This window comes from Natator depressus, chromosome 15, assembly GCF_965152275.1.
Source record: "Natator depressus isolate rNatDep1 chromosome 15, rNatDep2.hap1, whole genome shotgun sequence".
NCBI lineage: Eukaryota > Metazoa > Chordata > Testudines > Cheloniidae > Natator > Natator depressus.
The window spans coordinates 25653541-25886743 of NC_134248.1; the positions used below are offsets into that span (position 1 = coordinate 25653541).

Below are 233203 nucleotides of genomic sequence, written 5' to 3' on the forward strand. Positions count from 1 at the left end.
CAGTACGAAGCAACTTGGGGCCCTACACATTGTAAAACTAGTCCTGGAAGTGTAACAGTGAAATCTTCAGCAAAATGTACACACACTTACAGCCACTACTTTATGGGACAGACTCTCAGTGTTTGGCAGCAACTGGCACTGTCCATATGAAAAGATAAAGATCGCAATCTACTTCAAAGCATATTACACCATACTGTACATCACAAAATATAAACACAGAAAATGTGAGGGACAAATGCTTTACCATCCTGCCCATTACTGAAATAGGTTTTAAATGCCCCACCGCACTCCAGCTCCCATCCAGGATTACAACTACTTTGCAAACAGAGTGTGTCAAGTTTTGGCCCTACCAATATCTTGCCTACCTCTCTTGAAAGGTGTTCTGAGGAAAACTTGATTAAAATGATTGTGAAGCACTTCAAGATTGGATCCAAGGAGCTATAAAATGCAGCAGAAATGTTAAAGCAACCATCCTCTCTTTAAATTATGAGAAAAAGAGAGCATAGCAGTTCATAAACTTAATTCCTCTCCTTGCCTACATCTGCATGTCATTGCCAAATCTAGTACCAACCTTTGCAGTGAGATCCCCTGCTTTGTTAGTTCTAACAATGACGTCTTTCTTGCCAAACCCACTCCTATTTAACACCCTAGTAACTTTGTTTTCAAACTGTAGAGATCAGATTAACTGGACCATCTCACAAAGTGAGAAAAGCAGGCAAGCTTCAGAGACGCACCCCTCACACGGAGCGAACACAGCATCGCCTCACACCTTCTGTTTTGCTTTCAGACCTCTTCAAAGGCATCACTTCAAGATTCTACACTTCAACATCAGTCCATTTTCCAGATCAATATTAACTATATGACAGAGATTTATTATTTTGACAAGAAACCTTTATCATTATAGAAGCTGGACAGACCTACAACTGTAATATAAGTGCTAGGAGGTGTTCTAGAGTCGACTATTTCACAGGATTATGGATTGAAGTTCAAGTGCTTTCCCATCAGAGGGGTTGAATAATGGCCAAAAAACACTGGTTTTATTTAAAATGGTGTCCTTATAAAGCTTCCTGCGTGGAACCAGAGTCGCTTTTCACTGAGATCTCAAATGCAGCTACTGTTTTAGAGTTGAAACACTGAGTTATCTGCCAACATCCACAGCATGATGTAAACTAAAGAAAGGTTTAAAGCAATACTAAGCTACACTTATTCAGCCTCCCTTAAAATCTCATCTATACCAAATAAATCACAGTAACTCCACTGAAGTCAGTAGATTTAGTTTTCATCTTGTTTGCACCAGTTAACAATAACTACCCCTTAATTTAGCACTTTTCATCTGTAGATCTCAAAGTGCTTTACAGGAGCAAAAAGTATCCTACGGAGGCACAGTGACGTGAAACTACTTACCCCACAGGCCAAGAATAGGACTCAGATTTCCTGAATCTCTATCCCCTGGACTCAGACTGCCCCCCAATGTGTGTGTATCTATAAATACCACACCCACTCACCCAATCTAAGCATATGAAATCCCACAGTATAGTAACATTTAAAATTAAAAAGTTTTCTTCTAAGGATGGATCCAACGATAGGTGAATTGAGCCCTAAGTTAGCCGTTGTCCTCATTTATCGATACAGAAATTGGAGTGAGTAAAGTGCACATACACCAGTGCCCATGAAACACATTCATTAATGCATCTGCAATAAAAACTCTTGTTTAAGTGGATATAGGTTCCCTCACTGCACCAAAATGAATCTACTATGTTTTACTTTTTCCTACTATTCTTTGCACATATATGTGTCTGTCTAGCACAATAGAGAGGGCAAGCAGTGGGACAAAGGTCCTGCATCAATAGGATTCTATTTCTTTCCCTTCTGCTAATATCTCTAGAAATATTAGAAATATCTCTAGAAACCTGCAGACAGATTAAACTCAAAGACACATTTTAAATGTAATTCTACATTCAAAGAAAATGTCAGTTATTTTAAGTTAGCAGAAAGAACCTTTGTCTGTAATTTCTATTCTAATATCTCCATACTGTTTGCATTTACCAGCGTGTAAATCTCATTAGTTACAACAGGAATTTCTTGCATCACTACCCCTCACCCCATACACACCCTTTCCTGCCAATACCTCTTAGTTTTGGTCCTAGCGTTAAATCTGTGATCAACACAGGCATTTTCTTTAAAAATCTGATTCCTATTTTGTGACTACAAAAGACGACTACTTATTTACAGAATAAAATGAGAAGTGTGCAAACATCTACTTTCCACAAATCATTTCAAGCAAAAAACAAAGTTTTCTAAACAGAAGAACATAGTTTATTTGTAATTATTTTCAAGCAGTGATGATTGAACATAATGAAGACATTTAAAAAAGGGGGTTTGGGGGTCAGCAGGAAAATGCAGAGGGAAGCTTCAGCTTTAAAACACTTCACTTAAAGGCATTAATTAACGGAACACCGTGAGCGGGCAGCTCCTGGTGCACTTGACGGAATAGCATGGCACATTTGTTTCTTTCTTGGGTCTTGCCCAGGGTGTGGAAGAGTCTGGCCTGAAAGTAAAGAACGTCTCTGAGCTGCTCTTTGCAGTCCACTTTTGCAAAATAAGTCTTGGCTTCATTTAGGTTCAGGATAGCTGATTCCAGAGCTGTCAAAATGGTGAGGAAATTCAATATTTAAAACTGTGTTCGTATAAACAGTACAATCCCACCTCTAGGGAGGCCCATTATGGATTAATTTTTCAAATTAAAAGCACAGGTTTTAGCAATTTATAAAATACTTGCTGACGTGGGAGAAATATTTTAATTGTATCTTTTGTAAAAATAATGGTCTTGGCAACATGGGCATACAACTATAGCCTTTGCTATTCAAGCTTTGCTGCAAGGTATAGATGATAAAGTGTGCAGATTAACAAGGTTCTATGGTAAATATTGAGCATTTTCAAGATGGACATTGTTCTTTTGGCCCCAGTGACATTGTGAGTCCAGATTCAGACCCTCCCCCCCGATCTTCCCATTCGGTAACACTACCTCCCTTGTTTTTGTTTTTATTTTATTACCGATGATGATATATCTTTGTACTACTAAAATTCAAATATCTAAATTGGATTGAGCTCAAAAGTTGAGAAATATAAATGTGCATAATTATTCTTCACTCTACCTTCTGCCTTCTTTTGTGGAGAGTACGAAGCTGCAGAAGCAACCTGACATTTGGCCACCAAGAACATGGCACAGCCTTTGTCCAGTACTGCTCCGTGAGCCAAGATAGGTTCTATCGCCGTATGCAGAATATTCAGTGCTTGTTCAGGAATACCAAGAATTAGCTGAAAGAGAAACATACTTTGCTGGTCTGAAATTGGTGCCCACAGGAAATAGCAGCCACTTCTGGTGAGGCCAACTAAGCCATTTGAATGCCACATCTGTTTTAAAAGGAACTGATAGTCCAGACAAGATTTTTAGCTTCTCCCCATAATCTTCTAAACTGTTCCCATTAGCAGAGATGAGGCACGGTGGTGGGGAATGCCAGTAGGAATCTGAATTGACTGGCAGACACTGCACAGTGTTGACAACCAGGATCCCCATCTGCCCAGAATAAGCAATATGAATGAACTCCATTAACCTGTGTTCTTTTTAAACCCAGCTCATGTCAACAAGTTCTGCTACCGCAAAGCCAACAAGACGGCATAAGAAATATCAGTTGGAAAAGTGAAGGCAGTGCCAACTTATAACTGCATATTTTATAACATACTGAACCTAAAAGCCTCAATGACTTTCAATTGTTTTTATACACTTCCTTGAAAGATTTCACATTTTGAAATACATTTCATTCTTTAAAAGCAATAACTGAACCCTGACAGGGTTATGTTCTTAAATCTAACAACAATAGCAATGATATCCAGATTGACAACATAAATGTTTGATTTGCAGCCTGTGAAAGCATGAATCAAACTTACCTGGGAAAAAGCCAAGTTCAGAACAGTTTCAGAGGCCAAGTACTGTAGACGGTATTCTCTAGAAAGAGCGAGAGCCTGAAGCAGGACAGGCAGTGCTATTGTATGACATGAAGATCTCCAGTAAAGCTCTGCTATTGACAGAAGTACACTAACCAAAAAGAAGGGAAAAAAAAATGTAAAGTGACTCAGTTTTGCTGAAAATTTTAAAAGTGTTTCCCCACCACACTAACCTCCAGAGAACAAGTAAGTGGAAGTCAATTATTTATCCCTAATAGTACTCTCTCATTTATTCTTAATAAGTTACAATACCACATGCACAATACATTTGAATTTCATCCTTAAAAGGGATTCCACCAATTACCATGAATAAAATACTATTGTGGTAAGTAACACTGAAAATTATGATGACACAGAGTAGAGAGAAACAAATCTCTAAGTCTATTTTAGGCACAGTTGGTTTGTGTGGCTCTTTCACTCAACAGGGGAATTAACCCCCACCCTTTTTCTTTTATTAAAGGAAATTGTGGTTGCAAAAACACCCACCCTTGGCAGATTTAGTACTTGAAACTACTTTGAATTTAGTTTTGAAAAGACTACTACATTTCAGCTTCAAAATATCCTTGATAATCAATTTTGTTATAACCCCCCCGTCCCACAAACAAACCACCCATACCCCACACATGCCATAGGTAACCCCCCCAACCTGAAAGTTGAATGTTCACACTATCCATGAAGAATTCAATTCATACGTCCACTTTGATGATGGAAGTTTACCTATCATACTTCATTTCGGAGCTAAAACTCAGTTTGCTGAGTGCAAACACGTGTAGTTAGGGGCCATTCCAAATGACTCTTTTAAAAGTGTTGGTACCAGCAAGTTCATTTAGCTCAGCAAGTGAAAGCACATTTGTATTGCCACGGTAATGCTTCATTTTATCACCACCCAAAGTTTTACATTTAATAATTCTTCTATACTACATTTAATAAATCAGAATAGTCTCTTATCCAAACGGTGGATAAACTACGAATTAGTGAAGAAGTACAGAACAGATTGTGACTATTGATGTTAATTAGTGTAAAGTAGCTTTAATATTCAAGGAAGTCTCTAGAAATTAACTGTTCTTACCTAATCACCATCTCAGTGTTTTTTATATTTTGGCAGTGGATCAACAGTTTCTGCAAAAGTTTGTGCGCCTCTGACATTTGATTCTGAGCTTTCAATACAATGGCTTTTCTACAATAAAAAGAATTTCATTACCAGATGTTAATATTTTAGACTCAATCCTTCACTTGGATGCAATGGAAAAGCACACTAGTGTTTTGTGTACTCAGCTTCTACACCTGTAAAAGTGCTTTCTACCCAAATGTGTAAAAATATAACCAAGGCCTGGGTGGGGATGTTCTGTTAATAACATGTAACTTTTATATAGCCCTTTTCATCCACAGATCTCAAAAGCACTTTATAAAGGGAAGGGAAGTATTCCCTCTATTTCACAGATGGGGTAACAGGCAGAAATGAAGTAACTTGCCCATGGTCACACTGTAAGTCAATGGCAAAACCAGGAATAGACCCCAAGTCTCCTAATTTTTTATACAAATTAGGTATTGCACCTAGCTCTTGGGATAGCCACAGTGAACAGATTTCAAAATAAATATATTAATGCAATCATAGAATAAGTTTATAAAAATTTAGGGCGTAAATGCTTTATAGCCATTAAAATAACCCCAGGGAGGTGGGTAAAATGGATTATACCAAGATCATTGTTTTAGGATAGTTATGGCAGAGTTAAGGAAGAAGGAAATATTACTGTAGTTCACTGAAGAAAGGTATGCCGAGAAAAATAATGTATTATCTCCAGCAAGCACTTTATTCCATCTTTATTTATTTCAGTGGGATATTATTGCAAGATTTTTCTGTAGATTGATGGTTTCTTACCTGTACACTCCTTCTATGCTATTAAGTGCTGTAATTCCTGCCACAAAAGAATCGGCGACATGGTATTTGCCATCATTCATAGCTCTATCAAACTGTATTTTCTGATCAAACAGCATCCACAGCTAAACCAAGAGTGTACAGAAATAAGTTTTAAGGAGAAATGGTGAATGTTCATTTTGCGATCCAAAAGTTAAATCAACAGATATTAAATAGGGCTGCCAATCGCAGTTAGCTCATGAGATTAACTCAAAGAAATTAAATGCGATTAATCGCAGTTTTAATCACACTGTTAAACAATAGAATACCAACTGAAATTTATTAAATAGTTTGGCCATTTTTCTACGTTTTCATATATATTGTATTCTGTGTTGTAATTGAAATCGAAGTGTATATTATTTTTTATTGCAAATATTTGCACTGTAAAAATGATAAAAGAAATAGTATTTTTCAATTCACCTCTTACAAGTACTGTAGTGCAAACTGTCATGAAAGTGCAACTTACAAATGTAGATTTTTTTTGGTTACATAACTGCACTAAAGAACAAAACTATGTAAAACTTTTAGAGCCTACAAGTCTACTCAGTCCTACTGCTCGTTCAGCCATCACTCAGACAAAGTTTGTTTACATTTACAGGCAATAATGCTACCTGCTTCTTATTTACAATGTCACCAGAAAGCGAGAACAGACATTTGCATGGCACTTTTGTAGCTGGCATTGCAAGGTATTTATGTGCCAGGTATGCTAAACATTCATATGCCCCTTCATGCTTCGGCCACCATTCCAGAGAACATGCTCCCATGCTGATGATGCTTGTTAAAAAAATAATGCATTAATTAAATTTGTGACTGAACTCCTTGGAGGAGAATTCTAGTCCCCTGCTCTGTTTTATCTGCATTCTGCCATATATTTCATATTATAGCAGTCTCGGATGATGACCCAGCGCATGTTCATTTTAAGAACACTTTCACTGAAGATTTCACAAAACGCAAAGAAGGTACCAATGTGAGATTTGTAAAGATAGCTATAGCACTCAACCCAAGGTTTTAGAACCTTCCAAAAATCTGAGAAGGACGAGGTGTGGAGCATGTTTTTCAGAAGTCACACTCCGATGCGGAAACTACAGAAGCCAAACCACCAAAAAAAGAAAATCAACCTTCTGCCGGTGGCATCTGATTCAGATAATGAAAACAAACATGCATTAGTCTGCACTACTTTGGATTATTATTGAGCAGAACCCGTCATCAGCATGAACGCATGACCCCTGGAATGGTGGTTGAAGCATGAAGGGACATATGAATCTTTAGTGCACCTGGCACGTAAATATCATTCAATGCCAGCTACAACAGTGCCATGTGAATGCCTGTTCTCATTTTCAGGTGACATTGTAAACAAGAAGCAGGCAGCATTATCTCCTGCAAATGTAAACAAACTTGTTTGTCCGAGCAAATGGGTGAACAAGAAGTAGAACTGAGTGAACTTGTAGGCTCTGAAGTTTTACATTATTTTGTTTTTGAATGCAGTTTTTTGTACATAATTCTACATTTGTAAGTTCAACTTTCATGATAAAGAGATTGCACTACTGTACTTGTATTAGGTGAATTGAAAAATATTTCTTGTTTTTTACAGTGCAAATACTTGTAATAAAAATATAAAGTGAACACTACACTCTGTATTCTGTGTTGTAACTGAAATCAATATATTTCAAGATGTAGAAAACATCCACAAGTATTGAAATAAATGATATTCTATTATTGTTTAAATCGCACAAATTTTTTAATCGCTTGACAGCCCTAATATTAAAGCACGCTATTTACAGACATAACTGACTATATTCCTGTTTATTAAAGAAGTTGTCCGAGTTTGTTGGATGTAACACATTGTATCAATAAACACCTTCATTGTACCAATAAACACCTTCAGCAGAAATGCGTAGGTCTACTAAAGAAATATGCAAAAGAACCGTAACAGAGCTTACAGGATCACATTTAAAATAAAACTCTTTCCTCTAGTTATGTCCTGAATACTTGTTTTGCGGCAGTTTGACTCCCTTTGTAACGTAGAAAAAGAAAGATTGGAAAAAATAAGTTTGTTGGATCTAGAAAGCCTTAAAATGATGTAGATGCTGTCCCACAGATTTACTCCATTAGGGTGTTTTCCAGTTCCACACAAATCACAGCCTCTTCTCTTAGCTCAGAGTACTTGTATAGCACTTTGAACTTCAAGGCACTTTACAAACATTTAATCCTGATAATCCCCTGTGAGGGAGGTAAATATGATGTAGCTAGCATTACAGCTAAGCTGCACGGAAGGAACAGAGGGCATGGAAGGAAAATACAAATAGCTCTTCACTCTGAGGCACTAGTGAGATAACTTTCTCAAGTTTCAAACTGTGGTACGTAATGTTTTCATGGCTTGCGACTTTGTGCAAAATTTTTTAGGTTTCCCACTAGTGACAAGATTTACATGAAGCCAATTCAGATTGTCTAATGAAAACACATTTTATACAGATACAGTGGAATTAAGATGCACTGAAAATCAGATCTTATCCCCAACATATAACTCTGGTTAAAATGTCATGTGAATGTGTATTTTCTCTATGCAATAAAAGCCACACGTTACCTGTGCATGCTGACTGCTGGGAGGGAATCTCTCTTTTAAATGTTTCAGTATTTCTGAAGCAGCAGCAAAACATCCCTACAACACAAGAACAGGAGTATGATGAGCAAGTAATAGTGTAAGCACTATTTTCCTTTCCTTAATTTCATCCCTGTACTCCTAGACATAAACAGCTGTTAAGAAGAAAAGCTAAATTTCCCTTACCTGCCAAAATGTTGATCAGAACCACACATGCACACAGTTCATCAATAAAAGCCACTTTTTAATCACAGATCTTTGATTCTTCCCCACCCACGTGATTTTTTGTGCAACTCAATGTAAGCCTCACCTGTTCTGCATGTAGCTCAGCCAGGTGACACAATACTACAGCAAAAGATTCTGTGTTATTCTGCTGAACACCCACATTTACAGCTTCTAGACTGTTCATGCTCAGCAACATCTGGGCTTGCTGAAGTGCCATGGTGCTACAGTGAGAAGAGCTTCGTTTACTTTCATGCAACAAACATCAGAGATTTTTAATCTACACTCCAAAGTCATGATAAATTGCCACAGACTGCTTCTCTGGGCTTCTAGCTTTACAGTTTCCCCTTTTTGTTGTAAGTAACTGCTACCAGGACCTCCCCACTGGGCCAGTATATCAAGTGCTCACGAACAAGGCACCAACCCAGCTAAGACCTGAACATAGTTTCTATAAGGTGATGTTGAGGATGGGTAAATAGAGACATTAAAACTTTGTTCTATTTACAGATATAACATTGGGACTAAAATATCTCCTCCAGACTGTACCAGAGAGGTAGCCGTGTTAGTCTGCATCCACAAAAACAACGAGGAGTCTGGTGGCACCTTAAAGACTAAGGGATTTATTTGGACATAAGCTTTCGTGGGTAAAAAACCCACTTCTTCTGTGCAAATAAATCTGTTAGTCTTTAAGGTGCCACCAGACTCCTCGTTGTTCCTCCAGACTGTGTTTTAAATGAGCTGAACTAGGAAAACAAAACAACAATTCCCCCAACCTCGCCTGAGTAATAGCCTATATACTTGGTTTCAGCACATTAAACAGATGCAGTCGCTTGTGCACTTGTATGACTGATGGTAAAGGCACTGCTTGAAACATTTAAAACATATATAAGAAACAAATCTGAGTTTGATGAGAGAAAATACCTGCGACCATATAGTCTCCAAATGGCAGTTTTCTGTGCTATACTAATATCAATAAGCTCTGACAAGCTATGTTTCCAGTGCAACAGATCAGAGTCCTTTAAGGCATCCATTAGCTTATTAGCAGTCTTTCCTGCAAAAGCTCTTTGCTGAACCAAGGACTGTATTCCCAGGGAAGCTAGATACTATGGAGAGGAAAATCAAAACAAACATATTAAACATATACATGCTACAACTAAGTAGGAAGCACAAACTATCAAAATTCCCACCTAAAAAAGCAAGTTATTATTCAATATAGATGACAAAATGCCATTACAGAGATTTCTTCATATACACAGTTAATAATACCACCTTGTAATGGGATGGAAAGGGAATCTGTAGTTTCCCACCCCACAGACCTGCAGCTGGTTATATCTGAGTCACTCCAATGAAAAAAGTACTCACATGCACGCACGCACACACACAGCTTTCTGCTTTTCCCCTTGCCACTCCCTCAAAAAAAAATACAATTTCCACCTTCCATGGCTCATACACCATCTACACAATTAGTTCCCAATCCTTTGTCATATACACCCCACCTGACTCCTCACTGCAACCCAGTTTCCCCCATGACTTCTACTTCCTCATCCCCAGCAATCTAGTGGCTGGGTTCTCTATTGGTTCTTGGGCGTCACAAGGTAGCCCTCTCTCTAAATAATCTAACGTCTGCTCTCAGTGTCCCCCATGTGAGCTACACTATTCCTTCTACTGCAGCTCGTTCTTTTATCTCAAACAGAAAAACTAGAGAAAGAGATAGACAGACAAACACACTTTAACAGCCAGGAGACGTGGAGGAAGCTGGCATAAGAATGGTGGAGAGAGGGCTGCCCTGCAAGACCCAGCAGCTGGGACAGGGTGAAAGCCGAAGATCCCTATGGAAGCAAATCCATTGTGGTTTTTAATTTAAGTAAGTAAGACAGAAAGAGAGGCAGGATTTTGAAATCTAAAATAGATTGGGTTAAATCTCAGCTATATATATTCATAAGATCAGCAAAAAGAAAAGCTACAGATCATACACTATATGCGAGTGCACACACCCCCTTCTCCTTGAATAGAGTTAAGGGATGAGAGACTTACTGGCAATCCAAAATGTACAGCTTTTTTCACAGAGTGTTCTAACAGGACACAGCTATCTGATCTCTTCTGCTCCAAAATGTACAGCCAGCTCTGGTATGGGAACAAGATAAAAACATCATTGCAAAGGCATGATGTAACATATGTTTGTGCAACGAGAGAGAGACACACACACACACACACACACACAAAAACTTGTGTGGTAACTTAAAACAAAACAAAACACAATTGACTTTTGAATCAAAGTCCCTCCTACGGAAGGCAGCAGCCCAGGAGGCTTCCATGTCAAGTCTGGAATGGTATAGAAAGTTATGCAAGGCATCCATATGGCTACCTTACACAGGACTTCTGGGATAACATCCTCTCTCAGCCCAAGAGACAGACAGACTCTCATGGAATGAGCCTTGCTAGAAAGTGGTGCTTTTCACCCTGGACGTACAAGTTTCCTCAATACAGTCTCAAAACCAACAAGACACTGAAGCCTTAGAACCTGCTCTGCTTCCCCAAGGAGAAACAGGTGACCTGTGTCACTTCGAGAGCTCCCTTCAGATAGATATGTTAACCCTTCTTCATATCAAGTGAACAACAGGAGCTCTTCTTTCTCCTCTCATGGGTTGAATACAACGAAGTGCTTGAAACTTTCTGAGCCAAAAAGCCGAGCTTAAAACTGTGCCATAATGCTGCAGTGTGTTTGGGAGGCAAAGAAACTGCCATAGACTAGGCATCTTCATCAGGTGGATCACCCCTCTTAGCAAGAGCACTATTTACACTGCATAGATTTAGACAGGGACCTCTGCTGAGTGCTCTCTAGGTTGTAAATAAAAAATCACTATAACACTCTATTAGTCTATTATGGACAGGAAAGAACTGAAAAAGAAGCTGCCAGAAAGGAGAGAGAGACTAAAATCTTTGCCCTTTTCCTCTTTCCATTGGCCGAGAGCCTTTTATGCTCACTCTCAGGAGAACAGAGGGATACTGGAAAAAAGGTTTTTAAAAATTATCTTGAACAAAAGTTCTTAAAAGTGCAAAGACTAAAATATTCAAAGCATTGTGTATGGGTTTAAATGCATGACCCCCACTAAAATCAACCAGAGTTGCACAACTAAAAAAAACCCCAAACCTCAGGACAGCTCCTTGATATTTACTGAAGAAATAAAGAACCAAAAAAAGTCATCCTGAGGCAGAGAAATAATATTTAAATTACTACCAAACACTTGACATAGCTACAGCAAATGCAACAAAAGTCTAATTGAGTCAAGAGACAGATGGTTAAGACAAAGACAATGTATTCCCCTCCCCCCACCCCAAGCATGGCTGCCTTACCAAGCAGTGCTGCAAGCAAACGTGATCATTGGACTCCTGTGCAATTCTGATGGCTTCCTGGAGAGCAAGCTCAGCTTGCCGACTACCAACAAATCAAAGATAGAGCACATTAATAGTCTGTTAACAATGACAAGTAGTATTATGAAGTCTCAAACATATGCTGACCTAAATGATACATATCCCACTTAGAAGCGAACTCCAATTAAACAGTTCAGATGAGAGTATTTCCTCATATCCACTTTTTTGTTAGCCTCTACAATTCATGAGAAATTAACTGTAACCCATTACTGGGCCTTAAAGCACAGGTATATGTTCAAATATGCTCTGATATTATTCTGATGAGTGCCATATAAAATACCTGCCTAGGTAGAAAATGTTTATACTCATAATCTTCCAGACCCACCTCCCATCATTACCAACTGTGATTTGTCCAGTCAGGTGGCAATGTATGCAGGCCTAAATTATAAGTTTCTTTGTGGGCAGGGACCTCTCTCATGTGTCTGTGGAACACCATGCACATCTACAGCACTGCAAACAATAATACCCCCTTCTACCAAGAGATTATTAAACAACAAAAAAACCCAACACCTGCAAAGTACACTCTCCAACTCATCTGATCATTATCATTGTGAGAGTAATAGGTTGGCAGCTACAGTTGCTCCTGAACATGTATCACTTATAAGCAAGCACTCACACCTTCTGACCCCATGTGGTCGTGGGAGTGCAGCAGGTAAAGATCTAATTCCCTGGGAAACCGTTATAATTGGACATAAAAAGAACCTCAAATCTTAGTATATTCCAAATGGTTCAGCCAACAGGAGGACCAAAAGGATGTTAAAATCAAATCAAGATTCAAGATTCAAGGACGGTTATAATCACAGCCCATCTGTGCTTGCTCCCCAACTACACAGAGTCCTCCTCCTCCTCTCCTTATGTAACTTTCAGAAAACAATAGCAGCACAAGGTCTATCTGTTCAGTATAAGAGATGTAGCAACTTGTGTTTCTTAACTATGCAGCAAGATGTATTAACTTACTAATGGCCAAACCGACAATGCAGTGCAGCTAGATTAAGAGCAGCGTATCTCAGACTTCGGCCATAACCTTCATCTCCATTGCTTTTGCTTTCTGCTCCAGTGAGAATCAAACGGTCAAAATAGTGAAGGAGGCTGTGCGTTGAACTGAAGACATCTTGTACTCTAAGACTATTTAAGTAGCTTAAATAATGCTAAAATTTAAAGCAGAATCAGCTTTAAATTAAAACAGAATTAGTAACACAATTTTTAGATTTATTTTGTATCTTCTTACTGAGAAAGGTGGCAGTAGGATCGTCTGTGAATGAGAGTGTGTTTAGCAGGAAACATCAATGCAAACTACACGATTTATACAGTTCAGAACTACTGGAATAAAGCTGATCATGTTTCCTTTATATCAAATGACCCTGCTCCGAAATGGAACAAGGAAAGACTTGCTCATCACAGCTAATATTTTCAACATCTCCCCACCAGTCAGTGGTCCTGAGGCAAGATGTCTATCTAGAAGGTATGAACCTACAGCTCTTATTCATGTGAGACTGCTCACATGGGTAAGGGCTACAGGATCAGGCCCCAAACATGTAGTACAGGCCCATGACTGACATTATTCTGTCAAACATTTCGCTTTCAGAATTCAGACTTCTTTTAATAACCAGACCTGAAATTAATAGCCAGTGTATACTCCATCTAGTACTGATCACTGGTACATTTCTTATATTCACAATGTTTAGGAGCGTAAACTGTTTCATGTTACGCACGACAACTTAATGTCAGAAAGACAAGTCAGTCTCAGGCCCCATTTCAAAAAGGAACTTAAACACATGCCTAACTTTTTGCACTAGAGTAGTGCCACTCAAGTCAATGGAACTTGTGCTTGAAGTTGGACACGTGTAAGTTCCTAACTGAATTATGCTCTCTGAGTCTTTAGAAGGAGTCCCATCCTAAAATACTATATTAACATACACAGAGATAATACAGATACGTACAAATGTTTTGTATTTCAGTGTACACTACAAATTATACAAAATAAATTGTATTTTAGAAATAGGAAGAACTATCCCATGAGCATGTTGGGTTGAGGGGGAAAGACACTTACTGCTTCAGCAAAGTCTGGATTAAACTTCAGCAAATTGTTCAATTCCTTTTGTAAAAATGCTGGAGTAAGAGCTTTTGTCTCGTCATTCTTTAATAAAGAAGCCTAGAATAAAAGGGCAAATTGTTAAGTAACTAGGAATGGAGTGGTAGAACATTATATAAATAAATGCTAGTCAATTTATTATCTGTATAGCTTCAATTACATAAAATTTCATAAGGGTTGTGTCTGCTATCATGTTTAAATATTGCAAATGGCGATTTTACTCTCAATTAAATTGTATTACTCACATTTAGAGACCACAATCGCTTTGACTAACATGGAAAAACCGGTTTAAGATAGAGATTTCTTCAAGTTTCTCTCTTTGGAGATTGATTATATTGGACTTCTGACTTAAATTTATACCTGACTGCTCACAAAAAAAATTCAGGTAGCTATACAAAAACGATTCATTTATTTGCTTTGGGAACAATACTGATAAATGGGAAACTCAAAAAAAAATTCCAGTTACTATAGTAATCATATGTGATCACAAGACTCCAAATCTCAGGAAAAATCACTGAACATTCCGATTTCTCTTGCTCCATAATATTGTCATTTTATTTGAAGAGGTGACTTCTATACACATGCATGATTACTATATAATGAATTAGTTAAAAATCTAGAATGAAGTGAAAATATACCACTGTAGTTAAATTCATAAATTTATATAACAGCACAGCAGCAAGAGTGTACACAAAAATTGTACACTAGATGTAGAATTAAAGAGACCAGTAGCATTTAACAATTACTTAGAGACCTTCAAATGTATAAGAAGTACTTTATGCTATTGTACATATTTAATATTGCTACCATGCTTCAGAGGTCTGATTGTGCTCTGTGTGTGTTTAGTTTCTCTGCATTTATTTACTTGCAGGAATGATCAATGAAACAGGAAATTTTAAACACATTTTGGAGAAACCAATTGGAAAGTATAAACTACAAATATTTCCATTGGAAACCTGATTCTGAAACACCCATTCCACGACTTATGTGTCTAGTTAAAACAGTTTGAATTTCAAGTACTCACAATGAATTATTCACACACGAGATACAAACCGAGAATTATTCAACAAAATAATTTCTAATTCATCCAAGAAAGTGTGATGTTTGTTGATCATTCATAAAACACAGAGGTGAAATTTACATTATGAATTATTGCCCAGCGCTATTCAGAATTAACACACCTGCTGAGAAAGAAAATATTCTGCTTGCTTCTGGGAGAGAGGCCCACTACAAGATATTTCTTCTTCCCTGTTAAACAAACAATGGTTAGAAAATAAAAGTAGTGAAAAAGAATCAGAAGGCTACAGCTGTGTAGCTTATACTGTAGCTATAATAAAATAGGAACATTGGAGGGAGATACAAAAAATAATTACATTTTATCAGAGGCCACACACGCACAATTTTAGTTTATAAAGTATTATGGTACATCATCAGTGCTCAACTGCGAAAAGTAACCAGGAGTACAGAGATTAAACTTTAATAAAAGAATAAAACCTGGCACATGGAAGCCACAATACAGTAGTCAGACACACAATTATTAGGTTTTAATAGACAAAAACTAAATACAGTATATAAATATGTCTGAAGAAAAACAGACATACCACCTTGATGTCTCAACTGGTAATGAGACCATGCCTGAATTTTAATCTTCAGTCAGCAGAGACTATGAGCAACGTGAGCAATGTTCATGATCATCTCAAGGAAGCTGATCACAAATAGGATCATGGCTCTCTGCATAGCAAGATTAGTTCCAAAAAGCAACTGCTTTGCTAGAAACAGAACTTTGTTCAATGGGAAAACAGAAAAATACAACAAAAAGTAAAACTCTGAGAACAATTAGACAGACTCTCTGCCTTCAGGAAAGCACGGAAAAGCTCAAGGACACAGAAAAGTCCAACTGCTGAAAACACAATGTAATGTGTATATGAAAACTACTTTTATTTAAAGATTATGTTGAAAAAGAAAAGTCACTTTTACTACATCAAAATCTTCACTGTTAGCGTTAATAACAGTATTAAGAGGGGACATACAAAATCAGAAGTGCTAAGTGAAGGGAGAGAAAGTGGCACCGCCATCTTATACGCTGGTACTATACTTAACTGAAAATAGAATTATTGCAGATTTTAGAGTTGCAGTTCAGAAATGCTGCCACATGGTGGCACCAAAAAAACTGAGTGGCCATCTCAGCACAAAAATGTAAAAAAAAAGTTTATCTTGCTCTCTGCAAAAACTGACCATGACCCATCCTCTTCATATGAATTTGAGTTCACCATTAATAAACAGTGCCATTATAGAAAGATGAGAGTGCAGTATCGAATTCCCATCTACCTCCTTTCGTGCCATAATATAAAGCAAGCCACCCTACAATAAAAATAGTTAGAGCATGAGATGTTCCATCCAGGTTAGCTATTCCATAGGGTTTTTGGAGATGGCTGAGGTTAGCTTCTAAGAATGATGAAGGGGTGAAAAGGGGGGTTGGTTTTTCTAGCTTTGTTTTTTTAAGGTGGCTGGCTGAGTTCCTATTTGATCTATCATTTTAATGCTGCTGGGAGTTATGTTGTACTACTAATTATATGTTAGAGCACCTAGAACCTTGTATAAGTGGTTTTTTATTATTTTAATCTAAATAAATAAAAACATAGTAATTGAAAATTGCTTTCTGGAACCTGTAGTCTATATAGGCTACGCCTCCACACTGAAGATCAAAGCAGTTACAATCTGCTCTACTACCTGAGTTAGAATCCCAAAGGCTGTGCCTGCTTAGTTACCTGTGACAACACATGCATAAGGTTTATCGTGACATTAACAAAAGGTAGGATACTTCTTTAATGCGAGTGTGGCCTTTGGTTGGACAAAGTTTTGAATCCCTGTTTTGACATGTAAAGAGGAATTTTTAATACAATTAGTGTGGAAAACTCTCTAGAAAGTGGAAAGACTTTACAGAAATCATTAAAAATTACCTTAGAGGTACATCGAGTTCTTCTTTTTCCATTTTCCCTTCGAGTTCTTCAGTATTTGTCAGCTCCATATCGGTCTCATCAATTCCAGCTTTTTTTTCATCATTCTCATAGTACTGTTGAAGTGCAGTGTAAAGTTTATAGACCTGACTGAAAGAAAGCTTGTTGTATGCCAAGATCATGTGGCGCAGAAATAAACCTATACAAGGAAAATATGTTACATTTGAACACAGAGAAAGATAGCTAGTTGTGATGCCTAGTAGTTTTAGATCAGAGACTGAGAGTCAGTATTCCTGGTTCCAGCACTAACTGGGAGTGTAAACTTGCATTTCACTTCACCTCAGTATACCAATCTATAAAAGTGGCCCAATAATTCTCACTGCCTCTCAGGTGCATTGTCAAGCTTACTGTAGGGCCCAATTCCACAGGTAATCTGATCACAGAACTCCTATTAAGACCAATGAGAACCGCTAATGGTGTTACAATGTGAAACATTTTTGAACAGATGCATTCTTTGTATATAGTTTTATTAAAAGACTGAGTATTTGTCCTAAGTAGTGTGCTTGTAATTGTTTTTCAAATATAAAATCTGTATTATGAATGGATTTCCAGGACAAAAGTGAAAGAATATAAAATACTTACCTACTACACTTGTTTTGTGAACTTCTGGTTCTGTCCCAGTAAATGAATCTGAAAGGTCATCAAAAAATTGTTCCATGTCTTTCAACTCCCCTTCTGCCATCAGTTTTATCCTAAACAGGAAAAGAAGTTTATAGAAATGTTCCCTTCCAATCCTGACCACCAAAATAAATCTCACATGAAAAAAAACTTCCTTATTTCAGGTGTTGGAAGAATGAGACACAAACCTAAATGGAACCAAATGGTTATTAGTTCACTTATACCAAAAGTGTTTCTAAATTTTTGAACATCTGGAAAAACGATCACTGATCACTTTAAAAAAAGAAATTGCATGTGATTTCTTTTTCAAGTGGAAAGGAGAACTGTACAATGCACCAAATCACAACATGTTAAATCATCAAAAGCATAGGTTGAGTGGTAGTTACTGTAAGGAAAAAATACGCTGTATGCTACACTTCCTTTCCGTCTTTTTTTTCCTTTCTAGTTTCCAAGGAAATACATTCTCTAAAAATCAACTAAGTTTAAAATATCTGTTACGTTTCTGTTACCAAACTTTAAAGAAAGTGATTAAATCAATCATGTAAAATCACAGATGCTAATAAAAAGGAAAAGCAATTAGATGACATGGCCCCATCTCTCTGGGGAAACAGGATACAGTCCGCAGCCAAAGGATAAATCAAATAAATTACCTTATTTGCACAGAATTTGCTAAATTAGGACAGGATTCTTCAATAGCCTTATGCAATCGTGACAACGTCATATCAGGACCCTATACAAAATAATAAATCAACTTTAGAAATCCAAACAGTCAATTTGGACCCAGAAAAAACAGCAGCTTTGCATCACTATACATGTTAATGGCTGCTATAAAAAGGGCTGTGATCAATTTTCTCCATGTCCACTGGAGACAGGACAAGAAGTAATGGCTTAATCTACAGCAAGAGAGATAAAGATTAGATATTAGGAAAAGCTTTCTACCTATAAGAACATCTGGAAAATAGTTAAGCTCTAGAATAGACTTCCAAGGGAGGCTGTGAAATACCAGGTTTCAGAGTAACAGCCGTGTTAGTCTGTATTCGCAAAAAGAAAAGGAGGACTTGTGGCACCTTAGAGACTAACCAATTTATTTGAGCATAAGCTTTCGTGAGCTACAGCTCACTTCATCGAATGCATACACTGGATGAATACCAGTTATTGGAGAATTTTAAGAATAGCTTGGACAGACACCTGTCAGGAATGGTCTAGGTCAGTGGTTCTCGAAGTTTTGTGCTGGTGACCCATTTCACATAGCAAGCCTCTGAGTACAACCCCCACTTATAAATTAAAAACACTTTTTTAATATATGTAACACCATTATAATGCTGGAGGGAAAGCGGGGTTTGGGGTGGAGGCTGACAGCTCGCAACCTCCCCATGTAATAACTTTGTGACCCCCGAGGGGTCCCAACTGCCAGATTGAGAAACCCTGGTCTAGGTTTACTTGGTCCAGCCTCAGCACAGGCGGCTGGACTTGATAACTTCTATGATTCCATAATATCACAAAAACATAACAGCCCGGGCACAAAAATCCTTAGCCACCCTCATTACAGTAGCAGCATTCCTCTTGCCCAGTACCAAACGCACGCTTGCCCCAGGCGAGGAGCAGGGAGGACTGTATAAGGCTCTCTTCTGCAGCAGAATCCCCAACCCCAGCCCTTATCGGGGGACAGCCCCTCTCCACCCTCCCTTGCCGGGGGGTACCCACCTTCCCTTAGATCCGTGAGCAAGATCCATGCTCTAGAAACACTTGCTGCCTCTTTCTCCCGCGGCCCCCGCACTCCGGATGTCCAAACGCTCCCCAGGCAGCCCCTATTACCTGGGGGCAGCCCAACCCTTTCCACCTGGGGAAGACCCCGTCCCAGCCCTACAGTTCCTTCCCCTCCCCGCGCCTGCCCCCTCCTCAGGCGGCCCATTGCCCCCCGACCTGCAGCAGCGGCAGCAGCAGCCGGTTGAGGCGCCGCCTCTCCAGCAGGCTGAGCTGGGCCCCGGCCCGGCCCAGCTCGCTGAGCAGCACCAGCAGCGCCATCTTGTAGGGGGTGACACAGTCCTTGATGCCGAACACGTTGGCGTGCACCACCCCGTTGGTCATCATAGGGTTGAAGTAGAGACTCTCGTGCACGCTGGCCATGGCCGAGCCGGGCGAGGGGAGCCCAGGCGGCCGCTGCTACCACAGCCCGAGGCTTCAAAAGCCTCCACCAACTCGCCAGGCCGCCATCCCCATCTCCCGGGCAACCAGCGTCCCCCAGAACAGCCAATCGTAGGAGCCGCTCGCAGTCACGTGAGTTCGCAAACAGCCAACCAGAGCCAGGGAGCGGAGCGAAGCGAAGCGGCGGGGTGCAGGGCGGCGCAGGGCCGGCGGGAAACCTGAGCCCGGCCCTGGCGAGAGACTCAATGCGGGGGCGGGAATATGGCGGGAGTGGCGCTGAGGGGGAGACACAGATAGCGGGGGGGCTGTCGGTGAGATCGGGGGGCCCGGGAGAGAGATTGGGGTGGGGCATTGGAAGGGGGGAAACACGAGTGGGGACCTGATGGAGGGAGACACTGGGGGGCGCGCTGGGCGGAGAGGGGGGACACTTGGGGGAGCCCTGAGTGGAGAGGGGAATATCTGGGTGAGGGGAGTGTCGGGCAGAGGGGGGCACTCTGGGAGGGGAGACACTTGGGAGGAGGGGTCTGGGCAGGTGGAGGGATTGGGGACCTTTTCTCCACATACATCGTTCTCTTTTTTGTGTCTGCTAAGAAACCAGACTGCCTGGTCGAGGGAGCTTCTTTGTGACAAAAAAGCCAATGAAATATATATATGTGTTTGGGGGGGAATTATACCACTTCAAGGCTGCCTTCCAGAGGTGTAGAGGCAATGTACCACTTTTCCTCATTATGGCTAGTGTACCAGGATAAGGGACTGAGGAAAAGCTGGGCTTACTCTGTGCCTTGCCTCTTCTTGGTTGTAGTTTTGGACCTTTGGGGCTCTGCCTATCCAAAGCATGTTAGGACAACTGCCCTTGAACAGAGCTAGCTGTTCACAAGCATCCTGATCTCCACTGTAGATCAGCTGCACAACAGGATCTGGCTCAACAGTATGTGGACAATTGAGTATTTTAGCCTACACAGTAGAATCTCAATGTTTATTATCATCAGTTATATGAACTGTTATATGCCACCAGTTATATGAACTATTTCTCCCAAAGGAAAAAGAAAATCACATAACAAAGGTGATGTCAATGACAAATAAGTCTACATTCCTTCACACTCTCTTGCCTTCAGTGCACTGGAAATAGCTTTGCAGTGGTTTGAAGGACAAGAATGCAGTACACCATACTGTAACATATACACCATGCCTACTGTAATTCTGAGATGTTAAATTTTATGAACTTTTTGATTTTATGTACTCGATTAATTCATAAAATAGGGGTTCTACTGTATTGAAGTTTTGCATTGTTTGGTACAACTTGAGAATTATTTTGCTTTAACCTTGTTAAATATGAAACTACCTGTATTTCTGAAAAAGAAAAAAGGTAAAATATAAACTAGGGCTGTCCATTAATCACAATTAACTCACACAATTAATTCAGAAAAATTAACTGTGATTAAAAAAATTAATCATGATTAATCACACTGTTAAACAATAGAATACCAATTGAAATTTATTTAATATTTTTGGATCGTCTTCTACATTTTCAAATATATTGATTTCTATTACAACACAGAATCCAAAGTGTACAGTGCTCACTTTATATTATTTTTTATTAAAAATATTTGCATTGTAAAAATGATAAAAGAAATAGTATTTTTTAATTCACCTCGTACAACTACTATAGTGCAGTCTCTATCGTGAAAGTGTAACTTACAAATGTAGATTTTTTTTTTTTTGTTATATAACTGCACTCAAAAACAAAACAATGTAAAACTTTAGAGCCTACAGGTCCACTCAGTCCTACTTCAGCCCGTCGATCAAACAAGTTTGGTTACATTTGCAGGAGATAATGCTGCCCACTTCTTGTTTACAGTGTCACCTGAATGTGAGAACAGGCGTTCGCATGGCACTTTTGTAGCCAGCATTGCAAGGTATTTACGTGCCAGATATGCTAAACATTTGTATGCACCTTCATGCTTCAGCCACCATTCCGGAGGACATGCTTCCATGCTGATTACGCTTGTTAAAAAAATAGTGTTAATTAAATTTGTGACTGAACTCGTTGGGGGAGAATTGTATGTCCCCTGCTCTGTTTTACCCGCATTCTGCCATATATTTCATGTTACAGCAGTCTTGGATGATGACCCAGCACATGTTGTTTGAATTATGAACTGTCACTGCAGATTTTACAAAATGCAAAGAAGGTACCAATGTGAGATTTCTAAAGATAGGTACAGCACTCGGGCCAAGGTTTAAGAATCTGAAGTGCCGTCCAAATCCAAGGTGTGGAGCTTGCTTTCAGAAGTCTTAAAAGAGCAACACTCTGATGTGGAAACTACAGAACCTGACCCACCAAAAAAGAAAATCAACCTTCTGCTGGTGGCATCTGACTCAGATGATGAAAATGAACATGTATCGGTCCACTCCTCTTTGGATCGTTATCAAGCAGAACCCATTATCAACATGGATGCATGTCTTCTGGAATTGTGGTTGAAGCATGAAGGGACATATGAATCTTTAGTGCATCTGGCACATAAATATCTTGCGATGCTGGTTACAACAGTGCCATGAGAATGCCTGTTCTCACTTTCAGGTGACATTGTAAACAAGAAGTGGGCAGCATTATCTCCTGCAAATGTAACCAAACTTGTTTGATCGACGGGCTGAAGTAGGACTTGAGTGGACCTGTAGGCTCTAAAGTTTTACATTGTTTTATTTTTGAATGCAGTTATTTTTTTGTACATAATTCTGCATTTGTAAGTTCAACTTTCATGATAAAGAGATTGCACTACAGTACTTATATTAGATTAATTCAAAATACTATTTCTTTTTTACAGTGCAAATATTTGTAATAAAAATAAATGTAAACTGAGCACTGTACACTTTATTCTGTGTTGTAATTGAAATCAATATATTTGGAAATGTAGAAAACTTCCAAAAATATTTAAATAAATGATATTCTATTATTGTTTAACAGTGCGATTTATTGCAATTAATTTTTTTTAATCGCTTGACAGCCCTAATATAAACCCCAAGAGCATTTAAAATGTAACACAGTAATTCTGCACTTGACCCCCATGTGGTATATATAGTACATTCTCTTTCAAATAGTTTAATACTTTCTGAATATGTCATTATGAATTAATTATGACATCATTATGACATTAGGAACAGGGTGAGTAGATCAGTGATCTTGCATATGCCACTGCACATACTGTGCATACTAAATATAGAGTTTTATCATTACTAAAGCTTATAATATATTATTATACAATGGTTCACCAACAGCCAAATATTTACAGTGATTCTTCCGCTCCCTCAACAGATGGGAAGGCAGCAGTGTTATAGAATTTATGCATTACCTGCTGTCTCTGTCAGCATCGTACTATCTAATTCTTGGAAAATTACAAACTATAACTCTACTTGTTTTGCCATTGTAGGTAACATGTTAGGGAAAACAGATGATTGCTTTGATAGCTTTAAAGCTATCATGAATAACTCATCAAAGAATTTTCAAGGAAAATTTCATATGTGACTAAATCTGAAAACATGAATAAACAAATTGGTTATTGTTCCAAAGAGAACTAGGATTACTAACTATGCATAAACAAAGAAAGCAGTCTTTCTTGGCACTAGATGTGTATTGACTTTGAGAGGATCAGTGGAGTCTCAGTACCCAATCGATAAAGAAAATGAGAGTTAATTGAGCTGCTTGAAGAGCTTGATCTGTGTTCTGACCAGCATTTCTGAATATTCCAGACACAAACTAGGACTCCAGTCTTCAAAGGCACATGAAATGAACCTAGCCCCTCCGTTGCAAGGAAATTAGTATGTTAACTAATGGTGTGATGATATATATTTATTTGGAATGCATGCATAGAGTCTGTAAAGATTTCTTAAAATGTGCTAGTTACTATATGATTGTATACAGTGTATAATGTTTCCAAAGAGAAGACACCATTGGCAGATCTCTTTACAGATCTGTACTGTGCTTCATTTCTTTCAGGAATGTGTATTGATGAAAAGTTGTGGATTAAACCTTTCAAAAGACTTAAGTAATGGGTTTATGGGCTAAATTTAATGTTCTTACTCTTAGTGCCCTCTTCCCTAATTGTTTTACCTATCCTGGAGGTAAAGCTGGTAGTTTGAATCCTCTGCCTCTGGATATAGCAGTAAATTGTCACTGAAAATAGTCTTGTCAGAACTAAGCCTTGTGATATTTTTGACAGCCAAACAAACTGAAAACATATCATGGCTTTTGCTATAAGGATGTTTAAATTCTGTAATGAATTTTTATGCATTTACAACGGATGTTTGATCTAATCCATGAATGTTTTTGGATGGACTGGACAGAGAATGTTAAACAGCAGGATTGGAATTGTCAGAGGAACCTAGAGAGTTAGGAACCCAACTCCCATTGGAATTTAATGGGATTTGTGTACTTGATGTTAGGCACCTTTGTAGCCTAATTTTTAAAGATCAGCATGTGAACAGAATGCATAGCTTCTGCATTTAGCCATAAGATTGGCACTTAAGCACATAAAGTGGTATTTATGTATTGAAACATCAGTCACAGGATTTGGACTGTAGGGGTAAAACAAATATTTTGAAGGTCTTTTGAAGGTGTTCACATTTGAACATTAGTTACAGGAAAGAACAATTATCAACTGTATGAGAAGACTGAGAACAAAATTTAACAGTTCCTTAGATCAGTGGTTCTCAAACTGTGGGTCGTGACCCTGTTTTAATAGGGTTGCCAGAGCTGGTGTTAGACTTTCTGGGGCCGAAGCAGAAGCCTGAGCCCTACCGCCCAGGGCTGAAGCAGAAGCCTGAGGGCTTCAGCCCCACATGGCGGGGCTCAGGTTACAGGCCCCCGGCCTGGGGCTGAAGTCCTTGGGCTTCGTCTTTGGGGCCCCTCGCGGTGGGCTTTGGTTTTGGTCCCCTCACCTGGGGTGGTGGGGCTCAGGTGGGCTCAGGCTTTGGTCCCCCCTCCTGGGGTCATGTAGTAATTTTTGTTGACAGAAGGGGTCGCAGTGCAATGAAGTTTGAGAACCTCTGTCTTGGATGAACTGATGTGGGTAAAATTCCATGTAAGAAAGTGTCGGGATTTTCAGCATTAAAGAGCTGATCATCTCAACTAATCACTTTTTAGAAATAATGTAGCAACTATAAATGGCCTTGTACCAAATAAGCAATTAGATTGGAGAAAATCTGTAATCTCCTGTCTTATTTTATGTTCTCATAATAATATGATCAGTGCACTTAATTTAGCAGATGTTCTAGCAGATTTGACTTATCATTTGTGACACCTAAAATACCCTGCATGAACATTTGAAAGGATATAAAGAAGGTTTTATAGATTCTTTTGTTCGTTCTGGCCATTCAGCTTTGGAAGAGCTATTGTACTTCTCAAGTCAAAGAGGGATATGAGATTCAAGTGAGTGGCATATTTCCTTAGTGATGGTATAATATATATTTAATGTTTCTTTTTAGCATGAATTCACTTCAGCACTATTGACTGGATTCTAATCTAACACCAGTTTTACATCAGTGTAATTCTGTTGATGTAAATGGAGTTACTCCTGATTTACATAATTGTAAAAGAGAGCAGAACCAGTATTTTATTTAGTCTGTCTTGTCTTCAGCAAATTGTCTCATATTTTGTATGGAACTCAGAGATTTTACTGATGGGTGCTTATAGTGGGTCAGATTTTGGATTTACACTGATGCAAACTAATATAAAAGTATCTCCATTGGCTATAATGGACTCTCTTTAGATTTATGGCAGTGTAACTATGGTAAGAATATGGGCCATAAACTGAAAAATAAATTGTTAAGAAATTGCACAGGTATAAGGAGGGCGCATAAGGAAAACTGATCATAGCCCTTATTTTAAATGTATACATTAATTGCCTAAAATGCTGCAGCATCTCTACTGTAAGATTTCTGAACTATATTGGTTTTGCATTAGTATGTCTCTGTTAACTCCAGTTGAGTTATTCCTGAATTAAGCCTGTAGAGTTTTTGAGAATTACTGTAGAATACTCAAACTATTTTTATAAGGCAATTTAGTGTTTCATAGTTGGTCATCATTAGAAAAATTAACAAGAGTTGACTAACACTGATGAAGTTAGAGGTTTATCTAAATATAATGCTCAGTTGAACTGTGGATATAAAAGCTAAAACTGTGAAAGGATTGGTTGAAAATAAAATACATTGCCTTGGCTAGAAAGTACGGGAACAGTGAGGGGGTGTCCCAGGCAGGGGTCAGGGATTAGAGAATGGGGTCAGGAAGTAACTAGGAGATGGGTTGCACAAACCAAGATGGGGGAAAAAGGAAACTACATAGATCTGGTCAAAGTTTGCATAGGCTGTGAACCATTTGGATGCTTATCCAAATCAAATCTCCCAATTATATTGATGACATTTCAGCATGTTTTGCAGAGAGCTCTCAAAATTCACTATTAGTTAAATGTAGATCTAGGGCAGATTTCCTCATTTTCTCTTCTCCTTCCTTTCCTATTATCCCATCCTTAAAAGATTTTAAATTATTGTTCATTTTTTTTTCTTTTGTGTTTACTATTACCAACCAGCTGGTGTCTTAGTCTGCTGAGTCAGCCCTTTCTGAAGTTGCCCCTTTCTCTCAGTGATTGTTTGGATATGCTGCTTTTGCTGGCATTGGCTCAGGAAATCGGAGAATCAATGGAACAGAGGTAGTGTCATCAACCGAAATAAGAGAATTTTGGGGAAAAAATGGTAAGTTCCAAACTTCCACATGTATATGGAGTCAGAAAATCAACTCTAATGATAAACCAGATAGGCATTAATTTCCACTCTGTGTTCTACAAAAATCAAATGGAGGGACATTAAGTACAATTGTGGATGAGGATTGTACTTGTAGATCTTAGCGTCCAACTGCCAGTATTAAATATTAGCAGAATCTAAAAATTTATCAAAGATGAAGCTGCTAGCTTTAAATAGGAAAAAGTTTTAGGACAGCCTGGGAAATGCCTAAGAATTATTTATATGCTCATTAAAGGAATCACCTTTTGTTTACTAGAATAAACTGTAAGAATTTAGTCAGCTGGTATATAATGAAGTTTCAGTTAATAAGGCATTTCTAAGGTTCCTGTCGCATACCTTAAAAGAAGTAAAAGGCAGCGAAAATGTAGGTCTTGCGGTCATCTTTGCCAGCATGAACTGTTAAATGAAATAAAAGGAAATACTGTATTATGATTACTTAGGAGTCATTAGGATTTATAAAGCAATCACCAAGACCCTATGAACTATCATTAATGCTAAATGGTTCTTGTTATCCAACTATGTGTCCTAGATCCTCGTTATTTTTTCTGTTCCACATACATCTAATAATTTTCAGAAAGATGTGCACTGTACAAATTTAATTAACCTTTGGACATTGAAGTAACACCAGTGTGTCTATTTTTTTTATCAGGTCTCTTGGAAGAGGTTTTAAGCCAACCTTTTCTTGTCATTTATAGATCATGATACTTTTATCAAGAGTGGACGTTAACCCCAGTGTCCTGGCGAAATTCCAATTTCATTAATTACATTTTGCTAATAATAATAATAATTCCTTGTTCAGTTAAATTGGATATCACAAGAATTTTAAGCTGGGTACTCAAAAACTGAGGAACGCAAAATCATTGGCCACTTTTGAAAATTTGGTTTTTAGCCTGTGGGCCAAATTTAGTTCTGGGCTTTCATGGACTTCAGTGGAGGTGCAGTCACATCCATTTACAGTGGTGCTGAATTTCCCCTCTGGAAAATGGATGTGTTTTACAAATAGGAATAAATCAGGGCACAACCCTGTTCCCATTGAAATAATTGGCAAAACTCAGCAGCTTCAATGGGAGCAGTCTTGGGCCCTTAAACCTCACAAGGATGGTGGGAGTTTTAATGAATGTTGTAAAATGCCATATCGTTGTGTGGTATTGTTATTTATTTATGATTAAAAGAAATACAGGTCTGAGCTGTTTCATATAATGTCCTTTACTTAACATACTCACATTTTCCCTCAAATCTTTAACTTTTGAAGCTGAAGAACTATCACAAAGTCTCTGTTCTTTGAAGTTGTTTCTTTTCAAGTCATCTTTGCAGAGAGTATCTTCAGTGCTGAGTGTTGGTAGAAAAAAATGTATTTCTTGATAGTTTTCATTCTTTTATTTGGTTTCCTATGCTTGGCATCCTGAGCACCTTAGTATAATTTTAAAAGGATTTTGAATGAAGAAAAATAGCATCTTCCAGGCTAGGGAGCACGATACAGTAATCTTGTTAGCTCTTACAGTGCAGGAGAGGAGGAAATAGAAACCCTCCGTGGAAATGCTCTCTAGAGGGAGCAACTCCACTAAGAACATAAAAGTTAAAAATAAGATCTGGGTCTGAAGAGCAATTCTGCATTTGATATACAGTTGATAAAATAATTAAATGGGCAAAGGTCTCTTAACTTGAATAATTATCCATTTGCTTTTCAATTTATAAAGGGGATTGATTCATGAGTTACGTTAATTAAGAGTTTTAATTATCTTTACTTCCACAAAAAGTACGTCATACCAAACATGCACAGACCTTCGTTTCACTATTTGTTACAGTCAGAGCTCCAAATATCAGCAAGATCTAGTCCCAGTTTTTAAGGGCTGCCTCTTAATTTTCTCAGCTATAACATATGCCGTCCTGGTACATCTGCTGAGATCCTATAATGCAAAGAGAGCAACATACAAATAATTCCTTCAAATAGACCTTGGACATCATATAGATTTTTTTCAGGATTCGAGGACAGGCAACCTCTCCTGAAGCAGCAGTGCTGTTCTACAATGAATAACTAGGGTACTAAAGCGTAACGCATTATACACTCTTCTCTAGATGATCAGAATATCATATCAAAGAGAATGCCTCTCTCGTGTTTCTTTCTCTCCCTCTAACTGACCTAAGTTATATCTAATGTGTCCATTAATGTGATATTTAGGTAGTATCTGTTACACGGCAATTGAAATCAATTTAGACCCTAGTATATATTTGTCTCAGTGCTGGGGATGGAATATTCCCAATAAAAGACCCTTGACTGTGGAACTAAGGTCCAGATCCTCAAATCCTAACATCAATGGGAGTTAGATGCCTAAATACCTTTGAGGATCTGGGCCTAACTCCCTTCCTCAGTCAGACAGAGCCAAAGTTTGCTCTCTCTACTTACGTCTCCATCACCATAGAATCTGAGCACTTCACAAACATTAATGGATGTGTTGACCAGACTTTCAGGACACTCTGCAAGACCTATTTTCCCAAGTTTGTTTTGAGGGAGGAGGTTGAGCAGGATAAGCCTTGTCTAAGTTTGGATAGACACTTTTTATAAATAAGCAAATACCTGAGCCACTGACAGCACCCTCAAACTGAAAAAGACAAAGGTTTCCTTGAAATGCTGCAGGTTCTTCCAAATTGAAACTTCTTCAATTTTGCACATAATTTACGGATGTAAATATTAAGGGACAGGAAATAAAGTCAGAAATAGAATGGATGAGTAAGATGTAATCAGAGTATTCAGTCATTTACCATTTCTTCTTTTAATAGTGGAGCCATTTCAAAATGTAAATTCTCATCTTTTTTCCAGACTCTATTCCAGACACTTGAGCTTATTACAGAAACACTGCAATGAGGTTGTGAATCTGGTCTTCATTTTCCAGCCCAAATTACCTTGAGAACATAAATTACATGTTTTACTAATTTTATTTTTCTTCAGAAAAAGTGTTAAGTAGGAAATTAAGTAGGAAAGCATCTTGCCAATGGTATTACACAAGTGAATAGCAGTGATTAAATGAGTGATGAAAATAGCTTAACCAAGAAGAGCTTTCAGCTACAAGCAATGCTTATGTGTCATTGGAGCCAGGAGCACCAAAATTTACTAACAGTCTGCAAGGAGAAGGGTGGGTTTTTTTTTACTGTTACTTAGCCATTCTCCTGTAATATTATGAATGCAACCACAATAATATTGGCCTAATGCATGAGAACTGGTCTGTTTTCATTATCTTATATGTATTTAAAAAAAAAAAAAAAGTCCTCAATCAGCATAAATAGTAAAAAGTTGAATTAGTGATTTAAAATTCTTTTGTTATTTTTAATAATTTAAGATGATTTTAGGAACGGGGTGACTTTTTAAAACAAGGGGTGAATTTTATGTCTGAGGTGATTGGCTTCACCTTCTAGGCTCCACATAATTTTGTCCCCTTTGCTGTTTTACTCTCACTTCCTTCCTACTGTTCTTCTTGCTTCCTATACTTCTCCCAGTACTCTTTCTCCTTCTCCTACTTTTTCATGCTTTCCCACCTTTCTCTTCTTGGGCTTTTCTATACACAAAAAATGTACTTTTTTTTTACAGGCCTACTAGTATAGGTGGAGTTATTTTGTTAAAGGTGGCCGTAAGAGGAATAAGCTATACCTATATAAACAACCTTCATAGCGATAAAACTGTGTCCATGGTAGGGGTTATACCAATTTAACTATTTTAGTAAAAAAGACCACACCTCTAATCAAAATAGTTAAATTGATACAAAAGCTGGGTGTAGATCGGCCCTAGGCCATGTCTACACTATAGCGCACCGCTATGATGCTGCAACTGTGCCACTGGAGCACCACAGTGTAGATGCTTCCTAAATTGACGGAAAGGGTTTTTCCATTGATGTAGTTAATCTACCTCTCCAGGAGGCGGTAAAATAATTATGTTGACCTACCTGTGTCTACAGCAGTGGCTAGTCTGACTTAACTATGGTGCTCAGGGTATGAAATTTTTCACAGCCCTGAGCAATGTAGCTAGGATGATGTAACTTTTAAGTGTAGCCCAGGCCTTACTAGTTTAGAGAAGGCCTTAGTGAGCATTAAGAGAGGACTTTTCAATAGTGTTAAGCCAACTCAATTCAGATTACACAATTAAAAACCATACCCATTAAGACTGAGCCAGAGAGGTTAAGTAACTTGCTCAAGGTCACAGAGCAAGCACATGTCATAGTTGGCATTTCAACTCAGGAATTTCTGACTTCTAATCCAATGCTTAATTCACTGGATTATGTATCAGTGATTTAAAAACCTGCTCAAAAGTTAATTTAAGAATACCTGGTTTGAAGCATAAAGTTCTGAACACCAAGGGTATGTCTACACTGCAATGTAAGCCCAAGGTTTGAACTCAGGCTCAAGCCTTCCATCTTCACATAAATTGTGCTAACCAAGGGCTCAGACCCAGGGTCTCAAGATCTCATGAGGGTGGAGGGTCCAAACGTGAGTCAAGCCAGGACCCAGGGTTCAAGCCCTATTGCTTTGCAGTGTAGATGCAGCCCCACCAAAAGAATCCCACGGACTGACTTTCTTTGTCCTCTGGACAGTCAAGTCTGGTGAACAGTCAAGTGTTCCCACACTGCACCAGAAACAAAGGGTTAAAGCAGCCAGATTTTGGGAGTGCACTAGTAAGTCTGAGATATGGATGGTTGGATTTGGGCCTGCATAATGAAGAGCCCCAGGTTGGGACCCAGGGTTCAACAATTCCTAACCTGGGGTTATAAATGAGCCTAGATGCTCACGCCCTCGGTTAACAAACCCAGGATCTGGTAACTCAAGTTCTACTAACCCTGGGCTTACCTTGCAGTGTAAACATATCCCAAGAGCGAGATCATGTGCATGGGAAGTAGTAGCTGAAATGCAATTGCCAGCTAAAGACCCACAAGAATTTCAATTCAAGGTTCAAGTATCAGAGGGGTAGCCGTGTTAGTCTTTAAGGTGCCACCAGACTCATCATTGTTTTTGTGGATACAGACTAACAGATTTATTTGGGCATAAGCTTTTGTGGGTAAAATACCCACTTCTTCAGATGTGTCATTCAAGGTTCAGTAAATTTGTAAAAAGGAAACCAAAAATTAAGTGATTCCCATCAGTAATCTGTTCTCAGGATTGCTGTCTGGAATTGTGCAAAACCTCTGAGGATTAAGAGGTTGTCACATGTCATTGTTACTTCCTGTATCCTGGCAGAGGTAAATAAAACATTTAAATCTTTTAATGCTGCTTTGGCAAAGCCAGAGGGCCCAGTGAGGGCAAGTCTCTTATTAATAGAACCTTGACATACATCACTTTTCAACTGTATAATGGCTCCCAGGTGGAGCTCAAGTCTCCTGCATAAAAATAATCTATACAAATGCAATTTAGGTATTTTACTACATGAGAAGTAATACCAAATGGTGTATTACAATTCTAATCTGTTCATCAAAATCACTTCACATTAGGGTTAGAATGGCAATTAAATAGTTGTCACAATGGCCTCGAGTTTTCTGAGTCACTTTAGGCTCAAATACACAACATTCAACATTTGGAGATTTTTGCATTAAGTCCACACCTAAAGCTCCATTGCTAAGGGCAGAATTCCAGGAGCTCTGGCGTTTGCTAGGAAGAATCTGTGGGTCAGATTCTGATCTCAGGTAGGCCAGTGTAACTCAAGAGTAGTTCCCATTACTTCAGGGGTGTAGCTGAGATCAGAATTAGGTTCAGCATTTTAGCATAATACTATTTATTAATTTGAAATATTAATGAATAACCTCATCTTTTATGGATCAGTTTTCTCTGATTATATTTTGCCTGAGTTTGGTGGAAGGACAAAAAATGACACCAATATTAATTAAAATGGGCTTAAGCAATTTCTTAAGTGAGAAAGAGATTGTTAGTTGTCAGATGGAAAAAAATAGGAGAAAAGACTGCTGGGTTTTACTCCTGGCTCTGTCACTGGCTTGCTACGTAGCCGTAGGTGGGTCAGTTAATTTATCTGCCTCAGTTTACCCACTGAAATAATATATATACCTAGCTCCCAGGGCTAAAGTACATAAGCATTGGATGTGTCCCAGATAAGTGTCCTATACTGAAAAGTAATTTTTCACACCACATCCATATACTGTCCATGCTGATTTGGTCTGTGTGTGTAGAGAGGGGCAAAACTTTTTAATAGGCTTTTAAAATGTTGCACAACAATTAAAAGGTATTCCAAAGCCATTGAACAAGGAGCTCCTAATTCCTTTTTCTTGGGCGTGGACTGTTTTTCAGGGAACAGTTACCACTCTTCTGATTCTCAGAAATTCCTGCACCATAGATCTTCAAGGATTAGTCCTATTGTGCACGCATCAAAGGTAGTCATGGTTAGTAAAGTAAAAGTCACAACTAGGAACATTAAATTAGAGTTCTTTCTTTCTTTCTTTCTTTCTTTCCAGACGCTATCACTGATCTCTGAAGCTGCTGACCTCACAGCCTCTTTGCTCACTCTGATGCTATAATCTACTGTGTGCAGTGACCCTATGGTTCCTGGAGCAGCGCAGATTAAACAGATACCATGAATAACTGGAGTCAATAAAAACAGTTTCAAATAACCTTTCAGACAGGCAGATGGGGAGAGGACAACAGAGAGCAAAAAAATTAATTCACAGCAAAAGCAAATAGTCACGACTGACAAGAATTCAGCACACCAGAAGAATAAATTAAACATCTCAGAATAAAGGGCGTATGGAAAAGCACCATCAAACAGCAATGCACATGCCATTATTTGTTCCTGCATTACACCCATTAGGCTTTTTAAACAAAATTCTGCTTTTGGAGTGTGTTAATCAGCTGTGCAAGATATTTACAGCAAAATTTGACATTATGCAAAACTTGATTGTTTTATTTACAACATATAAAAAGCCCTGGATATGTTCACTGAAAGCTTGGTGAGGAGCATGAACCTTTCCAGTGAGCCTGGGCCCAGTTTGGAGTGAAAATGTTCATCGGTTTCTGGTTTTGCATCAATATGGTATGAGACCTGTGGTCTTGATGCCAAAGCAGGTGAGACTGTAATTCTGATGGGAGTTTCACATTGTGATTTTGGGTTAATTCCTGAGCGAGATCTGAATGTTCAAGGTCCTGTCTGCTCTGTACAAACGTTAAAGATCCCATAACACTTTATAGCAGAGTAGGGGTTTGCCTGGGTATTCTTGGCCAAAATTTCGCTTCCTGTCACTCTTGGTTATCCCTTTATGGCTGGAATTTCCTTCCTTACCTTGTGTGCCATGCTCTCCTTTAAAACTCTTGAGAACTCACTTTTTGGTTCAGGGCAAAATTGCTATTAAAAACTGAAAGACTGGGCTCCATGTGTCCAGATTCAACAGATGATTTTATGTATTCAAAGCACAAGGCAGGAAAGATTAATTAACAGAGGGAATCTAGGAGTTAGTTGAAACTGGATGCCAAACAGTAAACCTTCTTTTCTGCTACTTAAAGATTATGACCAGAAAGCTTGGTGGAACAGTGAATGCCTTGGCCTTTTGCCCTTAGAGTTTTGATTTCTAATTCTGTTTTGGTAACAAAACTACCTTAACATTATCTCTGGACTAGAACTGTCGGTGAGTGGTGGTTGTAAATCAGAACTGAGGTGCTTGTCAGAGCCATGTGGGGAAATTCTGATAGGCCTTGCCTGCACTCTGCTTTCAGGGTAGGACATACAGCCTCACTGTCTCTCAGGTGAGCCTCTGGGCTTGAGCACTCCTGCTTCACACCATGAGCTCTTCCCAGCAAGTCCAACTGAGATGGACTCCTGGTCAGATTTGTATACTCTTCAGGGACTCAAGCACCTCAGCAAGTATATGCAGTGATACCCAGCAACCTTTTCAAAACATAGGTAGATTAGTCAACTGGAACACAGCATCCCGGGTCCTTAGGTTAGCATACGGAATGAAGGTTACAACATAGGCCATTTAGCCAAGCCAGTGCCATCAGCCAGCCAAGCTGCTATGAACTCCATTTCAGGCTCTGTCTCCTGTGTCAGTTCAAGGTGAACCACCAGTTCACGTACCACCTGCTGGAAATTCCAGATGTTAAGTGTTGATTGTTCAGTCCTTGGGACTTCCACTATCTCCTGTTCTGCCCCAAGAAGACACACAACCCTTTCCCCCCTACTAAGTAGCCATACAAAGCACAGTAACAAGGAATGTGTAGGATTCATAAACATATTAAAAAAAAATCCTACTTCATCACAAGGGGCACCTTAATTCTCCAGAAGATTATAAATGTTCCTCCTCAGATGATGCCTTGCTGCTGATGTACTTTCACTTTCTCTTTGTGACAGACAAGACCTTTGAGCTTGTCTGAACAGGTAATCTTCCACCATTCTTTCATCAACATCCTTTTGTGGAAGCATTCTTGACTTGCCAAAACGTGTTTAAACACTAGATTGATTGTACTATGAGAAGTTAAATAACTAGGGATGCTTGATTACATCCAAGTTGGCTTCAGAGAGCTGTTTGCATTCCTGCATTTATGAGAGAATATTTGAGTGCATGCCTTTTATTAACTGTTTTTCTTATGGCCCTCTATTCCCTCTACGTTGACTTTTTCATCTTGAGTTACACTTTGTTACAGCATAGCTGGGATACTGAGGATGGTTTTACCTGCCCTCCTGCCTCTCTTATTGACTCCAGATGTTGATATTCTCTTGTTTTCACTTTCCTGTTCTTGCTTTTTAATCTGGGATTTTTTTTTACTCTCTCTTTAATCACTTTGCATTTTGCTGCACATCTGTTCCAAAATAAAAAACAATTGATTGGCTCAACAGAGCCAAAAATTCAGAGAACACTGCATTATTTTATGCATTCGCTGCAAATAAAACAATGTGTTAGTGGAGAATTTGTTGTTCAAAGGTCAGAAGAATAAATTATAGTTGCACAGCAATTATACTCTGTCCCCTTCAGTTTATGTAATATTCTGTATTGCTGTATCAGCTGTTAACTTTATGCTTTATGTGCATTTGCTGTGAAAACATTTGTTGTGGATTTCCAGATTTCTGAGCATATAAATTCTTAATCAATATGTTCCATTAACATGGGACAAGGGGGTTGTATAGAATTTTCCTTGCTATAGTAGAGTCAAGCTTACGTGTCAAGGGGCACCTTAGAAATGCTATAGGTAGAGATGATGAAAGGCAGATTAGGTCAAGATGGAGCATGATATGCTGTGATCCATTGCCTCTATCGGTTGTTTGTTAAAAGTGGTGCGTGGCATGCTGTGATCTGCTGTTTTCATGGAGGTTGTTCTCATCAGGATGGAGCAGGGATCTCACTTCTCAGGAGGCTGCTCACAGACTTATAACTCTTTATAGTTTATCCTGGGGGGGGGGGGGGGGGGAATCGTATGTCAGGATTAGAAATGGGCCAGGTTGGTTCATGTCCATTATACAGATGAGGACAGGCATAATATTCCAGATACTGGGCTCAAGAGAAGGCTGGTTACGGTCCATTGTGGAGATGGAGCCAAGCTTGGCATCTGGAGCAGGGATAAGGTTGGTTCTGGTCTATTACTGAGATAGTGCCAGACATGACTTCTGGGGCATTGGAAGTGGGTGAGGTCAGTTCTGGTCCATTACAGAGATGGATCCAGGCCTGAAGTCTACGCCATTGGGAGTGGGGGAAGTGGGTTCCAATCTGTTATAGAGATGGGGCAGGTGTGGCGTCGAGGGTGTTGGGAGGTTGGTTCCTGTCTTTTTTTATAGAGACAGGTCCAGGTGTGGTGTCTGGGGCATTGCGAGGTCCGTTATAGAGATGGGGCCAGGCATGGCATCTGGGGTGGCGGGCATGGTTGATTCTGGTCTGTTATCAAGATGGGGCCAGGCTTTTCGTCCGGGGCATTGGGTGGTAGGCTCTGGCTCATTATAGAGATGGGGCCAGGCATGATGTCTAGGGCGGCAGGGAAGGTTGGTTTCAGTCCATAATAGAGATGAGACCATGTCAGGGACTGGGAGGTTGATTCCGGTTTGTAATGGAGATGGGCCGAGGGGGGGTGTCTGGGGTGTTGAGAGGTCAGTTCCGATCTGTTTTAGAGACATTCCCAGGGCTCTGGGAAGTCTGTTGCAGTCCATTATAGAGATGGGCCCATGCAGGGTGTCCGGGGCGTTGGAGGTCTGTTTCGGTCCGTTATAGTGATGGGCCTACGTGGGGTGCCCGGGATGGTGGGAGATCGGTTCAGGTGCGTTCCAGAGACGGACGGGCCCATGCAGGGTGGCTGTGGGGCTGGGAGGTCAGTTCTGGTTCGGTACAGAGACGAGCCCGTACTCGGAGGTCGGTTCTGGTCCAGTCCAGAGACGGGCCCACGTGGGGTGTCCGGGGCGGTGGGAGGTCGGATCTGGTCCAGAGACGGGCCCATGTGGGCTGTCTGGGATGGTGGGAGGTCAGATCTGGTCTGGTCCAGAGACGGGCCCATGTGGGATGTCCGGGGCGGTGGGAGGTCGGATCTGGTCCGGTCCAGAGACGGGCCCACGGTGGGACGTCGGTTCGGGTCCGGTCCGGAGCCGGGCGGTGGGGCGATCTCCCCCACTCATGCAGGTGCAGCGCCGTTGCACTGTCCCGTCAGGTGCTGCAGTGATGGGGGTGCCCCGAGGCTTGGTCCCTCAGCAGGGATCGCCCTGGGCCGAGCCCCTCTCCGCCCCGTCCAGCTTCTCCCTGAGGGGACGGACTGGGGCTAACATCCACTCTCACAACCCCCCATTGAATGGACTCGTCCCCCTCCCCGTGGAATGGATCCTCCCTCTCCTCGGATTGGTGAGTCCGCTGGACATTCTCGCTCTCATTGGCTGAGGGGCGACCAATGGGGGTGGGAGGAGGAGGCATGTCCCGCCCTCCGTGAGGCGGCCCCTCTGGAGGCCGCGCAGGGCGGGGCCTGTGGGGTGTTAAGGTGCTGGGCTCGCCGCACCCCGTAGAGGAGGAGAGGCGGGAGCGGCCATGAAGGTGAGGGGCGGGGGTCGCCGGCGGGGTTAGTCCCCGGGCCCGAGGAAGCGCTGTGGGGAGCCGCCAGGATTGTGCCCCCCTGGTCGGGAGTGGCGGGCTTTTGTGCCGGTGCCCGGCCCGCGGTCCTGCCCCCCCCACCCCTTGGGCCCGAGCCCCCGTGACTTGGCAGCCCATGAGCCGAGGCCAGACTCTGCCCCCCCCCTCCCCGGCTCCGGCGCCCGGCTCCCGCTCGGGCTGAGCCCCAGCCCCCTTTCCGGCCACGCGCCGCTCCGCCCGGCCCGGCCCGGCCCGGCTCGGCTCGGCTCAGCGGTGCGGGCACTCGGGGTCCGGCCTCTGGGATCTTGCCAGGGAGCTCGGTCAGGGCCCGGGTCGTGGTGTGACTCGGGCCGGAGCCCGGCCGTTTTGCAGTTTGGCTGCCGCTGAAGCAGCCCGCCCAGGGTAGGGCGGGGATGGGCGGGGATGGGGGGGGGGGGGTGTCGCGCTGTGTGGACGCGTTAGTACGGCTGGGAGACCCAGTTCCAGCAATTGTTGGCAGCGCAGCGTGGCTGCTCAAGCATGTGCTTGGAAACAGCCCATAAGAGCGGACACGAGTTTGCAGTGCAGCATTGACATACCCTGAAGGGCTAGCTTGATCTGACCTCTTCACTGCTGTACAGGGCCTGGAGGAGAGGTAAGCGGCTCTGCCAGATACCATCCACTAGCTGTGAAGGGCTCAGAGATTGTAAATGGACCTGCTTTTGATGATGAACTTGAGACTCTGTCTTGCTGTAGGGCTCTTTAGTACTAGCTGCTTGCCTCCTGAATTTGGTGAATGTTCACAGATCTTGGGTTGCACCAGATCCTGGTGTCATGATCTGGCATGCGCTCCAAGATTTAGTAGAACGTCTTTATGGGTCAGAGCATTCACATGTATTTGTGTGAGGTAGAGGTGGTGGTGTGCATTAGGGCACAGTATAGAATCTGCAGTTCATTAAATTTGAACTGTAGAGGATTCGGCGGGGGGAATGAAAAAAGTTAGGCTTGTCCTTTTTGGTATGTGTCTAATAGATAAAGAAGCCTTGAAACAGTCTTTCAAACTTTCCCTCCCCCCAAATAAAGTGTGTGTGTGTATATAATATATATATATTTCGAAATCCCAGCGATCCTCCAGCTAGGGATGACCAGACTAAATATTTCTGGAAGTCCTGAGAATCTGTTTTGTGAAATTTTAATGCCTTGAGTGCACAAAGGTGCTGAATCCTTAGCAAAGGCTTCTGTTGTTCGCAAAGTTAGCTATTTAAGTTATATTGATAACAAAACCAAAAGTTTTAAACCAGAACTAATAATCCCTTCTCCTCACCCTGCTTCACTGTCACTTCTTGACTCTTATGTCATATTTTATAAACTTCTAATTAGGATGGAACTTATAGAAAAAACAAGCTGAAAACTGTCTTTAGGCCTCCTATATAAATAATAATAATATAATAAAAAAATAAGGGGATCACAAGTCCTGTAAAGAAAAGTATTGGGCATGGAGGAGATAGTTAAGGGCTCTTGTTGAAAAGAGGATAAGGAGATGCTATCTAGCAAAGTTAATAAGTTATTTTTGTATACATCTTTCTTACTTTTGGCATGGTCTCATTCTTAAACAGGGTGGCCAAAACTTTCAGGCATTCTCTACAGTGTGTGTGGTTTAGTTACCTTTTCACAGCATTGATTCTGTACAAAGAATCAGCTGTTGATTAGACGGGTTGTAGAAAGACCTCATGCAATATATATTTTGGATTTTCAATTAAAAGTGGCCAAACAAGCATACAACATAAAATCTAATCAACACTTCTTTTTTTATCAGTTCTTATTTTAAAGTAATCCATGATTGGTACATACGAGAAACAAAATATATTTTTCCTAAATATATACCCAGTATTGATGATGATGTGTAGAGAGCTGCTACAGCTTATTGGATAGATAAACACAGAAAAACAGATGTTTAACTAGCTGGTAGCCTGATTGTTGCGACTCTTCATCCTTGCCATCCTTATCTTTCCTTGGGCTTCGGAGTAGCAGCTGTGTTAGTCTGTATTTGCAAAAAGAAAAGGAGGACTTGTGGCACCTTAGAGACTAACCAATTTATTTGAGCATAAGCTTTTGTGAGCTACAGCTCACTTCATCGAAAGCTTATGCTCAAATAAATTGGTTAGTCTCTAAGGTGCCACAAGTCCTCCTTTTCTTTTTCCTAGGGCTGTTGCTATCCAGCAAAAAAGATGATCAACCAACCAACTGCCCTCTCTGTTCTTCCTCATCTTTTATGCATAATTCATTCTTAAATATTGATTAAAAAACCAAAACTTTGATCAATTTTATACCATATTTACAGAAACATGCAGGTAGTTCCTTAGTAGCAGGTAGTTCCTTATTAAAGGTAAGCAGTCGAGAAAATTCTATCTGCTTTTTTTAACCCAAGTTTTAAATACTGGTCAAATTAAATTTGATTTTTGTTTGTTTTTTACTCTTATTTGGTAAGGCCTTGCATGTAACTCCACTTGGACATTAAAACTTACCAAGGCCTGTGGTGGGTTCCCCATCACTGGAAATCTTAAAATCAAGACTGAATGAAAGTTTTTTCTAAGAGATGCTTTAAGTTCAGGGGTTCCCAAATTGTTGTTCTTGCTCTGTGTTAGTATTTGAGCTTGATTGTTCCATCCATTCATTTCTCTAAGAATCAGTAAAGTTTAGGAGCTGCTGTATCTAGTTCAAACAGGAAATAATTGAAATAAATCCTGTGGCCTGTGTTATGCAGGAGGTCAGACTAGAATGGATGATCAGAACGACCCTTCTGGCCTTATCTGCTGGGGTTGGAGGAGGGGAGAACCTACTCTGGGCCAGCTTCACTGAAGGTACAGCCGGAACTAAATGAACAGTTTCACTATCATGTTGCTATTTGCTAACACAAACTGTAGTGTTCAAATTCTCTACAGGAGGATGTTTTATTCCTCCCTCCCTCTCCTCCTCCTCCATTAATTTCATATATTTAAAAAAAAAAAATCCAACACTCTTCCTTCCATCCCCCTAATTATTTGGCTGTAACTACTTAACAGTGTCCTTTTTAATTATGTTGACGTAAGTGTTTTGAACCATGGCTTTCATACATGTTGGAATTATAAGATACTACTAGACATTAATTATAAATTCCTTCATTAGACTCTCAGGCTGAATGGTATTTATACAATTGCTCTAAACGTGCCTAAAACGCTAAATAATTAGCAATATACTACATTCAAATAGTAACAAAACATTTATAATCCTTTGATCAAAATACTTACAAAAGAGCTTAAACCTAGGGGTGCTTAGACCAATGTTGGTTGGTTCTAACTTGGTGTGGCAAGTATTAGCAGTGATCAGCTCAAGAGTTTATCCTTTAACAAACAAGTGATGTCATTGCCAATTGTTAACTTTGGTCAAAACCTGGTTTTTAGCTCATTTGGAGTCACTACTGGTTCAACATGCAGAAACGATTCTTTCTTATTATTAACAATCTCTGATAATTGGGGCATCTTCTTCCTTCAATCTTATCAGTTACCTTTCAGGTCCATTTTTCCAGTTAAGCCACCTTCTTTCAAGGGCTTCTGATGACTGCTAATAAATCTGCACTTTACAAGATCTACAAAGATTCTTTTAAAATTAATCCTTTATATCCTACAATATTCCTGGATGCCCAGGTTCTGATAGTTGGCTAATCCTTACTTCAGTACTATCCCCACTGAACCATGCAAGTGCCCTTTAGTGGAATTGCAGTTACTTTAATGTACTTAACTGTCTTACGAGCTATAAACTATTACTCATGAATGCTGGACTGGCAGTTGTGGTTTTTAAGTTTCAATTTGTTTAATGTTATCTTTGTCAGAGTCTCACATGTCTATTACAGAAATAATTAAAAGTGCTTGTAACACGTGTTTTAGTCCTCATAGATTAAAAAGTGTATGTCTTGTGGGTTGCTTTTAAAAAATAAGTAAATAAAATTCTCAGCACGACTCCATTCCTGTCTAGTAAAACTAGGATGGTCAGAGAGCACTTGAAATTTGCACAAGAAAATGAGTATTGGTTAATCTACATTCTTTTTGGTATTAAATGAGGAAAATTGAGGTTTGGGTTAATAAGAACTTAAGTTCCTTAACTGTCAGTTTCTAAAGTGCTGACTGTATATTGGTAAATCTTTGAAGACTGTCTTAACATGTGTAAACAAGCATGAATGTCTGATTACATACCTCAGTGGGAACATTTGTCCATAATGTATGTTAAAGGGATTTTTATATGGTAGTTAAACCATTACTGCCCAACACTTTTTGGCAATAAATCCCCTCTAAATTGAGCCTTTTCACTTCAAATAAGCTTCTTGAAAATATACTGACAGTGACGGACTTAATCCACACAGGGATGAACATAAGGTTTTAATAGACACGTGATAGCTGCTTAGGGGCAAAAAGATGGAGTTCTTAGATTCATGGATCTCGTTGCTAAAGGAAACACTGTGACTAAGAATTTTAAGATGGGTTGAAAAATCCAGTATTCTCAGGTATTTCTGTAGTAGGGTGAAAATCTTTAACTCCTTTTCAGAAGAGTGTGGGGGAAGCTTTAAATTATGGTAGTGTCCTGGGAGCACTCCATATACAGTTCTCCTATTACGTCTAGTGTAAATTCTGCACATGGTGTGCTTGCAAGATTGGGCTCATTAGATTTGTCTATGAATATTTGGTTCTGGGAGTGCCTATAATGTGCTAGGTGCAGTACAGCTGTAAAGGAACACAGGGTCCTAACCCTGACAATGTTTAGCACCTTAGTGACACATTTAACCAGAGATGTTGAAAACTTCCTACAGGAAAAGTGAAGGCACAAGGTTTGTGTGGGCTGGAGATGTACAGAATCACTATGAGGGGCATTTCTCATTGAATTTCAAGTTTACCTGAAACTTTCTCTTGGAAAGATTTAGATAAAATATCTTTAATTTGTGACCGGGTTTCTTATAGCTTCCCATTGACTCTTATAAACTGGAATCTCAAAATTAGAGGAATATTTCCTATCATATTGAAGGGTACAAAATTCCTGGGTTATATATATTTAATTCTGCATTAAATTACCACAAATATCAGGTTGTTTTCAGTTCATTTTAGAATAAATTTATAAATTCACTTTAAAATGAGTCTAGCTAGTGGCTAAAATGTGAGTTGTGAGTTAGAAACCCGTCAGTCTCCAGATAAAATGTCTGTGCACTTCCATGCATACCTCACTGATAAAGGCTCCTGCACTAGCATTTAATCTTGAAATCACAAACACGCGTATTCCATTTTCTTTCTCTTTAGCTGTAAGAGAATCTTCTCCCTTTTCAGTGTCTTCCAGTGTAGTAAAGGCTTGAAAGACAAAACCGCTTTAAACATACCAATTTAAAATTCGTTGCTTGGTGTTTTCCTTAAAGGTGCATAAATCCTTCAGTCCTATCACTCTGATTTCCTTCAAGAAGGAAGGAACTCTGGTGCTGGTCTGATCAAGGAACACATCTTTCTTTGTGTAATCATTTTTGAGTCTAACTAAAAAGTGTAATTGGATTTGCACAGTCTGTCTGAATCTTAAAGTACCTGCCTCCTGTGAGCGTAGATTTTAAGTAGAATATGTATTACAGTGGATTGCCTTCCCCCATGCAAGAGACTCCAATATAAAATATTTCCAAGGATAACAATGTGCGTATTTCAAAAATGAATGCTTTTTGGGTGCTCCAGTTTGATTTTAAAATTAAAACATGGTCAGTGTGTATTCAGATCTGTTCATAATAGCAATTTTATTATAATGGCTAAATAAAAAAGCCTAATGCAAGTACAACAATGTTGCACCTACTGAAAGGGCTTGGAAAAACGTACTTGCTGCTGGGAAAAGCTAGGCTATCCCTTTCAACAGAATTTCAGTTGTCCCTTTAAAATAAGATTCTAACCCTTTTGGCTGTAAATATATTTCAGATGTGAACCAAATATAAACTAATGTGGTTTTGTCGCCTGGAGGCTACAGGCAGCTCCAGTGCCTCTGCTCTCAAATGCAGAAACCCCATGTGTCGGGTATTCTTGTTTGGGTGTAATCTGCTTCCACAAAATCACCTTTCTCCATTTCCAGCAGCAGATTCTTTGCTCAGCCTGTGCTGTTCGCTATGACCTGATTTACTGGTGTCTTTTTCTCATCCTTTGAGTGTTTCTGCTCACTAACTGCTAGTCTTCCTTGTGGGTTCCTGTGTCTTTGCTGACTGATTCTTAGTCTGCTTCTTTCACTGATCCACTCTCCTGAAACATGACCGTCTCAAGTTCTCTACCTTGCCTGCTTGTGCAGTGCCCCCCACCAACTGCTCTCAAAAGAGGCCCTTTGCTTATTTTAACTGCCCAGACCCCAGTTGGGAAGCACAGGACTGAGACCATTCTAAGCGTTATTACTGTGTTAAGTTACTGTACTCTGGGAATTCATACACAGCACTAGTGGATGATGATGTAATAGAATGAAGCATCTCTCTGGCTTTAAGATTACTCGATAAGTTTATGGAGGAGATGGTATGATGGGATAACATGATTTTGGTAATTAATTGATCTTTAAATATTCATGGTAAGTAGGCCTAATGGCCTGTGATGGGATGTTAGATGGGGTGGGATCTGAGTTACCCAGGAAAGAATTTTCTGTAGTATCTGGCTGGTGAATCTTGCCCATATGCTCAGGGTTTAGCTGGTTGCCATATTTGGGGTCGGGAAGGAATTTTCCTCCAGGGCAGATTGGAAGAGGCCCTGGAGGTTTTTCGCCTTCCTCTGTAGCATGGGGCACGGGTCACTTGCTGGAGGATTCTCTGCTCCTTGACATCTTTAAACCATGATTTGAGGACTTCAGTAGCTCAGACATAGGTGAAGTTTTTCGCAGGAGTGGGTGGGTGAGATTCTGTGGCCTGCGTTGTGCAGGAGGTCAGACTAGATGATCATAATGGTCCCTTCTGACCTTAGTATCTATGAATCTATCTATGAAACAAGTTATGCACAGGTAAGACTCTTGAAATGGAGTTAAAACTTTTTGCCTTTACTGTTTTCAGGCGGGAGCCACATCCATGTGGGCTTCCTGCTGTGGGTTGCTGAATGAAGTCATGGGTACCGGAGCTGTCCGTGGCCAACAGCCAGGATTTGGGGGAGGTACTGGCCCATTCAGATTTGCACCAAATACAGACTTCTCAGCATATCCATCTTCAGGAGCCAGTATAGTCTGCAAAGCCTGTGGGCTTTCATTTTCAGTTTTTAGGAAAAAGGTGAGTATAATTTATTAAATAATACTTTACTAACACCAACCTCTCCTGACATGTCTACAGATTGAAGTATTTTCCCCTTTTACAGATGGGAAAACTGAGGCACCAGGAGGAGGGGTTTTAATGAGTTGCTCAAGGTCACAGAGGAAGTTGATGTCAGACAGGATTAGAAATTTTCCTATATTGCTTGTTCAAAATAATAACCAACGAAGTTGCTGAACAACTGAGTGATGGAGAAGCTGAGCAACAGAAAAGCCTCAAATTGACAACTAGTATTGTAGCATTTTCCTTAGAAACAAAGTGAACTTAACTGTGGTCTTAGTCCTGTGTCAGAGGAATAAGGTTGGCTAGGAAGTTGAAAACCTAATCCACTGCAGTAGCCTATCAGTTCACTTAGTCAAACAGGTGAGTTAATGAAAAATTTACCAAATAAAATTGATTGGAATTTTGTTTAAACTATGGATGTATTTCAAAACCCAACGTATAGATGACTGACTGTTCTATGTATTTATATAACAATAGTGTAATCTGTAAATTTAGAGTCAATTTGGCAGGCCAGCATTATCTGGACCACTCAGTGACCCAGTTCTCTGCAGCTAACTTGGAATAAACTGAAGCCCAGCTGTTTCTGATTTACAGAAAATCTAATATTCAGAGATTCTTACAACAGATCAATCTCTTGGCAGAGATTTCCCCATTTTAGTAATCTACTGTGCTTTGCATTCCTTCTGTGGCAATGTGCCTGAGCAGCAGCTAAGGGTCCATAATGTCTCAATCTAAGCTTTCCTAGGGCTAATTTATTAAAATTACAAAGAATGTGAGGAGAGAAATATCTAGGCTAATCATGGTAGTTGAGACAGTCATGTTAAGGGACTCTTGGATATACCAATTCCCCCTGCCTGTATGCAACTAGATCTCTTGAATTAGAACCTCTATTTACCTCGGGTTCTCGAAACTAAACACTGTCTAGAACTTAAGCCTGATTCTGGGTCCTCTGAAATCACTGGGAGCCCTCCCATTAACTTTAATGGGATTCAGGTGAGGCCTGTTCTGAATGGAGAATCAGGAATCTGAGGCTAATTGCTAGAGCTACCATGATCCCTGCCCTCCAAGTTGTTTGTTAAATGCAGAACCATTTTACTTGTTTGAAGGACCATCAGAGTTGCCCTTAGACCATCCTTGCCCTCAGTCTACTCCCCTCCCCACCCCTCCCCCTTTCTTGTTGGAAAAATTGCCATTCAAATTTGTCAGCCTGAAGATTCAGGAAAAGTGAACTTCTGATTTTTTAAGTCTAACTTCTGCATCTTCTATTTGCTACTGTGGATGTCCCTTACAATTTATTCTCCTGTAGGGTTGACCTGTAATATCTGGAAAGAGAATTTTTCCTATCTTTTTTCCCTCCAGATTTTTCCTTTGGAGATATTATTCCCTGTGGTGTCTAGTTTCTTGTGGTAGGAGAGATGAGTTTAGACGCCAATTTAAGACCTTAGCACGTCTCCAGGAAGGGTTGAGTATGTAACATTGACTTTTCCGTTTTCATATTAGAAATAGTAAATCTAAACCAGAGCTTTATGTAAAAGTTTGTGGGGGGTGTGTGTGTGTGTGTGTGTGTGTGTGTGTGTTTTTTGTATACAGAGATTATCCTACATGGCTTTGAGTGAAATGGACATGTAGGTAGTACTTTGTAGCTCAATTATAGTGTTTACAATGTTTGGCTCTACTTAGTGTAGGGGACATAAGTCTAATTAGAAAATTACCTTGTCCTTTACAGTTCATCTCTTCCCTTAAATATTCTTATCACATTCTTGCTTGAGAGGCTTTTGCAAGCTGGAAAAAAATACAGGGTATAGCTACATGGCAAAAACAAACAAATCCACAGCTGTAAGTGTCAGAGCCCAGGTCTACAGACTTAGGCTTGTGTTATGATGCTACAAATAGCCACGTAGCTGCTTGGGCTCTGGTGCCCAGGGATGGGATGGGAGGCTTCAGAGCCCACACTTCAGCCTGAGCCAAAACGTCTACACAACTATCTTTAGTGCTGTAGCATGAGCCTGAGTCTGTAGACTTGGGATATGAGACTTGTTGCTGTGGAGTCTTGTGGGGGGTGTGTGTGTGAAAATACCCATAGTGATATTCTTTTATTATTCTGATGTGTAACTGCTTTAAGAGTGGTTTTTGTTTTGTTTTTTGAGGTCAAGATTAAAGCTTACATTTTATTTAGCCATTGAACTGTCTTCCCAAAACATCTGGGTCCTCGTCAATATCTTTATAGAGGAGCTCTATGGAGACTTTATTTAGGAAGTGCAACTTATACTTCTAGCCACTGCTTCAGAGGAAGGCATAATTGTCTCCCATGACTTAATTTCCTAATAGCACAGTGTAGAAAGTGCTATCTTCATGATTCCAGCTTAGAAACTGGTTAGTATCTTGAATCATCAGAACTGAGTCTCAGTAATTTTAAGTATCTTAATGTAGTTCTCTGGGAATGGAAGCGGAACAATACATCAAGGCTTCAATAATGTTTCTAATGGTGCTGGATGACTGTTACACTGCAGTCATTATACATTGTCTTCTGTGACATTGCCCCTGTAGTCTCCATTGTCTAGTCAAGGAAGAATGTTTAAAATATGTTGGCTAACATTTTCAGAAACATCTCTTCTAGTCAAGATGAGGCCTGTGGGAATTGTGTACACTGTCATGTCATCACAGAAAGAGGATGCCTTGTATGCAGTCTCTCAATCAGAATTTGCAGTTGCAGTATCATGAAGGACAAAGAGGTTTCCAATCACAGAGCTGCTATTCTCCAAATTGTTTGCTTTGTGACCCTGCCACTTTCTAGTATATGCAGCTGTTGGTGTATACCTTGGATCTGTATTCTGGAAGTAAAAAGGCACCCCCAACAGCTTTCTGGTTCCTCTAACTTCAGATACATCAGCTGAAATCGATAAAGTAGAGGGGATGGAAGGTCTGCATGGCTTTGCACAGTTAATACTTGGGGAGGACGATAGTTCTTTCGTATATCTTTCTTCTGCTGGGAAAGCATTTTAAAAGGCCACTCACTTTATATCAAACTTGTCTGAAATTGCTCTTATTACTGTAAGAATGACTAACATCACTAAACCTGAAAGATCAGCTTTTTTCATCATTTTTACATTGTGCATTTGCACGCACCTTGTGTATAACCATACTTTCTCCTGTAGTCATATTTTGTGTGTGTGTGTGAGAGAGAAAGAGAAAAGAAACTAAAACATTCCCCAGAAAATAGAAACAGATTTGGTGGCAGGTATAGAACTTGAAATTACTTGCACCTCACTTTGAAATTGACTAGATTTCAAGTGAGTGTCCTTTTGACTTAACTAAAAGTGTGTATTTAAGTTAGTGTTGTCTTGTTAAAATTGATTAACTGTCTTGATGAATGTACTAGCCCTACAAATGCTCTGGAGAGTACCTGCAAAACTGTTTGACAGGTCAGTTTCACAGACCACTCAGAAAACATAAAAAGAAAAGGAGTATTTGTGGCACCTTAGAACATGAAAAAACTGTGTGTATATAAATCTCCTCACTGTATTTTCCACTGAATGCATCCGATGAAGTGAGCTGTAGCTCACGAAAGCTTATGCTCAAATAAATTGGTTAGTCTCTAAGGTGCCACAAGTCCTCCTTTTCTTTTTGCGAATACAGACTAACACAGCTGCTACTCTGAAACCTGTCAGAAAACATACTAAGATTGTCAGTTGAAAGCATAAGAATAGCAGTGGGTGATTGGGGGTGGGGGGAAGAAGGAAATAGCAACTACAGATTTATTTTCTACTCCTGTGAATATCTAGCATACAGTTTAATGGCTTTTTCGTCTTCCTGTTTAGCACGTGTGTTGTGACTGCAAGAAGGATTTTTGCTCAGTTTGTTCAGTCTTACAAGAAAATCTCAGAAGATGTTCTACTTGTCACTTGTTACAAGGGACAGCATTTCAGCGGCCTCAGTTAATGCGATTGAAAGTCAAGGATCTGCGTCAGTATCTGATCCTTAGAAACATACCAACAGATACTTGTCGAGAGAAAGAAGACTTGGTGGATCTTGTACTCTGCCATCATGGATTAGGTTCTGAGGATACAGACACTAGTAGCTTGCATTCTGCAAGGTCACAGACTTCTAGTTTTTTTACACATCCATTTTCTCTGTCTGTATCAGTGTCATCCTCTCAAGGAGAACTTACAAATAGAAGAGGAAGCACAGAAAATGGAACACCTGTACAGGTACAGTACCAGTAGTTGTGGTCTTACAATGAACTTATAAAAGTGCTGTCTTCTACTTTTTTTTTTTTTTTTTTAAATATACCAATGGGTGGGTGTAGGGTCTTCAGGAAATACTTTTTTTACATCCTGCACTTGAAAATGGAAGAACATGGGTAATTGGGACAAGACTGTGATGACTTTAAACTGTAACAGCTAATGTTAGCATAAGCTTTCCAATTTGAGTGTCATCTGTTACCTGTTTTAAAGCATTTTCCTTACTGTACCAGAGGGGGCTGTTTATCCTGATCTGATTCATTGTATATGCAGGGACAAGGTGGAATGCCTTCAGCAAATAACGAAGAAGAAGAAGAAGAAAATGCAGAAGAGCAGGTGAGAAATATGAACCACCTAAAGAGTAAACTAGACCTATTTGGCATCTGACATAGAAAACCATGCAGAGCCTTAACGCTGTTAATTTAGTTTGAGTGAACTAGGCTGTGGTGATGCATGTTAACATAGATATTTGAAAATATTGTTTAAAAAAAATGTAAATTCTTTAAACTATAGCAGGGATTAGCTAAAATTAAAAAATAAGAAATAATTGGTGTGTTTCAGACCCCTAGCGTGTCCAGAAAGCGAGCAAGAGCATCACTGTCTGATATTTCAAGTCTAGAAGATATTGAAAGGTTGAGTGTTCGACAGCTGAAGGAAATACTTGCTCGTAATTTTGTCAACTATTCAGGATGCTGCGAAAAATGGGAACTTGTGGAGAAAGTGAGCAGGCTCTACAGAGAGAGTGAGGAAAATCACAGGACACGTAGGTGTTCGGTTTTTTTTTTTTTTTTCCCCCCTTAAAACTAACTCTTGTTCTCTAGTGACTGGCTTTGACAATAGGTGTTGAGTGCTTTTGTCAGCTGCAACAACTGGAAAGCTATTTTAACTGTACTAGCTGTGTCCAGAAGAGCTGAAGCTGTGCTAGATCTGGCACATGAGTTACACTGTTGATCAGTATGTGTTATTAGTTCCCAAGATTGTACTGTTTTGATGACTTTTGCTGAAGCTAAATAAACTTGATCATTCTCACTTCAGCTTTCCTCAGAGTAGTTAAATTGGTAACAATTGCACTATTGAAAACCAACCCATTAGAGAAAATGAAATAGTTTGCACCCCCATACCTTTCACTGTGGTTTCACAAAGTGTTAGTTTTTTCTATGCCAAAAAAATCCCACTATTTCAGAAGAGAACTCCTAGTTTTTAGTGATGTTACTACTTCTCAGTGATAAAAGCTACACTAGCAAAAATCCCTCTACCAGGGGACCAGTCTCTCTCTCTGGCATAGCTGTGAAGCCATTGCTGGGACAAGTGATGGTTTTCTTATCAAGTTTCTGGTGTTTTTCCTAAAGCTAGCATTTTAACAAATATGGTTGCACTATGTTTATAAACTAAGCACGACTGAGTTAAATTGTCACAATTCTGCCACTCAAACAGTTACAGTATCATTTTGGGACAGTTTAAATGTGAACTTCAAGATTTTTTTTTCCTGTTTCTCTAACATCTTACAAAATGTGAAAGATTAATACCCATATCTACTTTTCATCATACACCATGACTGCCCTTTCATTTAATTCTACATCTTTACTAAATGCTTCGTAAGTCTTATGTCCCAATTTTTGTAAGGTTATATTTAGCCCTGTTAATATTGCATACATATCTGTAGTGGTCAAAGTCCTTCACAAAGAGGGAGTAAGTATTGTTCTCCATGTTTAACAAATGGTATAAAACTAAGGCCTAGTCATGGGATGACTTTGACCCTGCTATGACAGTGGGTGTGACAGAGCTGGATTGATACCTGTATTTGAATCCTAGTCCAGTACACTCTTCACTGGACCATGTGACATCAGAGGTTATTTGATCCTAAATATAGGACAAAACCATACTCTGCATCACTTGGCTTAATCTTACTCAGTTTATAATGGTTGTAAACGAAATCTTTATTTTACCAGTAGCTTTACTGTAAATGCAGATGGAAATGCCATGATGCTGAAATGAGTTAGCTTAGTTTCCTACATGTCTGGGATAGAATTTAGCTGCTTTTGCCATGACCTGAATTTCTCAGTCTTAACCCTGTCTGTTGCTTTGCAGAGGGAGAGAAGATACAACTGCATGAGAACGATGATGATCTGTGTAGGATCTGCATGGATGCAGTAATTGACTGTGTTCTTCTGGAATGTGGTCACATGGTCACCTGCACAAAGTGTGGCAAAAGAATGAGTGAGTGTCCGATCTGTAGACAGTATGTTGTACGAGCAGTGCATGTATTTAAATCTTAAGACCAAAAATACATTTTATAGCCACCCGGAGTTCCTGTATTTCGGGGGGCAGGACTGATGAAGCTTATGACGAACATTAGTTTTGCTATGAATCAAACATTTTGAACAGCAGGCTATAGAAGCATTTGAAACAGTTTCCTGTGATGTAATTTAAAATTGCAATTTGGTGATATGTACTGCAGGAGCTGCCTGAGTTACCTTATAAAGCCATGAAGTGTTTACAGCAGATCTAGCATCATTTATTGCTCTCTTCTGAAGAACACCGTAATCATTAGTTTGCTGAAGGTTCCAGTATAGTCAACAGAAAACTGCTTTACCATGACCATATTGTTGGATGACTCTAGTCTGGTTCATTTGGTGCATATGCATTGCTCCTATCAAATAAACTTGAGTAATATTTAATATGCGTTAAATAGAATGTAACTGTTCTGACACTATTGCTACAATGGTGTTAAAACAGTCAATAAAACAAGATTGTAGAAAGCACTGCCATTGCATAAGTGTTTCTGTGCAGGTAAAGCTAATCTATTTTCATGCTTATTACTTCATTCAGAATGTGTCTGATTACATGTATACTGTCCACTGTCCTTGAACATTCTTTGTCAAAGTGAACTGTGTATTCCTACAGAGCTCTGTTTAATTGCATCCAAATGCTAATTACTCAGTTTAAGAATAAAATGTAGTCAAAGGGAACAGGGGTTAACTTCAGTGGTCCCAAATTCATTCAAACCTATTAATTTTGCAAAGACTGAATTCTACATACTAGGAACTTAATGTGAATACAGATCAATTATAGTGAAACTAGTAGATGCTAACTTTTGGGAGCTATAGTATTACAGACCTTAACCATTAGCTTTTCTGGGGCTGGGGGGGGGGGGAATTTAAGAGGAATTGTAGCTTTTTTTAATATGCTTCTTGCTCACAGGTGTTTGAATCAAGACTAGGGTAGTGAACAAAATTGCCAATTACCTGTTTGGCCCCTGTGAAATAGGTTATTCAGTCCAGCTCCTAGATAATATCAAACCCATCAGTGGCAGTAATTGTTCCTTTAGAATACAAGAATTTCCCTTTAAAGGGTCCTGGAGTGGGAAGAGATTGAGGTAAATGACAGTGTAGTAGGAAGCCAGTATTGCCCACTACCTTTGCAGGCTAGATACTTAATAGTATAACTACTATTTTTTTTAAGGGGGAGAGCTAATGGCAGTTATTGAAATGCCTTTATTATCCAGTGACAACTTTTAAGCTGAGTTGAATTTTCACCCACAAGTCTTACTGGGCAAATGCAGTGTTGCCATATTGTATAGTTTTTGGTTTTTTTATATGTGGGTGTCTTTCAACTTTCTCTACAACCCACTATTCAATTCCCAGTGTTCATCTAGTTTGAGAAGGTAGGTGTTTTGGCAACTGCAGCCATTAGTACATTAAAAATACTTCTGGTTTTCTGTACTGTAGATCATTGGAGGTACACTGCCTCCCATGCCTACTCAGGACTAGAATGGTCTATAGCCGGGACTCAATAGGGGGGATTTCTGTAGCATTTTTGACAAAGGCACAAGCTGCTGAAGTGAGGGAGTAGGTGCAGTGGGGTTAGCTTTAGCACTGCTACTCTGTGTTAAAAATAGCTAGGTTTCTATTTAAATTAATAGACAAGTGCTGCAATTCAATCATTGTAACCCAGGGCTCCATAATAGAAGTGGTAGATTGTCTTCCATTTTCAACTCTTACGTGCCTAACTTATAATATTCTACTTAATTCTTTAAAATAACCAGCCAAAAAACAATCCTGAAATCTTTACTGCACAACATCCTGATAATCATTCTTGAAGAAAACTACTCAGACTTTATGCACAAGCTGGATATTGGCTAAACTAGCAAATTTGTCAATACTTTTAGAAGTAACAGGAAGTATAAACAACTGCTGCTGTTTGGTACAATTCAATATGCAGTTTACAGAGAATCTTTAACTGACATGACTGCTTATTTTTCAGAAGAGAACAAAACTCTGGCTTTTTTTTTTTTAAAAACTTTCTAAAAAGGTACTGACTTGTTCTTGTTCAGTTGGTAAGTTAATGTAGGGGAATGTAGCATATACATTACTTCCATTCTGAACAATGGCTGAGAGTTTAATAAAGGTTTGTAACTGGTCTGGGGTCAGTTTTTTTTTTTTTTTTTAAACTATTCACTATCCCCAAGTGTCATTTGACTAAGTCTCCAGTGGAGGTTAGAAGGGCCAGACTGCATGCTTTTGAGCAGCTGTATAAAGGAATCTCATGCACCCCTTAGATTTAGCCAGGTGTGCACAGTACTCACACCACAGCTCACTTTGAACTGGACTCTTCAGTAATGTAACAAGATTGAGTACCACCTTGTGAATGACTTAAGGAGTCTGCTTACTTACATTAATAAGCTTCAATGCTATCCTGATGTAGCCAGCCCCCTTCAAAAATCACTTCAGTTGAAACAGTAGCCTTGCCTGAAGCATATCCTGCTGGTGTTTACAACAAGTATAGAGTGACAGCAGCTACTTAAAATGTATAACAAATGAAAAAGGGGAAGTTGACCATAATATAAATCAGACAGCTAGGAAAATCTTGCTTCTTGGAGCACTGGTAGAGGAACAAGGGGAAAGGCAACTCCTTGATCTAGTCTTGAGTGGAGCACAGGATGTGGTCCAAGAGGTAACTATAACAGGACCACTTGGAAATAGTGACCATAATATAACAGTTAACATTCCTGGGGGGGAGAAACACCTCAATAGCCCAACGCTGTGGCATTTAATTTCAGAAAGGGGAACTATACAAAAATGAGGTTTAGTTAAACAGAAATTAAAAGGTACAGTGACTAGAGTGAAATCCCTGCAAGCTGCATGGACGCTTTTCAAAGACACCATAATAGAGGCTCAACTTAAATATACTCCAAATTAAACACAGTAAAAACTAAAAAAAAATAACCCACCATTCTGGCTTAGCCATGTAAAAGAAGCGATGATCTTTTAAAAAGTAGAAGTCAAATCCTAGTGAGGTAAATAGAAATGAGCGTAAACACAGCCACTGTAAAAATGTATTAAAAGCCAAAAACTCAAAAGGTAACAACAAAATGTTTAATACTTCAGAAGCAGGAAGCCTGCTAAACAACCAGTGGGGCCCCTGGACAATCAAGATACAAAAGGAGCACTTAGACAATAGTCATTGCAGAGAAACTAAATGAATTCTTTGCTTCAGTCTTCATGGCTGAGGATGTTAGGGAGATTCCCAAACCTGAGGAATTGTCACAGATTGAAGTGTCACTAGAGGACACATTGAGAAACTTAACAGTAACAAGTCCCCAGGACCAGATGGCATTCACCCAAGAGTTCTGAAAGAATTCAAATGTCAAACTGTGGAACTATTAACTGTCCTTTAAAGCAGCTACTGTACCCCAAAGATTGGAAGATAGCTAATGTAATGCCAATATTTAAAAAGGGTTCTAGAGGTGATCCTGGCAATTAAGAGTGGTAAGTCTAACATCAGTACCAGGCAAATTAGTTGAAACAATAGTAAAGAATAAAATTGTCAGACACATAGAACAACATAAATTGTTACGCAAAAGTCAACATGGGGAGATCATGTCTTACTAATCTATTAGAGTTCTTTGAAGGGGTCAACAAACGTGGAAAAGGGGGCTCTAGTGGACATAGTGTACTTAAGACTTCCAGAAAGCCTTTGACAAGGTCCCTCACCAAAGGCTCTTACGTAAATTAAATTGTCATGGGATAACAGGGAATATCCTTTCATGGATTGGGAACTGGTTAAAAGACAGGGAACAAAGGGTAGGAATAAATGGTAAATTTTCAGAATGGAGAGGGGTAACTAGTGGTGTTCCCCAAGGGTCAGTCCTAGGACTAATCCTATTCAATTTATTCATAAATGATCTGGAGAAAGGGGTAAACAGGGAGGTGGCGAAGTTTGCAGACAATACTAAACTGCTCAAGATAGTTAAGACCAAAGCAGACTGAAGAACTTCAAAAAGATCTCACAAAACTAAGTGATTGGGCAACAAAATGGCAAATGAAATTGAATGTGGATAAATGTAAAGCAATGCACATTGGAAAAAATAACCCCAACTATACATATGATATGATGGGGGCTAATTTAGCTACAACTAATCAGGAGAAAGATCTTGGAGTCATTGTGGATAGTTCTCTGAAGATGTCCACACAGTGGCAGTCAAAAAAGCAAACAGGATGTTAGGAATCATTAAAAAGGGATAGAGAATAAGACTGAGAATATCTTATTGCCCTTATATAAATCCATGGTACGCCCACATCTTGAATACTGCATACAGATGTGGTCCCCTCATCTCAAAAAAAAAAAAAAAGATATACTGGCATTAGAAAAGGTTCAGAAAAGGGCAATTAAAACAATTAGGGGTTTGGCTAGGACTTTTCAGCTTTGAAAAGAAGGGACTAAGGTGGGATATGATAGAGATATAAAATCATGAGCGGTGTGGAGAAAGTGAATAATATAAGAACTAGGGGCCACCAAATGAAATTAATGGGGAGCAGATTTAAAACAAAAGGAAGTTCACTCAGTGCACAGTCAACTTGTGGAACTCCCTGCCTGAGGAGGTTGTGAAGGCTAGGACTATAACAGGGTTTAAAAGAGAACTAGATAAATTCATGGATGTTAAGTCCATTAATGGCTATTAGCCAGGATGGGGGGTAAGGAATGGTGTCCCTAGCCTCTGTTCGTCAGAGGGTGGAGATGGATGGTGGGAGAGAGATCACTTGATCATTACCTGTTAGGTTCACTCCTTCTGGGGCACCTGGCATTGGCCACTGTTGGTAGACAGGATACTGGGCTGGATGGACCTTTGGTCTGACCCAGTATGGCCATTCTTATGTTCTTATTGTAGAAAATTGATAAGGAAACCAATGGGCTACAGCAAGAAACTTAAATTCCTTAAGGATGTTGGCCCTAAGTCTATTAAGAATAAAAAATCCTAACAATGGTACTGGTCCGTTACTAGAAGGAAGTGTTAGAAGTATTCAGTAAATATTTTTGTATTTAGGAAAAACAACAAGTACGAGATATGATACTAATGGAGTGGAAAGAGTTTCTCAGGAGGATGTTAAACAGCAACTGCTAAAGTCAGACACTTTAAAATCAGTTGGTCCAGATAACTTGCATTCAAGAGTTTTAAAAGAGCTGATGGAGAAGACTGCTGAACCACTAATATTGACTTTTTCAATAAGTCTTCAACCAGTGGGGAAGTTCCAGAAGTCTGGAACAAAACTAAGGTTGTTCCCATTACTTAAAGAGGGAAAACAGGATGACCCAGGTAATTATAGTCCTGTCAGTTTAACATCAATCCCAGGGAAGACCATGGAGCAGCTGACACAGGGCTTAATAATTGATTGGCATTTTTATATTACATTTAACATGAGTTTATGGAAAATAGACAGGATCTGTCTCTTTTAGAGGAACCAAAGGTAACTGATGTAATATATTTAGACTTCTCTAAGGCATTTGACTTAGTACCATGAGACATTTTGATTAAACTATCATGATATAACATTAACATGGCACATATTAAAACTGGCAGGTCTCAGTGTAACTGTCAATGGGGAATCATCACTGAACAGCCCTGGTTCTAGTGAGGTTCCAAAGGGATCAGTTTTTGGCCCTATGTTATTTGATAAAAAATGTGGATCACCTATAAAAAAATCCCTGAAAATTTGCAAATGACACAGAAGTTGTAAATAATGAAGAGTACAGATCACAGACATAGCAATCTCAATTACTTAGTAAGATGGGTACACTTACATGTTTTAATATGGCTAAATCTAAATATACATCTCCACAGAATGAATGCTATACTTACAGGCTGGGGGACTCTAGCCTGGGAAGTAATGTCTCTGAAAAAGATTTGGGGGTTGTGGTGGATAATCAGCTGAAAATGAGATTCCAGTATGACACTGGCCACCACACTAATGCCACCCCATGGCACATAAACAGAGGAATCTCAAGAGCTGAAAGGTTATTTTATCTCTAGTTGGCACTGGGGCAACTGCTGTTGGAGTACTGTGTCCAGGTCTGGTGTCCACTATTCAAGAAGAATTTGGAAAATTGAAGATGTTTCAGAGAAGAGCCACAAGAATGATGAAATGATTAGAAAACATGCCTTATAGTGAAACTCAGAGCAGTAGTTTAAAGAGAACGTTAAAGGATGACAGTCTGGGTTACAGTAGTTGCAGTTGAACAGCAAAATCCTTTATCAACGCCGATTGCAGGCTTAATCGCCATTGAACTGGAGGCTGATAAGCCTCTTTTAGAATCATTCAGTATAGTCTGCCTGACAGCTGGAAAGATGTGAATTAGCAAACTGATTGCAAAGCTTTATTTTAAGACAAAGTATCTGCCCTCCAGAAGCTCCGAGTTCCCACAATGGGGACAAGTAGCAGCACGTAAATGAAAAATCTAGCTCTACCTCTCCTATAAATTAAGTATAGAAAATGAAACTTAAGCAAGAACTATAAACATGCTAGTTCCATTTCCCCATAACTCTCAGGCAAGTCCAAAGTTTTCTAGAGAGGCAGGCCCCAATTGGTGCTCCATTCTCCAACTCCCCTCTTCCCCCAAGGGGATTGCTTCTTCGGCCACCTGTCAGGATTAAGTCAGTCGTTTGCCTCTATTTTAGCTACTACATAGGCACTAGACAGGAAAAATGTAAAAAGGAAATGGACAGGAGCACAGTAACTTCTTTTTCAAATTGATTATCCCCTACATATAAATACCTAGATCTCATAGTTCTTATCAGTAGATCTTACAGCACCTTACAAAAGAAATACTATTACGCCCATTCTACAGATGGTGAAACTGAGTGAGCTTGCCTGATGTCAGTTTTTTATGCAGGGCATCTACCAGTTGTTTAAAAACAAAACACTTCTATAAAGCTCAACATTAATCCAGCAACTAATGTAGCAGTTACAAAATCCATGCTGCTTGGCTACCTCCGTTGTTTAGTCACTTGCTGCATTACACCGAGTTGTACTGTTTACTTACCTGAAGGTTCTTAGAGCAGAGATTATGTCTTGTACATTCTGCAATGGTCAGGCGCACTGTTGGTTCTCAAAATGTTCATAGCACAGGACAGATATTCCATCAAAGCTGAATTTTGAAGTAGCAGAATTAGTCATTCTTCAGAATAAAATCATTTCAAATAAAAGCAATTAAGAATGGCAGTAGGGGGTTCCACATCAAGATGTATTCACTTTATAAGTAAAGATGTTTTTTCTAACTACCAGCACTGCAAACATAACAGGAGAGATGAGTCATGCTGGGATGAAAATACAAGCTTAGATGAACCACATCTCACAAGTCCAACAGTGAAGATGTTTCAGTCTATTCTGACATTTTCCAGGTCTTCTTATCCATCCTACCATTTTCATTTCTGACTGCCAGTGCACATGGTTTCACTGAACTGGCCACAGGAGTACATCCAGGTCTTCTCATAATAAACTGAGTGCCCTGCAATATACAGGTAGTTGTGTCCTCATCCTTCCAACATTCCTTACCTTGCACTTGTCAAAGAATTTCATCTAGCAGTTTTGCTTCCCAGCTAGTGAGACGTTAGGTCCTTCTGAAATTGCTCATGAGCTTTAGTCTCGTCTCATCTAAATAATTGTGTTACCTGGAATTTATGCCATTTTACTGTTTATTATTTTCTCAGGTAATAAACACCACAAGTTCTGGTCCAGAACCTTGGAGCTTTGTCAGACTTTTTGGAAATAAAATGATAAACTCTCTCTCCTTTATCAGCATGCTTAGAGAATTCTGGTATATTAGAGAGACATGACTTTATGTATCACAACTAATGAAAGATGCTTCAGGCCAGAGTAGGTCACTTTACACTTGTGCAACCCTGGAGTGTTTCGTGTCCACTGTGCCATTTTCCGCTCAATGGTTTTGCTTATGCATAACTGAAACCTCACGACTGATCACACACAAAAAGAAATAAAATCCAGCTCACCTCAGTCTTAGTTGGTGGCTTTGCATGGCTAAGAGCAAAACACAGTGAACAATCTGGTTTTGTTCCTAAAGGCAGAAAGTCATGACTGAGTACACACAGGGAACATAGCTGTTGCGTAAGAAAGTGGTATGCAGTTTTGTTTTGTTTTTAATAAAGTTACTCTTCAGATGAGAACTGCACTGTAAATACTTTTGACTCTGCATCAAGCTGAACAATTTTTATCAATTCAAGTTTGAATAGAAACCCTCTTAGGCTTTTTGTCTTGTTTTTGTACAATTGTTTATACAAATTCAACAAAGGTAAAACTGCATCAGGAAATTCTACGAAAACAACACCTTACAACAATGGCACTTATCAATGCAGAATTTTACAATCAGGAAATAACCATGTTATAAACCTTAAATGAGAACTCAACTCACACTTCAAAGAAAGAGGAAAAAAAGACTATGCTTGACCATTTATTCTACTGCTTGACTCACTGTATAAATTAATTTAATATTGAGTACAAGAGCTCATGCTACAGAGTGAAACCCTCCTATGTGCAAAAGCTGAAACTGGAATTTTTAAAATTTTGAGAAAAAGGTGATTTCTATACAGATAAAACTTGGCATAGTGTCTTACTTCAACTATCATTTACACCTTATTTCCACAACATGCTTATGTCACTTCTGAAGTATACAAAGCAGGATATAAACTTCCATTAAAACATGCTTTAAATTGAAAGTATTAACCTACTTTTCCTGACCTGGGCACGTTTGCGGATGGATACTTTGTCTACGAAGTATAGGTTAAGTTCTCGCCTACTGTAAAGATAAAAATTGGCAATCCAAAACCGAAACACTGGTAATGCATTCAAACATTGCATAAATAACTTTTAAACAATTTTGTACAAAAATAGTTCTGCATAATGTAAGATGTAAAACCAAACGTGGTAAGGAGGCAGAAATGCAGCGTGTGGTCCACTTTAATGACACCGACTTTTTTTGTTGTTTTAAGAAATGAAGAGCAGAAATTAAATTTACACTACCCAAGCACATGCTGTGGTACTTGAAACAACAGGTCAGTCGTCTTCTTCCAGGTGTGAACATTTATCATCAATAACAGTCACCTTATGAATTTGCATAAGAGCCAGTGCAGGACATCCCAGGTAGACTGAATTAAATGGCACAGGTTGAAATTCTTAACATGGGTAGTTTTAATGATGTTCTCTCCTTGACAGGACTGTAAAATCCAATCTTTGATATTTTCTGGTTTCCCAATTGAAAATAAAATCCCTACATGTTCTTAGCCCCTTCCCCACCCCTTGCCCCAATATTTACATACTTGTCCTTTAACTAACTCAGTTTTTGAAGAAGTTTCTCTTCCACCTGACCAAACTGAACACTCACAGACATCTCTGCTATGAACTGCTCACAGCCTTCCTTTGTCACTTGCTTGCAGTACCTCAAGTCAATTTGACATATGTTTCCACAACGTTTAAAGTAGGACAGGCACTGGTCAGTAACCTTATTGCAATCTGTCAGGAAAACAACAAAGGGAGAGAAATTAATCAATTTGTCTTAATTTGTCAATACAAGGACAACTTATACAGACTGTGACATGCCCCCATTTGCTCTTGTATCATTGCACTGGTCAATACAATCAATGGGTTAAAGCCCACCAGATTGATGACAATTCTCTGGTCTTTGCAGCCAGTTGTGTAACATTGGATAAAAATGCAAAACAAGCCAGTTTCATGAGTGGTGGCAGAGGGGGCTTAGAATCACACGGGGAGGATGGATAAAGTAAAGTGTGGTGGTTTCTAGCCTGGAGACAGAAGAGAGTGAATTTTCCAGCATAAAAGAAAGCTAAGTGGACAAAAGGAGAATTGCTAGTTCGTTTTCCCCAGGAAGGGTCAGGTGAGCTAGCAGGGGGGTCTGTGGCTAATAGAGTGTATGAAGCTCTTTCAGGGGGAAGGAGGGAGATAGTTGAGTCAACTCTCTCCCCTGCAATTTGTACTCTTATATTTCATACAAATCCAGCATCTCTCATGCCACTACAAGCTCTGGTTCAATTAGGCAGAGCCTCATTCATACCTCCAACCACATACCTGATAAGTTAATTTCAGTTAAGGAATCACGCGTGGTGGTTCCTACTGCAGTCAGCAGGTTAATAGACTGATCTGACACATGGTTACAGTAACTAAGATTGAGTTTGGAAAGCAGAGGCATGTGCCTAATGATCAATCGCAAAGAAGCATCTGTAATATCCAGACCAGCCAAACGCAGCTCAACTACGTTCCGTAGTTTACTTCGGTTGTCAATTTGACCTGTAAGACAAAAGTTTTTGTTTGTTTTTTTAAACTTCTCTCGTTTTGCAATCAGCAGCAGATTAAAAACCAACCCCACACAAAATGCACTGTAACTTATGGTGCCAATGCCCCCAATTTACTTAAATGGACAGTTAAACATACACAGAAGTGATTTAAGTTACCTACTGTTTCAAGGAGCCCTCAAGGTGACCATCAGTGAGAGTACATTTTCCTCCTGTTTTTTCACTTTTAGCTTGTGCATTTGACAGCACTTTATCTAAAGTCCTTTTCACTGTTTCCCCTGGCAGTCAATCACTTTCCCCTTTTGCATGGGTTCCACACAGTAATGGGAACAAAAGAACAAGAACTGAGGTCTGACAAACCCAAGCCCAACTCAACAGTGAGTCAAAATGGAAGACTGAGACTTATTTCAGCTCCAGTAGTGCAGTCTGTGAGATGTGAAATGCATTTTGGCTCAATATTTTTGATGATAGCTTTGTTAATAATTTTGATAGAACTATTTGTAGCCATCAGCATGCAAGAGTCTAGAATAATTTCCTGTTTGCACAGGCATATGAACAAATCCAAACCCTGATGGGGGAAAAGTGTGGTCCCAGTAAAATAATTAAGGGTTCAAAGACTTTAATGGAATTATTCATAGGAACAAGCACTATGCATTTGCAAGTTCAGATCCAGCATGTTTGGTAGATCACACAATATTGCTCTGAGCTGATATGAGGCCTTGATAAGGTCAAAAAAAAGCTACTGCTCCTCTGAACTGAAAGAAAAGATTTCCACACTTTTAAAGTATACATGTTTGCAGCCCGAATGGAGGAAAGTCATTTGTTGGGAAAGCTGGCACAGCAGATGGAGTGAGTGGCCAGAGGCCATAGCTTGTTATCTAGGAACTTACCACAGGATGTCCAGCACTGTAGCTGTACTGGCCCACACATCTCACATATGTCCGCATTCTACAGAATAGGGCCCAGATGGTCAGCTAATGTAAATTGTAGTAGCAACACTGACATCAAGGAGCTTCGCTGATTTATTACAGCTGAGGATATGGCCCCAAGAAGTGTAGTGTCCCACAAGCCAGCTACCTCCTATTGGCACATGAAAGATACTTGCCAAGCTACATTTATTAATAAATCAATCAATCTGTTACCTGGCCTGTTATCTGTTGGTGGTGACAAGAGGTCTCTCATTTGTGCATCTTTTAATCCTTCCACCCACTGAACATCCAGGGTTCGGAGTAAAGGACAACTGGAACTACAAAGTGCTGAGACGGCTATCCATGAACACCCTGATAACAGCAGGTCTCGTAGACCTGGAGATACAAACAAAGGAAATGCCATAGTTGATCCTAGTGTAGAGTCCAATTTAGGTTAATTTTAAGGATAAATGTAGCACTGGTGACAGATCCTAACACTCGAAGAGTCTGCAATCTTCTGACCACAGAACAGAGCTAACCCAGGCAGCGACAGGGCAAGTGTCCCCGCAATGGATCTGGAATATCCACCCTGATCTGGAATATCCACCACTATGGGTGACTGTCTCTTTGGAGACAGAGTTCTCCATCACCCATTTGATCCTAAACTTCTCTTAAGAGGCTGGCTAACAAGGCTGCTTATACTAATGATTTGGACATTTTTCCACTAGGACCTATCCCACTCGTTTCACATAGGACTCTGAACAATCACCACAAAATTTCCAGTCATACAGTTGCTGTAGGATTCTGTGTCCTAATACTTCTCTCTGAGGCCACTTAGATCCCTTTTGTATCATTTTAAATTTTGTTTCATTACACATTTCACAGAGATTTCTCCCTAGAGACCCCATAATATCTAAACTGGGATCAATACACCAGTCACAATGTCACTTACCTGGGAGTCTGTTGATGAGCCAGCTCAGCTGTTTTTTAGATATGTTTGTCCAGCTGAGATCAAGGGTTACAGGCTGTCTCCTGATAATGCCACTGAGCATAAGTGGAGTGATGGATTTACAATGGTTTAGATCTATTTTGGTCCACAATCTTTTATCACAGCACCTACAATAACACCACAATTGTTAATTTGGTTTGAATTTTGTAATGCCTTAAGGAGTTAAAAATAGCTGAGAAACCAGTGTATGTATTTGTAATGGCAGCAGCAGGGAGATCTGTTTGAAGAGGCTAGGGAGAGCTCATGAATGCATTCAAGCAGAGTCTGTTACACAAGTTGAAAGCTTCTTCAAGTGTTTTCATCAAAGCCAAAATGTAAGGATTTCTTCCCAACAGATGAAACCCTGTTATGGGAGGGATTTTCAAAAGCACAGTCCCATTGACTTTCAGTGAGACCTGTGCTCTTAAGTCACTGAGGAGCTTTTGAAAATCCCATCGTATAGCTTCAACAAACCAGAACAATTTCTTATTTTTCTTAGCCTTTGGACTTGAAGGTCAGTTTTGACCAAGAAGGTGCTACTGACTGTTCCAATTTCCCCAGTTTTCCTTTTAGCTAAACTCGTGAGTCTTGTAAGATTGAAATCTCCATCTCTTGCTCTGCATCTCTATTTTAATCCTACACACACAGCTTCTGTGTCTCTGCCCCTTCCATGTTGCTATAGTTTGCTATGTGCAACAGAGCCATGCAAAAATCCTAACAAACTTGCAAGAATTATCTAGCATTAGGAAACACTGTACTTAGCTGGAGAAAATCGGTTTACAAGCTTCTTGTAAAATCACAAAGGAATCCACAGTGGAAGCAATTCCATGGACCTTATTCTCCACGGAGTTATCAGTTTGTCAATTATCCTATTCATTACTGGGTAGTGCCATGAAAGAGTCTGTTATCTGCCTGTCTGGGTAAATATTAGAGTTTTGATACAACTGAGCAGCCAGCCAAGAGGATGCTTTATTGGAAGTTCAGCCAAGTGTATAAACATGGCTATGAGATTCATAATATACATTATAGCTTATTGTTGGGTTACGGTCATTGACCTATTGAGTCAATTTATTTAAGAGGCCCAAAGAGACACACCATAAATGGCAATAAAATAATTAGCATGGAAAATATACTCAGATACTCTACCAATGAAACTGCTGTTAAAAAGCAGAGGGTTGAGAATACAACAAACAAGTTCTTTCCAACATGTGCCCTGTATATGCAAAAATAATCTTAGAACAGCTTGAAGCACCTCTTATATCAGTGATCAGGGGGCAAAGCGATATCTTGTCTGAATCTCAGGAGGCATTTAATAACTGGATGGAGGAAAGACTCAAGTTAATGACAGGCAGGCAAGCATCTAATGATGTCCAGATTCAGGAACCTCTACTTCCTATACTAGTACACTGCTCTCTCTGCTGTTGTCTAACTAGAGGATTTTGGAATACAGTTGGCATGACAGATGTTATGTGGTTGTGTGTTTACCAGCCTTGTAGGTGATCTAGAGTTCTCAAGAAAAAGCAGGACAGCTCCTGCACATACACACCTCACCTAGAAATATTTAAACTACTTTTGATTGAACTGCATTTTGTTAAAGGCCAGCATTTGTGGTCATACCCTCACTCCATGTGAACTGAGGAGAGCATCATCTTCCCCTAAAACTTCACACATGCTTAAATCCCCTTCAGGAAGAAGAGAAATTAGTAAGTGCTAATTATCCTATACCTCCATGCATCACATCATGAAGTAAGATACAATCAGCATCATCCCCCTCAGCTCCTTACCATCTGTTCCAGGTCTTACAAACTCTCATACAGATGCACAAGTCGCTATGACTGAGGTAGCTAAAGACAGCCATCCAGACTTCCCTTTGCATCACATGGGCTGCCCCATCATCTAGGGGGAGTGAGTCCGGAGGAGGGCTGATGGGGGGTGGCCTGATTACATGGCGTTCCATCTGAATGCATTTGGGAGGAGAGAGTGAAGGTGGTGGCCGAGTAATCACCCTAGGTGTGCTTCGCAGGCTTGGCACAAGCTGGTGCCTCAGCTCCCTGGGAGTCCCATTTAACCCTTTGCTGAACCTGTGGAGTCTCTCACTATTGCACAGAGCACGTTTGGGCTCCTCATTCTCGCTCTCTGGCTCAGATTTGATGGGTTGGTGGTTCTCGTTGGCAAGGCTGTTCTCGGTTTTTTGGATCTCCTGATTGAGCTCCTTGCTGAGCTCTTTGCTCAGTTCTTTATTTGGAAGCCGCCTTTTCCGCCTCATCTTTATCTTCTTCTTGTCCCTGGGCTCAGCACTTTCGGTGCTGGGGCCCGCAGTGGGAGAGCTCGACCGCGACTGGTCACTCTCCTTGGATTTTGGAGGTGCTTCTGGCAGATCCTCCTCAGGTTCCTGTTTAAAACGCCGCAGGGGTTTGGCCATGGCAGGTCGGTCATCTGTAGCCTTCCATGATCGCCTCTGAAAAGGAAGAGTTTGAGGCTTAGTAGAGCTGATAATTAACGAGTTCGTGTCACAGGGCCTGCAAACAGCACCTTGTGCAAGAGGACATGCCTCCCAGCTGCCTGCATAGAGGGCAATAGGGTAAAGGACCACATCCAAACATTCTCCCGACTACAGTGGAACGTTAATAACTGGTGGCACCACACCTAAGATGGTATTTTAAAGAGGCATTGTATATTAAAAATCGTAAGTTCACGAGCAACCCTAAGGACTCCAGGGAACTGTTTTATATTTAACATGGATATTCCTAAAACATCAGGACAATCTAATTTTTAAGGATCTGCTGGTAGCAAAGCAAGTGAGTGCCAGTTAAACAATTAATATATGCACCAGGTAACACCACAATGTAAACAAATGCTCTCTTCCTCAGGAGATCTCTGTTGGGTAGGAGAAAACTGTCTCAGGACACTGTGGTTCAGAAAGTAAATTTCCCATTTTAAAAAACAGCCACTGTATTTCCTGAGATGCACTCAAGACCAATGGTTTTACTCACCCAAGCAGCAACGCAGGCTAAGAACACTGGGTTCATTTGATTTAGCAAGTTTTGGAACATTCTGTATTGCAATTACTAAGCCATATTCCTGGCATACTGCTATTCTGCCACTTGCTGCTGGATCCTTGAGTGGTAGCTACCCCTTTATGTCCCAAGGAGTGCACTTCATTGTCTCAGTCTCTCTCCAGCATAGTGTGTATATATACAAATGGGTGATCCTACTGACAGCCTTGATACACTGCTAGTCTGAGGAGACCTGAAGTTCACAGAAACTTTGACTGAAAGTGGGGCTGTGGAGGCGTCAGCTGGAACCTTCCTCCCTGATCCAGTCACTTTTCGTAAGCAGGAATCAAACATGACTTGTCTACTTTAATCAAATCCCACACTGATGTATGTGGGACACAGCTGCAAGAGATGTGCAATACCATGCCAAAAAAGGGGAAGATTTCGGATCTAATCTGATGGCTACAAGCAAGAGAGAAGTCAACAGTTGTTAAAACTAAAATGAAACGGCACTGTAGTAAACAGGGATGGGGTTGGCAAAAGGAGGTCTGACACTATCAACACACTGATTGTTATGCCAGAATTTCTATGCTGCTGCAATAAACTGTATGGATCTAATAAAAGGATATGCTCCTAGCTTTTAAATGGGGATGTATCATTAATGCATAGTTTGGGTTTTTTTTTGAGCTTTAACCAAAGCTACAAGGGACTGGACTAAGGGATTTAAGATTACAGAGGGATTAGCGAAAGATGATCAACTCCTCCTTTTTTACATTTATTACAGGAGAACGAGAAGTTACTGAAAGTTAGTGACAGGTAATTTAGATTAATTAAATGGAAACTTCTTCACACGATAGTCACCTTATGTCATTCTCCATCTTAGGATATCAGAGAGTCAGAAACTAGGAGCTGGATAATTTAATGACCTACAACATTTCTAATCATATGCTAGTGTATAAAAGGCGAACAGATCATCCGTCAAGCCATCAAGGTCACCATCAAGGTCAGGACAGATTTTACCTCATGCACCATTACACAAATTTATTATGTTATTGGGTCTGGCAAGATTGGTGCATGTAGAGAGAGTAGAACATCAGTACAGAAAAGAGAATTTTACCCACTAGTCTTTGAAAATAACATAGCCTACGTGTCACAGGGCAGAAGTATAAAACCTTTGGATGCCCTGCTAAAGAGCTGGCTTCCCCCTGCTTCTCTGTAGGGTGGCTGGGTATATGGGCCAAGACATTTAGCCGGGAGCCCAGCCGCAGGCCCTAACGAGGGCAGGCTCAGCGTAATCTGCTGAGACAAGTGGAACCAGCTGGGTTGCTGACTGGGAAGACATATAAACCCAGGGAAGAGCTCAGTGGGGGGAGGCTAGCCAGGCAGGAGGATAGGACGGTCATGGCTCTGTCTCTGCTGGCTGACACAAGCCTCAAAGGCCAGAGGACCCAGTGAGGGGTTGGAGCAGGGACCGGTGTTGGGGGAATTGGGACTGTACAGCCACTGTAAATAAAAGAACACGGGTGAAGCACTTGCAAGAGGCGTCTGAGACCCTTTCTTTTGCCAGCCCAAGCACAGGGCGCAGGGACAAGGGGAAGGAAACTTGTGCCGCCCTGTGACACTGTTTTAACAGCATTTTAGTAGAGGATTGTACAATAGGAAATATTTAAAAAAAAAAAAAAAATCAACTAATCTCAGGTGGAAACCTCTGTGTGAATCCAGAAAGAGGATGTTTTCCGATTCTGAGATGCAAATATGCAGTAAAAATGGCAGCAAAGACACAGCAATGGGATTGCTAAAGAAACTGAACCACAATGCAGCTCACAGAACACGAGGGGAAAAAAGTGGAAGCACACAAATTAAAGAGGTGTCAAAGTACCTTTTTCCTGAAGAGTTTCTCTTCTTTACCAAGTTTTAGCTGTTTCAGGAAAGAAAAGACAAAACAAATAGTTTATTTTTTGTGTAGGTATCTAGTAAAAATTCATACTATACCAATTTTCTTCAATTAATAGCTGGTTCGGTGAGTGGTTACAGCAAAGCATAATGAAGCAGGCAAATTAACCCACTATACAATAATCAAGCCACACTTTGTTTCTTGCCTTTCTGAATACTAATGGTTTGTGGTTTTCAATGGCTGAAGTCCATCAATGAACATTTAACATCTCCCCATAATCTCCTCCCCATTGCACTGTGGTGTCACTCTACAGAACCATCAAAGTGTCCCATATTCTGGAGGCATGTAGGAAACACATACCAGCATCCTCTACTAAGTCAAATAGTTTTTAGTGCCCATAAAGGCAAGCAGATAACAGCACTGGCTAGAACCAAACACATGCGGACTGCCACTGTGCATGCAGCCCCCCTACTCTGCCTCTGCAACTTCAATCACTACCTGTATCACCTCTATTTCAAATCTTAGGCTGTTTACCGTAGTGAATTTATGTGTACTACAAAACTAGCACAAAAACTCCCACTAAACACAACTGAAATCACCACACATTTACTCATGACCGAAGTTAAAGCCAGGTCCCCCTTTTCACTTCCATAGACAAGCTACTCTGCAATCCCTAGACGTTAAATTAAACTAATGCATTTGAATGCTTTCTGTCCCAAATAAACTGTGCAAGTCAGATTTTAAAAAGTTGCCTAAATTGCAGCTGAAAGCAATAGATAGATTCCTCCTTCTCTCTGTAGGTTGTTGAGAATATTATCTCAGAGACGCTGTAAGGATCAGTTACTTAGTGAAGTATTACTAGTGCTGTATGTAGTTATGGCTAGTTAGAGAAAGCTATCGAGTGCCACCCAGTGGCTAGAGATGAAAAGGGTTGATTGAAACTATTTTTGACCACCCCCCCTTAAAAAAAAAAAAAAAATCCTACAGTGCGGCTCCCTTAGTTCAGAATTTCTTTTTTAAAGTAAATAGCCAGTTCTTTGCCCTGTGTTCTCTGTCCCTGAATAAAAAAAAAAGTAAAGTAAAGTAAAGTTCAGGTGGATAAACTTTACTGTTCTGCTTGATGGATAATTTTCAAAAAGAAATGTAAAGTACTATGTAATTTCCTTTGTAACTATCACTTGCTGGAATTCAAGAGACTCAAAGGAAAACTCAAAGCAGAAGTGCAAGAGACATCAGCCCCTGACCCACAACAAGTGCCCATGTGTGTGCGCGCATTAAGGAAATGAGGTTCTATCCTCTCATACCCGTTTTCTCATAGCAGGTTCTTGGGGTTTCTCAAATTTTCTTTTCCTTCGCATATGCGCATCATCTGACTTTCTCCTCAAAATAGAATCAACAGGGGTTTTTTTGGAATGTTCATCAGATTTCCGCCTGGGGGTTTCTTCACATTCCCCTTTCCGTTTTGCTACATCTGTTACTTCCTTATTATCTCTGTTCATCTTCTGTTCCTTAAGCAGTGAGCCTGGGAGATTCGACGCATATTTGAATCCTGGTCCACGCTTTTGCTTGTACGCCAAAGAGAGAGAAAACACAAACAAACTTTATATCTTATGTCTTTTTTTGCTGTTTACAATGCATTTCATCTGAAGCTTGTCTGGTTACAAGCAGTTGATTAAACACTAAGTGGCTATTCACAAGCAGTCAGTGTGGTAAAGAATTTTAACCTCTAAGGAGTTTTTCCTATTTGTAACATACCTTCTACCTCCATCTCAGATAATAAAGAATATAATATTTCACTAGTTGTAAGGGACACTTCAGATTTTGTTTAATACAGTTTTACAAAATTTAAAAAACCAACAGCTTTTAGTTTGGATTTAAACATCCCTCCTCTGCAGGATTTCCTACAATGTTTTGGTTACAGTCTGTCAGTGCATAGAATCCTAAAGTGAAAATGACTGCAAACAAGAGGAGTGCTGACTAATTTCTTTTCTTTGTCTCAGCTGAATGACGTACAATAAGGAAAAGCAGAGAAGATTTTTAAATAGTCTCAAGTTATTTGACAATGTGTCTCTTTGTTTACTACATGGATTTTTAGACTAACAGTGCTTTTGTTTCATAGCCATAACAAGACAGCAAAAATAGATCTGGATGTTAGAGAGAATACACCAGATTTAGTGTCTCATGCTTATGTCATATATTCCAGTGAAACTCACTTTCCCAGTTTTCCCTGCATGGTTGCACTTTGGACATTCCCAGCAGTTCGGTAGTTCATCGTTAACCACACCATCTGATTCCTTCACCTAGAGGAAAAGAGGCATAACCCATTTGCAATTAATAGTGTTAAGTGGCAGTGCAAGTCCACATACAGATTATCGTCATCTCAAAGTAGTCATTACGATAGCAGGGGACAGACGTTTTGCACTGCTATCCTGTTTCGCAGATCAGTTGTTTCTCTTCCAGTGGCTCTAGGGTAGATGCACTAAAGGAACAGCACTACCTTGTTGGCACTATGACACGCATACTCCCAACCCTGTAAGTTTACTCACCAAACACCACCAACAAAACAAAAACCAAAATCAAAAACAGACTGGCCAGTTTGGTACTTGAGATGGATTTTAAATTTTGGCTTGTTGGCTGAGATCAGGAGTAGTCCCTGTTTAATAGTTGACGCATTCTCTATTAAGATACCATATCCTGTACTTGTAGAGAAATGGGCTGTCCAATTGCCTAATCTAAGACTGTCCCCTCCTTCATCTCCAATTTACAATACACTCTTTCACTCATTTCCCTCCAGTGGGCTGGCAAGAAGATCAGCCTTTTAATAATAATAAAATAAATAATCAATCACTCACTCAGCTCTTATACAGCGCTTTTTAATTGGAAGATCCCAAAGCACTTCACTAAGTAAGTCAATATCATTATCCTCATTTTACAGATACAAAGGTCTCCTTCCCATCCTCATTAACATGGAAAAGTTTTTTTAAAAGTGAGGATTTTTGTAATGTACTTACGAGTGCTCCTTAAAATGTTAACCTCGACTCCATGCAGGAAAATAACCCCATGCCAGGCTGCAGCCCAAATACCAACAAAATGGAACTTGCCAGGTCAGTTACAGGGGACAGGCTGAAACTTTCATTCAAAGATATGGTGTGCCTAGCAATTTTATTTTATAGCCCTCTTGCCTTCAAAGTTAGCCATTTCTTCTTCATCATCAATTCAATAGGTAGTATACAGAGAAGAAAAGCTCATTCTATCCAGTTTATTAGTATTGTGTTTGTTTTTTTAAAAAGACAGTCTCCAAAACTGCATTAAGAGCTATATGGTATAATTATCAACATGGTCATGCCCCAAAGAGCTAATGGGATAAAATTTTCATAAGCCCTTAATTCACTTTTGAAAGTGGGACTTAGGTGCTTTTGAAAATTGCACCTTTAGTCTTATTTTAGATATGGCACAGTGGAATTAAACAGTAGGGTCGGGATGGGGTGAGGAAAGACAAGGATTATGGTAGTAAGAGCACATGGCTACTCATTTATGGCATGTTCATACCTTGAGTCAATTACAAACTTAAAAAAACTGTTAAAAATTAGATTCACTTCTTGACATTGTGGAAGAAATGCATCTAAAGATTTATATTTATATGGAAAGCAAAGTAGCTTGTAAGGAGAACATTCAATACATTATGGCAGGTTGGAAGCAAGGCCAATAAGACATCAAGGCTAGAATTACCAGCAGGCTAAAGGACATGAGGGGGCTAAGTCTGAAATAGAGGCAAGGACAGTGCTATAAAGGGCCTGGAAGACTCATGCAGTCCAAAGAAAAGCTCCAAAAAAGAATTTATTTTAAGTCAGTGAAAAAGCTCATTCTTATTTGCATATTCTCCTGCAGTACTAAGAGGGCTACAGTCTGGAGCCTCTGAACCAGACAGCGACTGCTCTAGTTTCCCTAACCAGTGAGAGTGATAAGTCAGTTGTTTTGTTTTTGAAGAGCCCTTTCAGTTTTAATAATCTCAAGCATTGTAAGCAAACGGGGAGGAATTTTAAACGTTTTTATCTTGACTATCACTTAAACCTCCCTTTCCCCTTCACAGGTGTGGGACTGTGCCACAATGAGTTATATAGATCCTCCATCTTTAGGAAACAGCCCCTGGGGCAGTCCCAAGTCAGAAACAAGTTATTTCTTGGGCTGAATAGATCAAATTCTACCTAAAAAGGAGACAGAGGCCATTAGGCCCCTTTGCGTGAAGTTTAAAGCACTGAATAGATGTGGGTAGTTGTACGCAAACTAATGAGACACACAAAAACCTGCCACTGAATCCGTCACAAACCAAGCAGCAGGTAGATGTCTAAACCACAGCCTGTAGTTCCTTCAGCACTGAATGTCCAGCAGGACGACAGCAATTCAAGGTATCTAAATGTGGAACTATACAACTATGCAGTTGTCCTATTAAAGGTTGTGGGAATCACAGTGTTTATCTGACAACATTAAGCAAAAGCCATGTGCCATGGCAGTGCTAGAATAAGAAGGGGGTGACACAAGTGGGGAATGAAGTGTACTGGCACAGCAGTGTTTGTGTAGAGAAGGTCTTAGACTCCATGCATGCTTCTCTACCAGTGCACCTAATGCCATTCATCCTCTTGCACTCATTAGCAATAAATTCATTCACAAGGTTTGGAAAAAATAAGCTGCCCCAAGAACATATCTTGATGACAAAGAGACTAAAAGGAAAGAGGGAACATTCTTTTATTGAGAAAAAACTAAATGTGGTTCCTTAGAAATCTGAAAACACTGCCTTGCCTTTCTGGAGGCTCCCAAATCCCTGGTGGGATAGTGTCCTTTTCGTCCTGTAAATAAATGTCACTAAGGCAGCCACCCTGAGCGGATCACCTACAGAAAAGGCATTGGAGGATACCACACTGCTACAGGTCACCAGGAATTCTGGAGCTCCAGAGAAGCTGAGGAGATACACAAGGCTCCCAGCCCACACAACACTTTCTGGGGACAAGGTGTAAGGGGCCCCCCAAAAGCTCAGTTTGACATGGTGTTTCCGGCTAGGGATAGGGAAGGGAATCCTAGGGTGTGTTATCTGTTTTTACTTGCTAAAAACAAAACAAAAAAACCTACACCTATTTTCCCAGGGCAGAACTGCAAATATCTCAAACTTTTCCATTTTCAGAGACACTGGAAGTGATTTTTCTATGTTACCAAACCAGCACTTGGCTGGTTAGTCTCTGGTCATGAATATGCAGGACAGCAGTAGTACTTGCTTGAATTTCACAGGTCTGACCCACATCCTGCATAGCTAGCTTGCATGTCAGCAAGCCCCAAATTTGGTTTGGGGAAGTCAGTGCTTCAACTGTCACTAAACAGTGATTCTGTCCTGCAGGCCAAATCCTGAATAATGTTACTCTGTGGTGCTGGAGGGAAGGACAGAGGAAAATTTGGAGTAGTTTGGGCATGTGAGTTTGGTGTACTGCAATAGTAAAGCAGTGCTGCAGGTCAGGACTGACGTGCCCTGCAGGACAGACTACACAGCTCCTTCCCCTGCTAACCACTAGCTCCAGCTAGTGCTATCAGCCACTCTTTCGCTAACACACTAAAGGCCTCATTTTCAGAAGTGCTGAGCAACTGCAGCCTGCCCTCCCCCACCCTCCTGTCTACAACAGGAGCTGTGGGTGCTGAGCACCTCTGAAAATTGTGCCATTCCTCACCCAGAGATTAAGGAGCTGAGAGATAATACAGACAGCATTATTCAGAGCATGGGGCTCCTGCATTTTGGAACAGAAGTATTTTTCCCGTCACAGTGCGTCCCACAGGCACCAACTGTTGCCTTCTGGGAGTAGGGGATGTTGGAATACATTTTACTGTGGCAATACCAAAACGATTTTAACCATAAATTGGGATGATGATGATGATGAAGAGAATGGTTGAGTGACTCAAGCTGGAGAAATCGCTCCCAGGATCAATTCTGGAATGGAGTGACTCAGAAGTCTCCCAGTCAAGTGGCTGCAAAAGCCCACACAGAGGGTGGGATTTTCAGATGTGCTCAGTATTGACCTAACTCTGCTCCCATTGAAGGGTATGACCACTGATGTCAATGGGAGCAGAGTTCGGCTAACGCTGAGTACTTTTGAAGTATAAAACATACCTGCTGTGTTCCCTAGAGACTACCGGGACACAGGCACTGCTGGGAAAGCTCAATGAGCTTGGAGCCAGCCTCTGCTGAACACAAGATTTATGTCTGGACAAACACATGAACTGAGCTACCCATTTGTCCTTTCCTAGGTGTAGAGAGGTTGGTAGTAAGTGTGGGGATTGTGGTCTTAACTCATGTGAAACAGACTTTTTAATTTACAAATGTCAGAGTCTAGAAATACTTAGCTGAGATTTCATTGCCAGCTTCAACTCTGCTCTTGAATCACTGAACGCTCCAGCCATACACCCTCCACTGTCTTAAAGAAGCCATCTCTCTCTCCTTCTCACACACATACAGTCTTACATACTGCAAGAACACTCTAGTTAAAGGTGGGAGACAAACCTTCTTTGTACAGGCAAAGCACCACAACATCTCTCATACAGTCTCCTGACTTCATCCAAGTGGAAGATCCTGCCTCTACCCCAGTCACAGTGGGTATGTCTACACTGCAATAAAAGACCTGTGGCACAATCAAGGCTGGCCCAGGTCAGCTGGCTCAGAATCATGGGGCTTAAGCTATAAAATTGCAGTTTAGATGTTTGGGCTCAGGCTAGAGCCTGGGCTCTGAGACCCTGCAAGAGGAGAGATCTCAGAGCCTGAGCTCCAGCCCAGGCCCAAACATCTACATCACTATTTTTAGCCTTGCAGCATAAGCCCCAGGAGCCTGAGTCAGCTGACCCAGACGCTGAGACTTGATGCCACAAGTTTTTTTTAATCACAGTGTAGACATACGTAGTTTGCCCCGAGTCCCCATGCTCAACTCTAGGCCAGAGATCAACTTTGCCCACACTTACCTGCAACATACGGAACAGACAACTAACCCTTTACCCTACTCACCCTCACAAGTTGGGCCTAAGACCACCCTACACCCAATAAGGGCCAGGCGGGAACAGCATGCAGGCTGTACTATTTTACAACCAGACCATGTTATTGTAATCCATCTAAACAGACAAATTCAATTTCTTTCCTATAGCAGCTGGGTTGGCTGGGTGGGAGGCACACATTTACTACCATTTGTAAGGGGAGGAAGAGCTAGATGTTGGGTCAGCACTGGAATTTTCACTGAGTCTTTCCAGACTGACATTTAGGTTTATTTGAATCACAACGTTCTAATCTCCTAACTTCCAAATTGTTTTGTTTACATAACTCCGAAGCTCTAAGAAAGTTCACAGGTTCAGTTCCTCACCTCAGAGTTATTTACCTGGAAATAGCTAAGGAGAGGAATCTTTACTTATGTCAAATACTAAGGAGGTGGAAGGAATCTGAAAGCTCTTTTGGGAAAGCAGTGGTTTCCCTGTTCATTGGGGTTACTAGCTACTAAATGTCAAAGAGGATCCTCTTGAGTAATGTTCCTTACTCAGAGAGGGTTTTGGGCTCCCGAGCTGCCAACCTGCACCTTGCACCAGCTCTACATTCTCATACAGTTTTCACAAAAAAGCTTTCAAGCAGTTAGTTTTAGTTTATTGATAACTGAAGGAAGTGACTGTTTCTATTTATTGCTACTGTCAGTGTCATTTCTCTGGACTCACCTTAAGGCATCCTGGGTGTATTATTTCATTACAAATGGAACATTCCATTAGCATGAGATTAAACTTGCCCTCCTCCTCTTCCACAGTGTCCTCCTTCCCAGCTTCTCCGCACACTAGACACACAGCGGTGTGAGGCAGCACTGGCTGTTTGCACAGATGAGAGAGAGATTAGGGCATAGGTAACATAATGGAGCAGACGATCAAGACATTTAATTTTACATTTGGCTAATCTCAAAGCAGTTTGTGGTACGGGGTCCTTGATTCTATAAAGTGCTGAGAGCCACCAACTCTAACTAATGAATGTAAGAAGCACTGAACGTCAATGGCAGGATGAGTGCTCCAGAGCAACAAATAGTGAATGATATACATTAGGGATGATCCTGGCCCACTGTAACACCACTAAAGTCAATGGACAACCCGAGGGATGAATCCTGCCCGCTAACTACATCAGCACATAGGCCTTGGTCTTAGAAATTTACAGTAAACAGATACAGAACCCTGCTTTTGAGTTAGTTTACAGTAACAGAGTGACATAGAAGAAAGAAGAGAAATTAGATCATCAAAAACACTGGTCTATTATACCTCATAACCTCCCTTGGCAGGTAGGCAGCAACGCTATTTTAGAGAAAGAGCAGAGGAAGGTTATGGGAATCAACCAAGGTCACAAAGCAAGTCCACAGCAAAACCAGGAACAGAACCCAAATCTCTCAACTCCCAGATCTAACCATGATTAATATCTATATCATAGTACCACCTACAGGCCACTATCAGGATTAGGATACCATTTTGTAGGCACTGTATAAGAACACAGGAGGTAAAGGGGTGAATTTCTAGCAATGGAGATATTCTTCCTTCCAGGCCATATCTCAGTTAAGATGCTGCAATTCTCCACCTACTTTAGTTATTTCTCTTATCTTGGTATCAAAGTGCCAGAATGTCAGTCTAATTAGGAAACTGTCTTTGCACTAAAAACACACACAAGTGTAACGCTGACCACCTTGGATGTCATCAGCAAGGATCAAACCTGGGACCTCTTGAGTTAAATGCATGAGCCTCTACCGCATGAGCTAAAAGACACCTCTCTCTTAGTCCAGGCTGTAGCAGACTCCATCTCTACAGCTGGACCAGCCACCACTAGAGGAGGACAGAGTGCCACACCGAGCAGGGAGTTACACAAGTACTTGGTTTGCTGCAATATGGTAAAAGTCTTGTGACAAGGAGGGGAACAAAGACATTCAAAAGAAGCTGGTTATAATTATCTATCCATCCATTATATATCACTACTTATCTATTAACCACTCAAGAGCTGAGAACTGGCTTTCATGGCAAAGGATTCATTTTATATATACAAGTATATACAAATCCCAACAAACCATCATTGGATAACTACATTGACTGAAATCTGCAGATAGTCTGAAATCTCAGGCAGGATAAAATAAAACGAGTGACACTGAAGATACTACTGTTTAGCCTGCCCAATACATCAACTGTCAATGTCTAAACTTTGGTAACACTTCTAAACCTTACCATGTCAATAAATACTTAACACTTATGCAGCACACTTCATCTTTAGAGAACTTTAAAAACATTAACTAATTAATCCTCACACACACTGAGAGATTATCTCCAGTCTGCAGTTGGGGAAAACTGACAGAAGTTAAGTTCAAAGCCACAGAAGTTCTGCCTACTAGAAATTTTTTGTATTGCAAGCAGCTGCCATGCTTGTAACACACTATGTCTATGCACAAAAGTGTTTGCAAAAGCACATAGACATTGTCAGCATTATTGTAATTGTTCTTGCTTGGGGCAAGGGTCTCCAGTTCTATATCCTGCCGCAGGTCACCCCACACCACTGAAATGCCCATGTTGACAAACTGTTAGTATTGCAGCTGAACCATTACAATTGGTCCTCCCAGCACAATGCCCCTGCATCACCTTGAGGAACCACTCTGTGCAACATACAACATCTCACATACTCATCTCCTCTCTTGTTCTGAGCTACTGCAGCTTCAGTCATTTCATGCAGATTGGTTTCCTGTTTTATGAAGTGCAGTACAGGTTCTCTTAAGGCTTGTAATGTTACCAAATACCTATGTTCTTTATACAATTGATATTTTTAAACTGGAAAACAAAAAAATCTATTGAACAGCACTAGAACAAACTGTGGATTATTACGTCCACAAAGCCTCGCCTTGAGGACCTGTGCTGGAAACTGTGGGATATGTACCCACAATGTACTGCTACTGCAACAACCGAAGGACACACTGACCAAGTTTATATAAGGCAGGATGGCTAGTGGGAACCCGAGGCACGATTACAAACTACAACGGTTCAAAATGAACCATTTTAAACTGCAACCAGACAATTCTACAGGCCTTCTTTGCAATGGAGAAGTGGAAATAAGATTCCCACTGGTACTAGCACCAATGGGCATCCTGACTCCCAACCATGTGGTCAGACTATAGCTCTCTGAAATAAAGTTGCTGAAATAGAACTGATCTAGGAAAAAATATTTTCCCATAGAATATAGGGAAAGATGCCCAGAACAGAATCCAGTTCCATGAAGGTCTGTGATCATTCTGGACACACACCTGAACTGGTTAGAGAGAGGGAAAATGGTTTTAGCATTGTTTTCCCCCCAAAGCAGGAGTGGCCCTGCTTTGTTTAGGACTACTCAGAAGAAATGGAGGAGGATCCCTCAAGCAACTATTGGCTGACAGAACAGTGCAACTTTGCTAACCGTCTCCTTCACAGGGATCAGGACTATATACCATGATTGAAACTGGTTGCTGATAGCAGTTTCCCTGACCGATTGAGACCGTGAAGCCATGTTATAAACCGCCGGTAGACCCTCAACAAGAAGAGGGAGCAAAATTTGACTAGCATGACTAAAAAATTTCTCCATCCAAACTGGTCATTAAATTCATGTCACAGCTCAGTTAATAATCATTTAAAGTACTCGGATGAAAAGCACGCTAGAGCTGCAAAAGTACTTTACTGAGAGGGAGGTATTCCCTCCAATTTACAGATCAGGAAACTGAGGCACTGAGAGGCTAAAAACCTTGGTCAAGGTCATGGAGCAAGTCTGATGGAGCCAGGAACATATCCAGAAGAAGTGAATCCACGTCCCCTGTTCTAAAAGGGATGAATGGCCTAGTACAGGACTGGGAGCCAGAGGGCCAGATTTTCAGAACAGCTCAGCACCCAGCAGCTCCTATGGAGAACAGTGGGAGCTGCTGAGTGCTGAACACTCCTGAAAATCAGGCCCAGGAGATCTGGGTTCTATGCAGGGCTCTTCTACTCACTTGCTGTGTGACCTTGGACAAAGCACAATTTCTCTCTGCCTCAGTTTCCTCAAATAAAAAAAAAAGTTAATAAATGTACGTAACTCATAGGTGTGCTAGGAGACTAAACTAAGATCAGACGGAAGCCACTACAGAAGTATTACCACCACCAGCAGACAATGTGCTTCTCCTTCCAAAAAAAAAAAAAAAAAAAAAAAAAAAAAAAAAGCAAATAGTAATAATTGCCAGCACAGTTTGATCCCAGCACAGATAAGGCCTTTGAATCCATCAGGGGAAACTCTCAAACTTACAAATATAGCTAACCACAACTAAAATGGGACAGAAAAGCTGGAGTTTCCTCCCTTCAGAGAGTGGATGTATACCCACTGGAACAACACAGCAACTCAGTGTGAAAGGATCAGCTGAGGAGGTGGCAAATTCAAATCTGGATCTGGTTTAGTCTGAGATCCAGGTTCCAACAGTGCCAACATTGTGGGAGATTTTAGCCCAAGATTTCCACCTTCTTTAGTTGAGGTGGTACGGTTGGTTGGATTCTGACAAGATCCAAAGCAAAAGACAGCCCGCCGCCCCCATCCTTTGTTTTGAATCGGACTTGAATTTTCCACCATCCTGAAATTCAAAGAGGTTCATATTCAAGATGCAAGTTTTGGCACATTTTTAATATCCTCTCTTCATGCTGACCCCCACCCCAAACCTACTGAGAATCCAAAATTACATTTTTAAATAAGGTTGGAGAGAAGGGGGAGGAAAGAGGTCTGAGAAGCATCTCTCAAATGGGATCCAGGGTGTTTAACTTGCTTTGCCGACTGCTTTTAAAATAGGAGAGATGAACTTTAAGGATTGAGTTCTATAGCCCATGTCTAGTCACCAGGGACAGTAGGACCTCTGAAAGATGGGTAGGTACACTCTGACACAAGCCACCAGAATAAGGCTTGTCAAGGTGTCTCAAGAGAGCCATAGCTACAACTGGACACTTACTGCGATGCACTGCCTCATAATGCAGGACTGCTTCATCCTTCCAGGCCCACCAAACTTCTTCATGTCTTTGCAGAAGTGACACTCGCCGCACTCTGTACGTAGACAAGCCTCGCACTTGCGGCATCGCGTCCTTCTCCGGCGCGCTCCTGCAGTCGTCCGATTAGCAGCTAGCTTCACTGCAGAGGCAGTGCCCAGTTTCCCTTTGGGTCGTCCAACTGCTCTGTTCTGGAAATGCCAGAGACACAGGATGAATATCTCATTATATTTATCGCTTAAGACACAGAATCTCCTTTTACTTGGGGGGGATATTTTATTGATGCCAAGGTCTCCTATTTATGTATATTTCTAATGCACATCTCATCTTTATAGCTAGAACATACTTAGCACATACACACTGTCGCTTTTAGAGTCACCAACCTTCTCAACATCCTTTGAGATAGTACCACATTTTATACAAATGGGGAAACCGAAGCAGAGAGATTAAGATCACTATCCTACAATGAGCTCTGCACAGATGGAGCCCCACTGAAGTCAATACAAGCGTACTCATATGCAGCTCATCGCAGTCCTGGGGCCCAAGTGATTTACTCAAGGCTACAGAGGGAATCTGTGTCAGAGCTGAGCAGTTCCTAGGTCGCAGGCTGATGTTTCGATAATGCTAGTGGTCCTATTTTCCTCCATCTGAAAAGGAGGTATCCAGGGAGGAGGTGAAAGTAAATTTAGAGGCTAAGTGGTACACTGTAAACTTTGAAATCATGGTAGGGAAGAGGAATTTGAATTCATGTAAGTGATAAAGTAGGATATGAGCCCTAGGCACCATAGAATACTTTCCAGCAATCCCTCTTCCATCACCACCAAACAGGTATTCAGAAATGAAACACTAGAATTCTACATTACGGGCAATCAACTTTCTCACCAGAGATGCCTGGAAAGGCTGTACAAAGCACACTTTTTCCATGTTTCCAGAAGCTTGAGAAGTACTGAGAAATTTTTAACTTAAAAGATTCTTTGTGAAATTGCAACATATTCACTTATCCACTATTGGGCATCTGGATCAAGAAATCCAGCCATATGCTTCCACATTCAAGGGAAAGTGACAGAGGCCAAATTCTCCTCTTGATTTAAAAGATCTGCACTAGTGACTTCTACAGGATCATAAAGGTTAACTGAGCAAGATATGGCCCCATATCTAACCACTCTCCCCAATTCCTTCTTGCATTACTGACCATGTTCTAGCTCTCATAAAAAAAATGCTGCAAACTCCATTTACTTTATTACTTTTGAGATTTGTCTACCTTCTGCATTTCTCAGCATGTTGAAAGAGAGCAGAATAGTTTCACTTTCTCTTCCCGCTGAACAAGTGCAAGTCTTTAACTTTGGGTAGCTAGTACTGCAGGGGAAGGTTTGGTAAAAAACGCAAACCAAAATCTGAAAAAGTCCCACCCCAAAACTATCCACTGGAATTAAAAAAAAGGAAGGCTCACGGAAACATTTTAATTTGGTTTTGTAAACTTTCTCCATTCTTTCTTAAAACACACACACACACCACAATTAAAACCACACAGAGACATATTTAATCTCTCTATACGATTTGACCTAACAAGCTCCTTCTGTATCTAATTTCTATAGTTACCTGTGATAGGCTGCCATTATTTTAACACACATTTTCTCCTTTCACCTGCGAGAAACCCATGTCCCAGGGGTTCTGCTGGGAGAAGGGAGGGAACTGGGCATCTATTAACTTATTTTTCCATTCAAACAGACACGTCATCATAATTGAGGAGGGAGAAAACACCATGTGGATCACATACTTATATTAAGCAAACTGTAAAAGGTTCATGTTTTGCTCCTGAAAAATACATGGCATGGAACGAAAGCAAAGCAGCAAACAATGTGTGCAATTTGAATTGAGAAGAGGCATCATCCCACCAGAAAATGAACCAAAAGCAGGTATTTTAAAAACCATTTCAGGCATTCTAAAGACTGAATACTTGCTTTCCAGAAGTGTTTATATGAACTGCAGAGATAAAGTCAGCTCTGGCAGGGATGGGTTAGTAGTACCCAAATAAGGGATGAGTTCCTTACCCCAACAGAGGCATACTCTCCCTATACTCACCTCAATCTTCCCTTTAGTTTTGACACTATGGTCTAGCACTTCCTTTAAGCAAAAACCCAATCCTCCCACAGGTAATGTGCAAAATCCAGAGCACAAAGCAGGGCCTTAAAGAGTGAGCGTACCATGTAATAAAATACACATAAATAACCAACAAGGTTCATATTTGTCATCACTGACCAAAAAAAGCCTACTTTCTTCCCACCAAGCTTGACTATGACCAGCTAATCTTTTTTAAAAGGCATTAAACACCATCTACATTAGTGTTAATTAAAACATATTAAGTTGTATTTAAAAACTATTTTTCTAGGCTAAACGTGCTCACTGTAGCAAAGCGAGGAAGAGGACCCAGGCTCCCTGACTTCCAGGCCTGTGCCCCAACCACTGGCAGCTAGCTGGGGCACAACATCTAACAAATGGGATTTAACATGGTCAGAAACTGCAGCTAACAAAGCAGGAGGGGTGAGAGGACAGAGACTGAATCTGAAGCCAGACAGAATCACACAACCTGGATTTCCTTATAAATCCCTAATACTCAGAAGAAAAATAAAGAGATGCAAACCTTTGATCTTTCAGACTACAATACACAATAGCACCAGCCCGCCCAGTTGACTATTCGCATTTCCTTATTTGTACTGATTGACCAAAACCAATCCATAGTCTAAACAAATGATGCCCTGGTTAGTGAGGCTAGAGTGGCCTTGTATACAGTTTCCTGGGGCTGTAACTTGGTAGTTTAAATACACCACTAGTATGAAATCTAGCCTGTGGATTGCTTTCCTAGAAAGGGGCTCAGATTCAAACTGAAGGAGGACACTCCTACATGATTTGGGGCTTTTTGTGTTTTATTTAGTGTGTGGCAAAAAGCCAGACATTAAATTCTAGCCTGATGTTAGCCAAGAGACTCAGACCTTCCATCTTCAAATAAGCAGTAGGCAGCAAGCTCAGTCTTGGATTGGCTTTAGGATATAAGGGGTCCCTCATCTCCCACCTCACAGCCCCCATCCTTCCCTGACAAGATAATATTCGTACCCTGTGCCCATTGATTTTCCAGTCCCCAAAAGTCAGCTCTGGCTCAGTCCCAGGGCTGTGAAGGAAGGAATCAGAAATTAGACTGAAAAGATCTCTTTCAGCTCATGAAGTCCATCCCAAGGGGGCCAGTCCAAATCTATGCCAATGACTACCTCAAGCAATTCTGTTACTTCCTCTCCAACTTCCAAGGGTCTTCAAAGGAAGCTGTGCCCATGCCTCTTCTGCCAGAGTGAGGGGCCACTGACCCATTGGGCTGTTGTAGGGGAAGGAGCAGAGGATCCTGGAGGAGTGACCATACCTTCCCCAATCCCTCACAATTAAACATTTTGATAAAGGAATATACCCTGTCCCAGCTTATCCCTAAAGGCCTTGCAGATTTCCTTAACATCAATGCTCTACTGGTCTTGTGTTGAGGTCCAAAGCCTATGAACTTGCCATGACCTCAAGAGAACAGTTTGTCCCTCCCAAACCTTGTGAGATTGGAGGGTCATGGATCCCGGACTCCAGCCCGAGCCTGAATGTCTAGACTGCAATTAAACAGCCCCTTAGCCTGAGCCCCACAGCCTGAGTCAAGTGGCACAGGCATCCGTGGGTGTCTAATTGCAGTGTAGACATACCCTGATACACACATGCGGTTTGGGTATCTGAGGCACATTTGGGCTATAACACTCTAACACTTATCTGTGAATTGCAAAGTCCGTCCCTTACAAAAACTAAATTTAGCTTCATCTTCCTATCACTGTGACATAAGTAGTAAATATCCCCATCGTGCAGACAGGAAAACTGGGGCAGCACTGAGGGTATGTCTACACTGCAAAACAAAAACAAACAAACAAACACCCAACCACCACCACGGCAGCAAATCTCAGAGCCTGGGCCTACAGGCACGAATTACAGTGCTAAAAATACCAGTGTAGACATTCCTGCTCAGCTGGAACGCAGGCTCTGAAACCCAGCGAAGGAGGTGGCTCTGTATGTCTGGCTCTTAGGCTCACTGCTGTGGGGTTGTTGTTTTTTTCCAGTGTAGATATACCCCGAGAGATTAGTAACCTGATTTTTAAAAGGGCTGAGCACCCACAAACCTCACTGAAGTCAATGGGAGCTGCAAGTGCTCAGCGCCTCTTAAAAGTCAGGTCATCAGTAATTTAAACCAAGTTATCCTAGGTATGACATGTGCTTGATCATTTGGTGAGTTGGGAAACCTTTACTCATCAGCCTGGTTACGTATACCTTGGTGCAGTTTCAGCACATCGATCTTATAAGCACTAAGGACTGAAAAAGACTACTAGTTTGAACAGCAAGATGTGGTCTTGCCTATGAATGGAGACCCTGAATTTTAACTTTTGGGAGGGCAGTGGTGGTAGTGGGAGATGTTAGAGGATGAGAACAAAAGGGAGAAAGCTTGTCAAGTTTATCAGACCCCCAGTTTTCCTACTTCCCCAAAAGTCAAAATGTTTCCCTGCTGTTTGCTGTAATGAAAAATTAGGTTAATTAGCAGCCCTGCAACAAACCAGAACATGCTCTAGGGACTGACATGAAGAGAGTGAAGAAACAAACAGAATTTAGGTTCATACTTTTAAGGCTTTCTAGATAGTCATTTAAAATGAAAAGCACCTAGCAGAAACAGTATTCAGAACTCATTAAGCCAGTGTCTAATGTATGTACACATATTTTAAACATATGTGATTAGGGTTACATAACTTGAAAAGTCAGCATCCTCCCAAAGCTTGTTCGGAGTCATTAATGGACTACGAGATCATGGCTGGAGAACCACTTTCCTAAGGCAGTGAAGATGCCAAAGAGATTGTTCCCATTCTGAGTAGGTTTTAGACCAGAACTAAACTAAAGCACAGGCACTATCAGGCCATGCCTGAAGCCCCAGCTTTGATCAGAATCTCAGCATTTTTACCAAAAAAAGGTTCTAAACTTCATGGTCGCAAAGAGAGGCTAAATAAAATATGACCTGAGGTTAATCAATGCACTGAGACCAGCCTGACTCTGGAGAGGGCCTGACATAATAGTTCCAAGAGGTGTAAACTGCCCCAAGCATCGTAAGTGGGTGGACTTCCTCCCACTCCACCAAGCAGAGGACTCTGTGTGGGGGCCCTCATTGCTATCACTACTCCATCAGGGCTATGGTGGCATTATGTCAGCACAGGCACCCACATACAGCATCCTCTACTTGGGAGGGTGGGGTCCAAGGACAAGGTGTGATGGTCTGGGGAAAAAGGAGGACCCAGCTTGCCCCTAAGAGGAGGGATATTGGTGCCCAGAAGACAGCTCTTGTGCGAGTGGCTTCTGCACTTATCACTCCAAGCAGGGGTGTGCAAACCCCCTCCACACAACTCCGCCAATGCACCTCAACCCTGACTTGCAACACCTTCTACTATCATTCCAGTCCGATTTCCTTCCTGAAAGAGTCAGGATGTTCCAAACTGTGTGGTGGTTTTGAGATTTACACAAGCAGGTAATGGGATGAGACCCAACTAATTCAACTTGTGATCCATGTGGAATTTGAATTTAATTACACAAAAACCTGTGCACACATTGTACAAATCACTCATAGCAAAAACACTTTTCACATATCTACGGTCTGACATCTTCAAAGTGCTGTATAGACATTAACCAATTTTCACAGCCTTCTTGCACAGCTGGTACGTTACCCATCATTTTATAGATGGGCAAACATTGAAGTCAAGTCATTTAACCAAGGCCACAACTGATGGCAGTGACTGAACTAGGACTAGAATTTACGAGCTCCTGGCTCCCAGTCCTGTGCTCATACTACTAGATCATGCTGCCTCTCAATAAGACAGTTTTTAAAGAACCTCAACATAGAGGAATTTTAAATACAAATATTTTTGTTATATCATCAGGTAAATAAGGAGCCAAGAAGTTAGCCAGAAGAAGCCACATCTTAATTCTGACCACAGCACATAGCAGCCATCAGCTCTTACAATGTTACTCGGTGCAACAGAAACCTACTGACTATCAAACAGAGTAGAGCAGACCTCTGACTCAGTTAATTCCTTATCATTTATTGAGTGTCAAGGTTTTAGTGGGAGCTTAAGTTCATTTAAAAAAAAACCAAAACACAAATTTAGTGCTGGTGAAAACTCTGGTAAAACTAACCTCCTTGTTGATCCACAGAACAGGAAGTGACAGCAGAAGCTTCCTAGAATATCCCACTGACATGCTTCTACCCCAAACTCCAAAGACCACCTCTACGGATGAGAGGGGAGTTGGGTCTCCAGAGTACCCATGAGTTCCTGATCTCTGCTAAGAACACCAGCCAGGTTACCAATTATCATCAGTTGTGGTCGTGGGCTCAGAGATGTGTACACTTGTCCACTGGGAACTGGAATAGTAAGCTCGCTTTATGTAGGCTACTAGAGAACCATTAGATAGAAACAGACACTTGTTGTCTTACAAGTATTCCACACCTAGGCCATGTCTACACTACGGGCACTGCAGTGGCATAGCTACGGTGCTGTAGCTTTGCCACTGTAGCGCAGATGCATCCTACAACGATGAAAGGGATTTTTCTGTTGCTGCAGGAACTCCACCTCCCTGAGTGATGGTAGCTAGACTGACTGAAACATTCTTCTGTTGACCTAGTTACATCTACACTGGGGGTTAGGTCAGCATTGTTACCATACCCACGAGCACTGTAGTTATGCCAATTTAACTTTTGAGTGTAGATCAGGCCCTAGCCAAGTATAGTGAGCAATAAAAGCACTAGCCTGAACCAAAACAGGCCCTTATTAACTGCCTAAAAGACTGTGGCTCCATTACTCATACCCAACCTTGAATTCGACAAACGCAGCGAAGTCAACAGTTCTTGAGCATTAAACCCTTTCCCCTCCATTATTTAAAGTAGGAAACCTCACACTAGATAGAAACTCTTGATTTGGTGAAGGAGGGGGGGCACTGCAGCAATTCTCGGTAAGATGACACTAATGAGGAAGGAACTAGTTTAAGGCAGTAGACACCAAGACTATCAATATATTATGTTTAACTCTAACGGTTAAGTTAAAACAATACAACCCTCCTAGAGTAGAGGCAGTTATATCATGATAAAGGTGCTTTATACTGGTCTACCTATTTCCATATGGGAAGGTCGATAACTATTTAGTATAAAGGTGCCTTATACCTGTCAATATAATTGCACCCACAGTACGGATTTTACTGGTATAACTATTTCAGCTTCACGGTGCAGAAAGAATCTCTATTTTAGGGTGTGTGTTTTTTTAAGTTAGTAATATTTAAAATGTTAACAGGCTTTCAGATTTTATCAGAAGTGAAAATCTGAGGGAGATAACCACATTTAAAAATCAATTAAGCACCATCATTTTCAGTAGTGACTTTACCTCCATGTTACATCTAGCATAGTGCCACCGACACTAATATTGCCCTCTTGCTAATAGCTAAGCTACTTTAAAAGTATATAACAATCACATCAAAATCAAGCAAACCAATGGAAGCAGCCAGGTGGGTATATGCAGGACATAGTTTTTTTTTAAAAAAAAAAAAAGGGCAGGTGGAAACTTTAACACCTTGTCTACTTTAGCAGTGAATCAAGCAGCAATAGTGGCCTGTAAACTCTCTCTGTCCTCAGAATGTATGAGTACTCTTAATAAAGTTAGTCACCCAAGACCATTCTTGGACAACACTACTCCACAAGCCAGTAGAGCCTTAGTGCACAAACATCTATCACCACTGCACACTGGTAATACAACAAATCTATCTATTTTGGGCAACATACAATACAGCAGTGCCAGGGAAACTGTAGCAAGGAATTGTTAAATCTAAATTCTTTTTTATTTAGCCTTGCTTCTTTTAGCGCAATAACTAATGGTTAAACAAGTAGCAAAATTACTAAGGATGAAACAGGCTACGTTTTGAGTCTATCTTCTTATGGCAGAGTATGTCAAATTCTTGAATAATCATTTTTCAAATTTATTTTAAAATGCAGAACACCTTAGGTTATGAAAAAGTTTATCTGTTTTAATTGCATACATATGTTTAATTCTACTCAGAGCATATTTTTAATTACTTAGGCTGCTCTGCAAGAGAGTACAATATGCAATCTAGAACATATGTTCTGGATTATTTTACAGATTACTTCATAAATTTAAAGTTTATTCTCCTCCCCCAAGAGGGAAAAAAAAACCTTCAGAAGAACAAACCTTGCAGAGAGACTGGCAAAGTTCTCTTTTTTAACACATCCTTTGTTTTATTTTATTCCACCTCTGGAAGTGGAGATGAGTATACATCAAAGTACGGTGAAGTAACTAGTTCAGTATTAGGCTATTGAAGTCACAGATCTCTCAAATATTTGAGGAGTCTTATTAAAATAATTCTAGTTATGATAAAAACTTAACAAGGAGACCCCTCCCACATATACTGTAACTGTACTTGCCTATCAACTCAGCATACAGGGTCTGATCTTGCAAGGTGCTGAATATCATGTAGGGGTTGCTTAGCACACCCACTGAAATCAATACCAGTTGATGATTCTCAGTACCTCCTGGGATCCGGCCGACAGCAAAAAAAAATCTACAGTCACAAACAGCAGAACAGCATAGACCATAATCCCACCCACCTCACTTTCCCTAATATGCACGGGTATTTATAAAGCAGCTCAGCTCAGCCATGTACCAAAAACAGCTTTAAATGAAACAATTTGTACAGTGTGCACAAGGGTCCATTTTAATGCTCAGCAGTGTGCTGATAGGGTGGGGGAAAGCTGTGTGTCTCGGAGAAAAAAAACTGCATCTGATTTTTAAAAACCCATTAAGTTCAAAGGCCTGCCCTTAAAACACAGAACGTAAGGTGCCCTAGATGTTTACCCTTTAACATGAGTAGCTCCCACTCTTCTTTTCTTGGCAAGGGAGGGAAACCCTAGGATGATACATTCATTGATCTCACATTGTTTCTTCCCCCTCCCCCCCAGCTTTCTAGTGAAAGCAGATCACATAGTAACTCTGCATTCTCGCAACCTCCTCCCCACCACAACCCCTCCTTCCTAGTGCAAACTTTGCCTTAGATCCCCCTCCCGTCTACGCCCTCCAAGATCCTAACCTGATCCTGTTCCGATTCATAATCTTCCTCGTCTGCACTCACAGACATGGCCATTTCTCATGGTGGGCCCAGGCTGAAACAATCTGACATGGCTGGAGCAAGGCTGCTGCTGCTGCTGCTAGAAGCAGAGCTTCGCTCTCTCGCACACACACATATACACACACGCGCAGGAGGGGGGAGGGAGAGCGAAGGGAAGGGAATCATGCATATTCATAAAGCCCATCCAGGAAGGGGCCGGCCTTGACTGACTGACCAATTGCCATCCAGCAGCTATTTGGTTACACAAAGAAGGCCTGCCAGTGGTTGTGATGACATAGATAAAGGAGGGGAGGGGGTAAGGGGTGTATGGTAAGAACAGGTTTCTTTCCGAGACGTCTCTCTGCTCAGTCAGTTTCATGGCTGGAGAGAACACATCTGGGGTTGCTGCCTACTTCAATTAGTTATTGTGGGAGGGTATTATTTTTAACAGCCTTCTGTTAATTAAACTAATAGATGCACATATAGTGCGAAGGGGCTGATGTTGCTGAAGCAAATGTAAACGGAGGCTGGAATTTTTTTTAGGTGAGGGCGGAGTGGTCTTTTGCAAAAGATTATTTTTAGAAAAGGAAATACCTACAATGCACAGCAGCGGGTAGCTGTTAAGGATAGTGCAAAGAGCTATTTAGAACCCCCGAGTTAAAATGCAAAGCTGTGGGTTTTTGTAGTTGCAACATTCTGGTGCACGTGGAAGCAGCAGCTAAAACGGCAATCAAACAACAAATCCCTTCCCAGGCCAGGGAACACTATGAAGTGTTCTGATGTAATTAGAGGGCGATAGTGAACACGTGTTAGTTTTACACAGTATCAGTATTCAGCAGAATATTCTTCACAGCTGGGTAAGAGTTGACAGTAAAAGAAGGCATTCTGTTTATTACTGCTTCCATTTTGTTTTACACATCTCCTTAAACAGATCACCTTTTCAAGGGACACTGAAAACTTTACATGTAAAAGTCAGGTTTTTAAAATGTGAGTTACGTGCAGTTTCCACTACTATCTCTGCATCTGGGTCTCCCTGCCAGTTTTTGTGTTTCTACAATCACATTCCTATTTTTAAAGGGTTAAATATTTATACAAAAGTATATAAAGCCCCAGTCATGATCAGGGCCACACAGTGCTAGTAGTGTCTTAATGAGGACCCCATTTGTGCCTTGAAGGTTCCAATCCTGCAAAGATTTATGTCCTTAATTTATGCATTTAGAGTGAGCAGTCCCACTGAAATTAATGGGCCTAACTCACAGGGTGAAATCCTGGTCCCACTGAAGTCAGTGGGAATTTTGCAATTGATTTCAGTGAGACCAGGATTTCACCCAGTGTATAAAGTTAAGCAGATGCTTAAATCTTCAGAATTGGGCCTATAGAAGACTCACATAACAGGCTAACTTTACAGCGGAAACAATAATGACATCGTATCAGAGAGGTAGCCATGTTAGTCTGTATCCACAAAAACAACGAGGAGTCCTGTGGCGCCTTAAGGACTAACAGATTTATTTGGGTGTAAGCTTTCGTGGATAAAAAAACATTTCTTCAGATGTATGGAGTTTACCCACGAAAGCTTATGCCAAATAAATCTGTTAGTCTTTAAGGTGCCACCGGACTCCTCATTATAATAATGGCTATACACAAATTGCAATCAAATGTATCAGGTAAACAAATGTCAGAGAAGTGTGTATTTTTTCTCTCATCTCCATCAGTTATAAATCATCTCAGCTGTTATATGTGACAAACTTAAGTAAAATATTTGTCAGGGAAAAGTCGATTATGCCCCTTCAAGAAGAAAAAAAGAGGTGAGGAAAATGTTTAGTGCTGAAACCATCTCATCCACTTGACAACTACTTCTGAACCTCAAAAGAAATAGAATCCAGAAGGACAAATTCAAAGTGCTGGGTGGAACTCTAGGTGGAGACACTGGCATTTAAAAAAATTGTTTAGATAGCAACACCAGATCAGATCTACACTCTGCATGTGGTTGTATTTGTGGATCAAAGGAGCTGCTAAGATCAGAAAAGTAATTATATAAATATGATTTATTCTTACTCTGTGTACCTTAAAATGATATCTGCTCCTTGGCTTTACTTCTGTTGGTAATACCCTGCAGATTTCAAATAGGAGTTGCAGTACTCTCCCAAGCTCTGCCCACTTGAGATGAGACATCACTCACAGCAGATTGTGCAAATGTTCAAAATATAATCTGAGAGACTCTGCTTGACTTCTCAGGCTTGGCTCCCCCACAGGGGCGTTCAAATACACCTACAAGCAGGGCCAGATTAAGGCATAGGCACAACAGACAGGTGTCTTGGGTTCCAGAATCCAAGTTTGCGTGAAAAAAAATTGTTTGTAGCCCTAATGGCTACAAAGAAAACTTGAAAACATGAAGTAAGTGTAACCAATATAGAGAAGTCTGCCTGAGTCTGCAGACAGCCTCCAACAGAGGGAGGAGTAGCAGCTACTAGAGTCAGGAAGGATGATGCTTGGTCCCACACCAACTGCAACAAGGGCAGACCAGGCTTCCACTGTTCTGTGGGAATGCTTGGACTAGTTGAGGAGAGAGGTTTAGATGCCCATCCTTGGGCTCTGTTACTCCCCTTGAGCCTTTTGACTCCATGAGCCATATTAGGGGGGAAATAAATTGCAGTATCTCCCAAGAATCACCACAGGTGACACCAAAATGAAATGTCAGATTGTGCAAATCATAATATAAATCACCTACCTCCGTAAATCAGCAATGAAAGTTAACACTGTTGACATTTAAATTATTTTAACTGGACATCTGAGTTAATACCCCATTAATATGAATGGTGCACTTCACAGCTCTCAGAGCTGTTGCTTCAGGCTCTGCAAACTGAGGCATACATCCCTGCATCAATTATACTTGGTTCACATTTTCAAGGCGTTCTCCCCAACTACAAAGGCTAGAGACATAACTAAGAAAATGGTGATTCTGGAGGACAAGATGTAAGCCTTAAAAATGACCCAGACCATTTCAAGCCGTGCTGCCCAGCCATCAAAACTATGGTAGAAAGGATTCTAGTCGGCCTTATGCATAATTGACAAAACTGATAAACGAGTTTTAATGGCAGAATCTGTATTTCTAGTGAAGATGCATCTCCTTAAAAGAACCCACCTTGCTTCTCAGATCCCAAGGAGAATTTGCAAGGCTTGCAGATAGAAAAAATATGCTTTTGACTTATAAATGGAGCAAAAGTGATCTGGAATGACTGAAAAGACTAAATCTACCCCATCATTTTATAGCCACTTTTGGATTATAACTGTACCCCCAAAATCTGACCATTATGGAGCAGCTAACTGTTAAAAGAAACCTTTGACAAACATCTTTAGAAACAACTCTACCATACAGAATATTTTCTGGTTTAGTTCTTCCCTCCTTTCATATAACTATGGCTTGTCTACACTAGATAGTTTTGCTGCTTTAACTACGCTGGTATAGTTACAATGACAACTCCTCCTCCCCCCATGTGGATGTAGTCCATATAAAAAGTGCTTATCCTGGGTACAGCTTATTTGGATTCAGGAAGCAGAAGAAGATATACTGGAATAAATCACCTTTATAGTGATATAACTACATCCTACTAAGGCTTTTATCAGCATAACTATTTCAGTTGAAAAAGAAATCACACCTTTGACAGTTATACTAATAAAACTTAAGTGTAGAGCAGGTCATAGCGAGAACTACCTGAAAGCAGGGCCTTTCTTCTATTAAGAATCATTTGCTCTGACTGCATCTCATGTGGAGTCATATATAAGCCTTGTCAATATCATAATCTCTATGAAAACTATGTTGTCATAAACTGAGATAATAACTTGAAGTGAGGCACAAACAGCAGAAGCACATGAGTGCCAACATCTTATTCTCATGCAGATATCCTTTAGCAATAAAATCAAAATGGGGGAAAGACAAACCCCTTTGCTCCATGGACTTGATCCTGAGAGATGCTGAACATCTGCAATGCCAACTGACTTCAGTGGCAGCTGTGAATGCTCAGCAAGATCAGTGTTTCTCTGTCCAAAACCAGTTTTTCTTTGTCAAATTATTCTCAGAGTGAAGTGAAATCTGGTTTTTAACATGACCCAAACCAAGCATTTTTGTGGTAACTTTTCTTTGCCTTCTTTTACTGATCTTTGTTAAATCTTCTATTTAGCGGATATCAGGTAAAATATCTAATTATCAGGGGCTGAAGTCAGTAAAAAAGTCTCAGTCTGGTTTCCATACAAACCTTGGAATAATGACTGTGTTCTGAGCTTCTGCAGTCGTGCATAATATGGAAGGCGGAACAAGAGTTTTTTGGAGAGTAAACTTTAAAAATGCATTATGCATCACATAAAATCAATAACTAATAGTGGTATTTATGAATTAAGATTCTTGACCTGTCATAGGACTAAATTATTATCCAAGCATCTTGCTATGGGGCTTGGTTATGCTACAAATGCCCTTTTTCAGATGAGACATTAAATCTAGGTCCTAACCCTTTGGTGATGTTACAGTTCCTAACACTCTTCTCGGGAGAAGAGGCATTAGTCCCAATGCCCTAATTCTGACACCAGGGATGATATTCTGCCCACCTAACTTCCCTTACAGTTTCAGTTGGACAGGTTATCTTCACTGCCTGTCCTAGACCACTGTGTATTTACTCAAATTTTTACTGAACTATAATAAAAGAGTCCATCCGATGCTCTGGACACCCTTAACTATCTTTACTAAAATAAACAAACAAACCTGATAATTATCCCAGCTCAAATAACACAGTGGCAATAGAAATATAACACAAATTAATTGCCTCCCCACACAATCCCCACCAACATCACACCTCACCTCACCACTAGCCAACCCTACTGAAACACTCTCTCCCCTTGACAAAGGCAGAAAAAGTGGGCTTTGCAGTAATATCCTGAAGGCTAACAAACTTGGGCTATTACAGATCTGGGAAGGAAACAAATACCAAAGGTCCAGGGCTTTAATGGAGGAAACATTGCTAGCTGCCCCAACCCTCTTATATTAAAGGGGCTTCAGCTCACGTGCCTCCACTGACCACAGCTGTAGCACTGTGTCATGGGGAAAGAGATGATCTCATAGATAGGTGGGTCCCAGGCCATTCGGAGGTTCATAGCTCAAAACCAACGTCTTAAAAATTATCCCAGAAACCAATCGTAGCCAGAGCAGGTCACAGAGTGCAGGGTTAACATGCTCACAAAAAAGAAATGCTGCTTACCAAGCAGGACACTAAATTCTGCACTAACTACTCTTTTCCAACAGATTTAAGATACAGCTCCATGCAGAGTGTAATGTTCCTGTGTGTTGATACACAGTTGTTACATTTCAGTAGTGGATGAACTGGTCTATTGCATAATTCAAAGGGCTGGTGTTAATCTTAGCAGTTACGGTTTCTTTAGTTTTGGGGCTTTTTTTTTTTTTCCAGTTCATTTTTTTCTGGATTTTCAGTCAGTATAAAGTTACATAGTAATCCAAAGATACAGGAATGCAGCTTCCCGGAAAGGGCAGCCAGTGGAAAAGAAGAGAAGAAAGCATGAAGTGAAGGAGAAGAGGAGTAGTTCATAGGATGGCTGGAGAATGTAAAATGGAAGCGTGATGCAGATGTTTACAGTGCATATCAATGGAGCACTTATCTTGGCTATCAAGCAACAGTGGCTTTCCAAGGCTGCAAAAATCACATTTTCAAGTCCATTTTTTCATGTGCTAGACAACTGCAACCTTCTAGCTCTGCAGCATTAGAATTTTGGAGACAGAGTGATGCCAAAGTACTTGGTAATTTGTGAGAGCCACAGCCCATGAAACTGCTCCCTATATCAGCAACAGTGGCATGAGTGGGAGTATCACTGGAGGGTGAGAGAAATCCTGCCTCACACCTCCTCCCCAAATCCTTTAACTCTGGAGCATCCCCACAGCATATTGAGCTGTATGTCTCCAAGAACCCTAGAGCATTAACAGGCAGCAGGGTCTTTTATCCCAGTCTTATTTTATACATTCCAGATAGAGACCAATGGAGGCAGAACAGAGTGCATTTTTGGTGCATGTCCAGGGAGGATCCTTTAATATGAAGACCATTCTTAGAATGAAGGTAATATTTCTAGTACACTTTGAGACCATAGGACTGGAAGGGACCTCGAGAGGTCATCGAGACCAGTCCCCTGCACTCATGACAGGACTATATTATCTAGACCATTCCTGACATGTGTTTGTCTAACCTGCTCTTAAAAATCTCCAATGATGGAGATTCCACCAACTCCCTAGGCAATTTATTCCAGCGCTTAACCACCCTGACAGGAAATTTTTCCTAATGTCCAACCTAAACCTCCCCTTCTGCAATTTAAGCCCATTGCTTCTTGTCAGAGGTTAAGAAGAACAATTTTTCTCCATCCTCCTTGTAACAACTGTTTACACACTTGAAAACTGTTCTGTCCCCTCTCAGTCTTCTCTTTTCCAAACTAAAAAAAAACAAAAACAAATTTTTTTCAATCTTCCCTCATAGGTCATGTTTTCTTGATCTTTAATCATTTTTGTTGCTCTTCTCTGGACTTTCTCCAATTTGTCCACATCTTTCCTGAAATGTGGTCTCCAGAACTGGACACAATACTCCAGTTGAGGCCTAATTAATGCAAGAATTACTTCTTGTGTCTTACTTATAACACTCCTGCTAATACAGTACATCCCAGAATGATGTTTGCTTTTTTTGCAACAGCGTTACACTGTTGACTCTTATTTAGTTTATGGTCCACTATGACTCCCAGATCCCTTTCCGCAGTACTCCTTCCTAGGCAGTCATTTCCCATTTTGTATGTGTGCAAATGATTGTTCCTTCCTAAATGCAGTACTTTGCATTTGTCCTTATTGAATTTCATCCTATTTATTTCAGACCATTTCTCCAGTTTGTTCAGATCATTCTGAATTTTAATCCTATCCTCCAAAGCACTTGCAACCCCTCCCAGTTTGGTATCGTCCACAAACTTTATAAGTGTACACTCCATACCATTATCTAAATCAATGATGAAGATACTGAACAGAACCGGACCCAGAACTGATCCCTACGGGATCCCACTCATTATGCCATGGGCTAGAAAGGTAAAGGAAATGGCTCACTATTTCCCAAATCGGACTACTTGTATTTCTGAATTCAAAAGGAGCATGAAGGTAATCATGCTGGCTGGTAAACGACATTCCCCTGTTCAACTAAGCTGAAGGGAAGTTCTCTCTTTATTATAGAGATATTTTGCCATTAATCTGAGACCTACTATTATTATTTGTATTAACACAGTGCCTAGACATAGTGGGGCTGGCTTAGCAGAAGACATCCCCCATGCAGCACAAGTTTGTAAGGGGGGAGGGGGACTGCAATGTGTGCAGGGTGTTTCCTGATACCCAGCTATGCTAACATGCCCGTGTATCCACTAGTTCACTCATTGTGAATCATGAGTTTGGGGGAGAGGGTTAGCAAGAGACCCCAGAATTTTAGATTCTGCAAGGACTAGCTTTATTTTGCATCTTGTACAGAGCTGAGCATGCTGGTGGCTCTTCATACATGCTGATAATGCATAATACTAACTATGACTCAATTTTAAATATGAAAATATTATTTGCAGATTATTCTAATGCAATTCAGATTATTAAATGAATTTTCTTTCAATAGCAATTCAATATCATAATTAAACAAGCCCTTATACTACTGGATTATTTACCCAGTATAAATTATTCACTTTCTTTCTCCACAGAGGTCTTCTGCTTTGCCTGTGGTTCTCTTTTTCTGCTCTTTGTTTTCTCTGGTCTTTCATTTTCTGCATCTCTCCTCAAACTTTTCCTACTTCCTTTCTCTGCTTTCTCACTTCCGTCCTTCTTCCCTTCATTTCTGGGCTTTTCCCATCCTTTCTTTAGAATCATTTCCCTTTTCTTTTGTAAGTTTTGGCATTCAGCATTGGCTTTATTCTTCCTTCTTCACCTGTTGCTCTGTCTTTCTAAATCTCTTCTGGTGACTTCTCCCTGAAGATAGCAGGAACCATGTAATCTGCTCACTGCCTCTTCTTCCTGACCTTCACTTCATTTCTCTAGTTTTTCTTCATGAACTTAGAATGAGATGACACTCCTCACCCTTGTAGCCAGCATCCCAGCTCCAATGCTCTCTTCTTGCCATTCTCTATCTGTGTGGTACTGTGCTGTAGGATACTTGCTGTCTCATTAGACTCTAAGGCCCTTGAGAAGGAACTGTTACATATTTGGTATGCTTCATATACCGTGCACTACAAAAACAAAAATTCCCATGTGGCTTCAGCTGTCCTGTCTTGTGTTCAACAGTCATGGAACCCTTAAGGCCTTCAAGACTCAACATTCTATTGACCAGTTTTACCACTAGGAAGGATTTTTCCTCTGTTTCAAATCTTCTCCCTCATTAAAGGGGCTCTGAGATGGAAAAGAGGGGGTGGGGAAATCAAGGCCTGTGAAATACCCCCACTTTCTCCTTACATAAGCTTCCCCCCACATTGCCTAGCCAATGTGCTTCAACCCTGACCTCAAAGAACCAACTTTAAGACAAGTCTCCCTATCACATTCAATCATTGGCTTCTCTGTTACGATACAAGAGGACTATTACCAATTGTGGCGATGGTTTGTATGACATGAATACTTATCCATTCAGAACTTCACTGAGAAAATACCAACTCACAATTATTTGTCCATTATCCACCCAAAATGCATTTTTGTGTTTTATCTCAAGAAATGATTCATGCTAATTACAGATTAAGAAAAACATATTTTAAAGAGAACAATAAAAGGGATTTTTCATATTTTTTAAATCTTTGTTCTTGTTTGGAAATTTGAAACTGAAGTCTGATTCTTTATAGATTTCCCCCCCATGTTTGTTCACGCTTGCTAGCGTGTATTCATTTGTCATTGCAAGGTTGTTCTTCAGCACTGGGATGCTTGCACTGACTTTTATAGTAGTTAAAAGAATGGTATCAAAAACATTAAAACACACATAGCCAATGGGTTTTCAAAGGAGATGCAAGATTAAAACACAAATATGTTGCATTTCTCATCCTCAACAATGTTACTGTAAATAAACATCAAGGGTTCCAATTTAAAGGTGAACAGGAAGCCTAACAAACTTTGAAACCTGCAAAACTCACACATCAGTATTAAGATCCTAGTTGTTACCCTAAGCCACAATCCCAAGGGATGCAGCACAAAAGCTCTTTGATCACATTTTTTGTTAGCTTTATTTTATAAATCCCACACATTGTTTGTCCTCTGGTCACAGAAGTCTTGCTCCACTTAATGCTTCTCAACAGGTGACAAAATAAGCAGCTATCAATAGTGGTAGAGCGGAGAGTATGCTGCCTATCTATATCCTGAGGTTTTTTATTGCTAACCATTACTGTAGTATCTAAGCACCTTCCATCTGCCCATCGTGGTCGGGTAAACTTTTCAAAAATGTTTACGTGACTTAGGAGCCTAACTCACATTTTCAAAAGTGAAGTCAAAATAAGTCACATAGGCACTAAAATGTTACCAGTAAAGATTTGTCCATTTATATTCAAACAGAGAGTCTATAACAATATTTTACTGTTCTTATTTTCTGCAGTAGGGGGCTAGTGGCAACACAAGCACATTGCATGCAGTGGCATCCAGAGTACGACTTGCACTACCATAGACCAATTGATTTGTGGAATCTGTGAAACAACAACAAAGAATAACCAAGGAAAAGAAAAAAATTCAAAAAAGATTTGTGCCAACTGCCCTCTAGGATGTGGTTTAATCAGCAGCTTTTAATAGCAACAGCTTTTGGATGATAGATAAACCCTGTATCCTGACCAACTGTGCTCAGTACAGCCAATTTAATTTCAGCTAACAAACAGTTTTGGTTAAGTGGACTTTGACTGAATAAAGGTACTAATAAAAATAATCTTTCAAAAATATCTATTCAACTTTAAACCCCCAAAGCCAGGAAATGTACAAGTAAAACTAACACTCCATTAAAGACTCGCTGAGGAGCCGAGGATAGTGTTGACTCTCATTTTAAATTTCCCAGCTCTGATGGGTTTGTCAACTCCTAAATTTTAGTTAATTATAATGGGCCACATTTTCTAAAGCAGCCTCTTAAACTATACCATCACTTACACACCTACAAGTTTCTGATCAGATGTTTTGTGTATGGGTGGGCACATAAATGAATGCAGAAAGAAATATCTGAGCAAAAAGTTGCAAGTACAAAATTCCTTGTACAATTTCAGAGGTCCCCCCTCCCCCATCCAGGACCCCTTTGAAAATTAGGCTAATAGTTTTTTTACTCCATATAATTTCATAATTTATTTAAAAATGAAACTTCCAGAGCCCTGGTCTACACTACAAGTTTAGGTCGAATTTAGCACGGTTAGATCGATTTAATCCTGCACCCGTCCACATGATGAAGCCATTTTTGTTGACTTAAAGGGCTCTTAAAATCGATTTCTGTATTCCTCCCCGACGAGGGGATTAGTGCTGAAATTGACATCGCCGGGTCGAATTTGGGGTAGTGTGACTGCTCCGGACAGCACTTTCAACTCAGATGCACTAGACAGGTACACAGGAAAAGCCCCGGAACTTTTGAATTTCATTTTCTGTTTGGCCAGCGTGGCGAGCTCATCAGCACAGGTGACCATGCAGTCCCAGAATCGCAAAAGAGCTCCAGCATGGACCAAACGGGAGGTAGTGGATCTGATCGCTGTATGGGAAGACGAATTCGTGCTATCAGAACTGCTCCAAAAGACGAAATGCCAAAATATTTGCAAAAAATCTCTAAGGGCATGATGGACAGAGGCTACAACAGGGACTCGCAGCAGTGCCGCATGAAAATTAAGGAGCTCAGGCAAGCCTACCAAAAAACCAAAGAGGCAAACAATTTGGGGGGGGCTACCACTACCCCACCCCTGTCCATGGACACCTGCAAGGGGGGAGTCTCATGCAACAGGGATAAGGATTTTGGGGATGAGGAAGATGAGGAGGAGGAGGATGAGAATAGCGCACAGCAGGCAAGCAGAGAAACCATTCTCCCCGACAGCCAGGAACTGTTTATCACCCTGGAGCCAATACCCTCCCAAGGCGGGCTCCCGGACCATGAAGCCAGAGAAGGCACCTCTGGTGAGTGTACCTTTGTAAATATAATACATGGTTTAAAAGCAAGCGTGTTTAATGATTAATTTGCCCTGAAGACTTGGGATGCATTCGTGGCCAGTACAGTACAGTACAGCTACAGGAAAAGTCTGTTTACATGTCTGGGGATGGAGCAGAAATCCTCCAGAGACATCTCCATGAAGCTCTCCTGGAGGTACTCCCAAACCCTTTGCAAAAACTTTCTGGGGAGGGCAGCCTTATTCCGTCCTCCATGGCAGGACACTTCACCATGCCAGTCCAGTAGCACGTAGTCTGGAATCATTGCATAACAAAGCATGGCAGCGTATGGTCCTGGTATTTGCTGGCATTCAAGCAACATTTGTTCTTTATCTCTCTGTGTTATCCTCAGGAGAGTGATCATCCCAGAGAATTGGGGGGGGGAGGGGGAGTTAGTTGGGTTTGTGCTGCATGTTAACCCGAAAACCACAGCCCCTCCTTTTAAATGGCCAACCCACCAGGTGCTTGGTATGGGAAAGGAGGGCACTGCTGTTTGAAACCATTCCCACGTTATGAAGGTTGAAGAAGCCGAAAGACTGTGGCTTACCATGGCTGCCTACAAGCCGAATTCTGTTGCCCGGCCCTGCGTGTGTGATCTCTCACACCAAACCAGCAGGCCCTCAATATAAAAGGCAAAATGCGACCCTGTACCAAAAGCACATGTGCTATGTAATGTTAACAGCTTGGTTCACCGTGAGTCTACCCGTTGTTCTCTAAAATGTGTCTTTTAAAATACTACTCTCCCTTTTTTTACTCCCGCAGCGGCAAATGTTTCAATGCTTCCCCTATCATCTCCATCCCAGAGATTAGCACAGATAAGATGACGAAAAAAAAAGCACTCGTGATGAAATGTTCTCTGAGCTCATGCAGTCCTCCCGCACTGAAAGAGCTCAGCAGAATGCATGGAGGCAAACAATGTCAGAGTCCAGGAAAGCAGAAAATGAACGAGAGGACAGGAGGGACAAGCGAGATGAGAGGTGGCAGGAGCAAGATGAGGCTACTGGGGGACCAAACTGATATGCTCCGGCATCTGGTGGAGCTGCAGGAAAGGCAGCAGGACCACAGACTGCCGCTGCAGACCCTGTGTAACCGCCCGCCTTCCTCCCCAAGTTCCATAGCCTCCTCACCCAGAAGCCCAAGAACGGGGGGGAGGGGGCACGGCTCCGGGCACCCAACCAACAGAAGGCTGGCATTCAATAAGTTTTGAAGTGCAGTGTGGCCTTGTCCTTCCCTCCTCCCCTCATCCACCACCCCACCCAGTGCTTCCCTCCTCCCCCCCACCCTGGGGCTACCTTGGCAGTTATCCCCCTATTTGTGTGATGAATTAATAAAGAATGCATGATTTAGAATCAACAATGACTTTATTGCCTCTGCAAGCGGTGATCGAAGGGGGGAGGACGGTTGGCTTACAGTGAAGTAGAGTGAACCAAGGGGGTGGGTTTTCATCAAGGAGAAACAAACAGAACTGTCACACCGTAGCCTGGCCAGTCATGAAAATGGTTTTCAAAGCTTCTCTGATGCGCAGCACGCCCTGGCGTCTGGCTGCGCGTAATCAGTGGCCAGGCAATTTGCCTCAACCTCCCACCCCACCATAAATGTCTCCCCTTACTCTCACAGATATTGTGGAGCACACAGCAAGCAGCAATAACAATGGGAATATTGGTTTCGCTGAGGTCTAACCGACTCAGTAAACTGTGCCAGCGCGCTTTTAAAAGTCCAAATGCACATTCTACCACCATTCTGCACTTGCTCAGCCTATAGTTGAACAGCTCCTTACTACTGTCCAGGCTGCCTGTGTACGGCTTCATGAGCCATGGCATTAAGGGGTAGGCTGGGTCCCCAAGGATAACTATCGGCATTTCAACATCCCCAACAGTTATTTTCTGGTCTGGGAAGTAAGTCCCTTCCTGCAGCTGTTCAAACAGACCAGAGTTCCTGAAGATGCAAGTGTCATGTACCTTTCCCGGCCATCCCACATTGATATCGGTGAAACGTCCCTTGTGATCCACCAGTGCTTGCAGCACCACTGAAAAGTACCGCTTGCGCTTTATGTACTGTCTGCCAAGGTGGTCCGGTCCCAAGATAGGGATATGCGTTCCATCTATCACCCCACCACAGTTAGGGAGTCCCATTGCAGCAAAGCCATCCACTATGACCTGCACATTTCCCAGAGTCACTACCCTTTATAGCAGCAGCTCAGTGATTGCGCTGGCTACTTGGATCACAGCAGCCCCCACAGTAGATTTGCCCACTCCAAATTGATTCCCAAGTGACGGGTAGCTGTCTGGCGTTGCAAACTTCCAGAGGGCTATCGCCACTCACTTGTGAACTGTGAGGGCTTCTCTCATCTTGGTATTCTTGCACTTCACAGCAGGGGAAAGAAAGTCACAAAGTTCCATGAAAGTGCCCTTACGCATGCGAAAGTTTCACAGCCACTGGGAATTATCCCAGACCTGCAACACTATGCGGTCCCACCAGTCTGTGCTTATTTACTGGGCCCAGAATCGGTGTTCCATGGCATGAGCCTGCCCCATTGCCACCAGGATGTCCAAATTGCCAGGGCCCGTGCTTTGAGAGAAGTCTGCGTCCATGTCCTCATCACTCTTCTCACCGCACTGCCATCACCTCCTCGCCTGCTTTTGCAGGTTCTGGTTCTGCACATACTGCAGGATAATACGCAAGGTGTTTACAATGCTCATAACTGCCACGGTGATCTGAGCGGGCTCCATGCTTGCCGTGGTATGGCATCTGCAGGAGAGCAGAGTTGCAACAGAAACAGTGGAGGACGACCGTTAGCACCGTGCACATTTCCCGAGGAAGAACACACGTAGCCGGGAGCCCATGACAGACAACATGGAGAAATTCACTATCGAAACAATGGCAGCAGAGCAGAGTTGCAGCAGAAGCGGTGTATGACGATGGTTAGCAGCCCTACTGTACCGTCTGCTGCCAGCAGCACCCAGGACACAACAGCGGCGGTGTCGGTGAGCTAAGCTGAGCGGGTTGCGTGCTTGCCGGGGTATAGCGTCTGCATGGAAAAAAGGCGCGAAATGATTGTCTGCTGTTGCTTTCACCGGGGGGGGGGGGGGGGGGCGACTGACGACATATACCCAAAACCACCCGCGACAATGTTTTTGCCCTATCAGGCATTGGGAGCTTAACCCAGAATTCCAATGGGCGGCGGAAACTGCGGGAATTGTGGGATAGCTACCCACAGTGCACCGCTCCGTAAGTTGATGCTAGCCACAGTAGTGAGGATGCACTCCACCGACTTAATGCGCTTACTATGGACATAAGCAATCGACTGTATAAAATTGATTTCTAAAAATCTACTTCTATAATAATCAACCTAATTTCGTAGTGTAGACATACCCATAGAAGGCTTCTAAAACAGAGATTTCTTTGCGAGCCCTCATGGCAGGGCATCCCTATCTCTCAGGTAGCTACCCAGGTTGTTAAAACATGTTATTTCCATTAAGCAGGTACTTGAAGGTCATTCCACTCTCCCAAGTCAGGATGAAATTACACAGTTTTTTTTAAGACCTATGTCATTTACTAATTTGGCTCCTTTGGTGCCACCTAATTTCTATGGTAATTATTTAATTAGAAAGGTTTAAAAATATATATATATTATACACTATAAACACTGCTGGTGCCACAAGTACTCCTCGTTCTTTTTGCATCTAGAACATAAGTGTGTATTTAATGAGAGATCAATTTGAAATCTAAAAAATAAAAAGTTAAAAAAAATAACTGAAAAGTATTTCAGGTCTTACATCTGCCTCAGTCCTCCCTGACGTTTTTTTAGGTTTACAATCTCAACAATTTTTTTTAAGTTTCACTCTTCCTTGTTGCTATGTGAAAGAGCCACATAAACTGGGAGAACTGATTGACCAAAGAAGGGAAGGGCTGAAAGAGATTATACAAAGAATAGACAAACTGGAAAAGAGAGAAAAATAATTTTATTCTCTAGTCTCTTTCTAGTGATCTTAGGAGTTACTTGTAGCAATAGTAAGTAACACATTTTCAGAAAGAAATGTGATCTTTGTTGACTGATATTTTGGAGAAACTATGTATTATGAAATTAATAGAATACAAAAGGACAATAAAAGTATAGCTATAAAACATTTTCTAATGTAACAAAGCTGCTGCTAGGGTTGTGTAACTGTGGAATTTAGTAAATATGCCACTATTTAAATACACTGTCCTTTTTCATCACTGTTCAGCTAATGAGTTCAAATGAATTATAAACATTAATTAAGCTTCACAATACCCCTGTGAAAGAAGAAGAGTATTATTCACAATATACAGATGGGGAAACTGAGACACCGAGAACATAAGTGACTTGTCATAGGCTACACACCTGGGACTAGAACACAGGAGTCAGACACCCTCTCTCCCGTCAAAAACATTTACTACATGTATAAGCAATTCTCAGTTTTTAACCAGGCACCACCATTAACAAGAACAGAAGAACAGCCATACTGGGTCAGACCAAAGGCCCACCTAGCCTCGCATCCTGTCTTCCAAAAGTGGCCAATGCCAGGTCCCCAGACACAATCCCTGCTCATCCTGGCTAATAGCCATTGATGGACCTATCCTCCATGAACTTACCTAGTTCTTTTTTGAACCCTGTTATAGTCTTGGCCTTTACAACATCCTCTGGCAAAGAGTTCCATAGGTTGACTGTGTGTTGTGTGAAAAAATACTTCCTTTTGTTTGTTTTAAACCTGCTGCCTATTAATTTCATTTGGTGACCCCTAGTTCTTGTGTTATGAGAAAGAATAAATAACACTTCCTTATTTACTCTCTCCATACCAGTCATGATTTTATAGATCTCTTATCATATCACCCCTTAGTCGTCTTTTTTCCAAGGTGAGAAGTCCCAATCTTATTAATCTCTGCTCATACGGCAGCCGTTCCATACCCCTAATCATTTTTGTTGCCCTTTTCTGAACCTTTTCCAATTCCAATATATCTTTTTTGAGATCGGACGACCACATTGCACACAGTATTCACGGTATGGGAGTACCACATCTATGGATTTATATAGAGGCAATATGATACTTTCTGTCTTATTATGGATCCCTTTCTTAATGATTTCCAACATTCTGTTTGCTTTTTTTGACTGCCACTGCACATTGAGTGGATGTTTTCAGAGAACTATTCACAATGACTCCAAGATCTCTTTCTTGAGTGGTAACAGCTAATTTAGACCCCATCATTTTATATGTATAGTTGGGATTATGTTTTCAGTGTGCATTACTTTGCATTTATCAACACTGAATTTCATCTGCCATTTTGTTTCCCAGTCACCTAGTTTTGTGAGATCCTTTTATAGCTCTTCACAGTCTGCCTCGGACTTAACCATCTTGAGTAGTTTTATATCAGCTGCTTATTTTGCCACTTCACTGTTTACCCCTTTTTCCAGATCATTTATGAATATGTTGAATAGGACTGGTCCCAGTACAGACCCCTGGGGGACACCACTATTTACCTCTCTCCATTCTGAAAACTGACCTTTTATTCCAACCCTTTGTTTCCTATCTTTAACAGTTATCAACCATGAGAGAACCTTCCCTCTTATCTCATGACAGTTTATTTTGCTTAAGAGCCTTTGGTAAGGGACCTTGTCAAAGGCTTTCTGAAAATCTAAGTACACTATATCCACTGGATCCCCCTTGTCAACATGCTTATTGACCCCCCACAAAGAATTCTAGTAGATTGGTGAGGCATGATTTCCCTTTACAAAAAACATGTTGACTTTTCCCCAACAAATTATGTTCATCTATGTGTCTGACAATTTTGTTCTTTATATAGTTTCAACCAGTTTGCCTAGTACTGAAGTCAGGCTTACTGGCCTGTAATTGCCGGGATCACCTCTGGAGCCCTTTTTAAAAACTGGCATCATAATAGCTATCCTCCAGTCATGTGGTACAGAAGCTGATTTAAATGATAGGTTACAAACTACAGTTAGTAGTTCTGCAATTTCACATTTGAGTTCCTTTAGAACTCTTGGGTGACTACCATCAGGTCCTGGTGATTTTTTACTGTTTAGTTTATCAATTTGTTCCAAAACCGTCTCTAATGACACCTAAATCTGATTTGTCACCTAAAAAGAATGGCTCAGGTTTGTAAATCTCCCTCACATCCTCAGCCGTGAAGACTGATGCAAAGAATTCATTTAGTTTCTCCGCAGTGGCCTTATTGTCCTTGAGTGCTGCTTTAGCATCTCGATCGTCCAGTGGCCCCAATGGTTGTTTAGCAGGCTTCCTGCTTCTGATTTACTTTAAAAAAATTTTGCTATTACTTTTTGAGTCACTGGCTAGTTGTTCTGCAAATTCTTTTTTGGCCTTCCTAATTATATTTTTACACTTCATTTGCCAGAGTTTATGCTCCTTTCTATTTTCCTCACTAGGATTTAACTTCCACTTTTTAAAGGACGCCTTTTTGTCTCTCACTACTTCTTTTACTTTGTTGTTTAGCCACAGTGGCACTTTTTTGGTTCTCTTATTATGTTTTTTAATTTGGGGTATACATTTAAGTTGAGACTCTATTTAAAGTTTCCATGCAGCTTGCAGGGATTTTACTTTTGGTGCTGTATCATTTAATTTTTGTTTAACTAACTTCCTAATTTTTGTGTAGTCCCCCTTTCTGAAATTAAATGCTACAGTGTTGGGCTGCTGTGGTGTTTTCCCCACCACAGGGATGTTAATTTTAATTATATTATGGTCACTATTACCAAGCGGTCCAGCTACAATCACTTCTTGAACCAGATCCTGTGCTCCATTTAGAACTAAATCAAGAATTGCCTCTCCTCTTGTGGGTTCCAGGACTAGCTACTCCAAGTAGCAGTCATTTAAGGTGTCAAGAAACTTTATCTCTGCATCCTGTCCTGAGGTGACATGTACCCAGTCAACATGGGGGCAGTTGAAATCCCTCATTATTATTGAGTTTTTCATTTTTATAGCCTCTGTAATCTCCCTGAGCATTTCACAGTCACTATCACCATCCTGGTCAAGCGGTTGGTAATATATCCCTATTGCTATATTCTTATTAGAGCATGGAATTACTATCTATAAAGATTCTATGGTACAGTTTGGTTCATTTAAAATTTTTACTTCTCATTTTCTCATCATATCCTACCTGTATTTTATCGTTTTCCATCCTCTCCTTCTTACTAGGACATAGAGAATCTCCATTAATAGATCCTCCCCTAAGAGATATCTCTGTCCTCCACACCTGTCAGCTTTCCCCAGAGCCCTTAGTTTAAAAACTGTACTACAATCTTTTTAATGTTAAGCGCCAGCCATCTGGTTCCACTCCGGTTTAGGTGGAGCCCATCCTTCCTGTATAGGTTCCCCCTTTCCCAAAAGTTTCCCCAGTTCCTAATAAATCTAAACCCTTCCTCCTTACACCATCGTCTCATCCACACATTGAGACCCTACAGTTCTGCCTGTCCGTCTGGTCCTGCGCATGGAATCTCACTGGCCCTGCACGTGGAACATTCTCAGACTTTATCATGGTTTAATAACTGGTTGTCAAATTTCAGATTTTTACATTAATGCTCTTGTTGCATGAATGTGAAAAGTGTCTGAAAACAGTACAATTTCTAGTTGTTTTTAAAAGATTCAAATGCGTAAATAAGGATTAAACAGATTTTTTTTAAAACTGGAAGTGAAACAGTTTCTCCCTATGGAAGCATCTGAATGCTGTGTTTCACCATCTGATTGACTTATAAGCCAATTAAAATATGGGATCAATCATAAGAAAGCTAACAGCCCCTAAATATCTTATCAAACTATAGCAGAATGAATACTGAAACCTTGAATTGAAATGATTAGCAAGCAAAGATAGCAAATGTGACTTATTACCTTTGTGGTCTTCTTAGGCCAGGCTACCACAGGGACCCCCGAAATGGCAAGATTCTGGTCATCATCAGCATGTTCCTTCAGAATGTTCTGTTTCAAATGAAAGCAGCTTAATTAGTCAGAGAGCTATTTTTGAAACTTAAAAGATGAATAGTAGGAAGAGTGTTACTTCTGTCTATTTAGGTTAACTTTGTGGTTGTAAATGACTTGATAATTTCCAAACCTCCAAACATTCAATCCACTATAAACCTCTCTATCCAGCTGCTAAAATTCATGGTTCACTTAAAGTGAAATCTTCTGCACAGAGTGCAAAGGAATTACAAATCTCATCATGTACTATTAATGGAAAATTAGGTTCCTAAAGCACCCTTAAAAAAAAAAAAACCACAACATACCACGCATGTGTGCTTGTAGCCAATGTTCAAAAGCACATGAAAAACACTGACCAAAAGCAATGAAGCCTTATGAAGACAATGGAAAGACCCAAGTCCACCAATACTACCTCCTGCAGTCATAAGACATCTTTTTGTTTTCTGTTTAAACAACACCTAGCACAATGGGGTCCTGATCCATGACAAGGATGGAAGCACTATGGAAACAAAAATAATTAATAATCACCATCAGTTGTGTGGGACACAGCTATCATCAGGGTATCTGAGTACTTCAGATACCAGGCGCTTAAGCCAAGATGGAGCATTGCAAATTGTAATAGGTCAGCTCCATCAGCATTCAGATGAAGAGCACCGTCAGCTCCACTGGCAACCCTACACCTATTCTTACCTTTCCTGTAGAAATCTGCTCAATTTTTTGTGAATCAGGTAAGGCCCTCAGGTTTCTGAACACTTACTAACAAAGCTTCCGGCTATGGATAATTTGAGGCCAGGGTATTAAGCAAAGAAATTGGCTTTTTTCTGAATGCTTTTGTTCTGATGCTCCGTACTGGATGCCTTGCGAGTGGGTTACACTGGCTCATACTGCTTCTGCCATGGGAAACAGAGGAAGTTACTCACCTTGTGCAGTAACGATGGTTCTTTGAGATGTGTGTCCCTATGGGTGCTCCACTTTAGGTGTCTGTGTGCCCCTGCACCTCTAATTGGAGATTTTTGGTAGCAGTGTCCCGTTGAGCCCGCACATGTGCTCTCCCTCCCTCATGGTCTGCCTTGAGGCTATTTAGCACTGCACGGGCGAACCCCCCTCACTTCCTTCTCTACCACAGAGCCCTATAGAGAACTCCGAAGTAGAGGGGAGGAAGGCAGGTTGTGGAGCACCCATAGGGACACACATCTCGACAACCATTGTTACTGCACAAGGTGAGTAACTTCCTCTTCTTCAAGTAATGTCCCTGTGGGTGCTCCACTTTAGGAGACTCCGGAGCAGTACCCACCACCGGAGGCTGGGACTTCGGAGCAGAGTCTTTTACTACAGAGAGTACTGTGGAGTCGAAGATGGTGTCAGCGGCCAAATCTTCAGCGATCGCATAATGTTCTGTCCATACTTTCGCAGAGGCCCCAATCATTGCTCTATAGATTGGGGAGATAGGGGTATCCTATGGAATGTGACTGAGGTAGGAATGTGATCTCATGGAGTGAGTATGGATGGAAGCAAGTTGCGCCCTTGCTAAGTGATTAATGCAACTAGAGACCAATTTGGATAGTCTTTGAGGAGATATCACAGAACTTTTGGATCTTTCTGTGGACGAAAGGAAAAGTTTAGGGGATTTCCTGAAGTCCTTAGTCCTGTCCAAGGAGAATGCTAATGTCCTTCAAATATCTAGCATATGCACAATTGTCTCCCAGTTGTAACAATGTAGTTTTGGGAAAAAACAGGGAGATGGATCTGTTGATTCATATGGAAAGTGCAGAAAAAGTAGGGAGAAACTTGGGATATGGCCTTAGAGTTGTTATTTTTTATTTATTTATTTTTTAAAGACAAAGGCCATGAATGATGGGTGTGCCATCAGGGCCACTATTTCGCCTATGTGCCTAGCTGAGGTGATGGCAATTAGAAATGCTGTCGTCATGGACAGGTGTAAGAAAGAACAAGCTGCCCTGGACTCGGAGGGCGGTCTAGTCCAAGTTCTGAGAACTAGATTAAAGTCCCAGGCTGGAGCGGGTGGTGTCACATGGGGGAACAGAGTCCCAATGCCCTTAAAAAGTCTACGCATTAGTGGTTGAGCAAACTCCAAGTGGGAAGCCATGTTCGCCATGAGATGTACCTTAAGGGAGCTGAGTGAGAGTTTAAAATGTAGTGCAAAATCAGAGGGAGGAAAGATGAGGTTGGGTCTGTCCGTTTGGAATGGTACAAACGTGGAGTCATTTCCATTCTGTAGATAGATATGTAAAGTGGTCAACTTGTGGCTGTGTTGCAATACGTGTTTCAGCTTGTCAGAGCATTCTGCTTCTAAGCCTTGGAACAAAGAAAGATCCAAGCCTGGAGGCGGAGAACCCATGGGTTGGGGTGAAGGGTCAGCCCATTGTTTTGAGAGAGCGGGTGAGGAATGGGCTGACATTAGAGAAACAGGAGGGCATATTGCCATCTGCATCAGGTAAGGGAGCCAGACTTGTCATGGTCAAGAGGGGCAATCACAATAACTCTCGCTTTGTTTCGCTGAATTTTCAACAGAATCTTGGATAGCATAGGAAACTGGGAAAAGACATACAAGTGGGCCCTGTCCACTGGGAATATGAGGGCAATTGCCAGTGAATGTTTCCTCAAAGGGTGGCTGTATCTTGAAGCACCTGTGAATTCAGTATACACTCATTGTTGTGAGAAAATTCCAACTGAGACTGTTGGTTATCCCGTTCTGTATCCCTTGTAGACAGACAGCTGAGATGAGCACATTGTGATGGGTACATCAATTCCAAAGTTTGAATGCTGTCTTGCAGAGGGAGGGAGATCTGGCAGCTCCTTGGCAGTTTATACAAAACATACAGGTCGCATTAAGTCCATCATAACCTTTGTGTGTTGTTTTTGATGAAAGGCAGAGTTTGTGCACAGGCACTCCTGACACCCCTAACCCCAAAAGAGTGATATGGAAGGTCATTTCTGTGGAAGACCATTTGTCCTGAACCTTGTTTTTGTGTAGGTGAGCTCTCCAGCATATAAGGGAGACGTGTGTCCCAGGGTGGTGAATGCAGGTAGTGAGGAGCGCTCTCGCTTGTACTGCATCAGATTGGTGCTGATAAAGTCCAGTCACTGTACTGGGGTTAGTATGCCACTACAATGAAGTGAATCTTGGAGACTACCCTGTGTGGAGCAGTCTGTACCTCTAATGATCCTACCCCAAAGGTAAGCAGTAGGAAATCTCCTGTACGATGGTTGTATTGAGATATGGAAGTAGGCAGTCTGTAAGTTCAGGGCTAGAAATCAACCTCTTTGCTCTAGAGCTGGTCCTAACTTCTGTGAAGTAAGGTAAGGTGACTTCTGAGTGGTGTGACAGCAGCTGATGCTGTAAGGTATCATTGTTCAGGCCCCCGACCAGCTCATCAAAGTGCTTATAAGAGGCAATTTGAGAGGTCATGGACTGGGGTGCAGACTGTTCTCACTTTTGAGCCCTGGGCCTCTTACACTGTGGCTCATAAGAGCACAGAGATGGTGAGTATTGAGAAGACTGATCTGTGGTGTGGTTGAGAGGAAAATCTTCTCTTCTGTTCCACAGTGTAGATTCCTAAGGAGTGTAGTGCGGTCCGAGAATCCTTCAGGACGTGGAAAGAAAATCTGTCTTCTCCGCAAAGAGTTTGGAAAATACAGTGGAGAGATTTATATACATAGAGAACATGAAACAATGAGAGTTATCATACACACTGTAACACGAGTGATAAGATAAGGTGAGCTATTACCAGCAGCAGAACGGTGGGGCAGACGGGGGACAACACTTTTGTAGTGATAATCAAGGTGGGCCATTTTCAGCAGTTGACAAGAATGTGTGAGGAACGGGGGTTGGGGGTGAATAAACATGGGGAAATAGTTTTACTTTGTGTAATGACCCATCCACTCCCGGTCTTTATTCAAGCCTAAGTTAATTGTATCCAGTTTGCAAATTAATTCCAATTCAGCAGTCTCTTGTTGGTGTCTGTTTTCGAAGGTTTTTTGTTGAAGAATTGCAACTTTTAGGTCTGTAATCGAGTGACCAAAGAGACTGATGTGTTCTCCAACTGGTTTTTGAATGTTATAATTCTTGACGTCTGATTTGTGTCCATTTATTCTTTTATGTAGAGACTGTCCAGTTTACCAATGTACACGGCAGAGGGGCATTGCTGGCACATGATGGCATATATCACATTGGTAGATGCGCAGGTGAATGAGCCTCTGATAGTGTGGCTGATGTGATTAGGCCCTAGGATGGTGTCTCATGAATAGATATGTGGACACAGTTGGCAACGGGCTTTGTTGCAAGGATAGGTTCCTGGGTTAGTGTTTTTGTTGTGTGGTGTGTGGTTGCTGGTGAGTATTTGCTTCAGGTTGGGGGGCTGTCTGTAAGCAAGGACTGGCCTGTCTCCCAAGATCTGTGAGAGTGATGGGTCATCCTTCAGTATAGGTTATAGATCCTTGGTGATGCGCTGGAGAGGTTTTAGTTGGGGGCTGAAGGTGATGGCTAGTGGCGTTCTGTTATTTTCTTTGTTGGGCCTGTCCTGTAGTAGGTAAATTCTGGTTACTCTTCTGGCTCTGTCAATCTGTTTCTTCACTTCAGCAGGTAGGTATTGTAGTTGTAAGAACGCTTGATAGAGATCTTGTAGGTGTTTGTCTCTGTCTGAGGGGTTGGGGCAAATGCGGTTGAATCACAGAGCTTGGCTGTAGACAATGGATCGTGTGCTGTGGTCTGGATGGAAGCTGGAGGCATGTAGGTAGGCACAGCGGTCAGTAGGTTTCCGGTATAGGGTGGTGTTTATGTGACCATCGCTTATTAGCACGGTAGTGTCCAGGAAGTGGATCTCTTGTGTGGACTGGTCCAGGCTGAGGTTGATGGAAATTGTTGAAATCATGGTGGAACTCCTCAAGGGCTTCTTTTCCATGGGTCCAGATGAAGATGTCATCAATGTAGCGCAAGTAAAGTAGGGGCATTAGGGGACAAGAGCTGAGGAACCGTTGTTCTAAGTCATCCATAAAAATGTTGGCATACTGTGGGGCCTTGCGGGTACCCATAGCAGTGCCGCTGATTTGAAGGTATACATTGTCCCCAAATGTGAAATAGTTATGGATGAGGACAAAGTTCAGCCACCAGGTTTGCTGTGACATTATCGGGGATACTGTTCCTGATGGCTTGTAGTCCATCTTTGTGTGGAACGCTGGTGTAGAGGGCTTCTACGTCCATAGTGGCTAGGATGGTGTTTTCAGGAAGATCACCAATGGATTGTAGTTTCCTCAGGAAGTCAGTGGTGTCTCGAAGATAGCTGGGAGTGCTGGTAGCGCAGGGCCTGAGGAGGGAGTCTACATAGCCAGGCAACCCTGCTGTCAGGGTGCCAATGCCTGAGATGATGGGGTGTCCAGGATTTCCAGGTTTATGGATCCTGGGTAGCAGATAGAATACCCCTGGTTGGGGTTCTAGGGGTGTGTCTGTGCAGATTTGTTCTTGTGCTTTTTCAGGGAGTTTCTTGAGCGGATGGTATAGTTTCTTTTGGTAACCCTCAGTGGGATCAGAGGGTAATGGCTTGTAGAAAGTGCGGATGGAGAGCTGTCTAGCAGCCTCTTGTTCATATTTCAACCCATTCATGATGACAACAGCACCTCCTTTGTCAACCTTTTTGATTATGATGTCAGAGTTGACACAGATAAGGAAGGGACAACTGCTCCTTCGGTCAGAGGCCAAAGGCGGTAGAAAAGGAAATGGGTGGGGGGGTTTGCCCGTGCAGTGCTAAATAGCCTCGAGGCAGACCACGAGGGAAGGAGAGTACATGTGCGGGCTCAACGGGACACTGCTACCAAAAATCTCTGATTAGAGGTGCAGGGGCACACAGACACCTAAAGTGGAGCACCCATAGGGACACTACTCGAAGAAGACGTTTTCATTACCATGTAACTCAACATAGAGACACGGGATTATTCTAATTAGAAATTGTCTCTATATATAATAAATTGTGCTAGTTGGAATATCCATAATCAGCTCCCTGTGCTTACCCCTATATTTACAAACTGAGCGGCAGAGTTCTCCACTTTGGATTCGAGTATCTATAAACAACCACTTAAAGAGTCAAAAGTCGAACAAAGATTCCACTGATCTGCTGAAAACTGAAGCTCAAATGAGCCTTCATAAATTAAAAAAAAAATCATTCTAATAAAGTAAATAAGATCTGTGCATTGAAAATTACCTCATATTTGAATTGACAAGATAACCACAGACATGTCAATGGCATTGCTCCCAATTACACTAACTTCTTGAAAAAGCTTAATTAGATAACAATAGACACCAGGCATCCCCAGTCCCCAGAGTTGAGTTTTAATCATTAGAAATTTCACACACTATATAAAAGGATCTTAAAATACACTGATTGTTTTTAATAGGAAATACACTTGGAATAACACAAAGAAATTACACATGCTGTCCTTTTGTAAAGATCAAACTGAAATGGGTAAGGTGGCGCTATGTAGCCAAGGACCGGATCGTCCAACTAACAGCCTGAGCACAGCAGGCATTGGCACATACCCAGATAATGCAGTAAAACATCCTACCAGGAGAAGGCAGGATGCCATATGTAGAACTGGTTTAAAGCACCATGGGGGAATGTTTGCTGCCTTCGCAGAACAAAAGGTTCACAGCCAGTGATTGTTGTGCATACGGACAGGAGAATATAGACATCTGTACTGTGACTCGGTCATGTCCCTTACTGCACTTTAAATGGCATTAGGCAGGCAGCTCTCCTAGTCTTTTGTGCACCATGGCTAATGTACAGTCTGGATCCTCCATCCCTTTTTGATAACTGCACAAAAATATGTGACTGCCTCGAAACTTTCTCCTCCCTGCAGAAACATGCAGGCACAGGCAGGATCCAGCCCTATGTCTGGATATTTATGTCTCTTTGCTGGTTGAAGAGTCACATGACTGTATCTATCATCATACATGCAGCAAAAATAGCTCTCCCTGGAAGAACCACTGTTGAGATTGTAAAGCAAGTGCTCCATGTCTGGACAATCTGCAGTTTTTCAGAGCTGGGATGCTTAAAAGGACATTTATTACAGGTGTTGTCTGATAAAAATGGTAAACTGTTAATCTCATTATTGTTTGTAACACCTTCTTAGAAGCTTAAAGGCAAAATTACTTTCACCACCAGCTACGTGCATTTTGGCAACAGCTCCTTGTATGTCCAGGATGCAGTTCAAACTTCCTGTAACAGTTTTTAAAGCCTCAAAGAGTCTGGGGCTTCAGAGGCTTCCCACTACATAACCTAGCGCTGCAGTTAATATCCTTATTATAGGGCAGCACCTAGCTAGGAAATTGATATCAAAGAAATTAATCCTGATTTGCATCCATGTTGACTTTCCGCTCTTTGGCAAGGATGGTGTCCCTAGCCTGTTGGCCAGAAACTGGGAATGGGTGACAGAGGATGGATCACTTGATGATTACCTGTTCTATTAATTCCCTCTGAAGCACCTGGCATTGGCCACTGTCAGAAGACAGTATACTGAGCTAGATGGACCTTTGGTCTGACCCAGTATGGCCGTCCTTATGTTCTTAATGTTCCTTTAATGTCATTTTTTTGTGTGTAATTTACATGCTACCAAAAAAAAAATTTCTACACTCAGTTTTGAGACATGCATATAAAGAGACAACTTCTCTGAAGGGATATCCAAAGATTCTGCTGTATCTAGAAAGTCTCAAATGAGTCTCTTCTATGTATAAATAAAAAAAAAGTATATTATAGCAGGTTAATTTCTTAATGTAGTCCATTCAAAGGATTTTTTCTATATAACATTTTAGTCTTCTTTATGCTTCAGGGAGACAATGTTCTCTGGAAAACAGGACATAGGTAATTAAACAGGTGAGACAAACTACTGTATTCAGTGATGTGGAGTTTTACAGAACCAGTTGGGGTAAATCATATACAATTCATACCCTCCTGCCTTTAGCAGGGATACATTTAAATCATAGGAGATTGGATTACTGCTCTGTATTGCAAATACAACTTCATTAGCTACATAAAGCCTATTTGTTAATCAAGTAGGAGACCCTTTGAAGTGAAGTAATTCATTTTCCTGATAAGAAGGGAAACTGAAAACTAAACTTGTGTAAGTTCCTTACACAGCATATGAGCTCCTAAGTCATCTGACACTATTCAGTGGGGACACTGCCATCCGGAAAGGTGACAAACTAACAGCCCTGGAGATTGAAATCCCATTTATCGACAAGACAGATGGACAGTGCCAGAGTAAGACTCCCCACACTGCCTTTCCAATGTGTCTCCCTCCAGAAAAGGGGAGAGCTCAGCTCCACGCTCAATTCAATCCTTAACTTATCTGAAAGCAAGGGGGTCAATTAGTGTCAGAGATGGTTGTGTTTTTGTGACATGGACGCCTGTTCACTGAGAGCTGGGCTCAGATCACTAAGCGCATTTCCCAGAGGCCTATCAACACCTTTCAGTCACTACCAAACAAGATTAGATCTGAACAAGTGACCCAGAATCAGAGATGAAAGGCTATATCCAGCGGGTCAGAGAAAGTAGGGGAGTGTGTTGCATGCGCCCTATACTAGGACATACACGTAAGTATTAAGAAGTATATGCACACATATGCTCCTGCACAAAATCTGTCAAATTAAAAATACATCCCTAAACATTGGTTGATCTCTCATATATAGAGAGAGCATCCCCTTGTGAGCAGTTGATCAAAAGAGAATATGGTTCCCAAATTGTGGTCCATGGATTGCTGACTCGTCATATGGTGATGGTTCCACTGCCTATTTTCCTAACATTATTTGCCCATGTAAGCTGTTGCTGTAGCTGCCCCAGGGCTGTTATTCTATTGCCAGTGGGATGGAAATTAGTCTATGCAATTGAGACTGGAAGGGGAGATGCTCCATGAAACCATCATGGTCCACGTAATGAGGAAGTCTGAGAACCCATGCTTTAAAAAATAAAAACCCAACCCCACCTCAGAAAAGTCCATAAAACTGGGATCTCTCAGTACAGATAGGAACCAGAGTAGAATTTGTACTGAAGCCAGATAGCAACAACCTCCTTGGCAGCACCAGAAACTGAAATCATTCAAAGTCTCTCCAAGCCAGGTACAGCAATGATGCCTGCTGAAATAGGAGTGTTCTTCCTTTCTCTTGGCAAACTCACACTGGCATATTCAGAGAACTCACCCTCACGCTGCTGACAGAAAGAAACAAACTTCACATAATGCACTTTGAGGAAGAGTTCTCTATGCTGTGTGTGTGAAGTTAATAGCTAAAATGAATTCTTACATCTCCCCTTCTGTCCTTGTTATCTGCTGCCGTCACTGAAGTTGTCACAATGTAATGAACTAGGCAGACATATGGGGCTGGCAACTTACTGTCTGTCTAACTGGAGCCCCTAAACTTTTTGAATCATCCTCTTCTGGAAGGTGACCAAAAGGGTGTTCCCTTCAGCCTGGCAACCAGACATCTGACACGACAGTCTTGATGGTGTTGTCAAGGCAGTCACTGTATTTGGCTGTCTGTGGTGATAAACTGCCATGGTTTGTAGTTTCTTCTTAGGTAACATTTTCACACTACATGAGATAAGCAGGACCTCTCAGTAGTCTACCAAATTTCCAGCCTGGAATGTATTCTGTTTTTATTGAAATCTGAGCCTATGACAGAAAATCTTTCATTCTAAACCTTAACATTTCCACTCTCTCATAACCTTTCAAATTCAAGAACTTAGAAGTACGGAGAGCTTAATTTTCCTCCTAACTATACCTCTCCTTAACTGCCTTCTTGTTCTCCAGCACCTTCCCTTTCATTTAAAAATCAAGTCTCTATACATCTCATGGTTGCAAGTAAAACTTACAGAACGTGACCCAAGTTTAATCAATACAGTGATGCCTGCCTGAGTTTGCAGTGAACGTAAAATAATCACTCCAAGAGATGTTAACTGACCCAGTTCATCTCAGTGAAGTGTTAACTCCCCAGTGATGCTAATTTAAATGTCAACACTGTTGTCTATTACACTATTGATCAAAGCACAAAGAAAGGGGAGAGATGATATTTTGAAAATCTGCACAATCTACTGAGAGTGACATTTCATTTTGGTGCCCCAAGAGGATGAAACTTGGGATATACTGCCACTTATTTTTCTCCCCAATCAAGAAGGAGCCAAACCTAAGTACCTTAGCAGAGCATCTGACCTCTAGCAAGGGGAAACCAAGCCAAAGGACCCTAGCACAGTCCATGGATATATACAAACCCCACCAAGGGACAGCTGACAACATGCATAATCATATTTTGAACATCTGCACAGTTTACTGTAAGTAGCATCTCAGTTTGGCATTTAAAAGGATGCAGATTATTTTGTAAGTGGAGCCGGGTTTGTGTGGAGCTTTGATGAGTACCACAACCTTTCTTCTCTGCCCAATTCAACCCCTGGTCTCAGGGCTTAATTCTTATTTCAGATTATATAGGGGCAGATCACAAAGCAGCTTGTGGAATCAATTACCATGATTGCGTGCAAACACACAAAACATATACAGAGTAGCCAATTCTACAAGCAGCGATCAGAATTGCACTCTCGGCGGCTTACCAAAATGAGTACCATGTATTGTGATTCCAAGCTCCAAGTTTGTGGAAGATGGCTGTGCTACACACTATATGTATATAGCCTTTTTATTTAAATGGCATTTGGGCTGCTTCTAAGCAGCTGTGACATAGTTTATGCTGAAAAAGTACAGACCTTATACTTCTACAACATAAACACACATTTTTCTTCACACGAGAGCTGTATAAGCCATGATAAGCAGGACATATCTTCTCTACTCTGTGGTGCAAAGAATAATAAATAAAACCACATTGTCCAGAGAGGCAGCAATGACTAGTGGTCGAAGCACAGGAGTGGGGGTTACTACTCATCATTCCAAATCAGAGCAAATGATTATGGATGGGTTATACACTTTAAAAAAAATATGGAATTTATAAAGGAAGGGCTAATAGAAATTTTAACCTTGCTTTTTCTAGCTGAAACTGCTCAAACATGAATAAATAAATAAATAAATAAATAAAAAAAAATACACTAATGGATACATCTTCACATCACCTTTGTGAGTATTAATATCCCCATTTTAGAGACAGGGAAACAAAGACACAGAGAGATAAAATAACTTACCTAAGGTGACAGAGTTGGGACTAGAACCAACTAGACCATGTTAAAAATTAGGCTTTTTGCCTATTCTTGAGATTTCCCCTTTGCCCCTAAAGCAGTTGAGGTCATCAGTCCTGCACAATCCCAGATGCTATGTCAATTACCTAAAGACTAGTTCTGTCTTAGCAGCCACTCACTTATCCCACCATCTCCAAAGAAAGTACACTGTACCAGTAGGCAATAACCATCATGCTGCAGAGGGCAATGGAGGAAACAAAAAAGAGAAGGGGGGAACTAAGGAAAGAAAATGCCTTTCAGAAAGTTAGATGGGTCTGGTTTTTGTACCAGGATCAAGTATTTAAATCAATAAATTTAGATCAAGTATTTAAATCAGCTAATCAGACACACCTGAAAGCACAGTGGATTAAAAAGGCATATTAAAATACATGGATACATATAAAATAAGACTCTCTCTCTATGTATGTGTTTATGTACATGGGCTATACCATGCACTGCATAGCAAGGGTACACAAACTTTGTGACACTGAGGGCAGTTCCAACCAGAACGGACCTGATTAAGCAGATCAGATTGTAGATGTCCATATCTGTAATATGGAGAAGCAGTCTATGCAGACAAGAAGGCCAACCATGCAATATTCTCCTTCCAGATCTGAGTGGCATTCAGATCAGGAGGGGACCATTGCATGCTAGGACTTGTCTCTGTGGGCTTCCCTCACATTGAGGACAAGTGTTTGCATAACTCTACAGGCCTCACTTTGTGTACTTCTATTGTGTGCACGGCCTATGGAATATACATTTTATAACTTTAAAAGCAGTTATACCCACCTTCATATCCTCCAGAAGTGCCTGAGGATCCTCAATGCCTTCCGGAACACACTTCTTGTTCTCTGGGAGAGATTCAAGCTTTTCTACTAGGGCTTTCAAACCTTTCAGTTCAAACTCTGTGAGATGAGTCCACTTGGTTGAGACTTCTGTAGCTGGCGACCCTGTGGGTGTTTTGGGATAGTCCGTGGGGGTTGTTGACTTTACACTGTCATCTGACTCATTGGACAAAGTTCTTTTGAGGTACCTCATTACTGTGGCTTTCTGTTTTTTCCCTGCAACATCCTTCCCTTCAGAGTGTGTGCTGTTGGGCGAGGAGCAACCATCACCCAAGGACTTTGTGTTCTTATCTAAATTGTCTTCTTTCTCCTCCCGGGTATGAGCATCACAAGATTCTTCATCCATGTCTAACCAGGAATCTGATGAGAAGCTGTCTATGCTGGGTTTTCTTGTGGCATCTGAAAGACACACAAAGAAAATTAAATCTTTATCCTGATGAATTTATAGTTTAAACAGTCCTCCTGTCAGGACTAGCGATCACCAGATTAGACTGGCACATGGTCGTGCCTGGTAACTCTTACACACATCTAGGAAGTGAGTTTTGTTCAGATAATTTAAAACTGATTTTGCTGGGTTTCATTAACATCTATTTCACGCAAATGACTGAACAATATGGCTTTTCAAAAAGTTTCAAATCTCCAAACTCCCTCAGTTAAGGGTAGAGGGAAAAAAATCACAATTCATATATTTGAGACATATCATTAATTTTCCAGAAAAAACAGGTGAGATCAGATTTGACATTCATATTTCTAAGCGAGAAACACAAGCAGGGGGAAAAAAAAAACCCACCTTACTGCCACTCTTTCAGGCCTTCTTTATAGATTACAAAGCAAAAACTATTTTTTTTTCCTTTGCAGGTCATAGTCAATAAAACATACAAATACTTGGTTTTATATGGTCTCTATCATCCAATAATCTTAAAGCACTGCAAGAACACTCATTACCTCTGTGAGACAGATCAATACTATTATGCCCATTTTAAAGATGGGAATCTGAAGCACAGACAAGTGAAGTGACTGACACAGTGTCACACAACTGTATAACCATTACTATTATGAATACAGCCCCAAACGCATGCTGGTTGCTTTATAGATAAATAGAAGGACAAGAGGCTGAATGCTCAAAAAGAGTTAGCCTCCTAACTTCTATTTAGGCTCCTATGAAATCAATGGCAGTTAGGAGCCTAACTCTTTTAGAGCATTTAGCCCGAAGTCCCTGTTTCCGAAGAATTTACATTCTTAGGTCTAGTCTACAGTAGGCTTCTCCCCTGAAAATGCCCACTGTTGCTGACCCCAGAGCAGCTCCAGTGATGACAGCATTACAAGAAGGGTACTGGACAAGGCTCCAAAAGCCTTTTAACTGCAGTTTTGTTTATACCTGCTTTTCTACAAAACAATATGGTTATCCTGTCTACACTAGCATTTTCCCCATTACTACCACTAACAGAGATGAACTGGTGTTAATTGGTGGGAATTTCTGGTTAAAAATGCTCGTGCAGGCAGCACCCAACAAAGTCAATGGGACTTTTGACACTGACTTCAATGGGAGTAGGATCCAGCCCTAGACAGACATATGCAAAAAAAAAAAAAAAAAAGAGAAGAGATACAGCAATAAACATGTGACTGAGCAATGAAGTGTCTCATCTCCTTGTTTTCAACAGTCCAAATTTTGAGTCTTTCCACAGTTTCTCTTCACCCAAAACTTTTATTTGAGGAAGGACTAGAACACAAAGGCTAAGTCTATATTAGCACTTTACTTGGTATAACTTATGTCACTCAGGGGTATGAAAAAAAAATCCTCTGAGTGACATAAGTTACACCCACAGCCGGTGTGGACAGCGCTGTCGGCGGGAGACGCTCTCCCACCGACATAGTTATCATCACTCCTTGGAGATGATTTAATTATGTTGATGGGAAAGCTCTCTCCTGTCAGCATAGAGGCTACATGACAGATCTTACAGCGCACAGCTGCGTCAGTACAGCTGTGCTGCGTCAAGCTTGATAGTGTAGACATGGCCTAAGTAAGGACTTCAGGATTTGGCTGCATTATAATAATAAGCAAACTTCCCACAAATACTGAAGCAAAGAATCACAGAGATTGGAAGTAAACCTCTATGACAGAGAAGGTTCTGACTGTGAGTGAAAGAATGTGCCATCATCTCCTCAGAAAACAAACTGTATTTACTAGCTGGAAGACTGAAAGATGCAGCAAGCAGACAGTTGTTGCTTAACTGCTAAATTCAGGCATGCTGGGAAAAAATCCTCATGAGGTTTTGTCTACGCTGCAAAAATGAGTTCAGTTAGGTAACACCTGATAGAAATGAAGGGAGCATTTCACATTTATCAAGGCTATTGGGCTATTATTTCAAACTTAGACAGACATCACAGAATGTTTTCCTCACAATCTTATTAGATTGAGAATTATTTTTGGGGGAGAAGGCTTAAACTGATTTTCTGGAGAACAAGACAGAAGCCCCAAAAAACAAAAAAACAAACAAACAAACAAAAAAAGTATTGGGCCACTGACCCAGCAGGCCCTGACCCAGTCAAGCCCTGGTTACAGTGAAGGTAAATATCCTCCTTCTCTCTATGCCCTTCTCTCTGTCCCTTCCAATATGCCACCCCCCCCGCCCCCCGTAAAGGCTTTAACATAATCAAATTCAGTATTTAGTGCATTGAATAGTTTATTCGGTGCGATACAGTGATGGACGACAACACTCAGAAGCAGCCACTTTCTTTGGTTTCTGCTAACTCTCCCCAGTGCCAGGCTGCCCTCCTAGAGTCTGTTTACGCTAGGAAGTGTAGTATGAGAAAATGTTAAGCTAACATATTTTTAATTAATGCACAGTCAAACACCACTATGATTACCAAGAGCCAGCTAACACTGTTTTTTCTTTGTCCACACTAGGTGCTTTCATTCATAGGCCTCAAAATGCTTTACAGAGCAGGTAAAAGTCATTATCTCCATTTTACAGGTGGGAAAACTGATGCACAGGAAGGGGAAATGATTTGCCCAGAGTCACCCAGAAAACCAGAAGCAGAGCCAGGAATTGGACCCAGTTCTCCTGAGTTCCAGGCTGGTGCCCTATCCCAGAGGCCACACAGCCTGTTAAATTAAAACATATTCATAAACACATTTTCTGATCATTTAAATTTCAGCAATGTTAGCTACTTCACAGCTGATTAAAGTATGGAAGTCTTCTCTACGCTGGGGGGATTTTGGTGATTGGTGGCCAGCGTAGCTGCAGCAGAACCCCAGGTGTGGATATGGAAAGCAGTTATAATTGCAATTTGCACCAGTGCAACTTTGTCTACTTGACCATGTGGAACAGTGAAAATCGTGGCTTACACTAACTTTGCCTGCCTACACTATGTCTTTGTATAGGCGCAGCTATGCTAGGTGGTTGCCACTGATAGCTGTAACTGGGGTAGGTCACCTAAAAAAGGAGAAGGAGATCATATTGTCAACATCTACAGCAAATGATGTTTTGGTGCCACTAGTGGGTGGCACGTGACATACACCACCACCTTTTATCTCTGATCTAATCAGTGGAACCAAAAGGCCAGAGGGAAGGAGCGAAGCCCAGTGGGGCATCCTAACTCCACTAATAAACCCAGGCCCCACCCCTCAAAGCAGTGGAGCCCTGGTCCAATCTGGGAATAATAGTAGGGTCAGGCATCTTCCTCCCCGATTATATTGGCTGCTGTTCCTCCCTCTGCTGGAGACGATCTGCACTCAATCAATGTTGTTGTGTTGGTTACACTTGGTTCATGCCTTCCAGTCCTACACTTCTATGATTCTATGGTTGCAAGCTTTTCTCTGCTAGCACAAGGGCTAAAAATGTTTTTTTTTCCCCACTGAAAGCGGAGATTCTCTCAGCATGTCACAGCTCTGGGAGCTGGGACACTAGGCATGTGTCCTAATGTGCTTATGCCTCAGTGGGCAGTGTTATTCAGCATCTCTCCACATCCCCACTTTGTGCAAATCTCAGTGGAGCTGAAGAGTTGCAAAGCAGCTCTCTGTTGCCCTGTCCCACTCCTCCAGCCTGTTTTACAGCTGGTTCAGGGGGAATTTCCTCAGCAGTTCTCCTGCTCCTGGAGCTATCTTCCCTTTGGGCTCATTTTGCCCCGTGACCTCCCCATTAGGTTCCCCCCACCCCCATTCTCCAAAGCGTAAACAGGGAGACTTGAAAAGGGATGATTTATAAAGATGAAGAGCAGGGCTCAGCATCCCACTCATGCTGAGGCCCCTTGTGCTGCCTGACACAGAGAGAAAGTTGGGGGAAGAAAGAGGCAGGATGCTGCAACCAGAGACTGGCCATTACAGGTTCATTAAGAGTTGAGCGTTGGACTATTATGCCAACACATCCCATTAGTTATGGTGTGCTGGGGTCTGTCCCGGGGCCTGTCCAGGGGCCCGTCCACCTTAGGCATTTTTACACAAGTACAGCTACACCAGTGCAAGCCCCCAGTGTAGATAAACTCAACTGGTGTAGAGCAAGCCCCAAGCTGTCCAGGTACAGCACATGTACAATGGGGTTTGCACTGGTGCAACTGGGGGGATTAAGATTCAGTGTTAAACAAAGGGTTAATCCCCAACTGGGAGTTTTCTGTTTCCCTTGCTAAGTATGTTATTTGTTCCTTTTTCTTGTTTATAAAATCTCCCTAAAGGAAAAGACCCTGCTGACTGCAATTGTGGTTTCCTCTGCTTAGTCATTCCACCAGCCAACACTGCATTATAACTATTTTTAAAAGCTATTTTGTAGCCCAGGCTCCCACCTGGCATAGGTAAACAATTTGAAGAAGAGATCTAACAGGGTTTGTTCCATCCCCATTGCCACTTTAAAGCCATGTTACCAGAAACATTGTTTAAATGGCCTCCATGGAAATGCACATGGGGCCTAACTGAGTCTTTTAAAATGTTTAAATGCTGTACTGTGCTTACTTTTTAAAGCAATCTATTAAATAAAGAAGTGGTGTCTCCCAGCATCATGAGCATATGTAATCCTCTGTGAATTGGGGTCACTGCTTCATATGCACATCAGGGTTTGTGCCAATCCAGAACACTACAGTATACAAACTTGAGTTTCTTATCCTCACATATTATCCTGAGTGTCTTTGGCTACCCCCAGGCCAAGGATCACTCACTGTAGGTCTCCCTCCTAACACAATTCAAATCCTTTCAAAAAAGGACAGGGGAAAAAATGCTCACAAATACAACAATTCTGGATATGGAAAACAGAGAGATTCCGTGGTGTTGTAATCCAGAAAAAGAAAGGGTGATCGGTCTTAGCACAGGACAAGGAGATAGGAACTCCCAATTTCTAAAGCAATAACTCTCTGTATGGCCTTGGGCAAATCACAATCACTCTCCCTCAGTTTGCCCGTCTGCAAAACAGGGATGATTATACATAGTTACCTTCTTCAATAGAGGATTAAGTTGCTAACTTTCCCTTCAGCAGTACAGTGTGTTCAATATATACTCTTCTGCTACACTGGGAATTGCCATTCTCAGCTCCAAAGCTTGGTACTTTGTGTCAGAGAGGTAGCAAGTGAGTTCTTTATAGCAGCCTAAAAAAGGAAATGATGGCATCGAGGAATCTAATCATAGAATTTTCCCAAATAAAAATCACCTAACATAATCCATAAAAAGAAAAGGAGTACTTGTGGCACCTTAGAGACTAACCAATTTATTTGAGCATGAGCTTTCACAAGAAACAACAGTATGCATCCGATGAAGTGAGCTGTAGCTCACGAAAGCTTATGCTCAAATAAATTGGTTAGTCTCTAAGGTGCCGCAAGTACTCCTTTTCTTTTTGCGAATACAGACTAACATGGATGTTACTCTGAAACCTGTCATAATCCATAAACTCTCTTTCAGTGGGAAATCCACTATACTGTCTGTGAAGGAAAAAAGGAATGGCTCCTCCACCATTCCATACGGCACCTTTCTATTACCCATCAGGCTGTATGTACAGTCCAAACCATCCTGTGAAACATCTTACAGTGGGAATCTTAAAAGCTACAGGATACAGACAGAGTGTTTTATGACTAGCACCACATCTTCTCCCAATTACTCTATCAGTTTAGTCTCAAGATTCACATCTGACTGAAGGACACACGTAGATCAACTGCTGTTGAAAACATCCATAGACTCAACAATTCTAAGAATAAGAATCCTGTAGGCATTTCCATCTTGGAGCAGCACATGTCAAATCTGGTAGGAAGTTCATATAGAGTGCCCTTTTTGATTCCAACTGGCAGGACAAAAACAAAAAACTACAGGTGATTCAAAAATTACAGACTAGGCAACTTCACCTCGGTACAGGGAGCACAGACAGAGTATAATTAAGAGCAGGACAGAGAAATATCCTACGTAGTACAATGTGATAGGGACACAGAATCACAGCTCCTACCAAGAGAAATCATACCTCTCTGTTCGGTTAGAATTCTTTGAAAAAACCACCAAAATACCAAAAGTGGGAATCCAGATGATATAATAAACTTGGCCTTTTGAACAGCCGTTAGTAAGGCCCCTCACACTTATATAATCAGTTAAAAGGTACAGTCTGACAGGGAATAAAAAATAGATTATGACAAAGATGCATAAATAAATGTTTTTCTTAGAATAGACAGAAGATCCTAGGAGTCAATGACAGAAATCAGCACTGAGACTGACACTGTTTAGTATGCTAGTGAACTGAATTTGAAGGTGGCAGCCAGGTGATAAAATATGCTGTAGACAGAGACTGTTTAAGTGAGTAAAAAGTACACGTCTGTCCAAGAGAGCAAGGTCAGATTAAGATCCTAACATGTTTGAAGTCTGGTGGTATTAACATAATATACTGTCAAAGTGCCTGTAATCATGCCTCCCTCCATTGCCTGGGGCAATGTTAGCTCACAGAGCTGTGGTTTGTGATTTTACGGCTGAAGGTCCCAGGTTCTATCCCTGCTGAAGAATTGTAGCAGGTATTACTACATTAGAATCTGGAGTTTTGGTTCAGGTTCTAGTAAGATGGTAGGGCAAGAGAAATGTGAGACTCCAGAAGGGTCTAATCAAACTGGGGGATTAGCTCTTAATTAGCTGCTACTACCAATCTGCAAATGAAGAGCAGGAAAGTAGAGAGAGAACTCCAAAAAGGAGGAAGAGAATCAGTACCTTCAATCCTGCTTTGAGAAGCATTCCTATAATAATAAAGAAATCTTCACAACTCTGCAACAAATATCTGGAGTACAAAATTCAAGAGGAACCCTACAATAACAAACCCATGAACAACCTGACGATGTGTGCACTGCACACGTACGTACACACACACACACACGCACATTAACAACATTGCCATAACAAGCCAGTGGGCAGCTCCAGCAAACAGTCCTTCCATAACAAATCCATGTGTGCATGATGGAGATAATGAAACAAATTTAAGCTTCCAACTGGTTACTGAAAATCAGGGAGAGTTAGATTTAAACAGGATTTGGAAACTTATTTAAAGAATATTTGAGAAACCTTTGAAGCCATAGGAAAAAGGAGCCTTCCTTACAAACAACCCCATTCTCATTCCCCAGGCCCAATAGCCAAGGAAGGAGACAATGTGTCTCACTGTGGGGTTTGCCATGAGTACAAGTTCCTTCCCACAGCACCCAGAGAGAGAAGGCATGCCCCATGCCAGTGCTCACTGCAACTCAGGCTTCCAAACTGTCCCCCTCTTGACACAGGCCTTTTCTTCCTGCCAGGCTTGTGCTGTCCTGGCAGAGCCCCAGGGTGGATGAAAGGGTGTCTGTTGATCCTAGACAATGCGATAGTCACACAGTGGAGAGGACCAGCATTCTTCTCAGAGAGATATAGAATTTTGCTCTTTAAATCCAAGTATTTCTATAGGCAGCAGTTCTTCAAAGCACTTCTGACTTGCATCATTCACCTCTTATCCTGATTGCTCAAACTATTACTGATCTTCGGACTTATTTTTACTGAGGCTTTTTCCCTTGAAGGCTCTAAGTACCCTTTCCAGTTCAAACCATAGAGAAGCAGCATGTCTCTCAAAATTGGGGGTAAGTCTGGAGGAAAACTGGGGCCCAATTAAAGATGGCTGCTCCCTTTACCCCCACCTATGCACTGATTCCTACTCTATCACCCTGAACTCCCCATTTCTATCTCCTTCCCCACAATGAACAGTCTCTTTCCATCACAACATTTTCTTCCTGCAGCAGGCATCCCAGTATTCTTGATCCAAAATACAATTTTGAGCCTAAGTAATTTTAGTGCTGGTGCAAAGGGCTGGACTGACAGCCCTGGGGACACCAAAAGTTCTCTTTGCATCCACAGAATTCCTACAGTATGGGCAGTGGCAATCCAAGGTTCTCCATACTGCCTCAATCCTGGCCTAAAAGCACCATCTATAGAGCTGAGAAGACAATTTAATCTCCGTGGCCCATTATTCTGCTGATTCAGCTTACTGAGATTGCTAAAATGAGCCTATTTGGCGCCTTGGATGCCTCACCACTATGAAGTGGACTACGGTCATGTCTATACTACCACTTATGTCAGCAAAACTTATGTAGCTCAGGGGTATGAAAAACACACACACACACACACACACATCCTGAGCGACAAAAGTTTCGCAGGCATAACTGGTATTGTGCACAGCACTATGTCAGCGGGAGAACTTCTCCCAGCGACATAGCTACCGTTGCTTGTTGGGGTGGTTTAATTATGTCAATGGGAGAGCTCTCCCGCGTCAGCATAAAGCAGCTACACAAGAGATCTTACAGTGGCACAGCTGTACCAATGTCACTGTAAGCTATCTAGTGTAGACATAACCTGAGACACATTCCGCATGGGTGACCAAATCACCAACAGTCACTACTGGGCTGACCTGGATTCACACTGGTGATTTAGATGGGGAAGGTTCTATATCTTATGTTTAATCTCCTGAGCCATCCCATCTCCTTGCACCTCATTCATTCTAAAACGTGTTGATTTCACTGTACAACTTAATGACTCTCCACCCCTGCCTCAGTGTCAGAAGCACAGCACCTCTCATGCCAGCATTCTGACATCAAAGCGCTGCTTCTTTACTTTCCAGGGGCTACAAGGACAGACAGTTTTGTCAATGGTTCTTTAAAGAGCTCCTTCCCCCAGAACAAAATCAGCCAGAAGCGAGGAGTTAGTCAGCACGCCACACAGTATGCTTTGGGAGTTCCTGACTTATTAATCCTTCAGCGGAGAAGTTTGATGGCCCACAGAGGGGCTGCAGAATAGGACCCTCCATACATACAGATATGATGAGATCTGCAGGGAGCTCCTTCAGATCTCAGAGTATCTGTGCAGACAGTCAGCTTCTCCACGCTACTCCCTGGCAGCACGGCTCACTAAAGAGTGATGCTTACCACCCATGCAGCCCCCTCACTGAAATGTCATGATGTATTAGGTGGCCATTTATGTCCTAACTGCTGGCCATTCTCTCCAATACCTCTGGGGCTCCCAAACGTTTGGTATTCACAATGATGGCCAGGAGTGGGGATAAGGGTGGGATGGAAATACTTTAGTTCCTCTCTCCACTTCCAGATGCACCAGCCTGACCTAGCCGATACTTGTGCTACATTCAGCCTTTCTGTGCCTAAAAGCAAGATGACATGGCCCAGTGGCGCTTTGGAAATAAAATAAATGAAGCTGATAGGCAAGGCTAGAACTCTAGCTGTACTGCTAGACCTCAAACGTACTCCAAGCTCATGTCAGTATCAACCCTTGGTGCTTTCCCACTTTGATCCCATCCATACGTCTCTGCCACTGTTCACTTTCAGTTATTGTTTTAAAGGTTTCTTTTCCCTGCCTGCATCTAAGTTATTGATAATGTACATTTGTTTGATTTTTTTAAATAAACTAGTCACCAGTTTGGGAAAAATAAAACCAGAGATGTAAAAAAAGAAGGAAAAAAGAAGCTAGATTTAGTGGCTGCTTGTAATGCACTTTGTAGACAAAAAGTGCTATAGAAGTGCTAACTATCCAACCCAACAGAACACATTTGCAATGCAGACTTTTTGGCTGCTAAGGTAATATGCCAAATGCAACAGTAAATCCTCAACCATTTGGCAGATCACCTCAACACAAACATTACTGAAACCAAGAAATAAACAAATCTGAAATTATTTTTCTGAGATCCATTTGCCATGGAAATGCTCAATAAATATCATTCAAGGAAGGGTGGCGGTTCAGTGAAATGCTTGAGCTTCAAATCTTCTCCATCCCCAAATAATGAAATAATTCATTAGGATTTCTAGATTTCTCCAATTTAATTTACAGTCTGCTTTGCAAAAGTCAAAGCAATAACTAGTCTGAGGTGCCAGCGTCCATTCTGAATATGCACTCGAAGGATTCACTCACCAATTAACATTGATTCTTTCTGGTATTCTTTGCTGAGGTGGCAGCGCTGGGTCACACAGGACACGTATCTCTCCAGAACATACCAGCACATTTCATAGTAGAAAGGATAACGGAATTTGGCATGCACCTGAAAGCAAGATTGAGACTGTCAATCCATGTGGAAGGGAGAGAAGTTTGCAGCACAAGGGCCAGTCATCATTTTCATCATGTTATCAAGAGCACAAACGGTATGCAGGAGGGGGAGGGGAAAGAGGGTGGGAGCCGAGTGAGATGTATGTGTTCAGCATACGAAATGAGGAGATTGCCTGCCTGCCTACTATGATAGCATCATTTCTTGGTTCACTAATTTGTACCCTCTTGGGTTGATGGGGGAAGTGGGGAGGGTGTTGTGGTCTTGGGAAATCATGAAACTGATGCATGGCCCCCTAAGGTATTATTGATCTACTGTATAAACATAGGGTGGTCACATACAGATGTTAGTCACTAAAATTCAAGTTAAAATAAATGTGGGTTCTTTTGATTTCCTAAAAATTACTCCATGATTTGTCAAAACAGCATTATTACCTACGAAGAGCCAAGCAGGAAACTCGATCCTTGTCAACTCAGGTCTTTACAATATCACCATTTGATTAAACAATGGAACAAAAGCAAAATTTTGATTGTTACTATATCACATTCAAACATTAAATACAAAAAAAAGGCCCCTACATTTGTTCTACTCTTAATATTTTGGTAGTCAATCAACTTTTGCCCTGAATCAAACAGAAAAATGGGATTCTACCAAAAAATTCTGCCAGGATATCCCCTTCCCTTTATCTCCCAGCCTTGCCATTTTCGTATTAGACGCTGATTTCTCAGTGCTGTATATCTGTGATATTTATTTCATGTTTAAAAGAAAAAGAAACTGCTTTTTTTTCCCCTCTAACAGTTTTCCAAGTAAGGGAGGTCTCTGTGCCAAGGAAGACACTGTGGAACCTCCAATTTGGGAATATGTGTGTACATTTGCTGTGCTTGAATACATATGTATACTTGCTGTGTTTTTTAAAAAAATGAATGCCATATACCTTGCATGCACAGGTACTTACACTGAACAGTTCTTACTCCTTGCAGGCACTGAATTTGCATTTTGTGAGCTGGATAAAACCTAGCTTGCATACATTGCAGCAAGATTATGTGACCTGCTCTTAACACATTCTATGCAGTTTAACTTCTCACCTAACCAACAGGTTTAACACATGTCTGCCCACCATTAATGAAAACTGCATTGCACCAGAAAGGATCATTATCACAGGCAGTCCATTTTCTTTAAACATGGGAGTCTAAATAGAACGACTAAATACAGCATCTGGAAACTCATGCTGGCACTTGGCTGTGCAAAACAGACATTTACACACCTGCCTGCATGATCTGAGCATCCACCTGTGGGATTCAGATGTTCTACTAAAATGTCCACATTTGAAAATTGTGCCCAGAGTAGATAGTCAAAAAACCTTGCATCTGCTCCCATTGTAGGGGAAACTGAAACACTTTAAACAATAAAACAACATGTCATTAAGGAAACTAAGTGCATTGCAAGGTAGAGTATAAGTAATCCAAAGTGTTCACCAGAGCTGAGACCTCATAAACTCAGCACAAATGTAGCTGGCAAATCTGAACCCAGATGCTGTCAAACGTTGCTGAGAGTGATGCAACTGATTGCTGCTGCATCGTTCCAAACATTCCCTAAGTTGTGTGTTATACAGCACTGTACTTCTAAAAAACCAAAACCTAGATGCAAAAACAACATTCAACCTCAGGGCATTATAGTATAGGAGAATCCTTTTTCCTTTTGGTTTGGTTACATGTCAGAAAGAAGAGATCATGTCACTTATCACTATTACAGAACACAAGGGAAATTAGCCATGCTAAAATATATGCTAATAAAGGAACTCAAATTTTTCCAAGAGAGCACTGCAGGAAACAAAATTTGCAAAGAATTGACTTACAAACAGGAAGCCGCCTTCCACCCCTCAGCCTTCAAAAGGTTTTCAGCCACATGCCTGGGAATATTAAAGACATCATTGCTCAACATTTGTTGACAGATTCTGAGCTTCACCAAATTTAGTTGTTACCAATGTTAATTCAATGTGAAAGACAAGGCAGTAATGCATGCAGTGCTCCCATTATGTATATCAATCTTTAATATTCAATTTGAGTTCCTAATTGCCTCACTATCAATGTTCCAACCCACAGCAAATCCCTCCATGCCTCTGTAATTCACTATTTGCCTGAGATGGCTCTGCTTTCTAAACCTTCAAAAGTAAGAGCTACCATATATAGTAATAGATATTGCACAAAGGTCTATGGTGCCTTTTGCTGTAGAAGTAAATCTAAGATTGACAGTGGTTCAAAAACTTCTTAAATGTGCTTTATGCACATTTATGACCTTCCTAGATATTTATTAGTTGTAAAAGATGTGAATTGTATGATGTACATGCCCATACCTTTTCCCATTGTATATCCATAGGTCAAATGAACTTTTAAAAAAAATAATTATGAAGCCAAAAGTTATCTGTGATCAGTTTACAATTTACTATCTAATGTATCTTCTGCCGGGGGACTAAATCCTGCACCAGCAGGGGGATAGACTGAATAATCTAATAGACGTTTTCCAGCTCTAACTTCTATGATTAATAATTTACTATCCACTGAATACATTTTTAATTATTCCTGTACAGTGAGAAAAATTCTCTCTGGAATATGATAGTTTCTACAGTTCAAAGTGAAATTATTTTAGAGACTTACACAAAAAAACAAAAAAAAACCAAGCATATGCGAGGCACGTTCTCCCCTAGAAAGTATTAGTTTCTTCCACTATATCTATTAAAAAAATTATTATATCTTCTACTTGCATTGAATCATTTTCATCGTAATATTTTTAAACAATTTTTTAAATTCATTTGGGAAAAAAATTAATTTATCAATTTTAAATTTTAACTTTAGGTTCCAGAAAACAGAATCAGTAGTAAATACCATCATCTGTGAGTGACCACCTTACGTATATATTTTGAATGCTTGTATTCTCATACAGGTTCAAATACATTAATGTGACTAAATCTAGATCAGCTGAGAATAGCTTAACATTTATTCTCCTTCGGTAATACTGAATCTATAACACCCCTAAGCCAAAATGATGAACCTTTGCAGTTACCCAAGCTAGTCTAGCAGAGAGCTAAACAGCTTGGCCTATTTGACTAGCTGTTAATTGGCCTCTAGGAAAGGCAGACTGCAAAATGAAAATCTCTACAAACTCCAAGGCTAGAGAATAATTGTTTACCTCAACTGCACATTAGAAGCTGTTTCCAACAATAGACGTGTTTTATATTACTCCTTAAAAACTATTTTAAATGGCTATAACCCTCTTTAAAAATCTCCCAGGGATATGAGAAATTAAGATAGAATAAGCATGACAAGTGTACAAGCTAGGGGGTTTTATTGGGCTCTAAATCAGCATTACCATTTCAGTGATGTATTATCCTTGTCTTAGCTGCTAAGACAATAACAACTGCACCTAGCATAAAAATGGTTTTGAATACCAGCAATCAAAGATGATTAAGCATTATACAGCAGGTTTAAACACAGTGAAACCTCCGTAAAATTGCTCTGTGCAAAATCAAGAGGGGAAACACACCCAGATTACACTTTGATCTGAGTGTGGCAATTACTTTGTGAATCACATCATGTAATTTACTTCTGTGTTACACACAATGGAAAGATCAATACTCAGGAGAAACCCATCTGCAGTCTGTTCACTGGCGAACTCGCTTTCAAGTACATTAAACATGATCTGGCTATACCACTCAGTGAGGATTATTCAAATAAAGAAGAAATTACAATATTTGTTCCACAAAGTAAACTGAATAGTACATTCTGGCATTCTGTTCATTTTGAAAACATTTACTCTTAAGAGAAACTTGTATAATGATTTCAGGATTTTTTTAATCACCATTTTACAAAAAACATATGTATTTTTATTTTCTCTGTCACATTTTATTGCAGGTCAGTTCATTAGCGTAGGGTTGCATACACACCTTTGTTATTGTAGGGTTACCTGTAAGCATTTGATTGTTTACATGTCTTTGTTATTGTAGGATTGCTCATGAGTGCTGGATTGAGTATAATACATTGTTATCATATAGCTGCATTGAGTGCTGAGTTTGTTGCCGTAGGGTTGTTTGATTTCTAGGCCATTGGCAGACTTTTTTTATTTTTTTCCTTTTAAGCACTGAAACATTTATTTAGGGGGAAAATGATAAAGAATTACATGTACTTTGCAGAAACAATCTTAGACGAAACCTACAACATTAAAGGTTAAAATGTGGGCTTCCAATCTGGAAAGCATCCTTTTCCAAACAACAATTTAAGGGAGATTTTCAAAGTTAAAATGGCAGGTAGGTGTCCAACTTCTCAGTGCAAGTTAGACACCTAACTGCTCGCTGGGACTTGGCCAATGTCTCCCTTAGTGTAATACTGATGAACATTTGAAAAGTCAAGAGCCACCCAAACTGCCTTGGAAGAAAGAACCTGATTTTCAGAGGTGCTGAGCATCCACCACTCTGATTGAAGTCAATAGGAGCAGTGAGCTCAACTCCCTAGGAAAGTAATGCTCCTACTCTTCTATTGCTGCAGTAATATTATCGGTCTCTTTTCCATCTTCTCCATGGCTTTCTATGTAATTCATTCACACACTGTTTCTGGTTTACATCTTTCCTCCATAGCCCTCTCTTCTTCCCCTTGTCTACGCCACTGGTGACAGGTCTACTGTCCTCATCCCCCAGGCTTCTAGATTTTCTCCTCTCACTTACATCCAGGCTCCAATATACCCCTGCCAATCTTTCTGCTACAATCTCTCTAAAATCCTTCCTTTCTGCTCTACCCCGAATACCATTCGCTAGCCCTTGTTCACCTCTGGCCTTGATTACGACAACCTCCTTCTCTGTGGCTTCCCTAGAGTTCATCTTACCTCCCCTTTTGATTTACTCTAAATGCTGTTGCTAAGATCAGCTTCTCCTCCTAGCACTCCCCTATTCAAATCCATCCACTGCCTTTTACATCAAGTTTATGCTTCTCATGCTCCCCATCAAGGCCATGCACAATTCCACTCCTGCCTTTGTCTCTGTTCTTGATTCCTCCTACACCCACTCTCACGCCCTTCGTTCTGCCCAGATCTCCCTTTTAACTGCCCCTTTCTGCCATGCCACCTCTCCCGCTGAGAATTCCTTCCTATGTGCCAAACATCCCCCTCTCCAAATTCCTCCAGGAAACCAATACCTTTCATCAATGCTTAGCAATACAAGACCTATCAGCCTTTGTATCCCCTGGAAAGTAATAGAGTAGCGTCCTGGTGTCCGAACACTGGAATGAGAGAGGCTGCACTGGAAAATGGCTCTTCATGCTGGTGAGGAAATGGCGTAGAGTCACTAAGCAAAATGTGCACAATTGAAGCCGAGGCCCTCACCCTGCATATTGTGCCTCTGTTAGAAGTGTTTAATTTAGACTGAAATCCCTAGGGGCAGGGACCATGCCCTCTTGTAGGAATGAACAGCACTGAGAATACTGCTCGTTTTCAATAAATTACAGTATTAAATAGACCTTTTCTATATGGGAAAGATTTACTAGTTATTCTAGTATAACTAACACACACCCTCTCTCTCAGTGTAGACACTTATTCCAGTATAAGAGTGGTTTATTTCAGTTCAGCTTAAATCCCTTCCCAAGTGATATAAGCTAAAATGAACAAAGCCAATCTTACACTGGAATGAGGGTGTCCACACAGGGGGTTATACCAGTATAACTGTATCAGGACTGTATATAAGAATGACCAGACTGGGTCAGACCAAAGGTCCATCTAGCCCATTATCTTGTCTTCTGACAGCGACCAATGCCAGGTGCCCCAGAGGGAATGAACAGAACAGGTAATCATCAAGTGATCCATCCACTGTCATCCATTCCCAGCTTCTGGCAAACAGAGGCTAGAGACACCATCCTTGCCTATCCTGGCTAATAGCCACTGATGGACCTCCTCCATGAATTTATCTAGCTCTTTTTTGAACCCTGTTATAGTCTTGGCCTTCACAACATCCTCAGGCAAGGAACTTACATAAACTGATGTTTGAATATCTGCATTACAATACTGTGGTGGGCTACCCAAAAAAACCCAAAAAACAAAAACAAAAAACAAAAGAAAAAACACACACACACACGGCAACTAAAACAGAATGACACTTCTTTGAGATTTTTATGAGTCTTATTTTATCTAGCTACAAAATAATTATAGCTATTAAGTAACTGGGATCCTAACCAAAGGCCCAGTTCTCACCCTCCAAGCGTAGAACCCACACAGTCACTTACTCCATGATCTGATACTCTCTCCACTATGTGGATGTTTTGGCCATATGTGTGGACTCAATGCACGCCCACGCCCGCCCCCCCCCATCCCCAAAGTTTCTCCTGCACTAGCGTGGAGCTGCTGTGGAAGAAAGCTCTGCAGAGTGCAAACAATGAGTAATGTAGTTCCCCTGTGCAGCTTTTGTATGGCTCCCCCATTCCACTCTGGGAGCAGAACCATGTTAGTTCCATTAGTTCTCTGGTCTTGTTCGCTCACACCAGGAGGGGAAAGTGTACCCTAAAGTGCAATGTACCTCCATGCACAAAGGAAAGAAGTTTACACTGGTGGTTCTCAACTAGGGGTCCGGGACACCCTGGGGGGCCACAAGCAGGTTTCAGGGGTGCCACCAAGCAGAGCTGGCATTAGACTTGCTGGGGCCCAGGGCAGCAAGTCAAAGCCCCGCCGAATGCGGCTGAAGCACAGGGCCCAATACCCTGCCACCCAGAACTGAAGCCTGCACAACTTAGCTTCACAGGGCACTCTGTGGCATGGGGCCCAGGAAATCACCCTGCTTGCTACCCCCTAATGCTAGCCCTGGCTTTTATATGCAGAAAAATAGTTGTTGGCGCACAGGTGGGCTGTAGAATTTTTATAGCAGGTTGCGGGGGGGGGGTCTCAGAAAGAAAAAGGTTGAGAACCCCTGGTTTACACTACAGGGGGTCAACAGCGGGACATAAAACCAGACAAGAGACTCAACAGTGACTAGTCAATGGGAACTGGGGGCAAATAGGTGAGCAAATCCCACCAAGAAAAGCCAACTTGGAGGGCCTTGTTGCGTGGCATTTACCTTTCTTGTTCCAACCACTGTGATATGGAGATACCGCCAGTTCTTGTCTTTCAGAAAGGGACATGAAAAGGATTTTATACATGATACTGTCACAAGGAACTGCATGCTTAGAAAGAGAATCAAGCATCCTTACCCTTGTTCTGTCCTCAATTTCATAGATGCGAAGCTGCATGGGAACATTAAAGCTATGCAGGATATTTCCACCAAACACCAGAGAATCTACTGGAGTATAAACTGCATGTATCCATCCTAAAGAGGAAAAGCAAAGAACTGAGAATGCCTCATGCTATGTAGGATCACAAATGACTTTACAATCAATCACAAATTCTCATAGACCACCAGGAGGAATACAAATATTATTAGTCCCATTCTACAGACAGAGAAACTGAGGCACTGAGAGATTAAATGACTTGCTCAAGGTCACACTTCAAGGCTTGTAATAGCAAGACAGTGTTTGTATGTGTGTATAGTATAACAACTCTGGAGACTGAATTCCTCTATTTAGCCACAGAACAGCTACAACATGGGTGGAGGCTAAGCAAGCTTCCCTTACGCTGCTGCAACAATGTGAGTCAACCACAACCCATAGATGAGAAGGAAGTTCACTCTCCATAGCCCATTCGGCTCTTAGTCTCTCTTCTGACATCACCAAACAGGGGCACAAATCATGTTAACAGTGGTGGCAGATCTGTGACATACAGATGGATTGAGACACACCAAACTTATATCACACAAGCCCCCAAACAGCCATCAGACAGTAGCAACTTCAGGTCACTACCAGCCATCCTGTAGAGGTGAAAGCTCCATATCCCATTACCAATTCTCTGAAACAACTGAAAATCTTTTTACTTGGCAAGTCCTTAGTGTTTCTCCCACTACAGCTGATGAGATTGCTAACAACCCAGTCCTGCAAGGAAAGTTCCTTTAATTGACTCCAAAGGGAGGAGAGGATGCTCACCATCCAATCAGATCAAGCCATAGCAGTTCAGGCAGCTGGCTTCTCTGCATTCCTTCCTCTGCACTGTTTGCCTGTCACGTGATTAGATGACGCATGGGATACACAGGACTCTAGACTCTGATCTCAGCAGTGACAAAGGAATTGATCCTACTAATGATCTGGGACCCCAGGAATTTGTAACATTAATTCTTGTTTTAAATCAAAAGCATTTCAATTAATAAACCAGCAAGCAGGGGCATAAGGAGCTGTCAATTTCTTCCAAACTGTGCATTGCTTCCCATTAAAGCTGGGGAGGTTTTCATTCGCCTCAGGATCAGCGAGGCAGCAGGAAAATGCAACCTGGGCCTGCAGGGTGAACTCTCCAGCCACTAGGCACAAAAGCATTTCCCCTGCTAGAGCTTGCAGACCTGCTGGGTTATGCTTCGGAAGCCCTTGAACCATCATATATACAGGACACTGGCTCACAGTGCTTTCACTGAGAAGCATTCAGTAGTTGAGGGACCGAGAAAAAACTCAAGTTAAAATTCCCTCTTTGGGAACACAAAGCCTGGTTCTTGGTACATTTTTCTGACTTTACGAATCTAATTCCACATGATGAATCTAATGAAGCGAAAATTACAGGTGCCCAATGGCAATGGCAACTCTGGGTTATTATTGCATCTTTCTTACAATAGGTATAGTAAATTCCATCACTGACTCACTCACAATCAACAAGGAAGTTTGTCACTCCAAATCAGTCTAGCTTCTTTCCTTCCTCACAGGGCAACTACTACAAGAAATAATACCCTAGTCTGGGATATGCATATATAAAAGACTACTGAGTAAGTAGGGTAACCTAGCAATCAGAGCAACAGATTGGGAAACAGGACTCCTGTGTTCTGTTCACTGTTCACCCACAGGCTCTGTGTGCACTTGGGAAGTCACCTAACTTCTCTGTGCTTCACTTTCCCCACCTGGAAAAGAGGGACAACACTTATAAACTGGCTTGGATGAAAGCTGCAATTGATAGTGCCCACGAAATTTATAAAACGACAACTGAGTAAAGAAGATTTTGACACCTCCAATGGCCTTTTGGTGGATACATGCAGCACGACTATAAAGCCTCTTCACAAGCAGATCAGTGCACCATATCACATTAAATATATCACTTAAACATATAAACGTAATCTAAAACCTTTCCATAGCCATATGGAGGTGTGAGAAAGAGAGGGATCCTAAATAAAGTTATGGAGCTTGGAGTTAATTGCTTTTACCAGATGATCAAAGATTCAAATGACATAAGGGAAAGGGTTGGAACTGTGCATAAAAAATTAAGCTGCTAACAAGTCTCAGAGACTGACATGTTGGGTAGAATGGGGTAGTATCTGGCAACTCAGGGTCAACCTACTCTGATGAGGTAGTATAATTATTTCCATTTTATAGATAGGGAAACTGAGGCTCAAAAAGATCACAGTGAAGCATTGTCAGAGATGAGAATATAACCCATCAGTCCTGACTCCCAGTCCTCTGATCTAACCATTAGAATCACAGAATATCAGGGTTGGAAGGGACCTCAGGAGGTCACCTAGTCCAACCCCCTGCTCAAAGCAGGACCCATCCCCCACTAAATCATCCCAGCCAGGGCTTTGTTAGGCAACATTCCTCTCCTCACAATACATCACAACACACTGAACTGTACATACTGGATTTGATTGCTTTATTAAGGAATTTTATAGTGCTGTCAATTGTTCTAGGTTATTTAAAAAATCTGTTGTCAGAGATTTACGACTGTAATGTAAAAATTCACTGAGCTGAAAAAACTGTTACTAACCTTTCCATAACTGTTGTTCTTCAAGAAGCGCTGCACATGTGCCTTCCACTGTGGGTGTTTGCACACTCCAGGCCACAGTTGTCAGAAAATTTTCACCCTCAGCAGCATCCGATGGAGCAGCCTGAGCATGCCCTCTGCTGTCTCGTGCATATCACACAAGCATAAAGGGTCAAGCCAACCCAGACACACCCCGCCCCCCTCCGGAGTTCCTTCCTACTGGAATTACTCCAATAGCAATGGGAAGGAGGTTGCATCGTGTTTTGCATGTGCAAAACATCTAAAAGAACAGCAGTTACAGAAAGGTCAGTGATCATTTCTTCTTCTGCGAGTGACTGCACATGTCCACTCTACTGTAGGTGACTCACAAGCAATTTTATTTGGAGGCAGTATTGGAATCTATTTGAACAAGGACTGGAAGACCACTTGTCCAAATTTAGCATCATTGGATTGTTGAGAAACTGCATAGTGCGAGGTAAACGTGTGACATGCGGACCAGGTTACTGCTTTGCAACTGTCTAATACACATGAGCCAGAAATGCTGCACAGGCCACTTGGGCTCTAATTGAATGACCCAATATTCTATCTAACGGCTCCACAGTAGCCAAGTGGTAACATGAGCAAATACAACTGGACATTCATGCTGAAATCCTCCATGTAGAAATTAGGCTGCCATTCATGCTGTCCACAAATGCAATAACAACTGAAATGAAGATCTGAAAGGTTTAGTCTGTTCCAGATAAAACACTGATGCTCTTCCAACATCTAGAGTCTGCAATAGCTCTTCTCCCTTGTTACCATGAGTCTTTGGAAGGAAGGTCGGTAAGTAAATTACTTGGATGATATGAAAAGAGGAGACCACTTTTGTAAGGAACCTTGGATGGGGACAAAGGTAAACTTTATCTACATAAAAAAAGTATACAGAGGATGTGATACTAATGCCCTCCAACTCCCCTACTCTCCTGGCCAATGTAATGGCTATTAAAAATGCTACCTTCATTGAAAGGCGTAACAGACAGCAAGTCACTACAGGGTCGAAGGGAGGATCCATCAGCACAGTTAAGACTAAATTCAGGCTCCATGGTGGAATAAGACTCTGTATGTGTGCGAACACCTTGTCCAAGCCCTTTAAAAACCTTACAACCATTGGATTGGAAAAAAAGAAGTGTTTATCCACAGGAGGGTGAAATGCCAACATAGCTGCTACGTGTACCCTAACTAAGCTAATCACTAATCCTTGATGTTTCAGGTACAAAAACAGTCCAGCATATGCTGAATAGAACCAAGACAGGGGAGACACCTTTCAGCCTTGACCAGACAGAAAACCTTTTCCACTTAGCGAGGTAAGCTGTCCTCGTTGATGGTTTTCTACTATTCAGCAGTACCTCCTGCACCTCTCTGGAGCAGGACTCCTCCACCAATGTTATCCATGAAGTCTCCAGGCCGACTGGTGAAGAACCTTAAGGTTGGGGTGGAAGAGGTGGCTGCGATTTTGTGAAACTAAGTCTGCGTGAAGCAGGAGCAATGGGGGACTGATTGATAGATCTGAGAACTAAGAAAAACATTGCTCGTGGGGCCAAGCTGGGGCAATCACTATAAGATTTGCCTTGTTCTGTTTAGCCTTGCGTAGAACTCTGAGCAGAAGAGCTATGCAGGGGAAGAGTGTACAGAGACCCTCTGACTATGGCAGTAAAAAAGCATCCATCAGCAAACCTGGGCTATGACCTGCTCTGGAGCAGAACTGGTGTCATTTTTTGTTGTCCTTTGTGGCAAACAGATCCACTTAAGATGTTCCCCAGAGCTCGAAAATGGACCTTGCTATGTCTGGGTGAAGGGACCACTAATGATGGTTGATAAACAACTTCTTTATGCAATCTGCCTGTGTATCCTGAGCCCCCGGAGCTGGGCCATCATCAGCAGTATAGAGTTACCGATGTAGAACTCCCAGAGCAAGACTGCTTCCCAACAGAGTAGTGAGGACTAGGCTCCTCCCTGCTTGTTTACATAAAACATGGCTGTTGTATTGTCAGTCAGCATCAATACGTCCCTCATCCTGATGCAAGGAAGGAACGCCATGCAAGCTACACTGACAGTCCGCAGCTCCCTGATGTTTATGTGCAGACTGCGATCTTAGGGAGACCAGAGACTTGGTGTCTGCAGGTGTCCTACATAAGCACCCCATCCCAGATCCGAGGCATCTGTGACTAAGATAAGCACGTTCGCCCCACCTTAGCACAACTCCCCCACATGCACTGGTTGGGTCTAACCACCAAAACATGGGAAGATAAGATGCAATTTTGTATGTGCACTAACATACCTACATGGTGCCTTCTTGGGAGAATGTATCTCTGCCACCAAGCCCTAAAGGGATCTGAAGCACTGTCTGGAGTAATGGACCACGTAAGCGCACACGGCCAAGTGTCCCAGAAGTCTTACCATGGAGAGAGGATAAGCCTTCAAGTCCAGAAAGAGGCTTTGCAGTGCAAGAAACCTCATCTGTGGTAGCAAAGCCCTGACCATTGTGGAGTCCAGGACCACTCCAATAAATTTTATTTTCAATATCAGAGACAGGACTGACTTGTCTGTTTTGATTAACAGGCTGAGCATGTTGAAGGTGGACCAGATTATGCAGACACTGGACACCACCTGCAACCTGGACCAACTTCTTATCAGCCAGTCATCCAGGTAAGGGCACACACAGTAGCCCCCCCTCCCCCATCTCCAGAGGAAAGCTGCTACCACCACCATATGGTCTGTAAATACAAGAGGAGCAACTGAGAAACCAAAGAGGTTGGGCTGTGAACTGATAATGGCAGCCCCAGATGGTGAAACTTAGAAATGTTCTGTGGCCCTGCTAAATTGCCACATGAATGTAGGCATCCTTTAAGTTGAGAGCAGCATACCTGTCCCCTGTCTCCAGGAAATAAGGGAAGCTAAAGTGACCATCCAGAATTTCCATTTTTTTAATAACTGCCTTATATCTAAAATAGGCCAAAGACCCCCTTTTGCCTTCAGGATCAGGAAGTATTGGGAGTAAAACCCCTTTTTCCTGAAAACAGAAGGGATCTCCTCTATAGCGCCTAAAAGAACAAGCGATTGTACCTCTTGCAGTAATGCTTTCTTGTGAGAGAGGTCCCTGAAGAGGGAAAGGAAAAGGGGACAGAAATCTGGGGTAGAAATAAAAGGAAGCGAATATCCCACTTCCACCGTGCTTAGATTCCACCCATCTGTTGTAATGTGGGTCCAAGCATGATAGAAATAGGACAAACCGTTTGCAAAAATTAGAACAGAAAAGGATGGCACTCTCAGAACAGGTAGACTGCTCTTGACCTACCTATCAAAATGAGCTGTTGGAAGAAGCCGCCTGCCTCTGCAAACACCAGTGGTTGCAGAAACAGAGGGAGGTGGTGGTGGAGATCACCATTTGTAACCTCTGCTCCTTTTCTTTGATAGGTCTTGGGCTCAAGAAATAAATCCCTGAGAACACTGACACTGATGAAGACAGAATCACTTCCACAGAGGGATTTCAGGCTCATTCTACAATCCTGAAACTATGCAGAGTCTCGTCCATCTTTTCTGAAAAGAGCAATGACCCCTCAAAGGATAAGTCCTGCACTGGCTCTAGCACCTCTGGAGGGAGGCCAGAAGAGTCCAACCAAAATGAGCACCTCATTGTGATGGCAGAGGCCATGCTGTGCTCTGCAGAATCTGCTTCATCAAGACATGCCACCAGAGCTGTTCTGGCAACCATTTTGTCCTCCACTATCAAAGTGAGGAACTGAGGCTCCCAGATGAGGTGAAGCAAGTCTTTAAATTTCAAAACCGTATCACACAGGGTGAAATTATAGCGTCCCAGCAAAGCTTGTTGGTTTGCAATGTGAAGCACAATCCACCTGTGGAATACAACTTCCTCCCAAATAAGTCTAGCTTCTTGTCCTCTTTATTCTTTGGGGTTGAAGCCTGGTGCCCATGTCGCTCCTATGAGCCCATCTTTCCTTTTCCTTGGCAGCTACCACTACAAGGAAGCATAGAGGAGGGGGATTATATACGTGCTTGAACCCGTGGGAGTGGACATAGCATCTTCTCTCCAGATTTAAACAGCCATTTTAGCAGTCAGAGGCAGGAAAGCTGGGCTCTGCCAAACGATATTGGTAGGCTCTAAAAAAACCTAATTTATTGGAAGAGCTATTCTAGTTGGGGCACAGTGGAATGTCCACCAGCTTGTGGGATTTTTCCTGGACCTCCTCCAGGTGAATATCAAGAGCCATAGCCATCCTCTTTAACAGCACCTGATGAGCCTTAACATTGTCCAGAAGTGGAGAAACAGGCTCCGCCACAATTGCCTTATCAGGAGATGAGGAAGAGGATGCTAACAATACTGGGGGCTGGTCCAGTTCCTAGCTCACTTGCAACTGCTGTGCGAGGGATCCCTTGGCACTGGTCTCAGTACCAACGCTATCGTGCTTGTGGCAATGATGCTCCTGATGCTCAGCAGATTGAGCCGGCTGAGATGGCTGCAGAGATTTTGACTGGAGGGTGGGAACCCCATGGGTTCCAAAAGGCTCACTGGTACAGCTGTAAGCTCCTGTTAATCCTTGATAATCAAAGTCATACACATTGTAAGGAGAGTAATCACTTTAGATAAGCTATTACCAGCAGGAGAGTAGGGTGGGGGGAGAGAAAACCTTTTGTAGTGATAAACACCCATTTTTTCATGATTTGTGTGTATAAAAACAAACATCTTCTGTATTTTCCACAGTATGCATCCGATGAAGTGAGCTGTAGCTCACGAAAGCTTATGCTCAAATAAATTGGTTAGTCTCTAAGGTGCCACAAGTACTCCTTTTCTTTTTGTGAATACAGACTAACACGGCTGTTACACTGAAACCTCTCCAACAATTGTACACTGGAGCACACAAACACCTACACTCAAAGAAGAACTTGGCTTTAGAGGCAACAGCAAGTGGAGGTGGAGGAAGAGAAAGAAACTATTGCTTTTGGTTCTTTCATTTTATAAAGAATGCAAAAAAATATCAACAGAGGAGTTAGACCTTAAAATATATTTTTTTAATTCCACCATACAATATCAAAAGTGGCCTAGGTTGCTCAGATTATGTTCTCTCGGGGGAAATCATACTTGAGATTGCTACTGCTTTCATTATTTCTTCCCCCATGGATTTTAGTCTCATCATATCTCCCCAGACCTCTCAGTCTCAGCCTCACAAGCCCCAATAGATACTAAGGGCTCTTGTGTTAATGATCCCCAAACTCACTAGTAGTCGCCCCTGATGTGATCAGTGACTGTTCCTCTGGAGCTGTTACCTAACCATCAGGTCAATGCTCCAGTGAACAGTGCCTCAGGCACAATAAATCCTTAACAGAAATATTACTGACAAGGGAGTAAATAATGCCCATTTTTGAGCCTGTCACTGAGAAAGAGCCAGTAAACAGGGCAACAGAGAATTTGAAGATCAATTTTCAGAGGAAGCCTCTACTTTTGTGGGTAATATGCTTAAGTCCCTGCTTAAGGCCACAAATCAAGTAGTTACTTATCTTACTATAGTATCTGTGCCTGTAGTTGTTAGAAGCAAAACTGGTCCAGCTAAGGCCCTCTCAGAATATCTGGGCCCAAAACTCAGAGGCCAGGCTGAAAATCAGCCCCTTTAAATACACATTTTTAATAAAACAAACAAGAAATGACAGTAGTGCTGTTAACAGACTCATACCCAGTAATGAGACATTGAAATAACAGCATTAAACCCACTAAAGTCAGAAAAAAACTTCAGAGGGCAGGCTACACTCAGATCTGCTGACAAAGCACAACAGAACCGTAGGGGCAGAATGTCCTTCAGGCACATTACAGGGGGTGCAGAGGGGCAATCCAGCCACTGGAGACCAGGAAGTCAACCAGAACTTTCTGTGGGCTCCCAGGCAGTGCAAACCGGTGCAGCAGCTTCGCCTTTCTTGGAAAGCACACAGTACTTTCTTCTCTCTGCACTCAGCTATCTCCGCTGGCTGGTGAGGAAGGGGACCAAACCCAGGTCCATGCTCTTTTTTTGGACTTCCTAGCACTTTTACACAATTAACACTCACAGGGAGACCTAAGAGGAAGCAGGGACTATGCTCTCCCAGTGGATTCAAGCCAGCACCTGCAAGAGGAAGCAAGAAAGAGGAGAAGATGCTTGTGCTCTCCTTTTCCTTGCGCAGCCATGCGGGGTCCAGCAGAATCTGACTCCAATGTTGTACAACCACTTTCAGACACACGGTATCCTAAAATACTTCAGCCCTGCTTGATGAATGCAGAGTTGATAACAGAAAGATACCGACACTAGGAGGTGTATACAAGAGAGAAGAGATGTTTACAGATGAGATCAGAAATAAGATGGAAAGTTGACAAGTTAGTATGACACAGGAAGTTTGGTCCAGAAGGTTAGAAATTGCAAGGTGAAGTCTCCTGCACTAACACTTACCAGATTTGGTGTAGGGGAAAGAGATGAGGCCAGTGCTAGGAGAGTGGAAGGGGTGAAGAGGAGAGTACAGAGAGACAAGTTGTAAGTAGGAAACACCTTTTACATTTCCTGATTGTAATACTGGGGGAAACAAGCTCAGGGACCGTACAAGCTCAGCGGCTACATTTGATTCATTCCCACAGCTCAGACATCAGCAAGTTACGAAACAAATACGTTGCAAACAAGAACATGAAGTGGCTTTCTGAGCTTCCCAATTCCAATGTGCAGCATCCACACAAGTGGGTTTTTAAAAAGGAAGAGGGTTTTCCTGAATAGGTGAACAAAATGGAGCTACAAAGGTAACTGAGGTCATAATCGGAAGGCACTGGCATTTCCTCATTATCATCATGTATGTAATAATACACTACATTTATTTCTGAGTCCTGCTATGATAGGTCACCAGTACTATCTACTGGATGGAATATCAGATCTGTTTGCAGGTGTGATCATGTCACCCCCTAGTGGATGCAATGTTAGACAAGCTCATGCATGTTTGAATTTTTTGCCCTGTAAATACTGCTATGCACGCTGCAAAAGACATCCCTTAAGTATGTCTGTAATCAATTTTCCCCCTTAGAGCCTACAGAGGACATAAGCCCTGATATTACTGCACAAGCATGAATCTTTCATGGGTTATTGCTGGTTGTGAGATATTATCTGCCCCTCAGTAATAATCTCATAAAAGCAAAGTACACCAAAAAAACTTAGCAAAGTTCATTCCATCTTTGATGCTAAAATAGCATGAGACTAAAATTAGAACAAAGGGATTAAGGACTGAAAAATCAAAAGCAGGGGAAATAGCACATTTTTGGTTGAAAAATGAAAACAAAACCACCTACTATTACCTGAGACTGAAATTAGATTTGTTTGTGTGAAAGACTGCAGGGGTCCAGGGACTGGTAATGGATGAAACTCTTTTCCCTGTAGGTCATCCATTCCAACCTGGCCCCTGTTGGTAGTGGTACAATTTGATAGCTATTTGATGAGATTCAGTCTAATTTCTAATGGACAGAAATTGAAAAAGCACCACCAGGCGTTGGTAGTCTCAGAAAAGGGATGAAGATCTGAATGAAAATGGAACTTGATCTACCCTCTAATTCCTCTGGAGACAGTTCCTATAGCTCAGAGCTGAGGCAAATTGTCAGGGTACAGCAGGGAAATCCTACACTGCCACTACTTGTGCCATTCTTTTCTGTAGGCAAAGGACTTCAGACTCCAGGGCTATAAACCCAGCACCTTTCACCAGCAACAAAGAGAAGAGGTTGGAATTAAAAAGTACAAACAGTTTGTTCACCTTTTGTAGCCCCAATTATCAAGCAACAACAAGAGAAAAGCCCACTCAGGTTGAGTGTTCCTAAAGTTGATCTTTATTATTTCAGTTCTTGGGGATTAATGAACACTTGCTTTTTCCCCAACACTCCCTCCTTTATAGAGTCCACAGTCAATACAGGGATGGCATTTTAGTCAGGAGGTTCAGAGCTAACCTCTTCTAGTTCACAATTACAGATCATTCTATTGCTCCTACCATACACTCGATTATTTAGCTGTTATCACCTCAGGTAAACCTGGAAGGTAAAATTAACAACAAAGGCCTTTCTGAATGGTTAAAAAAAGATAGAATCTCATTATCTTCTGAAGTTCTATAAAACAGGCATTATTAAACATTCCAAGCTTGTTACTAGATTGTGGGGGCTTGCAAATTCCTACTGTATCTTTAATGAGCCATCTGAGAATAATAAAAAAGGGCATTTAATTTATAAAGCTAAGGAGTAGACTACAGACTCCAAGCCAGAGCACTGATGCATCTGTTTCCTTTAGCAACTGAACAAATGTTTGCTATATTGTAATGAAAATATACTGTTCTTTTCCTATAGTTCTGCAGAACTTTGGGTAGAAAATCTCTCATAAATATGTCTCAAAAATAAAGGCCAAAAGGGCTAACTGCCTAGTGAGATAATCAACCAATGGGAATTACACCAGGATGTCCCACCTTCCTGATATCTCTTATCCCAAGAGAGAGGAGTGGTTAGGTCATGATAGTGCCCCATAGCCCAAAATACCTGCAATGACTCTTCCTTATGTTTGACAAGTAAAAAAAAAAAAAACTTTGTCCCCAATAACATCACAGGTAGTTTAGAAACTGTAAGCCTTACATCATTTAAACTAAAAAGAAAAGGAGTACTTGTGGCACCTTAGAGACTAACCAATTTATTGGAGCATGAGCTTTCGTGAGCTACAGCTCACTTCATCGGATGCATCCGATGAAGAGAGCTGTAGCTCACGAAAGCTCATGCTCAGATAAATTGGTTAGTCTCTAAGGTGCCACAAGTACTCCTTTTCTTTTTGCGAATACAGACTAACACGGCTGTTACTCTGAAACCTATCATTTAAACTCTGCCTTCAGCAAATTGAACAGTTAACCACTAATATATTGGTTTCAGAGTAGCAGCCGTGTTAGTCTGTATTCGCAAAAAGAAAAGGAGTACTTGTGGCACCTTAGAGACTAACCAATTTATTTGAGCATAAGCTTTCGTGAGCTACAGCTCACTTCATCGGATGTATATTGTCCTTCAAGACCATCCAGAAGATCTCAAAGCCCCTTACAAATATTAATTGAACCTCAGAGCCCCCCCCTCAGCTGGAGAAATAAAGGCACAAAAGAAGCTACGTAACTTGCCTAAGATCTCCAGCGAGTCCATGGACAATCTGGGAACAGAACCCAGGCCCCTAGACCACCAACCACCATCCATTATGAACAAGAAGCTGCTAAGAATTTAGAACTGAACATAACACTGATGGTTATAAAAATAGCTGGGCCAAAACCAGAACCATCTATCAGTAACCCTTTCCTTTGCAACCCTTGCATTTTTGAGGTTTACACATTGCCACAGAGTGGTTGGCCCTTGTCAGCCGCACTTGTGACACAGACAACTATCCTCCTCAGATAGGGAAAATGAAGGTCATGTGACCAATGGATCGTGTGGCCCAATTAGGTCTCTGGGGTAAATAAAGAGGAGGCCTGGGGAGAGACCCTAGGCAGAAAGGCCTAAGAGTGGGATGAGAGGGTTGCAGAGAGTTAGATGGCTCCTGCAGAGGACCCTGAAATAGCAGGGGGAAAGAGATTCCACTTAAGTATGGCTGTGAGTGGTCTACCAAGGCAGGGAAGACTCCAGACAGAAAGGCCTGGGAGTGGCTTGATGAAGGGCAAATACACCTCTACCCCGATATAACAGGTTCGCATACAACACGGTAAAGCTCTGACACACTGCCCTGAGCAGCATGTTAAGGATGCCAGGCCGGGCCCGAGGGGTTGGATAAGGGGCAGAGGGTCTTGGGGGTGGTCAGGGACTCCCCCCGAGGGCCTGGGAGGCAGGAGCTGGGGGGGGCACTTCTGGGGGCCCCGCAGTCCCAGAGTGGCCGAGGGTGGGGGCGGGAGCAGCCCGCTCCGCGTCCCTCACCCCAGCCCCAGCCGTGTCACTCAGGGGAGGGGGCTTGGGGGAAGGGATCCCCCCCCGCACTCACCGGCAGTGGCGGAAGCGGAGCAGCCCGGCCGCAGCCCGCTCCACTCCGCCAGCTCCCAGCCACAGTGCTCTGCTTCCCACCGCAGGTGAATGCAGGACCCTTCCCCAACCTCCCTGCATTCACCAGCAGCGGGAAGCGGAGCAATGCGGCCCCAGCCCACTTCACTCCGCCACCTCCCAGCCGCAGCGCTCCGCTTCCCGCCGCCAGTTGGGAGGTGGCAGAGTGCAGCAGGCTGGGGCCACATTGCTCTGCTTCCCGCCGCTGCTGGTGAGTGCCTTTCAGGTGGCGAGGTGTGTGGATAAGGGTCAGGGCAGTCAGGGGACAGGGAGCAGGGGGGTTGGGTAGCGGGTGGGGTCCTGGGGGTGATTAGGGACGGGGCTCTGGAGGGGGCGGTCAGAGAACAAGGAACGGGAGGGGGGGCCAAAGCAAGTTCGATATAACGCGGTCTCACCTATAACGTGATGAGATTTTTTATCTCCCGAGGACCATGTTATATCGGGGTAGAGGTGTAGATAAACCTTAAAATACATGGTTTGGACTTTGAGGACTTTATTTTGGAACTGTTTGTGATATTAAACCAGCCCAAGTAAGGGTGATACAGGTTACAAGAAAGCTTTTGTGAAATTGAGGAGCCCTGAGCAAAGGGAAACTGAGGCAGGGATGCTGCAGGGTTACCCCATGCCACGAGGGGGCACTTTGGAGGTAGTCACCCCATTACAGATATAATGAGATCTAGATCTGAGTCACCCCTGGTTTCAGTTTTGGAGTATAAAATCCCAACCAGCAAAGTCTTGGAAAATCAAAATCTGCAGCATGGCTATGCATCCATAGAGCAACTCAATTAAAAGCATTTTAACAGTCATACTTTTAATGTGCAATTACTGCTGCCCTTGGTATAAACACTATCCATTAAAGTTCTCACATACAGCCTGGCTTAGCCAACAGAGCCATGATCTAGGGTCCATGTTCTAATAATAAATAGAATCCCATCCACATCAGACATCACTGTTGTCGTACTTAATGTACCCTGAACCTTTGTGAATCACACCCAAGGCCCCTGCATATATCCTCAGTGCAGGGGGGATGGACTACCTGACCTCTTGAGGTCTCCTCCAGCTCTACATTTCTATGATTCTATCTTCCCATTCCATCCATTTTCTCACCCAATAAGAGCCTCATCAGAGGGAACGTCATAACTGCTGTGTTTGATTGAAAACAAGAATGCTCTGGAGCAACACAGAACACTGCACATACTTTGTAAGAGTCTCACTTCTATCCAAAAATTCCAGCGATTATAATAATATTCTACAGTCACATAGGGTCTTTCCTTCTAAAAGATCCCAAAGCGTTTTACAAACTATACATAAAGGAAATCACTATTTCCCACCAACAGAATGTTGTCAGTTCTGGGATGAGATGTGCTTGTTGTTTAACACCATACAGCAACACTAAACAAGTTAAGAAAGGAAGTGAAGAAGAATGTCATATCCAGTTAAAAGCATATTATCCAGTTTGGATTTTTGACAGGACTTCAAAGCTGACAACCCTATTATTGTAAAAATTCCATGGGATCTTTAATGGCAATATGAATATACGGTCAAATTTTGGGATTTTATGTCTCACACAAAAAATGGCACCTCCAGTAGCACAATAACCTCCTAATACTATGCTGGGCTATGAATTCAGGAGGAGAGTTTTGTTTAGCGAGTCAGCAACAAAATTTCCTGTTCTTTCCTTGGTGGTCTCCCATCCAACTAATGGCCCAGCTCATCACTCCTTTGCTATAAGAACTGATAAAATGAGAACCCAAGATGGTTTGGCTACTAAAGAACTCGCTCTCTCTCAAAGCTCTCTCACTAAATTTCCAGATCACAGACTGCAGCTTGTTCATTTGTTCTGTGTATTCAAATTAAAACTACGAACATGGAAAGCTTACCATCTGAAAGAGCATACGCAAATTCTCTTTAGGCTGAGCCCTTGAATTGTACTAGATTCTCCCTGCAATTAGAGACAAAACAGCGAGTGTCAAATTCAGAGCCAAATCCTGTCTACAGTGCTCACGGGTGACCCTGACTGAAGTCCGTGAAAGCCCTATCCAAAGGGCGAAAAGAAAATCTACGCATTTTGCTTTTGCTATTTCATCCACATTCCGGTAACCAGTAATACCAAGTAATGCATCCGACAAAATGGGTATTTACCCACGAAAGCTTATGCTCCAATACACCTGTTAGTCTATAAGGTGACACAGGACTCTTTGCCACTTTTACAGATCCAGACTAACACGGCTACCCCTCTGATACTAAGTAATTCAAAGGCTGTTTTCAGTCCACCTCTGCAGAGGCCATAGCCCCAACACTTCTAGTAGCTTCATCCCCTTTAATTTTCACAACTCTGACAGAAGCCAGTGAGAAAATATCATGAGCCAGATTTTCATAAGGGGCTTCCACCCGTACCTGTGCAACTCTGTGCATGCAAACACTAATACATACATATTTGATGCACTACGTCTGCGCAGGCACAAGGAGATGCGCAAATGGAGGTCACTTTTTGAAAATGTGACCCCAGAAAAATGAAGGCCTTGCAAATAATCTAGGAAGAAGAGTGAACCAACACAATCCAAGCTTCTATATCATTACTATGACTGCAGGAATATATGAGGGAAGGTGTAGTATTATCATGCCTTTGGCATGGTCAAATCACCTACAATTTAAGTGACAGACACAGAAAAGATGGGACATGCTTGGACATCCAGAGGAGGAAGTGGACTAGAAATTGGATGAGTTTTTCGTTTTATTTATTATGTTAACATAACTCACTTTTTGTGAGTAACTTCGAGATAGTGAGTTTTTAAAAGTACGTTGAGTACGGAGAGTAGTGAAGGGTGGTGGCTTGGAGACCAAGAATGGGGATGGCATTCCACGTATAAGGGGTGACTGAGGAAAAAAAGCATGGAGAGAAGGAGAAAGGGTGAAGAAGATGAATGGGGCTCCAAAGCTGGATTTGTAGGTGGAGAGGAAGGGTAGCAGGAGACAAGGTGAGAAACAAGACACTGGATGAAGGCCAATGGGGAGGGGAGGTGGTTTCAGGGCACTAAAGGGAAGGACAAAAAGTTTAAATTTGAGGTAGTGGTCAAAGGGGAGTCACTGAAGAGACTGAAAGGTGGGGTAACATCATCTGATTACTACTACTTTTTTTGAGTGGGGGAGAGTATTTCAAATGGACTGTAGGGAAGTAATCCATATATAAGAGAGGCCAGAGAAGAAGAAGTGGCTAAAGTAGTCTCTTGATTCACAGAGCTCTCTGATAATGCTGTTCAACCACTGGCCCAGTGCATCAGTGTCCTAGGGGCAAGCTATAATCTTTTGTCCATGACCATCACTGTAATGGACTCCAAACATCCACTGCCCACACACTGCCCTTGCATGTTGCCTTAGTACACAGGCATGCAACAGAGAAGGAATCTAGAGCACAAATACTGCTAGACAAGCTCTTGATCTGATTGTGACAGAGAGAATTTTTTTCTATTTCATGGCTATGATGCAGGCTGAGAGGCATCATCATCATCATCTTAAGGCTTTTCCTCCCCCATGTAATCTTTGTCAAGTTTAGAGCAGCAAAAATGTTCAGTGTGGTGAGCAGCCTTGTGATTGCCTCCAAATGGAAACAGAATGAACTCTCTCTTGTTATGAAGAATTTCCCATTACTTTAAAGATAAGATCAATCAGATAGGTATCAGTTTGTGGACTCAATATCAATGCAAGAACCACCAAACATGCCCTCTACCTGGCTAAATTTCATCCAATCTAGCTGATGGAGGTTCAGGGTGTGCTGGCCCCTTAGCCACATGCAAGACAGAACACTGTCCCTTATAGCTACTAAAAGCCAATTTGGGGTGACACTAGGACCATTATTAATGGAAATTACTACTGCCTTCTTCCATTAGGGCAAGTTGCCTACCATTCTAAAGCAAGTGGTGGCTAGGCCTCTACAGAAGAAACCATCTCTTGATGGTGGCAGTCACACCAATCTTGAACCTTCCGTTTTGGGGCAAGGCTATTGACAAACCAACTCCAGCTTCACCTAGATTTCTCTACTGTCCTGGAACCCTATCAATCTAGCTTTAGACCTGGGACCTCAGAGACTGCACTATTTCTTTGGTTATTATTATCTGTTAAATACTGACAGTGGACTGATTATCTCCATTTGATTAATAGAAAGAGGCCAGGTTCCTTACTAATTTTATTAGGTCTTACAGCTCTGGGTAAAAAAATAAAGCCCCACAGCAGCGAGTTTCAGAGCCTGGATCAACTGATTTGGGCTCATGGATCTCTGACTATGGAGCTAAAAACAGCAGTGCAGAGATTCCCGCTTGGGCTGGAGCCCAGGCTCTGAAACCAGTGAGGGGGATGGGTCTCAGGGCCCAGGCTCCAGTGCGAGCAGAAACATCTACACTATTTTAGCCCTGTAGCTCAAGCCCAAGTCAGGGTGGGGGTTTTTTTTTTTTGTAGTGTAGACATATGCTGATACTGTTGATCATGAAGTGTCACCAACTCACCAGTGGGAACTGGCAGAGGTGGACTGGGACCATTTTATAATGACTCCACCCATTTCTTTGGGAAGGTCCTAGATGGCTGTGAGAGGCACTGTTAATTCTCCTCAAGGACTTTCATGTACAGGGTCCCACAGGAGACAGTCCTGTTGTCCCCTCCCATTTCGGGTAGGTCTACACAGCAGCAGGGAGACGTAATTCTCAGCAGGAGCAGATGTACATGCTTTAGCTCTGCTACAGCTAGAGGCTGAAATGAACATTGTGGTTGTGGCAGCACAGGCAGCAGCTTGGCTAGCGAACCAAGTACAATCCCACACGACCCTTGAGGACGTAGTCACGTGACTAGCTCATGCCACCCTCTGTGCTGCTGCAGCCAAACTACTTTTTTAGGTGCTAACTCGAGCAGAGCTACCGTATGTACACCTACCTGGGTTGGGAATTACACCTCCCAGCTGCACTGCAGACATATCCTAAATGTGTATGTGAGTCTGCTAAGGGAAACTGAGACATGTCTTGGCTACACTGACACCAGCATGTTGATGATACTTAGCTCAGTTCCTCCTCATTATCATAGCCATGATCCTGCAGTCTTTCTGTGCTTTGCTGAGTTCGGGCCCTGGATGAAAGCCACACGATTTAAACCCAATCCAGAAAAGATTAAGATGGTAATGCTGGGCACAGAAAAATACCTTGAAACACTGATGAGGATTCTAACTACTCCCTCCAGTAAGGGTTACCACCATCCTTGTCCAAGTCATTTACAGTCTCAGGGTTTTATGTGATCCATTGCTGATTATCAGAGGCCAGAAGGGCCTTTTATCATCCAGGAATCTCTGATGCACACCTCACTATAGCCTTCCATGCCTTTGTCATCTTCAGACTGGGATACATAATGTGCTCTTAGAAGAGGAGTTCTCAAACTGGGGGTCAGGACCCCTCAGGGGGTCATGAGGTTATTACATGGGGGGTCATGAGCTGTCAGCCTCCACCCCAAACCCCGCTTTGCCTCCAGCATTGATAATGGTGTTAAATATATTAAAAAGTGTTTTTAATTTATTGGGGGGCGGTCGCACTCAGAGCTTCCTGTGTGAAAGGGGTCACCAGTACAAAAGTTTGAGAACCACCGTCTTAGAACTACCCTCAAAGAACACTTGGAAGATTCACCTAGTGCAAAATGTGTCCTCCTGCTTCTCAAGTGGAGCAGGCCAATACAAACACATAACACAGTGCGCTACTAGCTCTTGGCCTGTTTCCAGGTGCAATTCAGGTGTTTGTTATCATCTCTAAAGCCATAAGTGGCCTGGGACAGACTCTCCTCATATGCTCTATCACAGCTGCTGCATTCCACCTGTATACTCTACTTATTGTAAGGCTAAACTCCAAGAGTGGGAAGCATGGCATTCTTAGGGGAGGGCCCTTAGCTGTAGAATTTCCTCCATCCACAATCTGTCCAAGATTGGGAATTATTAGGAAACCGTGCAAGATGAATCGGTTTATTTTACATATTCTTAGTTTGTATTTGTAACCAGAGAGCACTTGTCTCATGAATAAATACAGGCTGGGTGGGTTTCATCTATACCAATTCTGAATTACACACGGTTGTTTAATAGGCACCAGGTATGACAACAGGAACACTATCTATAAATACATACATACATACTTAGTTCTTACGAAGTGCATTACAAACATTAACTAATTAATGCTCATAACCACATGATATGAAACGAAAGCAAAGAGGTTAGAGGATCTGACCAAAGCCACAGGAAACAGTCAGTGTCACAGCCAGGATAAGTGCACAAAAAGTTCCTGGTCTCCAGGGCTGTGCTCAATTGACTAGACCATCCCTGTGTCTTTTTTGATAGGGCCTTTCAGTATGTAATAGAAACCTAAAAATAGTCTCTTCCTCAACTAATCCATCCCCTCAGCATAAATGAAATAAGGAATTTGCGGATAAACTTTCCAACACAAACATTCTCACTGTAAAAACTTTGTGGAGTTCATGCTTGCTGCTCTGGGGTAATTATTCATAAGAGTTTTGGGACATCCTTTTATAAACAGCATGGAGCCTGAAATGGTTGAGGTATGAGAATTTCTGCACATTGGCCTTTCTCAGGAAATCAATAACTATATTAAATATATATATTTGGATTCCTCCCTCTTCAACCACCATATTACATTGTTCCTTATTTAAGCTCCCAGTAGGAGGACACAATTTGCTTCATTTCATCTGCTGAGTATCACTAAACTAACACACAAGAAGACTTATTAGTAGGAGGTTGTCCAGGAGGGAGTGAAGATAAGTCGTAAAGGCACTAACAGGATCAATGCAAACAGCATAGGCACATTAAAACATTCAATTCAAACAGTAATATCACATTCTGACCCACTTCAAAGGAAGACCTAATTCCTTTAATGGATTCATTACCCCACACCCACAGTCATTTTGCCTGTCACATTAGTCTACAATCCTTGCCAAATTGTTACCAAAGCAGCAAAGCCTTCACAGCTGACACAAACACAGCTCCCTCTTAACAAGAAAGATCCCCTGACTGTCTATTGAAGTCCCTGCACTGTTCATGTCTCCATGATTTAAACCTGATCCTGTTTCCAAAGCAACTTCCATTGCCATCAAGTAGGACAGCTGCCATTATTTACCTTGTGAGATCTGCTACAGGCAGGTAGCTTTGTTATGCCATTGTAAACAAACTCAGCCACACTACAGCCAAAGAGAAGAAAGCATGACATACTCTAATATGAGGAACACCACTGGCCTGATTCAGCCTTTGGCTAACCCAATTCCGCTGGCATAAGTCAGGGGTAAAGCTTCCCCATCAGCAGAAAAACACCCACCACCTCTGCTGTGCCAAGGGGCCCTGAGCCAGGCACTGAAGCCCCCAGATGGGCTGTGTGTTCAAGGAGGCAGTGTGGCCATGCAACTTGGAAGATGTGTAGATTCAGCACAACCTCCATTGACTGGACTCCTGAAGGGATTAAAGCTACTCTTCCCAGACACAACCCATGAAGGAGGGCAGTGGTGCAGATACTGCCTGCCCTTCCCGAGTGAGAGAATCCCAACTACAATGTGTCTCAAGGAATCACACCCCATCTCTGAGTTCTGGCTCAGAGACTGAGAGGCTGGTTGAGGATTATTAAACTGCAAGTGAAACCTGCCTGGAAAAGATCATAGACTGGATGCAGGAGATATTTAAGAGCACAGTTATATCTCACAACAAGAAGAAATATGTATTTTTCCAAACAGGCAGACAAAAATAATTAATTGTGACTTTTTTTTTTTTTTAACAGATATTTACAGTAAATTCAGTGCTGATGAGAATGCTGGATTGACAGTGCTGCACACCAAAGCCCTCTTTTTATCCATAGACCAGGTACAACACACTTCCTCACCAATGTGCTTCATGCATGTCCTTCTGGGACCATCTCTACGGGATTGAGTCATTCAATCCCTAGCCTTCCTGCTGAGATGGCCAACAGAAGAACCAAAAGGAGGCTTAGATGAGATGTTTTTATATTACGGATAGGAACTGTTAATAAACATAATGATTCTAATGATTCCGACAATAGTCACAGTTATTAACAGTTACCTGAAGGAATAAAAAACGTATAGCCTTGTTTCAACTCAATTCTTTGGCATAGTTCCACCCTGTCTCCCAGAAAGATATCACTTTGCTTTCCCGACAGAACCCATTCTTCATAAAGTTCTAGATTCTGCAGAGTAGGCGGAATCAGCCAGAAGATCTAAAAATAAAACAAAAGTTTAACTCTTACAAACAAGCAATGAAAATAAAGAGCTAGCATTTTCAGCAAAGTTAAAGGGTGCCAATGATGTGAATACACATAAGCACATGTATTTTCAACATAAAGTATAAATTTTCCATGTACTGTACACAGAGGTCCCTAGCAGATTATAGCAGTAACTGGTATACATGATGGAAGCAGCAAGATTACTCACAATTGTCATACTGCTTCTACAAAACATCATCTCTGTAAACTGGAGTCCACTAAGTGCTTAATATACCACACAACCTTGTAATAGAATATTACTTTCAGCTCAGTTAGATATGTACATGAACAATATCTGGAGCACAGAGATGTTCTATTTGCTGCACTTACTTCAATCCACATAGTACCTATCTCCACCGAAATCTCAGAAAAGACTAGTTATATCTAAACCAGTATACCTAGAAGAATGCGGATATAGCTATCTGTGCTATATTGGTCCTGCTTTGAGCAGGGGGTTGGACTAGATGACCTCCTGAGGTCCCTTCCAACCCTGAGAGTCTATGATTCTATGCTGCACATTCAAGTACTTCTGTTTTTGAATGAGTGGGTGTGCCTGTACATATGCATGCACATGCTTAAAGGATCCTGAAAACTAAGAAGAGGCTCAGAGATTCTGGCAACCTAAGGAGATGTGATCTGAACACATGGATGCAGCTGTGGTATATGGCCAGTTACATGCTACACGACACTTCCAGTACCCAGAAGCATAAAATAAGCTTTTTCATGTCAAACTTTTCTGATATTTTGGTGCCCTGGAGTATTCAATGTACTTGTTTCACAGACTGAAGGGCTGTCTCCCCTGTTTAGCAAAACTCCATGTTCATCAGCCAAGCCAAGCCAAGCGATTTACAGTTTAATCACTTACAAGCAAAAGTAAAACAAACAAACAAACAAACAAAAAAAGAGCAGAACAGGCCTCACAAGAAATCCCCAAAAATAAAGATGTTATACTGTCAAGTCCACTTACCTTCCCTCCTCGGAAAACGTGATACCACACTGAAGTGCCACCAAAATCAATGTGAAAATCAGTGAAGCATCCTTTCACACTCATCAAACAGTACCTGAAAAGCACATTGGGGTGGGGGGAATACACAAATCAAGAGTTACAATGAGCAGTCTGAAAACAACACTGCTTATTTATTAATTTGCAGTGTAGCTGCATACGTAGAGCTCTCAAGCCAGTGAAGCTGTTATATCTCTACAGACACCTCATTTAGTCATATTAATAGGACAAAAACAGGACTATAATTGGACTTCTGTTGGGAAAAATACGCCTATAATTCTGTATGTTATTCAGTTGTCTGGAGAGAAAGCTATCAGTTATAAAAGGCTTGGGAAATGTTAAACTTAAGTTGGTCAAAAATAATCACCACGCCATTCTCTATTCCAGGTGTGATCTCCTCCATTACTAAGAGCCATAACCTTCACCAAAAGTTGTGTGTTGATTGATTCAAAGAACAAAGTTTTGAAAAATCTCATCTGGATATAAATCCCATTGGACATCAATTACCTAACTACTATCACTGCAACTTTTGCAGGGGACAGAGCGATGGAAGCTTCATTTGGCAAATAAACTGTTTTCATTCCCATTTCCAAACATATCTGTGCAGAATAATTGAAGGTATCAGTCTGCAGTATTCCAAAGTACCAGATCACTGCATTTTGTGCCCTCTAGATCTATTTTTTCAGAGCAGTTTAATGTCAACTCTGCTGCAAAGGTATACAACGGCTCTCAGCTCACTGCATGAATCTCGAGCCTCCAGCCACCATCTGTAACTAATGGCCGAATTACAGCCGCCCTTCTCACAACAGGCACCTTTTGCAAATGGAGAACACACACACCACTTAACCCACTAACCTCTTTTCCTTGTTCCAGTCGCCCTTTCATGGCTTTTTTTTTTTTTTAAGTTGTGGAAACAGTATCAGAAAGTGATCAAAAAAGGTTTCATTTAACTGTGTCTTTTTCTCATCACATTCAGGTAGAGAATCTCAGCTGTATGCAGACGGCGTGCAAAAGTCCCTCTAGATGATAGGCTAGAAAGGACCTTACCATGTGTCTGCAGAAGGCTAGCAAATCAGAGAGAGGTTGGATACATAAGAGCCTGCTGCCTAGCAACCCCATCCAGTGCTGGAGTTGACAGAATGATACGCAATGCTGTCATGAAGACAGTCAATTTGTGTGCTTCAAAAAAGTCCTGTGCCTTCGTCTCACAATTAAAACCTCTCCTTGTACAATAATAATGCTCTCCTCTTACCCACTCTGGAATTTCAGCAGCATTTTGAAGCAGCGATAGAGATTTTTCCACCCTTGGAGTATTTCAGATACTTCAAAAAATCACAGCTAGCCAAGAAGCTGTCTAGACTCCAAATATGCTCCGTTTCAAAATATGAGTCCTTCATTCCCAAATACATTTTTTTTAAATCTCTCCTTTTATTCTCCTCTCCCAGGATGCTGCTGACTACGTGTCAGATGGAAATTAAAAACAAAAAAGAAGCTTATAAAGGAAGTTTCCATTCTTTATACCAGCCTGCAGAAAGTCAGATGTAGAATAATTGCTAATAAAACAAAAATAACCTGGAATGTATCAATTCAAAGGAGGTCTTGACAAACATTGGAAGAACAAAATTTTTAAATCAAACACAAATTATTATAGACTCCGTTATTTTCAGTCTCCACAAAATCAATTACAAACATACCAAATTAAAACAAATTGTCCAAGGCAATACTGCCCACCTAGGATTGCCCGTCGATAGTCAGATACTTTGGATTGTTGCAAATGGCCCTCTCTATACTTCCTGGGCTTTTATTTGTTTTTAAATAACCTTCAACCTACAACTTGAGGCTGTCTCTTTGTACTGAAGGTGGGGAAAAAAATTAATTAAATTTCCAGTTAAACCACAAAATGCTCACAATGAGCTTTGCAACTGAGAACACACTGATGCAGAGATAGCTGGAAACATTCAACTTTTTTTTCTTTTAATAGCATGTTGTCTTGAAACTCCTCTAAACAGAATAATTTCCATTCCCAAGAAAGGTTGATTCAGTGAAAGATCCTCAAACGGTGGTTAATAAAACCTACAAAGCATTTGGAAAGATCAGTTTTTCTTTCCATCCACAACTGAAACCAATCACAAACGAGTTATTCCATCCTTAAATTTCTGTTGTTAATCTAACAGGGATGCTTCTGTCCAACACCAAACAGTTAATGAAAGCGTTAGGAGTCTGAAAAGCGATCTGCCGCCATACAGCAATCTCCCTTGTTGCCAGACTCTGGCACAATGCCTTTGCATTGACCTCTACAGCTTCCTCTTCCAATGTACACTGCAGTCACATGGTCTCCTCAGCCCAGCTCCATGCTACAGCTAATCTTACACAGACACCACTCTAACCTCAGCTGGCAGCTTCTCAACATTAACGGCTGCTAATTTGGTTAGAGAGCTCAAGTTTTTAAGCTTTTCCACAACAAAATGTCCGCGATGAAAGGAAACTAGAAACAACATCTGCTCTGCTTCCTTCAGTTACAGTTCTAGTCTCTGCCTTAAGCATTCTGGGCCGGAGCAGGTAACGTGAATGTAGGAACGCACTTTTAAGTAGGACATAGAGAATCTCGTCAGAGTTACACACACACACACCCCCAATACAAGCACAAACAATTAATCAAGCTTTGTTTCTTCACAAGTACTGCAATTTCCAGTCCCTGCAGACTCAACTTTATCTCACTACACACCCCTGGCTGGGTTTTTAAAATATGCAGCTGCTTGTAATCTAGGGTATTGTTTTTTTTAAAAGCCTCCCTTTCCCTGCTAGAGTTTATTTTGTGCTCTCTCTAGTATCCTGAAACTGTTCAACAGTTAGTTGATGCACAATTATATTTTTCTTTCTGAAAAGATCTGGGGAAATGTAGTACCCATTGAGACAACATACAAAGACCCACAAACTCACAAGCAAAGAGAACAACAAATACAGAAACAGCACGGATGGAGAAAACCCCTTAGGCAAACACAGGAACAACATATAGACAGATTCAAAGCAAACACAGATACTATGTTCAGACACACAAATCCACATTCACAGCTTCAAGCCCACCAGCAACACGAGACACTCACATGCAGAGAAACAAAGGCAGAAACAGACAAACACTGAGTTACAAACACACTTGAAAACAGAGCGATGCAGAGGCACATGCATAGAAACTCAGGAGGCAGACACACAAGCAAACACACACACATAAGTCCATTACCCCGAGCTCAGTTCCTTCCTTTTCTCTCGTTATAAGTACAGCACAGCACACGGCTCTATTCCCTCTGGCATTACAAGGACTCCCCTGCCACTAAGCTCAGCCCATAAACCACTCCCAAACCCCAGCAGATGCTTCTGTTTTTGTTCGGGCCAATGAGAAAAGTATAGCTCGCTCTTCCTTCCTCCCAGGAGCAAACCCCGGCTGGTTGAAATCCCTAAGCCTGAAACCGAATACCACAAAATCATGAGCCAACTACAAGTGCCAAACCAAAGCGCAGAAGCAGGCTACAGCTTTCTGTTTATTTGTTGGATTTTTTTTTTTAAAACAAGCAGTGGCTGGTGCTCTGTGTTCTGTGAGGCACAAGGTAGTCGTGAGGGGGAGATAAGAGAGGCAGTTGGTTTATTTGTTAACAGTACTGTCTTTCCTAAACGAGGTAGCTCACACACACAGTCCATTAACAATTCCACTGATACTTCCAAGGGAGCTGACTCTTGCGGCCAAAGCTCATGGTGGATCCTGAACACACAGCTCCTGACATCTCCCCTTGTTACTGTAGCCTTTACTTAGTGCATCTGAAAATGTGACATGGAAGAAAACAACAGGAAACAATAGGCACCTTTAGGAGAATCCTCAATAACTGCCTGACCCACTGAGTGACACTAAACTCCCTAAAAAAAAGCAGTACTTGTGGCACCCTAGAGACTAACAATTTTATTTGAGCATAAGCTTTCGTGAGCTACAGCTCACTTCCGATGAAGTACTTCTTTTCTTTTTGCGGATACAGACTAACATGGCTGCTACTTTGAAACTAAACTCCCTGTAACTGAAAGCCACAAATTACACCACAAGACAAAAGAAACCATTGTCACCCAGGAGACATGGGGCCAGCACACCCAGACCCTTTTGCTTTCCTGTACTCCACCCCACCCTCAACACCAGTACACTTAAAGGCCCCACATGGCAGTGGCTATCCCTGTGCCTAAAGAGAGCAGCTACACAGCTCCCTCAAGGCTCTCACAGCACAGCTTCAAGTTCCGCGAAGCTGAATTCTTCATGTACTGCAGCCCACCTTTCCCTTCAATTGGACCAAAGTAGACATTGGTTTGTAAGTAGGACATAAAGTTCAGGCTGCACAGTGGTTCCAAGAAGCAGGAAGGGAGAATTGAACCCAGCTCACCAGCACACTTAGCACTCAGGAAATCTAGCTATTAGTGTCTCTCCTGCATGACATGATATTTTGCATTCCATCTCCTCACCACCACCACCTTGCGCAGTGAATAAGGGATCCCACCAGGAAACCTAACCAGACACTCCCACATGGTAGGATGCATGCACACCTCCTGCTGGGCAGGATGTGCAAGATCAGTAACATTTACCATTATCAGGACAGTGGGCCATCCAGGACATTATTTTCGATAGACATTAATTCTCTTTCCTATCATACTACACAAGTCAGGAATAGAGCAGCTAGATCCGTAACCAGCTTTTCCTATAGAAGACAGCCCAGCTTCCTTCTAAATCCGATTAAAACAAAGCACCACTTACAGCAAGACCATTAATAATTAGGAGGTTCCACACTTCATAGCTTCTGAAGGTTGTTCACTGCACACACTAGCGTCTCCTTGCATCCCTTCATTCCACCCCACAAGCTCCCTGTCTGCCACCCTCCCATTCCACTCTATTTCAGGAATTCCCTGCAACTCTCCCCTTCACCCCTCCTTCATGCCTGGGGCTGTGTCCCCCTTGCCCCCGAAGGCAAGGTCTCTGTGTGGGTTCCACATACCCCTCTCTCCCCATACCAGAGTCCCTCAACCCTTCCCCCCCTTCATCAGGAGTTCTGTGTATCCCTATTCCCTCCCCCGACCAAGGTCCTGCAATCTCCCCCACCCCAGGGCCTGTGCGCATGCCTCCCCTTCCTTCCCCCATTATGATTTGTCTGGAAAATTAGTCATTCAGGCTGTCAACATGTTAAACTAATTTGGGAGGATTGGCAGAGATAAGATGGTGGTATTGTCATATTGGAAAGTGATAACGGGTGCTATCAACAAGTTGTTTGATTACAGACAATTGCAGATGTGCTGGAAGCTGTGGCTGTGCTAACAAGATGGCGGGAGATCCATGTGTCCCCCATTTTCTCCCTTTCGGTGTTCCCCAAAATCAATAGCCACTAACGCCTAGAACACTCTCTATAATTTTGGAATTGATCAAATGTGGCATTCAAAAGTTATCACATAAGAGACAGAGAAATGCCATCAAGTTGAGAGTGTGGCCTGACAAGCCTGGCCAATTATTCATTAAGTATGTTATACACACAAGGTACTTTAATGACAGGTTTCAGAGTAGCAGCCGTGTTAGTCTGTATTCGCAAAAAGAAAAGGAGTACTTGTGGCACCTTAGAGACTAACCAATTTATTTGAGCATAAGCTTTCGTGAGCTGCAGCTCACTTCATCGGATGTATTCAGTGGAAAATACAGTGAGGAGATTTATATACACAAAGAACATGAAAAAATGGGTGTTATCGTACACACTGTAAGGAGAGTGATCACTTAAGATGAGCTATTACCAGCAGGAGAGCGGGCGGGGGGGGGAGGGGGAGGGAGGCGAAGAAAACCTTTTGTAGTGCCACAAGTACTCCTTTTCTTTTTGCGGATACAGACTAACACGGCTGCTACTCTGAAACCTGTCATTATGCAAGGCACTGCATTTAGCTGTATGGAGTGGAAATCGATCAACTTCATGAAAAAACTCATACAGATACAGACAGACATCATCTTCCTTTCCAAATACAAACAGATGGACATTGTACCAAAAGGACTGAAGGTAAAAAATCCATTACAATCTACATAACATACATAAATTGGTTAGTCTCTAAGGTGCCACTAGTATGCCATTTCTTTATACCATACAGACTATGCTGACAGCTTGTGCCACACACTCTCAAAGAAACTGCGGAACCACCTGATCAACATCCTGTACAGCAAACAGGGAAAGATTAAGAATGAGCTCTCAAAACTGGATACTCTCATAAAAAAAACAACCTTCCACACAAACTTCCTCGTGGCTGGACTTTACAAAAACTAGACAAGCCATTTACAACACACACTTTGCTTCTCTACAAAAGAAAAAGGACACTAAACTATCTAAACTACTACATGCCACAAGAGGCCACAGCAATGGTTCCCTCAACCCACCCAGCAATATTGTCAATCTATCCAACTATACTCTTAGCCCAGCAGAAGAATCTGTCCTATCTTGGGGCCTCTCCTTCCACCCCTCCACCCCCACGAACATGATACAGTTCTGTGGTGACCTACAATCCTATTTTCAACGTCTCCGACACAAGGAATATTTCCAACACACCTCTGAACAACATACTAATCCACAGGGACCTTCCTACCAACACTACAAAAAGAAGGATTCTAGGTGGACTCCTCCTGAAGGTCGAAACAACAGACTGGACTTCTACATAGAGTGCTTCCGCCGATGTGCACGGGCTGAAATTGTGGAAAAGCAGCATCACTTGCCCCATAACCTCAGCCGTGCAGAACACAACACCATCCACAGCCTCAGAAACAACTCTGACACCATAATCAAAAAGGCTGACAAAGAAGGTGCTGTCGTCATCATGAATAGGTCGGAATATGAACAAGACGCTGCTAGGCAGCTCTCCAACACCACTTTCTACAAGCCATTACCCTCTGATCCCACTAAGGGTTACCAAAAGAAACTACACCATTTGCTCAAGAAACTCCCTGAAAAAGCACAAGAACAAATCCACACAGACACACCCCTGGAACCCCGACCTGGGATATTCTATCTGCTACCCAAGATCCATAAACCTTGAAATCCTGGACACCCCATTATCTCAGGCATTGGCACCCTGACAGCAAGATTGTCTGGCTATGTAGACTCCCTCCTCAGGCCCTACGCTACCAGCACTCCCAGCTATCTTCGAGACACCACTGACTTCCTGAGGAAACTACAATCCATCGGTGATCTTCCTGATAACACCATCCTGGCCACTATGGATGTAGAAGCCCTCTACACCAACATTCCACACAAAGATGGACTACAAGCCATCAGGAACAGTATCCCCGATAATGTCACGGCAAACCTGGTGGCTGAACTTTGTGACTTTGTCCTCACCCATAACTATTTCACATTTGGGGACAATGTATACCTTCAAATCAGTGGCACTGCTATGGGTACCCACATGGCCCCACAGTATGCCAACATTTTATGGCTGACTTAGAACAATGCTTCCTCAGCTCTCGTCCCCTAATGCCCCTACTTTACTTGCGCTGTATTGATGACATCATCATCTGGACCCACGGAAAAGAAGCCGTTGAGGAATTCCACCATGATTTCAACAATTTCCATCCCACCATCAACCTCAGCCTGGACCAGTCCACACAAGAGATCCACTTCCTGGACACTATGGTGCTAATAAGCGATGGTCACATAAACAGCACCCTATACCGGAAACCTACTGACCGCTATTCCTACCTACATGCCTCCAGCTTTCATCCAGACCACACCACACAATCCATCGTCTACAGCCAAGCTCTACGATACAACCACATTTGCTCCAACCCCTCAGACAGAGACAAACACCTACAAGATCTCTATCAAGCGTTCTTACAACTACAATACCCACCTGCTGAAGTGAAGAAACAAATGGACAGAGCCAGAAGAGTACCCAGAAGTCACCTACTACAGCACAGGCCCAACAAAGAAAATAACAGAACTAGTAAGAAAATAATGTACACCCTAAGATTTTGCTGTTAACAGCCCAGAGAGAGGAACTGAAGAAATTCATGCCTCTCACGGTATGTCTACACAGCAAAGAAAAACCTGTGGCTGGCTTATGCCAGCCAACTTGGGCTGTGGGGCTGTTTCATTGCTGTGTAGACTTCCAGGCTCAGGCAGCTGCAAGTTTTTCTTTGCTGTGTAGACATACCCTCAGTGCTATAAATTCAGGCTGCCTGTAGACCTCACTACCACAGCTTACACTTGACATACATTTACAAGGTTACCTTTGAACTTTAAGAACCAAATAACTCCTTTTAAAAAAAAGAAATGTGCATAAAATAGCAGTCCCCAGGGAATGTGCTAAATTGCCAATGTGCAGCAAACCAGCCCAGTCTACCCTGGCAAATACTGATCATAAGGGTCATTTGGTACCTGTCAAAGTGCAACACACATCTTTATCTTTGTGACAATAGTATCTGTTTGAAATATTGATGGTTATTTCAGCCAGCTCTGAACTACTGCAAGTTCTGTGAGCTTTATATAATATGGTGTTTGAGATTAATGCATTAATCTGAGAACAAATCATACAATCGTAGGATTGGAAGGGACCTCAAGAGGTCATCTAATCCAGTCCCTTGCACCCATGGCAGGACTAAGTATTTCTAGATCATCTCTGACAGGTGTTTGTCTAACTTGCTCTTAAAGAGCTCCACAACTTCTCTGGGCAATTTATTCCAGTCCTTAACCACCCTGACAGTTAGGAATTTTTTCCTAAGGTCCAACCTAAACCACCCTTGCTGCAATTTAAGCCCATTGCTTCTTGTCCTATCCTCAGAGGTTAAGGAAAACAATTTTTCTCCTTCCTCCATGTAACAATCTTTTATGTACTTGAAAACTGTTATGTCCCCTCTCATTCTTTTCTTCTCCAGACTAAACAAACCCAATTTTTTCAATCTTCCCTCATAGGTCATGTTTTCTAGACCTTTAATTATTTTTGTTGCTCTTCTCTAGACTTTCTCCAATGTGTCCACAGCTTTCCGGAAATGTGGTGCCCAGAACTGGACTCAATACTCCAGTTGAGGCTTAGTCAGAGTGGAGTAAAGCGGAAGAATTACTTCTCGTGTCTTACTTACAACACTCCTACTATAGGGCTGCCAGGCATCCAGTTTTTGAGCATAACACCTGGTTAACAAGGGACCCTGGTGGCTGTGGTCAGCCCGCTAACAAGGCTGCTGAAACTCCAATCGGCAGCACAGCAGGGCTAACGCAGGATCCCTGCCTACCCTGGCTCCGCGCAGGTCCCGGAAGTAGCCAGCATGTCCGGCTCCTAGGCACAGTGGTGGCCACAGGGGCTCCGCACACTGCCGCCGCCCTAACTGCCAGCTCCACAGTTCCCATTAGCCAGGAACCATGGCCAATAGGAACTGCAGGGGCGGCACCTACAGGGGCAGGCAGTGGACAGAGCCCGCTGGCCCCTCCGCCTAGGAGCCGAACATGCTGGCCGCTTCTGGGAGCCACCTGAGGTAAGCGCTGCCCAGCTAGAGCCCACACCCCGAACCCCCTCCCACCCCCAAACCCCATCCTGCACTCAATCTCCCTCCCAGAGCCTGCACCCCAAGCTCCTGCCCCAGCTCCCTCCTGCACCCAAATTCCCTCCTGGAGCCCACACCCCTCGCCCTCTCCTGCATCCCAACCCCCTACCCCAACCCTGAGTCCCCTCCTGCACCCAAACTCCCTCCCAGAGCCTGCACCCCTCACCTCCTCTCACACCCAACCCCCTCCTGCACCCAAACCTCTTGGCCCTAGCCCAGAGCCGCCCTCTTGCACCCCCTCCTGCACCTCTTCCTGCACCAACTTCCTGCCCCAGCCTGGAGCCCCCTCCTGAACCCAAAACCCCTCCCAGAACCCACACCCCTCACCCCCTTCCACACCCCAACCCCCTGCCCCAGCCCACAGCCCCCTTCCACACCCCAACCCCAGCCCAGAGCCCCCTCCCACATCCTGAACCCCTCATTTCTGGCTCCACCCCAGAGCCCACACCCCCAGCCGGAGCCCTCAACTCCTCCCACACCCCAAACCCCTGCCCAGTGGAAGTGAGTGAGGATGGGGGAGAACAAGTGATGGAGGGAGGGGGGATGGAGTGAGCGGGAGATGGGACCTCGGGGAAGGAGCAGGGCAAAGGTGTTCAGTTTTGTGCGATTAGAAAGTTGGCAACCCTATCCTGCTAATACATGCCAGAATGATGTCTGCTTTTTCTGACACAGTGTTACTCTGTTCAATCATGTCTGAAAAGCTTTGTTATCCAATGGATGTGGATATCAGCCTAATATTCCTTTACTTAGAATAATTATAATCATATAGTGCTTTTCATACCAAAAGCAATTCATAAAAAATAGAGAAAGCACCATCAGAAATACAGCATGCTGAACACAGTGTCAGCCTAAAAAGAAAAGGAGTACTTGTGGCACCTTAGAGACTAACCAATTTATTTGAGCATAAGCTTTCATGAGCTACAGCTCACTTCATCGGATGCATACGCATGTAGCTTACGAAAGCTTATGCTCAAATAAATTGGTTAGTCTCTAAGGTGCCACAAGTACTCCTTTTCTTTTTGCGAATACAGACTAACACGGCTGTTACTCTGAAACCGTGTCAGCCTGTATTCCAGGATCACCAATTCCACAATCCATTAGCAGCCCCTCCACACAGTGGACAAATTTCTGCCTCGAGAGGCACACCCCAGTTCATAATTAGATTCTATTTCAGCAAAATATTTAATCACATGCTTAAATCTACCCCTGTTCAGCAAAGGGATGACTATATTGGCATGTACTGATGAAACATAGCCAAAAAGAAGAGGAATAAGACTGACCCTGATACAGGGTATGAAATCAGACCAGCATCTTATTTTAGTGGATAGGTGAATTATTTGTATGGGAAACACCATCTTTGTTTAACAAAAGACAGCAGTGATTTATTCTATAATAGCTAAGGTCAATTATTAAGTAAAAGGGAAATTTTCTAAAGCACAAAGTGCAGTTGTCGATCCCTAACCCTTTGAAAAATCTTCCCGCAACACAAAATCTATTAATTATTTTTCTCAACTGTTTTTAGAACCATCTGTCACTATTTCACCACACCCATGACTCTGAATTGTGCTAATGTCTCTATTACTACTACCTTGCAAATAGTCTTGCCAATCTAATGATATAGGGCCCAATCCTGAAAATATTTACTCAGGTAAGTAATGCTTATTCAGTCAGCTAGTCCCATTAACTTCAATGGGACTACTTCATTGAATAACAACTACTCATAAAAATAAGGGTTTGCAGGATCAGGCTCACAGTTTGACACAGAAGGTGCAGCTCAGGATATGAAAACATAAATGAAACCAGGAGAGTTTCAGAGTGCTCATAAGGAAAGTTGTTATTTATTCCATCTTTTGGGGGAGATTTAACACTGGCTTAATATTTCAGCTGTTTGTAAACTAGGGTTTTTTTCCCCCCTTCATGGAAAATGTTTAGTTTTTGGTGAAAAATAGAAAACCCAAGTAAGAAATACTGCTGTAGTGCCTCATGGGAGGTGTAGCTCAGGTGCCTTATGCTCCCATTTGTTTCCAAAGGACAGGCTCTCTAGTCAATTACATCTCCCATGATGTTCCAGTCTCCCCTCTTGGTGAGGGGTGGGTTACATCAAGGCAGTTGCATAGCCATTGTGCATTATAGGAGACAGAATCCAGCTTGGAGGCCAGCCCATCTCACGCTGACCATGCTCCCTCCCCAGCCCCTATGCTGGGCTAAAGGGGATGCCTGGCGCAGGCACCAGCCATGATGGCTCTATGCTCACTGAGGATTCCCCTATGCCAGGTGGATTTCCAGCTAGGGAGCTACAAGCAGTTTTTGCCCTCGTCACATCACTTGAGTAGTGCAAAAGGAGGAGAGTGGGGCCAAGAATCTGGCCCATAATATTTATACATTTCTTATATTAATAAAACACAGTCCTTACTCTCATAAAAGCTCTGAAAATCTTGCTTTTTTGCAAAGCATTCATTCATATTCTGAATTGTTATCTCCTGGGGCTCAAACATTGTCATCACACTGCCCAGAGGGCAGAGTCCCTCTTGGTTAATTATTCAGGTTTATTATTCAGAAAAATCTTCTTTAAAAAATAGTTAGGGTTTTGTTTGGTTTTAAATGTGGGTGTCAGTGGTGATGGAGCGTGCCAAACTGACAACCTTGGAAATCGAATTCCCCATGTAGCCACAAAAGGGGCAGCAGCAGCACAACCTTCCTATGCTGTCTACCCTGACCTGCAGGGGCCACCTCTATGGCACACGAGGAGTTCTACTGACATGTCCATACAACCCAGGGGCCTCTCTGCTGAAAATGTGACCAATGCAGGCAGATTGTGCCAATATTTGGTAGTGTTTTCTGTGATGTGAATGGCACTAGAAGCTGGACTGAGACCTCCTAAACTCATTTAACATAAGCCACCGAACATGCGTCACATTGTAACGATTTTCAAACTCTATTAACCTGGCCTGAATTTAAATCAGTGAGCAAGAGAATGAAAGACACTTTATCATTTAGCTATTCAGTCCCCCAACTACTTGTATCTTATTATTCTTTTAAATTAGAGGTGGTGTTTAGAAAATCTTTTATATTTTACTTTAGTTTTGATCTAATATGGCTGCCCAACTACTGCAGTTTGCTAGGTTCTCTCTCAGATATTAGTCATTTACTTATGGGCAAATAAGAACCTCACAACATAAAATTCTTTTAAAAAGTTAATGGTACAAATCCAAGTGAAAGCCAGGGAGGTCTCCAAGTGCATTTTAATAACTGAACCAGCAGAGCAGATGGAGCATTCTCTAATTCCATTCCCAGCACAGAACTTTACACACAGTAGCCAAGACAGACATTTGTGTCTGGTGATACCATCTGTGTCTGCAAAATCATAATCACTGTCACTGGAGTGCTTTCTGTTTGTAAGGATCATTCTAATGGTGGGTATAGCATACAGCAAGCTCCCAGTATTACGACGACACTTAAGGACAGGACCAGAGTGGAACAGTCCCATTTCTAGACTCCAGAAGTCAGGAATGCACAGGATATAAACACCAGTGTTTTTCTAAAATTAAGGAGCAGCATCACACAGATACCAGCACTGACATAGACTGTTCAGTCCTCATCATCTTGCACCTCAACTACTTACTGTAATCCATTCCTGTATGGTCCTGATGCCAGTCACACTGACCCCCATCATGCCCCTTCAAAAAGCTGCTGCTAGTTTGTCACTGCAATTACATCACTTCCACCTTTGTGACCCTCCATAGGCTTCTCATCCGCATCTCCACCCAGTTTGTCTGTTTTGTCTGTCTGCTGCATCATGTCTGGCATGTAGACTGAGACTCTCCTGGGCACAGACTGTCTTTTTTTATTTCTTATCTGTACAGTCTCAATGGAGCCCTGAACCTTGACTGGATTCTTAGCCACTATTATAATACAAATAAATGTAAGGGTGGCATGGTCTAATGGCTAGAGTCGGAGACCGGGAGACAGAGTGCCTGGATTTTATTTGATCATCTGCCGCTCACTCACTGTGTGACCTTAGTCAAGTCCCTTGAAGTTAGAAACCAAATTCATATTTAGGCACCTAAACAAACTGTTTCATTTTATTAAAGTGCAGAGCACCTTCAACTCTCACCAAAGTCAATGAGAATTGAGGGTGCTAAGCACCTCGCAGGATTAGGCTTGTGAAGAATGCTTGGATAAGAACCTTTCCTAGCCCTTGGGCTTTCACCTTCCCGAGTGTTTAATGTCACTACGTAGTGAAATAAATGCTGCACTTCACTTTTTAACTGTACACCCTTGTTGTATGTTAATTACCATCTGGTAACTCAGAACAAACTGGCTTTCACTTTGAAAATATGCTAGTTTCTATGAGAAATTTGGACACATTCAATAGAGGAGAGTGCAATAAACATTGTGGTAAGCAGTGGAATACACAAAGAATGAAACTCCATTGGTACAGAAGTAAAACTGGAGTCAGAGGTAGCAAAAATAGGAATTCAGAGAAAGGTGATGAAAATGTTCAGAGACAGAAAAAGAATTTAATATGAAGAGTCTGAAAACAGTGAGATTGTTTAGCTTAGAGATGAGACATATAAAAATGAACACGACAGACGTGTATAACATAAATGAGTGTATAGAGAAGATATGAGCACCTGATCCTATTTACCCACTCATAATACCAGAACAAGTGAAAGGCAGTTTATATTTAAAACAGATAAAAGAAAATATTTAAATTTTAAAAAACATAATTAAGCAGTGAAACGAATTATGACTAGATATCATTGAGGTCAAGAGGTTAGTAGGATTTTAAAAAAAGCACTGGAAATTTATATGAATAATGAGACCATCCACACTTATACTACATAGGATAAAACTTGGGGATACGTTCTCTTAGGTCTCACAGCATAAAACAACTCTTCCTAACCCCTGTCAGTTAGGACTGATAAAGTAAGTTTCTATTTCATAAAGGCCTGATCCAGAGTCCTTCAAAGTCAATAAAAAGAACCCCACTAACTATAAAGGGCTTTGGATCAGGCCCTAATTGTCCAGTATGGAATTCTAGCATGGAAGCATCTGGTACAGAGTCAGTGGTAGAGACAGGGCACCATATGAGATAGATCTGTGTTCTGACCTGCATGGGAATTCTTATATTCCAAAGAAAATTCTCCCATGCAACTTTCTGATGAAAGATTTTAAAATTTAATTTAAGGGGGGAAATGTATTAAGCATTTTCCCCATAGAAAACAATCCCCCAGTCTTGATACAGAACCCAACAGTAATGTTCTTATTTCTGGCAGCTGAAATCACACATAATTCAGCAATTATTTTGCAGCCAACACAACAAAAACCAAAATAATTCTTAACAGCATTTAAATGATAAAATAAATCAAATAATAGCAAAACCAAATTGTTCCTGAATATAGATTCCAAGGTTCATAGATATTTACTGTGATTCTCTTTAGCTATTTCTGGCATTAGAAATAATCACAAGAACCTGGATGGAAAGGTTTGATTGTACTCATTTGAATTGAGATAAATAGCTCCTCAAATCAAGAAGACATGATCAGTGAAAACTTCACACAGGTAAGAGAAAGCTGATTCACCACCAAATAACGATTGCATAATATCAAACGAAGTTCATTAACCCTAAGATCCCTGGATTTTTCAGGATGCCAACAAAATGAGTGCTGTGGCAGATATGTATATACGTCTTCAGCACCCGAAGGATACCTGCAGATTTGTGTTATTATACTAAAGAGCATTTACAGAATGTCTTCTATCTTCAAAGCACTTTGCAAACATTAACTTATTCCTCTGCAAGGTAGGTAAATATTATTCTGATTTTACAAATGGGGAAACAGAGGTAGAGAGAGGGTAACACCAAAGATTGGGATTTTCAAAGCAGTCTATGGGATTTAGCCACTTTTCCAATTTAAAACATTTTAAATGGGAAAAGTATCTAAATTCCTTACACTATTTTGAAAATCTCAATCACAGTTTTCAAACTTGAGTGCCTAAAGTTAGCAACTGAAATACATCAAATGTGAGTCTCCTCTGCTTGGCACATTTGAAAATTGGGACGTTTAATTAAATGCTTAAATGAGATTTTAGTTGCCTAACTTTAGGCACTACAGTTTAGAATTTGGTCCTAAGTGATTTGCAAAGCCTCATGGATTGGTTTAATAGCAGAGCTGGGATTAGAACTCAGTAATTCCTGGCTGTCAGTAGCATGTTTTACATAGTGCAGAAGTTTGTCCAATAAAAGATATTACCTCACCCACTTTGTCTCTCTAGTACCACGTTTAACATTTAGAACATGCCTCTAAAACAGAAATAGGCAGCCAATACAAAACCTACTTTAAAAGTTCAGCACTATGTAATATTCATTCACTCGAAGGGTCACTTGCTGTTTCTGTTATTAACACTAGCCAATGTCTCACTTAGGATACTAAATCCTATGAAATTTGCCATGTGTGTTTTCAGGCCCCAAATCTTTTTTTCCCCACCATTACATGAAAAACAGTTTCAAGGGAAACATCCAAACTGGGGTAAACTATCAAATACTGGAGTGAAAGCTTCATTCCAGTCACTCATCAGAGATTTCCTTAATTTTTCTCTATTTTGGCTAGTTACCACACACCCCAGCTCCTCTCCTCTTAGTGACATCATGATAAGAGGCAGTGATGCCATAAGTTTATCCACATAATAGGTATAAGACAGGCAGAGACAGTGCAAGCTTCTCTCATACTACCTCTCAAATATGCCTCAACTAGGACCTCTGAAGTGAGAAAGTTCAGTCTCTGTAGCCTATTATATCTTTGGCTTCTCTGTTGAGAATGCCAGCAAGAAAGTCAATTAGCACCAACTGAAGTGATGGAGTTTTCAATGGGGACACCTACCCATTCGGAAATGGACTGAGATGCACAAGCTCAAACAGTCCTCAGTCTGTTACAACTTTTGGCCATTAATCACCTGGATGGTTTTGAACCATCAGCCTAGAGATGAAAGGCTCAATTCTTCCCTCTGACCTTTTTGCTGTCCTAAGAAGTGATTTATTACAACAATTCTTTTACCAACAAGATCCAGTATTCCAGATCAGAGCTAGCCTGCCATTCTCAGGGCAGGGCAGGACAAGTGGCTATTCTTGTCTAAAATATTAAAGAAACAATTCAAGGTTTTTAAAGTATTCATTATTTGCATTTAGTGAATCCCAAACTTTACATTGAGCATTTGATGTAGTATTTTAGAATGAAAGACAGAATGTACCCACAGTTATAAAACCAATGACAAGCCATAAGAACATGAAAGATCCATTATAAAGTTCCCAAATACAAAATCAATCTCCTTAAAAGCTGTAGAAGACCACTAATATTACACAGATCAAGCAGGTTAGTCAAGCTAGCATCCATCCCTGCTCACTGAACAAATCAATACTTCCTCAGCTACCAGCATGTGAGCTCAAACAGGAATTAACCAGGGAGGTCAAGATTAGAATTTTTTAGAAACTAGAAGAAACTTACTTTTTCACTTTTGGATACTTCATCTCCGAAATAGCATTCGTGGCATCTGTCTGCCTCTCCTTCAAATGCTGTGGCCACATATTATCCACCCAATCGACTAAGTCCACCTAAAATCCCCACCAGAACCAATGGTTAGTCAGTAAACATGTGGTTGGATGTACTCCCAGCAGTCAAAGCTGGAACAGTGATTGGCAACAATGGCAGATTGGCAGTTTGCATATGCTCAGAGATGGTGAAATCTTCCTTAATAAAACTCACTGTTTCAATCAGAAACCCAAACCTGTGAGGGGTTGAGCACTCTAACTCCCCACTAAATCCTACAAACATTCAAATCAAAGAGAGTTATGCCACTGAATTCAAGGGGCACAGATTCTGACTCAATGGCACTTGAGTGCACTTCTGGGATTGGACCATTGCTGGTGTGGGATCACCACAGTGCCAGTATTCAACTGCATATGTGTAGATTGTATCCCAGAAATTGTGATCATGCACATCAAAACCACAATTTTAAAAAACTGAATTATTCTGATATTGTATGTTTTCAAGGAACATCACCCTGGTGATCTGGCCAAATTCCACCATGAGTAATTACATTACTGCCTACCTAACATTTCCTTGGACAACACTTGGATACAGAATTCTTCAAAGTCCTTGTCTCAAGGCCAAATATTTTCAAAAGTGTGGGCAAGAGCAAATACTGGGAGCTGAGCAAAACAGAGTGAGAGAGAATTGGATAGAGATGAAGGGAAGGATATGGAGAGTGCACATAGCTTCGTGGACTACTGAAATAACTGTTGCTTTGGGTGTCATAGGGAATGGGTTCAAATCCCAGCATGGCATGTGAAGCAGGGATAAATCTCTGGTTCATTGTTCTCTGACCTGTGTTATGCAGAAGGTCAGACTAGATAATCTTAATGGCCCATTGGACCTTAACCTCTATTAAATGGGTGAGGCACACAAACCAGGTTTCAAAAAAAGGGAGGACAAAAGAAGGTCAAGCACAAGACAGAGGTTGTAGTATAGCATTTAGCCACAGTGGAGCAAAAGACATCTCAAGGAAAGGAGGCAATATGTAAAAGAATTTCAAACTCAGAAGTGTCATTCTTACCATCCTAAGAAGATCAATAAGCCTCAGAGGACTTTGCAAGACCTAACTGAGTCACAGGTCACAAAATGATACAGGTTCACCTCTGAAGCCATCCAGCAACTTTGTAATGAGCTGTTGTAATGGGAGCTAGAGAGCCCAACCCAGAGGAGCCATCTCCTCTCAATCCCAGTAAAGGTCAGTGCTGCATCCAGCATCCTTACCAGTGGGTCCTTTCAAAGGGCCTTCAAGGATGCTACTGGTATCAGCCAATCCTCTGCCTCTGTGTCCCTAGAGGACTTCCAGAATGGTATGATCTGCAGGATCAGCTTCCCAATAGAGAGGCAGACCCAACACCCAATTTTGCAAGAATTTTATGTGCTAGTGAACTTCCCATCTCTACCAGGTATTGTAGATAGCATACCCAACCCTCAGAGGGAGCCAATGGGAGATAATTCAGCCCACAGAAATAGCAAACATACCAATTCCATGAATACCATACCAATACCATGGCCATATGTGACACAGAACTGGTGTTCACAGGTAGTGGCTAGATAGCTGAGATCCTCATACAATTCCTGCATCCGGATATTGCTATCCATGGCATTCACCTGATTTGCAATCTGAACCCACAGCCTCTGTTTTATGTGGGCAGAGAGCATGCTGGAGCACACACACAACCCTCTACCTCCAGGGAATTAATTCTATAACGATGGTGTCAATTAGGGCATGTGTACACAGCATTTTGGAGTGAACCTCTCAGACCGGAGTGACAAACTTGGGCTAGGAGGGCTCATGCCAATGCTCTAAAAATAACTGTATAAATAGTGCTTTGAAATTGCAGCTTGGGCCAGAGTGCGGACTCTGAAGCCCACCCCCTTCCCTAGGCTTCAGTCCTGCTGTCAATAACAACAGCAACCTGCTTGGGTAAAGACAGATGTCCTAAGTACTGGAGCTGATGGAAGTTGCAGCTATTTGAGCTAGGCCTGTCGATTAATCGCAGTTAACTCACGCAACTAACTAAAAAAAATGAACTGCGATTAAAAAAATTAATCGTGACTAATCTCAGTTTTAATCACACTGTTAAACAATAGAATACCAACTGAAATTTATTAAATATTTTGCATGTTTTTCTACATGTTCATATATATTGTATTGTAATTGAAATCAAAGTATATTATTTTATTACAAATATTTGCACTGTAAAAATGATAAACAAAAGAAATACTATTTTTCAATTCACCTCATACAAGTACTGTAGTGCAATCTCTTTGTCGTGAAAGTGCAACTTGCAAATGTAGATTTTTTTTTTGTTACCTAACTGCACTTTACAATGTTCCCTGACTTTACAATGTCACCTAAAAGTGAGAATAGGTATTTGCATGGTACTTTTGTAGCCACATTGCAAGGTACTTACGTGCCAGATATGCTAAATGTTTGTATGCCCCTTCATAGAATCATAGAATATCAGGATTGGAAGGGACCTCAGGAGGTCATCTAGTCCAACCCCCTGCTCAAAGCAGGACCAATCCCCAATCAAATCATCCCAGCCAGAGCTTTGTCAAGCCTGACCTTAAAAACTTCCAAGGAAGGAGATTCTATCACCTCCCTAGGTAACGCATTCCAGTGTTTCACCACCCTCCTAGTGAAAAGTTTTTCCTAATATCCAACCTAAACCTCCCCCACTGCAACTTGAGACCATTACTCCTTGTCCTGTCCTCTTCTACCACTGAGAATAGTCTAGAACCATCCTCTCTGGAACCACCTCTCAGGTAGTTGAAAGCAGCTATCAAATCCCCCCTCATTCTTCTCTTCTGCAGACTAAACAATCCCAGTTCCCTCAGCCTCTCCTCATAAGTCATGTGTTCCAGACCCCTAATCATTTTTGTTGCCCTTCGCTGGACTCTCTCCAATTTATCCACGTCCTTCTTGTAGTGTGGGGCCCAAAACTGGACACAGTACTCTAGATGAGGCCTCACCAATGTCGAATAGAGGGGAACAATCACGTCCCTCGATCTGCTCGCTATGCCCCTACTTATACATCCCAAAATGCCATTGGCCTTCTTGGCAACAAGGGCACACTGCTGACTCATATCCAGCTTCTCGTCCACTGTAACCCCTAGGTCCTTTTCCGCAGAACTGCTGCCTAGCCATTCGGTCCCTAGTCTGTAGCTGTGCATTGGGTTCTTCCGTCCTAAGTGCAGGACCCTGCAATTATCCTTATTGAATCTCATCAGGTTTCTTTTGGCCCAATCCTCCAATTTGTCTAGGTCCCTCTGTATCCTATCCCTGCCCTCCAGCGTATCTACCACTCCTCCCAGTTTAGTATCATCCGCAAATTTGCTGAGAGTGCAATCCACACCATCCTCCAGATCATTTATGAAGATATTGAACAAAACCGGCCCCAGGACCGACCCCTGGGGCACTCCACTTGACACCGGCTGCCAACTAGACATGGAGCCATTGATCACTACCCGTTGAGCTCGACAATCTAGCCAACTTTCTACCCACCTTATAGTGCATTCATCCAGCCCATACTTCTTTAACTTGCTGACAAGAATACTATCTTTAACTTGCTGACAAGAATACTGATGCTTCGGTCATCATTCCAAAGGACATGCTTCCATGCTGATGACGCTCGTTAAAAAAATAATGCGTTAATTAAATTTGTGACTGAACTTCTTGGGGGAGAATCGTATGTCCCCTGCTCTGTTTCACCCGCCATGTAATTCATGTTATAGCAGTCTCGGATGATGACCCAGCACATGTTGTTCATTTTGAGAACACTTTCACTGCAGATTTGACAAAACACAAAGAAGGTACCAACATGTGATTTCTAAAGATAGCTAAAGCACGCGACCCAAGGTTTAAGAACCTGAAGTGCCTTCCAAAATCTGAGAGGGATGAAGTGTGGAGTATGCTTTCAGAAGTCTTAAAAGAGCAACACTCCGATGCGGAAACTACAGAACCCAAACCACCAAAAAAGAAAATCAACCTTTTGCTGGTGGCTTCTGACTCAGATAATGAAAATGAACATGCATCAGTCTGCACAGCTTTGGATTGTTATCGAGCAGAACCCATCATCAGCATGGATGCACGTCTCCTGGAATGGTGGTTGAAGCATGAAGGGACATAAGAATCTTTAGCGCATCTGGCGCATAAATATCTTGCAACACCAGCTACAACAGTGCCAGGAGAACGCCTGTTCTCTCTTTCAGGTGATATTGTACACAAGAAGTGGGCAGCATTATCTCCTGCAAATGTAAACAAACCTGTTTGTCTGAGCGACAGACTGAACAAGAAGTAGGACTGAGTGGACTTGCAGGCTCTAAAATTTTACATTATTTTATTTTTGAATGCAGTTTGTTTTTTTTACATAATTCTACATTTGCAAGTTCAGCTTTCATGATAAAGAGATTGCACTACAGTACTTGTATTAGGTGAATTGAAAAATACTATTTCTTTTGTTTTCTTACAGTGCAAATTCTTGTAATCAAACATAAATATAAAGTGAGCATGGTATACTTTGTATTCTGTGTTGTAATTGAAATCAATATATTTGAAAATGTAGAAAACATCCAAAAATATTTAAATAAATGATATTCTATTTTTGTTTAACAGTACAATTAATCGCAATTCTTTTTTTTAAATCACTTGACAGCCCTAATTTGAGCATCTTCCTGGATCAGGCCCCGCATAAGGGATGTGGGATTTGTGTCCTATGTACACAGAGCGTGCGATTCTGTAAAGCAGTTGCATGATTGTGAAGAGGCTAAAAACAAACAACAAAATAACAGGACCCCTTACCACATTGGGGCGCTTGACAATGTTCTCCAGCTTTGTGTGACTGAACTCCAGGCTGATGACATTGTAGAGTTTCGCACGTTCAGCCTCTGGTGTTTCATAGTATCTCACAAACTGAGACATGCTCATCTCAATTCCCTTTTGCGTGTTCACATCCATCACATCCACAATCCGACGGCTTCCTGCAAACACACAGAACACTTTAAAAACATTTATTTTGTTTTATTTTGAATTCATAAGTCCAGGGCAATCACAATTTGAGGCTCCTGGGGAATCCCAGTGTATCCCTGGCAACAGGCGAGAGGAACCCAAATCTTCCCACCCTCTGGTCTTAGACAGCACAAAGTGAGACAGCAGAGAGGAAGGGCACCAGCCTGGGACTTGGAATACCAGATTTCAAGTCCCTGCTCCACCACAGACTTTCTGTGTGATTTTGGGCAAGTAATTTAGTTTTTCTGTGCCTAAGTTCCCCATCTGTAAATTGGGGACAATATTACTTCCCTACCTCACATAGGTTGTTGTGAGGAAAAATACATCAACAATTGTGAGGAGCTAAGATACTATGGTAATGGGGGCCACGTAAGTAGCTAAGATAGATAGATAGTCCTCTACATTTCTAAACATCCAAGACGCCTTTACTACACTGTGGTCAGAATTGTCCACAAAGAGAAAAATGCCGTGTATGAGCCTGACCGTGTGAGGTGCTGAGTATCACCTCTGGGATTCTGAATGCTCTGAAAAATTCCTACTTGACCTCCGGGGGGGCGCATTAAGCACTTCGGGCCTTCTATTTGGCTCACTGGATACAAGCTTATTTTCAGCTCCTCAAGTATGCACAAGTCCCATTAGCTCCAGAATGCTGAACAGCAGTTTCAGCAGTCTTCGGTTTCATACAGTCCTCTTTGGCCACTAGGAGGTTTCATCTCTCCCAAAAGTTATGAGTCTAATTAGCAGCTCATTTGTGTTTGAGAGAGAGTGAACTCAAGAGAGACATGCCTCATTTCCAAGAAAGAAGGATTTCAAAAAAATAAACTCATCCCTTTCCAAAAAACACCCTCCAATACAGTTTCCATACCTGAAGAAATAATTCTAAATAAAATGCATTAAAACTAAATGGAAGGTTTGCAAATGCCATCAGAGAAACTCATTAATAACTACAGCACCAGGCCCATTGTGTGCTTGGGAGCAATATTTCAGCAAGAATGACAGTTTTGACCGTATGACTTTATTAAAAACATCCTTTGGCACTGATACCATTGACAGACATGATCATGATTCTGGAAAGGAACCCAAGTCCATAAAGTTTCATAGCCAAAGAGAAAGATGTATAACATGTATATCTGGGTCAGTCCCAGTAGCCCTGCAGTTAGCGCTCTTTGGCAGCATGTTGAGTGACCAAGATTCAACTCCTCGGTCTGGTCTCAGGAATCCAAGTTCTAGTGTTACTGCCTTTTGGGGGGGTAGGGGGGAAGTTAGTGTCATTTAGTCTCTATCATGTGAATAAATGTGTAAATTATTTAATATTTCCATATTTAAAATAATTTGCATATAATCAAATTTCACTTTAAAAAAAATTAGCGTGGATTTAGTGCTAGTGAAGGTGTTGACAAGCACATCTAGCAGCTCTCCACTGTTGTGTGTAACTGTCAAGCTGATCATGCCAACTACATCCTCCATATGCACTCTGACTAAAAGTAGACATAAGATATTGGATCTCCCAGGCCTGTGGGGAGAAAAGGCTGTGCAAGCACAGCTACGGACATCTATGAGCAGATTGCATGGAGGATGCAGGAGAAGAGGTATGACATGGACCAGTGGCAGTGCCGCATGAAAGTGAAGGAACTGCATCGGGCGTTTCAGAAGGCCAGGGAGGCCAAAAGTTGATCCAGTACCGAGCCGCAGACCTACTGCTTTTACAAAGATCTGCATGACATACTTGGTGGAGACCCCACAGCCACCTTGCAAACCAGCATGGATGCATCCGAGGATCCTGAGCCAAAAGTCCCTGGCATGAACAGCAAGGAGGAGGTGGTAGTGGAGAATGGGGGACATGCAATGTTTCTAACTATGCCATGAGTTAGGACCCATTTGAGATTCCACCAGAGTCCAAATCAATTCCAGCAGTTGAGCATGGGTAAGCCCAATGCAGGGGAAGGAACCTCAGGTAAGTGTGTAATTGTACTTCCCATTACAATGACGTACTGATGGCAACCCCAACTAAAGAGGACACAGCTATCAACTTTTCATTAATTTACTTGAACTAGAAGAGGTAGCAGTACAACAAAGAGAGGTAACGTTGTTTGCTTTCCACCTCCCCATAGAGTTAGACAAGGGGGACCATGTGGAGCAATTTATTTTTGTACACAGGGATGTCCATTGAATCCTCCTAAGAGATCTCTATGAAACTCTTGCAGAGGTACTCTGCAGTCCTCTCCCAAAGGTTTTTAGGGATGGTAGCCTTATTTCTTCCTCCATGCTAGGACTCTTTCCCACACCAGTCAGCATTAACTTCAGCAGGTGTCATTGCAGTAAACAGGCTAGCAACACATGGGCCCAGGCAGCTTTGGGACACCAGCAGCAGCAGCGCCTTTGTTACCCTCAGGAGTGAGATATCGCTAAAATCACCACTGCCTATGAAAATGGTGCCATTATTCAGTGCCATTGCCCTATACGCATAGTTTCATGCAACCAAGCAATTCCCTCCTCCTTTCCCTCACCACTGGTAGACCACACTCACCCTGGCTGATGCTGTGACTGGCACAAGCACTCCGAAGCAGAAGTGTCAATAAGCATGTCTTGTTTAAAACTTTAGCGGAGCAAGGGAATGGAGTTCTGAATCTTAACTTTCACTTTCCATTGTGACTATATTGATAATGTGACTATATTGACCTCTGGGTGTTTTATCTGCAGCTGCTGCAGCCTTGAGGGGTTCCCCCTCCACACCCATGGAACACCTGACCCAGATAAGGAGGAGAAAAAAAGATGACTTGGAACGACACGTTCAGTTGGATCTTGCAAGCCAGTGCTGCATCAGACTGTGAGCAAGGGGCCTGGAGGGTGAACACTGCAGACAGCCTGGAGAAGGAAAGAGCAAACAGGAGAAAGGCCCAGGAGTCCCAGCAGGAAAAGAGGAAGATACAACAGAAGGTAATGTAGCTTCTCCAGCAGCAACATAGAAGCTGCAAACTCTTGTGAACCTATAGGGTCAACAATCTTGGGCTTGTCTATTTTTCCAGTTCATGGAGAACTCAACTACAGCACCTCCCTACACCACCCTCAACATTCCACATCCCTACCCCTGCTGCCACTCCACTCCAGGTGACATTATGGACAACCACAGCTTCACATACACTGACTTGTGAAAGCTACAGTTGCTGTATATGTGGGTAAAATGAATATGAATGTTCTTTCCCCTTGTTAGGTTCTGTTCCATTAATGTTTTAAGTTTTTTAATCTATTAAATTTTAACTTGCACAGATTTTTCTTTTCAATGGTTTTATTACTGAATAAAATTCTATTATTTGGAAAATAATTCATCTTTATTAGTTCACAACATATGCTACAAAGTGCCTAGCAGTTCTGAAAGCACTCATTTATTTGTTAGAGTTGTACAGTCTGACACAACTCACAGCATCAGTGGCAAACCCAGTGTAATATTTATAAACGTACAGCAAGCACCGCAGAATAGATGCATTGACAGTGTTACAGTCATACATGTACACCAAGCAACACACAATTCCTAATAGGCCCCAAAACAGCAGGGCCAGGTAGAGCATGGTACACCACAATACATTTCTGTGACTCACTGTTAAAGTGCTCTTTCAAAGCCTCCCTGAGCTGCATAGCTCTGTGTTGAGCAATTCTAATAGCCCTTGTGTCTGCCTGTTCGTGCAGACAGCTGCTCCAGGTCTACCCTGGCCGCAACTTCTCCCCTTTTGCTTCACAGATATTATGTAGCACACAGCTGGCAGCTATAACCATTGGGATGTTTTTTCACTGAGATCCAATCTTGTGAGTAAAAAATGCCAGGGTCCCTTTAATCTACTACAAGCACATTCTACACCTGCTGAGCCAGTAGCTGAATCTTTCCTTGGTGCTGTCGAGATCGCTGGCATATGGCTTCATGAGCCAGAAGAGCAAGGGGTAGACTGGGTACCCCAGAATCACTATTGGCATTTCAACATCACCAATGATAATTCACCAGTCGGGAAAGAAAGTACCTGCTTGCAGCTTTCTGAACAGTCCCGTGTTTTTAAAGATGTGAGCATCATGCACTTTCCCTGACCAGCCAACACTGATGCCAGTGAAGCATCCCCGATGACCCACCAAAGCTCGCATAATCATAGAAAAATAGATATTTCTCTTGAGGTACTCTGTAACAAAGAGCAATGGTGACAAAATAGGGACATGCATGTCATCTACTGCTCCACCACAGTTCGGGAACCCCACTGCTGCAAATCCATCCATTATGTCCTGCACATTGCTGAAGGTCACAGTCCTGCACAGCACAAGAAGATTACTGGCCCTGCATACTTGCATGACAACAGCTCCCACACTGGATATTCCAACTCCAAAATGGTTTCCCAGTGACCAGTAGCAATCCAGCATTGCAAATTTCCACCTTGCAATCGCCACTCACTTCTCCACACTGTAGCCCAGCTCTCATTTTGGGGTCCCAGTGTTTAGGGCTGGGGAAAGCTTGGCATACAGATCCAGGAATGTGGTCTTGCACATCCAAAAGTTTTGTACCCACTGCTCGTCATCCCAAGCCTGTATTACAATACGTTCCCATCAGTCAGTGAACATTTCTTGGGCCCAGAAGCAGTGCTCCATCATCTGCAGCTGATCCATGAATGCCACCAACAATCTTGAATTAGTTCTCGGTATATTCCACAGCAATCCATCCTCCAAGAAATCATCATATTCCCCACTGATTTCGTTTTTCTTGCAGCTCTGCAAATACCAGAGAATCATGCGTCCTGTGCTTGCAATGCTTATGACACTAGTGCAGAGCTCTGCAGGTTCCATGCTTCTGTCAGAGATGGTGGACAGTAAGGAGGGTGGTGTGGGTTTGTGGGATTTTTTAAAAAGGCATGAAAATTATGGGATATACATGACATTAAGAAATGGAGAAAGTTGCCCTCTGCAAAGCTGAACCCTTGTTCCCAGTCACCCCTGCGTGATTCATTTCTGCCCCACGATGAATTGACGAAACTTCCCAAAAGACAGCACGCTGGACAGTGGCGGGTTGCACACAGGGATGCCTAACCTCGGTACACCTTGCTGTGCATTGACACAAGCGCTCCTGGTAAGTATGCGTAGTAGCAACTCAAGGACCCAAGTGTGCATGCGCACAAGCAACACACTAACTGCGGCAGCTTTATGCCGAAGTAACTTGCATTGGCCAAAGTCTGTAGTGTAGACATGGCCCAAGACACAGGACCTTGAACTGGGGAGTCAGAGAAGCTAGGCCTGCCTAGGTCACCATCAAAGGATGGTAGGGCTTTAGATAACATACACATGCATGTAGACTGTTTATTATTTAAAAATCCTTTTTTTCCTCTCATGCATTGATCCTACTTTACAAGAAACAATAATTTTGTTTTAAGAAGACTGTCTGGTTCTGTGCACCACTGGTCACAGGCTCCTGAAAGGAAGGACTGCAGGTGCCCAAACTCAGTCAGACCTGCAGAGTAAGAACTGTTGATATAAAGAATGCTGTCGCCCAGGGCCCACCCTAAGAGTGGGAGAACTGTGGAATTCCCCACCAGGATCGGTAAAGGCCCAAGGCCCAAGGGTGCACTGAGAGAGCAGAAATGGTAAAAAGGTGCAACTAGCCCTGCAACGGTGACAGCAGGTCAATGTGTTATAACAACTTAATGCAATTGTCTTCTTGATCATTCTTCCCTTTTCTTAGCCCACTCCCCTGCACTCTTACCTCATAGACTTTAAGACCAGAAGGAACCATCATGATCATCTAGTCTGACCTCCTGCACATCACAGGCCACACAATCTCACCCACCCACTCCAGTCATAGGCCTATAACCTCTGGCTGAGTTACTGAAGTCCTCAAATCTTGATTTAAAGACTTCAAGTTAGAGAATCCACTATTCACTCTAGTTCAAACTAGCAAGTGACCCATGCCCCCATTCTGCAGAAGAGGCAAAAAAAAAAAAAACAACAACCACCCAATAAAACACCAGGGTTTCTGCCAATCTGATCTGGGGGATAATGCCTTCATGATGCCAAATATGGCAATCAGTCAGACTTTGAGCATGTGGGCAAGATCCACCAGCCAGACACCTGGGAAAGAATTATCTGTAGTAACTCAGAGCCTTCTACACATAGTGTCCCATCTCTGGCTGTTGGAGATATTTGCAACGAGCAGTCCCAGATGGGCCATATGCCATTGCAGGCAATCTCATCATACCATCCCCTCCATAAATTTACCAAGCTCAGACTTGAAACAAGTTAGGATGTTCAAACAACAACAACTTGAAACAAGTTTGCCCCCACTGCTCCCCTTGAAAGGTTGTTCCAGAACTTCACTCTTCTGATGGTTAGAAACCTTTGTCTAATTTGATACCCAAACTTGTTGATGTCCAGTTTATATCCATTTGTTCTTGTGCTAATACTGGCCCTTAATTTAAACAACTTCTCCCTCCCTGGAGTCTATCCCTCTAATATATTTATGGAAATAAACTGTATCTCCCCTCTGCCTTTGCTTTGTTAGACTAAACAAGCCATTCTACTTAGATCTCCTCTAGTAAGGTAGGTTTTCCATTCTTCTGATCATCCTAGTAGCCTTCCTCTGCACTTGTTCCAGTGTGAATTCATCTTTCTTAAACATAGGAGACCAAAACTGCACACAGTATTCCAAATGAGGTCTCACCAGTGCCTTGTACAATGGTAACAACACATCCCTATCTCTATTGGCAATATCTTGTCTGATGCATCCTAGGATTGCATTAGCCTCTCCCATGGCCACATCAGGTTGGCGGCTCATACTCATGCTGTGATTGACCAACACACCCAGGTCTTTCACCTTCTTTGTTGTTTTTAACTGGTAAGTCCCCAGCTTACAGCAAAAATTCTTTCTAGTTGCACTGCGCACTATCAAATTTCATCCCAATTCTATTACTCCAGTTTCCAAGGTTTTCCAGATCTTCTTGTATGATATTCTTAAGGGAAGGCATGTTCTTCCTCTCTATTGCAATAACTCCCAACTTTGTGTCATACACAAATTTTATTAAGCCCTCCCACTTTTTGTGCCAAGGTAATTAAAGAAAATGTTAAATAAGATTGGTCCTAAGACTGATCCTTGAGGAATTCCACTAATAACCTCCCTCCAACCTGAGAGTTTACCTTTCAGCTTGACCTGTTGTAATCTTTCCTTTAACCTCCTCTTTGATTCATCCTAACTTAGATTGTAAGCTCCTTTAGCACAGGAACTCTTGTTATCTGCATTGTGCAGTGCGATGTACATCCATGGTGCAATATAACAACCATGAAAAGTGGTGTATGTGAATGCAATGTTCGTGCACATACTATTGGCAGGCACTATTTGGCCCACAAGATTTGAAAATTTCCAACTGATGATATTTCATTGTAATTTGTGTTATATTACAAGGATGCAAAATTTAAGGAGACTAATCTGTACATGCAGACTCTTGTCCAACTCACTAACAAGCTGATATTCTCTTCACAGGCTCATTACAAGTAGGCTGGGAACACAGTTAAAATAATACAAAGGAGCCAGACTTTCTGGCAATCGCTAGTAAATCAATTTCTGGAAATCTGGTGCCCTGTATAGGTAAATCCTACACAACCTCATTAATGCTGTAAGGCCATCCCTGTTGGCAGAGGAAGAAAAATTTGACAAGAGGACCAGGAAAACCAGTGGAGAGATACTTCCCTCCATCCTCCACAGGAGGTGGCACTTCCAAAGACAGCAATAGGGGGTGCAAACAGGGCTCAAAGAACCAATCTATCTATTGAAATCTGCATAGATCCTGAAGGACACAAGGCAATGAGAGGACACATGGAGACTGGCAGCCCTTAAGGCAAAGGATATAACTCTGAGCTGTGTCAGGGAGTGAGGCTGTGGACTGAGGAACTAACCTTGCTGGGACTGTTTGTAACCCTGAAGACTAAAGTGCAGCCTTAATGGCAATGCAAGGCACAGCCCAAAAGAAAAGCAACCTCAGGATGGCTTAGTTATCTTTAGATCAACCATCTGAACATTCAAGATAAGTACCTGAATACTCCCTTCTTCACCATTGTGGACTGAGATGAGGAAGGTAAGAGTACCATACTCTTCTTTAATACCTATCCTTCCTCTTTCCGTATATGGAGTCCCGCCTCCCTCCCACAGAGTCAGAGAACAAGACCCTTTCAACCTCCCTACAACAGTATCACCACAAGGTGCAAGAACATTCCACCCTCCCCAATATGGGCTAGTGGCCTCATGCTCCCCACCCACCTCCTCGCTGCTTGGGCTTCATGCTGATTCCAGCTCTTACCTCCTGATAAAACCCTGTTCCCCCACCACTGGTTCCCGTCCAGAGGAAAGGGAAAGGAATTAGAAACCAGCAGTAAGGGGAAACAGGTCAAGAGTACTGGAAAGCAGCCGAGAGGCCTGGGGAGGCAGGTCAGGTCAGGATTTACTTCATCCTGGACTCCCAACCCTGACCATCTCCAGGGTCCAGAAATCACCCCCTTGTCTCTGTCACAGAGCCTCCAGTGCTCACTCAAGTCCCTAAAAATTAACCAGCTCCCAGGTATCAACTAACCAAGAATAAGTTAAGGCATAGGCACCCAAAGTCCAGCCTGCTGGACAAATACAGACCATAATGCTCTGCAGTGTGGGACATAGGCACCCTCATAAGGTACATTTACACTGGAATAAAAGGCCTGTGGCATATGCCATGGCTGGGCTCGCTCAGCTGACTCGAGCTGACGGGCCTCAGGCTGTGGGGCTAAATATTGCCACACAGACATTTGGGCTCTGCCTGGAGCCCAAGCCCGAACATCTACACAGTGATTTTACAGTCCTGCAGCCTGAGCCTCACAAATCTGATTCAGCTGACACAGGCCAGCTGCGGGTATTAAATTGCTGTGTAGATGTACTCATATTAATAAGGCAGGGTAGGCTGCAGCAACAACAGGTCACATGTGGAATGCTTCATCATACCACTCAGCTCCACATGGACCACTGCATCCTGGGAGCTGTAGTCTACAAAGGGCACACATTCCATTACAAACTAGGGAAGCTGCCTGCAATTTGCTATATACTATGTAGCCCTTGGGCTCCTGGAAAGTTGCCCATCTAACCCATGGGTGGGCAGGCCTGGATGTTACTGTGTGAAGTGGAAGAGTTGGGGTTTTTTCTGCAGCAGGCTTGGCTTTGATTTAGAGGCAGAAAGCTACAGTGATGCCGAGGCTGCAAGGGAAGGCATTTTACTTCATAGAAAAGAAATCTCTCTCTTCTACATGTGATGCTGCTTATTCATGGAACACAAGCTAATCCCCTGAGGAGCAAACGGAGAGTAACTGAGGTACAAGCTCTTCACCATCCCCTAGCAACAAAAGAAAGCAAATAAGGAGGAAAAAAGAGTTTAGCTGTAGATATGTGAACCAGAAAGCAAAAAAGGGACTCATGGTGATGTTACGGTCACAGAAAATCTGTTCTGGTTGCTCTGGTCCGCAGTCCTGGCATAATCCATATTACGGGAATTCAAGAAAAAATATGGACAAACTATACAAATATGCTCTCCCTTTGTAGCTCCTATAGGTTAGCAAGCCACTGCACAAACATTAACAAATTAAATATAACACTACTCTCGCATGGATATCTTTATTCCCATTACATACAGATGGGGAAGCTGAGTTGCCTTACCTAGAGCTCATGACTCATTCCAGTTCTTTATACACTAGACCATGCTATCTTGCTTTGAAAATTTTCTCCTACTACCTAATCCCTGCCTGTTGGTAATACACACTTTCTAGGGGGCAACAGTAGGCAAACTGTTATTCACAACTATGGAGGGGAAGAGCTGCACTTCCTGGCACTATTGTTAATTACAGGTGCCACACTTGCTGCAGCAAAAGTCTCTACAAAGGATATTTTGTGAATGATTTTGCCTGGATTCATTCCAGAAAACGAAGCGTGCTTAACAAAGGTTCCTGGGAACTGCTGGACCTGTGCCCCAAATCATTTGCCAAAACTCTTTTCTATCTGCACTGCAGTTTGTAACCACACTGTGTTTCTTTACCGCATATTGTAACAATTCGCCAGAGGGAGACAGCCACAAGGGGACTATATATACACCTAATCCTGAGCTGGTAGAGCAGGGGGTTCAACTTTATCTAGGTTTCCAACTGGAGTAAAGCTACTCACCCACTTTTGACCTTACATGGCATGAGAGTATTATTCAGGCAACATGTCTCCAGTTCTCAATATGTTCTGCTCTCTTTCAAGGTATGGAACTCACATTGATATTAGTGGGGATTGAACAAATCTGGAATATGTAATAGGTGACCAGAATATGTGAGCAAGTGATGACCAAGGTGAATCAGAGGGAAATCTTCCTTTTGTGTTTTCTGTCTAGCATATTATGTCTCTTCCCTCAAATGTATAGACCCTTTGCATGGGTTGGCAAGTAAAGGGTGAAATCTGTCTCCCCCAGTAGAGGCAAGACCATGTGCCCTATGGGTAGGGATCATCCAAAAACTGGTCCATGATAGGACTGAGCCTCCCTGAAGTGAATTAGCTATAATCCTCACAACTACTAGTAGAGGGGCTGTGCCTGGAAGATGCTGACCTAGCTGAAACTAGGAGCCAAACTCATGTGAGACAAATCTAGCTGAAAAAAAAAACTCCTTCAGAGGGGCTTGAACTTTAGAAATCAAGCTGCAATAGCCTTCTGATATTTATGTCACTTACTGTGGGAAATCTCTGTTAATCAGTGTTTTGGTAGGGCTCCAAAAAGCCCAAGTTCACCAGTTAGTTGGACCAGAATGTGGGTGTTGATCCCATACACAGCTACACCTCACCTGACCTTTCCTAGTAAGGCAAGCATATATTCATCTATGCTGTGGGAAAGCACTGTAATACAACACAAATTGGGAGGGGGATAATCCCTAGGAAAGTGGATTCCAAAGGTCCTCGCTCAACCCTAGTGATCAGTAAAACTTCCTGATTTTAGCAATAGAGTAACAAATGAAATTAATATATATAGTAGCTACAGGATCCACCAGGGGGCATTAAAGAACAAAGGAAAATAGAGTTTCAACAAGGACACTTTCAAAAACCTCTTCCGCATATCTACAACAATAATAATTTCATGCCCCAGCATTTTCCCAACCTGAAGGTACAGTTTAACCCCTCATTACTGGAGAAATATTTCAAAGCCATCAACCAGCTTCTTTGAAATTCTTTGCTTTTTCTCATTATCCCTCCCCTTCCAAATGTCTGTCCCTACCCAGTTCCTGCTTTCAGACCTCACAGTGCCACTACATGGCTGGCCTGCAGAAGAAAGGGCCTTTGCACAGAGAGGTTATAGTCTTTCCTTCTTATGGAGATGTAACTTTAAAAGTACATGTCATGCACCTTCCCCCACCTTGATGTCTGCAATTTTATTATTTTCCATAAAACTGCCAAACTGCAATAACCCATGTGATTAGGTTTTTCATGTAACAAAAGTTATGGTACTTAAGCTCTTCCTGCAGTCATGCTCTGAGCCAGTAAAAGTCTCATGAAACCTGCATTTTATGGGACTGGACTAAAGAGAGAGGCTTAAAGTGAATAATGCTCTGAGTGACACCTTACAGAGCCAATTAATAACTTTACACTTATCAAAAACATACACTCTAATTCCAAGATGAGCTTTTGGGGTAAACTTCAGACGGACAAAATATCAGAGAGGAAAATGTTTTCGTATGACAGTCAGTCATTTTTAGAACACTGCTTATATTTAATATAGCATACAAATGTACTAGGTGCTCTACAGCAGTGGTTCTCAATCAGGGGTATGTGTACCCCTGGGGGTTCACAGCGGTTTTCCAGAGGGTAAGTCAACTCATCTAGATATTTGCCTAGTTTTACAACAGGCTGCATAAAAAGCTCTAGTGAAGTCAGTACACACTAAAAATTTCATACAATGACTTGTTTATACTGCTCTATATACTATTATACGGTAAGTATCACACTGAAATGTAAGTACAAATTTATATTCCAATTGATTTATTTTATAATTATATGGTAAAAATGAGAAAGTAAGCAATTTTTCAGTAATAGTATGCTGTAACTCTTTGTATTTTTATCTCTGATTTTGAAGGCAAGCAGTTTTTAAGTGAGGTGAAACTGGGATACATAAGACAAATCAGGCTCCTGAAAGGGGTACAGTAGTCTGGAAAGGTTGAGAACCATTTCTCTGCAGTAAGGCAGAGCCCTGCCATGGACAGTTTACAATCTAACTAGACAACATACAGAGAAGGAGGAGAGGAGAAGTGATATAAGATCTTTTGTATTGTGTTTTTTGCGGGGTGAGGGGGAACTGGGATTTAATTTTTTTTTTTTTACCCTATCCTTTCCCTTATTTGAGACATCAATTTCTTCCAAAAGGTCTTCCTGACAAAGGGCACTATTATTTAATAGGAAATAGGTTTAATATTGAGAAAATGCATTCGTACAGATTAAGGAATTTAGTGTTAATAGGAACCCTGATAAAAAGTATTCCTTTACCCTACAGTACTGGTCCAAATCACTACTGCACCCCACAGTGATAACACACAGTTTGGGGCAATTATTTTTTTAAAATAAGTGAAATGCTAGTTTAACAGCAACAGAGACTGAAGTCATCTATTTTCCCTACAGAGTATGTACAATGGAGCACAGACAAGAACAGTGCAGCCTCCCCACTCCTATTGTGCCCAGAGCTGAGGAACCACACCAGCTCTTTACCACACAAGTAGAATGGGAACGCTTATATTCATGGTTACATGATAATTTAGGACACACAGGAAGTGATGAGTTAGTGCGGCAAGCACATATCAGGGGGTGGCCTATCACCCACAGACAGGCTAGAGACCTGGTGCAAGCCTGCGCTATTTGTGCTGAGACTAGAAAACATATAGCAGAAGGACAAAGGTTTGCCAGGCTAAGAGATGGGAAAACACTATGGGCAACCTGGCAGGTCGACTATGTCGGACCACTGCCCACTACAAGGCAGAGGTGGAAATACATCTTGACTGGGGTAGAAATTGTTTCAGGGATTGGTTTTGCATATCCAACCCGATTGGCAACAGGGTTGTCCACAGTTATGGGACTAAACCGCTTAACAGCAATTGTCCCAATGCCTCAAGAAATCCAATCAGATAATGGTTCGCATTTTAAGAATAAACTTGTAAGGGAATGGACCCTTAACCATGGAGTCCAATGGACCTTCCACCTTCCATATCGACCTCAATCTAATGGCATGGTCGAGCGCTGGAATGGGTTGCTAAAGAATCACTTGAAGCCTACTGATGGCACATGGGGAGACAGACTGGACGAAGTGGTGCAGAGATTAAACGACAGACCCCTACAGGAAGTCCAATCAGCAGGGGATTCTTCCCTAAAGGGAAAGCTATCTCCCCTGCCAGAACACCACTGCACAGTTCCAAGTATGCTCCTGGAGACACTGTGGTGATTAAACACCCAGCCCTGGGAACCTGTACCTGTGTTTTGCACGCCTATAAAGAGAAAGGTGTATGGAGTGCCTTAAATGCTGATAAAAGGCTAATAACCATTACAGAGGCTTGGATCGCATCCAAGACCGGCTGACCATGTGATTTATTGCAGGAATGGTCCCATGGTTCCAAGCAACCTGCCAGCTAACCTGTCAGCAAAATGGACCATGCAGCAGACCTGTTTGATCACTAGAGACTACTATGGACTGTTGATATATTTGCCATTACTTATAATAGCAGGTGTAATTTTTGCTTTTGGTTTTAAAATAAGTTTTTTTAGCTAGAACACAACCCACCAGAGATATGCTCCTGCAAGCCCTCATGATCCTTCTGTTGGCTCCAGTCACCTTGGCAATACCAGAACATCCTCTTCGGGGAGCAATCCAAACCATCGCCTCAGCTGCTGGTGCTACAAATTGCTGGATGTGCACCTTGCTAGATTCAACCAATGGACTGGGAATTGAATTTGTACCACTCAGTCTAAATGATTAGTGGAACAAAAGCGACATCTTTCAGTGGGGAGCAGCATGGTACACCAACAACCCTCGCATTGACTCGGGGGAGGTGGGACAATGGCATCGCACTGTTTGGGGACGGCCTGTGAAATATGTAACGGGATCATCTAAAGAAGTTTATGTAAATCATTCAGGGCAAATAGAGCAAGATGTGGTTGCTGTTAAAGGTGCAGTTAAAATTTTACATGCAGTGGCTGAGAATGGACAAACCTCATGGATGCAATGGTTAGCTCAACACTTGGGATTTTCCCTCTCCCCGTTTTTACATTCGGTTGTAAATACTGTTTTAACCATTTTAATTATTGTAATTGTTTTTTGTGTAACTTTATGTATTATGAAGCGTTTGATTCAAACTGCTCTTCCCTCCACACAAATCAGATACCTAGAGCTAAAAAGGGATCCTAACCAATTCCGCGAACCCTCATCCTCTAATTTGGTTGTTGGGTATTTCTAGATTTCCTCAAGGAGGGCAAGAGGTGCTGGCATCACCGCCACCTTGCAATCTGGGATGTAGTGTGGTGCATCAGGGGGTGGAATGTAGCCAGACAGCCAGCCCCCCCACCTCAGACCAGCATTGCTGGAAACACACGGGAGCCAAAAACAACAGGGCACTCAACATAAATTCCAGCACAGCCTTTGAAGCTGTGAGAAGCACAGGTGTGCTGCTACAATGTGCCTCTGGGAACATATACAACAATTGGGCTCACAGCAGGCAGAGGCGCTGTGACAGACATGGCTCTTAGCCCCTACTAAAACAGCATGATGCACACACACCAACATCCTAGGTGGGAAAATATTTACCCTGATAAAAGAAATGTCCAGTAGTCGAAACTTATTGTTTCTCCCTTGCAAGTGTGAACTACTCTTGCGAGAGCTGGCGTCACCCCGACAGACCAGCCCCAATTTGGCATAGAAAGGAGAAAGAGAATAAAGGAGTACAGAGGTATAAGTAGGGGACCTACAGCACCATGATTTTTGAGTGCTTTTCACTATCTATCTGCTGGTCAGATAAGTGACAGCCTCCCAAGGCTTCTGCAGCTAAGAGGGTCCCTAAGCCTTGTCCCTTATTCGTCTTTCCGCGGAATTGAGTGACCGATCCTGGCTTGGCACCGCTGGAATCGAGAGATGCAAGGAGGGTAAGAAGCACCCACACCTGATCTCCTATCTTTAGTGTACACATATTTTGAAATAGAGCTCTATACTTTGTTTTCTTTCTTTGGGATTGTAGCTTCAGTTTTGTAACTTGTTTGTGTGTGTAACATCTCTACACTTAAATAAGTAGGCACTAGCAATTTTGTAACCACATGATTAGAATCTAGTTTAATAAATTTTGGTAACCATTTGTGCATAAGCCTGACTTGTTTCTCTGGTTTACTGTAAAGCAGCCAACACAATTAAAGAACCTCAGCCGTTTTGGCTATAAAGCCTGGCCATTAGGTGAGAGTACTAAGAGCCTAGCGTTGAGTTGTGCCGCCTCCACGGGGCAAACTCTTGGGGCACCTGTCAGTCAATCCTGACTGCCCACTGCGAAGGAGCTCTGAGCTCTAGCAGTTAAAGTCACGGGTGTGGAGAGGCTCTTAGTACTGCCATTGGGGCACCTGTCAGTCAGTGTTGACTGCCCGCTGCGAAGGAGCTCTGAGCTCTAGCAGTTAAAGTCAGGGGTGGTTAGGACCTTGGGGCATCAGTCAGCCTAGCCCGGGCTGCCCGCCGCAAAGGGACAGTGCGTCCTAGCGGTTAAAGTCACGGATGGTATAAACGGGCATAGCTGGCACCTCACCAAACATCCTTGGCCATCGGCTAACAATGACTATGAGCCACCAGTGTGATGCGGCCAAGAAAAGGCTAATGCAGTCCTAGGATGCATCAGGAGAAGTATTTCCAGTGGAGATAGGGAAGTGTTAGTATCGGTATACAAGGCACTGGTGAGACCTCATCTGGAATACTGTGTGCAGTCTGGTCTCCCATGTTTAAGAAAGATTCATTCAAACTGGAACAGGTGCAAAGAAAGGCTACCAAGATGATGAGAGGAATGTAAAACCTACCTCACGATATGAGACTCAAAGAATTTGACTTGTTTACCCTAACCAAAAGAAGGCTGAGGGGAGATATGATTACTGTCTATAAATACATCAGAGGGATAAAAACCAGAGAAGGAGAGGAGTTATTTAAGTTAAGCACAAATGTGGACACAAGAACAAATGGATAAAAACTGGCCATCAGCAAGTTTAGGCTTGAAATTAGACAAAGGTTTCTAACTATCAGAGTAGTGAAGTTCTGGAACAGCCTTCCAAGGGAAGCAGTGAAGGCAAAAAACCTAATTGGCTTCAAGACTGAGCTTGGTAAGTTTATGGAAGGGATGGTGTGATGAGACTGCCAACAATGGCATGTAGCCGATCTGCAACTGCTAACAGCAAATACCTCCAGATGGGGAGGGCTCTGAGTTATTACAGAGAATTCTTTCCCAGGTGTCTGGCTGGTGGGTCTTGCCCAAATGCACAGGCTCTAACTGATCTCTGTATTTGGGGTCAGGAAGGAATTTTCCCCCAGATCACATTGCCAGAGACCCTTGGCGGGGGGGGGGTTCCCTCTGTCCCATGAGGCACGGGTGACTTGCAGGTTTAAACTAATGTAAATGGTTGATTCTCCGTAACCTGAAGTCTTTAAATCATTATTTGAGGACTTCAGTAACTCAGCCAAAGGTGATGGGTCTAGTACAGGAGTGGGTGGGCGAGGTTCCGTGCCTGCAATGTGCAGGAGGTCAGACTAGATGACCATGATGGTCCCTTCTGACCTTAAAGTCTATGAGTCCAGAATTTGAATGAATCTTTTCAATAAAACAAATACAGTAGTACCTCAGAGTTACAAACACCAGAGTTATTAATTGACCGGTCAACCACACACCTCATTTGGAACCAGAAGTATGAAATCAGGCAACAGTAGAGATTAAAAAAAAAAAAAAAAAAAAAAAGCGAACAGTACAGTACTGTATTAAACGTAAACTACTAAAAAAATAAAGAGAAAGTTTTTAAAAAATAGTTGACAAGGTAAGAAAACTGTTTCTGTGCTTCTTTCATTTAAATTAAGATGGTTAAAAGCAGCATTTTTCTTCTGCTTAGTAAAATTTCAAAGCTGTATTAAGTCAATGTTCAGTTGTAAACTTTTGAAAAAGTTATGAACAACCTCCATTCCCGAGGTGTTTGTAACTCTGAGGTTCTACTGTAGTACATTTTCAAAAAGCTTTTACTGTCCAGTTTGCTTTCTGCATTTCACTCATATTGACTAATGAAAACAAAATTGTCACTTTCACTTGTCAGTTTTCATTCACTAGCCCAATGGGGTTTTGTTGGAGTTACAAACATATAAAGGGGATTTTCAAAGCCAAGCTCAAACTGGCTTTTGTTTTGAGAGAAAGTGCCAATCCAGTTCTAGGTGAGTTGTTTGGGTTTTTTGGGGCTTTTTAAATTTTTGTATTAAAAAAAACCCTGGAACCATGATGATTATTCACATAAAATTAATATTAATCTTTTTAGAAATAACAAAATCTTCTCAAGTAGCAGACTGCAGTATTCCTATGCTAGCACAAATTAGAACAAAGAGTGAGCCTGAATTTCACATTTTCCTTTCTCCCCTTTGATAGCTATTGCATTTTTATAATGGACATCCCAGGGCCTCAGCTGAGTCTCCAGGCTCCTTTACATCTGCTGGTTGGATGCTTCTGACACAAACCACAATACACACTTTACCCTTCATACCCTTGCACATATGAAAGAAAAGAACTGACTGCATCTGGAGTCATGGAGATGTGGGGAGAATGTTTCCATAAAGTGAGGGGTGGAGGGGGATTTCAAATCCTTAAGAGGGTATCTGCCATTACCGTTTAGAACCATGATGCACATAAATGAATATTCTGGGACTAAGCTGAAAATCTTCCCTCTAACTAGGCTAATCAAGTGTTTAAAAAGTGAAGATACTTCAGATTCGTGGTGAATCATTTAATGACTATACCTTAATTTTTCTTTCTGGACCAACTATTATAACCTTCTGTTATTACAGGTACTCTTTTTAGAGGAGGAAGGATGGTTTTGCAGTCAAACCCTAGGGCAAGGAGGAAGAGTAACTGAGTTCTATTTCTGGCTCTGCCTGAAAATTTCAATCCATGAATTGCCCAGACAGCTGCAGCCCTCTGGGATAATGCAGATCATAAAGCCCACAATGAAGTGAGAGACAGATAGGGACAAAGGATTCTCGGTCAAGGGGATCTGGCTATGGGACAAAACTTCCAGAGGAGAACAGGCAAATGCAGAGTATCATCAATAGGAAATGTTGAAAAATATCTCTTTCACCATAGCAAGAAAGACAACACTGACACACCCTCATCTATATATATATACACACACACACACACACACAGAGGAAAAAAAAGCTGTAACAAATAAATATCCCAAGCAGAGTTTTTACCCTAAAAAGAGAAAGAGCCAGAGACTCCTTGGTGTCCAGGAGGGACTTTGTTATTGCTAATGATTTTATGGAGAAGGTGCTAAGATACTACAGTGATAAGAGGCAGTATAAAATCCAAAGGTAGACGTTTCTGTCATCTGTCAATTTAATGTTTTAGAACCACAAAAAAGATCTGGGGGGAAAAAAGACCTAATCACTTCATCCCTCCATGTTTGTTAAAACTTTTTGAGGGTTTAGCTTGGTCAGCATTCGTGCTGGCAACTAGTGTGCGCTAGTCCAAGTAAGGTTGGAATAACAGAAGAATGGTCACTCTGGCAACCAGTAGCACTTGCGACCTGCACCATTGCACTCTTTTGTTACTAATGTTTCTACTTGTGTAGAAGGCCAGTTCTCTATCTAATATCTGCCATCTGAATTTAATTATATAAACTTGCTGGAACTTCACATGAGTGTTTTAAAAGAAGTATTTCTCAAATATCTGTCCCTACTTTCCCTGTAAATCTACCTTGCAGACAGTTGGGAAGGTAATTTTGGTCAGACCCTGCATAACTCTCTTCTGCCATGCACATGTTTTGAATTACAGTTCATTTCCTTAATCTTTGCAGTAACATGTACCTTGCTAAAATAAAAATACTGTTTGGTTAATGTCTGAACTGCTACATTGTCATCGCTGCTAACTTGAACAGTATCAGAAGAGAGAACTGAACCAAGGTTTCCTTCAAGCTAGCAAAGAGCTCTCGGCTATGGGAGAATGTGGAGGTCATGCAATGTCAAAATCTTCCATGGCATCCCAATAAACAGTCTGTCAAAGTGTGTGCACTGTTTAATATTGCATTTCTATAGTATTTTCTATTTGAGGATCTTGGATCACTTCACAAGTGTAAATGAATGTATCCTGGAAGGATGAGAGAAGTACTATCACTGCAGATGGGCAAGCAGAAGCAGAGAGAGATTAAGGGCCTTGCTTTTAGAGGTCTTGTGTGCCCACAATTTCAGTTGAAGTCAATGAGAGCTGCCAGAAACCATGTATTCCTGAAAATGAGGCCCTAAATGGCTAGGCTTGCCTTTGGTTACTCAAGATGCTCTGTCTACAGGGTATGTCTACACTACAGAGATTATACCAGCATAACCATGTCGCTGCAGCAATGCTGGCCTAACTACTAACTCCATAGTACAGATGCAGCCTACACTAATAGAAGGGGTTTATCCATCAGTGTAGGAACACAACCTCCTCAAACAACAGTAGCTATGTTGATGGAAGCATTCATCTGTTGACACAGCTGCATCCACCCAGGGGGTTAGGTCAGCATAGCTACATCAGTCAGGCGGGTGGATTTTTCACACCCCTCACAGACATGCCTATGTCCACCTAAATTTTAAGTGTACCATAGGCCTAGGACTCCTGAAGAACTAAACGATGCTGATCAAGTTCCCAGCTGCAGTGTGAGAAATAACAGGACTTTAAGTCAAACCTACTGCAAAAGTGAGAGTAACCTCTCCAGCTGAGCAACACAGATTGGCTCAGGAGAGAATTTTATCTAGCCCACCTCAGACCGAAGAGTGGTGGGAGAGTGTATCAATGAAAATACAAGTATCCTCAAGTGCTTTGTCAGGGATCCAGGAAGGAGCTTGCACCCAAGAATTGGCAATAAATAAATAACACTGGGTTTGGCCCTGAAAAGAGAATTGATACGTGAGATGTGACTGAGGTACTTCAGAACATGAAGAGTAGAGAGAAAACTGATCAGTCTCTCCTTAATTCATACTGCCAGATAGTATGAGAAGAAGAGGACTCTCCAGGATAATCTTATTGGGATCCAGGAAGGACCCCCCCCAGCCTAAGAGGGGGGTCCACAGGACCTGGAAAACCAAATAATTACGGGGGGATAACTAATGAACAACAGGGACAGGAGTGCGGTCAAAGGGTCAAACGAAGGGAACCAGACAGGGACACTGAACAGAGAACCCCGGACAGCGCCCACTGCTCCTCAAAGGCGTCAAGGGAGTCAGTGGACGCCACCCAGAGGAACTCTGCCCGGAGGCGTGAACGGACGGAGGATCGGAAATAGGCCCCACAGTCACAGGAGACTTCATCGGCCAACCTCCACACCCTGGTTTTATAGATGGCCACTTTAGCCAGGGCCAGGAGGTCCCGTGACTTAGTGGGGCCACAGACAGGGGATGCATAGATAAGGAGGTGAGGGGAAAAGTGCAACCAAAATCTTAACAAAAGATTCGTGAGGAGCCGGAATAGGGGCTGCAGCCTGGCGCACTCCAGGTAGACGTGCGCCAGGGTTTCCCTCATGCCGCAAAAGCGGCAGGTGTCCGGGATTGGGATGAACCGCGCCAAGTACACGCCCGTGCTCACGGCCCTGTGAAGGAGCCACCAACTGATATCCCCGGCGGGCCTCGGGACCAAGGTGGAATATAGGCCGGCCCACCGGGGCTCCAGGATAATGGTAGGTATATTTGAACAAGAAACAGTTCACACAGCCTATTGTCAGCATCTGACACTCCCTACAGCAGGTGGTCAATGATAAGGTGTATGTGTAGTTAGACATGCAAAGGCAGGGTCAGTTTTCATGCTTCAGGGAGTCTGCTGATTATAGCAGGTGTCACATAGCCCTTCTGCCCCACCCATAGAGAACAATGCATACCCAGTCATGTGCTTTAGGAGCAGAATACCTATCTGTCTGAAGCAATGATTTGATCGGCTAATCCTATGCCCCTTAGCTCTTTCAAAGGGACAGAGAAAACTACTCAGAACGGACAACTCCCACCATATAATTACATCAAGAGATATTATGTAGCTCATCAGAATTTTAAAACTCATTTTAAGTGAGCCTAAAAAAATGTGAGAAAGACAATACAATGACATGCCTCCCAGGACAGGCAAAACCCAGCAACATTAGTTATTGTTAGGTGGAGAAGTGACTTTAACTGTGGATTCAACATTAATTTTAGTTACAAAATATGATTTAGTTGACAGAGACAAAGCACAGCCTGTATGCTGAAGTCAGTGTCTTAAATGACATTTCAATATCCAGACGGGTCAGAGGGGCAAAGACAAAACCATCCAGGTTACAAACTGTGCCCTATCTGCATTTCACTGGGAGTTTCAAGTTGCACACAACAGCAAGCACACACACACACACACACACACACACAAAATGTAGCAATAGAAATAAGCAGGTGGGGTTTTCCTGCAGGTGCCTGAGAGCTTTTAAATACAGGCTGGTGGAGAAAGGTGATCAAGCTTATTTGCTGAAATCCCTTCTTAGCAAACTTTTTTTTAAAAGGAATCCCCCAACTATATAGCTATCAAAGCTTCTTCCCACAAGCTTTCACCAATGACTTCTATCTTTAGAAGGATTTTACACTACATTAAGCAATGATTTAAAAATAATCCACAAACTGCCTCCTAGGAAACTAACTTTGTGGTTTACACTGGCAAGCCGCAATGACAATTAATTGAGCCCCCATATGCTCTATAGCAGTGGTTCTTAACCTTTACTGTAGCGGGCACCCCTTTGGTTCTCAAAATATGTTCTCGCACCCCTTATCAAAAATTGTTGAAGTAGGTCAGTTCTTTAAACCTAGATATATTTTTTGTTTGTATATTACAATAATCGTTAAAAAATGTATAATGTTAATATATACATAGGTTTGATGAAACAAAGTAGGTGTACTTACATGCCTGTACTTAATTTGTCTTTTCAGTGATTTATCTTCTAAAAAAATATGGTATGTCTTGCACGCCCAGAAAGGGCATTTCGCACCCCCAGAGGTTGCGTGCACCCCAGTTTAAGACCCACTGCTTTATAGGAATTGCCTTATTTAAGAGGGAGAGCATCACAAATGGCTAATGTCATTACTACAAAATTAAAGTCAATACTTTGGAGATTGATTTTGATTGATTTGATTGATATGGTGTATTATTTCACACAGGCTTTAAATAATACATTTGATGGCACAGTCATCCAACATTCTTTGTGGCCTGTGTGTGAAATGGGTCTGGTCAAGTTGCTTTGGGACCTTTACTTTTTAATTTTGTGACATTAAGGTTGAACATTCAAACACACCAATGTTGACTTAATGCAGATCAACAGATTATTAGAATATACCCACACCAAACATTATATTAAAACACACAAGAGTGAGGAAAATGCAGACTGTCTCTTAATTCATATGGCTGGCAGCCTGGAAAATGTCCGCTTTTGAAAGGTTGTTTGTAGTGTTGTTGTAGCTGTGTTAGTACCAGGGTATGAGAGAGAGGTGGTGAGTGAGGCAATATCTTTTATTGGACCACTGTTGGTAGAAAGAACAAGCTCTGTGAACCTCAAAATCTTGTCCCCTACACTAACAAAAGATGATCCAATAAAAGATATTACTTCACTTCCCAGTCTCTCTCAGTTTTCAAAAGGTTAATTTCAATCATCCACTGGGGGACACCACTATAGTGTTAGCCACATTAACACATCAGTGAGCCAAATTCCTCCCGGATGTGACTCCACTGAACTGGATTTATACCAGGAAGAATCTGGCCCATTGAGTTTTGCAAAGTGAATAATTCTGAGACTAGGAGTGCTGCCCTAGTTACTATTTTTGGAAAGTGATTCACAAGTGAGGCTGCTCTCTCTTTTTTAATACCATCCTGGGCTTTGAGAATGGAGGTCAGTCCTGTGTTACAAGGGGGTGCTTATTAAGAGCACTGTTTGGAGAACACATGGAAGGGAAATAAATTGAAGAGTTGTAAAACAAAGAAAATTATAAGCTTAACCTTAAAGGGGGTATTACAACATATTGATTTTAGAAGCTTCTCTCTCTGGACAAATCACTCCAAACTCGACCAAAAAATAGACTCTAAAGGGAAAAATAATAAAAGAGATCACAGAGGGACTTCATCAACAGCTTCATCTGAGGAATGCAGGTAACACAATCTGTGACACTGACTAGACGAAAAATGGGAAGCAACTATTTAAGCTCAGCTAGGATGATCCTAGAGAAGATATGGAGAAGAAGACCACTACAGTACTATAGCATAAGGAGAGAACCCTTTTCAAAAGAGCATAGTCAAAATCCCCGATCCAAAGACCCATAAACTTTGTTTCAGAGTAACAGCCATGTTAGTCTGTATTCGCAAAATGTGTATATAATGTCTTCTGCAATTTCCACAGTACGCATCCGATGAAGTGAGCTCATGCTCAAATAAATTGGTTAGTCTCTAAGGTGCCACAAGTACTCCTTTTCTTTTTTCATAAACTTTGTGACTGGCTCTTTTTCTCAGTTTTGAAGAAAACCTGTCTTCACTGAAGTTACTTCAATATCCTGTATGCATGGGGATCTTATTGCAATATTGGACAGTAGAACGCTTCAGAAGCGGCAAACCCTGCAAGCCTTATATCCTAAGGACCCTTCTGTGGAAGCAGGGCTTAAACACGGTGTAGTTTTCAGGACCTCGTGGAGGATGTAGGGGCCCCTGCTTAGATTTTCTCCAGGGGCCCCAATATAACTTCAGTTCGGCCCTGGAAGGGTTAAGGAGACTGCTCCTTTATATACCACTAGTGGCCCTGCCTGGTTCATGTCCTGAACACAGCTACAAAATGAAGCAACAACTCTTAATTAGTTAGTTATGATCCTGATCCTCCTCCTGTGTTAGGGTGAAGGCCATCTGTCTGGAACCAGTTCCATAGTCTATTCCATTGTCTACGTCTTTATGTAACACCATCAGATTAGGCCCAAAACTTGGATTTTGTAAAACCCTGCTGTTGTATTTTTTTTAAATGACAAGAAACAATGGAACAGGGTCCATTAAATTACCTTTTTTAATTCACACTTTCATTTGAATTTAAATATCCTCCCAAAATGTTTGCAAAGTGAACATTGCAGAATTGTGCTACTGCAGGATAACAAGAAACAGAACCCAGAGAGTAGCATATATCCATTTCATACTTTGGAACACAAACAGCATTGACATGAACAAGAAGAGGAGAAATGTTACCATGAATGGAAATATTTCACATTCATATTTTTATACCCCAAGGGCAAAAGCCTTCTGCAAGTCAGCCTAGAAAATCTTGACTCAGCTCTTCTGTTCTCCTTTATATACGGCTCTCCCACTGACAGGACAAAACCTACATATGCAGGGAGAATAGCCAGTCTCAATCAAAACTTGCATAAGGATTTGGGGGCAGACTTTTTCCCTCCCTGCATGACCTAAATTTAATTTTAGGTCCCACTCCTTGTGGCACAGTTCCTCCAAAGAAAACCTCCCCAATCCACCCTCCCAGTTCCCAATTCCAAACCTCCACTGACACAACCTGAGCATCCGCTCAATGGAAAAAGTAACATTAGACTTGTATTAAGGATAAATGAGAAAAAGGGGTTTGCACAGTAAAGGTCCTTTTCTATACTGCTTGGTCATGTGACTTCATCCCAATTCATATCTGCACTGTTTATTTCATCTTCCCGAGTGTGGGACTGTACATTTATAAACTATGTTTCCCTAGTTCTGCCCAGACCCCACTGCTCAAATCTCTCCAAGTCACTTTAGAGTTTGGTGTGAATTCAACCATGACACAATTTGCAGACAAGACCAAAACCAGAGGAGCAGCAAACACACAAGAGGACTGAACCAAAATGTTTTAGGAAGCAGTTATCCAGAGTACAGGGAAGGGCTTATTTTTTTGGACTATAGCAATCCTAGAAGTCCCAGATTGGACTACTACTAGCACAAAGTAGAAACAGATCTGCCCAGCCCAGCTCGAGATATACTGTGCTAGTGCCCAAGAACCAGAAAGTTAAAATACTGTTTTCTCGTAACTGTCTCTGCACTTTCTTCCATGCTGCCTAAGGCATGGAATGTCCTTCCCTGACGTGACTTGCAGAGCCATTACCTTGTCCTTCAAATCTCACCACAAGACCTACTTCTGCAGAGCCACCAATTAGTGAACAAGGATGAGGAGCAGATAGAGATGCTGATACTTACTTTAGCAATTTAATTTATATATCTAAAATGTGTATATATCCTTCTTATAACCCTCTTCCCCACCCTTTTATTATTGCATATCTTCTCACAGTGTAATAATTTGGGGCAGGGTCTTTGTCTTCCTTCACATTTGTAAATCAACTAGAGCAAGTGTTTCTGATCTTAAGTAGGGCTGCTGGGGACCACTGCAATACAAATATTTAATAACAGAATGACTAGTTGAGAGAGAGACAATTGAGCTCTTGACAGGTTGTGGCCATTAAATATAAACTGAAAGTTACTGTCATGGGCGTGGGGGGTTAACCCTTTTTGCGCTGACCACATTCAACTTGCGTAAACAAAATCTGCCTGACTAAATTAACTAAGGGGTGTCCTATGCCCTCTTTCTCCTCTGCATAGGAGAGGCCATGATCAGGCTCACAGACAGGTCATATATTAAGCACACACACTCTGCACATGGATGAAAGAGTCTAATGGTTACAATAGTAACCAAAAGTCAGAACTCCTGGGGTCTGTTCCTTACACTGCTTTGGACTTGCTGCATAAACCTCTCTGCAAATCAGTTCACCTCTCTGCCTCAGTTTGCTCCTCTGTAAAACCAAGATAATACTATTTACCATGCCCCATTGTAAAGCATGGCATCACACAGAGTCCGTGAAGCATACGCGCCACTATTACAGTAGTGCACAATATGCTCCAATGCCAAACTTAGGGCAATCTTGCTTGGGCCTTTGCTCTATGAACTACTATTAATTTCACGGACAGTATTCACCCTTCGGGCCCAATTTTTCTCCAGCTTAAGCAAATGACAGTTTAGCCACGCACTGCACTGCGGGTAAGATCAGACCCTTAATGTCTTCATTAGTTATGGTATAAAGACTTTCTTTACAGCAGACATGACTGAGTGCAGTCTGTCTTACTAATCAAAGACAAAATGGAAGACTTAACCTGCACTTGCAGGGGCCACAGACTTCCATTTAAAAGGCCCTTTCCATTCAGAATGTCAAGGATCTTATGTTACAGTTTCTCCCTTTATCTGTGTCAGTAAAACACAATTATAAATTCACAGTTGAGGCACAAGCCATTACTCATATTTCTTTAAATGCTCAATTTGGAACTGAGATTTTTGGAACTGAGATTTTTGGCTCAAATTCTATTTCTTGGCATTTCAAATGCCAAATCAGAAGCAAAATCTAGGTACAGTCATGTCTGTCTGTTCATCTGCTCCCAAGAAAGAAAGTAAAGGAATGTGAACATAGGCATCTGGTTTTCCTTTAACCCTCTGCTCTGAGATCAAAAGCTGCAGCCAAGACTGCAAGAGTTAATAGACTCACAGAAATCACAGATGGAAGAGATCTATTAGGTCCATCTAGTCCATCATCCCCTGGGACCCAGGCAGGATTGTTGTCAACAATACAGTTTCTAGTGCTTTGCCGTGTCTAGTTTTTAATGTTGCATCTAGATGCACGGATTTAATTCAAGAGGGCGTTAGACCCTTTTATAGGTTTCTGAATGGTTCCTTGGTGAGCAAAGACAAAAGCAACAAAGTTTTTCAACACACTTCATGAAGAGAACACAATAACTAAGTGAAAATAAAACAACATTTTTTACCCCTTTAAACAGTAAGTTTGAAGAGAATTAGGTAGATGCTAACACTCTTCTTGAAACTGTAAAGCACTTTATGACAAATGGCAATGACATTCTGCCCTTCAGAACTAGCATTCAGATCCGCATTACAGAATGAAGTTATAAGGTCCTATTAGTTATTAAACTATAGCTGAGTTTTTCCTCTTTTAAGTATTGTCTGAAGTTCCTAAGTAGGCCAATTGTTTTTCTCCCTCACTCCATTTATACTCTTGGCTCACAGCCACTTCACAAATCAGACAAATTCCAATCACTGAAATTAATCCACTGCCTTCAGGTTTAAAGAGTATCTGAGATGTCATTCATTTGGAGTTAGTAGTCAAATATGTTTAGTTAGAACGATTATTATAATTCTCTAATTTAAAGTGGTCATTCTTTGAAAATAAAATTGTAATATTTATATATACACAGACACACACACACACACACACAGACACACACACACACAGTCTCTAGACAAATGTTAAAACCGTCAAATTGGGGACAATAATTACATTTTGTTATAACAGTTTTCTGAAGCCCAAAAACAATAATAATATTTCCACAGTATTTTTTTAAGATTCCACTGAACACAGTTGTTTAAAAATAAATAAATAAATAATGAAATGCAAATATTGCAACATTATGTACCAGAAGTGACACTGGCTATACACAAAAGAGTGACACCAGCTTCACTGTCATTCAGAAGGGAGAAATGCAAAGAATAAACAAGAAGCAAAAAGAGTGACAAGTCAACTGGATTTTTAAAATTCTCTTTTAATACTTTAGGCTGGGATTTTAAAAGGGATTTAAAGGGGTTAGACACCCAAATCCATTAATTTCACTGGGATTGAGGCACTTAACTCTTCTAGGTCCCTTTGGAAATCCCAAGCATAGGAGTTATTAGTAAGGAAGATAAAGAAGTTTCTTTATAACATCAGATTTTTAAACCAACAGGAGGACATGATTTTCAAAGGCATTTAAGTCACTTAGGAACCAAAATCCCATTAACACTCAATGTGATTTATTTTAGGTGCTCTGAAAAACGTTACCCAGTGTCTTTACAAAATATTCTTTTGACAAAGATATAAATAATTTTTCTCATCCTTTTATCCTGAAGGCTCCCCCGGGCATTTCACAAGTTTTGTACACACAGTATTACTGAAATGCAACCACCTCTAAATTCACAAGGGTGGGGGATTTTTGCCAAAGACATAGGGACACACCAACTCTAAGAAGAAGTTCCATGGGTCTTTAATTCTCACACAGATCAGACGTGAACTCAGTTTTTTAAGATCTCATGTGAAAATACACCATACACACTAAGCCAAAAATCTTGGATAAATGAGTTGAAACAGTATTTCGTATAAATCTCTGTCAGCCTCCACTCCCAAGCCCCGCTATGCCTGCAGCATTTATAAATGTTAAATATAAAAAAAGTGTTTTTAATTTATAAGGAAAGTCGCACTCAGAGGCTTGCTTTGTGAGAGGGGTCATCAATACAGAAGTTTGAAAACCACAAGCTTAGAACTTTCTGAGGTTATTCATACATATTTTACAAATTAGCCACAGTCCATGGAGTTGCACCTTTTTCCACCAGGCCTGAATGTGGACCTGCGTGCATTGTAAGGCACTCAGATATTACTGTGATGGATGTTGAATGTCATAAAAACTTGAATTGACAGATATGAGCTGCAGACATGCAGATTCCGCAAACATTTTTAGATGGAATTTTTTAAAATCAAGTTTTCACCTGTGATACCAAAGAATCAAACAATAGGAGACAATGTTATTGACCAAATTATAGGTTAGGCTTGGGATCTGTAGAAGGAACTTATCCAAATATAACAACAGGATTACTACATAATATTCCAAGTTTGACATGATGTGTATACAGAGACCACTCCACCCAATTGTGAGAAATTTCATGTTTCTCACACCAGAAATTTCATGCTTCTCACACCAGTTATTCTCAAACTGACTATTATTTTTATTCCCATTCCATTAATTTACAAAATGGAATATTATTTGTAAACATCCTCCTGCTTTGCTGTTCATTCTCATGCTAATGTTCCTGGCCAATATAAACAGGAATCTCTGCCCGCTAACATTTTCAGAGACATCAATCGTGGGGAAGAGACAACTCTCCCACTTACATTGTTTTTTCTACGTAACAGTCTGTTACGCAACACTACACTTCTCCCAGAACTTCTACACATAACCAGTTCAGTGACTTCACCAGTTTCAGACAGAGTAATGGCAGATCAGAAGCTCTGGTGTAAATCTACACAGCCTTATTCTGGGGTTCAACCAACTAGCATTAACAGAAGTCACCTGCTTTAAGCCTCTGACACACAAAAGAAGAGATTCAACTATGTACAACCTCAGAAGTGTGGATTTTCTCAGCAGCTAAAATATTATTTATTTGTATTTTTGTAGCACCTAGAAGCCCAGTCACGGACCAATACCATGTCATACTAGGCACTGTACAAACAGAACAAAAAGACAGTCTCTGCCCCCAAAGAATTTACAGTCTAAGTAACATGAGATTAAGAAGAGCTCCCTCATTCTCTTACGTGATTTCATGTTTCCTATTTTATTCTAACAATGAATAGACCATAGATGTGCTCTAATAAAGCCATCAAAATAATATTTCCCACTCCACTTACACAGTGTCTTCTATACAGAGAGATCTCAAAGCCCTTTATAAATCTTAATTAATTGACACAATGAAGTTTTGCTTGTGAAGCGGGGTTACTCTCTACTTGGTAGATGGGAAAACTGAGGCCTCTCTCTCTCTCTTTAAATAGGTTAGATTCTTTTCTAGTCTTAAATATTATATTCTTATTGTTTAGCTCAAAAGTAATTTTGCAAGTGTGCATTCTGGGGTAAAGTATTTATTAAACAGATTCAAAATGTGGGGTCTTATGGCACCGCCTCAATACAAATAATTAATAACTAACAATAATTAATATTTCAGAATATGAACCATTCCTGTGAGGTATTATAGCTATGTGACCACTTTACCCACCACTGAAATACAGCAGCTTTGGGATAACACACAACAAATGTTTAACAGGACAAAGTATTACCATGTAATAATTTAGTAAGTAAAGTAAATAAGTAAAGAATAACATATCTCTCTTAAAGTGCAGTGGGATTTAGATAACATTAGTATCTAGCTTATATGCATGCAGTGTTGTTGTAGCCATGTCAAGGTATTAGAGACAACATGGGTGAGGTAATATCTTTTATTAAACCAATTTACAAAAATTGCCACGGAATTGTTAGTAACAACAGGGATCTTGGTTTTATGTTTCATTCAAAAGGCAGCACCTACAGCATAGGGCTGCCAACCATCCTGGTTTCACCGGGAGTCTCCTGGAATCACACTCTATCTCCCAGAGGCTACTTCAGCCAAACTGGGAGATTTTGGGCACTAACAGTCCGGCGCGGCAGCAGGGCTAAGGCAGGCTCCCTTACCTGCCTTGGCTCCGCACCGCTCCCAGACATGGCCAGTACTGTCCCTTTGGCCCCTGGGGGACAGGGGGTCTCTAGAAGCTGCCCCTTCCCTGAGTGCTGAGTCCGCAGCTCCCATTGGCTGGGAACTGTGGCCAATGGGTGCTGCGGGGGCAGTGCCTGCAGGCAGAGACCCCACCTTGCCCCCCGCCTAGGAGCCACTGCGAGAGGGATTAGCTGGTTGCTTTCGGAGCTGCCCAAGGTAAGCGCCGACCCCGTGATGCCCTCCTGCACCTCAACCCCCTGCCCCAGCCTAGAGCCCACACCCAAACTCCCTCCCACATCCCAACCCCCTGCCCCAGCCTGGTGAAAGTGAGTGACGGGGGGGGGGGTGGAGTGAGCGGGGGCAGAGCCTCGGAGAAGGGGCAGGACAGGGCAAAGATCTTTGGGTTTGCACAATTAGATGGTTGGTAACCCTACTCTAGTAGTGCAGCATTCTTGAAGACAATCAGAGGGCACTAATTCAATACTGATTCAGAGGGAAAGTGCCACCTATCAAATCACCAAAGCTATTTCATTAAGCTTCTTCACTTGATCTCTCTTAAAGAATTCCCATCAAAGCACTGACCCAGCCTAACCCAGGATAAGCTTATGAGGAGTTCACAGCACAAGGTGATATGGCTATCACCGTGCGTTAAAAAAAACAGTTGCTCAACCAATCACAGCAACAAGCTCAACAAGTGAAACTGTTGCTTTCCAAGATAAAAATGTATTTGCAGTTAATTACTGGTGCCATTTGGCTGGGAGGACAGGTATCTGATACCTGTTAGTGTAAAGCTTTCACCTTACTTACAAGAGGCCATTTATACAGCATGTGGTTCACAGCTTGGTCTGCACAATTGCTAATAAGGTTTTTCTCCTTTTTCATTTATGAACTGCTTCTCCATGCCTCCTCCAGATTCTGTGAGTTATCACATGTGTCTACAAACATATCTGGGCACTTACACCAAGTTAATATTTAAAAGCAACACTGAACTATATAGAGTTAGTTCAGTAAATTCAAAATAACTTACCCACTAATAGCTTCACATCTCTGACAGTGAAATCCCGGTCAGGCATTCTATAATTGCAAAAAAGAAAAAAAAAAAAGCAATGTTAAATGCTATCAAAGTGTGACCACATTTTCTTTACAAGGATAAAATAGAAATAAGATTATGGTATTTGTGGATATTTTAATACACAAGGTTATTACTAGCAGGGATCAAGCATGGTTTCTCTGAGCAGTGTGGCCAGATTTTGTTGTTGTTGTTTTTGACAGGGGAAGACAGGGAGTGGTATCACGACACATTATTGGCTTTTTGAGGTTAGTTTGATTAGCACTAGTACCAAAAAACTGTCTCTGCTCACAAGTGGGGAGCCTGTGCTAGAATCCTGCTAGCAGCAATTACATGTGGTCAGGTCTTTTGACAAAACACAATAATATTCTACACTTCTATTGCACCTTCCAGTTGACCATCTCAAGCACTTTGCAAACAATTAACCCTCACAATATCCCCATGAGGTAAGTGTTATCTTTTTGTTCCTGTGATTTGCATTCTCTCTGCAAGGGCCCCACAGCTGTGGAATTCACTATCTTCCTTGTCTGAAACAGACCCAATCTGATAACCTTCAGGGTTCACTTGCAAGGCTCAGATTTTTACCCAAACACTTGAGAATGGGGAAGAGGAGAACTATTTGAGGACAAAGGGGATTTGAGGTGACTATTTTAAACTGGTGCACTTGACCCCATAACATAGAAACACTGTAGATATAAGGTTTCAGAGTAGCAGCCGTGTTAGTCTGTATTCGCAAAAAGAAAAGGACTACTTGTGGCACCTTAGAGACTAAATAAATTGGTTAGTCTCTAAGGTGCCACAAGTACTCCTTTTCTTTTTGTAGATATAAGGCACCTAGTGCATATGGATAGGTGCCCTTTTTAGCATTTGTATAAATCATCATACACAAACAAATAAAATAAAAGACAGGCCTGACTAAGAGGCAAGTGGGCAAACCCAATCTGCTAAGAACTCCTACTGCCCTAGCACCAGTGAGTAGTATTTATAGAAACAGACAAGGTGGAGGAATATCCTCCTTCCCTTCAAAATGAAACTACATGCTCAGTACTTTGGAGAGGACACCTAGAGTTGGTTTGTTATTCTCTACAACCCCTGACCATGTCTTGTGCCAGAGTGAAAATTCCACAGTGCTGAACGCAAACTGAGTGGTCAATGTTGTGGAGCCCACTTCGTGCTAGGTTTACAGCTAGGAAGTCCAGCTTTAATTTACACCATCTCCACTGACTGCTTATACCTCCCTCTGTAAGCTTTGATATGCTGCCACAGAAACAAAAATCCCTGCTGCTCCAAACGTACCCTTTTCCCTCCTATTCCACCCACCATAGATGCTATGCTCAGCCCTTGCACAATTACAACTGATTTACCCTGCACTGTGGCACAAATTGCAGCTCCACAGACTTCCAGTACCATCTGTGCCCTCAGTAAATACCATCCATTTGTCAAGTCTGATTACAAATCCAGAATGTCAGCAGTGGGGTTGGGTGGAGGGAGAGAATAGCTACTTTTTCTTTGCAATATCATTTTCATTTATACTGCAGCTTGTAAAAGAGGATCTCAAAGTGCTTCAAAAGCACTGAGGCCACATCTACACACTAGAGACCTTATAGCAGCACAGCTGTACTGCTGCAGCGGCACCGCTATAAGGGCTCACACGTAGCCACTCTATGGCAACGGGAGAGAGCTCTCCCACTGGCATAACTAAACCACCTGCAATGAGCGGCGGTAACTATGTTGGTGGGAGAGCATCTCTCACCGACATAGCGCTGTCCACACCAGCGCTTCTGTCGGCACAACTTTTGTCATTCGGGCGCATGAAAAAAAACACACCCCTGAGCAACATAAGTTTTGCCGGCATAAGTGCTTGTGTGCATAGCTACCGCTGCTCACTGAGCTGGTTTTATTATGTCGACGTGAGAGCTCTCTCCTGTCGGCATAACGCAGCTACAGGAGCGCTCTTACGTCGGCACAGCTGTAGACATGGCCCAGATTAACAAAACTCACACAACCATATGAGTTTGGTAAAGGATATATAGGGATCACTTTTCCGAACACCAAAATGAAGCCACTCCTGGGATAGAACACAGTTGTACAGAAACACTATACAACAGTTTAGAGCAGAGAGAGAAGACTAACGTATCCAGCTGAAACTGCAGGAGAAATTAGGGAGGCAGAATGTAATTACCTGACTTTGAATTTGGCCTAACATTAGGGTTAACACACCAACATAAAATACAATCCTTGGGATCTGTACTGACCGTAAGCGTTCAGTTTCAGTTTTCTGTTTCATACAAAACATGTCACCTCCAACAAAACAGTACCTGAATAATATGATGTGTATTGATACAGATGCACAGAGTAGAGTGCCAACTATCAGTCACTAATATGTCTTCCTGAAGCACCTTCAGGGGTTCTCACAACAAATTTTTTGGTGGCCTCAGAGTGTGGCCACTCTGACGATTTTTCCTAAAATACTTAATTAATTTTAGGAAAAACAAATAAATATGCAAATATACATGTCCAAACCACTGTAATTTATTTTGGTAGGGTTTTGCAGACTCAATAATAAAAATAATGTACAGTTGTCTCTATTCTTTACTGGACCTAAACAGAATAGAAACACAAATAATATGCTTTGCATGTTTTGGTTTTTTGGTTGTTGTTTTTTTCACGCTTGCCAGCTAGTAAGCCTGCTACTGTGAAAACAGATAGTCATACATTTGTTAATGTCACTTTTCACAGCAGATTTACTCAGCCTCAGCGAGCTGGAGGACAAATTAAGCCCTGGATGGGGAGTCGGATGGGGGGCTGGGTGGAGGGCTATAGGAGGAAGTGGGAGTCAGGGCAATGGTGCGGGGGTGAGCCTGGGACTGGAGCCTGGGGTCCCACTGCACAGCTGGGGTCTGGAGGAGGCAGTGGGGCCAGCGGCAACATGGGAGGGAGATCCCAGGGCCAAAGCCCGAAGCCTGGCGGCTGGGGAACGGAACCCACTGCTGCACAGCTAGAGCCTGCCGCCCACCACCCCAGGGCTGAAGGCCAAGCCCCACGGCCCCTTGGAAGCTGGAGAACACATACTGGTTCTCTGCTCCTACAGTGTTTGGGGCTCCAGAATGGGGTAAGGGCCACTGCTTCCCCCCTACCCCTATCGTCACCCAGGAGGCTTTGGCCGCAAGAAAAAACCCTGGTGGCCGCATTCGAGAAACGTTGTAGGTGTTCCTTAGAAAGGTCTCCAATTCATGTACTGACCTGTGCCAAGGCTGGTTAGCTTGTGAGTTCTGATTAATTGCAGCACAATGTGGTATGACTGCCAGATGGTTAAAAGAGACAATATGTCTTTTCAGACGCACCATCTCTCCAACTTACAATCATCTTACAACTGCCAATGATCATGGGAGTGTCTAATTGTTCCAAATATCTCCCTAAGGAAGACAACGGCTGCTAAAAGATCATGACTTGTATTTCCTGCTTCTGACCACTAGAAATAATAGCTCATCATGGTTGGAAATATGAGATGGAAAAACACCAAGGTAATTTTTTAACTTTACTTTCATTCTTAATAATCTCCTCATCAATTACCACACTTCCTGCTCTTCAAGAGGACAACCATACATGGCAACAGAACTGTTCAAATACACTTTGTAGATCTGCCAGCCACAGACATGCAAGCTGTTTAACAGCAAACAGAATTGGAAGTACATAGCAACAACTATTTCTAAATGTCACATAGATCTAAAACTATTGTATACAGTGTGTGTCATATTAACACATTATACACACACAAATATATCTTTTCATCTCAAAGTGTTTGGCATACTGCAAATAGGGATCATTTCATCTACCAAACTACTAAAAAACAGCCTCCTCTGGGGCAAGATACAGCAATGCTACCCAAGAGTTTGGGACAGGAAGTAAACAACACTGTATCTTTTGACACTGCAGGGAGAATGTAGGTCAACAAATGTGTTTATCTAAACGTGGATTGGGTGACAACACTGGGGCTAAAATCTTGACTCTAATCTTGTAAAAAATATTTTGGGAATTACAGACAGAGCTGGCAACACCAACTATTATTAATGTTGCCCAATACTTCCCATTATAAGACGCTGTTTTCACTTGGTTATAACTTTGCTGAACTTTTAACTATTTTGGTTGAAATTTTCCATGCTGGGTGTCTGCCTCAGGCTGAATTTTTCCTGATAACTTAAGCTCAAATGGTTAAGCCATTTCTGAGAACGAGGCTAGAGAAAAATATGGTTATTTTATTTATGTTAAAAAAATCCTGGTGATTTTTTTTTTTTTTTTTAAAAAAGGTCTTGTGCCCCCATGCTTTGGAGCAGGGACTTGAAATCTGGCCTTTGTATCAGAAGTGTCTTTTTCTGCTGCTGTGAAAATCTCCCCAAATTTGGCCAAGTTACAAGACTTTGAAAAACAATCACAGTTTGGTACATGCTCAGTAGAGACTTCCTAGGTTTCAGCAGCTAAATTCCCCAAACATTCCATCCATAATGGTCATGATCCAAAACAGGGCTGAGCCGGAGTTACCCTGCAATTGCAGCTCTGGGCTGCTGTGAATCCAGGCACCTGACCTGAGAGCCAGGAGCCTCTCTCTCCTGTGCTCTCAATACTCCACCCTCTGGGCCCAGAAAGTAGAAAGGGAAGCTTCCTGAATTGAATGCAGAAGGAACAAGAGATGGGCCTGCAGAGGAAGCAGTTTGGGAAAAGGAATCTGGGGGACAGAGAGGGATGGAAACTGGGACCAGAAGTGAGAAAGAAGGAGACCAGGAATTCGGGTGAAAGGGAAGACTGTAATTGGATGGGCAAGGAGACTGGGACTAGGAAATGGAGGAGTAAGGGAGCAGGGTCCAGGCAGCCAGTGAGTAAGGGCAGAGATGGAGATCAGACTGAGAAGCTGAGGGGGGAGACTTGGACTGGCTGGGCAAGAGGACTGAGCACAAGTGAAGCAGAAGAAAGAAGGGGGGGAAGACACATCTGACAAGCAGCGTGGCTACAGGGGGAAGACTGGTACTGGCTGGGCAAAGGAACTAGGATAAGGAGGCAGGGGAGGAAACTGAGACTAGATGAGAATCCCAGGGAGGGAGATTAAGACTGGGAGCCATTGGGGACAGGGAACATAGCTGAGGGGAGAGTGACTGGAAGCATAGGGGAGAGAGAGAGATCAGATGAGGAACCAAGGAGCAGGACGGGGGGGGGGAATCTGGAGGAGGAGCCAGAAGTGGGAAAGGGCAGAAGGAGTCTCACTTAAGACGACAGACCAGAAGAGTCTGTGCCCACTACAGCACAGTCCACTCCAGAGCACGGACTGAAACCCAAAATTCTTGAGTCTCACCATTCCTTCACTTACAGCAAATATCTGTGAAACCCAAGGTGAAGTGTCCTATCCTCCTCTAGTGCTGGTCTACATAAAGGATGACAACCTACTACCGCTATAAATTACTTCATTAGCTAAAGTGGCAAAGGTCTATGTGGTGGATCTAAAGATTCTAACCCTGACAAGATCCATGTTGGTGTCAATACGATGCTACTTGATGGAATTTCTGTTTTTATTACTTGTGGTTTTTTTAAACCTAGGAAATTACACACACACACACACACACACTCTTACATTAAAAGAGTACAAAGGTTGCAAAGTCAAGCACTCAAAAATTTGGAAATGCCAGAATTAAGGTGCCTGTGCCACCCTAATTTGGCCCTCTTGTACATATGCATTATGATACAGCTTTTAATTATATGATCACATAGTATTTTAATGCAATTTTTTGTATGTTTATATATATATATACCAACTACTCTTGGCAAAAAGAAATATAGATACTTAGAAGTGCACATTTAGATGAGATGGAATTATATTATTCCACAGAATACAGAACAACAAAAATGTACTTATGTATCTCACTCCTAGCATTGGAAATGAATATAAATTGCATTTCTAACATTCTTTTGACCAAAAGGCAGTCAATCCCAAGTACATATTTACACTTCCTTCAAGAAATTCTATTTCAAGCTCACACGTGAATCAATGCACATTTTAATAAAAATTACATTAGAACCTGGGATTTCCCCTAAGAGGCAAATCAATACACCTGACCAACTGTCCAGTGGAGATTCCCTTCCAGACCCCTCCAATGGATCATTTAGGCCCTAATCTATCAGATTTGATTTGTGCCTATTTTACACATCAAAAATTACCTAGACTCTTTAAAAATCTAGCCCCAGTTCTTTACTCTGACAGCCTCTAGCTATGAATTCCATCTATTGGAAGAAGCTGCACACATGATGTGCTTAGTGTTGTAGGAGGGGGAAACAGAATACAGCATCAGTTAGCCAAGTGCCTTCCCACTAGAAAAGGGAAGAGACACCAGAATGATATCAGCAGTTCGTAAGGGTCAGAGAAACTGGCTAGTCAAGTCTGGCTGTTGGAAACTGTTTAAGCTCATCACAGCAGACTGGGGCACACATGCTCCTTCCCTTTGATTAGCATTAAAGTGAGAAAAATTCAAGTCAGAAAAATGTCTACAAATGTTATCATGGGACTCCCTATGTATTCTCTCCCAAACATTTCCAAATCCAGTTCAGAATCCAAAAGATGTTTTTTCTAACCACTGCCTCTGCAAGCTCCACCTGCCAGCTGAAAATCATAGTGCATTCTTTCAATCTTCAGGCTTCACCAGTAATAAAGATTCTGTAACTTATCTGACAGCTTGTTTATACTGTGTGAGACAGCATAGAACGTAAAAGTCAAAATTGGAAGAGTGCATATCCTGTCATTAGAGCACAGACTGGGAGCTGGAAACCTTGGGCTGTTTCCACCTTTGTCCCTGACTCCCTCTGTGACAGCGTGTACAACCACACTGTAGCCACTTAACCTTTCCCTGCCTCAACCTCCTCATGTGTAAATTAAATATAATCATCCTACCCTCCTCCAATGGGTGTTGTGAGGCTTAATGCTTTTAATGCATTTGAGTTCCTCAGATGAAAGACCATATAAGTGCAAAGTTATAATTTTGTAAACATTTACTAATAAGTAAGATTTTGTTGTAACTTACTTAATTCCCAGTCCATCCTTACTTCTGAAGAGAAGGGGAACCCTGAGAGCTTCTCTTTGCACATACTCAAAAGTAAAATCTGTTTGAATATTTGAATAAAAAACATAATCAATTACAATGACATTCTCACTTCACACTAGATTTTTTCAAGATTCACCATTTTAATTTCTCGAAATTAAAAGCTCACTATCACTTAAAGAGAACTGCAAAGAGAGTGAACATTTTTAGGTCAAAAGCAAAATCTGAGTGATTGACAATACTCTCCCAGCTGCTCTCTATTTTTCCTATTCACTGATGCACATAAAGCAGAATGCATTCAGAGATTCTCAGTTGTCCTAGGTTGAGAAGCCCTGGTTATGATAAAATGCTGAATTAACACTTACAGCAAATTCACAACTAAGTAACTGCTAAGAGGCCTGGCACATTCAGAGCAAATTTAAGGCTCAAACTATATATTCGGGTTTTAAGAAATATACTGTTTCTATTGGGCTTTACAGCAGTACAGTGTAAGGCACTGATCCTACAAACACTTACACACATATTAGTTTACATGTGAATAGTCCCACTGAGTTCAATGGGACTACTTACATTTGTAAAGTTATATGCAGTTTTATTGTAGCCATGTCAGTCCCAGAATATTACAGAGACAATGTGTGTGAGGCAATATCTTTTATTGGACCAACTTCTGTTGGCGAGAGAAACAAGCTTTCGAGCTACACAGATCTTTTCCATTTATAAAATTAAGCATTTTTAAAGTTAAGCAGGTGTGTGTCTGCACTATGGATCTTATAATCTGGAAATTTTATTGTAATTTCTGACACAGGTAAGGTGATGAGAGGGAGGGAGGAAATCTCTTTTCAATAGAAATTATTAATTTAATGCCAAAATAACTAGAACACTGGACACAGATTTGGTTGTCTGTACACTGACCACTATCACATTATTATTTCATTCTGAGGATTAAGCTGAACTGTTAATGTTTATACGCAATGGTTTGAAATGCCATATGTCATACCTGAAACAATGATGCACGTGATTCAGTGACTAGTGAAAAAGTGATAAGCACTGATGGGGGAGGGGTAATAAAGGGGGCTTCAGGAACTCCATAGTCTATTTGGATTCTGCAGCCATAGAAGTGAAATTAAATCTAGAAGTGGCCACACAGCACGTACCTGTGATCTGTAATCCTCCTTCCATAAAGGAGCGTAAATCCTATGTGTCATCTCTAAAGGATGTCTTGTATATAATAAACATGTAAATAGCTTAAAAATAAAAACATGTATCGTTTGTCTCCTCAGCCATCCAAATGTAACCGTTCTAAACACCCAATCTATACATCATATACATAACCACTTTTAATTGCTTAAGTAATTTAATTATCTAAGAACATCCTTCATGGGACTCTGCACAAGATTTACCATCCTCAGATTTATACACCTTGTGTCTATTTACTATCAGAACAACTGTAAGGGGGTGAGGGAAATCAGTACTAATTTCCCCTTCTTACTTGTTTCTTAACCTCTCTTTTTACAACACTTTTCCTCTTTTATTCAATTAACAGTGGCAAGAAGTGTGGATAAAGCATCCCCACCTAGAGCTGTCAAATTAGACCATTGTTTATTTTAGTATTATTTTACTAACTTTTAATAATTGCACTTGTTTTTAGAACAATCAGAATACAGCTTCTATAATCTATTTTTCAGTCAGCTAATGGAAGACACAAAAAGTATTTATCCATTAGCAAAAATATCATAATTTATTAATCAATGCATTAATACTAAAAATATTCATTTGGCTTTAGTAAAAAATTAACAAAAAAAACCCTTTTGAGTACGGCACTCTACATTCAAGACACAAAATCTGAGTGGGTGAGGGGTGTCAAGGATAAATATTAGTTCAGGAAGCAGACAGCAGATACATAGCATATTACACTAGTGAACAAGTAGCATTGGTAGGCTCTGTGTTCAGGCCAAAAATCACACGGCAGCTTTGCAGCACCTCTGAAGAAAACCTTCAACCCACATTCCTCGCCAGGGATCAAAGAGGTGCTACCATGAAAAATAAAAACAAGGAAGCAGATGATTAAGAATATTCAACCAATTCCATGTGATCAGATATCTTGATATTTCTACTCTCACTCAGTAGCAGGATCAGCAAATTTAATATTTTTGCCTTGGTTACATTCAACTCTTGATTTTATAGAAAAATTAAAGAGGCAAAAATGAAAATGGAGCAAATAAAGGTATTTAGAAAGACTCAACAAAGCATTCAAATCTCTTGCAGGGCTGAACAAAGTAGACATAGACCAAAACAAAGTAACAAAAGACACTCATTTATTTTCAAGTTCCCTAGAAGGGGAAAAGCTACCCAGAGGTCTCAAAGCTGCTAAGCAAGAGAAATAGTGGATTGTAATACTGTTAGCAAGTAGCAATGAAAGCAAATTAAGAATTTTGGAGAGAAAAGTAGAATCCAATCCCCCTCTGGAAAATTACTGAATATTTTTAGAGCTAAGGAACAGGTGTTGGAGGGGGAGACTTCCCCACAAAATAATAAATTGTCAAGAAGGCAGACATGATTTCCCTCACCACATAAATGGCTCTTCTGAAGCAAGTTAAAAGTGTACATTGCAAGGCTTAGCTTTGGAAAAAGAAGAAAATATTCTAAATTAAATTAGTGGTTCAATTACTGTTGCCATCTGATGAGAAATACAGCCAAAGCTAATAATTGGACATTACTGAGATAACCGGTTCAGACGGTGGTGTCCCCAGTGAGGTTGGATTTTGAAAGGAGAAGTGGAATTTGGTGTCATTTTTAGTAACAGCACAGTAAATAACCTTGACCAGTTGCAACAGCAGCCCTCAATCCATCTGATCCCCCTAAGAAACCAATCCCCTTCACATCCCTTCCCAGCAGGCAAGAGAGCTGCTAGCTGCACTGGCTGACTGCGATTATTTATTACTTTGTAGCTAAGTCACATAAGCAAATCCAGGTAGTTTGGAGGGGCAACTCTAATTTGATATATGATATAAACACAAAGAAGTTATTTACTCTAAAACCCCCTAATGCTAGATAACCAAATAATCTCAATTGAATCCCTTGAAACTGACAAACTGGAAGCAAATGGGACCTTGATTCAATAGGGGGCGGAGAGGGAGAAGCTAGAATCACCATGAGGCTGAGTGGGGGCTGGGGTTTTTCTGCGGCTCCTTTCCACGAACCTGATTCCCTAAAATATGGGAAGCTGAACTGGGGTCACGCTGATAGGCTAGGCTGAGGGAGGCGAGAGACATTGGGGTTTCTCTACAAGCAACATCCTGATACACTCATGTCATTGTCAAAGCAAAAAGTTGCACATCCGTGACCAGGTTACATGGGAATGATGTGAGCAGTCCCAACGCCCGTACCCACCTCTGACTACAGAGGAAATGCACACAGAAACGCATATATGTGTTTATTTCCTGGCTAGGTCCAAGCTAGGGCCCCAGTGTGAAACACCCATCCCTCTACCCCCTCCCCTGCTGCTCGGCCTGGATTCGTCACCGGATTCCCTGGAATGGGGGATGCAGGCGGGAAATACGAAACAAACCACAAACTGCACGTGGAGACACCACCAGCTTCTCTAGAGCAATCAAAGCAAAGAAGAGGCACCCACCCATTCCACTCCCACCAATTCAAACACATTCATCCCTGAGACAGCCAGGCATTTACCTTTCCCTTCCATGGCACGCACGAAATTTCCATGATACTTTTGAGTCTTTAATTTCTCCTCCAAATTAAAACTCCTGATGCAGACAATTTCCTCCACGTCCGAGAGGTCCTCATTCTCATCGTATCTCCTTCTACCAATAGATCGCTAGAAAACAAAGCAAATTATATAGACCGGGGTGGGAAGTGGACTTTGGGGAAGGAAAAATGTATCAACGTTGGGGATATTTGGATAAACATGGTCTGGGAAAAATCATGATCAAGGCTGCAAAATTAACAATACTTTATACAACGTGAGCTTGAGCACAGAAGAATCGCCACTCCCTTTCTCCTTATAACACCGTACTAACCCAAAGCACCAGGTGTCTGGCTACAGGAAACCCTTGCACTAATTTTTTTTTTTTGGGGGGGGGGAGAAATATCTCTAAACGCCAAACAAGTGAAGAGATTTACACAAATCACTAATTCAAAGCCCAGCACTGCTGCACTTTGCAAGACCGTGAAAAAGTGAACGGCAGGCAGTATTTGTTTGTTAACACATCGTGTCTCCGATCATGTTATTATTTGTGTAAGATATAACTAACTTATTTCGCACAAAATTCTCCATTTACTCTGATACACGCTATTCAGGTTGCAGTATTTACATAATCCAAGTGTTTCCATAGTCACACCGGAAGCCACGAGTTAAAAACAAATTGCATTATTTAACATTATGATTTATTTGCGCTCTTCCCCCCCCCCCCGCCCGCAATGATCCACATGTTATTTCTGTTCAATCACAAGCTGTGCAGTTTAAGGAACAAAAAGTGAGGGGGGAATCAAGGGAGAAAGGGCAGGAATGAGTTAAATGCACGATGAGGGGTGTGTATGGAGTAGGCCCGGGTGAAAACAGCAGAGGCCGGTGCTGCTGTTGCTGCTTCCCCCAGAGCCAGCGTGTAACTTGTTAACAGCAGCCCCTGGTTCTCCGGCAGGGACACAAGGCAGAACCGCACGTTCACACCACACACAACACACTCCGCATGCAAACACCCGCCTGCAGAAGGGAGGGCTGGCTGTACACAAAGCTAGCTCCCTTTGGGGAACCAAATACACCAGCTGCCTCCATTGGGGTTGCTCAATTCCAAGCACTTTACAATCCAGATCTCCCTCTCTCTGTACATATATTTAAAATCCCCCCCAGCAGCTAGCCCTAGAAAAACACACACTTCATCAGTACAATCCTTCACCAACAGGAAAAAAAAAGAGTATTGTCCCACCCTCTCCTTCCCCTCACTTAAATTCCACCCCCTTCCCAAGTGTTTAAGCTGATCTCTTGCAAACTAAGTAGCTCTGCTGCCTACATTTTTACATGCATTTCTCCCTTTGCAAATAATTAAGCAAAATCAATTAAAATGTACAAATAGGAAATAGACAAGCCAGCTACACACCAATCTTCTTCCAGAGTCTTTCTCTGCCTCCATTTTTTTGGAGAGTTTCATCACTTAATTGTCAACAGTTCCTGTCCTGCATTTTTTGGCCCAAATGGGGAGGAGGAAAAACAAAAGCCATCCAGGTCTCTCTAAAGTTTTGCAATTTTGCACCAGCACTTTTTTGGGGAAGGGGGAGGGAAGGGGAGGGGGAGTCGATGCGTTTTGCAAAGTCCTAAGGAACCATTTTCAGACACTGAGTGTGGAGTGGGGCGCAGGCGTCATAATCCCCGGAACGTAAACATTGTTGCCGATCGCGTTCGGGGAGGGGGGGAGGCCCGGGGGAGGAGGCGTCTGCAGGGTGGGGGGGACCAGATTGCACCCAGCGCTAAAGATCGCTGCTGCCGCCGCCGCTGCTGGCTGGCTGCTCATATTGGTGTGTTGTTGTTAGGTCACGAGTGTGAGGAGGCACTGCACGCAGGCGCTGACTCACTGAGCTGTTTGTTATGGGGAGAGCTGGAGTGTCAGGGGTTGGAAGGGGCTGGAGGCAGCGGCCACTCTGTAATATGAGGAGAAAACAAAGTACACAGGTTCACACAGAGACTTGCAACCACACATACATGCACACAAGACATACGAAGACATTAACAGGTGTACAGATATGCTTAAGCATAGAATATGCACATACGGGGACCTGCATACACATGTACAACACAAGACACACCTCCCAACATGCACAGCACTGATGCAGATATGAAAACATACAGAAGACAGATCTATCCTTAGGCACACGCACAAAAGATATCGAAAGATGCACAAAATCACCTAGGATGCATGACACATACATGGGACCATGCACGTTAGACACATGGAGATAAACTTGCAGACAAGAGGCACAGAGACAGGGTGCATGACTATAAGACATGCACATGAAACATGTTACATGCACAAAGCACACAAAAATGGGAAATGCATGTGAAACCTATACTCAGAAAAAAGTCACACAACTCTCTCTGCAAAATAACATCAACCCATGCCTGTCTCCACAGAAGTTTGCTTTCTTAAGGGCTGATCAGTGGCAATAAAACAAGGGAAGTGCAAAAAGCAACAAGTTACTCGCTTTCATTTTAAAAGGAATTGCACTAATGTATTTAACGTTTTCTTTCAGATGGGCATGTGTTTTTTTAGAAATTGCTGCCAGTTACAGTTCTGTAGACCCTGGAACTCAACATGCTTGTCCTTTGGGAGAGGGTTTATAAAATTCATTCTGGGTTTGGAAGGTGTAGTCAGTGGTTCTCAAACTTTTGTACTGGTGACCCCTTTCACATAGCAAGCCTCTGAGTACAACCCCCCTTATAAATTAAACATACTCTTTTATATATTTAACACCATTATAAATGCTGGAGGCGAAGCAGGATTTGGGGTGGAAGCTGGCAGCTCGTGACGCCCTGAAGGGTCCCGACCCCCAGTTTGAGAACCCCTGGTCTATATGCTGCTACAAAGGAAAGAAAATTACACAATAAAAAAGATGGGTTTTATTTTAGGAGCTCTGTTTCAGTAGCATCTATTATTTTTAGTTCTTGCTGGCTTTATTAAAATGCTTTTATGAGATTGAAATACCCTTTTTGTAGCAGAATATATTTAAACAATTTCCTTACGTAATAAATTATTTAATATAGGCTACTAAATAGCTATCACAGGAAAACAACTTTCAAGTACTATTGAACTAAGCTAGATTGGCATTTCAAGTAGTGCTAAAAGGCTCCATTTCATATTAACAAACTTAGGACCCATTCAGCCTTTGGCAGGTTTCAGAGTAGCAGCCGTGTTAGTCCGTATCCGCAAAAAGAAAAGGAGGACTTGTGGCACCTTAGAGACTAACAAATTTATTTGAGCATAAGCTTTCGTGAGCTACAGCATCTGATGAAGTGAGCTGTAGCTCACGAAAGCTTATGCTCAAATAAATTTGTTAGTCTCTAAGGTGCCACAAGTACTCCTTTTCTTTTTTCAGCCTTTGGGTTTCCGGTGCTTTAGGAGAACTGCTTAATGGTAGGATTGGTAAGGGGAACCAGTGCTTTTCACATCTAAGATACCAGTTCAAATCTGGATTAGGTTGATAGTGATCAAATGTTATTACCCTCTGACGGCAGTTTGGAGGTCTGTGTAAAACAAGGTAGACATTTTGGATCAGTTCCCAGGTGTCCACATTGTTGTACACTGAGGAATTACAATTATCTTAAGTGACATTTCTTAACAAAATGCTTAACCTTTATCAAAATAGAAAAAAAAAAAGATTCCAAAGAGTAAGGGATCTAAACAACTATCATACCAGTTTAGAAGCCAATAGAAACCTCACAAGCAGACATCAAGTAGTATTTCTGCATAGCTTTGTTCCCAGACCAATTAGACGAGAAAATCAGTTGCAATAGCTTTTTGTTCTTTATTGTTTCTGTGCACTTCTATACAACAGAACGCAGTCACTCACATAGACTCCTGTTTAGCCCCTCTGCATACAGAGTCAGTTAATTAACACTTTAATTGATAGATTAAAATATTGTGCAAAACATATAACTAACACATCACAAAGCCAACATCATAGGCCTTGGTGGCAGTCTCATTAGAAAGACTGAAGACTCAATGAACTATGGCAAATGGCGAGAGGAAAGACTGTTCAGATGTGGCTTAGAACTCATGAGAGACAGGTTTAATTCCAGGATCCATCACAGACTTCTTGTGTGATGTTGGGCAAGTCACTCAGGCCCACATCCTCAAAGGAATATAAGCATCCAACATCCATTTAAATTATTAGGAGGTAGGCGCCTAAATACCTTTGAGGATCCCTAACAGCCATTGATTTATTTGGAGTTAGATACCTAAATACCTTTGGGGATCTGTGTTTAGTCTCTTTTGAAAAGCTCCTATCTATAAAATGAGGTCTTTCTTGCCACAGAGATGTTATGTGGATGAATACATGAAGAGTTGTGAGGTGTTGTGATGTTTATTATATATCAATATGCATACTTATCTATTGCCACCTTAAAATTCCAATCCTGAAGTTGCATGCACAGGCTTAATTTTAAGCCAGGAATACAATGGTTAAAGTTAAGCACGCATTTAGGACTGGGACCAGAGTAGTAGAGTACAGGATAAATAACTGTAATTAGAGAATCATCAGGAAAAAATCTATCAATCAATTAAATAAATAAGTCCCTGTTACAAAAAGTCCATCAATAAGATACCACAGAGACAGGGGGGAAATTTTCTCTTTTTTTTTTTTTTCAGATCAATATAATCTGGAATTCTTGGCATATCAAGCAAACACACCAAGTAGTATATTAAACACACACCTACAGAGAAACTAGAGCACATGTTACTAAAATTCTGGAAGTAAAGATGTTTCAGAAGTATCAAAGTCTCAGTCTGTGGGCTTCCAGCATCAGAACATTGATATTTTTTAATCTTATATTGAGACAGAAATGATTGATTTTAACATTTTATAACCATGTTTTATGGTTCATCATATCAACTAAATATTTTCATAAAAGACTTGTTTTGTTTCTTTTAAAAAATATATATTTTACCAATAAAATAATATTTTCTTCACTTTGTGTTATAATTAATCAAAAACTTGGACCCAAAAAGGAATTGGACATTTATATGAATGATGAGAACATCAACACTTGCCTTAGCTGGAATAACAAAAATTATAAGTGATATTAAACCTCATGGTGAGGAAGCATTTCCCCTCTGGGCAGGTTATTCCTCTGCGGGGAGAGTGTTGGCCCCTTTTTCTGACCACTATCAACAAGGGTACTGGATTAGGTGAGCCATTGGAACAACAATTCCAATGTTCCTTTACAAAAATAAAACAAACTAGTGAATGTATTCATATGGTCATGGAGTGGCTGGGTTGTTGGGAGATGGGCTACAATTAATCTGTTTTTGTTAACGTTAGTAAAATTATTTATAGTACAATTATGTGCACAATGTGCTACATCCTGTCCATGTTCAGGTGACAGTAAGAGCTGGAGCTTTAAGAAAAACACCTGCTATCTCACAAGTCATGATAGAATCATGAAAGTTGTCAATGCTATGTTTACTCAGGCTGTGCGTGGGACAGGGTGAATTTCACCCTTGTTGAACTCATAGGGATATTTGTTTCCTGATAAATAGAATAAATTTTGCTAAAATCAGATCCTTAAACCTTTTTCCTTTCCTCATAAACTATGGACTACCTGTCAGGCATCTTAGCGTGGATGGACATGAAAAGCCAGATGTTTAAACATTTCGCTGCCCTTGGACATTATGTGAAAAGATACTTCTGTGGCTCTCTAGCCAGACCAGATCAATGCAGGGGCACCAGAACAGGGAGGCCAGGGGCCCATGGCCCTCCCACTTTTCACCATGGGACCCTGACCCCTTACCCTCCTCTTCCCCCTGAGACCCCACCCCCCAGCCAGGCCAGCAGCTGGTGGAGCCCCGCCCAGGAGCCCGGGTAGTTGTGGCACGCGCCAGCTCCCCAGAGCTGCCTGTGCAGCTTTTACCATTGCTGGGCTGCAGCTCCAGGCCCTGCCCCTTGGCCAGAGCTGGGTCGGGGTAAGAGCTGTGCAGGCAGCTGTAGGGAGCCTGGGTCCCTCCACCTGCCCTGGGCGGGGGGCCCGAGGGGCGGGGACAAGGGCTGGGGGCTGCTTTTGGCCCCATCCAACCCCATTGGAGCGGGACAGGCTCCCCAGCCCCACTCTGGCTTCAGACTTGGCTGCGGGTGGGACCTCCAGGGGAAAAAGAGGGGCCTCAGGGGAAGAGGGGCCTCAGGGGAAAGAGTGGGGCAGAAGCCCCTGACCCCCCCACTTTTGGGAAGGCTCCACCACCCCTGGATCAATGTTTTTCCCACTTAGGAAGCTCTGTGATTGCAACTCGAAGCTACATCCCACATCTTTCCATGGAGAGCTGCTCTGCATGTCTACACTTACAAGCTGTACTGATACAGCTGTGCCGCTCTAAGAGCGCTCATGTAGCTGTGTTATCCCGACAGGAGAGACCTCTGCCATCGACATAATAAAACCAGCTCAACGACTGGCAGTAGCTATGTTGGCAGGAGAGCATCTGTGCATGAGTGCTTATGCTATCAAAACTTATGGTGCTCAACGGGGTGTTTTTTGCTGACATAAGTGCTAGTGTAGACATGGCCTTAGACCTATCACTGCTTGAGACTGCTGACAATCCTTTCCTCATCTGTCTATTGAGTTTCTTATCTGTTATACTTTTTATGCAAAACCTTCCATTTTAATTTTCATTTTGCACCAACACAGTTTTGTTCTGTGACAATAACAGAAACAAATGGAAACAACTATTTGCATATTTGGCTCACAATATACTATAGAAAAGCTGCTATGCAGAGGGTGGCATGAACACGTCTATTTCTGTGCCGAATACTGTACCTCATTAAGAATGCTGGAGGGTTACAATGGTTCATCCCTATTCTAAGACATACAAAAGTACATTTCTGGCACAGAATTAAAGGTGCACCTCTGTGATGGGATGTTCAGATCTTTCAGTGCCCTCAGGAAGGGATCCTGGAATTCTATCCCTATTGTGCCCTTATGTAAAGGCCCCACTACATCAAACAGCAGCCTGGGCTTTTATGCATTCATTCCCAGAAAGGGTTCAGGGTCAGCTGAGGGAGGCATCTCCAGCTGAGAGTGAATTAAGCACAGCTGACTCTAATTAGCGCCTCAAGAGGAGGCTGGGATGGAAAGAGAAATGCTAGGGTTTATAATGACCAGCAGTTAGGAAAAGAAGTAAAAGAACTAACTTTGTTGGATTTGTTCTTTCCCAGTTGGAGTTTATTGTACATAGGCTGGAGGAAAAAATGTAGGTAGACAATATTATAATTTTAATACTTTGGTTAAAGTAAAAGATGTTTGTCCTCTAACAATTAGAGATCAAACTAAGTTTATGTTAAAAGGCCAATGCTAGCGCTTGTAGGGATGTGGTGGTGGCGGCTAGGGCTTGTAGGGTTATACATATAAACTAAACTATACATATAAAATGATGGGATCTAAATTAGCTGTTACCACTCAAGAAAGAGATCTGAGTCATTGTGGATATTTCTCTGAAAACATCCACTCAAAGTTCAGCAGCAGTCAAAAAAAGTGAACAGAATGTTGGGAATCATTAAGAAATGGA

At 41.7% G+C, this 233203-nt stretch overlaps 3 protein-coding genes across 10 annotated transcripts; 1 reads left to right on the forward strand and 2 right to left on the reverse strand.

The window, feature by feature from the left end:
• Nucleotides 1-2341: 2341 nt before the first annotated feature.
• Nucleotides 2342-20157, reverse strand: ANAPC5 (anaphase promoting complex subunit 5). Its single transcript, XM_074973051.1, has 17 exons — nucleotides 19824-20157; nucleotides 18551-18630; nucleotides 17865-17974; nucleotides 17226-17421; nucleotides 15447-15513; nucleotides 14224-14325; nucleotides 13131-13321; nucleotides 12096-12177; nucleotides 10776-10865; nucleotides 9663-9844; nucleotides 8830-8965; nucleotides 8505-8579; nucleotides 5885-6006; nucleotides 5075-5182; nucleotides 3949-4096; nucleotides 3156-3318; nucleotides 2342-2643 (listed from the first exon to the last, which is right to left on the reverse strand). The coding sequence occupies exons 1-17, from the start codon at nucleotides 20025-20027 to the stop codon at nucleotides 2429-2431; spliced, it is 2271 nt and encodes a 756-aa protein (XP_074829152.1). The 5' UTR covers nucleotides 20028-20157; the 3' UTR covers nucleotides 2342-2428.
• A 13682-nt stretch (nucleotides 20158-33839) lies between these two features.
• RNF34 (ring finger protein 34) lies at nucleotides 33840-52456 on the forward strand. Of its 3 annotated transcripts, none has more exons than XM_074973052.1 (6): nucleotides 33840-33884; nucleotides 44898-45107; nucleotides 48968-49357; nucleotides 49664-49726; nucleotides 49952-50153; nucleotides 51479-52456. In XM_074973052.1, the coding sequence occupies exons 1-6, from the start codon at nucleotides 33855-33857 to the stop codon at nucleotides 51664-51666; spliced, it is 1083 nt and encodes a 360-aa protein (XP_074829153.1). In that variant the 5' UTR covers nucleotides 33840-33854; the 3' UTR covers nucleotides 51667-52456. The 3 variants fall into 3 exon arrangements, with proteins under 3 accessions (XP_074829153.1, XP_074829154.1, XP_074829155.1); XM_074973053.1 differs by lacking the exon at nucleotides 33840-33884 and adding an exon at nucleotides 37686-37813 and having other exon boundaries at nucleotides 51479-52453; XM_074973054.1 differs by lacking the exon at nucleotides 33840-33884 and adding an exon at nucleotides 40587-40689 and having other exon boundaries at nucleotides 51479-52452.
• A 7498-nt stretch (nucleotides 52457-59954) lies between these two features.
• Nucleotides 59955-227155, reverse strand: KDM2B (lysine demethylase 2B). 6 transcript variants are annotated; one of them, XM_074973158.1, is made up of 22 exons: nucleotides 227039-227155; nucleotides 225615-225759; nucleotides 221907-221985; nucleotides 214804-214850; nucleotides 182960-183138; nucleotides 178069-178175; nucleotides 160948-161041; nucleotides 159782-159935; nucleotides 138968-139083; nucleotides 131621-131747; nucleotides 121184-121638; nucleotides 109092-109178; nucleotides 80783-81007; nucleotides 76500-76643; nucleotides 70988-71074; nucleotides 70079-70339; nucleotides 68760-68798; nucleotides 65669-66342; nucleotides 63849-64012; nucleotides 63131-63292; nucleotides 61765-61983; nucleotides 59955-61191 (listed from the first exon to the last, which is right to left on the reverse strand). In XM_074973158.1, the coding sequence occupies exons 1-22, from the start codon at nucleotides 227087-227089 to the stop codon at nucleotides 61010-61012; spliced, it is 3798 nt and encodes a 1265-aa protein (XP_074829259.1). In that variant the 5' UTR covers nucleotides 227090-227155; the 3' UTR covers nucleotides 59955-61009. The 6 variants fall into 6 exon arrangements, with proteins under 6 accessions (XP_074829259.1, XP_074829257.1, XP_074829260.1 ...); XM_074973156.1 differs by having other exon boundaries at nucleotides 59956-61191; nucleotides 70079-70347; nucleotides 70987-71074; nucleotides 227039-227154; XM_074973159.1 differs by lacking the exons at nucleotides 178069-178175; nucleotides 182960-183138; nucleotides 214804-214850; ... (1 more) ...; nucleotides 225615-225759; nucleotides 227039-227155 and adding an exon at nucleotides 162236-162551 and having other exon boundaries at nucleotides 59957-61191; nucleotides 70079-70347; nucleotides 70987-71074.
• Between the last annotated feature and the right edge of the window lie 6048 nt (nucleotides 227156-233203).

Coding starts and splice junctions, on each gene's coding strand:
- ANAPC5 (XM_074973051.1), bottom strand. CDS start 20,027: ATGGCCAGCGTGCACGAGAGTCTCTACTTCAACCCTATGATGACCAAC. Junction 5,183..5,884: donor AGCATAGAAGGAGTGTACAG/GTAAGAAACCAT, acceptor TTTTTATTGTAG/AAAAGCCATTGTATTGAAAG. Junction 3,319..3,948: donor TGAACTTGGCTTTTTCCCAG/GTAAGTTTGATT, acceptor TTTCTCTTTCAG/CTAATTCTTGGTATTCCTGA.
- RNF34 (XM_074973052.1), top strand. CDS start 33,855: ATGAGACCTGTGGTCTTGATGCCAAAGCAG. Junction 33,885..44,897: donor TGGTCTTGATGCCAAAGCAG/GTGAGACTGTAA, acceptor TACTGTTTTCAG/GCGGGAGCCACATCCATGTG. Junction 49,727..49,951: donor AAGAAAATGCAGAAGAGCAG/GTGAGAAATATG, acceptor GGTGTGTTTCAG/ACCCCTAGCGTGTCCAGAAA.
- KDM2B (XM_074973156.1), bottom strand. CDS start 227,089: ATGAAACTCTCCAAAAAAATGGAGGCAGAGAAAGACTCTGGAAGAAGA. Junction 70,348..70,986: donor TGCAGGGAAAACTGGGAAAG/TGAGTTTCACTG, acceptor CTCTCTCTTTGG/CGTACAAGCAAAAGCGTGGA. Junction 63,293..63,848: donor GCTCATCAACAGACTCCCAG/GTAAGTGACATT, acceptor TTGTATCTCCAG/GTCTACGAGACCTGCTGTTA.